Here is a 288,358-nt window from a genome sequence, read left to right on the forward strand (position 1 = left end):
TTATTTCCTTTTTTGGAAATGAGCAGTTGACAATCTGCTTTATATGCAGCATGCATAGCACATAAATAGCATTCAAATTAAATTCCACACCAGCTGTACATACCCCATACATGTGGTTCGCGAATGTTGCTGACTGCAAATGGTGCATATTTTGATTTTCAGTTGATATCTAAAACTGTGAATTATCTTTTGAATATGTAGTGTTTTGCTTTCCAGCCCTAGATTACATTTATATCAAGCAAAATAAATACAACTGTCTGATAATCACAACCTGGCTTTCTTCAACTTAGGTAGAGATTAGTTTCTGGCAAAGTGACCCCAAATCTTGCCTTCTTCAAGGCAACAGTCCCATTTTAGATCTGAAAATGAAGTTTGAAATGAGAAATAGCCACAGAAGAAAATGCACCTTGTTTCTATATGCTTCTCCCTGTAAACCTGAAGTGTCTTGAACGCGGGGCTGCTTTTACCACTGTTAAAGTCTATGGCAAAATTTCCAGTGTGCCTTTAACACAGGAAGATTCAGTATTCAACTATTAGCCTTTTCAGGCATGTTCACGCTGCATGACATTTATGTAACATTGACTCCCAGAAACCTGTTCCAGCATCCACTGGGTCCAGTATAAAACCTGCGAGGATTTTTTGGATGTGGCCTGTATCTGGTTCTTCCAATATCCTGGTCAGGAATATGGCAGGGAGCCATCCGAGAGAGGAAAAGTAGCCAGATGGCACCAGTACGCTGTTGCTTTGGCATTTTTTTCCGGACAGCTGACTGGTGCGATCTCTAAGGAGGATTTTTGTTTGTTCATTCGTTTGTTTTGTATCTTTTCTTTGAGGTAGCCTGTGGACCTGAGTTAAGCTTATTGGTACCTTGATCAACTTACAGATTTTTCTACGTTTTCTTTCTTCTTTTTATTTTTTGTACATAGTGGTGGAGGAAATTTACTTTGGTATGCTAAAATCTTGCCCTGATCTCATATTCATTTTTCATACAAAAGCCTTGCTGGCTCTAAGGAGAGCCATATGCTTGAAAGAAATGCAACACTGATTTTTTTTTTTCTATCAGCATGTCAATGAACATTGTAAAAGTTAAAGACAAACCCCGAAGGGAAATTAGACCCCTATAGATATATATACCCACAGCAAAGACTTTGTTTCATTTTAATTTCTGATTGAGTTTGGAAAGCGCCCCCTCTCATTGGCTGTCTCTAGGATATTGCTATCTTCCTTAGCAAGACAGGGGAGCTCAGGGGAATCTCTGGGCGCATCCTCCTGTGGGTGGAGGTAGCTGCGAGATTTGTCTCCCCATCCTCTGACCTGGCCAGACGTGAGCCACTTCTGGTCTACGTAACTGTGTTAACAATGCACTGTACTCAAGTCAATAAGGCCTGGTGACAGGCTGCGTATATTACCGGTTTGTGTCTAAACAGCTTCTAGACTAGAGCTGGCTTGTATCCAGCCATCTGAGAGCACCGACTAAGCAGCCTGCATGTATCTGCACCTGTCCACGTGGATGTGTTATAAATGTGTATGATGCGATGTAATTCACTGTTTATAAATGACATATTGTGACACCTCCTCCTTAAATCACATTTCTTTTTTTTTCCACCAAAGCCTCTCAGTGATAATCTAACAAAGAAACAACATGGCTAAGAGGAGGAGTGTATCACTGGGAGTTACCGCTTATCCTTTGTGTTTGAACCCTATGATCTTCTAATTGAGAGACTGATCTTGATTGGTTGCAAGCACCCACAGTTCCTTCTGATGGGAGCATATGGTATTGCACTCTATGCTGCTTGAGCCAGATCTCTCACTACCCGCTTTACACATAGTGCTGACATTACTACAAAGACAAGCGACAGTAATATAATGCCTTCCAGCAACTGTGAAACTGTCTGAATGATTCAGATGCTTTTCTACTTACTGATAATTTAGCTCTGATAGTGTCTTAAAAAGTGGTTCGCTAGCTTCTCAGAAGTACAACTCTCTTTTGGGTCATCTGTCTTCTTGCAGCATTACAGGTGATGATGTTCCTTCTAGTCTAATGTACTTCTGGTGAATGAATGAGTTCAATTTAAAATGTAAACGTTAAAACGCTCAACTTAAAAGTAGCTTTGGGCAACTTTTGGCATATCTTTTCATCATACAACTTACTGACTCTTAAAAACTCAGTTCAAAAGTCTCACTAACTGAAAAGTCAGTTCAGACTAAGATGGTTGATGCTACAGCCATTTTGATGACACAGCAGCAGCAGCTCAGTTTTTGAGGGGAAGGAGAAGATAGGAAGCAGGAGCAATTGTGATCAGCAGATGTTCAAGGCAAGATTAATTAGGAAACTACTAACTCTCTTTAACTGATCAGTACCCCAAAGTGGAGGAGTGAGAGTTCACATCTGTACCACATCTGTGTGACTAGTGTACTCCTCATTAAGTCTTGCTAGTGTCTGGAAGCTTGACACACTAAAGCTGGTGATCACAGGACAGTTCTGCCATAAAGACCTAAGCATTTCCAGCTCTCAGGAGATGTTTTACAACTAAGCAGAGGTGTGTTCTATTGTCATAATTAGTTAACCTAAATAATCGGTACTTACAGAGGATTCTAGCTGGATTTTAAGGCTTGCTACTCCTGTAGGACTGCCAGGCCTTGAGGCTTTACTGATTATGCCAGAAATCAAGGGAGGTTAAAAGATTAACAAAAGCTAGAATAAAATTATGTGACATTATAAAATCACGGGTGACAGAAAGAAAAATAAACAATATTTAACCTACAGAGTCAAATCCAAAAGCTCTCTCTCTATCTCTTTATTCAGTGTTCAATCTATGGATGCTCACCTAAACCCATGTGGTCCTGTGCATACCTTTGCCCCCAGGTTGCATTCAGAGGAGTGCCCTGACTGGGGAAAGTAAGCCTGCTTTCAGATGCTAAAACCTCCGTGGGGCTTCCGTGGGGCCCCATTCAGATTCAAATCTTCTCTCTCTATCTCCCCCTAGGGCTTCTTAATCCTTTAGCAGGAAGGAGAGCTGAGCTTCCTTCCAGGAGGCCAGCGGCTGCTTCTGCTTTGGAAATGCTAATGTCCCTTGGGCAAGGCTGGAGGTGATTATGGCCAGTCCAGCCGCCAAACTGGAAATTGGCTAATCCCTAAACAGATTGTTAGCCCATGGCTCAGGCTGAGCAAGGCTCAAATCCCAGACTCATCTCATACACTACATCTCTAATCGTTCTTTAAACACTCATATAGTTTCAGAGAATGCATTTAAAACATGACTCTCTCTCCTTTGGCACTGACCGTATTACTTTGGGGTGATAACGTGACTGCCTGTAACGCTGGTTTTGGCAGTTTTCATGATAAATGTGGTGACAATCAAATGACAAAGTTAAAGGTGGATTGAGAAATCAGGGATCATTCTGTGGATTCAAGAGGTGAAATATTTGGTGATAGTAAAAGGAAGCAAATGGCAGAATTCCTTGTAATGGGTTGTTGTTGAGATCAGGAACTTAACTGAGATTGGATGTTTATAGGAGAAACAATAACCAGACTTGTAAATAGTTAATGATACCAAAAAGGAGGAATAACATTGTTTTTCTTTAGGCATTTTTTCATTTGTTGCAGTTAAGTTTAGTCTATTTCTTTATATTCCACATCCATCTGGAAACAACGTTTGATCCATATCTGAAATCCAGCAGCTTTGCAACATCTCTGACCAGTAAAACTGCATCAAAACCATTGACTGGAATGAGTAAGGAAAAAGCTAATTGTAGTGTTATTCCAAAATGTTTACTTGCTTTTTCTGGGGGTCAAGACAATGAGTCAGAGTGGACAACATAGAAAAATATTATTTTATTTCAGTTTTTTAACTTAGGTAATGTAATGAATGATGCAAAGTGAAAGTCTGATTCATCTTTATCTAATTGGGATCTTTTTCAGTTTGGAGAACAAGCTTTTGTATGATTTCGAATGACTAGAAAAGGAAGAAGTCCTAAGTTCCTCGTTCTCTCTCGTAAGAGGTGCAGAAGGTGCAGAATTGGCACTTTGTCAAGAAAAGGGAGAAGAATCTCTAATTTCTTGCTTCAGAAATGTGAAACTGATAAATGTGGAATATGGGGCTAAAGTCTCACCTTTCTGAGAGGAATTAATAGGAAACTGCTGGGATGGTGTGTTACAAATTGAGGACAGAGTTTGCTGGGGCTCCCTATTAGCTATGCTGGAGCCTCTGAAGGGGGTATGGCTGCCTTGTCAGTGCATATACGGCCACTGCATATTTTGAGAGCTCGTGCCAACTTGACATGCAAAGGCAAACAGAAGCCCTTTTTTCCATATCATTCAGCAACACCTGACTATGCCATGCCGTTATGCTGCTAAAGAAAAGCAGTCCAGGAATGCTTTCTGGCAGTGAGGCCAGAGCGTGACACGTTCACCTCCATGTGCCTGAACTCGTCGTGCTTACAACAGGGGGTGCCTATTGCCAAGTCACTGATGGAGCATGATCCCTGGCATGTGCTATGCTCTGAATGATACCTGGGCAGTTTGGGATATTGCAAAGAGGCACAGATCAAAACTGTGCCAAAACTGTGCCATAATCACCAGAAAGTGATTATGCGCTAGGGCTTGAGCCTTTGCCCTGATGTGTTGTATTTGTTAGTATAGATAGAGCCTGAGAGAGGCTGATTTTGAAGTACTAGTGTCTCCTGAGCATGTTCTCTTCAAATGTTGATGCTCTGCCCACAGAGCATCTCACCTCTCACGTCGTCTTTTTGCTTCTCCTCAGCCTTTTAGTTAATCTCTGAGCTCAAATAAATTGTGCTTGGGGTATGATTTTTGTGGTTAATTATAGGATGCTTGTGTGGGAGAGTGGCAGTGGACAGCGAGTACCAGCAACCAGTGCTCCATGCCTCGTTTGGTCTCCAAGGATTTCATTGAGCTTTCTGCCTGACATCCTCCAGTTTTGCAGGGTAACGTCTAAGCCTGCCACTGTCTATGTATAAATAGGCTGTACAGGTGACCAACTGGCTGGCTGACCAACTGCGTCTGCTCACAGCAAGAAGAGATTTTGGTATCTAGGGTTTCCCTTAAGTCTCCTCTGTCACTTATGCCTCTTCAATAGAAATATAGGGTAAGTTCTGGAGAACTGGCCCAGCTAATCAACAAACAATGTTGCATGCTAAAAAATACCTTAGAACTCAGATAGTCTGAATGTTCTTTATATTTCTACATGCAGAATGATTCTGTGTTGTGTGAGGTAATTATTAATGCTTTTTGTTAATACTGATGTTTATTACCAATATTTCTCATGCATATGCTAAGTGATGTTAATGAGAAAATGTCTTTTTCTTGAATGCAATATGTGCAACAGAGGCACGCAACTGCACTGTCAGTGTAAAATTCATGCACTGAGGAGTAAATGAGAGCTCATTTTTTTCTTGCATCACTTGACAGCTTTGTGGTATGTTTTTTTCTTCTCCCAAGAGCAGAGAACTTCACAGGGGTGATTCCTCTTCTGAACGGTCTTTCTGTTTGAACTTCAAGTTCAAATATTTTTTCTCAGTTTCATTCTGGGCACATCCAGATTCACTGCCTACTGCTTGCAACTGCATAATTATCTCGAATCTTCTGGTTTAAAGCTCTAAGATGACCTATGAGTCTGACCAAGAAATGGTCAGAAGGCCAGTCTGGAATAAACAGCAACAATTTAATGACCTCTCTTCATTTCACTATTGCTTGAAGGCCTGATTCTGCCCTTTCAGTGAGATTCGTTCAGCAATGACATAAATCAGAAATAGGTCAGTTGTATGGACTGATGCTCAATTTGGACTGATGCTCACGTCAGGCTCACATCGCGTAATTAAAGACTGATGTAAGGGGCCTAAACCAAGAGGTATACACTGTTTTGTGATTTACCCCATAAGGTTTACCTCCTAGATATGACTCCCACTCTGCCCTTGCTCAATGTCAGCTACAAAAACTACAACCCACTTGACTGAATTAACCAAAATCCGGATGTTATCTTATGGCTCTGGTTTGTTAGCTGGGGCATAGTGTTGTGTCATCTGCAGACAAAACGTTTGCCATCACCTTGAAGTGCAGAGGGCCAAAGACATGCTTCTTTTTGTGCTTGCAAGGCACATCCCCCCCCCCCCCCCAGCACTTTGGGGGAGCTGTCCTGTGGAACTAGAAACCGCAGTCATTAACAATAATCAGGAAATTTAAAAAAAGCAATAGTGGGAAAAAGCATTTAATGTGTGATAAAGTAAGTGATTTTATAACTGATTTTATTACTCAAAGTGCAAACATTATTTTCACTAGTCTTTGTCTGATATAAATGAAGATGAAAGAAGCTGGACAAGGGGAGACTTGGGTACTGCAGGATGCTTCAGGGATCACGTCTTTAAGGGTTATTAAGCACAATTTGTTTTTGTCAGATTCCAATTTGTCTGTATTTTAGCAAATCCTAGAAACTTGAGTTCTGACATTCTGCATATCCCTATTAATTATTCATTCTTGAGATTCTATACTTGTTTGACCTTAAAAATTATTGCCTGTTTACCTTGAAGAAGACGCAGTAAGACCCATCGTACGTTGTGCTTCCCAAAAAATAAAAAATATCAGAGTCTTTCTCCCTGGGTAAATGAGGAAATAAAACAACCTGGGCTGGGTCAATGGTTTTAATACTGGTGGGAAACTCTTAACATGCTGCAGAGGCAGCACCTGGGGAATCTGCTGAAATAGCTGGATCTGCAGTTTCAGGTCAGGCTTAGGGATACAGGGCCACACTCTGTCACTGTTACGTGGGATGAACTGACCCTTGTGCAGAGTGCCAGCAGATGACTCATGCGTCACGTATGTCTGACAGTGTCCTGAGCAGGACTTTGGTGGTGCATGAGGGTGATGTGGGCACTCTGCACAAGGGTAGTAACAATCTCTCTGTTTGTATATGCTTCTTTTTTACTGAGATAAACTCCTGTTGAATTCAGTGTGATAATGAGTTTATTGCACAAACCCCACTGATTTCTGCAGTTCCAGAGCAGTCGGCTGCAGATTTTCAGCTAGAACATGATTTTGCTGGAAAATCTCACCTCCGTGAAACATTTCATGGGCGCAATTTGCTTTTGATGATGTTTCAGTGGTTTCCATTCAGACTGTGTAGAAGCCTGGGTTACCCAGGAACTGAATTTTTGTGACAGCATTACTGCTTAGATTACCATGGAGTGGATAGCCCAGGGCTTCCAGGGCTTACTAGTTTAGGGCAGCCCAACCATCCAGGTGTCCTATGGCTGGTGAGGGAGCAAATACAGTGCTTAGAGGCCCTGGAATACGCACCTCTAGCCAGGACTCACATCTTGTCATTGTAGCAGGATGTTGGGATATCATTTTGACGTAAACCGGGACTCAGGAATTCTGACCTTTCTGTCACTGGACTGAGAGCCAACTACAGTTCTTACAACTCCAACCTTCCTGTGATGAAGTGTTAAAGAAAAGCCTACAAGCACATTAGTTCTTAATGATCTCTGGTTGGATATAACTGGGATGCTGAAGTACTCTTTGAGATGTTCCTCTTTCCTAGAAATAGCCAAGAATTCAAAGAATCCTCATAAGCTGAGGGAAAGATACTGTTCCTTTCTTTTGAAGAAAAAGATCTGACTGAAACTTATATTTTTTCAATTTTCCCTGCACAGGAAATATCAGCATTTCCATCTTTCATTTCAGAGTTGTGAAAATAAAATCTTAATTTCATTATAGAGATTTTTCCCACAGAAAATCCTGTGATGGTATTTAGGATGGCAGTGCTGAGCTTCATCAGGGCTTATCTCCCTCTCCTTGAACGGCCAATGAGCCAGACACGAACGAGCTCAGCACTGTACTAGGAATATGAATGATCCCAATATCTCAGAGGGGAGTGGGAGACAAGGGCTAATCAGTGAGCTCAGGAGCTGCAAAGTCCTCTCCATCAGGCTTAGCACCATCTGTCTTCCTCTATAAATCTGTTCCTCTATCGTCTATGACAATAATTTTAGTATGAACCTATTCAAAATGTTTGAATTCAACCATGCAGGTGAAAAACATTTAAGATTAATTTTACTTGGGATGGGAGCTTGTTTTTCTGCCCTAATTTGCTGCTGTTACATTAGCTGCTGATCGACAAATGTCTGCATCATAGCTAGCTTCCTTTTTGGCTTGTCTTTGAAATGGGTACTGACTAGAACGTGGGCTCAGCTATAATCTTTCCTAAAAATGGGTTAAGATATGCTAGAAAAGCAAAGAGAGGAAAAAAAGTTGTATTAATGTTGCTGCCAAACTATCCCCGTTCTTTGGAATTGTCCAGCCTTTGTCAATCAATTTGTAAGGTGACCCTGTATAGAGAAGTGCTATGAACTTCCACAAGGAAGTGGAGAGCGGTGTATTGCGGAGATTTTAAGTCAGGAAAAATATTATTGGTTGAGGTAGGGCCTGGGCTAAAAGGACAGACAGGCGCTGAGTGAGTAAGAGATTTGTTACCCCCCTTAGCTGTCAGCAGAGAATCTTGCACGACTTTAATTTAAATATGAACATCTGTAATGAAAGAAATATGAAACATCAGTGATCCAGAAGACAGAATTCATGATTAAACATGTTCTGAGATTCTGAAATTTGTCAGTCAGGATAAATATTTTCACTATCCTGTACTTGTTTTAAGGAAGACAGTAGCCAGTTTGCAGAACACAATCTAAAGGCCCCATCTCACGCCCTGTTCTTGGAAAAAGAGGTCCCTGAAAGCTGGTAAAACACTTTCCTTGAGCTGGCCTGCCATATTCACTGGAACGCCAGATGCAGGCGAGGGATCCATCTTGGGGGAGATTTCTTGGATATTATTTTGTGTGCTCAAAATTGAAATTATGGTGTTTAAGTCTAGACAGACTGAAATCTCAAGCCTTCGTCTTGGTTTCAGCATCTGGGATGCTGACCCATCATTTTTTTCATCATTTGTCTTAATTTACTGCAAACCTTCCTTTCCTTTGTTCTATGACTGCTCCCCATCAAAAGTGCACCTTCCTGCACAGCATCCTTCTTTGGGTGTCACTCTTTATGTCCCTGATGATCCTCTTCCTAACAAGTGACCCATTGCTTTGCTAATATGTTCCGGCTACATCCTGACTCCTTCACTCAGCCTTTAGATCTTCTTAGCCATGTGCAGATCCACAGAAATGGCGTACCTAGCACACATTATCAGCTGCAGCTGCCCGCAAAGGTAGTGCTCAAATGAGTTCCTGCTTAATCACCACAAAGAGATCTGGTGACTGTCCCATGTGATCTCAGTAAATCACTAAGGTGCATTGTTCCCTGCTGTGATTGTTATATGTCAGCAAGGTATAAAATGGTATATAAAGGTCAAAGTGAGAAAAAGCTTCACACTCAGACTTGGCTGCTGTCTAGACTGATGGAAAACCCGTGATAACAGGCTGTCTAGGACATCACCAAGCAGCCAGCCTGTAATTAGCTGACTCTGTTTACCCAGTGGCAAAAAATAAATCTACTCAAGGCATCTGCTTTCCAAAGCAGGAGAGGGTAGGTGATAATACTCTGGGAGCAGGACTGATATGCGTTCCTGACTGAGTTAAGTGTTCAGAAGGATGTGGGAAACAGGAAGATTTGAAACTACTTAGTCTCCAAAGAAGGAGGAGGAAGTAGGCTCCTCAGGATCCATGAGAAAGAGCAGAGTGGAAGGCGGATCATCTGCCAGGAGAGAGTGAATGCGTTATGCCCTGTCAGCTGGAACATAAAGGTCCCAAGCTAAACGCAGAGAGATGTACATAGCTATCTTTTCATTGCTGGTGTAGCAGCTTCTATAAACGATAAACTGCAAGAGGCTGAGCAAATGCCCAGGACTCAATGGTAATGCTGTTGCTCTTTGGCTGTCTTTGAAGAGCCATTGTATTGAGGCTATTGCACTCAGTGACACCTATCAGTGGTTAAAATGAGCAGCTTTTCCTGGTGAAATGAAAGGCAGTCAGTTTTTTTCCCCTGCCACAACACTTGTTCCTGACCATTGCTGTATCATAATTTTCATCTTTCTAGTGTTAAGTGATGTTCATAATAGTAAAGCCCCCACATCTGATGAAATTTGAACCTCTGTATTTAGACATTAAAAGCTGCGAAAAAAGGCAAAAAACCCCACACTTAAATATGCTAATCTCCCCATAAATGTATAATAGGCACTTACACATTTTCAGTCCAAGATGAGAGTCAGTGCTTTGTGCTACTGAGATGCACTCCGCACACTGCAGCACCACTGCATCTAGTTAAAGGCAAAAGAGGGTGGACAAAGTGGTAGGTGTGACAGTCAGGACACGAGCTGCTCCTGGGTGGACCATGTCCAGTGCATGCCACTACACTACTGTTAGAAGGCTGTTCTGCCCAAATGCAGCTGGGGTTTCAGATGCTAAGGCTGATCCTGATCTGGTTGTGTGAAGATGAATTGGGAGACAGTGCAGTAGAGGTATCATTACAAAAAGCTGCAGCCTGTATATCGAGAACCAAGAGACTCTGCTCCTACAGGTAACTATATGAGGAAATAAAGCAGAGACAGGGCAGAGACTTGCCCCCTGGCCCACAGTCATCTCCACCATTTCACTGTTAGTGAACTCCCTGGCATGCTGGTGGCCCTGCAGACTTGCACCATCCCAGAGCTCCCTTCTGGGATATCACGCACTGAGGCCTTTTCTAACATGAGGGTTGGATGTGGCCACCCCATTCACAGGGAGGACAGTGGTTAGCATGTGGAGTGTGGGAGCAGCCAGGCCAGGCTGCTCGGCCACAGAGGTTTCCCAGCGTGTTTTATTTAGTAGTATGGAGGCCTTGAAAGAAGAAGAAATATAGAGCAGGTTTACTTGGAGAAGTTCACTGCGAACTATTCAGGAGATATGCAGACAAGGGCTCCCTGTGGTCCCTCAGCCTCTGTGTCTGCCACAAAGGAGGAAACTAGGATTTCTGTGGGGCTATTTTGGGCTCCTAGCTTCCCTTCCATTTCAATGTGCTTTTGAATTGAGTGGAAAGACAGCATAGCTTCTGTTTGGGGGAGAATGGCTGTCACTGAAGACAGTTTTGAGTCTCGGATGGATTTTCTGTGGCCAGCAGGTGGGTGAGTGGGGGAGAGGATGGCAGGAAGTCCAAGCTCTGAGCTGTGCAGGGGTTAGCAAGGAAGTAGAGAGCTTCTTGATAGGAAGGGTAGGCACGTGGGTTTGTACCTGAGCCTGGGGCAGTGACTGTCAGAGCGTTCAAAGTAAAATGAACTAGATGGATTGGATTATGAAACTAAGAGGCAGCAGGCCAAAGTTTATTTCTAACTTGCTGTATGATTAGTGCTAACTCATCTAACCTCTAAGGGCATTAGTTTTTCCATCTGTGAAATGTGGATAATGTGACAGCCATCAATGAATAGCACAATATAATTGCAATGTAATACCTACCCCCAGTGCCTGATGCACAGATTTTTATTTAGATACTGCACCACCTTTGAGGTCACATTGAATAGGTGATTTGAAACCTTTGTCACAAATCTGATTTTCACTGGCACATTGAGAAGGATGAGGTGATCTGAGGATGCACTGAACTAGCAGAAGAAAGATGTTTAAATCTGGTATGAATGAGTTAGAACTGCAGTGATATGAAGGTGTTTTTGTTTAGGCTTAGAACCAAATGCAAGGCATTCACATTTTTATCCTCATCATGGATTTTCTCTGACATATATATATATATAAAATTGTAGCAACTTCTCAGACATAAGTGACCCAAATACAATTTGAATATTGTTGATGAATTGTGTAGATAAGATTTGCTATAGAGGAAAGACTATGAATGTAAAATGGAATAAAAGGAGAGCTGTATGAGGTATCCATGATGCGTTGGATTTTCTACTTTCTCACAATCAATAAACTGAAGGAGGGGTATTCATTTTGTAAAAGACTGTACACCATTTTCAGGATAGTCTTTGTTACAGCCATGGAAGTCACCTTTCAGAATTTCCCAAACTCTTACACGAACTTTACCGTTTGAAGAGCTGGGTACTTCTTTGGAAGACAGGATAAACGGAGATTTAGAGAAGTCTGGCTTAGCATTTTCCGAATATGCCTTCTGTGGAAAAAAGGCTATGGGATTGGCCCTAAAAGAAAGCTGAATTGCAACTCAGATTTCAGTGCTGTAATATAAACCATGCATTTTAATGTGTACATTGTGCTTGCAGCGGTGTGATAATATAGAACCATAACAATTACATCAGTAGAATGAACACATTTCTAATGGTATTCGTGTTATATGGATATATGACTGTTGGCCTGTATGCTGATACTTTCATTGCTGCCATATACATGCAATCTACTTACGGTTAAGGTTGCCAGGCAAGTAATTACCAGAATGGAGTGCTAAGCAAGCAGTCCCAGTGTCAAAGAATCTGACCTTGTGAAGATAATGAGACAAGGAGAATTCAGAACAGATGAAAGCCAAGAGCACCTACTTTATCTACTGACAGCCAGGGAACACCTTCATGCTCAATCAGTTCCTGCTAATGAGACAAGATGGGGCAAGATGGTAAAACAGCAGTAACAGGCAAACTTTTTTTCAGCTTAATGATCTATAACTTAGTTAGATAAAATTGTCTTTTAAACTAGGCAGTAACATAAGTATGAACAGAGAAATATAAAGAATCTACTTAATACCTTTTGGTTTTGTTTATGTTATAATAGGGAATGATTAATGGGTGGGGAAATAAACCTTATAGGGTGGCTTGGGGAAGCTCAATCCATTTAACTTCTCAAAGGGAAGGCAAAAGGGCAGCGTGATCAGTCTCAGAGAGTCCACATCAGACAGAAGGGTGGCACTGGAGGGCATTGCAGCCTGGTAGGCAAAATGAAACAGGGTATGCTATATGGAAGCTGAAATGAGAGAAATTCAGGTGAGAAAGACTGAGGTTTTAACAGTAAGGGTAATTTATTACTCGGAATTGCAGGGGACTCTTTCTTCCTGAAATTTAAATTTAAATTTAATTTATTTAAAATTGAGAGTAGATGCTTTTTGAAAGGTATACGTAATTTTCACTCTCTGGTTTGTGAACTCCCTGGAGGTCCAAGGCTGCTCTGAAGAGGTCTATCAAACGTAACTAAGAAGAGTAAGTTTATTATCAGTGGGCCTAAAGTCTCTATATAGCGTCTTCAAATCTACTGGCAAGTTTAAGGGTATGCAAATTGTAAAAGGTTGAAAACTAATGGACTAGATAAATAGACTCTTGGACTTGAATCAAGAATTAATGTAGGGGAATGTTAAAGTCTCTCTTACACACAGAGTATCAAACTAAATCGCTCTGGTCTGTTCTCCTCTTGCAGTCTATAAATAGGACTAATATTGTGGAACCAGACAGAGGAGATTAGGAAATTCGGGCATATGCTGCAGATTACCTCTTCCAGTGCATATTAGGTAGGCTGCCTTATAAGGTGTTTGCAGTATAGCTAGTTGACTTTCTAAATTACCTTGTTGCTCTCTCTTTTTTTCCTGACATTTTAAAACTATGCAGGAATTACAGACTGTACCTGATGGTTACATGAAGTTGTAGCCTCATTCTTTCTGTTCTGTAGTTAAAATCTCTGCATTTATTCTCCAGAGGCCATGGCTTAGAGAAAAGGTGTGCAGAGCAGGGGAATGGACTCTGGAAAAGCGTGACCCGTAGCCTGGATTTTACTTGAAACTCCAGCCAAAATTATAATTAACAAAGGTCCTTGGCAGGCTGATGGCAGGAAAGAAATATAAACTCTATACCTGAGTCCCTATTTAAAATCCTTTTCCTTTATTTATAGCAATGGATTTAAGCAAAACAAAATGAAGCAGACCATTCAAAAAGCACAGATCACAATTTTTAAGAGGTATTTTTCTGTTTTGATCCCCTGGAAGCTAAGGGAAGGACACTGCCTTCCTCTCTGGCTCTCCTCGGTACTGTGGGAAGCACCGGTGGGTGATCTCTCAGCCGGTATGCCCCATGTCGGTATGGAGCCGCACTGCTCCCACCGCACTCCTCTTCACAGCTACCTCAGCTCACTTTGCAAAACTCTTCCAGTAACTAGCACTAAACTCTGGACTCAATTTCTCAGCTAGAGGAAGGGAAGATGTCAGTGCCTCTGAAAGCTGCTGGGCAGAAATCATGCTCTTTTTGTTCTGAGAGAGAACTGGAGTGTAACTCCAGAGGTGAATAGATATTTTTAAGGGCAGAAGGGAGAAAACCAGGGACACAGCAGGATCTTTGGCATCAGTTTCTTTGCCCAGCCTGGAATTTCACCCAATAGTTTCTGTGCTGAGCCAGTGACCTGCAATGAAGTTGGCTGACGCTTTTAAGAAAAACACCCAGTCTTGATGTAATGTTTCAGAGCAACCAGAGGGCTCTGGGGACTTGGTTTGCTCTTAACTGAGGTGAAAAACTAATGGTGGTTCCCAAATGCAAGTCACTCCTGGAGCTAGAATGAACCATTGCTCCTTCTATGATGCTCTTCTTTTCTTACCCCCCTTAATAAGCTATGAAGTACCTAGCAGAATGCTGATGCCTGATGGTGAATCATGCTGGTTAATTCACAGACCTGTCAGATGTTGCACGTTGCCACCAAGACATGTATTACTGGCACCTATTTTGTTTTCTTCAGGGTTGGCCTACGCCTTACTCTTTTGCAGCAGAGCTCCATGGCCCGTCTCCAGCTTGTGGCTCCGGGTGCCAGGCATCCCTCATAGCCCCTTGTTGCCTAGTTCTTTGGGTCTATGGCCAAATACAGCTCGAAGCGTGATGTTGGGAGCAGGAGGGCAGTTGCAGAGCCCCAGAGCTGTGCTGCTATTGCAGGTTTACCCTTAGAAAATTTCCACTAGAAGCCAAGTTTTTCAGCCACAGCCTCATGGACCCTCTCCCCTCACCTTTCTTTGCACAAAGACTCCCACATGTCATGGAAAGACCTGCAGGTAGTACCTCTCTTCCTGAAATGTCAAAACTGAGGACTGCAGCTCTTGCTGCTAGAATTTTAGCCTACAGGTGGCTGACAAATTGTAAGTTTAAAAAAGTATTTGATAAGGCAGCAAGAAAGTTTACGCGAGTTTATGTGAAGGCTTTTTGAGAACAATATGTCCTTTGTTCTGTTTGGTTTGTTCTGTCCTTTTCTCCTGTTTTATTCAGTCCTATTCTGGATTAATCAGATATGGCTTGAATTAGGCACAACTGGCTCATAGATTGAAAGTTTTTTTTTGTTTTATTTATTTTTAACCAATGGAAATGAAAAAGTCAGCCAGGCAGTGGGACAGCTGCAAGGGTCCAGTTAGCAGAGCTAGAAAAAAGCAGAGCTTTGTGGTGTCACTTTAGAAAAACAGACTGAATTCATGTAAGGCATGACGGGCTATGGTATTCTTGTCACTTTTCTCCAAACCCTTTGCATATTTTTGTCATTCTTGCCATCGTATATGTTGCTGTGCTGTGCAGAGGCTAGGGGAACAGGTGCTTTCACACAGACACCCCAACTCAGCTCCAGAGGAAGCTACTACTGGAAGCAATGGGATGCTCTCAGTTGGCCATCGTGAGCTGCCTTTCAGTCCTTCAGATTCACCCAGCCTGAGGTATCTTATTAGTAGCAGGGCCCGCTAGCCAAAGCATAGTGTTATACTTACATGGCTGCATTTCTTGCAATGGGGCACATTAGGTTGGTCAGAGCTATCTTGTGTCTGTATGTGTGGCCCTGCCACAACTGGGACTTTCCAGGACTGCACACAGTATTCCAGGCCTTTTTGTGCTGCTTTGTTCTTCCTATCTATATAACTAGGCATGATTATTTTCTCTAACACTGAACTGAGTCACCTTCAACTGGTTATCTCCAGTCACCTCTTTTCAGAGCTTCTGTTTTCCATAATCCAGCCTCTGAGTTTAGTCTACATTTTGTGTTCTGAGATAGAGGATCTTCCATCTGAAACTTCTAAAAGCACCATTAACTGTCACACTGATCACTGTGTCTTCCCTTTCCATGTATTCACAGATTAGTGGAAGAATAAACCTTTAACAATCACTTTAAATATTTTTACCTAGCTCACTGATAGATACTGAATGATAGCGGACTGTGAGTTCTGGTTCCTACTGGGAGTTTATTTCCAACAGTGTTTCTCTTTGCTTGTGATCCATGGTTAGCAGCTACATTTCAAGCCTGTCAACTGGCCAGTGCTTTTTTTGTGGTGTTTTTAATCTGAATGGTATTTAGTCATATACCTTTAGAAATGTAATTAAATTCAGGAAAAAAAAGGTTGTTTGAGTCATATTTGTAACCTTGTTTGATTAGATCCATTTTTAATGAAACAGTGTTGATTTTTACCAATGTTTCCAAATAGTAAATCTTTACTTATTTACCCGTACTAGCAATTCCATTACTCTGTCCAGAACTGATGTTAGGTTAACAGCCCACAATTACACAAGATATTCCATTTAACTTGTTATAAGATAAATAGTAGGTTCACTAAACCCTAATCCTTCCCTTCAAAATTATGCATAAGATCTAATTTCCTTTGAGGTAATCTGACACGGTGGATAATGAGCTGCACTGGGAGTCGGTAACTTCAGTTTTGTTCCCACCTCTCCACAGCGTGGGCAGTGATCTCAGGGAAGGCCTGTTACTGATACCTGCCTTTTATGACCCAAACCTTTGTTCCCCTGTCTCAAATACTGGGATAACAGTTTACCTCCCATGAAGAGCACTTAGGAGCACTACTGTTGTAAAGTGCTGTGTAAAAACCAGGTACTGTGATTAACAAGGGCTGTTAAAGTGACAAGGACCAAGAACCACTTTTGCCTCACTGTCAGCAGTGGCTCATCTGCCCAGAAAAGCATCAGTTCACACTGAGAATTTTATTCACTAAGGTCCTCCTGCATCCTTGTTGTGTATTTTCTTAAACCTCCCAGCGCATGTCTGGAGGCCCCAGAGTATTATGCATTGCAGCCACTTCCTTGAGCTTTTAAGGTGAAAATAATCAATCAGCCCTTCACCATCCAGATCAAGTATGGATTTCTCAGCAGCTTTAGGTCCATTTACTGCTATCTTATTCTGGCGTTGCTGTGACTTTTCTTCTTCACAGTGGAAAACCTACTCTGTCTTATATGATTTGGCTGCACCTGCCCAGCCTTGGCTCATCCCAGTCATGTGTGAACTGTCCCCTCTCTACTGCGTATTAGAATTATTGATGTGAAGCAAAATGTGCATCTTGTTTACTTTTGGAAAAAAAAAGTAATTTGTCTCCCATTCCATCAACTATGTTAATGCTTTTCCCATCACTTTGAAAGGAGAGAAAAAATGTTTTTAAAGGAAGAGTGAGAGGTAATTTGCACACCCACTCATACACACCAGAAAAAATAACTAAGGGAAAGCATTTTACTTTTTTTCACAACTTTAGCCTTACTTTTCTCAGTTGAAGATAATAGAAAAATCCAAACAATGAAAACATCTACAGCAATATGAGTTTTATTGCTGTTGTTATTCTTTCCTTTGGAAAATCATGAGCAAATGTGAATAAATTGTGAAAATGGGTCCTCTACTGTCATTTTAAACAACTGAAAAAAAAAGCAGTCATAGCTGTATTTCCGGATGTAATTTTGACTCCGGACAACTCCGGACAACTGAGCTGCTTTTGGAAAATCATAATCCTAAAATTAGTACAGAATAGGACAAAGAAGTGCAGGGGTTTAGAGAAGGACCTGCACATATCTTTTAGTATAGATGTGCCATTAAAAAAAAAAAAAACCTCATACTCTTTTTCCTTTTGAAGCACTTACTTAAAATACAGGTTAAAAAAATTGTCCAATATTTTCAAAAGTGTCCAGAGGAATACAAGCATGTACGGAAGAACCAATACTGATAGCTGTTAAAAGGGGCAGGAATTCAGAGCAAGAAGGACCTAAACTGGAAAAAAAATCCCCTGTAACGAACGAAACGGTGATTTCTACTCTGAAGTATTTGCTTCTCTGTGCTTCAGACGACTTAGGCTTTCCTCCTTGAGGTTATGTCATTCCAATTCATTTGATCAGTACTGAACTGAAGAATTATCCACATCCCTCTACTTTGTGTGCTCCAGAGGCAGGATTGCTTATGGAGCGAGCACTACTGCCAAGCAATGCTGCTGATCAGTATACCCGAGGTAGCACATAGGTTTAGTCCTGGGAAGAAATCTCACAAGAAGGAGTCAGAGGAGGAGAAGGAGAAGAATCAGTACAGGCAGCTCCTGCTGCTCTACTCTTTGCACTGCTGATCCTCACTGGAATATGCATATTCTCATTACCTAGTGGTAGTGGGGGGAAGCATGACTTAGACACCTTAGGATGAGCGCAGGGATCTGGAGGGAGAAGCAGCCTGGCAGCGCGCTGCGGCAGTCAGATGCACGCACCACAGGAAACCTGTCAGTCAAGGTCTTTGTGATAAGGCACAGAAGGAGTAAAATTCAGACTCCTGACAGCTGACGTGGGGATGACAGCTCTGGAACAGACACCAAGAGTAATCGTTAGGTTCAGCTTGGTGGAAAAAAATGATCTAAGGCTGAGGCTGAGTGTGGCACAAGCTGTCAAGCAGAGCGTAACATTGGGAACATCAGCTGTCCTGCCGTACAGTTCATTTCTTAAAACTTTGCCTCAAATTCTGCCAATTTTTTGAAAAACACAGACAGATAATATAAATCCTGAGGTAGATTCTAGGGAAATCAGAGTTTGTCTGCTCAGTGTTGAATCATAGCTAAAGGAGGGTCAACTGCAGAAACTAGTGGAAGAAAACTTGACAGCCCAAGCTTTGTACCTATCTAACAGAAGCTGAATAATCTTCTTGTGCAGACAGTGGTAGTGGGCTGTGAGGGGGAGGAAGAAGCAACGTCAGACTTGTTAGATATCAGAGATACGCAAGAACCAAAGGAAACTTCTGTCTGTAGCTATTTTACTGGCAGAAAGGGGTATGTGAATGTTCAGTAACGACAGAAACAGTCACGATTATACTTTTCATGCAAGAACTTGAATTAGTGAGCTGTTCAGTTCAAGTTCCATTTCTTCCTACCCCTGACCTTGTTCTGTGTCAGCTGGTGGCATGTTTCACCTTGGTAAGTCTGGTTTCAAACAATGAATGAAATGATTCTCTGATTCCCCTTTGCATTAAGAGCGCTCAGATCAAGGGATGGGCATCTAGCTCACCTTAGGATCGCATTTTAGGCTAAGGAGCCTTCATAATCAAAGTCTTCATACCTTTCTAAGTCCAAATTCTCTAAGTGCAAATTTCTGATGTTACAGAAATAAGAAGTGAGTTGTAGTGTCGGGATACTTTTCCTAATAGCAGTTTGGGTTTAGCATTACCATTTGACTAGCTCAGAAAAAGAAGAGATAGAGAGAAGACAATATCTGGAATGATGAGTAATAGTGCTATGATCTAACTTAAGAGAATGCTCAGGTCTGAAATTCTGGTTCACTTTGCCAATGTGCATCTTTTCTGGATGTATTCAGCATTGGAATTCTGGATAAAAATATAAAACATTTAACTTCTTGTTAGGAATATGTTATACCTTATGGCTATTGATCCATTGCAGTTTTATTTTAAATAGAAGCATGCATCAAAGGCAACACTATGTACAAAACACAAAAAATAGACTTTTTCAAAACAATGAATCTGAATTGCATTTTAAAATATCCATCAACAAGTTGACATGATTTTCAGAGACGTCTCCCATGCTCTTCTCTGACTGTTTATCTTGTATCTACTTCCTGGAAGAGTGGCTGCAGACTGTATATATTTTATTTCTCAAAATGTGATGGGACCAAGAAGTTTAGAGGCAGAGTAGCTGTTCAGAATAGCTTTCAAATTCAACACATTTGTATGCTTCATACAAAACAAAGAGTCCTTGGATCAGTAAGAGGGAGCTAAAACAAGAGAAAGGGATATCTTCTGTTTTCGGTGAAGAGCTAAAACTGTGCAATACTGTTCACTGAGTAATTTTTTAGTTTATCACATCTTCCTGTGTGTTGTCTGCCTTGATAGAAACGAGAATGACAGATGACATCTGCCTGCATCTGAACACAATGTTAAAACACGCAGATGCACTCAGGAAGGATCCATTGTCCCAGTGATGTGCCAGGCTTTTAAAGATTCTTTTACTGAAGTATCTAAAACTACAGAAATAATAGCTCTGTATAAGACAATTTATATATTTTTTTTGGTCTGATGGTTAGACATATTGGAATGACTGGATGCACTGGCAAAGATCTAACATAGTCTTTTGCTACTTCCATTGGTTTGTTTCCCATACCTTTTTCTTCTGGCCCTCATTATCACCATTTGTTTCCCCTTACCACTTTTCTGCTCTGAACCATTGTGTTGTGGCTTTCTTCTCACCCTCTGGTACCCCTGCCTTCCACCTTGCTGCTCTCATGCCTCACTATTTATCGTGATATGCATATTTTTCTATCCTCTATTTTGACTATGTCTTCAAAGCAAAACAAATTTTTCAGTCATCACAAATCTCTATCCCCTCACTGAAAGTAGCTTTAGCACTATTACTCTTTAATGATGATAAAACAGTTTCTAGGGCATCATATTAAGTGAATGAATTCATCTTGTATCATCCTAAACCTTTCATAACTAAGAGAAATCAACTGAATTGTGTGAAACGAAATAGTTATATTTTCCACTCGGAATAAACTTTCTCTTTAATTGCCCATTTGGAGTCATATGGTACTAACAGAACTTGCATTATTGAATTATTATAGACGCTAGCTTCATAATGAAATGATTATCATGGATTAGATGGACCCAGACGAGGGAGACAGACTACCTGCACCTTCTTATTTTAGTTCTATTTTCTACGATTATACAATCCTTGCAAATCAGGTAAAGCATTATTAAACCTAGAGAAGAACACATAAGATTACTATCCAAATGTTGATCCAGTACAAGACTTATGCTGTTATATACCTCATGATTTCTTTAAGTGTATAATCAGGCAGGTTGGAAAGGACCTCTGAAGGTCTTCTTGCCCAGCCTGCTGCTCAAAGCATTTAACAAGTAGATGAAATACCTTGATGCTGTTTTCCTTATGATCCAAGCTAATATCCAAAAATGCTAGGTAGTTAGCTCATTATTCAGATTTATCCCTTATATTTATGAGGCAAACGTTAATTACAGCACCACTCCAGTAGATGTGGGCCAGCCTCAACAGATTCAGAAGACTTCTTCATATTATATAAACATTCAAAGGTTCAAATGAATACTGAAAAACTGAACAAACACGCTTTGCCTAATAGCATTTGTCAAAATGTTAGCCCCTTTCTTCACCCATGAACGGTTTGTGAGTTGATTTTCATCTGCACAAGTATATTTTTTATTTAGGAACATTCATCAAGTAGTTCATGCAAATAGTTCACTTAAATTACCTTTTGTTGTGCCGTTGGTTTGCATCACCTGGTATTGCCAGCACTCTTGATTGCATGATTGAAAACTTAAGATGGAAAAACAGCACATAGCAAAGAATATGTAACACCACATGGTACAGCCTAATTAAAACAATGTCAGGGGTTCTAAAATGAGATTGCAATACACAACGTTTGTTCAAATATCTAAGACTTCCAAAGAGCTCTTGAGCTAATCTTCTTAGAACACATTTGCCTTTCCTGATGACAGAAATGCTTGTCAGTTATCTAGTCCAAATCTCAAGTCTGCAGCTCTCACAATTGCACGTGGCTGTGTTTTTTAATATATATTCTGATTCATCTCATAGGGCTGATTAAAACTAAGAAGTGAGAAAAATGTAATCCTAATTTTCAAGTTTATGTATAACCCAAAGAATTTTAAAGTAAATCTCCCCAAAGCTTTGGCTTTGTGAAGTGGAGACTCTTATGGATGTTGACTGAGTTATTTATCTTTCTACAAAATAATCCAGTGACTTTAAATCCATATATTCTTAGGAAAGCAGAAATGTAGCATCAGTAGCTCCAATCTAATCTAAAATCAATCTAAAAGTTTCCAACTATCTAACCGTTCTCTTTTGTTTTTTCATGAAAAAAATCCATATTTCATGCTTGTTTAAAATAAAAGACTCCTGATTGAGCTATTAGAAGTCAGTAACAATTCATGGTGAACTTGAGAAAGATCTGTAGAGGTTTTATTTTAAAAGTTCTTCAGAACAGTAATTTCACATCCTGTTCTTTAAAATCTGTTCCCTTTTGTGGTGATAATTATGGAGGATGTGAGTGAATCAGTCTGAATCATTTAAGACCTCTACATCCATGAATAATGTTCAACAGTGACTATTTCTAAGCTACATATTTATGCAGTAATTCAAACAATGAAGTCTTGTTGTGTTTCAAGAAAATAAACATTAAAGTAAACAGCTTGTTCTGTATTGAGATGATTAGAGGAGGCATTCAATGAAGACTAGACTTCTCTCAGTCCAGTTAGGAGTTTATTATCCAAAGCTGTTGCAATAAGTGTTATTTCAATAGATACAGGCTGTTCAAGCTTCCTGGGATTTACAGGTGAATTTGGGTCATTCATTACTTTTGTTAGCCCTGTAAATCTGTAGCATTAGGAAGGAGGAGAAAGAGAAAAGTGTACTGCAAATAGTATAAAAAAGCACCACATCTTGGGTGGGTTTCCCTTCCTTTTATTCTTGCAGGAGGTTAGAGGGCAAAAACTATACCTTTGCCCCCAAATTTCCCAAGCTAATAATAGGATATCTTCCTCTTTCCCATTTGTTCCTCTCAGATTTTTTTTCTGTGAAAAATGCTGAAAAAAACATTCCTGTGATCTATTGACTAGTTGGGTAGCTTCTAAGCAGACTTACCTGCTTGTTCATTGTCTAGGGTGTTAATTGTTCCCTTTTCCTGATTTTTTTGCAGTTAGTTCACTTCTATTTGCGGGGCAAAAGCTATTTAGTTCTCTTCCTCTAATTAGCTGTGTTAACAACCGTATACATTTTATTCTTTTCTGCATCAGGGAAAGGTCTGGTGGATGGTCTGTCTTAGGCCTTTGCGTGAGCAGAAGGCTACAGGACTGAACTCTGGAAATGTCACCGCAGGGATATTAAAGGTAAGTTTCTGTTTGGAGCAGTATTAGAAGCACATCTCTGTTTTGTGATCTCAGGTAAGGGTACTTGCATACATATGGTCAAATCTGAGTCCTGCTTACAGGTAATGGAACTGGGCTTTGCTATCAAACCTTCAGGCTGGAGTTAGTTGCTGTTCCTCACTAACTTCTAATCAGCTCAAACTTTATAGGTAGTTTTTCAGGGCCCTGAGGCTTAGTGCCATCAGTATTAGAGTCTGACTCTGGAATTTTGGAATGGCTGTGGTCCTAATTATTCCCATAGAAAGGCTCAAAATACCTTGCTATTTGGGGGACCTATACAATGTTTTCATTATCATACTGGGGTGGATGATGATACACCTCCCAAAGATACCAATAAGAAGATGAAGTGTCTGACATTGTCCAAGCAGTGATGAAATAGATGGATCCATACAAAAAGAGTAGAACATGGAACAAAAGTGCCCTGAAATCCTTTCTGTTATGAGCTGTTTTAAATGAGTATCCCCTCTAGTGCATGAAACAAGGACACCTTTTATTTGTAAGACCTAGTGTGAAAGTTGTTAGAGATTTTGATTTTGCCTTTGCGTCTCCTGTCTTCAGAATTCGTCTTCCAAAAGACAGTATTCAAAACAAAACATTGAGATGAGATGAAGTGATGCAGGCAGTCAAACACCCCATAATCACCAGGGGACACACTCTAAAAGCAAACCTGGAACTTCTCTCTGCTCTACTCAGTGCATACGGACCCTGGCAGACGACGCATTCATTCAGCCCTGTGCTTGTTCTTAAACACCTTTCAACAAATACGAGCAGAAGCTCTCTACCATAGTAACATCAACTCCTACTTCCAGTGGAAAGCAATTGCAGTCAAAGGGAGAAAAAGCATCAGTTGTGTGGGGAAAAGCACGCCCTCCTTGAAGCGTAGCTGCTGTCAAGACGGTTTGGTGTCTAGCATCAGTGTTTGTTCAGACTACGTTTCATTGCACCAGGAGTCCTGTTGCCTGGCGAGCCGCTGTAATCGCCGAGAACAGACTAACTGACACCCTTTAAGGGTAATGTAGAAACTTTACTGTAAAACCTGATATAGTTTCTGACACTGATGGCTATGAATAGTGTGAAATGTCAGTTCAAGGAGAAAAGCTACTGGTGAAATACCATCCTCCAAACATATTCCCATGATACCCCAGCAGACTTTAACAGCCTTTATTTTCTTGACATGGAAACTTGTAACTGAAGGTCTTGATGTAGCTTCAGTCATTTTATTTCCAAATAGTTGCTGGAAAGGCTGTGGCCTGATTTGCCAGCAGCATTTTCAGTCCTAATGGGGACAAAGGTTCTTTTTACTGTTAGATGCATTGGATACAGTACATGTGTATGCACATGTTATCGCACATACGTATATGCGATTTTAAGGCATAAGTATGTGGGAACAAGACATGTTGCAAAATGATATCTTTCATCATCTCACTTGTTCTCAACTCAATAATTTAATCCTCTTGGTGAGAGCACACAAAATCCGTTATTCAAATAATTACAGTTTTTATTACTTTGCTTCAAAATACAAAATTTACTTTCCAAAACTGTACTCCCTAGGACTAACAATATAGAGTTCTGTTTTATTTCTTATGCCTGAGACCCCCTAGATTACATAATCTGACTTTTTTTGAGCCAAACAGGCACTTTTCAAGAACATCTGTAATTTATCAAAAAAGCTTAAGTAGAAAATGATTAACCAGTCCTACCTAGTAACATTTTAAGTTAGGATTTTTATATCACTTGTTGTCATTGTTTTTAAAGAAAAGACTTTAAGTCTTTTTTGAGGGCACTGGGTGGGGCGGTGTACGACAAATAGTCCTAAGAATAAATTTGAAAATTTTCTTTAATATTTGTAAAGTTTTCCCTGTAAACTTTTCTGTAACATCTCTTCCTTACACAACCAAAATTGTAAACAGTGTAACAGTTTTGCCGGTCAGAGTTTGAGGGTATGCAGCACTTACCAAAATTATCTGTTACTCATCATACCTGTCAGAACAACTTTTACCATGCAACTGCCCCATTTCTAGCTGCAGATAATGTGAAAAGCTAAAAGCAACAGAGCTAATTTTTTAAAAAGTCACTGAAGAATTGTAGTGGCTGTTCAGTGCCTCATGTCAGGACTAATATGGGGTAGCAGTAAGAGCTACTGTCAATCAAGAAATTGCCACACCTCTCCTTGAAGTGGTACTGAGTTCTTATTTTTAACAGTGAGGCTGTGAAACAAAAGTATTAGACTTACCATTAGTCATACATCGTCTGACTGACCTTGCTTGACAAGGTTAGGGGCCATTTGTCCTAAGCTTTTAACATAACCAGTGAAGACAAAGACTTCATGCTTTGGAGCATGATTCATGGAAAGCCTAACTCTCGTGTTCTGAATCCTCTCTTTGGGATCCCGAAGATACTTAAAACCATTCCAGCAACAAAATCTTTTATTTTTTTTCTTTTCTGTGTTGGCATCCTTGGGAGTTCCTGGGTTAAGAAGAAGAAGAATCCTTTTCCTAGCACCTCTTGTAACTTGTTTTTGTTCTGGACTTGATTAAGTGCCTTTTAAGCACTCTAATTACAATAGGATCCTGTTCAGTCAGAGTGAAGCTGGAGTCGGATTTCACAGAATCACAGAATGGTTGAGGCTGGAAGGGGCCTCTGGAGATCTAGTCCAGATCACCTAGTCCCTCCCCCCACCCCCGCTCATGCAGGGTCAGCTAGAGCAGATTGCCCAGGACTGTGTCCAGCGGGGTTCTGAATATCTCCAAGTATGGAGACTCCACAACCCTTCTGGGCAGCCCGTTCCACTCCTTGACTACCCTCACAGTAGTCAAGGAGCTTTCTTATATTTAAGTGGAATTTCTATATTTCAATCCGTGCCCATGGCCTCTTTTCCTGTCATTGGGCACAACTGAGGAGAGTCTGGCTGTCTTCTTTAATCTCCTCTATCAAGCATTTATACACATTGATAAAATCCCTCTGAGCATTCTCTTCTCCAGGCTGAATGGTCCCAGCTCTCTCAGCCTTTCCCAGTATTTCAGATTCTCCAGCCCCTCTTGTACTAGGGAGCCCAGAACTGGACACAGCACTCCATATGTTTTTCATTGGTACTGAGTGGAGGGGAAGGATCACCTTCCTTGACCTGTTGGCAATGCTTTTCTTAATGCAGCCCAGGAAGCTGTTGGCTTTCCTTGCCATGAGGGTGCATTGCTGGCTCCTGTTCAACTTTTTGTCCTCCAGAACCCCCAGATCCTTTTCTGACGAGCTGCTTTCCAGCCAGTTGACCCCCAGCCTGTACTGGTGTGTGGGTCCATTCCTCCCCAGGAGCAGGACTTGGCACTTCCCTTTGTTAAACTTCATCAGGTTCCTCTCTGCCCATTTTTACAGCCTGTCCAGGTCCCTCTGGTTGGCAGCACAACCGTCTGGTGTATCAGCCACTCCTCCCAGTTCTGTATCGTTTGCAAACTTGCTGAGGGTGCACTCAGTCCCATCAACCAGGCAACTAATGAAGAGGTTAAACAGTACTGACCCCTGGGCTACACTACGAGTGGCTGGCCTCTAGATGGACTTTATGCTACTCACCACAACGCTCTGAACCCAGCAGTTCAGCCAGTTTTCAAGCCAGCTCACTGTGCTCACTTATCTAGTCCATACTTCATCAATTTGTCAATGAGGCTGTTATGAGAGACAGCGTTGAAAGCCTTACTAAAGTCAGGAAAAGCAGTATCCACCGCTTTCCCCTCGTCCACCAATCTGACAATCTCATTGTAGGAAGCTATCAGGTTGGTCAAGCATGATTTCCCCTTAATAAATCCATGCTGATTGCTCCCGATCACTTTCTTGTCCTTCACATGCTTGGAAAGAGCTTCCCAGATTATTTGTTCCATCACCTTCCCTAGGACTGAGGTGAGGCTGACTGGCCTATAGTTCCCTGGATCCTCCTTTTTGAAGACGGAAGAAACATTTGTTTTTTTCCAGTCCTCAGGAACCTCTCCTAGTCACCACAGTCTTTTAAAGATAATTGGGAATGGCCTTGCAGTGACATCATCCAGCTCCTTAAGCGTTTATAGTGCATCCCGTCAGGTCCCATGGACGTATGTGTCCAATTTGTTTAAATGTGCCCTATCCTGCTCCTCCTGTGCTGAGGGTAAGTCTTCCACGCTCCAAACTTCCCTCTGGTCTCAGGGTCCTGGGATCCTTAAAGGCAAATCTTATGAGTAAAAACTGTCCTTTGCCACCAGGGCCCCTGCCCCATTCAGGGCAGGTAGTATATTTGTTTCTGCTGAAAATGCCATGGCCAGCTTGATTTCTGAGCTAGAAAAGTTCCTGTTCCTCAAAGAAATATGGACTTTTTTGAACCGATACACAGAATTATTCTTGACTTACACAGGGCTTGGATTTGAAACCAAGCCATCAACGTTCTGAAGATAATTCAGAATATTCTAGGCCATAAGCTCAGGGAGTAGATGACCAGAATTATCTCTGACTTTGAGCTTCTGTTTGACATTTCCTGTGGTCCTCTTAGAGTGTCTCTCCTGGACAACCTTCTACAGCTCTGGTAAAATCCTATTCCTTGCTATGCAAAGGGAGATGATAGAACTTCACCTAAATCACCTACGTTCAGTTGCAGTCCCTTTTTAATCTTTTTTTCTTAGGTGATTTATACACCTTGCTCTGAATGTGACACCAGAGGTACTGAATAACGTCTCTTTCTTTGTGCTGCTCTTTTTTTGAAGTTTGTAGGAAAGGCTGAATCTGCAGGATTGAACCTGAACTTCTGATCCTCACCACACCAGCCAAGGTGACTCACTAGGGCTAGAGTGGTTAAGTCACACTAGTTTTTCTAGCTAGTGTAGCAGTGTAGCTAATATTCTCAGAGGAAGAGGTACTCATCTTTGTCACCTCTGGCTGGTGTTCAGCACAAGTCTGTTTTGAATGTATGTCCGCGGATGCAAAGCAGAAAGTCTGAACTGTTCTAATACTACGCCATGTGAGGCCTTTTGGGGACATCTTTATTTGTATTGTATCTTAGAAAATTCTTTTTCACTGTTTCATGCTGAAGTAGATTTCACTGCATACCCTAAAGTAATATACTGTGACATTCTGATTTCTCTTGTAGTAAGTTAAATATTTTGATGAAATCTCTTAATAATTCTTAACTGTATCTGATTTTTATTCACAACTTATTTTGAATTAATATAATTCCAAATTTTGTATGTAGATAGTGGTTTTGGGAGGAATTAACTTTGCAATTTAGCACTTTTTTTTCTTTAATTTGCGAAAGTAATAGAGTTAAACCATCACAGAGTTTTATTAAAATATGCCAACACTGTGGTTGACATTTTTCAAGGTACAAAAAAAGAAAAAAAAATCTATGTTTCTAATATTTTATGATCAAGTAGAAACACTTTAATTAATTCTGAAATAATTAAATTAGGGTTAAATTAGTGTTTTCATTCTCTACCCTCTATTCAGTTTCCCCTAATTTTTCCCCCTAGTTTTTATTCTGTGTTTATCCTATAGCTTAAAACGCATGCTAATAACCTACTAAAATGGTAGCTCTTCTGTCCTTTTATATTTCTATCGGTGTACGGAATGGGGTGGGTCAGTTTTGAACTGGGCTGCTTTGAGGCAGGACTGATTTCTGCAGCCTGATTATAACTGCAGTACCAGACTTTGACCACTAAGTGTCAGACACTGAATAATCTTTTAACATACGAGTGTGTTTAGGCTTTTCCCCTGATCCTGCAGCAGTGTTAAAAGAAAAAGTTACGGCGAATCTTCCTGTTCCTAGCTTAACTCGAAGAAGATCCTCGGTACCTAATAGATCAAATTCCATCTCAGAGACTGGAAGAGAAGAAATTTGAACTTGCTGAAACTAAAGTTTTGCTTTGCAACACGTATACTGCAAAAGAGCTGTGTCTTGTTATGGGACTTACTGGTACCCCAGCATAAACTGGCTGGTAAATTATGAAAGGGGCAGTTGATTTTACTGATAAGAAGTTATGCATGCAGTTCAAATGGTGCTGTTGGTGTTGCTGTTACATGCTGTTTGTTTTTCCTCAAGAGCAGAAATAACAAACAGGACCCTAGACTATTTCTTAGGATTATGCTGGGGCTGTGAGATGAGGGAACACTACCCTGTTTGGTGACTGTCTCTGTCATATACTAAGGATACTCATCTGTGCTGGAAAGGCCTGTTGGGAGCTCGGTAAGCTCTCTTACTGGAGATACCATTTAAACAAGCAGTAAGTGATTTGCTGGCATGTGCAGGTTTCCTTTTTTCTGCGCTTTCAGCTTTTGCACAACTGCACTACATTGAAGTGTGGCCTATTTGGAAGTCTGTTAATATGGAAAGATACAGTTATAGCAGTCACCTTTGCGTTTCAGCAAAACTCGCACTTAAGAAATGTTGCTTGGACAACAAGGTTCCCACCTTCTCTGCTATAGAGCTAAAATGCTACGCTGCATGACCCAAACAAACCAAAATTGTCTTTTCTTTGCTATATCATGTTGTACAATGCTAAATACTCTGGAAAATCACCTGTGTCAAATTGTGTTGAAGGGCAGTCAACTAAAGTGAACCCTAATACCCTTGAGCTTCAGCTTCCCTTTTGTGAAGCATCTTTGCCCTCAGCTTAGGGACGTACTGGTGAGGCAAATTCATAATAACTGTGCATCATTTGTTGTGAAATGATATCATCACAGAAACTTCTAGGAGGTAATGAATAACTTTATACTTGGTGAAAGATTGGGCTGTGGCACAGCAAATAGTGCCTGAGACACTTTTTAAAAGAAAGCACACAGAAAGGTTGAATAAGAGTTTACACATCAGCTGTGCTGCACACTGGACAGGCCTGGGATGTGATGTTATGACCGTGTCACAATATGTGCTCGCGTAATAGAATATTTCATTTCACAATGCTTACACACAAAACAGTTGGATGAAATTTGAAGAGACAGTTTTCCTCCTCTTGTAAACTATTGAGTACTTGGCTCTTCTAGCTTTAATTTTCTTTTAACATGATTTTTAATCTCACAACCCAATTGTGAGAAGACAGCTTCTGCCTTCCTAAGAATTGGCTGTTGGTTGATTTACTGTCCAGTGAGTAGAAATGCTTCTAACAAAGCTCTCTTCTGCAGGCATCTCTCTGCCTTTCTTCTTTTCCCCATCCATCATACGCTAGATGAGGCTGTTCTAGAATTGCAGACTTTCAATTTTAACTTGGTTATGCAGCACTTTCATCACATTTTGGCTCGCTGTAAATCTGATCATTTATGAAATTGCACACTAAGGCAAACTGCTTCCAAGAAGTATGAGTAAGATGCCATTATAAGGATCTAATAACAAAAATCTAGAGTTTTCATTCAAGAAGGAAGAGTCTGGCCTGGCCTGGGAACACTGTGACAAATAATAAAACTTAAAGTCAGTCTAGTGAGTTTATGAATTGCAGGACCATGAGCTAACAGGAGAGGAGAGAAAGAGATGTTGTTGAACTGCAGCTCTACTTCTGTGGTGGGAAGGGTTTTCCAATGAGTCAGCTCCCCACCTGAAGACTTAATGTACTTTCATTAGGGCTCTCTTGTGGCCTCCTGATCTATTCCAGAGCATAAATTTTGACTGGACACTCTTTGTAAAAGACCTGCTTGTTAGTGCAAGACGGAGTCCAAAGTAGCCTGTACAATCTGCGAAAGTGACTGACCCTACTGTTGCACAGCGCTATCTAGCTTCTTCCTCCTAGACAGCGAGGAGAGCTGAAGCAAATCGTAAGTCATAAAAGTGACAGATTGCTCAACTGAGAAGTAGAAAATTGAATTACATGAACAGGGCCTTACTGGAGAGAGCTTTACCTGCTAGCCCATCTTCTAACTGGGGTGGTGCTACAGTTTGTGTGTCTCTGCTGGCTGCAGTGGGTACAATGGGAAGGAGAAGCAGTGATCCAAGCGTAAAGGCAGATTACATAGATTTCTGTAGCTCAAAATTAGTATCTGAAAATGAATTATAATGCCTGATGGCACAGGATCAGGTCTGTTTTCAGCAGTGGATCATAGAGCTAATAACACAAAAGTTTCTTTTTTTTCCTGGTTGGGCTAAGCAGGACTCAGTATTATGTGCATGCAAATGTCTTTTTGTTCTGGTCCACCCACTGTTTCCATTCAGATTTGTCGCAAGATTTTGATGCAGTCTGGAAAAGGTGATTCAGATCGCTATCCAGAGGGTGGCACACTTATACCAGTGGTGGACAAAAATCTTCCTCTCTACTTACCTTCCCCCCACCCTGCCATCCCTTAACGATCACTCAGGGTGTGAAGTTCTGCTGCTCCCTGCAGGATTGCCTGTGTGAGTGGAGATAGTTAGCTGTTTGGAGAGAGGAGAATGCAAATAGTTGAAGGAGTGAGTATAATAATCAGTTTAACCATGATACTGTTGGTCTCTATGGACTACTTCTAAGACGTCTCACAGGAGAACTTAAAAAGGCAAATTTATTGCCTAGAGGCTTGACAGAAGTCCACATCTCCCCTTGAAAAGCACGAGTCAAAAAAGATGAGAATTGCCACGTCTAAACCACAAATGAGAGGGTCTGATGGAGGAATCTTTGGGGAAAAAAATTACAAACTCTTATGTAAGAGGACAAGCCCAGAGAGCTCCCTACTAGCCTTACAATAGCTATAAAGATGTTTTTCAGTGTTACAGTAATTGTGAAAACCATGATGGTGATGTTGAACTAATTATACTTTTTGCCTTGTAGCATGGGAAAAGGCTTGTAAGTCTCTTATACAAAGGCTTGTAAGTCTCTTATACTTGGGCACTATGAGTCTCAGAAATGCTCACTGTAATAGCATGAATTATGCCTAATAATGTTTGGTCTGTAGTGACTCTTCTAGGCATGGTTAGCCCTGTTTTACAGGTAGGTAGCTGAGTAACGGAGCTAAAGTGGCCTCCTCTGAGATTACAGAGAAGGTCAGCTGGCAGCTATAGGAAAAGCACGCAGGAAATGTGCCTCCTAATCTTCTTTGCCCCTGCCACAAGGCCTCACAGCTGTGCAACACCTGCACGCACAAAGGCAGGGGGACAAAGTGATGATACACATACGGTGTGTCTAGCCTAGCCAGGTGGGTGCCCAGGGCAGGCGTGTGCGGTGACATCACTGAACTGTGACACGGCAGGGTAGGTAAGCAATGGTGCGAGTGACAGAGGCCAAGGCGGTGGGAGTGGTCAAGTCTGAAGGTGTGTGAGGGTGAGTCCAGCAGGCCTTCCTCCGAGGGCCTCTCTGGTAAAAAGGCAGGATGTCCAGTTTGACAAATGCACCCGAGGATACTTCTCCTTAGGGGAGAAGAAAGCCGGCAAGGAATTGAAGGCTTGAGAGGAGCCTTTCCCTGCTATAGGGAAGGCAGTGAAGGTAGGAGAAGATAGCATTAGTATACTTTAAAAATTCTCATAATTGCTAGTCCTAAATGCAATCTGGTTTTAAATTTTGCAGTTTGAAGTATTATGATTTAAAACTGGACATGTTTTTTGTCTTTTGAAATATGTTTTTTGCTATGGAACTCTTTAAAATCCAGGAAACAACCAGAACTGTTTCTCTTGTCAAATGATGTAGTGTTATGGGCCTACAGACTCTGGATAAGGGACACAGGACACAGGACATAGGACGCAGTCAGGTCCTCGGAGAGTCCCAGGGCAGGGGATGGGCGCACAGAATCTAGAAGTGTCCAGCCTAAGTCCGCTCGCTGCTCATCTTCCCTTGTCCTCCCTCCATTTCTCCCTCCCTCCATCCCTCCCTCCTTGCCTCCGTGCATTGTTATGGCCACCTCAGATCCTCTGAGTACCTCTGAGATGCTTCTGAGCTTTCCTTTCACAGAGAGATGTCAGAAATGATTAGCGTATCAGAGCTGTGTTTCCCTCCAAGCTCATCTCCTTTAGCAAAAAAATTCTGCATCTCTCTACAGTGTGCTAACCTAGAACTGCCTAGGAATTTGTTTTCTTATCTTGTGAGGCTTTTTGACATTTTTCAAAGTTTAAAACAGGATGAGAAGTTGTACCTTTTAAAGTTTTTGCCAACTCCCATTCAATCTCCTCAACTGGTCAGGAAACCAACTCAGAAAAGCAAACAAAGGCAATGATGTCAGGTCAATTAAAATGTGTTTTGATGTTGATTTTTTTAAACTCTTTGATGCTTCCTGGTGTAAATAAAATCATGTTCCCAAATGAGAAGTTATCTTCAACGCAGGAATAAAATGACTTGGTACTAAAAAGCATAAAACTGGGAGCTTAGAACAGTTTCAAGATGAAATCTTTCTAACATCAGAACATTAATAAAACTAGTTCAGTTTCATTTTTCACTACTCAATATTTTATAATCAAAAATAATTTTGTTAGTAGCCTCTCAACCACCCCATTTAGCAGCCAGTACCATTTTTTTCTATTAGTTAGTCTTGCTGCTGAAGATGAGATACCACGTGGCAGGAAACTGGGGGCCAATGTACATTCTAGCTGAAAAGAGTTTTCATTAATACAAAATTCCTATTTACCAAAATTACCAAAATATGATTCCTGTTTACAGCATATCTTGCCAGTTTCCATAATAGAGCCAAAACCTGAGCAAAGATAACATGTAGAAATACTGCAAAGAAGGATGATCAGCCAGACAGGATAGGACAAAAATGGCTTATTTTGCAGTCCATTAATTTGGATGGAAAAATATCTATTTTAGATTGAAATCTAATCAAGTGTTTGAGACAGTTCTGTTTGGAAAGGGCAGATGATTTTCACTTTGAATTGCTTCATTTCAAAATCTCTGCCAAATCATCTCGCTGGCAAGATGGAGCCACCTGGCAGTTTTGAATGGTTGCTGGGGGTGGCTGCAAGCGAAAATTTGCCAGACAGAGGGGCTTAGTTTTAAAGAACTTGACCTATGCTGTATCTTCACTACATAATGCCCTCAAGTCACGACAAGCCAGGCAGATTCCTGCACATGTATCAGAAAAGATGCAGAGCTTTGAAGTTAGCAAGGATAATCTCACTTTGGCAGTTTTGGTCATCAGAAGGTAACACGGCAAATGGGCTAGGTATTTCTGGGGTTCCCTGCTTTTTGCCTACAAGATTCTGCTTCAAAAACACTTGCTTGCTGAGAGGCAGAGGTTGTGCATAGCTGCCTTTAATTTGTGTGTAGCAACTACACTTTTCCCATTTATACTGGATTCCTCCTGCACCTGATGACAGTAAAGGGATTCAAGTCTCCAGAAGGAGCTGCTCAGCAGATAAACTATATATATCATTTACTAACAAGTTTTTTGTTTTTGTTCACATTTTACAAATGGTCCAGGACCATTTGTGACACAACATGCTTTCTTGTTTTAGCCGCAGACCTAGAAAGAGGTTTCTCATCAGAAAAAAATTTTTCATATTTGGATTAATTTGCATGCTTCGAAGATGTCTGTTCTCTAGAGCGCTACAGAAATGCCTTGACTAGTTTTAAATTAAGCTGAAGCAGATGAACAGTTTGTCCCAACTCTGCAGTATAATTGTAATTTTACTGTAAGTGTAAAGCAGAAAAGTCCAATGAGCTGGGCGGGTATGGAGACTGAGCTTTTTGCTAAAGAATTGAAAACTTCAAACTAGGATTAGAATATATTGCCCAGGTGCAATGTGAAAACTGGTAGTGCAGTTACACTCTGGACTACACCTTCCACAAACGCTGGTATGTTAACATGACCTACACTATTTTTCGAATAGTGAGACAATCTTAAATATAAATGTGAAATCTTTTCTTTTGCTTTTGTATCCTGAGGGCCATTAATGTGACAGTATAAACATTGGAGGAATTGGAAGATTAGAAAATTTGGAATTATATATGAATGTAGATCCACCTTAACCTATTGCTATAGATACATATTTGCCATCTACAGACGGACATGTTTATTGCATGTATTTAGATAAAAGTAACTTTATAAACATTTCAGAAAAGACTTGTTGTCTTTGTTATACATTTTAATATGGTCTGACCCTTAATGCTGCTCTGCTTTTCATTGTTTAGGGGAATAGAACAATAGCAGGGATAAAGATGAATAACAATTTATTCCAGAAATAGTCCAGTAATACTAGCGGGACTATTTTGGCATAAATTACTGCTCAACTTAATGTAATGATGTCTTGACCTGGTCAACTAAAACTAAAGAGACAATTTGAGAAGTGAAATAATACTTGGTGTAGGAAGAGAGTGGCAGATCCTGATTATTAAAAACAGTCTGTGTATTCTCTATTTCTTTTCAACTAGAAAAACAGCCTTAGGTGCTGTCCAGTCAGTTAATTACAGAGCTAACTTTACAGTGACTTTGGGTGGCCTACAGGTACAAGAAAACTTTTGCCAGCACTCTGCCTTTTATGCAATACACTCGACATTAAGTATGCATTTTTACTGTGTGCTTTTCATACTTAGAAGCATCTCAATTTATGCGTATAACCTTTCCAAAAAAAACATACTTCCAAGTTTGTAGTAGGAAGGGTGCAAATTTGCAGTGTAAGGGTAAGAGAGTTCACAGCAGTAGCAGTATGCAGTCTTAACCACAAAGCTTGCCATTGCTTTAATACTTTGTCTCCTAGGTAGAGAATTTAATACACAGCCTTTAAAAAAGTGTTAAAGCTGATGTGGAACAGCTGAGACAGCTCCTGAGGCACATGAGCCTGAGAATAAGTATGGAAGAAATACTTGCCAACCTGCTGCCGAGCGGGTCCTGGAGCTGTGTCTCTGTGCCTGATGAAGGCCACCACCGGCCTCTCAGTCATGCCCAATTCTTTAGGGTGTTTAGTAAATAGATTTTCCTCCCTCTAACTTGGATAAGGAGCTTCTTAAGTAGGTGTTTTCAGACACCACCTGATTTATTCCCCCAGGTTGAGACTTTTCTCAAAATGCAGCTGACACAGTTGCTTTCCTTTAAAGCGATGGCAATGATGCTCACCTTTTCTGTAATAGACTCAGGGTGGGAGAACATACGCAGCAAGTAGGAGAGCCAGGTTCATGTCTGTTTCTGGTGGGATGCACACTTACTATGCCTACAAAAATACCTTAACCAATGACTTCTTGCTCCTGCTTACTCATATGCTGTCTTTCTGGCTCACTGAATCCTGATTTCCTTTTTCTTTGCACAGTGGAACAGCTTCAAGTGGAGCAATGAAAAGATATGGAGGCAGCTTTTCTTGTAAGTCTGATTTTTTCGGATGCCTACAAAATGTATTCACATAGCTGTATAGGCTGAGAGAAACTCCAGAATGATACTGTAAAGACTGAGGAGGTTACTGGCATGATTCGAGGCCGACTATATCTTTTATGAATACTTTTTTCTTATGAAATAAGGGGTTGCTTTTTCAGGCTGTGTTGCTTAGAGACAGAACCAGGTTAGGGTCTCGGTTGTATTTTTTCAGCCTCTTGTATGTTGCCATAACTTACCTTTCATTCTGTGTTGAGGGCTTTGTTTATGTGTTTCTCAAAGATTTCTGAATACTTGACATTTTTTGTCCAGTATCAGTCCGTTCGTAAGTTACTGGCATGTGGTAGTCCATGACACTGTAACCCTTATAAGGTGTATTTGCCTGCACCATCCTTCTAAACACTGCACAGCAGGAGGTGGATGACTGTAGCCGTAGCTGGTGCATTTGAGCAGAAGACCACACGGAGCGGGGAGAAAAAAGGGATGAGACGGTTGGTATGCTGTAAGGCCACAGTGACACACAAGGCATTCTTAGCCTTTTATCCATTGCGAATGCTCCCAGTGAAGATGCCTATGTGCCACAGATTAGGAAATCCCTTCATTGCAGGACATTCTTTCCTTAGCAAATATGGAGGCTTGATAAAGCTCCCATGTACGGAATAATGAGCTGACACAAAATGCCAATTAATAGTCTCGTTTATAGATGGAGAAGGAAACAGAGTCTGCACTCTTAGTCTTTGAATAGCAACCCTGCTTTAAATAGCTTGGCTGACCCCTCTTTAAACTCACCTAGAAGACCTGGGGGCGTTATTGCATTCACTGTGTGGATCCTTTGCACTCCTGGGCAGGACCTCAGTGTGAATGAGGCTGAAGTCTGCTATTTGTGTATTACCGAAAGTTCTTTCAAAACTGCTGTGACAAGTGGAACAGCACCATTATGAAGCAAGAATTTTGGGAAATGTGCCTTTGGAACTTTTTAGGAAGGAGGAGGAGAGACCATCTGTTTTGCTTGTCACAATTCTTGTTTGTTTAAGATGTGAATTGCCAGAAATGTGGAAAGATTGGGTACAACGACAAGTGATAGAGTAATTTTCACACTGGACTTATGGGAAGCATGTGTTGTCCATCTGTGTGATTCTCATTTTATGCAAATTTGGGAAATATAGTCTTATGTCTAATTGTCCAAAGGTACTTCTGAACATTCAAATGGAGGGAAGATATGCCATATCATGAAGAGGCCTTCTTTGGCTCTGTAACATGCTAGTGCAGAGTGCGGTTTGCTTGAAACTACAAATCATAATAAACATTTATATTTAGAATTCTATAAAATAATAAAATAATATTTGAGAGCCCGAAAAACACTTACAAATCCATGTGCATATTTTCTTGAACGTTGAACAGGATACCAGAATTTTTCTGACCTTCCTGAGCAGGTGTTACGAACCTGCCCAGAGCTGCACAGATTCCTGCTGGTTCATGATGATAGGGGAATATTAAAAGAAGCTGGTGTGATTCTTTGTTCTGAAAAATATACAGCTGTGAGTATTTGAGACTTATAGAAGGAACTATGAGCTTATGGGAGGAAGCTTTGATTTAAAATTTGTTTTGGGGAGAAAAGTGTTTATTTGCCACATTAAACAAATCATCCTCAACAGAGTGTGGTAGAAGTTTTACCTGGAGGATATTGCCTTTTTTCGGAGCTGGTGAAAATGACACCTTCTTTTATCTACCGTAAGTATTTTGGGTTAGTGTAAGTGAATAGCTTCCAACGGACATAAATTATTTTTCTTCTTTTTTTTTCCAGTTCACAATTTGTCTATGAACCACAAATGGGTTCTGTAGTTTTTGAGTTGATGTGGCAAATGGAAATTTGGCTGACAATAATTCTTAATTTCACAGTCTTTTAAGTGCAAGTATTCCCGATTTAAAATGCACTTTTTGAGAGTGTTTTTGAGGCTAGGAATGCTTCAGTGCTTCAACCATTATGAAAAGAAAGACAGAAGGGATTCAAATGCAGTGAAAATGAGATTCAGTTTGGAATTCTTATTGGAAGCTCCAATGAAATGTTTTCGTTTATTGCTGATTCCTTAAACGGTACAATGCCAGCAGTGTCAAAAATTCAGGTTTGCGCCATGTCAGTTACTGAACCCTCCACAGCCAAATCCTGTGGCTCTACATTCAAGCTTTCTTTCTTTTTTTTTTTCTTTTGAACTCATGTTTTCTTTCCTCTGTTGCTCCTTGAATGATTCAAGGGAATTCCCATTGGTGACTTCGAAAATATTCTATTTTACAGCGTGATGTGTTGTCAAGGCAGAAACTGGGGAAAAAAGGGAAAAAAAGCACGTTAATAAACAATAAAATGATAATTGTAGTTGATAAAAAGTCAAGAAGAAATATAATTACAGCACCGATCCTGACTCCTTACAATCCGGGCAGCTTTTAAGGGGAGCTATGTGAGGTTATGAGAAGAATGGAAATTTTGTCTGCATAGGAGGTCTGAGATGCTCAGATCTGTGATGGCTCAGGTTGAAAGAACATCTCTGTGTAAACTCGTGAAGTATGCGATATAACAGGAGTCTGGGTTTTGTCTAGGGCAAGAGCACGGCTATAATAAAGCGAGGAAGCTTTTAGCTGTTTGAAGCTAAAACAAGCCAGGAGAAATGAGCTTACTGAAAGGAAGAGAGGGAGCAATATGTCCAAATAAAATTAGGAATTAAGCAACCTCCTAGCATGCTGCAGGTGTTACACAAAGATGAGGGAAGCAGAAGACTCCAATGCAGGAAGAAAAGTTGGGTCTTGTATACATAGCAGGACAAGGTGGGGGAGCAGCATGGCAGAGGTAGAAACCCAGATGTTACTGAGAGAATACGCTCATTGCAATTTTCTCTTAAGAAAGAGAGAATGAGCAGTAGACCAGAGCAGTCCATTTGGCTGGAGAGAGCTCAGAAAGAGGGAGAAGGAAACATGCCTTCTTCTGGACAGTGGGATTGTCTAACGTGTAGTTTAGCTGGCTTTAAGGAGGTAGAGGCTGTGGAAATGTTTCAAGTCTCTTTTTGGTGGAAATACCATTGGAAATAGCAATACTGCTCTTTGTCAGTGGTGGTCATAAAAGATGGAGAGGGAAGAAGGGGAGGTGTTGGGGTGATAGAGTAAGAGGCATGTTCCTGTGCAACCCAAAATGGGTGGACTGAAATGAGAGGCACTACAGTCTTGTGTGACAAAATATTTTCTGTGTGTGTGTTAGACGCTGAGCTCTGTGACAGCGTTATCTTCCACCTGGAGGCAAGCTCGGCCCAGACTTAGGGAGTCAGCTCAGGAAACAGGAATCATGTTTTCTGTTTCTTTCTCTGGCCTAGACTACTTGCTGAATGCATCTCTGAGGTGTTATGTTGATAAGTACATGAAAGATTGTGAGATGCTTGAACATATGTAATTGGAGCTAGAGATAAGTAACCTGAATATGGTGCAACTGTCTGATTAAAAAATTTAAATGCAATAATAAGGTTATAGCATGTAGCAAATATATACCAGTACCAGCAGTAGCAGCTCTGTAAGTCAGAGGTTTTTTTTCCCTCTTATCAACATTTGCAAAATATAGACAAATGCAGTTACTTAAATCTGATTTTGTAAATTCCCGATTCCCAGCAGTCCTCCGTAAGGAGGAATAATACCTTTAAGCTAAATATGGCAACCATTTTGCAGCAAGGAATGGCTTGTTCACATATTTGGATGCTCAAACCTTTCCATTTGAAGGAGGAGTGAACTGCAGTACCAGTTCTGCTTCCTACTTCTTTGAAATATATAAGGGTGTTTAAGCTGTAGATGATGCACTGAAAAAAATGCATTTTCATTTGATGCTTTTCATCATAAATTACCTAATTTATGCAAAACAAACATGGCATTCAGGATATTTAAATAAGCAACTTGTAGCTGTCCGTGTTTTTTTGCTTGTATGTTTTAATCAAATGATCTTGAACAAAATGTTGCTATGTTACGGCTTCTTCTTTGGGTTCGTCTGCATTGCACAACTCGTCTTCAACAGGACTAATTATCTCTAAAGCTGCACTACAGTAATGTAGCGCTGCAATATGCTGTATAGATGTGTCCTAAGTATGTTAGCTGAAGTATCTCTGCAGTGTAAATTGATCTAAGAGAACATTAAGGAAGAGTTACACCTCCCCTATTCCACACCCAAAATATTGTGGAAAATGCAACAACTTCAGAAATTCTTGCATGTTGCTGGAGGTGGTTTCAGCTTTCGCACCAGAAGTAATTTAATTTCAGCACTTAAAACCCAAAAAGCTCCAGCATATTGCTAGTGTGCAAAAATTCCATGTGTGCTAAAAAACAACAGCATATGGTTGGGTGGGGTGTGACCAAAATGAACATAGTTATCACATTGTGAACTTTCTTTTTGCAGACTTGATTAAATAAGTGCGGGGGGGACATGTAGGACAAGAACCTGGAATCCTCCTCGATTCTGCCTTTTCAAATGTTTTGTGGTTAACTGAAAGCTTCATCTTGCATAAACTGCAGCTTAAAATAGAAGATTGACATTTCATCTGCACATGAAAAACACACACAAAAGAAAGGTAAAAAGAAGTCAAGATGTCCCTGGGGTGAACTGTTGGAGGAGAATGTTACAGCACAAGTTGGAGGTGGACTTCAAGTCTCTCTATTTGCTGGTAGAGAATATAACCCGTTGCCTGGGCTTGAACTGATAGAATCAGTCTTAAGTGGACTCTTTTGCTGGGATTGTATGTTTCTGGATGTTTAAAAATAGCATAGTTTGGTGCTGAGCTAATCTTCAGAACAGATAGGTTAGTTGCCTGTGATGATGACTATGTATCTACAGCTAGTTTTGTGCGTCTATCTCAAGAGTCTTTTTTTTTTCCTAAAGGGCCCACTGATGCTCAAAGCCTTAAAAGATGCTCATATAAGAATATCTAAAAACTGAGCAACCCAAAATCAGAAATACTTCTGGAAACTTAGGCCTAGACTAACCTTTCTGAATCCCTACTGTTGAGACTGAAGCCTTCTATATTATTATCGTTATTATTATTAACAACAACAACAACAACAATAACAACAACTATAATAATCTTAGTGGACTAATATTAATGTGCAGTGTTGTGTAACTATTTAGCTGGACCCAAAGCTACTCGCCTGAATATACTGGTCTCAGGTCCTTGTTAGAGTAGGCTGTCTGCTGAGCTCAGTTTACTCTTATTTGCTTTGTATATGCTCTTCTGGATGTAAAGAAACAAGATCCTTATTTTTCCTCACATCACTTGCTATTCTATCTGCTACTTAGCTGTGAATATGACAGAAGTCTAACTTTGCCAGGTAGGGCGAGGGCAGCCTTGCAAGCTGTTTGCTGTAAGGCTCTCGGCTATCTGTATGACCAATTTTTTCTTCCAGCGGGTACCCAGGGAAGATGTCTCGTACTCAGATTCCCAGTCAAACTTTTGATTTCTGCTGCATAAGCCAAGCAGCATCACAGAGCCAAGTGAGATGAACCAAGTAAAATGTGCCTTTGTTTTTTGCATGTAGGTCTCTCAGGTTATTAAAAGTGAAAAAATATGGTAGTTTAACTTCTTTCATATAATTTTTGATTTCCTTGGGCTCGATAATCTCCTCTGGTTGCTAATGACTAATGTTTCCATATCTTGTATTGTACCCCTAATCTTCTAAAGTGAATGCTCGTCTTTGGGCAGCGTTAATGAGTGTACAACATTACAAGACTTCGGTCCACTTTTCTTTATGTATTTACAAAGCAGGTTTTACAAACAACAAAATAACATTGCACATAAAAGAATATTCCTCCAGTTTCAAAAGTAAGAAACAGAAATGACTGTGGATATATTTGCCGCTTTGGAAAAACTTTGACTATAGAGTTGAGTTTTACCCAAAGACATTGCTCATGCTAATTATGCTGGCCAAAACAGAGCCTATCTTTCAGAATAAAACTCAGATTGCTTTTATTGAACAATAGGGTTTGTCAACATGTGACAAAGACTTCATATCTCAAGGGGAGGATCCAGTTGATGAAAAAAAGCGTCAATCAGGATGGAGAGCTGCAGGAAGTGAACTCATGCGTACGCCAGGGTTGTCCAGATTAGAAGAAGAAAGTGCCAAAAGAGGTCACCCTTCATCACCAGCTGAGAGATGAGCTGTGTGTGAAAGACAGGACAGTTTGAAGGACCCTGAATGGTGATCTCAGGAGATGCGTCCCTCAAGAGAGACATGCTTCGTGTCCTTGTACAGTCATTTGAGCAACTTGACGTGAAAATACTAAATAAAACATACAGAAACCCCAAGAGGGCATTTCATGAAGGATCCCGAATGGGAATTATCCAGCCTTTTAGCAGGTGTAGGACCCTGCCTGAAAGTGGCATCGTAGATGTCTCCTGAGCCTTCCCAGTAAGCTAGTAATGGATCTGTAGATCTGCCAGATAGTCTGTCATAGGTTGTCAGCCACGGCTGGGAAGAGGGAAGGCAGCCGCTTTTGTTCCCATGTCAAGCATGCAGAGAAGGGGCTCCTAAGTAGATAATTCAAGGGGAAACAGCTGCTGAGTTCTCAGTTCTCCATGACTCTCTAATTTTTCCTTCTTCTCTTAATGTATTTGCCTGCTGCTGGATGAATATTGGCTGCTGACAGCCAGGCAAACAGAAAATGTTACGAAACTTCATTGAAAATTACTGTGAAGTGTGGCTATTTTGGTGTTTATGGAAGAACAAGTTGAAAGGGCGCATGGGGTAATGGACTGACGATTTTAAACTCCTGTAGAAGGGCACACTAACTTTATTGCCTTATTCCTGATTCTTAAGTAAAACTCAATATTCTGAACTGTAGTGTTTTTTGAATGTTTTTTTTTTCCTTTAAAAAGTCCCAGCTCCTGACATTACACGAATATAGGAGAATCGAATGCTTCATTTAAAAGTAAATAAATGGTTGAATTGTGGTTTGAAAATGTAAATCCTACAGGCATAAAACCCCAGACAGCTGATAAACGAAAACCTCTATTAATGTCTCATTATTTTTAGGCTTATCCTAGGTGCCTGGCTTATAGGTTTTGAGTATTTCTGATTGACTGTGTTTTGATTTCTGTATCATTCAGCATGCTACAAAAGTGTGCAAGAACTCCAGTAAGAAAAACTTATCTTTGGAAGTTTGTCTCTACAAGAAACTAACAGGCATAGCCAGAGCTGCAAAAACATGTCGTTACACCCTTGCAGATAAACCCTTTTTATTACCATTGCCTACTCCCACACTTCTTTCTGAAGTATCCTGTGCTTCAGTCCTGGGTCATATTAATTTGTATAATTGTTCTGAGCCTGGTTATCTCTGGCTCTGCCGCGATTCTGGGGCTAGTGGCTAATCACGTTATCTAGCTGCTGAATAAGGTACTGGACTGCCACTTAGTTGCTAAGGGATGTTTGTGTGTATGTTTTCAGGGAGATAAAGGTTGTTTCGGGTACCTCCTTTAATTTTTGTATACTTGCCTATCTAGCTTGTTTGTTGTCTGATTTTTGGATGCCATTGCATTTTTTCCCTCCCAGTAGTAAACAATATTCATTGATTTGAATAGAAATTACAGATATAACTGTCCAGGGTTTGATGATATCTTCAAATGGATTAGAACATGTAATTTGGCTCTGCGGCTTTCCTCTTTTTCCCCTCTCCATCCTATTCCTACAGTGCAAAGCAGGCAGGGATGTAATTTGGCTTTGAGGAGCTTGTATGTGCTAGGTGACTTGATTAACCTGGTCAGGAACTTGCATGAGCTGGGTGGGCTTACAGAGCAAACTTAAACCACTCCAGTCCCCAAGAAACTCTTTTACTTAAAACGCCGGGTGCCTGCGTGGGCCAGCTTTGCTCGGGCGCTGCTCCCCGTTCAGCCGCAGCCGGGCAGTTTGTGGGGGAAGGGAATGAGGAGGCAGCCAGGCCCCGGGCTCGTTCTCCCTGTACACCCCTAGAACGAGCTGGATGGGGCCGGCTCATCAAGTTATGTGCTGGAACTACACTACTACATCAGGTAAAATTACTGATGGGGCTGCATCACTTGAGGGCAGGAGTAGGGGTGAGGAATAGCTCTGAAACTTTCCAAAAGGCTTGGTCGTTGGTGAGGGGGCTCCTGGCTGTGCAGGGAAGCCGTGCTGGCCCAAGCTGAGCTGAGCCCAACCGGGCTGAGCAGGGCTGTGCGGGTACGACAATGCCGGTCACTAGATGGCACCAGGCGACCGGGCTGGGAGCTAAGTTTCGAGCCTTAGAATCAGCACTTAATATATTCATGGAAAGATTTCTCACCTGCTTTGCCATTTAGGGAACCTCACATACTAAATCTAGTTCTCTTCATCTCTATACTAGTGCTTTAGGCCCCTCCTGGCAACTAATCTGTGCAGGTGGACGTTCACATCCATTGCCTCATGACCAGACATCACTTATTATATCAATTTGTTATGTCTGGGTCATCTGAAAAAGAGCATGCAGCCTACGAGCCCATGTGCCTGTTTGATTCTAGGGCAGGGTGTCAAAAGCTTCCAGAAGCATGAAATCAATCTTCATTCTCCTACACATTCATCAAAAAGGTCACAGCATCTAGTTTAGACAGCATTAGGCAATTTATTTAGGTATGATTCAGAGGATATGAAGTTAAAAGCCAAAGAGTATGTTCATAATGTCAAAATATTTCCTTGCTTGCTCCCAGCCTTCTGACAGGCCATGTGATGGGTGTCTCTGTCTAGCACTTTAGTCTGGATCAGGAATGTAGATCTGGATTTACCATGCTTTGGTTCATGCCACAGAGTGGTCTCGGAGCACATGAGCTGACTTTCTTTTGGATGAAAGTAACAAATCCTTATGGAAGGAGCCCATAAGATGTGCCCATGCACCAAATGCATGTAGTGCGCTACAACTACTAAGACATCTAGACCCAGGAGCAAATTAGACCTTGACTGATATAACTCCACCCAAAACCATTCAGAGTGGATGCTGTCTTGGCTCCAGCTATTTTACTCCTATCAGACTGTGATATGTGCTAATTTAGACATAGCTAAATCAGATCAAGCTGCGTTCACTATGGAGTTAACCAGGAAAGAGAGTGACCTTTGGGGCAAAGCAAAAGCCTCTAATGGAGACATCTGTGTTTTCCTCAAGTAGGAGATGTGAATAAACCTGCTGGTGCTCAATGGCTTAATAGTTTCCCCAAACACATACATGTAGTATGTGCATCTTGTTGACTGTCCCACTTGTGTTTTGCACTTCTGGCTGTTTGGAAAAGAGCTTCGTGATATATATTTTTTCCTTTTTCCTCCACATTTTGACCAAAGAGTGCAATGCCATTGCTGGTTACCAGCTTGTTTTCTCTTAAACAGAATGGGATTTCACCACTTGTAGGGCATGGCTTCAGGCTTTCTGCAAATTCTGGCAGATGTTTCTGCATGTGTTATGCTATCATGCCAGTTCTGAAGGCTTTTTTCTTTGCAGCCTTAGGCTCTTCACCATCTCTCCATTAAATCTAAAGCAAAGACTATGGGGAGCCAGTAAGCTATCCGTTCACATACCCCTTATTTTGAAAAAAACAATGTTAGAGTACAGAGAGAGATCTTCATTACTGTGCTGCTTTCATTCTGTAAGTTGACACCTCTTACTAACTCCAGTATTTTTTTATTAAAGCGAATCCTCAAATATGATATTTTTGTAAAGGAGATTTTGAGTTGCTAGGTAAAAGAGAGTTAATAATCCTTTTTTTATTTAAAGGAATATTTTTTCTATATTCATAAGAAATTTTACTCAATAGTGCATAGAGCTGGGTGGCAAATGCTGCACAGTGTCCACCCACTTGGTGAGTTGGACTCTTGGCACCTCCTTTGTGGGAAAAAGATTTCATTGAATCTTTTCGTGACTGTGCTGCCATGCATATGCACCAGGTGGATGAAATGAAGCTTCCAGATAATCATAATTCTGGCCTATTCTAACTTCTTTGAGTGTGACTTTTTGTTCTTTCGGTGGAGGGGCTTCAGGTTAAAAGCCTCTTTTTTTAAGGAAAAAAATATTATGATCAGTTTTTTAAAATACACATAACAATAAATTCAGTAGGACTACTTGTGAGCTGAAAATTAGGTATGCTCATAAAAGACTACTGAGTTTATCCCTGTGTTTTATGTTCTAAATGACTGCAGAATGTTTATATTGAAATATTAATGAAAGAATTTTTCTGGTTAGATATTTTAAAGAACCACAGAAAACCCAGAAAGGAGCTTTGTGTTTTAAAATATGCTTAAATGGTTCAGCTGTTCTATATGCTCCTTCATTGAACCTGATATCCTAAGGGGTGGCTTAGAACTGTAAGAAAATAAGGAAAAAATACTGTAATTTTTTCTAAATGCTTTGTTGTTTAGTGAATATTAATTACAGATGAAAGCTTAGCCTCTGAGCCTAGTTTATAATAGTCAAGAATATGCTACAAAGAGATTGTTTAAATAAAGTTTCTTGTGTTTTACTCTTGAAGACTGATTGAAGTGAATATGGTGAAGGCACTATCTGTCAGTGCTGCATAACATGCTAGTATCTTTTTCTGAGATTATTTCTGCTGGCTTTGTGGGCCTATTCAGTGTGAAAATGTTGAATAATTTCAGGAATGCTCTGTGTGTGATGTGCCTTGGCATAAACAATAAATTAATAATAATAATAATATAATAATCTTTCTAAAAGAATTTTGGGAACAATTTGTAGTTCATACCAGATGTCAATTGACTGGATAATTTAACACACCTGTGTAACTGAAACACAATAGCTTTTGCTAGGTTTCCTTACTGATTGTGGATGTGAATGACAAAATTCACATTTTTTAGCTACATGCATAATCTGAAAAATCCGGTCCCTATTGCAGAAGATAAGTAGTTGTGTTTTAACTGTATGAAACATATAGATCAAATCCTGTTTTATTTATTTAAACCAGAAAAAGACATAATTCCTCCGAGGAAAGTACTGTCAGTCTAAGACCAAGAACATTGTTTTTGTCCTAGCACTATCTGCAGAGGCCAGATCTGTAAAAGTCTTTAAAGGAGCAAAGACAGGACTGTCAGCTTGGAAACTGTGCTAGAAGATGTAATAAGCTTCTGGCCCTGGAGTTAACTGCTTCTTTCTGTATATTTGTGCCCAGTGTAATGGCCCTGAATCTTACACATTTTAGACTGAAAAGTGACCCTGGGAATAGGGTCTAGGAAAACCTGGGATCCATCCTGCCAAACATTAACTGCCAAAAAACCAACCAGTCTGAGTTAGATCTGCCTCTAGAGTGAATAGAAACAGCCACCTCTGGGAGGAGGTTCATCCTTAAAGACGTGTCCAAAATAGGTGGATGAACTACTCCCTGTGAGGGAACTAAGTCTGAGTAAGATGAGTCTCTGTCCTTTCGTGCAAATAATGGTAAATTATACAATAGTAGAGGGTGGGTCTAAACATGGAGCATTTTTAATTTGTTCTAGTTTTACAAGAAGTGCCATAGTTAATTGTTTTTGTTTCACCCTTTAAAGCAGAGCATCTCCCTCAGCTCTAGACGCCTTATATAACATCTTAGAAGTTAATATCCACAGCACTTCATGCATTGTGATAGCTGGTCCTAGAGTACTAGCTTGTGGGAGTTTTTCAGGTTCTCTCCTCTATACCAGCTCTAACTCCTTCACCCTCCTTCTTCTCTCTGAGAAAGGATGAACCATGCAAGGTGTTATTAAGGCTAATAAATGTGGAGCCTGTAAAGCTAAATTAAGTGGGATAACCACTTTGGAGTGTAAGGAAAGGAGTTACAAGCTCAGTTTCTGCCAGATTGCCACTGATTTTCTCCAGGTCCTGCGACTATGTAATCCAGCTCCCGTGGAAACTGAGGTGCTCTGGATTGAAACCTGCTTTTTTTCAAAAAAAAAAAAAAAAAGCTTTTTCTTTCCTTTCAGTTTTAAATACAGCAGCTAGCGTGTTAAGAGTATATTACACCCTGGTATAACACACATCAAAAGGCCACATTATCTGCTCCACTACTTTTCTGCACCCAAATTCCACTGAGCTACAAGAGCTGTTCCTCATAGGCACAAAAGAGAGGGCATATATAGTCCATAATGTCTGCAGGAAACCTGGCAAGGATTATGAATGGAGCGGATTGCGACTGCTACTTAGCATCCTTACTAGAAAAACTTCCTTGACCTCTTCACATCTTCAATACGTATCCGTGTTTTCATCTAGGTTTAGTCGTCAAGGCACCGTTGACTGTTGGCCATATATATATGCCATGTTTTGCCCATACATGCCTAGAAAGGTGGGACCCTGGCCTTGAAGGCCTTCCACAGCTGAGATAATAAAGAACAGTTACAGTGTGCAATTGGGCTATTTCATGAGTCACTTTCCTCTTTTTCAAAGGAAACATGTGACATTGTTATCCTCTTTATATACGCTATGGTAAATCTCAGGACTCTCAGGGGTCGAGCTTAGCAGTAGCCAGCGGGGCTGGCAGGGCTAGCAGGGCTGGACATTGCAATGTATATATATATGCTCTAGAAGATGGTAACAGACAAAAGTTAGGTATGAATTTCCATACATGAAAGCAAGGGGGCAAAAAGGAGAAGTACCTGTAATGTTGTAAGTACTGCTTAATTTTTATTGGATTCCGATTTTGCACAGTAGTATAGGGAATTTCATCTGTCTTCTCCTCAAAAAGACTAGGTTGACCATACTTAGCATATCCTAGAGTATGCAGGCGGGCCCCAGGTATGACATAGCACTGTAAATCTGTAGTATCTATAAACTTATATGCTCTCACCATACCTATTATACAAATGTTGGTGTTTTCAAATGAAATTATCTAGACTATGGCCATTGTGAAGGAAAGCTAAAAATATGGCTCAGATGCCTCCAGCTGAGTGAGGTTTGCCAGCATCACAGTCAAGTTGAATAATATCTCTGAGGCAAGAACTGTCCTTGATTCTGACTGGAAATCTGAAATACAGCTCAGAGGCTCCTCTCCTTAGGATGGGATAGGAATATTGTTTTTTTCTGGTCTATCTGAGACAAAGAAACAGGGAGCAGATCATGGTCTATGGGCAGGACTTCAGTTAGCTTGTTTTGCTCCAAACAGCAGTTGTCTTGTTTTCTTCTTTCTACAGGTTTGACTGAACTCAGTAACGATGAGTACAAGCTCACGAATGCAAACTTTCTTCCTTATAACAAAGACAACTTTAAAACAATCTTTATTCCTTTTAACAATATCTATATTTGCTTAAATTATGATGTTGCTGGATCTATTTTAGATATGAAATGATTGATAGTTTTGATAATAGGCTTGAAATATGCCCAATGTCTTCTGCTTTATTCTGAATAGAACCATGTCAGTAATTTGCTTATTTATTGTAACAGCGCTTTTAATAGAGCTTTAATGTACAGCAGTCCTTATAGCAATTTTCAGTTTCGTGTGTATAGGAGGAATATTTGATCAACAACATCTTTAAAATCTTAAGCTTGGGTTTTCTATTGATGTGTTTAGTAGAAGTGCTGCTTTTGTGGCCTGCTTCAGTGGCATTACCACAAACCAAATGCAATTTCTCAAGAGACGAGAACTTGCCAAATGCTGCCTTCGTAGCAGTAGAGACTGTACAAGTAGCTGCAGCATTGGACTAGCCATGGACTGTAACAGCATGTTTCTTTTTTTCACTGCTGATGGGGGAGAGGTTGTGCTGCTTTTGAGAAAACTGTAGTAGGAAGACTTGGCAAGGAGCTAGGTGGAATTTTTGCCGAGGCAGAATTTGACACCCAGATGTTTCTCCTTGGTGTGGCTGGTCTGACCACTGAGCTCATCTGGTTTTGAATGGGAGCTTAAAAAGGAGGAGTGTGGGGAGGTAAGGGATGTTTTTTGCTCTCTTATATGCATGGAGGTGTGTATTATGCATCTCCGTCCCTCCTGCTCCCTGAAAACATTTTAGAAAACTCATTTTTTCTTCATTATGAAATAGGCACAGATTTTTGAAATTTTAGCACTTTTTCTTGGCAAAACTTCTTTTCTGGCCAGCCCCATTTTACTAAGCTAACATATTTATACCAAGAATTCTTAAGTCGACTAGGGATGTCCCTAAGATCACCACTGCCATTATAAAGCTAAAAATCTAAAGAGAGCATAAATCCCTTTTGTGTGGTAAGCAGAGCTGCTCATTAGATGTAACATACTCAGTGCATTCAGACCCTTCTTCTTCTTACCACTTGTGAATTAAGCCTGGTTTTTCTGAATGCATTTGTTAAATTCTGCCACATAAGAATAACTTGGAGTTTACGATCGTTCCTGGACTACTGTAAAGTGTGATCAATTATCAAGCTTAAATAATTAATAAAGTATTTTAATTAATAATTTATAAAGTCCTGTGTGCCTTTTCTCAGTGGTAGTGTTGGCCTCTTCCCCATCCCCTGACACTGTTCAGCAAGCAGCTGAAGGAAACTTGGTGTGGCACTATTTGCTGGACCATATCAGGAAAACAACTGGGTTTTCCAATATTCCTGCAAGTTATGAGTGGCCCCTCATAACCCTCACGAGAGTCTCCTGACTCTCGTGGCAGCTCCACAGCTGAGAGGTGGTGGAAGAGTGGGAGTGTGTGGCTGGGAGCTTTGAGGGGGAAAGTGAAAATACCTTAACCCTGTCACTGGCTGCAAGATAACAAAATCTAGTGCTGCACCCTGGGTACCTTGTGCTCGGTTGGGTGGGGGTCCATCTGGGAGGCCAGTGGTTTCATTGCTCCTCCAGTTCTGGGCTGGCTGCGGGCTGGACCATTGCTGCAGCCCCTGCACAGTGCACTCCTGATGTGCTTGGTCACAGGATTTGTCCTGTTGAATTTAATGCACGTGCTTTTTGCGGAAAAGAAGGGGAAGGGGTGGACAGTGCTCTCATCTCTGTTTACATTCAGATAGACTTGTGGGGTCACGTCTGTGGAAAGGGAGGACTCCTACCCTGAGAGTCTGTGAAAGCCAACACCAGTTTCTACCTGGCAAACACACACATGTACATATATAAGTTCAAATGCACAAGCCAGTTGTGATCGGATCCAACAGCTATTCAGAATTCGATCACTGTTTGCAAAACTGTTGTGGCAAACTGGAAGCTGAGTCGTATGTTGTTATGGATATAATGGTTTGCCTAGAACAGCAGGTCAAGATTTCCAAAATAGTTACTAATGCACAGTGCTCAGAGGGAAACTCAATAACTTCGACTATCAAAAACCTGAAACCATCTTTCCATATTTGCTGCTCGCCTTCTTAATAGCATAGAATGAGAAACCTGTGAAAGAATAGGAGAGCAGCACTATATTGTGAGCACATATCAAACATTACTATTTATTAAGGAGTGTTTATAAATACTATTTTAAATTATTAGGCTAATTCAGGAAGTCACTTACTTTTAAGAATGTATTTAAGTATATGCTTAAATGCTTTCCTAAACAGAGATGTTTTTTAAAACTGATTCACTAATAAAGGAACCAGATTAGGACTAATGTAATCACCAAGGATATCTTCAGACTTTAGTAAGTTAAATATGTTGGAAGCACTTTTAGTTTTGTTAAAGAAGCAAACAAACTAAACATAGAATAAAGTATTCTGGAAGATTTTTCCCTCTCCTTCTTTGTTAACTGCAGTATTTTAAAGCTTCTGAAGCTTCCCCCCGGGTTTAATTTCTGTATTATATGTGCATGTGTGTGTTTGTAGATACATATATGTCTATATTTGTATATATATATATATAGATATTTACAGATGCATATGATATCTAAATGTAACTTACGGGAATAAATGAGCATATAGCTTGCAGATATGAAGCTACAGACTGAAGGAGGAGTTGACAAGAAGATCTGGTTACGTAATAGTGCTTCCCAGCAATATGCTTACAAAGTTTTCCAGGTCTCCCCTTTCTGAACCACTTTCAGACACATTAATAACAAAAAAGGGAAAAAATGCAGGCTACCCAATTTCTCCCTGTGCTATTACATGAGAAGGTCTAAAGTGGATTGCATAGTGATAAGCATTAAGTACAAATTTAATTTACATAGACTTCTGCTAAACTGGGAGAGTTCTTTGCACGGAATATCTAGATTTTCTCATTATGCACATCCCCATCCCCAGAGCCCTTCTTAGAAGTTCGTTAGCAGCTCTGATCCCTACAGAGCTCTTAAGCTCCATCTCTGCCCCGCACAAAATTTAGAAAACGTGTGGCTTTGGATAATTGCCCATACATTAGACTGTCCTGATTAAGCAGTCCCTACTGTCCCTACTTTACTATAAACAGAGGGGCATCAGATAACTAGCAGAGAGCACTGGATAGAGTCACAGGAATTAGATCCTGAAAATGACGTTTTTGTAATGTCATTCACTTGCCCTGGCAGTGCTTGACCAGCATAAATACTTGGTCTGGTCTATTAATCCCTTCCAGTGACAGAGCTTCTGCAGTAACCAGTACCACAGTGGTCACAGCTTGCTTAGTTTAGGAAATGAGAAACTTCAGGTGGAAATTGAATAACCTATACTAGTGCTTCCCAAACTCTGGCATGTGGGACACAACCCGCTGAACAGCTGTATGACATAACGTTCATCCGCTAGTGACCGGATAGGCAGATCTCAAGCACTTCAGATCAGTAGTCCTGCAAGCCTACAATGCCAGTCCTCACATGTGGGTTTACCAGCAAGTTGCTATCTTTGGTGAGTTGCTCCATGGTGAGAATCAGCCATTAGATGGGAGTTTATAATTATTTTCGATTTTAGATGCCATCTGTCCAGCAATTCCTTTGTCTGAGACCAGTGACTTAGCTCTGCAGGCCTCACATGGTGGTCTTTCTTCATGAGCTCTCTCAGGAGGTGTCTGGAGCAAGGGTAGGTAAGCCTTTGCATCATATTCAGAGGAAAAAGAAAACGAAAAGTGGATAAGTAAACGTCTTTAAATGACTATTTTCTTATTTCTGTAGAAATAAGATTCCTAGAGAGGCTGTATTGAAATAATAAACTAAGATCCTGCCCAGAGAGTTGTAATTTCTTTCGAGATACAGATTTTTCCCATAAATATGACCTTTTCAGATATCTTTTTAAAAGTTCATGTTCAGAAGCCAGGATATACAAGATTTTCACATTAAGAATATCAAATCACTTTTCTTTAGTCCTCTTGGTCATTATATTTTTGCTATTCATTTTTCAGGGTTTTATTTTTCTGAAGCTGCTTGTTTGGGAGGGTTCAGGCAGTTTTTGACCCTATGAGAATACCTATTTTATTAGACTTTCTCTCACTGTTGGGCAAGCTGAAAAAGAGTGAAGAACAGTTCTGCTAAACGAGCTTTCAAGATGCCCGTTTTTTTTTCATAATCTTCAAAAAATATGATCGTTCGTATCACTCCGGCTAATCCTTTCTTACTGTTACAATTACTTTCTAAAGGTGCTGGCTCTCTCCAGGGATAGGAGGCTATGGCAACTCTGTGTCTAATTCAGGCATTTTAGCTCAAACCCGTCTCATCTGTGAGTAAAAGGTTCATTTTGCACAACTTTACTCCTTAGCTGAGCAGTGCTGATTGTTAAAATCCCACCCTGTTATTCTCAGCCAGAAGAGAAGTGGCTGAGAGTGGGATGGTTTCTAAAATGAATGAAAGTGTAGACGTTGTGTTCCCTGGGAGGCAGCTCTGAAACACAACAGGGAAGCACGAGGAGTGTGGGAAAATGCAGTCTTGCTTTTCAGAAATGAGCGTGAAGAGGGGTCATATGCAATACCATTGCATGATCTTTCTCAGCTATTTATAAAGATATTCTGACTTATCTCTGACATTTACAATCATTTCATAGAACTCTATTACTGAAGTTGTTTGTGCCTTTTCCTGCCTGGATGCAGCTCTTGGCCTCCTTGTTTACTGGCCGTCCAAATTCCAGATCTTCCAGTTTTACTTGCCCTTGCCATGTATAAATGGAAGGATTTGTCTTTCTGTTCCTTAGAACACCTTCCTGTACCCTTCTTCGTGGCAGGCTTCAGGCTGAAATCACAGCCCCAGCACTGAAGGTTTATCCTGTCTCTCCATCTGCCTTGCCCTTCATCCTCTTTCATGTAGCTGAAGGCGGAAACATCACAGTCCTCTGTTCCACACGCGTACAAACAGACACAACTTCCCATAACACGTTCAGAGGAAGTTTCAGTTTTCATCAGAAAACACCTCTTTGAAGGCACTCCTTATTCACCTGAGCCCTGCTTGCGGGTCTTGCTGGTTGGAGGGAATTTTTACTCTCTGGTCTGACGGGTTAGCGAGTTTGAGCATCTGATCTGACGCTTAAATATATTCAGCTAAAACACTTGCATCAGACCTGAAGGTTTAGTGATTTTTGTGTTTGCCTAGAAACATGAATGTCTGTTGAAACAAATCTGCTCGCACAAATGTCTTAAGCTGAACATAAACAAACAAGCATACAATCGAAGTAAGCACATTATAAATTAAACAAATTTTTTTACATTATTTTCACAGTTCTGTTGCTTTTTGAACTCTTTGGCTCTTTTCTTTCTGTGCTTCTCTGCACTGCAGTGTAAACTTCTGAATTTGCAGATTTGTTTCTCTTTGCTTGGCTTTGTATTGCATCTCAATCCTTATTTCTTGTCAGTACCAGTGGATTCTTCCTAATAAATAATCAGCTTTCTCTGTTCCCCTAGTATTCCAGACACCGCTCCACTTTTCTTGCAGATTAGTTTGGGTAGTCTTTCTTCATTGCTCCTTCACATCCGCCTATAAGATGCAGAATATCCTTCATGTTGCAGGCTCATGTGCTGTATCTGAACACATAGGAGTGTTTGCAGGCTGAGATGGTAGAAGCAGTCAGGTGTTTTCAGTTCTAACCACTTGTTCTCCTTTATTTATGATTTTCTCAAAGTTTTGCATCTTTATATGATTTTTTCCCAAGGCTTGCTTTGGCTCAAAAATTAAGGGAAAATAAGAAAAGTAATTTTTGCATGAAGGTTAGGTTACATGCTATTGAAGATTGACTATAATGTAAAAAGCCTGTGTAGCTGCTAATTGTTTGAAAATGGATTCATATTAGTATAGTTAAAATTTGGGGTGTATTCATTTATACATAGACGTTTTTGTAAGTCTCTATATGCCTGTTTAAAAATCGCTATGCAGACAAATATATATACACATACACACACATACATATATATATCAGAGTTCATATTTGCATTTAATCATAAATTTCCAGGAGCTGTGGTTCTTTGACTATGTGCAGTTGGTAGGATACAAGAATTGTCAAGTGTTCTTCTCTCAGTCCACAAAATCTACGAACAAATTATCTTTGCATTGTCTTTATCTCTTTGCTTAAAAGCAGAAAAATCAATTGAAAAAAAAAAGCTTTTGAATCCCTTGATTCAGAGAATATAAAATGGGAATTTAATTCCAGCAATGTTCACTGAACTATGTTATACACTTATTTTCTGTTCCTGTAAGCCTATGCATTCACGTACTGAAGTCTATCTTATTATGGAATTTATGCACAGTGACGCCAGGAACACTTCAAAGAACATAATTTTTTTGCGTAACGATGATTAGGATGCTTTAACAAATATTTATTGTGGAAAAAATGCTGATTCATTGAAACCAAACAGTTAGTGAAGCAGTAAATTATGATAAATTTCCTACTCAAAAGTATTCTGAAGGCAATGGGTTGAAACACCTTGTTGTGAATGTTTCTCTTTTACTTGAAAATATTTCCCTCTTCTTCTCCCTCTTTCTTGCTCCTTTACTTTTTTGCTTTCTTTCTCTCTATCTGCTCTATTCCCCCTTTCACCTTTTCTTTTTCTTCTTTCCTTCTTTTCTTTCTCTTTCTCCTTTTCCTTCTTCCCTCTTTCTTTCCTTCTTTCAAAATAAGCTTTTATTTTAGACTCTTCATAGATTTAGAATGAGTAAATGTCTAAATAAAGCACTTCTTTGAAACTGTTTAAACAAAATATTTTGCTTGATTCAAGCTGAAATCTGTTCTTTTTTTTTTTTTTTGAAATTTCAGCATATCAAAACTGCAGGATCTTCCTAGTGAATGAGTTCAGACACTCACTCTTGAAATTAATTTTTTTTTTCTCTGCTAATCTTATGAAAAGGCTGTTTATGAATTTACCTCCTCTTGTGTCTAGATTAGGATAAATTTATTCATGGTAAGTAATTGTGCTAACCTTGTCCTTCAGTATAGCTAGTTCTTTGCTTAATCTGATATTGTTTCCTATTAAGTATTTACAAAGAGCTATCACGCCTCTGTTTTGACTTCATTTTGCTGAACTAACAAATGAGGTTCTTCTGATCACCTGACAGGCTGGAGGTTCTCTGTTCTCTTCACTGTACTAGCTGCCCTTTTCCTGACTATAAGTGATCTGAGCAGACTGTATATAATGAAGTCTCACCTGCATCTAGCATAAGATAATTTTCTGTAATAGGATCTCATTAACCTTTTTTTTTCCAGGTGCATATCACACATTTGATTTACTGATATTCTGCAATCAGAAGATACCCCAAGCCTTTTTCCTCCCATTGCCTCAAGCCACTGCACCCCTAACTTAAAACATGAAGTATTCCAATTAATTCTAGAGTGTGATCTTCCAGATTCTCATTCCACATTCTCTCAAAATGCTTCAATCTGTTTCTATTATTGCCATCCTTAAAGTCATTCTGTTATTTTTGTATAATATTCCAGAAGTTATAACTTTTTGGCAAGAAGGGAAAAGCATTTCTGGATCACTGCTGCTGTTGAGCATTTCCTCTCATAACCTTAATGCAGCAATTAATACTCTATTTAATGTGTATATATGTTAGGAAGGGTACCAAATTCCTCTGGCAGTATTTAATTGACTGCATTATGTATATAATGTGAACAGTGGCCTTGGTCATGCCTGTTACCCAAGTGAGTAGTTTGACACACATGAACTTTCAGCTCAGGTGAATTCCACAATGTCCAAGTGTCTTCCATATCCTGCGAGTTACGGGGGCTCCAAGCTCATGTGGGTATTCACACTGTGTATATAACTGCGGGACTTGAGTATAGGCATGGACTGAAGTATGTGCTTCAGGGACATCTTAAAGTGAGACTTAGTATGAGGAAAGATGGAATTTATTTTTAAACCTACGGTGTGTACTACTTATTTCAAATCGTCATTGTGCATATTCAAACTTTGCCCTTAGTTTTAAATGAGCAATGTTTTACTAATAAACCCATGCTTTTGAACATGTAAGTGCAGAAGACCTATCTAAACAGGCACATGTGTTGTTTTGATTTTATATTGAGCATCTTAAAATCAACAGTACCTTCTTCTGAATAGTCAGGATTTCTAAGGATTTCTTAAATACTTGTGACCTGAAACCTACACCTGCTTTCATTAGTTCCGCTGAGGTTGAGAATCTAACATTTAACTTGTTTGAAATTAAGCAAAAGAAATGCAGAGGTGAAAAAAATCCTCTGATTTATTTTTTTCCCCGTGGAAATTACTTAGTCTGACTATACATGGTCTTTAGAATCTTTTACACAACAGAAATGAAGCACTATAAACCTTTAAAATAGGTCAAAATCTTACTAATTATTGCTTTAATTAGTGAAGGCCAAATCATCTTTTTTTAGTATTTTTTCAGTTTAGTAGAAGTGAGAGATATCCCAATTTTGTTAACTTTGAGAAAGCTGTGCCCTTGATTTTTAAAGGACTTCACTCAGTCTATCAGATTACCTGGAAAGTACACATGGTAGAAAATATAAAGGAGGTACTTTTAATTTTTCTATCATATCTACTTATTTTGTTTTGTCATTAGTGAACCGAACATATATGTCCCAAAGAAAGAATGAATAGTGAAAAATTCTTAATTAGGTTTGAAAAACAATACTTTCCAGGTAAGAGCTTTTTAGTGACCTACTTCCTCATTGGGAAATGTTTTCTCAGTTAATTGCCTCATACTCTGAATAAGCAACTGTAAATCAAAGTATAGCTTTTGAATGGCCCAAAATACTTTAAATGCTTCTAATATATCTAGCTAGTGATATGCGAATGTTGTATGGGGAAAATTTTAGGTTCAGAAAACAATGAAAAGCTATTTCACTCAAGTATCTTGTAAAAAGACATGTAACAGTGCTGTGCCATAATCCTCGAAAGTAGGAATGACCTATGTGTGTTAGGCTTTTCCCCATTCCAGGCACTGTAAAAGTATCATCAGAGAGTTCTGTAATTCTTTGCTGTAATTTCCAAGACAGGAATGCTGTTGACTTGCTTTCTAAAAATCCTTACCTGCTCCATAGATTAAGATCACTTTAAAAGTACACTTCAGTTAATAGAATATTTCATCATGTATTGTCTTGTACAAAACATGAAATACTATTAGCATCTGTGTTAATAATCTTGTATTAAAGTATCTTTATACAAGTATTATGTCTATATTTAAGATAGTATTATTTAACAAGCATCCTGCACTGTCACAGTCTAATATAACAGTGCATGAGGTTAATTTGGTGGCTTCCTGGTGCTAACAGTAAATCATATTGTCTTTAAGTTATACTTTCAAATATTTTATAGCAGCACTATATTTCAAATTTGGTATTTTGCACCTGTTTTCTGACTGTGGCACTTCTCTAGAGTAGTCAGATATTTTAGGGCTACTTCAGACACACAAAGATTTAATTTAAAAAAGTACTATACTCTATTCCCACCATGCTATTTAGCAGCACCCAATTAAGAGAGAATTAATTCATGTTTGAGTGCAAATTATTATCTGCTACTGTCTCACTACATAGTTATTGCAGTAATTTATCCATATCAAAGGAGCTAAGTAATACAAAAGAAATGAAAGGAAGTTTGTGCAGAGTGTGAAATGAATGCCATGTCATACCTTGCTGGTTGTTTCATACCCTTCTTTGCACTGTAGCAGCCACAATCACGCACTAGGCCTTGCAGCGTGGGACGTGGGCTTCTCCTCTGCGTCTCTCAGTGGAGGTGGCTAAGATCCCGTTCTGGGGCAAGTCACTGCAGGGTGCAGGCAGTGGGAGAGCGCTCGTTCAGCCAGAGAGCTTACTTTGCTTGTCGCCTCACTTACCTGTGCTCTGCACCTTTCTTCATCACTGCCTTGAATATAGGAGCACATGTGAAATGAAATAAAATATTGGCATTTAATCATCCCGATTTGTAAGCTGAATGAAAGGTCAGTTTTAACGTTTTGAAGAAGACTGGCTCGTCCTTCTCACTGGGCAACATCTTGACTTCGCCTCTTGCTCTATGCAGGATCGCTTTTCCCTGGATGAAACTGATGAAGTAGATACCAAACAGAGGTCAGGCCATTCCAGAGAGAAGACCGTGGAGATATCTCTTCCTGATGCCCCAGTCTTGCTCAGTAGCCCTAGTAGGCAAGCAGTACCCCATTTCCCTTAATATTTTTGTGTCACAAGCCATAGCACTTTAATGTCTACGAGAGGGGCAGCCTCCTGTATAAATGGGCAGGCTTACCTTATCACACTCTAAATTACAAAAATATTTACGTGCGTTTAATGTTGCCAGGTTAAAGCTTATTTTTAATTCTTAGTGTTACTTCTAAATGGCTACTACCGTCGTGCCCGCAGCGCGGCCGCCGATGCGGGGGGGCCGCGCTGCGCTGCCCGCGGCGGCCGCCAGGGGGCGCCGTGAGGGCGGCGGCGGCGCGCGGAGTCCTGCGGCGCCGGGGGCAGCGCGGCTTCGCCCCTGGCAGCGCCGCGGAGCTGCAGCGGCCGGGCTCTCCTCGGCACCTCCGGAGAGGGCTCACTTGAAAAACTGGGGGCGGGGGGGGGGGAAGGGAGAGAAAAAAAAATTCTTAGTGCTTCTAGCTGCAGAGGGGGCTCGCAGGCAGCGCTCTCCCTCTCCTCCCCGTGGGAAGCCTTGCTTGAGTTAATGGGAGAAATCAGACTGCTCCGACAAAAAATTGCTGAGAGCAGGGCTTTCATTCCGTTTTCAGAGCAGGAAGGAAAGTGATAAATATTAAACGTAGGTTACTTTCAAACACCACCACCAGAACCTCCGTACTCCCATGGCAGCAACATGACATCAGGCGGAAAATGCACAGCTCTGGATGGCAGCGTCCAGCACCTGGGTCTTCTCTAGATCAGACCATTTTTATATCCATTTCTCATGTGCTACACTATCACCACCACCGTTATTATTGCTGCTACAATTTAGAAGGCAACAAAGTTCGATCTCTTTTAGAAAGCCTTGCGAAATATTTTAAAGGATACACTGAGAGATTGGCACCGGCAGTTTCACTTGCTTGCCTAGGTCGCTTTTGCTATGGAATAATACAGTGTTCGTAATGTATCTGTAGTATCTGTTTCCAAGCGCCAAGTGAGTTGTGGTGGACATAATGCAGGGGAAGTCAGTTCACATTTGTAGTCCTATGAATAGTTTAACTGAGTGTGTCAGGTCACTCGGTATGCATTGAAATTAAAAACCCTCCCCACTTTATACCTGTGTAAGGGTCAAACAGGGCTGCAGCTCATTCTGGCTCAGAAACACAAAAGCAGGCAAGGATAGACTTTTCTGCGTTCCCCACTCGGCTTCCCTTAGATCCTGCGAAGCTGTGAATCTTACAGAGGAAACACAAGCAAGAAGCGATGATGAATAAAAGTTTCAGCAATCTGAGGCTGCATAGATTCACACACACAGATGTGTATGCGTGTGTATGTGTGTGTGTACACATATACAAATATATATATATATGCATGTATATATTTATATCTCAAAGCGAGAAACGAGAACAGTCACGCGGTGCAGGCAGCACATCAGGAGAGACTCGGCCCCATCTCGCGGGGCTGGAGGGAAGGGACGGCGTAGTCCGAGTGTCTCATCTGTGCGCGGGACTACACAGGGACGATTACAAGGGAGAGACGGAGCTGAGAGGCCGGGAAAGGGACAAGGACTGTCCCCTTCAGCCCCTTGCAGAGAAGACGATGAGTCCGACCTGCAGCCCAGTCTGTGGCAAAAAAATCACTGAGTTCAGAGGTCTCTGAAGAGCGCAAGAAGAAAGAGGGCCCCTTCAAACACCAGACGGATATTATTGTTATTATTATTGTCCTTGGTATTAGTATTGTTATTTCGTTGGTTTGCCTTATTAAGTTTTGGAGACCACACCGCCCTGGGCTGATTGCGGTCGCCGTTGATAACGGGCAGTGAAGAATTAGGCCCGTTGCCGAGTGGCGTGCGCTTCCTGGAGATGGTCGGAGCTGGGACGGGAGGGCTGCAGAGCCCCCCAGATACCTGCTTCAAAGCCCGCGTATTTTAGGTGCAGGGCGGAGACGGTCCAGCGCTACCGGCGGGGCCCGATGGGGCAGATGCGCTGGGAACCTGCCCGGGGACCCCGTCGGGGCAGCGGCTCTGCAGCGCGCACAGGGAGGGGCGCGTACCGAGCCGCTTTCCCGCCCTACCCACACCCTTATCCATGCTTATTCCCCTGCATTTCAACGCAATTTGGTTACTTCTCCCCTGCTGCTTTTTTTTTCTTTTCCTTGCTGGGACTGCTCCCGTCGGTGCCTCCGGGATGGAGGCACCCCCTTGCACCGCGGGACGCGCTTCCTCCCTGGCTCCGCGCCGTCAGAGCCGGCCGCGGCGGGCGGCGGGCGGGACCTGGGCGCCGCCGCCAGCACCAGGGACAGCGCCCACCCCGGCCCCGGCCCCGGCCCCGCCGCCCCCTTTGTTCGGCCGCCGGCGAAGCCCCGCGCAACAAAGGCCCCGGCCGCCCCCCGGCCCCGCTCCGCTCCCCGCACTGCCGCGGCCCCGCCGCTCACCGCCTCCACAAAAGCCGCGTCCCGGTGCCTCCCCGCAGAGCATGCACGCTTCCCCCTTGCACACCGCTCTGCTGCCCGTGTCGCTGTCCCCTCCTCTCCCTCCCCCCTCCTTCGTGCATAATCTACCCCCTTGCACATCGCTCTGCTGCCCGGCCCAGAGCACAAAGCCTGCAGACTGCTCTGCTGTCTCCCCGCCGCATACGCTGCCCTCTCGCATTGCTCCGCTTCCTGCTCCCCTCCCCGCGCGCACACGCCGCATGTTGCTCTGCTCTCCCTCCTCCGTGCACACCAGCTACCCACGGGCACATTGCTCCGCTGTGGGCCCCCCTCCGCCGCGCACACGCCCCGCAGACCGCTCCGCTGCCCCCGCAGCCGCATTCCTCGGCTTCCAGATCGCACCGTGTCAAGGAGCCTGGCAAGAGGAGGAGCCATTGCCGGGCCTGCATTGCTAGCTAGCGGCTGGTCGGTACGCAATGAACAATCCTCGCTACAATAATATTAGAAAATATATTTATTTCTCATTAATCGACTTTACATACTCTATCCCAGAAAAGCGAGAGGTCGGCCAACCACTGCCTTGAAAATCACCACGGCTACCGCACCGCTCTAGTACTCCAGCACGTTCACGTTACCTGCTGATGACAACTGCCCCATCAGATGCTTATCCCGTGGCAGCGGTCTTTCCTCTCCGAGGCGCTGAGCCGTTCCAACTGCGATTCCTGTTTAGTCTAGGTTTCCTTCGGTGAGTGGCTGTTGAGATCTTTATTGCTTTGTCTCTTCATTTTGATTTTTAACTTGTTGTTGTTAAGGTTAATATGTTACGTTCTAGCAAGATCTTCAATGCTGCCTTGAGGATCCGCTCTTGGCATTCACCGCGTGCCTTAATTGTATGACATTAAATCAAGGTCCGCTGTGAACACGGAGAGTCAGAGCCTTGGAGCGCTCCCCCTCCCTCTCTCCCTTTTTGGAAGCAAAATAGCAACCGATCCCCGAAAGAAGGTAATTCCCCTCCCCCCTAGTCCCTTCCTGGCCTGAGCTTAATGTAATTCATGCTTGAGTTTTCTTACTAGCCCATCTGTTGTTTGCAATGACCAGGAAGCTGTTAAATATGTATTTAACGGAATAATAAAGGACAGAAATTAAGCGTGTGTCTATTACACACCTCCCAGGTGACTGCCTTAATTTCGCCAGCGTTTTAACGTGATTTTAAGAGCGTGATTTTGGCTCTCCGCTACTCGATGCCTCTGATTTTTTATCCCTAACTGAGATGGACCGTGCCTCTCTCCTCGGCTTGTCCGCCTGGTTCTGCGGCTCCGCTCCGGCGCAGACTGTGGGAGCTTGCAGCTCCCAGAGCATCCTCCGCTCCTCTCGGCCGGGGGATGTTTCGGGCGGAGCGAGGTGAAAAATAAAAGAGCAGGACGTGTCATCTTTCTTTGTAAAGCGGAAAAAAAAATTAACTCACTCGCACCTGCCCCTTTCCCGTGAGGGTCTGGGCAGCCCATCTGGCCTGCCTACATTGAACTGCGCGAGTGAGGAAGGGAGGGGTAAAGCGATTAGAATTACCAAAAAAAAAAAAATTTAAAAACAGCCTAAGCTTTTTATTATTATAATAACGCCTATCGCCATTCTCACCGCTCGAGAGGGGGACCATTCCGCCTCGGTGCCGCGGGCGCGCCTGGGAGGAGCAGGGCGGCCAGGCACCGCTCACCGCCCGGCGGCTCGACCCCGGCCGGACCGCGAACCGGCGGGCTGACCTCTGCTGCTGCCGCGGGGCTAGGCCCCGGGAGGGAGGCAGGGAGGGAGGGAGGGAGAGGGAGAGGCGGCGCCGGCGGGCTCCGGGCTCCGGGCGCCGGCGGCGTCTCCGCTCCGGCGGCGACGGCGGCTTGCTGAGCTTCCCGGAGAGAGACTTCTCCGCGGCTTCCCGGGGCGAGGCGGGAAGGCGGCTCTCGCCCCCCTCGGCACCGCGGCTCCTGCCTACGATCGCCTGGAAAACAGACAAAGCGAGAGAATTAGAAAGGCAGGCGGGGAGGGAACAGCGCCGGAGCCCGCACGCCGCGCAGTTGCCAATGACAAAAGGGAGAGAGGGGGGGAGCCAGAGCAGGGGAAGGGAGGGGAGGGGAGGGGAGGGGTAGGGGAAGGGGAAAAGGGGACGACACGGACTAAGGCGGAACTTGGGCCGGCGAGACCCCAGCCTCCGCAGCCGAGGAAGGACGGGCATTTCGCCCATCACCGAAGCGCCGGGGCGAGCGGGTCTCTGCAGCGCGATGGGGAGCTGCCGGCTGGGGAGGAACCGCACAGGGCAGCCTTCCTCCCCGCCACTGCAAAAGCACCCCCGGAAAGCAAAAAGAGGGGAAAGGCTTTTTAAAAAAGAAAAAAAAAAGAAAAAGAAGAAAAAAAGAGAGAGAGAGAGAGAAAGAGAAAAAATGAAAAAAATGAAAAAAAAAAAGAAAGAGGAGGAGGGGGAGAGATAAACCTTGTCGTTTCCCCTTCTTTCTCCTCTTGAGGAGCGAATGAGAGCAGAGAACGAAATCCGCGGGGAGAGATCCAGGCATCCGAATAAGAATAATAAACCCAGTCCAAATACAAAAAAAAAGCAATAAAAAAAATGAAATGGTCAAACCTGCCGAGGGCTGGCGGCTTCTCTGCCCTGTTGGAGCCGCAGAGAGAACGGGAGGAGGAGAGTCCCGCTAGCTGCTTTCGGGGGGTAGGAAGCGGTCCGGTCTCTCCCCCTCGCTTGCTGCTCCAGAATTAGGGATTAATGCCTCTCCAGCCAAACAAATAAGGCATCTGCCTTCAGTACAAGAGGATTACACGGGGCTGCTGACGTCACCAGCCAGGCAGATGTTGGCTCCCAAAGTCCTGATCATCTCCCGTGTCCTTGAAACCCGGCACAATCCCATCCCCGCGCAGCCCCAGCCGGGTGGGTCCCTGCAAGGGCGCGGGGGACCCGCTCGGAGGGGACCCCGCCGAGCCGCTCTCTCCCAAAAAGTCCTCTCCCAACTTGAGGAGAGAAAGGTGTGAAAAGCCGAGCCTGGCAGAAAGTTCAACCCTCCCCCTTCCCTCCGGATCCTCTCCTTCCCCCTCCCCGCTTCCTCCCACCTCCCCAGCCTCAATGTCACATGAATCCGTACAGTCATAGCGAGGAAGAGGAGCCTGGTCCTAGGCTCACCCCGAGGCCAGCCTTCCCTCACGGCAAGTGACCCCCCCTCACTGCGGCACCGCCGCGTCGCTCCCCCCGTCCTCTTCCCCGCCGGGCTCACCCCGCTCCACAGCAGCCCCCCGCCGGCGATGGGAACAGAAACCCCCCCGCGCCAGGGGGGCAGCCGGCCCTGCGCAGCCCCCGGCTTTGTCCCCTCCGTGTGCCCGTCCCCAGCGGGGCACACACGGGCTCAAGCGGCTTGGCAGGGGGCGAGGATGAGACTCTGTGGTGCGGGGCCGCCCGCAGCCCGGCGGCGCGTAGGTCCCGTCGGACATCCAGCGAGCGGCCGGCGGGGCAGGCGGCCGCCGCAGCGCGCACGCCGGGGTCGCCCGAGGCCTCCTCCTAAATTCGCGGCTTGCGGGGGCCGGCAAGAAGCGCAGAAGTAGGGTTTTTATGGCTAAAGGGCTTCGAGGGTGTGTTTGTACGATTCTTAGATGGACGCGGAGCTGCTTGTGGTTCTCGGAGCTCGGCTCTGTGTTTGCTGAGAGCGGTTTTGGAGCTGTGGAGTGGGCTGGAAAGACGGTAAAGTGCATCTGAGAGGGGAGTCCAAAAGAAGCGTGATCAAAATAAAAAAGAAATTTGCCTTAGAGCAATGTCTGTTGCCTTTACTGTGGCATAAAGTCCATGACTCATCATCACTAGTCCCTCTGCATCAAACAACGATTTCAATCATTTCGGTACCGCAGAAAGGCAAACTAAATGATGTGACACAACGGAGTGGGATGAGGAAGAAGGGATCACCAGTACCTAGGCTCCTGTTGGGTTGATGTTGTTGCTGTTGTTGTTGTTGTTCAAAGGAGCCGTTTTATAGATCTGTTCCATATTATCCTTGTCTGTCAAAGTGGCATTTAATTTTTCCAGTTGTGGAACTTGATCACTGATAAAATCAATTTAATTTACACCACCGTCATTCAGCTGATTCGAGCAGTAGATTTATTTTTGGCTCGTAGAAGAAGGGAAAAAAAGCAATCGTATGCAGACTGGAGAAATCTTTTTACTTCTTTTACGGGCAGTAAGAAGAGAAAATACTAGCATGACATTTTAATAGAGGTTGCTCTCATGTAGGAGAATTCTAAATGTCGTTTCTCAAGTCTTTTGTTTGGAAACTTGAGCAGTCACACAAAACGGAAAATAAGAAAGGCAGACCGGCTAAGTTTCCCATTATTCTGCGGGTGCCTTCAGTCCGATTTACTTAATTTTTTGCCGGGGTGAGTATCTTTTCTCACCTTAGCTTAATATCCGTTCTCTGTCCATGGTTCTGATCTGCAGGAGGGCGGCCGAGCGGTGCTGTTTCGCGGCTGTGAAGCGCTGGGTGTTTCGCACAAACTCGATCCTGCGCTGGGAATTACTGTCAAAGGGCGAAGGAAACCGCAGGTTGCTCCAGGGTACTTCTAAAATCGCCTTTGCTTTATTAGTAGTAGCAATATTTTTAAATTCGGCACATTGGAAGGAGGTAGGGGGGAATTTACCTTTCTTGGGTTTTATTCGGTAGCTCTCCTGTTTTAAAGTAGTTTTAATCACTGACGCCCGAGCAATTGCACATTGTAATGAAAAGCGATTAATATCAGACGATAATTTTAAAACTTGGAACTCTCAGTTGTTTCCTTAAACAGATTAACGTGGAAATTCAGAGGCAGTTTTCAGTAAGCAGTACCTACCTGCCCACTGACCTGAAAAGAACTGACAACATTGCAAGCTATTTTTTCATTACATGCTATAGCAGGAATAGTTTGCACACAATCCTTATTTATGCTGCAAAATCCCACGATACGTATATACAGATTATTTCCCAGATTACAGTAATTTATTACTATGCGGATACATATATACACACACGAGCACGCGGGCGTGCACACACACACGCACATATGTATATACATAAAGTTTAAATAATTTAGGAGGAAACTCAGAATGCCTCTCATCGGTTAGCGAGTCTTTTCTCAGAAGATTTTTCCCCTCAGGTGGATACTGTTTCTCCTTCTTGACATTTTAAAACAGCTATAGGTTACACGTCTCGGATTATTATTTCTCCTGTCCCCCCTCCTCCCATAACCTGTCCCCCCTCCCTTCGAACGGAATATCACTGGGTAAGAGCAGCTGAAATTGTCTCTCCAACGCAAGAGGATCTGAAGACAGCAGCTTTAGAAATTGCGTACTAGCCCTGTGAGGAGAAATGTGTGGGCTCTCTCAAACGTGAGGTAGCCCTGGCTGGGGAAAAGGCAGAGCTGTAGCCATTCACACTTCATAAGCTGGGAGACTTCTTTCAAAAGAGCCCTGAAGTATTTAGGATTTGGGGGAAAACCCTTGTACCGGAAGAAAATGGCCTAAACACAATAGGACTCGCCATTTTCTCCTTCCAAAGCACAAAGCAGCTCCGCGGCTTCAGCACCACACAAAGAAAGCCCGGACCCTCTGAATTCTCTTACATTTTCCCCCCACCATTTGAAAAGCCTTTCCCTCTACCCAATCTCCTTTCCCAGAAGCGCTCACACAGAAATAAAGAAAGAAAAAAAGAAGGGGAGGGGGAGAAAAGCGATTAGGTTAGAAGAGAGGAAGACAGTTTTGGTCTTAGCGTGTTTAAATCAAATCCTGCCAGGAGAAAAGTCCCTCTATCACAAGTACACTTGAAAAATAAAAATAATAAAAAAGCTCGAAAGTGATTTTGGTCACCACATTCCTTCAAATTGGGCGGACTCACGTTATACCAAAGAGACTCGAGCAAGACCACGCTGCCTGTGAATACGTATGTACACACACGCGCGCGCAAACCCGTGCCAGAAAAGGCTCTTTCAGCCCAGATGAACCCACAAACTCATGTCCAAAATCTCCCTCTCCCCCCAGCACCGCTGGGAACTGACATTCCTCCGTGCCGCCCGCGTCCGCAGGAGTCCCGCAGCTCGGGCTGCCTCCTGCCTCTGCTTAAAGCTAAGCCGTCCGTCCACTCTCTTCCTCTCATTTTTTTCTCTTTAAAGTAATCATGCAGAAAATTCTTTAGGAAGGAATTTTATATGTATACATGTATATATACATATATATATATATAAAGGCAGCAAAGGACCAAACAAAAACCGAACAACTCAAACCCAAACCAGAACAGCCTCTCAGTATTACTCTGAAATGCAGCAGGAGATTTTGTACTTACAGTCAGCGATAAAGTGAGTAATCCTCATCCCAGCATGACTGGTTTTTTTTTTGCTTTTGTTTTTTGTTTGTTTTTAAGTACTTGTTTGTTCCCATCGTCCGTGGCTCAGAGTGGATGCAAACAAAAACGGCCGGTTAGCAGGAATAAAAAAAGAAGTGATTTCATTGTGTAAATGCAGGAAAGAGACAAGATGCTGTGTTTCTTCTAATACTTTCTGCTTTAGAATCAGTAGCTCTCAGCTCACGAAAGCAGGACTGTGAGTGTCTCCCCCTCCTCTCGCTCTCTCTCACGCACACACGAAAACACACACACACGCACACACACACACACACACACACACACACACACACACACACACACACACGCTCGCATACTTTTTTTTTTTTTCAAAAGAGGGCAGGTCGTTCCCTGAATCCCAATGAGTTAAGTCAGTCACTTTCCTTCGCATGCATCACAGCCTCCTTAGAGCTGCAGGCACAAAAGAGCATTTAGCTGCCTCCAATTTGTGTAGAAGGCCTGTCCTTAATTTGTTTTTTTGGAGTATAATTAAATCATGTATTTCACTCAATATAAAAATACCACGTCTCTAACTTTGACGATTGAACCACTAATTGTAACCTTTTAAATAAATTCCTGAACTTGTACGCATACTTAGCTGGTCTGCAGGGGCTTCACAATAAATTGATGCACAGTATTTCTCAGCTGTACAGACCTGCACCCTGCTTCCTGCAAAGGTCAGAGCTGTACAATCCACAATTACTTTCCAATGAAGTCTTATATCAACAAAATCTCCTTGAAAGGATTACAGGCCTTTCAAAATAAAGCTTTAAGCTTAAATATACATGGTGGCATATTCCATTTCAATCAAATATTAGGGATTGTTTAAAACAGCAGCCGCACTCACATACATGTGATTTCGTGCGGGGTTACTTTTTTGTTTTTATTTTGTTTTTGGTTATGGTTTTTTTTTCAGCTGGGCAAACGCATAAGCACGACGGTGTTGGCCCCGCGCCTCCGCGGCTAGCTAAGGACGTCGCTTCTTTCTTCTAGGCAATACAGGCACAGACATGTGTGTGCCTGCGTGTACACGTACGTACACACACATTCGGGTTTAGCTCGCCCGGCCGTGCCCAAGGCTGAGCACCGCAGGGCTGGCAGAGCCCCTCGTGGGGCAGACGAGGCGCCCCGGGGCCCCCGCGGCGGAGCCGAGCAAACCGCGGAAAAAGGCCTGGGCCGCCGAGCGATGCCGCTGCTGATCTGCGGCTCTGCCCGGCCCGGCCCGGCCCGGCCCGGCCCGGCTCGGCTCGGCTCGGTTAGGTCCCCGCGCTGCAGCCGCCGCCCCGCCCCGCTCCGCCGCCAGGAGGCCACGGGGCTGGGCGCGCCGGAGCCACCCCGACACCGCGGTCACCTCTGGAGTTCTTGGCGCTTTCTTCACACCCGTCTCATCTCCTAATTCCAGCTGCACTTGCTCAAATGGGTGGTAATCCGACTCGAGAGGAGATTAAGGAACCAGAGATAGCTGCATTTAGGATTACCGAAAGGAAATGAAGGAATCTAATCCACTCCCACCCCTTACGTTGCCGGGTTTCAGTAAGACCTTATTCCACCTTTTAGGGTTTTAAACAAATGAAATCGCTTGAAGAAGGGGACAGAAAGAGACCGAGTGATGGAGAGTGTGTTTACCCATTAGATGAATTGAATAGCAGAGCATAAGGTGAATTTCAAAAGCGGCCACGGCAGAACGGCTTGGCTCTGCATCCCAACAACCGTTGTGCTTGACGGGCCCAAGGCTTGCGAGCTTCCTCAGAGCTCTCCTCAGGCCAGGGAAGTGCACGCTGGAGATTCACGTATAAACTACAGCAGGAATCTAGAATTGATTCGGTTGCAGTACCAAAAAAACCAAACCCACCCCCACCAAAAAACAAAATACAAAGTGACAGTATAAGTATATTGTTTCTAGTTAATAGAATAATAAGCCTTACAATGCAGTTAATTTCAGAGGAATCTTCCTGCACTATTCTGATTGCATAAAGCTAACAAGAAGACAACCAGCACTTACCACCGCGATAAAAATAAAATCTTGTTCTTTCCTAGTTTCACTTCAAACCAAGGAAGCAGCATGCTGTTGTGCTTCCAATGATACAAGCAGTCCACTGAAAACGTGAAGGACTGAGCTAACCTAGTTCTGGGACCAGTTCATCCTCTGAAAAGACTGTTATATGACTAACGTGGAATTTAAAAAAAATTCTGTGCCGTTTAAAGGTGTTTCCGTTCTGTCAGTTCAAATACAACCCTCACTTTCGCCAGACGATTTCTTTTTGTTTAAAGCGCTAGACTGCCTAAACTTAGCCTCTCTAAATAAAATTTAATATGAATACTTAATTATATTGAACCTTTTCGTATACTGATTACGCTTGGAGCAAATACCGTCAGTCTAAAATGCTCTTCCCTTACAATAGAAGAACGTTAGTACGAGAAAGGAAAGGCCAGTCATCCTTGAGTAAGATTTTGTTTTGTAGAGTGCATGTCATGGCCCTTTGCAAGCCTGGAAGCGATGTGAGTCAAGTTTTTCCGAGGAAGACCTATCTAGGCAGACGCTCCACATATAGCAGGCGCTAATTATTAAAGCTCATTCCCTGATTTAGGACTCTATTTTCCTTAGCGAGCCCATCATCCTGACACAACGCAGCTCGGGATGTTTGTTCAAAGCTTATGAAAATGTAACCCAACTCATTGCAAGAAGTTGTTGCTAATTAGTTGATAATAAACTTCTCCGGACAGGACACAAAAGTCTTTTAGAAGTGCAAGGTGTTCTTTGTTATGCCATCACAAGGGGAATTAGCATATCAATGGAGCAGGGGAACAATAGATCAGGGCGCTTTTTTTCCTCTTTCTTTTTTTTTCCCCCCCTCCCCCCTTCTCCCCTTTCTAACGTTTTAAGTGGATCTGGTAGGCATGAAAGTGAAAGGCTGAGATGCAGCGGGGGAGGGAGACCCATCCGGCCCCGGCCAAGCCCAGGCCCATCTCGGGGCCTTTCAGCAGCCCTCCTGGGCCCGGGCCTGGCCGCTCAAGGCTTCAGCTGAGGCCACCGCACTCATTCCACTTGTAACCAAAGCCTGCTTGGGAAACAAGTCTCCGGGCTTGTGCAGGCGAGCCCTTTGAAAGCCCGGACCACCGTGCAGCCTACCGCTCCACACCGCTGGCTTTGCGACCCCTCCTCTGAGGCGCTGACAAATGGAAATAGCCGGGGGTGGCCGAGCCCACGCCTTGCCTCCCCCTCCCCTCGCCACCCATGAAAGAGTTTCAGCCTAAAAGCCTTTGCAAATGGATGTTTTACAACCCTTCTCTCTCTCCCCCCCTTCTCCCCCCCCCCAAGGTAATTCTGCTGCCCAATATCCTTAATAAAGACTGTTGTTCCCCCTTCAGCTGTTAAAGGTTTCTCTGACAGACTGGTCTCTTCCCCCTCACCTTGAAAGGATGGATTTCTAGACCTCCCTACACAGGTGTAAACATCGAGGGAAAGCAATGGTCCTGATAAAAATGTGCAGTCAGTTATAAATTCAAATAACTGAGGGGGAAGAAATCCCATTCTTAGCAATTTAACAGGAATTTGTCCTATTGATTGCAACCTCCTTTTGTCTTTTTTTTTTTTTTAATATCTGGCAGATTCACAATAAGACACATAAACAGCAAACACAAGGCACAGCCAAATAGCCAAACCTCCCAGCCGCTTGGCGACGTGTGTAAGTGGATGCCATAGAGGAATGGAAATACATGTACAACAGGCCAGAGAAAGCAATTAAACAAAACCGTGCAATTCTGAGGCCTCTGATCCATCTAGCTGTGTTCCTACCCAAAGGCTTGACAGTTGCGTGAGTTATTTATCCACATGGTAAGAGTGCAAATAAATGCATAGGTTAGAATGAGAAATGTGGTTTGAGCCCTACAGGTAAATCAGAAAAAGTCTGTGGAGTGGCATTTGCCCTTCTTTGTGGCTGCATGTGAACTCTTTGTTTGGAGAGTGGGGAAGGGACTAGCCTGGGAGGAGATAAAAGCTAGGCTTGCCTAATCAGGGCAGAAATAAACCAAGAGATTTCAATCTTCTGCTTTTTTTGGAAAGGAGTAGCTCTCCAGTTGGCTCCTACTCAAAAGAGAAGATGCTTGAATACAGTTATTTTTAGGAACTGCAGTGGTATGTGGTGTGCATTAAAGCATAGTGATATGATAAGAAATAAAATAAAAGAAATCTCATTTCCCCCCCTAGATTGCTGGGGAAGCAGTTCCCTAGGAAAAAAAAATGTGTTGTGTAATTAAAAAGAAAATAAAGTATCTTCTAAGAGAAAACATTTACTTTCTTAGGCTTATATAGAAAGTCTTGAGAGATGAGAATAAAACCCCAAATCCTAAAAGTTGTCATGAAACGCATGTAAGGGAAAAAATGTTAAGGATGGTGTTTCCCCAATGCAAAACATCAGCGAGGAATCTGAAAAGAGCTTTACTTTCTGTGCAAAATCTCCATTGTTGCTTGGCAAACAATGGGAGCTCTGGGCGACTGTAAGGCTGTGCGAATGAATAGGGAATCCGCAGGATGTGTGCGGGTCAGTGCTTGGGGTCTCTGTCCTAAAGCCCCTTTCTCAGCTTGCCACAATAAAGTAGCACAAGGTTTAGTCTTTCCTGGGTCACCGGCCATCTTCTATTATTCAACACTTCACAACAAAAAACACTTATTAATCAGCGCTGACCAGAGGCCCCTTTTGAAACAAGAGAAGGGGAGAGAAGGGGGAGAGAGAAAAGATTGAGGAGCCCTGAACAGACCCTCCCAATACAAGAGCAACCATAGGCACTTTCTCAACTGACCAAAGAGATTTTTTTTTTCTTTTTGCCACAACAAAGTTTCCAATCAGGTCACAGAGGACTGGACTTTCCCCCCCACCCCCCAACCCCGTTTTCCCTCTCACTCTCCTCCTTGCTCTGAAGATGATGGAGACTTTGTTTTGCAAGTAAGGATGGCTTTAGGTCAAATTGCCAAGGTCTGATCTTAGAGGTGTATCATTGCTATGTTGGAAGATAAGGCTGCTTCTCATCTGGGCCTCGACTCTGGAGATGGTGTAGGAGAGAAGAGGTTTGCTCGTGGGGTGCTGCTCTTGCGCTTTTAGAGCTGATGGATGAGGTGTCAGGGCACTAGTTGTGTGAGGGCTAGTTTCAAAATGGTATGAGAAAGAGTCAAATGTGCCATTTATTTACTCTGCTGAGGGCAATTGTGGGCTTGTTGTTGTTGCTCCCGCTTTTCTAGCACTATATATCGTAAAGGGCTAAACGGTGAGCTTTTTAGTGAAAAAGGACTGACGGATGTAAGAGAAAAACTTTGTATTCCTCTGTGCAAATAAGGATTCAAAGGCAGAAGTGCAAAGGGATCTTAAAGGACCTAATAAGTGAAAATTTAATTCTCAGGAAAATTGGAGGGATATTTTTTTCTTTCTTGCCCTTCTGTTAATTTTTCAGGGTGTTTAATTATTATTGGGTAAGTTGGTGTTTATGAGTAATGAAATATGTATAGATTGTCACACAGCCCACATTGTTATGTTCATGATTATTACCTCAACGAAAAGGATGTAAATAACTTTGTACAGATAAGTTTAGTTTGAACGATAAAACTATTTTTCGAGTGGAGAACGTGACCGAAAAATAGAGACAGGTTTTGTTAACAGTACAGATACAGATATATCCAAGAGAACAAAGCAATTTGTACTATTTTTTTTTGACAAACGCATAGAGACAGCAAATATTCAATCCCCTGTGGATTACCTGAGAAAATGAAATTGTTCTCTCAAGAAAAATTTAGTCCACAAGAAAGGTAAAACTTATTTTAATTTTTTTTGCTGACTAAATTGCCTGTGTGTGTGTACGTGTGTCTGCAGTGGGGAAATTTTTTTTTTTTTTGGTTTGTTTGAAGTCGACATGAACATTCTGCCTAGGTATAGCACTAAACAGCATGAACCTAAGAAAAGCTGCTCCTTAAGCCAATGAATATTGTACTTTGTAGCATGTAAGCTGCAGCTAGTGCACTATAGAACTCCTAACTAAAGGTTTTTATTAGTGGAAACAAGAATAAAGTATTATTTGGGAGGTAGCCTCAGTGGTGCTTTACCACAGTTTGCATTGCAAACACAAGGCTGCAGTTTATGTTTTGTTCTCAGGAAATGTATTTTACTTCAGTGCTTATAGCAGAGTATTCTCTCTTTTCTCCCCTCAAATACTGTGTTACTCAGATTTTGCAGAGCTTGACGTTCCAGCAATGGAGTAATCAAGTGTTACCTAAATTATTTAAAGCCTGGGATTAAAGGCCTTAGAGCTGAGTGCTGACAAGCTTTCAAATGTAGCCTGGGAAAAGTTTTGTATCTTTTCCCGTATGCGTACACTTTGAAAATAATTTGGAAAAGTACAGCGAATTATTCTCAAAATGTATGCACAGAGGGAATGAATAATTCTTTTACAAGTTGCTCGCCAAAGAAATGAGTGACTATTAAAAATACAGTAGCAATGTATACACAATAATATTGTGGCACCTGCAATGCTATTTTTTAGCAGATCTGTTCCTTTCACCAGAGCTTATCTAAAGGAGCTCTTTTATTTTAGAACTCTGTTTTGGTTTGCAGCGCAGAGCAAGTGTTAATTCAACAAATCTGACCATTTCAAATGCTAAGTTCCTCTGCATTTCAAGGCCTTATCCTGCATTTCTTGTATTTCAGAATGCCCAGTGGCTTCATGCTTTTGTGTACTGAAAAGTAATGATGATAATGCATGATTATGTTAAAACTTTATGAAGTTAATGCATAGAAATGTAGTTTAAATCAACTAAATTTGATTTCAACCTGTACGTGGATTTGGTGAGCTACATATATATTTATTTAACTGTATTTTTATTTTTCATAGCTTTCTTTGAGAATAAGTGGATGTTTGAGGTTAAACGATTATGAATGATGTCTTTTTTTAAAAAATGCCATGTACTGTGTTCTGCTGTACTGTAATGTGAAAACAGATGCATACGCGTGTTGTGTTCTGCTCAGCTTTCATAGCATCATTATAATATACTTTTGACAATATCCTTTAAAACTAATGTCATTCATAGAAATTAGGATTTTCCAAGTTTGTCAAAAAAGAAATAGTAATGGCAGTTACATTTTGCAAAGGTTTCATCATTAGTAGGTTGTTCTGTGCCATCAGAAGACATATATTAGAAATGTTACTATATAATGTCAGATTCTCCTTCCATTCTTACTAATGGCTGATTGAATGAATAAGTTCCATTTAAATCAGTGGGACTATTCACGGGCTCAGATACTGCTCTACATGACAAAGGGAAGGACAAAATTTGGCCCCCCGGAATGAATGACACTATTCGAAGAACAAGATAGCGTTCAGAGTGAGGAAGGATACTTGGATCTATCTTTAGTATAATGCACCATCTTCATACAGTGCTTTAAAAACGCTGACGTTTCTACACATATGAGTTTATGGCTTAAGCCAAGAGGGAAAAACACAAGCCGCTGGGGATAAGGAAGGCAAATGAGACTGGTGCTAATGGGAAGAGGGGAAGATCGGTTTACAAACAGGAGTGTAGGTTAAGGTGGTGAAGACCTGAAAGGAGAGGGCAACAGTGCTTTGTTGATGGAATATTTGCTGGAGGGTTAGGTTAAAGCTGAGGGTGGGTTTGGGACACAAAGGAAGCTTGAGCTTACTACTGTAAAGTAACCCAAAACCAGAAGATGTTTTTCCTGTGTGTGTGCTTAACATTTCTTGTTTTAAAGTTATTTCCTATTTATTTATGTTGATATTTTAAAGGCAGAAAGCTCTTTAAAGTATTGACATGTCTATCCTGAGTACAGTATATCCTGGATTAAAATGACTTATTGTACACTAACTGTGCTTGATATCTATAGAAATTTGGAAGTCTTTGGCATAAATTATCTCCGATCCAATGAAGACTGCTTTGCTTGTACGTGGGTTGTACGGACCCTACTTGCTAAAGATTTTCCAGCCAACTTATTCTGGATAGGACTCGGTTACAATTCAAAATATGTAGATGAAGATTTTATAAAATGAGTTCCTGAACATTTAGCAGAGAGAAGAATATACGCAGCATCTTAGCCAGGTATGCATGTACAAATCTGCCTGACATATACCTGAAGAATTACACCTCTGCATTCGTTTGCATACCTCTATCAATATAGAGTGATGAAAAAAAGTACACATACCTTGATTTTTGGGTCCGCAGTTTGAATATGTACAAACATCAGTGTGTATTTTGCTCTAGTAAATCTGGTCCTTGATACTTAATATAGAGGTTATATTCATTTGATAGAAAGTATAGGCAAAAGGACAAGTGAGTTTACCTCCTAATGGAAATATTTTTTTGGCTACTGTAGGAATTAAAACCTCATGCATAACTTGGAATGGTACTGTGATTAAAGATGGTTTCTGGCAAAGATAGTTATAGAATAAACAGTTAAAACTGTGATAGAGATATATCACACTTTGGTGGGTGCAAATACACATTTGATTAAATGAAAGCATAAAATACACAGAGAACTGTGGAATGCAACAGAAATGATGCACACAGGCTAAATGTGTGCATTTACTCTTATCCACACCACAAATTTTCTGCCGTGTTCTGCACAGCAACCTTGGACCTTTGTGGAGATTTTATCATGTGTTTTAATAAAGGCATTTATCTCATGGCATGCAACATACTGTCCCTGTAAGAATAAGATGAGCCCAGCAAACCTGCTGTAATGCCTCAGTTCCTTTACAGACCAGAAGTCTGGGAAGTGCAGTCTTAAGAGCTGAGAAGCTGAGGGCCTGCTGGGAGGAGAGGCAGGACATAACAGGCTGTATCTGCTGGTCATTTTGAAAGAGGTTTCAAAGCTGTTTATATATATACATATTTTTAAAGGTGGCATCTGAGTGGTGAAATGTTCACCAAAAATTAATTTTATGTATCTAAAGAATTCAAAAACAGTGTGCCATTCTTTCTAAGGCTTTTTTTTTTTTTTTTTGGATAATACATTTGAGGCTTGTTTGCCTCTGTTTTTGAGCCTGGGGCCTTAGTTTTTTCAGACTTTTCTCTTTAACCGCAGAGGCTGGAAATTTACTTTAGAAAGAAGATTTGAGCTTCCTTTGCAGCTATCTTGATTTCAGCAGCTGAGGCTTTGTGAAACACTGGCTCATGGAAGCGGGAGAGCTAGCTCTCTTAAGAAGCTGAGGAAAAGGCCTGGAATTATTATGGAACTTTATGGTTGAGGGAGAAAAAATAACTATACCCGAAACTTCAAAAGCTTCTGTAATTCTGTGTGTGTGTGTGTTTGCAGGGGGGAGTTTATTCACAGATCCTCACTAGAGGACTGTGGAAAACTGCAGAGAAAGAGCCCATGAGCATGAAGTTTGCGGCTGATGTATTGGAGGTGAGGATGTGTGTCGATGGATGAACCTTTCGGAGGAGCAAGGGGTGGAGGCAGCAGTTCCTCGTGGAGGCAGGAGCAGTGGCTTAGGAGGGAAGCTGTTGCCCACATACCTGACGACTGGGTCCTTAAGTGCATCTAAATTGATAATTTCTACAGCCAAATTCAGCTCACTGTAGGCAAGAACGGCTCCACCTTGGCTGAAAAAGCTTGAACTCCGTGTCAGGTTTAGTTTGCTTAGCTATATCTTTCATGAAAAAAATGCTTTGTAATTATAGATAGCATAGTTTGAGAAAAAAGGAGCCAGTAGATGGCGTTCAAAAATATTTAGCGCTGTTCATAGTTTTTATTGGACAAATGCAAGTTCTTGTTATTGCAACTGACTTTGGGTACAAAGACATTTAAATACTAAGTTTAATGAGGAGGTCCCTGGTTAGCAAGGAGGATGTGCATGTGTGTGTGGGGGGGCGGAAGTGGGATTAATTTATTCTGTTTTTCATCTGTTTTCACAAACAGCTTTTCAGTTGCTGCTGTCTCTTCTTCTTTTTTTTTTTTATTTTTTTTTGCGCCAGCCAAAGCATGCACACTTCAGCAAGGGTCATTTCCTCCCTGGGGTTCACACTACAGCCTCCTCTTTTGTAATGTTGCCTAAAATATGTGGTTATACATTTGCTCTGTTTTGAGGAGGAGAATACAGAGAAAGAGTGAAGCTTGTTTCTTTGCATTTTATTCGAATTCATACATAAAAATCACTTGCAGGAAAGATCAAGTGTTGAGTATCTTAGCTGAAAATATCAATGCTTTGACAAGTTATGAGTTCATGAAATGGTCTTTTTTGCGTTCTTAATTTTAGTGGGTGTGATCCTCGCATGCTAATCTGTTTAATCTTATGTAATCTTCCTGCAGAAGGGGAAATGTCTAATCTAAAAGAGTTTTTTGGCATTCTGTGTACTTGAAGCTTCAGTAAGAATTAACTTCATTTATGGCAGTATTTCTGGGGAGCTGCCAGTTGGCACTGTGCACCCGCAGAGGTAAAAGTAATATCACGTGACTGTGTTGCCAGCATCTCTTACACTGACATAAAAAGGTGCTGAAACAGACTGTTTGTAATTATGGATGGTCATACATTGCAAATGTGTATATATGAAAATAATGTGTTAGATACGTATCTTTGATGATATCACTCATGTTCTGCCTCCGGGTCAGTAGTTGTCCAGAAAAGGTTTGAAAATTGTACCAGGTCCACAGAAAGAGTTTGTACAGCTTTATCAAATAAATTATCATATGGCTATCAGATGAACAATAACAACCAACCAACCAAACAAACAAATAAAAAACCCCTGAAGGTCGCCAGCAGTCTATCTGATATAGATTTAAAAAACACAAACTGGGACTCTGCATTAGCTTGCTACCAACCAGCTTTATTCAATCATTTTTACCGACCAGATAGCTTCAAAGATCCGCTATCTGAAAAACATCTGAGAAACATTGTCCTTCTTTTCTGCCCACTGAAACTCTTACCTAGCTACAGAGGTTTACTGAAATAGCGTGAAGGCATATCAGAATGTACAAAGATGAGATTTCTGTTACAAGGATGTCCTCTAACTCAGTCTATGCACATAACTAAGAGAGGAAGTAGCAGCAGACAAAGCTTAGGAATATATGGTGCTGTTTGTAGCTTTTCTAGATCTAACATAATTGCTGTTCACGGAAGTTCAGACTAGAAAGCACTGAAATCCAGATTGATGCTATGTTCTAGGCCAGCTTTTTACAGAACGAGAAGTGGGAGTCTGAATGCACTGGGCTTCTTAGCTTTCAAGTGAGATAGGCAGGCAGGATTTTCTCCCTTTGTAAGAGGTTCTGAGGCATAGAGCTTTTAATCATAATAGATTTGATGTTTACTAAAAATGTTCCAAATGTTTATTCTATTTTTTTTTGCTAATATTTATGCCTCATAGTTTCTGTTTGTAGATCTGCTTGTTACTTGCACTGCTATCTTTACAAGTGAAAGGATACAAAAATAGTTCTTCTAAACATAAAATGAAATATCCTTTTTCTTTTCTGTTAGATTTATCTATTCTGTATGTCTTTCTTATCTTTCTACTGTGTTCTGTTTTAATTAGAGCTCATTTGCAGCGGTCTGCAGAACTTGCTGCACTCATGATGGTGCCACCATTTAAACTAAAACCCATAAAACCTTTTCATCTTGTTATTCCTTTTTGATTCCTTGCTTTTATGTGTATGGTGGTGATTCTTAGATGAGATTACAGTTTGAAAATGAAGCATACCTATAATTCACTTAATTAATTTATATTGTATTTCAATACATTTAAATGTTCACATCAGTTTTATTTTCCTGACAACTGAGTATTCTATGTCTACAGGAAAAGTTAGGTATTAGTACACTATGGTGAAATGTAAATGGAAAATGTTGAATCCTGCCCTATTTTGTACTTTTTCTCCCCCATTTAAAACAAAGCATATGAATATCCATGCTATACGAAAGGTAAAAAGGAATTTGGCAAAATTTTATTTTTTTCTCTCTCACGTGCCCTTCTGGCAGTGGATTTTAGTAAGAGTATATGATCACAGGTTCCTGGTGTAGAGCTTCAGTTTGGTGCTTCTCTCTTAACCTGTAGTTTGTATCAGGACTTTTTTTATTATTTAAATATTCTTGATTGATTTTTTTGTCAAAACTTGAACTTCATGTGGGACAATCTTGGTTTAATGACTTCAGTTCATTCAAGTCAAGATTAAGTGTTATTTACAGCACAATTCTGTGAACTGATGAACCCCATCATTCATAGGAATGGATAAATTCTGTTTTCAAAAACACTGCTTTGTGCAATAAACATTTTATTGTATGGTTATGAAGAGTCAGAATTTTATAATATGCACAAAGAATTATTTTTTGTATTTTCACTGACAAACAGAATGCTATCTATTACATATGCGTCAATAACTTTAGTGGATGCCTTGAAAGGATTATGTGGGAGCCACGGGGTAACAGTGATGACTGCACCTATGAAGAGATGCAGTGCTATTGAAAAGCATCTAATTCAATGAAGTCTAGTTAACTGAAATTTGAAGAAACCTGCTTGTTAGTAATATTCAGCCTGGTAAACACTCTTACATTTTTATAGATATTATTCCCCTCCACCCCCTTTTAAAGGCAGGCTGTCAGCCAGCTCTTCATGGCAAACAATAGTTACTTAAAATTTTTAGATCTCTGAATAAACAGTTATATGCATGTGCTTCACAGCAGAGCCGGTTACAACATGTAGCCCTAGGGCCACCAGTCAGGACATTAGTCTGGATCCCTAAGGGCCAATTCAGAGAAGCAGCCAAGCCAACAACAGGAGAAGACACAAGGTTAGAAAATTAATTATTTGAGCTACGGTGTGATTTAAAACAGTTTATAACTATAAGGATACCAGTTCCTTTGTCTCTGCAAGGACAAACAGCTTTATACTATCAACCCTGGAGAACCGCTCATATCTAAAGATACTAGTTTCAGAGTTCCGTGCTGCTATTGCACTTTCTTTATCACGTGGGTGGATCATCTGGCTTTGGACAAGTGGATCAATGTGAGAGGGTGAATGGGAATTTTTAAACAATTTCTGTGGATGGCTGGGATGAGTTTTAGTTTCTGTTTTCAGATTAGTCAGGTTCAAAACAAGGCCTTTGCCAACTATCCAAAATATCACTGTTAAGTTTAAAAATTACCACTAAGGAAATCTCTAAAAGTTTAAGAAAAATGTGGGCTTCTGCCTGTATTGTTGGTATTGTTTCCTGATGTTTCTTCTTTTGCTGAAAAGTAAGGTCTCAATTCTTTAATATTACTCTCTCTGGACTTATATTCTGGACCAGATTCTTAAACTTATCCTCCTTTTTCTAATTCTGTTTTCATCTTCTGCCTGGATTATCTGTAGCATTAATTTCACCTGTATAAATTATTTCTTTCAAATTATCCTCTGTCCTCCCACACTTTCTTTTCTATAATTTTATAGAATCTTACAAATACAAAGGTTAGTTAATTAATGGTCAGACACTGGACTGAGATGGATAAGCAAGCATTCTCTCTATTTTAGCCTAATAAAGAAAGAGGCAGGGAGGCTAGAAGACTTAACTGACAGGAAAAGAATATGGCTCTGAGCTGAGGTGAGCTGCTGAGTTTTCCTCCTTGACACATGTGCACTCTGACAAGACGAAAGCTTGGTAGAAAGAGGGTTTCCATGCTCTAAACTCTCAATAACTTGAAGAAATAAAGCATGTTCCCATCCGTGCTTTCACCATACTTTATCATCCAGAGTGCCATAAGGTGCTGGGGAGTAGTAAGACATAAGACAGGATCAGGGACCTCTGTGTGAGCTATTGCTAATGAGTGTAGCTATTGGAAGGGTTGTATCCTCGACCTCAACTGTCATACATGCTGGGCTTCCCTGCAGTTCCAAGACCTGACAGATGCCGCCGGGAGAGGTGGAAGGGCTCTATAAAGGCAGGAAGCTGGAGCCCAGTTACTGCTGGGGAAGAGCTTGTTGCTGTAGGTGTGTGCATGAGGTCTGCACAAGCCAAGAGTAACGTCCTGCCAGTGGTGGTAGGCAGAGCACCTGTCTTTCACATTGTTTTGTAGGATTTAGGGGTTCTTGCTAAAATAACTTGCACAGCAGCTGGGTGCTGACTGCTGAAAGCTGGAGAGCCAGCTCTGGCCTCCGCGTTGCTGGCTGCCCTGCTTGGGGATGCTGGGCTGGAACTGGTGTTAGCTGGCCTAGCATTTGCTCCTGAGATGCATGCAAGGAAGGGCTACAGCCATCATGTACAAGGGTCTTGTCCAGTAGAGGTGTTTTATTCTGGCAAATTTACGGTATAAACCAAATACGGCTTTGCTTCTGTTTTGGGATGATACATTTTTTATCATGTTCAATAAATAGCACAAGAACCAAGTTTGAAGGCTCTGCTGTTAAGTGGTAATATTTACTTAGTCACTGAGCCAGTATAATAGATATGTTAAAGATTTGCTGTCCAAATCGCTAGTAGTCAAAAATACAGTTCTTTTTTTTCCCCAAGCCTCCTTTTTTTTTTAAAGTTGTTTTGTTATCTGGAAAAAACTCATTAAAGCTTGAGTTCAATCAATAAACAAATTCCTCTGCATGAAGGAAATGGGCAAGTTTCCGGCCAGTGAAGTAGTTTTGCTTGTGCTATTACGCTGTGAGGAGTAATCATAGTAACGGCCTAAGATTCCAGGACAGGCCAAACTTGTTTTGAAGGATGTGGACCATGTTTGGGTACGGGCAAAAAAGGACAATATTTATTTATGTGAGAGCTTACCTTTCTTAAAAACTCCCTTATCCATTAAAGGGATAGGTCCTGCCAAACTAGGTTAGGACATTTTAAAGACTTGATTCTGCCTTAGATACAAAAACTTTGTTATTGCATTAGTAGGCATACTCAGCACCTCTTAGAAGCAGGCTACAAATGTGCATGGGATGTTAATATTTTTATGAGAGGGAACCATTGTAGACCACAAGTTCTGTGAGGTACGTTCCTTCTGTAATTATCTTTTCCCTGAGGTACCTATTATACCTCATGGTGGAATAAATTGTATTAATGATTTTATTCATTTAAATGAAAAATGATTTCTCAAAAGGAGAATCTAAAAGGGACAGGATCAGAAGAGGAAATGAAGGCTCCACCTTGATACTAACAAGGTTGATTTTTGAATATCCTGCAGTTACATATCCCCATTTGATACTTTGGGTAAATGCACTTGCTTTATCTCATACAAGAAGTCACATTGACTTTAAATTGGAGCTAATCATGTGAATCTAGTGACTAGAATAGTCCCTACAGTATTTTTAAACATCTAGTTTATTTTAATGAAAGATTTGATTATTATTTGGGTTACACTATTAAGATCAAGATACCAAGTACTATTTTGTTGCATGTTCTAAGTGAGCGCCAATCACGTCATTCAACAGTAATAATATTTTTTAACATGCACTGTAGTCATACTAAATGAAAAAGAGGACATTGCTGACCCGGCTGTGGTAACTTGGTGTGATTTAAGGTATTTAGTAACTTCCAAAAAAGCACAATGCACAATGCAAAAAGCACTAAGGCTCCACATTGTCCTGTTGTTAACAGAATGAAAGCAAGCAAGGAGGAAGTCTCTCAGCTCAAGGACTGCCTGATGTTAACTGTGGGCTAAAGCTGAGGTTTAGCAGACAAACACTGAATTGATGAATACAGTGTCACTGGCTAAAACAAATTGAGATCAATTCTAGCTTCTGTTCTGTTTCACGCAGAACATATCATTCTGATCATGTTTTGGAACCTCACATAACAGTGCAGACTTTCACCGAGGAATCCCTGCATCCCTCCGACAAGATGGAGTCCCTCTCTTAGTGAGAATTTCACTGGGAGTTGAGTATCCATATAATAATTTTATGGACCTTAAAGTATAAATTACCTCTGTCATGTCACTGGATAAGCTAAGTAGTTTGAGTTTCCTTATATGCAGTAGGTTTTACAGCCAGACTCCTGGCTGTCTTTTGAATTCTGTTCATTCTAATATTCCCTTTGAAATATGGACACATCTCAAGATAAGTTCCAGTAAAGATCTGGTTAACACCGTATACTGTAAGCCTAGTAGTAACGCTTTCTGTATTTCTTCTACTATTCCCCCTGCTTATACCCAGGGATCCTTTCAGTCACTGTGTCCCACTGAGAGCTCAAATTGAGCTACATCAGGAGGTCCTCTTATGACCGTAGGGAGATATTTAAAGCATGACTTGAGAGTAAGTGGTGCAACATTGTTGCCTTTTTCTGAGAATTCTCTAAAGTAATATTTCAGAGAGATGTAATTTATCCCCCCTTTAAGTGGGATTTAACACAGTCCTAAAGATGAAAATTCAGTTGTCAAAGTAGTTTTGCTGTTGGTTATTTCCATTTCTATTTTTTTAGCTAGCATTCAGCTATTGCACTTATCCTAGATGCTTAAACCATGACCCAGGACTTCCCAAATGCTTAAGTGCTCCATGTTTGTATTCATTCAGAGGTGTTTCACAGCTTCCAAACAAATGTCCTAAACTCAGGGGATGCAGAATTTGGGTCCAGGTTCATGCAGAAGTATAAGAATTTGGCTACCTGATGCTTCAGAATGCAAGTGACAGGCTCAGACTCACTCTCTGAGCTTGTAGCTTGGTTCTGTTTTTCATGAGATACTTACATGTCAGTTGAGAATTTGAGACTATCAGGTGAGAATTGCTGTAGTCTGGAGTTCAGGATGTGCACCTAAGAAATGAATTTCTGTTCCATTGAATGCTTGGTTGTTTATGCCAAGCAGAACAACATCACTGAGGAACGGGTTGTTCTGACTCCCAGCCAAATTTTGATAGTATCGTGGTTAGGGCACTGTGCCGCTAGGAAGAGAGGAACACATGAATATGAGTTTCCTGTCTCACAGGGGAGTGCCTATACCACTGGAATTAGTACTGGAATTAAAAAGAGACGATCAATCTTATAGCTTGGTTCCCGAAATTTTTCAGTTCCTGATATCTGTCCCACAGCTAAAATAATTTGGGGAGTTTTACTGAATCCAGCATAGCTGAAACAACATTTTGACATATGGATTGTGCACTGAAGAAAATTCCCCTAACTCTGCACATGAGTAATTAGCATATCTTGCTCCACAGAGAACTAATCAGTGACAGTTGAGTAACATTACAGCGTAAGCTTCTGCTACTGCAAGGGGTGGGAAAGGGATGATATGGCAAAGAGATTGGGCAGTGGCTGGAGGTCTTGGAGTTTGATCTATTAGCGTGATCTCTTTTCACAGTCAACTGTGGAAAGTGTTTTAATTTCTCAGCAATGCATGGTCTACTTCAGAGATATGTGACTTATTAGACTTTGAGATCTATGGGTTCTAGATGCATTATTTACATTGTCCATAGATATAAAAGTGGATATAAGTGAATATTCCTTTCTCTCTGCCAAGCCTATTGAAGTAAACTGGGGAAAAACCAGTAGAGAGCATTTGCATTACTGTCTAGATGTGAACTTCCATGAACTTACCTCAGAAAAACAAGCTATCTTTAAAGCAGAAGTGGTCCACCCCTTCGCTTTTTTCATTTGCTCTGTTTTTGCATCATTTCTGTTCCACAAAACTAAACAGTCCTCAGGTTCTTCACATCATTTCCAAACAATATGTCTTCTAATACTTTGCCATACTCAGACAATGAGACTTTGACTTCTACCACCTCCAACATCTGGCCTGGGTCTGTGAAAACTTAACCACTCTCTCTTTAGGCTAAAATCAATACTAACCATCCTGAACAGATATTAAGTTTCATTATAAAAAAAAAATGTATATGATGTAATGGTAATATCGGGCACATCTTTCTCTCCAGTTGTCCAGTTTGCCCTGAGGGTGTTGATAAAAACTGGTTATCTTACAGAAACTTCTTTTATGGTACTCAAAATTTAGAAAAAAATTTACCGACATTATTGCAAACTGGCCATTTTATTCCTGAACATTGTTCATTTTTTTCTTCCAAAATATGACCTTCCCTGGGAAATGCACACTTAAATGGTTTACAAGCCATGAAAACATTGCATTATTTTTTCATAGAGATGCTTTTCAAAAGTCAGGTGATATCTAGACACAAATACATCTGGGACTGCACAGAGAAATAAGAGACAAACCGTTCTAAAATGTTTATTTTAAATTTTTTGTCCTTTAATTTGCCAGGACAACTTTTTCAGTTGGTAGGAGCGAGTTGAGGAAGGAGAGAATTGTAGAGCTGGGAGCGGTGGAGAAGGGAACATAGAGGCTAGCCGTCATGGGAAAGAGTGGGGTGTATTCTGCTGTGAGGTGAGAGAAAGACTTGAGGTATAAAAAAAGAGGATTAAAAGGAGTAGGACATTGGTTGAAACAGGATAAATATTTAGAAATGCAAAAAAGAAAAAAAGATCTTAGAGATTAAGAAACTAATGTTTAAAGAAGGGTAAACTAAATGAGGTGGCGTATGCTTTTCATTACTAAGGTGGTTACAATGCAGTAGGAAGAGGTTCATTACCTCTTTGGAGGGCCAGACAGAGGTTAATCTTGCCTAATTCTTATTGATTTGATTTCCACAGAGGCTGTGTTTAATTAGTCTTTTTAAATATATCCCCAATGAAAAAAAAAATAAAAAAAATTACTCCCTGTACTTCGACTCCCTATTCTTAAAAAATAAAATGGGAATAGCAGTATTCTGTTAATCCTAGGAGATTCGTGAAAGTGACTTCATTAGAAGTACACGTCTGATTCTCCTTGAAAACGATGACATCTTGGTGTCTGACTTTCTTTGAGAAGCTCAACCCAGGTAACTTAGGCAAGGTCACACTAGAAGCTCGGCGGGAGGTGACACTTGAATTCAGTGCCTCTGGCTATTCCTTTCAGTCTCCTGGACTTTGTAGTCTCTGGGGCATAGTAAGTCTAGAGGCTCTTAACCTAAAGGCTTCCTAGTTTAAGAAGCAAGGAGAAACTGAGAAACAGCATGTCCAGTTGACCTAGAAGGGTTATATAGCTATTTACCAGATATAAGCCAAGGAATGTTGATTTCTCCCTCTCTTGTTCTCTTTTTTGCCCCTTTATTTTAGGCTTTGGCTGAAATAAGACATGCCAAGCTTAGTATTTAGCTCTCTTGGAGCAGGTTGAGAAAAGCCTTGGTGTATTTGTGCCTGTGCCAAGCCCGAGCAGCACTCCACCTGGAGAAGCACGTTCAATGAAAGGGCATAGTGCAGCATTCGGTTTCTTTTCTCCTCCTTTTTGTTTGTACTTGAGGCTATGACCCTGGAACACACTAGTGTAATATAGAGAAAAGATGCGCATTGAAGAAATGGTGCATTAAGATATAGAAAAGGCATAGAAGATGACAAGGTGAGAGATAATCAACTCGGGGAAAAAAAAATTAGCTTAAGAAAGTTTACACCGTGCTGAGTTTCAGTGTATCATCTGATGAGTGATTTCCCAGTAAAAGGGAAATGAGAAATTGTTCTTGGCTCATGGCGCACTATGGTAAGAGGGCCGGAGAATCCTTACACCCAGGGAGAAACTATAAGGGAAGGTTGTTTGAAAGCTCAGATGATGGTGCCAAACTTTTTCTTGTCCACTTGAAAATCTTCTTTAGTGTTCTGAAAAGCTGATAGCTGTGTTAGAGTTTCTTTATTTTGAAAGGTGATGCTGGATTTTTTTTCAGTAACTTAGGAAAATGTCCTATCTCTTGTTATCTTTTGATGAGTTTTGAAAGCACTAAATTGATATCTCTTTTAAAAATAAACAAACAAGCAAAACTCGCAATTCCTTATTTGTTTCCTAAATAAATGAAATGTTTTTTGGCTTTGTTTTGTTTCTTAATAGCTCCCTACAGCAATCCACTAGATTAAATTGAATTCCTTTTCAAAGAAAATAACATGCAACCATTGTAAATTTCTGTTTCGGTTGTGTTTTCCAATGGTGACTAGACTCTTGTGTGGAATTCACACATCTGGGTACAAGAGGCATCATGTCTCTGTGTTGAAAAATATCCAGAATGAGGAAAGATTTGTTTTTCTTTGAAGGGGCAAGGGGGATAGAGTGAAAGGAGAGTTAAAAACAGGTTTTGCTTTCTGATGCTGAGGCCAGTTTTCAGCTATATTGTTACAGTTTTACAGAAGTCATATTCCTCATGTGGGAGGTAGTATCTTTTTCCTATAATATATGTATTATCTCTGTTTAAATTTAAAATAAGATTCAGCTAGAAGGGTGACGTAAGCGATAGTGCCCAAGCTTCACTAAACCAAGAAAGCACAGTTAATGTTATTCCGTAATGAGTGGAGATGGGTTCCTGAGAAAAAGATTGAAATCTTACCGAAGTAATTTCTAAATAAGGCTTAACCCAAATCTAGACTGACTAGTGGACGCGTGTTTTGCCCTGTGTCTGGTCTCCTGGTTATCCCAATCAGAAACTTCCCTGGGTATGCTGTGGTCCCCTTCTGACCTTCTCTTGGGAGTTCTCTCTGGTGGGATTCAGCATGTGAAAGAACAACCTGATGGTAGATGTGCCAGCTGGGCTTTGCTCAAGGAGACGACCCTTTTGCCGGGTTCAGGCCAACGTGATCCAGCAGGTTGTCTGAGCTGGGAGTCCTCCTGCTGCGTGCGGCATGCAGCGTCCCACTCCTTCACCAGGGTCTCTTCCGGGGCTAGCTCTGGCTCTGCTTACCCTCTCGGCAGGAGTGCAGGGTGGCTTCTCAGTGACAAAAGAGAGCCCTCAGCATCTCATGCAGAGATCTGGTGCCTCCTTCTCCCCCCAGCCAAATCCTGGCTCTTGCAGTTGGAGGATGATGCCCTACAGGTGGAGAGGAAGGGGAGCAATGGGTCAGCTTGCGAGGGTCTACATGTCAGGGCAAGAGAGTTATTCACATTCTGCTAATCTGCGATTTCTTTTTTCTTTCTTTCGTCCTTTTTTTCTTATTAAAGGAAGAATTTCGTTTTGTATAAAACAGGTCTCTCTCTAATGTGACCAGGAGCAAATTTATCTTGTTAGCACTTATTTACAACTAACAATTCTCAATTAGCATCTGAGCCTAGATTCCCATTTCTATAAATCCCTAATGAGAGTATAAATTACTAATGAAGCAGCTAAATCTCAGGGCCAAAGTCTTACTTCATTTACACTATCATGTAAATCTGAAGTATCTGTTCATCTGAGCGGATCTGCTTCACAATAACTCTGGCATCACAGCTATGTGAATGTATCCTCAAGGCTTTTATAGTGGGCAGCATGAATTGGTATCGTTCTGACTAATCTTCAGATTTAGGTGCTCTTAGCGAAAATGTTTCAAATGTTTCTGTAGTTTTGTGCTCAAACCCATTTGACTGATTTGTCTATTTTAAGACTATTTGATTCCTTTAAATGTGCTCTTTTTTCTTCTTGCATCTGCTGTTTTTGGTGAGCACAGGTTGTGTGAAACCCTAAAATATTAGACACCTTTTCTTGTAAGCAATATAAGCCTTCTACATTTATTTTCATTAACTTTTAATTTCCAAATTGCATGCCTCATGCGTGGAGCAAGTTATATTTCAGAAATGTTAGAATGGAAGTAGTTCACAGTCCATTTTACATATCTATTTTTTTGAATGTCTCTAACTTATATGTGATAATATGCACATGCGATTGTAGCAAAGGCGCAGGGGTAAACTTACTGTACTAAGTCACTGTATTCTTGGCTTGAATGCTTTAAGAGCATGGTAACGCTCTGTCAGGCGCAGGTTATCTCAACTGCTGTAATTATTAGAAATAGACCAACGTTCTAAAGCTACAGGTCTTTTAGGAAATCACCAGAATCCAAAAAAAAAGTAAGTAAGTGGTTACGTGCATCCCACTCATGCCCGTGCTACTGTTTTTGAAGGAAATGACAAAAAATTCAGTAGGCTTACCTGGTATCAGAAACTCAAAAATATGCTAAGGCCCCAATTGGGCCCAATCGCTCTGGGTGCTGAGTGGTGTCTGCTCATCACATCTTGCATTACAGTGTCTGGTGATGGTCTTTCTCGTCTAGGACTTTCAGTAAAGTTGATGAGGGTTTAACCCAAGTTAAAAACTACATAGTCCAGCCTCATGTTCGACAGGTTTGAACGGCTGAATGTTACAGGTAAGACTTGCACTTGTAGTCCAGACATTAATAAAACATAGGTTGCAGCTTCCTGTGTTAGATTTGCAAACTATTTATTTCATGTAGTGAGTTCCTTTAGTTAAGATACTTTCAAAGAGTTTCTTGCGAAGTATATGAAGTAATTAAGTAGAGTTTCCAGCTAATATGACATGGATGACAGAGTATAAAGCTAAAATTGTTATATTCATGAAAAAGGAAAGCTGGTATTGTCACGTTGAGTGACTAAAAATTTTGCTTTTCTCCTAAGTTGGGAAAGTTCAAACACATGCTTAATAAAGAAGAAAAGGCTATGAAATATTGAGGTACTGCCACAATTAAAATTAAAACTATTTTACAGCTGTTTTGTTATGCTTTGCAATATGATATGCCCAAGTGAGTTCTATTATTCTTAGAGAGTTAGCGTTCAAATTTTTTAGAATAGTGTGTACTATATATTCTTCATGATTATGCTGGCTTACAGGCAGTAGCAGCAAGAGAAAAAAATACAGCTACAAATAGATGTAGTTGCTTTGATTATGAAGTGAACTCAGAGGCTGAACACATTTTTCTAGATCTCAGGATCTCTCTTCTTTCTAGAAAAAATTCCAAGAAGCAATAAACTTGCTGCGTGTTAACACAAGATACACACATTTAAGTTCTAACATTAAGCTTTAGTATAGCAATCACATGTTAAATCAAGCTGTTTTTCTTGCTCTCGTGAAGAATTGAACTAGCAAAAAAGCTAGCAAAGGAAGTCATCCTTAGCAGAAGGCTGTCTGTCTCTTAGAAGGTCAGATGTGAGATATGTAAGATGAGACCGGTCTCGTGGTTTATAGCTGAAGCCACTGCTGTAGCAGGTCAGATAAGTTAGGATTGTTTGTGTAAGAGCTCTCCCTGAAGTTATGATGTGATGCATCAGCTTTTCTTCTGAACAGCACAAAATATTTATCTCAAACCTTCCCGTGCCTGAAGATAAAACATGGATTTGGTGTCACATAGTTGGCAAAGGCAGTCTCAGAATTAGGCATTCTGAATTCTGCGTGGCATTTGCATGCTTTATAAATGGCTGTTTTTAGTATAAAAACATAGTTGTCATCTTGCTAATATACCAATATGTAAATAGCAAAATGATGATATGCAAAAATGGAAGGATGAATATAAAATATTTTGTAACAGCTTACTTTATTTCTTGTAAATACTTCTTTTTTGGTGACATACTAAAATAAACAGTCGTAAGTAGAACTGTAACAATTTTGTGAGCGCAGTGATATCTGAATAGAAATGAGGACTGAAAGAGATCCTTAAGCCTAATATTTGTCAAGCATTTGTCTTTTAGGTGTGTGTGAGTTTTTTTTTTTAATGTGCCATATGCTTTGTTCAATCAATTATTGTTTTGCGGTTATAAAAGTTCAGATGGATGTGATAATGAAATAACATTATTTTTGCACAGTTTGCAACAATTAATGTTGCCTTGAAATCTATTTTAATTGATTAAATGTAATTAAGGTTTCAAGTGCAAAACCGATAGATGTAATTCCTGTCCTTTTCTAGTCAAGAAACAAAAAATAAATTGAAAACAACATAACAAAATAAAAGCAATGTTTTTAAAGATTCAAAAGAAGTAATCAATCAGTAAAACTACATTTCATAGTGTATACTGTATTTAGGTTTTACAGGAGGCATTTTTAGAGTTAACAATTTTTTACATACGATAAGTAAATAGATGAGGAAGGATTCTGTCAGATGCTGTGGTGACGGGCTTTAGTTTAAATCCTTAAGACAGATAGATAGAAGTAGATTAACTGGCCTTAATTATTTCATGTTCCCTGTCTGAGCGGAAACATGTTTCTGTGTTCAGCTAGAGTGTCCTAGCAGCCTGAAGCTCTAATGTATTTATTGCCTTTTGATGCATCTTGTTTAACATTTGCTTAACACATTTATTCAAATGAGGCAGGGCATTTGTTTATTCCTTATCAAATGAAGTGGGACAGTTCTAGGACAAGAACAAACAGACAATATCAACAGAAGCACCTTAAGACTTCCTCTTAGTCATAAGATAACGCTTAGCAAAGAAAATATCAACCCTCAGTAAATATGCTGGTCAAATCATTCCTTAGCCAAACTTTGAGTACCTTTTGCTTGATCTCTTGAAATGTAATAATCTTTAAAAGCTGTAAAAATGTAAAAAATAGCTAGCAACCTTAAAACCAAATCAAACTCTTCCTCCTCCCCCCAGCCCAAAGCAAACCAACCAACCCAACTCTGGGAGCACCTAAACCAATAAAATAAATAAGTAAACTTCTTTATGGAGTATCATAAGAGTTTAATTCAAGCACTTAAAAGGCAAAGCACAAAAAATATCTATCATGACTTGCAATTGTTTGGATTACAATGAATAACGAATTGGGCAAAGTTTAATGTGATGGTAACACGTATATGTGCTCTGTACATTCGCTCTCATTTTCTCCTTCCTGTCCTTATTCAGATTGATCCTTACGCCATCCTGTGCTCACCGCTTTGGTTTGTATTACCTAAACAAAAATTGTACAAAGTCAGCAACAGTCTTAATTAACAGCTGATATTTGGTTCTGACCTCAGTTGTCAGGCATCTTCTGTCCCTTTTTGTTATCTGCTTTAAGGATTAAGTGCCCAGACTTCCCCTCAGCTATATGTAGCCTAGTACCATAACGTCAGCAGGTCACACAGGTGGGTAGCGGTGACAGCTGCAGAAGATACATACAAAAGTCTCTGTTGATGCTTGGAAACAAATCTAGCAACATACCTACAGTAACGTCCGTGCAGTCTTTACTTAGGAGTGTTTATGGCAAAATCTATGCTTAAGTGTCCCATATGTGTAATTTATGATGTTAAATACAAAAGAGAGAGGATCCCCCCTTAGAAATTACCCGCTAACCCTACAGCAGTGAGTATTCTCACATAAACACACTAATCTCCAGAGAGCAGGAGAGGAAAAGATGTCTTAAAAATTATGGTGATTTAATTTTATTTTGCCCTAGAATGACATTCTCCTGAGTATTTGTGAAAATGAAGATGAATATGCAGGGCTACATTTGGTTGATTTCGCGCCAGATGGCCAGTTGCAGAGGCTGAACTAAGCTGAACTGATTGATTCGTTTTTGCCATATTGCATGCTGGCGTTTACCAGAGTTCACATGATTCAAATACTAACATTTTTGGTGCTCTCTCTTTTTATTTATTTATTTTATTCTCAGTTTCTTGGGATGACCTTTGCTATCATAATGAATTCTCCCTCCTCTCTCTTCTGCTTCAGTCTTTAAAGGAATCACTTGTTTCCCTAACAAACTATTTATTTTTTATCTTAAAAAAAGATTTGATAAACTGCTCATATAGGTAGGGAAAGGAGAAAATGCAGAGGGCAAATCTGCATTATAGTGTTTTTTCCCTAGAGGTTTCATTTTACCTTTCGCTAATTTCTTACGTGTGAGCAGAAAATATAATATCTTGTACTGAAATGTAATTCTTAAAATTCTATAGTTTCAATTTGCTTATTATTTTTGGGGCCATTCAGCAACTCTTTTTAGTTCCTAATGTTCTAACCTTCCATTAAAAGCTAATCAAGATGAAATCAGTACAGTTACACAGAAATTATTCCAGAAACCTATGGATATTAGTAGAACATATAATGTTTCTCTTTGTTTTGAACTGTTTTGTAGACATCTATAATAAAGAATATATAGGCGGTAGGATATAATATGTGAATGTGGCATATGTACATCTTATAATTCAGAGTTGATATAAATTAAGTGAAGATTTAAAAGAGCTAATAAAAGTGGATTTTCTTGTTAATTTCTGTTAGCTTTGGAGAGATTTCAGTAAAAATTTATTATAATGTTTTTCTATGAAAGTGGCATTGTATATACTTTGATTAATTTCTATGCATTTGTAAAGCCTATTAGAATATAAAAGAAAGATCTTCTCAAATTAATTTCAAATTTTTCTATAAAATACAATAGTCTGATCATTTTGCAAGAGGAAAACAATTCTCTGAATATATTCTTTGAAATATCAGTAGAGTAGTCCTTTGGCAAGAGAATGTCTGTATTTTTTAGAGGACGACTTCTTTTTACTCTGTAATTAACAATAACCCTCCTTTAGGCCATATGATTTTGAACCAGAATTCCTCACTGATTTCTTATATAATGATAGCTGTATAGGGTCAGACGAGAGGAAAGACCTGATGGGATTTAGGCTTTACGGACAGCACGTCCATCAATTAGCAGTTGAAATTTGGATCAAAATGTTACTCTGAAAGAAAGCAAGAGAAGGCTAAATCCCACCCTCTCAGAAGTCAGTAGGAATTTTACGGTGGACCTGAAGGGTGCTGGGATTTTGCACTGAGGAGCATGGTGTGGCTCTGAGGAGGCCAGAAGGTGTTTGGACATGCTAGTGATGGAGGACTGGGCTACAGATAGAGCAAATCAGCTTAATCTCCATGATGGGCTAACGTCCACGCTTTATGGGGCAAATCCCCTGTCTGGCCTGCGTGACTGAAGCACGCTCTGGTGTGGGTAGGAATCTTTCAGATTGCTTCAGAAAAGATATTTATGCTTGTTGGCTACCGCTGGCCATATGACTTCTCCAACAGCTGCACCTATGGAAGTTAGGGCTATTCTCCAGTCTCCAGCTTCACTTTCTTCTGGCTCTTTTCCCTATACCTTGTCTGATTTTGCTCCCCTTGCCCAGCATCACCGTGCCAGTTGCTCTGCTGCACAGGGGCAGGGACATTGTTTGCTCTGTGTTGCACTTCCAAAGAAACCCCTCAGCCCCCTCCCCAAAATGCTGCCTCTTGGCAGCCCCGGAGCTCGCTCACAGGCGTGCCCTCGTGTATGCACGCATGCGGTGATGTGGGGCAGAGGGGTGCCGGGAGGGACTTAGCGATAAGGGAAGGCATGCGTAAACTGGTTAAAAAGTTGGTAGAAAACAATTTTTAAAATATCTAAAGCACTGTGAATTTACTCTTAAAACCCAAAATACTTGGAACTTTTTCAGAAAGTTATTCTACTAGCTGGCCCAGTGAAAAAGGTATAGCCCTGGAGAGATGCTAAAGTTTGCCATATGCCTCACCCCACAGTCTCCTGACACTTCTGCTCAAAAATGCATAGTGGGATTGATATATATATCTCACCTTTTCTCAACAATTCTCTGCACATCTTTGTCACCTCTAATAGTTCTGTGAATCAAACGGAGCAGTCAGAAACGCAGTCTGCAGGACTGAAAAGGATTAAAAAGGGTGAACCTACAGTACTTTATTGACCTAGGTCCTCACATTAACCTGATCTGATCCTTTAATTACTATGAATAGAATAGGGCTTACAGTCCTACTTAATAACACCCCATGCTTTTTATTCTATAAAGAGCTTTCCTATTCATGTGGCCTCTTCTTTTCAGACTTACAGATTTGTTGCGAGAAGGAATGTATGCAGTTTTTCTGGCACTCCAGGGGAGAAAGCTACCTAATGTGCTGTGTGGGATACTGGAAAGCATAACCACGGCCTTTCTGTTTTGAAAAGTTATTCGGAAATCAGTTCCCATTCAAGTTATTTGTTATTTGGGAAGAAAAGGTGAAAGTAGAAAAGGCAGCCAAAATATAAGTTCTTAATTTTATAAAGGTGGTAGAACTAGCTTAATGTGGTTTCCTTACTAATCAGAACTGTAATCAAATAAGATACAAACTTTTTCCCCTTCCCACATCCATTTCCTCCCCTCCCAATAGGCTCAGAGAACCAGCATGTTTCTATAATCTAGGCAGACTGACATATACACAAATGATCATATATGAATGATATATGATACTATAATTAATAATTGTTATTTTTCCTGAATTCAGGAAAACAGCTGCAGCCCACTGATAAGGTAACATTAAGAGAATAAAATCAAAGCTGAGCATTAATGATTATGATTTGTTGTGATCGAGAATGGCGAAACAATCGTTAGAGTTCTTGAAGTGAACTGAAATATGAGTAGACCACCGGGTTAAAATGAAAAGGGGGTACAGGTTGCGATTAAGAGCCTAAGGTTTGCGCTGAGTGGTGTAAAAAGTAGGAGCAGTTTCCCTAATTTTTACATGAACACATTGTGCCTGTGCATGTCCTCTGCTGGGTTGAGGACCTAATCAAATCTAGTTTTGAGGTAGAAAGAATGATGGAAGAAAGGCAGAGGGCTTGTTTTTTTTGGGGGGGGGGAGGGAGAACGAAGGGGAGAGAGAGAAAAGGAGAAGATAGAAATCGACCAAAAAATTGGCGAAAGTGGTGGGATGAACCCAACTAAATGCAGCTTTTTCTCCTTACGTGGTCAGTTTAAATATGATTTTCCTGAGCACGCAGTCCTTTGACTATTGTACTTATGAAAATATCATAGCCATATTCTTATTTTAGAAGGAATGTTATACGGAAGGGAAAGTGAATATTCTGTTGATATTTTGCCATTTGGAATTTTTTCTTTTTATTAAGGAACACTTCTCAGCATAATTTTAAGGCAAAATTTGATTAAATGCAAGCCACAACGAAACTGGACTAATTTTATTTTATTAAAATTGCTATAAATAGTACTGTTAGTAAAATAAATACTGAAAGAATATGTATTTAACAGCAAAGATATATTTAAAAATATTTTATCACAATTCCTTAGCTTTGACAAGACAGGTATTGTTAGGAGTCAGTCTGATTAGTCTATCAAAGACACACTGTTGCCTCCTTCTCCCCCACCCTCCGCCCCCTTGAAGATAGAATAATCTTTACTATGCTTTTAAGGAATAAGAATTTAAATTGAAGCAAACCGTGAAACTGCCAAAGCATGCTTATTATTGACAGGTTATATGAAAATGATTGCTTAAAATTCCACCTCACAGACAGACAGACACATATATATATATATATATATAATCCCTACTTTAACGTTACGGGTTTGCTCTCAGTTGCAGCTGTATACAGCTGTAATCTCAAAAGAACATTTATGAAATGTGAAATATTATATGTTTCTCTAGTCTCCTTCCTTGATTGTGTTCACAGAGCCTGGTTGGGCAATTGATTACTCTATGCACAATCCTGCTGCTTTAGGTATTAATGGCAAAACCCCCATTGTCTTCAGGATTTAGGCCCTTTATGATTTTTTTAAGTTCATTATATTTTGCAAGGAACTGAGTTTAAAATCTGTGATTGGAAAGACTTACCCCTTACATCTTCCCGTGAAATGTTTTACCTTTAGAATGAAAAAGCATTTGGAAACTGTAGGATGGTTTTGATCTGTGAGATTAAAAGGAATCAGTACCGAAAATGGATTCACATCATTTTCTTTTTGGGTACCCAGTACCTGGGGGAAGGGGGAGGAGAGAAAAAATAACAGCTGATTTGATATAAGTGGGCTGAATTCCCTCTCCTGGTGGGTCTTTCAAACCTCCAGTTTCTGTTCTTGCATCGCTCTGTGAATATCCCCCTCCCCTTTTTGTTAAAAGGCACTTCCTATGAAAGCCTACAAAAGCAGCTTTCAATCTGATTAAGCTTCTCCCGTAAAAAGTATAAAAATTGGGATACATTTGGGTCAGTATCACCCCTTTATTCATCTGACTTAATTTGACTAGGCTGCTTAATAAGGAAATTGTACATGAACAAGGCAGGGTCTTGTGGTCATTAGGGCTACGGAGAATTTCATTTCAAAGGGCACCAGTGACAATAATGTGAAACCGTGTTGTTGGAAAGGCCAGAGAAGCTTGCCATATTTAGAGGCATATCATTGGCAGGTAGCAATTTTCTAGCTGTAGCTTGAGTGAGCTGTTGCTCGACTGAGGTGGTGGGAAAAGTTGTCTGCTGCAGTGCTCCAGCGTGACTGTATTTGTGGGGGGGGGTGTTACACCCCTAGAGAGGGGCAGCACCTCGTGGCTGAGCCTCCGGGCTGTGAAGTATTGCACCCTCGCCTCCTTCGAGAGCTCGTGCGCTGATTCCCTCTGAATGAGGACAATCTGCCTTGTGCCTCAGTCTACCTACCTGGAAAATGGGCACAGGATAATTTGTTTCAGAGGGGTTTTGTGAGGGAGGTTGAGACCTGAATAACTTTTCTAGTGTTAACTTTTCCTCAGCCCCGCAGCCACATCTCTCACTTGCCCATCTATAGAAATGTGCATACTATTTATCTCTAGCAGATTAGTATTTATTTGAGACATTTGTGAAGAAGTTTACAAAGGTGCTGTGGTCTGTGAGTAACATATGCAAGCATTTTAAAAAGGCAGCATTGAAAAAGAAGCTTGAATTGGAGCTCAGATTTGATTCTGCCCTTACAAGAGGTTTGGAACCTTTCTTAGTATGTTTTTGTTCAGTACATTGTAATGTTGAAATGTAATCTTTATTGCTGAATGAATGAATGACTGGTGTTGCTTAGGGCACTGACTAAAAACTATTTTCACGTGAAGCGTAAGTATTGTTGCTGTTGCAGTTGCCCTGTTGTTTTATTAGCTCCGAACAATGTTGGACTACTCCCTAAATCTAATAATCTCTGTAAAGTGTCTCCCCTCAGTAGCATCTTTGATAGTGGAAAGTAGATTTTAAAAACATAACAAAAATATAAAAGATAATATTATGATAACAGCTTCCAAAAACTGACCAAAAATGAACAAGTTAAAAAAAGAGGTAGACGACTTAGAGAAGAAAAAGAAGAAGAGGTTTCAAACGTTAGTTTTTAATCACTTTGTGTATTATGATTTAATCTGCTAACAGCCATGTTAAGTACAGCATAGGATTTGGTGGGTATTTCAGCACCAGCTGCACACACTTTTTTCTGCAGAGGAAAAGAGAGAATTAACCAAAAAAATGATAAGTTTTTTTAAAAATATTAGCTGAGTTATAAAAAAGCATATTTCTTTTTTTTCATAATGGCCGTCATTTGCCATTAAGCCTATTTAAACATAAGTTGTTTTAAATACTATAACTGTTTTGTATATTCCTTTTATTAATTAAGCATCTTATGATCTCTGAAGAGGAGAAATAGCCCTCGAGACAAAAGTGTTTTTCCTGTGTGTGTGTATGTGTGTGCGTATGTGTGTGTGTGTGCATGCGTGCATGTCTGCATATACATTTATAGATATGCATGTGCACAAGGCAATGAGCTCCACAGATTTACAACGGGAGAACGAACTACTTGGTTTTCACTTGATTTCTAAATGCAGAAAATATGAATTCTTCCTTCAGAAAGTCAAATAAGCCTTTTCTTGCTATCTGAGCAGAAGATATAGATTTTTTTAATTACAATTTTTCGTACCAATGACTTTTACATGAAGCAACATTCCGATGTTTTATGTTTCACATATATTTAAACAATCACTGTCTCTCACATAATATTTTCCCTGAAACGTTATGTACAGGTAATAACAATCTTATATTGGAGCAGGTTCATATGATAATAGCAGTATAAGGTTGCCTGATTATGTCAAAATGATATTGTGGAAGGAAGATTTTATTAACTTACTTAGAATGAATTCCATAACATCTATGAGCTTTCTCCCTTCCAAACAGACCAAAAGCTTCATTAAGAGAGCAGAAACCTATTTGTAAAGGATACATACTACAGTATAAAGTACATTTAACTTGAAGCCTAAGGAGCAAATGGTAACTATTACATATCTTTGCCAGGAATGTATTCTTTAATTTTACTTTTTACTTTTTCATGTTAGCATCACAGCAACTACACCTTAACTCTTCAGGCAGTTCACGTTGCTGTTTTAAATAGTTTGAGAGGTAACCTCAGTTCACAGAACACACTAAGAGCCGTGTTCAGTGCTATTGGATCCTGTATTTGGAAAATGTCTATTCTTCCTGTGCCTCGCTCCAGGTCAGTAGTACCCAGATTCTGTCATTTATATTTGGCTTTTGAGATGCTACTCTTCGCAGTGATTTTTAACGTACATTTCACCTCATGAAAGTACTTGTTCCAGATAGGATTTTGCCTGCTATATTTCTATGCTGGAGCAAAACCCAAATGTTTTAGATATTTTACTGTTGAAGCAGTGACGTTTTTGATCCCCATGTTTACAAAGCCAGTTGTACACTAGCTCAGGCAGCAACTTCTCTCCCTCTTTGGCCATCAGAACGATCAGATGTCAGAAGGAGCTGGTGGTGGATAGTGGTCTATGGTCTTCTGCTAATGTAACACTTTCTTTTGTAGAAGCATTTTGGCACAGATTGGACTCCTTCGGTTTTTGTAGTACAGAGGTTAACAGAATGAACTTGCATGCTAGGGAATGTCTTCCAGCTTTTTTTATCTTAGCTCTGCCATGTTCACTTTTTTTGCCCCAGAAGGGGATCCCAGCCTCCCATTTAGGAAGTTTAAATGACTTCCTTGTGAAAAATCTGAGGAGGAATCCCGTGTATTCAGAAAGCTTTTTCCTGATGGCCACTTCACTCTAAACTCTTTGCCATTGTGCACAGAAGATTTTCCAAGCAATACTGCTTGCAGTTCTTATAATAGAAGATGATTTTTTTTCAAATATTTTTAATATAAGTATTTATTAGAATTTTTTTTGCAAAAGATTTTATTTGAAAATACGAGAAAAAGTGATTGTGTCCTCTGTATGAAATGATACTTTACTCAAGAAACAAACAAACAAACAAAATCAAAAACTCTTCTACCACTCTGGAACTTTTAATACAAGCATTTAGGTCAAAACATTCAAATATCTAACATTCTACCCATGAGTAAATGACAGGTATTTCCCATAAAAGGAGTTATAAAAGCCCAGCAGTTTCAAAAAATTAAGTCAATAAATTAGGGAAAACTATTTAAAAACAGATAAACAAAAAAGAAAACACCAAAATTTTAGTTTTAGTTTATGGTGGTTTAAAAAATATGGCCACTGTGGGGAAAACACACAGATTCACACATTGAAAATGGTGGTATATTGCTAAAGCAAAAAACTTTGAAAAATATTTTATTTTAAACACGATAGTTATTCAGATCAGAAATAGTTATCTGACAGTTGGTAAAAAATGAGATTGGAAGAAGAATTGTGAAAAATTGGCACTTTCAGGTTTAGGAATTCTTTACTTGGGAGATATGCGTTTCATTTCACAACATTTCTTACCTTGCTTAAACACCAAATTTTCAACAAATTTGACACATCTAGCATTTTTGCATATGACATACAACAAAATCTGAGCTATGAATGCTTACTGCAAAAGCAATTTAGTTTAGAGAAGTGGTTTATTTTTTCAGTAGGAAGATATTATTTATTTTCAGTAGGAAAATAGTTGTTGTTTGTTGTTTGAAAAACATGGTTAGTTTAGTAAAATTTGTTTTCTATTATATAATGTAATTCCTTAAATTTTAAATCTCTTTGCATTGCTTTGCAAATGTTTTGCTCAGTTCTGTGAGATTTAGCACATCCACACAGAGATAGTCTTCTATATCTCCATTACTGTCATTTCCTGGGTCTTATTCTGTACCTTCTCAATATACCTTCAGAAGTAAATTAAATTTCTCACCTGAGTAAGGCTGCCTGGAATCAGCCCTGTTTAAAAAAAAAAAAAAAACATAGTAAGAGAATTCATACATGACTTGGCCTGAATTTGTTCAGATACCGTTGAGTTTCAAGAGTAAATGGAAACAGCACTGGCCATGCTTTCTTTCCCAGACAAACCTTTTTTGACATGCGAAGGCTAAATTTGTCTTTACTGCACAGCAATGCTATTTGAAGACAAAATCCTTGTCATCAGGGGGTTAAAACCAGTTTTGAATTTGACTTAATCCTTATGCTAATCTATTTTAAATACCCCTGCATAACTAACAGTATATATTTAGAAGCACAGTTTGCTGTTCTGGTTGCCAGCTATTTTCTGATGATACAACAAAATAGGGCAGGATATAGTTTTAAGGTTTATTTTGGCCTTTAACTTTAAAAAGGTCAAAAAAAACCTGAGGATATTTTTGATTTGAATGGTCTATACCTGTACTCTGCAATCAGCCAATTATTGTGAGCGGTGTGATGGGCCTTAGGTATTAGCACTGCAAACATTCGTGTTGTCCCTCGGGTTAGGGATTGTTTTGCAATGATCGCCCGTCCTGATTTGAAGATTGCATGACAAGACACTATTAAAGTAAGGGCAAGGAATTCAATTTCTTGATGTCATTTTGCCTGGCCTGGTTTTGAAAATAGGTCAGTCTATGCTATCTGGATTTGTATATTATAACAGCACCTGCTAGCATTTTTGTACTGAAGAGTCTATCCATACTTTCATTATAAGCCCCTATTTTCAAGGGTTTATAGAGTGTAACTTGACCACAGAAATAAGCTCCTATCTAAATGGTGGCATGCTAGGTCTCTTCTAAGGAACATAGTTTTTTACACTGCAAATCTCAACATATATATGCATTCAGCCACTTTTGCAGGAGTAAAAAATGAAAACCCATTTTCAACTATAATTTGGCATTGCTAATAGATTCTTTAGGAAAAAAACACCATGCTATGTTTATCTTTTAATTGAAACAGTATCTAAAAGGACTGGATTTCTCATGCAAGTCTTAATAAGAATCTGAGTAGGTATAGGATAAAAACATTGGTGACTGTGCATGTGTATTTTAACTATGCAAATCCACACTAATAAATGCCCTTGTATAATAGAAAGATTTAATAGGGTCAAAAAAATTGTTGTTTGAAAAGGCTTGTAAATAAATCATATGGACTGGAACGACAAGTTTATGTTTATATACTTGTTTACACTGCTTTTTTCTGCAACGTGGAATTGTTTCTCAGAGAGTCAGCATCACTCGGTGGCCTAATATTTTAAATAGTGACTAGATTCTCGCTTACACACCTGAATCAGCACAACTGTGCAGATATGTTTATTTAAAATTGGTTAGATGCTTTTACCTGTATATTAAAAATACCCAGACTAAAGCCCCTTGCTACTGCTAAACCTAGGCTTTTGCAAAATAACTGTTAAGGTGCGTTTCATCACCTGACCTATACTTCCTGACGTGGTTTCGTCCTTTCTGTGTTTACTATCATGAGGAGCAGCCAGGCAGCAGCAGAACAAAATGAAACTTCTTCTAAAACAAAGGTAATAAAATATGTTGGAGTAACGGTAAAGGATTGTCTGAAGACTGCAGATGTAAGGAAATTCAGGGTTAATGCTGCGTTACTTCATTTGGAAGTCAACCCCGTTGCGCCGGCTTATTGCAGAGGTCTTCAAACACGGCGATCGCACAGAGACGCGGCGGAGGCTGCTGCAGCACCCGGTGGGGTGAGCCAAGGAGGAAACTTCCAGATCGCTTGATAGAAAATTTTTAAATCCCTTTTTTTTTTTTTTTTTTGGAGGGGGAGGGGCGCTGGCGAGAGGCAGAGGAGGAGGATGGGTCCTGGTCGGTGCTATTGGTCGCAGCTGGGCTGCGGGGTCCAACGCGGCGCTGAAGAGAAGCGCGGGTGAAATTTCTGTGCCCAGGGCAGTGCCTCATTTTCGCTAGATGCTAGGATTCCCAGAGGTATTATTTTTACCCGGTAAACCAAAATCTCCCATCCCCTGCAAAGCCAACAGTTTGCCACTTAAATGCGTTTAGACTTCGTTTTAATGGAAGTGAAACATAGTCGACAGAGGCAAATTAAAACCATATAATTTTGTAATCTTGGTTTAGCTATAATTGCGGCAATAAAACAGTGGAAAGAATAATTGTGGAACATATGTTTGTGAGTGACATTATCTAGGTGACTTCCCTTTTACGGCGGCGCGCTGTCCTATTTGTCTCCCCCTCCCTATGTATTGGAATGACAAACCTGCAAGCCTGGAGTTAATGCTGATTGCAGCAGCTGCTTACACACGGAGTCGCCATAGCAACGGCGGAGGTTGCCACGCAACCATATTCTTTTAGGGACAGTGAAAATGCCCAAAGGCTTACTAAAAATACATGGGAGAGGGGGGAAAAAGAAAATTCTGAAATTTTCTTACTACTTTTAATGGTTGTAAGGAACTGTGCGACCGCTTGAAAGCAGAGGTCACGCAAATAAAAGCCCAGCCCTGACCTTTCCAAAATTGCTTGCCATCGCTTGAAATCGCCAGCTTTATTGACAAAGATGACTTTTGATCGATTGTAAAATTGGTAGCTAACGCACGGCGGCCCTGGCAGGCTGCGAGATGCAGCGCTGGCCCCTTGCTATTCCTGAGGGGTGCAAGGTCAGCCCGGAGTCATCAATGCAATATTGATCAGCCGAGCTGAAAAACGCCCGTGTTTACAGCTCCCCGGGCCGCAGCGCTGCGGACCCAGCCTCGCGCGGGCTCCCGCAGCCTCCGAGCGTGCCGTGGAGTCTATCAGCAAAAGTGACATCACTTCACTCAGCTCAGCTGTTTCTGCAGTTTGCTATAAATAGCTAGATAAAGAATTGAAGGCTGCTTTTGGAGAATGTAGCCAGCCAATCTTCTGATCGTAAGCAGAGGAGACAGGCTGGTTTTTTTCTTTTTTTTTTCTCTCTTGCTCTGCTAATATTATGCAGCAAATTCTTCCTCCTCGTACTGGGAGCCTGACACCAAATAACCAAGAACTGTGAATGGTATCTGTGGCTGCGTTCAGGATTGTCCTGCAATTGATATTTAATTCATCATTTATCACTTACCTAACTGTTAACACGTGATCAATTAACAGCGAGGGCTGGAGGGAGGAGAAAGGACTGGCTTTGCTTTACGAAACGCACAGGCCATGCGTTACGCTGATGCGGGATATTTTGCTGAGGTCAGTATTGGCCCAATTCTGGCACCCTGACCTGCAAAAGCAACAGCACTCCTTGCTCCGGGGTGCCTCCGTGAACAAAACATACCGCTCACGTCAGCTAGAGCTACTAGAAGGTACTTGCTGGCTATAACAGCGGAGACAAAGTGTTTGAAGGAAGCGATTAGAAAAGCAAACAAAAGCGCTCTTAATAAGCAAGCTTCCTATTTTTCCTTGATTCCTGTTTAGCTGCTCTGTTTCTTAATTAATGCACTAAGATAGCTGATGAAATAAAAATATAATCTGCTTGCTCTGTAAATAACCTCTTGCTGAATAGTATTTCTCTGTGGAAATAGGAACATTAAGAAAACTACAGAACATAATATATTCTCAAAACCATGCAGGTAAAAAAGGGCGTTCTGCGGGTTTCACCATGTTTGGGAGATCATGGCTGTTCTTTTGGAAAAAGGAGAGGAAAATAAACTTACAAACATTAAAAAAAACCCACCACTGGTCCAGGTTGAGCCAAGTGTGTCTACTACACACAAAATTCATAGACAGCTCTGAGTTGGAGTTGCTTATCATTCCTTTGAATAGGCCTGGCTGCCACGGGGTTGTATTCCCGTTTTGAAACAAGCCACTGTCAAAGAGGAGAGCTCTCATCCAGCCCATAAGCCTCACTCAGCTTTTCAGCAGTCTCCTCCTAAGCACAAGACTGTGCTCAGCATCCTAGGCTCTTGCTGAAACGGTCCCAAGTCTTGCTGATTGCAAGATGGATTTGTAGCTGCATGGCAACAGTAAAGACGAAAGTACTTGTTTTTCAGAAAAATTAGTGGCACTAGAAATAGAAATCACAAAGTTCCTTGACGGCAGAGAACAGGAGAGCGGTAGGTTTTCTCTCCTGACCGCAGTGCCAATTGCAGGGTGACAGTTTTTGCAAGGGGAAATGCATAAGATGAGAGATTAGAGCAGAGGAATGTACTTGCTCATGCTGGCCTCAAAATATGTATCCTTCCCTTAGCAATGGAAGTGTGAATGAATTGCAAAATTCATGTAAAATTAGTGGTATATGCAGTTTGAAAATGTATTTTTTCTCTGCAGAAACTGACCTGTGATGAACCTGAAGGCAAAATTTGGAGTCTAGCCTAGAAATGGAGATCAGTGAGACTTTTATTCTTAAATACCCTTTGAGTATCTTGGTCTAAGAGATCCATAAACAACCTGCAGTTATTTACTGAAATATTTCTGCTACTGTTTAGGTTTATTCTTTTTGGATGGCCAATACTGATGCTCAGACTTGGGAAGGGAGAGGAGGAAGGAGAAAGGTAGAATGAGACGAATCCAACCTGTCTTCTCTACAGGGAGCTGAGTAGGATTTGGCCCATTGTTTGAATGAATTGAACATAAACAGGCTGGAATAGACAAAATACCTGAAACTTTATAAACTGCTGAATTTCATTTGTTGCAGAAAAAAATTGAACTAAGTTTTGCCCAGAAACTTGTTAAAGATTTATCCCACTTTCAAAAGAACTACTAGGGAAGTTTTACCACAGAAAATAAAAACTAAGTTAAAATTATTTACTGGGACTATACTTAAAAAAACTGAATGCTGTTGTAAAATCAATTTATTCATTTTTGCATATAAAAAGATATTGATCCCTTGTAACTCACTGCTGCTCTGAGGTATTTTTCAATAAAGTTCACCATCTTCCATTGTTATTAAATTCTGTAGCACATTTTAAATGCTACGATTTTTTACGTGCATATTTTCCACTGTCAAATAAAGCACACATAATTTGGATTTTGGTGCTGACTCAATTTAGTGTTCTTCCTATTGAAAAAACTATTTGATAAAGACAGAATAGAGAGGTGAAAAGAAATAAAACGTTCCTACCCTCCTAAGTCTAGCATCATCTTGCTTTATTACCTGATACAGCTGGTATGTATTGAATATTGAAAAACTAGACAGCTGTTTTTATTATCTTTGCCTGATCTCAAGACAAGACCCTTTGGAGAGCAATACTCTTGACTCTGCATTCTGTGACCTTTTCAAAACCTTATATTGAGAATATGAGTGGATTAGCCAAATCTGTGAATCACAGGCCTGTTCACTAAGTCAGCAAGAGCTTGCTTGCTACTTTCAGTGGAATCAGGAACAGATCTGAAGAGCTGGATTCTGCTCCTGTTACTGGGCTCAGGCAAAACTCTACTTGACCTCAGGTTCAAATGCAATTCTTTCCTGTCGCCTTTATGTACTCATACTCACAGAGGGACAAGGAATTTTATTTTTCTGATTTCTTTCCCAGAAAGGGAAAGGTGAGTCCCATCACTGCTGTTTCTGAGCATGCAAACATCACGTGCATAGGACCTCCTCTCAGTCTACTGGTGGAAGGAGGTAAAAATTTCTTATGATGTGGGTGAACACTGAACAAGCGTGTGCTGATAGGACCAAACATCATGAAACCTGGCATTTGTTTGGAGGAGGGAGAGGGAATGCCCCAGAGAACAATTCCTCGACTTTCCTGAACTCATATGCAAGACCCTTGAAAACACAGCTAGACACCATGTTTTCCCTCTTCATCCCTTAACAGGAGAGGAAAAGCAGTAACCCTATTAAGAAAATATCTGAAAAAGCATGTCCTAAAACATGCTAAAACATGTCCTAAAACATATGACAACATCTGGAACCACAAGGGGATTCCTGCTGTTATCTGTATCTTCACCTCAATTTTACTCTTCAAGTTGTTTTTTATCTTTTTGTCATTCCATGTGGTTTTCTTACCACCTTAGTAACCAGACTTTCAAGATTTCTTCAACATTAGAAACTGATTGAATGGGAACAGCGTGCATGTGTGTGCGCAGACACGCACAGAGACACCAGCATAGAGACAATGCTTTACAAGGCTATTTACTAGCGGAACTATACGCAGAGCAGCCACATTACTATTAAGTATCTGTTTAGTATGTTACAACTAAAAACAATCACCTGCCTAAAGCTGATTTTTTTTTTTTGAATGAGATGAAGCCTTTCGAAAAAACTCCTTTTTTATCTTTTTGCATGTTTGTGTCAAAATATCTCAGGGCACAAAGCCCAGTGGAAAGCTAACTTAAAAAAAAAAAGAAGTCTTTGTAAGCTCTTTCATGACAGTGAACCACTAAATCTCCTGAGTAATGTAGGGAAGAGCTGGATCATGCATAGATTGCTCTTTACCCAGGATGCACTGTTGCCTGCAAGGTTCTGAATAAAGAGACACACCTGCTAGCTAGCTGATAACACTCTGGGGTCATTTCATTGAAGAAACTGTCAGCCAGCAGGTATTTAAATAAAGCCACAGCTGAATTCATGACCTGCACTACTGAGACTAAAAAAAAGGTGTTAAAGCAGAAAGAGAATGTAGATAAATGCACATTCCTTTGTATTGCAACAAAACTTTTACATGTAAATCAGCTGAATAGGAGAGAATGGGGAAAGAATGCGCTCCCCTGTACAGTAGGGGGAAGTTGGACCGTTCAGCTGCACATCTGGCTGCCGGCCAAAGCGGTCGTGTGCCATGCTTGTTTGCCTACTAGTGCTGCTTAGATTGGCAAATGCCCATGCAGTTTGAAGAGGGCAGGCACAGGACTGGATGCCTGCCAGTAAGTGTGCGGGACTGATGCCACTGCTGGACGCCATAGCCTGGTAGGAATGAGGAATACAAAGGCATTCAATAATCTGAATGTCCCTTTGCTTCAAGAGAGTGGTGCCAGGCAGCATTTAATGAGAGATTGCTTTGTTACAAAGTCCTCGACATCAAGTGGGCTGGTGAGCTCATTAACCTGACTGCAGCAAATAAAAAAGGCGCACTCAGAAGACTCCCATGATAGCATACTCAATAGTGTAAGAGTCCTTTTGCTTCCTTTATGGCGATCCATTAGCAAGCAGCAGTGTAAACACCATAAAGCAAGCCAGTTTTCTGATTGTTCAACTAAAGTCTGTTTTCCCTGGAGGATTATGCCACCAGTTGATTTAGATCCTCCCCCCCCGTCACGTTGTTATCTATTACATAATAATCTTCTAAGCAATGAAGGATTTCCCCATTTTTTCTCAGGAACACAACTGCAGCCAAGAAAACTACTAACAATTCACATCTCTGAAAGAAGAAAGGCAATGATGTAGGGCACATCAGAAAACAAATAAACCACAAAGTGATCCCAAGGGGAATGGAAAATATGATTATGCTTATGTTTATACAAGTTCAGTTAGAACTCACGAAAATGGTACATATCTTTTCTGCGTTGCCTTCGTTCTTGTTTATACAGGGCTTTGTAGCTGTATGAGGCAGCCCACCTTGTGATTACCTAACTTGGTTTCCTGAGTCTTTCAGTAAATGCTGTTTGCCCTCAGGAAAATGCATTACAAAGTAGTGCTTCCAGAACAAGCGCCTACTGTATCTCCACTTGAAGTACAGCCTTTTGCTGATTTACTAATTAAAGAAAAGAGAGGAGAGACAAATCCCCAGAGAATTTCCCCTTTTAAAACAAAGGGACAAATTCCTTGTTGCAGTTATTCCGTTTAATTCGCTAGAGTTACACTAGTGAAATTGTTTTTTCACTATCTTAAAAGATCAAATTACAATATTTCTGTGCAATTCTCAGGAACTGCAAAGAACTATTGCTTTCCTGCAAGCACCCAGCAAACAGAACTTAGAAAAACAGCAAAACAAGGTCAATTTTTTTTTTTGCAGGTAGGTGATCAGCATGGATCCTGTGCATGCTGATAGCAATGACTTTTAGTTATTCAACTGCTCAGTCAAAGTCCTACTACCCAAGTATCTATCTAGCATAAAATAAAATTAAAAATCCTGTTAAGCACTAAATGATACCCCTTTTCAGAAGAATTACATACCAGTTACAGAGTTAAAATGTTTTCTGTTCTCAATAATAAGTTTTTTTTTTAGTTCTTTAACAAATTGCAGAATTCCGTAAGCGATCTGCAAGGTGCTGCCACCGATCAGGTGTGATTACAGGATCAATTTAAAGTCCTGAAGCAGTAGTTACAGCACCACTGTTAGTATATGAAATTGTGAAAAAACACCAAGAGACATAATTAGGCCACCTCTTCCTATCTCTATATACTGAGGGACAATAAAGTTAGACTGAATTGTGTTGTGTCTACAGTGTTTAGATGGTGCTTTACATTTGTAATTAAAAGTTGTTTTAGTCTCTGTTGTTATATATACATTCCCAACCCTTTAGTCAACAAAATGCAGTTTGACTGGTGCAAAAAATCTACAGTGGATTGCTGCAGTAGATCAGGTGCAGTTTATTCCAACTTCTTTAGAGACTCTGGGGAAGCAAAGGGAGTGATGCTATCTGCCTTTTGGGGATTTCATATTCTTTACATTTAAAGGTGAATGAAGATGAGATGCTGAACTGAGTCCAGTGGAGGTCATCAAGACGGTTAGGGGGCTGGAGCACACAAGGTATGAAGAAAAGAGAAAGAATAAGAAATGAGAAATGAATAAAAGAGAAGCTGGTATGCTCAGCCTTAAGAGGAGAAGGCTTCAGGGCTACTTTACTGCTGTCTGCAAGTACCTCATGGGAGAGTTGCAGAGATGATAGATGCAGGCTCTCTCTGAAGGTGCACAAGGCAAGAGGCAAATGAACACAGACTGGAGCATGTGGAAGTCCTAAGAGATATAAGGAAAACCTTTCTCACTGGGAGGGTGGATACGTGTTGCAACAGGTTGTCCAGCTAGGTGGTGGAATCACTGTCCTTGGAGACATCAAACCTCAGCTGGAAAGCTGTGAGCAACCTAATCTACTTGAACCTGCTTCAAGGTTAGGGTCAGACTGGTTGACCTCCAGATCTCTCTTCCAGCCTAAATTATCCCTTGATTTTGTGACTATTCTGGAAGTGAGACTGGTCAGGCACAGACTGAGATGCCAGTGAGGGACTGGCCTTTTTGCAGGATTGATCAGAAACAAAGAAAGATGGTAACACACGGTTGGTCTGGTATACAAGTCCTCAAAAGCCCATTCGGTGAGTACGCTGTGTTTGTGGTATTTTTCAGCACAATTCTATCCGTGGCAGCAAGTCCTTCGCACTCATAAAAAAGGTCACTAAATGTAGGCAGCAGTGGAACCTTGTCACTACAGTTCCAAACACTTGCATGTGAATTTTTTATTTGAATCATGCAATGCCTGATCCAAAGGTAGTCCTTGAACTGCAGACTCCTGGTGAGAGGACATCGCCAGTGATTTAACCTGACAGTGTGTTAGAATGAAAATGACTAGATCTGCAAGCACTCGTGAACAGGCCTTAAGCACAACTCTGGAAAAGAACAAAAGGGGTGGAAACATAAGATACTGAAGGCCAGCACAGTAACCCTGAACTAAACACTGTTCTAGTGTGCAAATGTGGTAGAAGGTAGCACTTTCTCCTCTGTTATGAGGTAACTCAGGTTACTGTAAGGACAGTAAGGAAAAAGGTAGGATGAAGCTGGGCAGACTGCTGGCAGACTAGGATAAGACAACAGGGAAGAAGCCAAGCTCTCTAAGGAGTGCCTGGTTCCTCTGGGAGCTGCTATGTAGCACCTAACCTACAACAAAGTTTGAAAGGAGGAGGAAAAAAAAAGCAAGATAAACTTTAAGAAAACCAAAACTGAATCATTATGTTAAATACTACCAGTATAACATTTAGCCCAGCAATGGAAAGCAAAGGGTAACAGGTACATCACTGTTGGCAAGCAGGACAAGAGCAAGTACTGAGCACGAGTAGGTTAAACCAAAGATTACACGTTTTTCTCTCCATTCTCTTGCTGCTGTTCCAAAGATCTCTCTTCTTCAAGCTTGAACAAGATTATGTTGCAAAGCACCCTATGCAGTTCCTCTAGAAAGTAACATACATGTTTGATGAAGCCAAGCTAACAACTGTAATCCTAATGGTAAAAGTCTGATTCACAAAGGCATTTGGGACACTGCTCCAGATTGTGCTGTGCATAGTGGGGAAAATAGTCATTGATGCAGTGTTTTCTGCTTTTAGTTCCTTTGTCTGACGTACCTTCTATCTTCAAGGCATATTCAATCATTTTGACCTTACTGAGGTGGGAGTGAATATGGCTACCTGTTTGGTGTAAGCTGGACAAAGCATTTTCAGTGAAGGGAACAAAGGATAAACGAAACGGTCCAGGAATCGTTCTAGCAATAGAGGGTCTGTTCCTAAGGTGTGATGGAGCAGTGCTCACCAGAAGGAGCTCTTTACTCGTTCTCATTAAACTTTGAGTCCTTCGTCTCTGCTTGGTTTGCCTTGCCAGTTAACAGGATTGCACTAATGCAGAAAAGAGTATTGCCTTCTGGTAGCACCCCACAGCATCTTTGGGCAGGGCAAGTGGGCCCTGCCTTCTGAGCCTTTTCTCCTCCAGAAAATACTTTTAGTGGTGGTTATATGACTCAGAAGGACCTTATGATGAAATATCGCTAGGATATTGGCTGAACCCACAGATATGCTCTCCTCGAAAGAGTTGCCAGACTTCGTAGCCAGTGTCTAAAATAAGAACCTGTATAGGAACTTTCCTCAGTGTAAAGTCCTGTTGTAGTGGTAGACTAATCACTGGACAGAGATAGTACAAGCTCATGGAAGATTTTCAGTTATCTCAGCTTAGTGGAGCGTCCAATGTCAGGACTGAGCCTAACAGAGGACCTAAGTAAAACTAGCAGTCGAGGGTCGAGGTATATCATCTTCTTGTGCAGCCTAGACCGTGTTGTATCTGTGTCCCCTACAGTAGCACCCTCAAGACTTTAGGTAGACTTGTGAATTCAGCTAGTATGCTAGTTCAGCTCTTGGAATTTAATAGCATTTCATGGCTATTTTGTTATAAAGTAGTATAGGAGCAGCAGCATGCCTCCACTCTGCAATGCTGCCTAGTTTGTGGTTCCTACTTGTAGCAGCAACACATGCCGAATAGTGTAAAGGATTCAGAAAGCTCAAAGGCCTTCTGAGATCAGAATATTTCTGTGAGCACAGGTAGCCTCTGCCCATGCTAACTGAGCGATTTGGGATAGAGTTTTCAGAAATCCCAGAGAGCACTACTGCAAACACAATATGCTTTTTGTATGTGAGCAGACCAATATTATTCTAATAGATATTTGATCCAGCCCAGAGGTGCTGAATCATTGGAAGGACAGAAAATCAACCAGATGTTTCAGGAAAACCTTGTCCTTGCCACTGCTATTTTTGTAAGCACATACACTGAAAAGACCAGCTGTCTTGATCTTCTTAGCCTGAAACTGCTGGAAAGGCTAGGGTATTATGTCATGGCAGGCCATGAATTTTCCTTTCTCTGACCCTTCTGGCCCTTCTGCTGTTTTAACTGTTTACTCCATTTGACTCCAAATATGCTAACATACTTCATTCATGCTCTCTGTGTGACTGGAAGCCCCACAACCTCCTGATGCAAGCTGAAGAGCCTTGCCCTCCAAATATCAGCATGCTGTCCATCATTAATCTTTTGGATTTTGCATATGTAGAGCACCAATATCCTGGAGCCTCCTCCGACACTTGGGCCAGCACGTACATAGCGTGGAGGAAAGAAGGAATACGCCATGCCTGCAGGAGCTTTTTACGTTTACTCAAAAGTTTCAGTGGTAGGAACTCTTGAAGTATAATAGATGAGTAGGACAGAGTGAGAAGCAGAATAGTGACATAATGAATGGTCTTTTTTTTTTTTTTGAGTGGTCAGTGATAATTTTATAGTTCTGTAATTAGATAAAAGATCACACGAGCTGAGAAGACATTTTAATGTATACATGACCTGCCTTGATAGCTAATTTCCAGAATGTTAATTCACAAGTTTTCAACTGAAATTTTTCTTCGTCTTGCATAAGTTTACTTAAGGTAATTAACTTTTGGGCAGTGTAGGACAATATTCTGACAGAAGAGGAGCATTTTCTCCTCTCACATTTTGCAAGTAGAAATGTGAGTATTGGACTGTTTTTTTCTCACAGGATAAGATTCTTTCAGTGGTGGCAGCAAATGAAGGTTGAGCACAGCTGAACAGTGCTAACTCAGTTCTAAGTAGGCAATACAGGGAACCTTTTCACATATAGGTAAAGTTTACTTTTTTTTTTTTTTTAGCTATCATTCCGTATCTTTAAAAAGAGGGCAGAGGATGTCGGTCCCGTATATTGCAATCCCAGAAAAAGCCTAATTTTGATCTTCCTAATGCCATTTATGGGAAGAGAAAATTAAAACTTCTTGTGACCTATGATAATTTTATATCAGGTCTACATGCTAATTGAGAGTCATGAAGGTCAATAATTTCTAGCAGCATAAAGCACCAACCTCATGTGGGGATAATATGAGATCTGTTTTTTGTCTTCTGTGCCTGTAGAGCAGAAAGAAAAAGCAAATCTTCACTGATATGACCTTGATTCTTGTCTCTCTCTAGCCTCTGCAGGCAAGAAGAAGTGGAACTGGTGTGCTTGCAGCTTCTCTCATGGCCTCTGAGGGTAGAAAGGATGAAAATTATGTGGAGCATGAGAAGGTACAGTGAGAGCCTGGGGCCCAGCCAGCTTTGAAAACCAGAGTGATTTTTCATATCCAAAGAAGCCAAGGTTAGTTTGTTTGTCTAATGCTACTTTTTTGTGTCTGTGCCAGCAATCACATATCATTCTGCAGTATTCTAATTTTTGCCAGATGACATTAATTAATAGCTGGAAATATGGATTCATCTAATATGTTGTGCTGTATGTCTTTTCCCGAGTTGTTCCTCCTTCTAACGAACATGCATTATTAAAAACTGGAAATGCTCACCAGCTTTCATTCTCAGATAGGTCACTCCTGGCCTATTTGAATTCTTATCATCTTCAGTTACAAGATTAGCAGCCAATATGCTTTTTGAAGAAGTAGAACTTTATCACGACTTTATAAGACTGCTCAAGAAAGCCTAGATAGTGACTGCATTCAGATATTTACTTTCCTAAATCTGGAGATAGTCTCCAAGATAGGCAGAGAGGCATATTTATGCCTATAAAATGTTTGTCCCCTTTCCCTAATCTCATCAGACAAAAGATAGCCAAGTATTGATAAAACAATCAGGGTCAATGCCAATAACAATTGGGCATTGTATTAAGGAGTTCATAATAAAGTCTATCCCCATGCCTGCCTAAATACTGGGGATGAGCTTGACATTAATTGTGCCCCTCTTTCTAAATCAGAGATCATTGTGATAAAATTAATTTGAATCTGAATTTTGCCATTATCACTTGGACAAAACTTCCATTGCCTGCAGTGCAGTGTTGCTTGAATTAAGAATGCGAATAGCAAGATTTGGTCCTCTAGTGTTAATGCAGTAGTAAAAAAATGTAGCTTTCCCAAAAGCTGGCATGAAATTCTTCTGAGATATATAGCATAAAAATAGGCAGAAATGTAAGAGCGGTAACTAACTGTATAAAATTAGCAATAGAAGAAAATAACTGTAAGTAGAGACGTACTTTTTTTTTTTCCTGAGCACTCTATAAAACAGCCTGAAGATAGTTAAGGAGCTGGACGTGGCTGTGAGCTATGATAATCAGCTCGCTGTGTCCAGCGTGCAGCTTTCAGCCCCCTCTGCTCATTTCTTCACATCCTGCTGTAGCCTGATCACCTATGCCTGCCACCAGCAAAGCTCCTACTTCAGCAAAGTGGGAAAATAGATTTTACTCTCCCAAACTACTCTGCTTGCCAATTGCCACCCGATTTTGAGGATCCTGGTTGCCTGGGAAACATAACCGGGGGTTGCTGTGGTAACTCGGCTTCGCTGACCACTGGGTTTCCCTGCCCGCCAGGCTGGGAGGCGAGGGAATTTCCACCTTATTCTGCACTAGCAGGTGACAGGAGGCAGCTTTGCCATGGGCACTATCAACAAAGTCACAAAATAGTGTTAATAGCTTTTACTTTCACTTATTTAAGCCTTCTCTGCCGTTGAATTTTGGAGGAAAAAAAAAAGAGGATACTCCATTTAGGTAATAGATTAGAGGAATGGGTGGAGTAGGAGGAGGCATTCATTTATTTGTTTAAGTAAACTTTCTAAGACTTTTTGTGCCCAAATTACTTGAAAAAACGAACTTGAAAGCATCATAGAATGTACAATTTCACATTGCATTAATGTAGGCTTTTTGAAGTTAATATAGCCAATTCTTTGCAATTAATGTTCCTATTTACTCAATTGGCTTGAACTATTCATTTCATAGTGAATACATGCTGTCAGAAAAGCAATAGCTACTACTGTATGCATTAACTCCCTTTTCCCAAAACCCACACCAAGTAGAAATGGCATTGACCATGTTTAACCCTAGTTCTATCTTCTGGAGCAAAGGGGGTTAGCAGGTATCTGAAACAGAAAGATGTAAATTTCTCATTGGTTTCTGCTGGCTTTGGAAACAAAGTGAGAACAGTGCACTGACTAATTTTTCTTTCTCTTTTAAGTAACAGATTGAAAAAAGTGTTACAGCTCACATTGCCATCAATGAAATAATAATAATAATACTTTGCACTTATATGGTAGCTTTTATCTGAAGTTTTCAAAGGATTTTTCAAACGTTAATGGTATACCACTGTATTCTCTGTTGGCAATGTGGTCACATGATGGTGTGGGAGCTGAGGAGATATGAGGCAATTTATAGGGTGGTAGGACAGTAATGCAAATTTTAGGAAGCTATGCAACTGACAACAGCTCTGTGGCTAAATCATGTTTAAGATAAGGTAGTCTGTCTGATCTGTCACTGCCGTGGTGGTAGAATGGAATGAAATCTCTGTAGTCCATTAATTCTACTGCAGATACTACAGAAAAAGAAACTGCATTTAAGTTGGTTTAGAGGTATCTCTTGATCTGTCTGTTTACATTAACAGATACTGGACCTTTTTTTTTTTCTTCTGTGACACTTAAAACACATGTATTTTAAAAATCTGTAGTAGTTCTTATATATGTATTTGTGTTCACTGAAGGGAATACTAGAGTGAAAATGCAGAATGACTTGAATAATTGTTCTCTGTTTTTACACATTTGGGGCTTCCAAAAATATTCTCTTCTTGAGCTTACGCAAAAGGAGAAATTCTGGCAAGTTAGGGAAAATCATTTTTTCCTCTCCCCTCCCTCTTTTTTTTAACTGGAAAAAGTACCCTTTTCTTGCTATAGTAAATTGTCACAGATTTGATATTCAGGCGGGGAAAGGAAAAAAAGGTTAATCTTTGATATTGGAAAGGTGATGTATAAGTAGCCCCTGTTTAAAAATGCACCCCTGTCCAATTTATAAACAGCCAGTGTTCTGGAGGCATCTTCTATAAGTGACTTTACGGAGGCAGGGAATACTTTGTTATCCTAGGCTCACAGGAAACCCTGCCTTAGCTGTAACTAATATAAATCAGGGAAGCTCCGATGAAATCTATGAAGCTACATCAATTTACACAGGCTGAAATCGTGCTCAACTGTTCCCAGCCAAACAAAGGCAGGCAGTTCCCCATTTGCCTCAACAAAGGCAGATGCTCTACCTCCTTACCTGCTCCATTTGCTTTAATGAGGTGTTCACAGCAAAGCGTTAATGGTACCATTTAGACGTCAACATTAAGCATGGCGATGTTTTAAGAGTGGCACTTAAGGAAATTAAATGCGTAATCTGAGCTGATGCGAATGGTGTATGACTGTTGTTAAATAAAGTTAAAATGGACAAAGTAAAATTCTCTCAAGTGCCTCTAACTAAGGTGTGCTGTATGTTGCGTGAGTTATGGGATAATCTTAGTACACTGGAAATTTCTTCATTCAGATTTTTAAAATGGAAACAAATGATTAAGGAGACTGTACCTGTGCCATGGTGCTAGCTGTCAGAACATTTGCGTTTGACATGCAAAACGCTAAAGCTGTGGAAATACCGTAGGTTACGGAATTGCAGCTTTTGGGGACTGGCTCTGGCTGTATTGCGCCTGCAAGGATACAGGGAGATGTTTTGTTTTGTGCCTGTTTCATTTCTGCTGTCCTCACACACCACAAAGCTGGGCAGCAGAAGCATGATTTGGTGGTTTCACCCCAGTGCTGTGTGCAACATCGCTGACTGCTTTGGAATTATTCTAAATTTACTCCTGTGTGAAGCTAGAATAAGGGCTAGCTAATTTAGCTTAGCGTGCTGATATGAAATGCAGGATGGAAATGCTATGTATGTTTTTCCTTGTGGTGAAAAACTGCTAGAGCCCTTGTTGGGATGGATGTGTTAGTGGTAACAACACAGCATTGCATATATGTATTATTTTCAAAATATTTGTTAAAAACTGTTTTTAGGAACTGATAAGGTGCCCTTCTGGCTAGCGGCTAATCGTGTTCATGAGGTCCAATGTATGATTTTTTGTGTGTACTGGTATTAACCTGAGGACAAAGTCAGAGTCCTTGCTAGATTCAACAAAGCCCTGTGTTCATGAGGATAGCATTATCACAGATTAAAAAAAAGTATCTGATTTAAAACCATTTTCAGACCTTTCTACTACCCTTAGGTTAAAAAAAAGAAAGAAAAAGCAATGAATAAATTAGTAGCCATGTCTTTGTTCAAACAACCTAATTTCAATAGTATCGTAATAAAAGGATAAAGGTCATAGATTAAAGTATTGTAATGGAAATACAAAATCTATACGGCTCATAGGTACAGGACTGTATTTTTAAGGATATTACTACTTGTATTGTAATGATTATAATTTGACCCTAGTGTCACTAAGAAGAAAGTAGTTCTTTTTCACTCTGATCTAAGCACCAATATTTACAAGTGTGTGTATATGTATGTATAAATAAATAGTTAACAACTGCAATGCAATTATCTTTGAAGTAGCTTTGGGTTGCAGCACTATTTGTCTGATGCTCTTATCAAGACACCTGTTACAATTTAATTTTTGTTTCCCTTTCTCTTAGCAGGGGACAAGTAATAGGCTCAGGAGGTGGCTAGAACAGGAAAGTATGAATATTATTTTCCTGAGCAGCTTCTGTCAATACGTTAAAATGGGTCAAATTTTGATTTATTATTCATAAAGTGTCAAAAGTATCTATAATGCTTTGCCTGAAATCATAGAGAATAATGCAGCTCATAGCTACCAATATCTGGCATCTGGAGTCTTACATCCTGAATAAACAATCCTGTTACATATGTTGAGAGACCCAAAAGTCACTTCTATATCAAAAGTGAATAAACTTAATCTCTCCTTCCACAAATAGTAGAATGATTTCCTGTAAGTAGAATATGAGCAGATTTCTTCTTTGTGCACACTGTCCTTCAAAGTCTGAGGCATAAGTGCAGGAGGAAGCTGACACAAATACCAGATGTAGTAAACTTTTACTTGCAGTATTTTATGTGTGACTGGTTAAAGGGAGCAAAATAATAGTGGTTTCCCACAGTATCTTGTGTCTCTCCCTCCCACCCACCCATTTAAATTTTTTCACATATGGTTAAAGATCCATGCAAAAATAAATGACATTCCCTCCACTTAAAGTGGTAGCATATAACATGGAAAAAAAATTCATTTAACTTCTGTTATTTCCTAACAAAATACTTAACAAGCAGTTCACAGCTGTAAGGCAATGCTGTATGACTCTTTCTCACAGGTGTATAATAGCAAGAAAGGTGTATAATACCAATGGCAGGCAGAACTTTGCATTCAAGAGATCTGTTCTGTATTGTGTGTCAGACGACAGATTTGCGGGACATTAGAAAACGCTTCAGTGTGAGGATGCTTTTAGGCTTCACTTGAGAATGCAAACGCTTGAAATGCTGCTCTGCCTACTGTCGGCTATTTTGCTGCCAGTCGGGGCATGGCGGAGCAGCCTTAGGCCTTCCAGGCTTTTTCGTGCATAGGAGTGAAGTCTTGAGTTCTGCAGTTTTGTGACTTGTTTTGGTCTTTCTTGGTGCGGTTCTTCACCGAGATGAAAAGCTCCTACCCTGAGAGCAGAGATATATAAACTATCGTATTTGGGCATCATTAGTGGCACACAAACTATTTCAGAGTCATATGTCTGTGCTGCCTGTGGAGCTGAATGGTCCTTCTGAGAGTGCACAGGTCAGGGGAGCTGCTCTAGCTGTGGCTCCCAAAGTGAGTTTGGTTTGGGAACTTCTGATATAGAGCAAAGCAGAGATGCACAACACCTACAGGATTTTGCCCGCTTTTGTTCTTCCACTCTTTAGTCTCTTCCATCACTAACAAACTGATTTCTTAATCTGAGCTGCTGCCTTTACAGAGCAACTCCGCGTTTACTCTAATTTGTTGCAAATGAACTTGGCCACAGCCTTTGTAGCTTCCTGCTCCTGGGAAGTAAGAAGCCATGGTGGAGAAATGGTGTTTCCCAAAGAAAGACATCCTTGGGTAAACCAGTCCAGGGCTAAGGACAGAGCTGCTGACCCAACCCCCAGAGCACTCTAGAAAAAGGCATAAAGACTCAGTGAGTGAAAAGCTGGAAAGTTGGTTAGAGGGAGAAGAAAGGGGTTGTTTCACCTCCATTCTCACTGCTTGGTGGCGGTTGACTGTGCAGGAACCCTCCTCTCCCTGCTAACTGGAATCAGTACTGCAGGTACTCTGCAGGTTCTGTGACGCTAACAGGCTGATCTCTCCTTCAGCTACAACCTTAAGTTCGCAACCGGTCAGATGCTATCCCAGGCCTTGTTGCAAAACTACTGTCCCTGTGCAGAACACTCTCGTTGGTCACAAAAAAAGGAGCCTTGACTTAGAGATTAAAGGTGGAAATCATAAATCAGGTTTATACAACCTTTTTCTTGGGAATGAGCCATTTCAGAGTAAGATATGGCTATAAATGGATGCATGTCAATGGCAGGGTGCGATGCCCATATGAAACATATGCTGTACTGATGTTAAGGTGATGCACATTTTAGCCTGTGTCTTTAGTGGCCTCTTGTGAGCCAATCAAGCTATTTTATGAACCACAACTATAATTTGGCCTCCTCTGCCCTCCTAAATGTATCTTGGGATAAATACATTCTAGAGATCACAGAAAGTCACAAATTTGTGTGGTAGCAGCTGGATCTTTCTTTCCTGTCTTTTATGCATTTCATGATTTTCAAAGCTAAGCGGATTTGGGCCTCATTAATGCTTGAATGCATAAAAAAAATATTGCTCATAGTATAAGCTGCAGCCAACTATTTTCTACAATATATCAGTACGTATATCTTTGTAATTTTTAGAGAGCTATTTTCTAGAGTGATATTTAATTTGCCAATATACATAACTCTCCAGATTTCCTGACACAGGGGGCCTGCTCCACCAAACAAAAAATCCCAAAGAGAGTGTTTCTTCTGTATTTATTTAAGGGAAAGTGAGATGTTTGGGGGTTTTGGTCACAAATATGGTTCACGCTGCCTGAGTTCTAAATCCTTAAGAGCAAGACGAATGCTTTGTGATTGTTTAGCATCTCTTCCCATAATGGAACTTCAAGTCAGAGATTTTCTCATGACACACAAATCTGTGTGTGTGTGCATATTTTGAAGGAAAGACTCACTGTTGGATTTTTTCCGCTGACCCTTACGTAGTAAAACTGCACTACAATCTACGCTCTGTTTGGCCGCATCCTTCCGCAGGATCTTAGAACTCAAAGGGGGAAATCAACTCTCAGATCATTTTTGGTGTGTTTCTCTCCCTCAGTGTCGTTCTGTGCCTTCCGCTATACTATTCGGTTTTTCCAATTTGTTTTTAAATAGCTTGTGGATGTGGCTTCTCCCTCTCCCTCGGGATACTATTCCACAATCTAATGATTTTCAAAATTAGAATTTTTCCTCCATCCCAGGTGTAATACTTTGTTTATAAAGCACTGAGTTCACACAATAATGCATATGGTGCAGATGTTTCACATGGGGACATTTATGAGAAGTGCTTTCACTGAAAAATGGGGATAAAAACAAAAACCTTATTAAGTGAATTTACAACATATGATGTGTAAACATGCTTTTATTTTGTAATTTCAGTACAAAATTAGCGACACATACAACTGTAATACAGTATTGCTCCATAAAAATTAATTACCAAGAATTGCATTCTTCCAAAGCTTAGGATCACAGCAAATTAATTAAAATTCTTCATACAAAAAAGCAGTTTCATAATATGTTTTTACAAAATATATGTATAGTGTATTGCAAACTTTTAAAATTTGTGACTGTAACATGAGCTTTTTTTCTCTTTTTCTGCATTTTTAATAAGAAGGTAATTGAGATCTAGCAAGTCTATAGTATACATCACTGTTTTTATTCAAGAATTCTTGTGAAAATAAAGCACTTCCTTTATTCACAAAAGTCATAATTGCAACATACATAAAACCTGTCAAAGCTCCAATTTCCAATATTCTAATGAATATCAAAAGAGTCCAGCATTTCTGACTTTGACAAATTGCAAATGAGGTTTTATTCATTAAGAGGGCTGCTAATGTTTATTTAAATGCAATTTACTGTTGCATTATTGATTAGCTACTGCAAAATTATCTTACAAGAAGCACGTGTAGCAAGAAGATTTCAGGTTGAGAAAGGATTTATCTGGGGAAGGCCTGTAGGCTTGATTTAGGCCCCAGGACATGAGAGTTTTAATTTATCTGGAAAGAAAGGCCTGGTGGAAGGTTTGCTTTGTTTGCATTTAGACAGCAGATGAAAGGGGTTTTGATGTTGAGCTGGGAGAAAATGGCTGCCACTCTTGTTATCCACAGAGAGAATTGAGCAAAAGAAAAAATCTATTATAGGGGGCAAGATAAAAAAAAAATCTCCCCCCGCAATCATTTTCAAAATCGGGCTATATGCTGCTTGTTATTTTCCGAAAGAGGAATAGTAAAGAAAATGTTGCTTGTTATCTAAAATCTCTTAAAAATAATCTATATTACATTTATTACTGAGCCCTCACTTCTTATTTTTGTGCCATAAAACTCCAGTGAGGTTGCTGTGTCTGACCCAAATTAATTCTAGACTTAAATATTCTAATGAAAATTGAATGTGTAATATTTTCGGTATTTACCTCCATAAACAGACACTTTCTGGCAATGTTTCGTGAGACTAATTGTTAGCAGCCCAAAGTGCCAGAGGATGATACAGTGCCTCTTTGGTTTCACCTTAGGAAAGGAGGCATTGGCAGTATTTATTTGTTTTAGTACCCATTTTTCTACAAAAAACAATTAGTCATGTAAACTATGAGCCTGAATCCTATCCTTCCTGAGAGATACTACTGTAAGATTAAAGAGGACTCATGCAAACACTTAGCAGCAGTAGAGATTTAAGAAATAAAGGATGATCATGCCGTCGATCTGATGAACAAAAAGCTTGCAAATAAAAATAATTCCACTGAATCAGATGGAATCCCGTGAGCAGACAGATTCTAGTCCTGCGATAAATCATTTTCAGTTTCCAGCTTGGAGAAAATGTGTTCAACGGAGCAATTGGCTGCTTCAAAAAGGCATAGTTCAAGTACACCGTATTAGGACGTGAATGTCCTTTTCTGGACTCATTGCAAACTGACAAAGCTTTTCATTTCAAATGACGATCAGGAAAATTTGGAAAGCTCTCAGCCAATTGCAGGGAGGGAGAATAATCCTACTGAAATTAAATCTGAAACTCAAATATTACAGCAAGACCTTTCAACTTGCTCATTATTCCATTAAACCAACTGTAAAGGCACCATTCTTCATCTGAAATGAGTTTAGAAAAACTTTCATTGTGTGACTTGGTCCACAAATGAAAGTGACAGGAGCAGAATGATATTTTCCTTCAGGGTTTATACCTTTAGTGACTCTGATGATGATGACTAAGTATCAGTTCTGACAAGCTGAAGGTTAATTACTTACTTTGTGTTTCAGATCTGCCAGAGTGGAATATTACCGTTGATTTATTTACCAAAAGTCAGAAGTGTTTGGTCTTTACTTTGGCCATATAGAACTGTTGTTCTAATGACCTACTGTCTGTCTTCTGCTTGCTCTCAAATGCTTCTGTTCCCCATTCTGCCTTATTTAAGTTTCCCTTCATTCCTCAACTTTCAAGGAGTCTCTTGGTACTTTTCCTCTTTACCTTTGGTTCTTGGCAAACAGTAAAATGCTTCACATCACTCCAGTGAAGGACATGAGCAATTAGAAGGTTGAGGTAGAAAGCAACGTAGATATTGTAATTTTGAGATGAATGAATGGCAGTCCATTAGAAAATACAGAAAACCTTAAATCACATTGTCAATGAAAAAAATCTCCTTAAAATCAGGTAGATGACCAAGGCCTGTCCCTGTGAATGTGACATATTTGGATCATTAACTTCAAAAGAAGAGGTGGTACTGCAAACAGGAAAGAGATGTTTGAAATGCAGCAAGTGAAGCAGTGTTTAGTAAACTAGGTCTGGCCATCTTAGTCTTGTCTAATTTTTAATTATTTCACATATCACAATTCATTAAAAGGGAAACAAAAAGTTACTGGAAAAGGTGTCTAATTACCTCCTATACCTTTGTAGACCTCTGGGGCCTTTCTTAGAAGCAGTGCTCACACTTTCTTTCTGATTTTGTCCTTTATGCGTTACCACATGCTTTGATCTCTCCTTCGACAGCTTTCAGGCTCCCACTCACTCTTCTGTGGTTACTCTTTCTACTCTTCTTGGAGATCTTTTCCAGTTTTCAGGACCTGATTCAAAGCCCACTGCGGTGGAAGGAGGTCTTTATGTGTGTGTATATGTATGTATATAGTTGTGTCAGCATCTCAAGACTTCTGCTCTCGTTATTGCTGAATCACACTCCTTCACATGCGTATTGGATTTAGTCCCTTTAGATCTTTCTTAAAATCCAAGACTTTTCTCCCCTTTAATACACTTGGAGTTTCCACAGCATTTTGCATGCATGCATGCAAGTCCCCTTTTTTTGCATTATTGTATGTACAAAGGTAGCTCCTCCTTGCTTTGCTCCAATTCCTCCAGGAAGGTGTAAACATGGAAGAAATGCAGGCTTCTCTCCCTAACACCTGGATTTGGTCGGGCTTTTTCTGGATGAAGCTAACTAAGTCTGCATTTCTTCTGGCATCCATTGCTAAGAGACAATGGAATTCTACCACCATCAGATGACTGGAACCACCTAAATACAGATGCAGTGACCCATCTCCTTCCTGTTGTCTCTAGTACCTTTTTCAAGTTTGTTTACTCAGAACATGCACAGAGCCCTTATTTTGTTTTGGAGAGGGGCAAAAACTCATTTGCATGCATTATGTGCCCACAAATCTCCTTTATTGTGTAAAAGTCTGCAACTGGAATTATGTTATGCTGAGGTCGCTATCCAAAACTTGCATGCTTCAACAGAAACATCAGTCTTTGAAAGTCTGATGCTATGTTATCTTCAACAGATATTTAGAGATTGTATTGTTTTCCTTATACTTGACTTTATTTTAGAATCCGGTTTTCCAGTTAGTTACTTGTACATCTAATCTATTCATAATAATATTGAAAAATGACTTCTATCCAGCTTCCAGGTCACAAAGATTTTTATTTATTTCTTCGATGTTCTCAGTTCCCCAACAAGAATGTTCCTCTATTGCTTTGAAAGACTGATGATCATCCCAGTATCTTCTCAGGTCCACCACTTGAAAATAAGTATTGCTTCTTAACTTTCTTTTCCTCATCTTCTGAGCCAAGAGGAGTGTCAAACAAAACAACAGTCTATGTATAAACAAGCTAGGCAGAAGTTTGACATCTGTATAAGACCTGGGAGAAAAATGCTTCTTGTATAGGCTGTGTCCCAGGGCTTTGTTCTACTTTGAGTAATTTACCTTGAGGATTTGAAATAATAGGCATATCAAAGATTTGGTAGAAGGAACATAGTCAGAAGGATTCTACAATATAAGAGTACAGAAATGTAGGAAAAACAACTGTACTGGTAAAGAATTGGATCCTGTGCATAAAGCGCAGCTTAAAATCAGATCAGATCAATAAGCTAACTACTAACTATTACAAGCTAATGCAAGATACCTGTGCTACACCTAAGAGGGTTTAAAGTACAGCATTAAGGCTATATCATCAACTGCCTGATCTGAATTTACTCTCAGGTGTGAAGGGGGGTGAGAGAAGCTCTGAGGACAGAAATACAAGCTCTGGTATTGTTCATTTGAAACAGATAAAGGTTATTTAAAAGAAATTTAAGAGGGAACTCAAGTGGTAAAACACTGGTAAAATGCTTATGAAAAACTTAGAAATTGATTAAAGGTATAGTCACAGACTCAGCAAATATGTGCTAACTATCGAAACACTCTGGAAAAACAAACTCCTTTTCCCCTCAAAAACTGGTGTATTTTAAACAGTCGGAAATTAACAATAAGATAAAGGACGCTATTAAATGTAGGAATTCTGACTTCCAAATTAAAGTTCTGTTCAAGTGAGGAAAAAAAAAGAAAAGCTTGGCAAGTAGGTGTTAAACACAATAAGGCAAACCAAAAAGGGTTCTGAGGAGCAGGCTGTTAAAGGCGTAAGAACTAAAAATGAATTCTCTTCAAACACATCAGAGGCAGGACTTGTGAGATAGTCTGTAGGGCCAATAGATGATGGATACAGCAAAGGAAAGCTCAAAGGAAATAAAGGCTTGTAGAGATGCAAAACTAATTCTGTGCTGCTTTGTTCACTATGAAAGGGGGGAGGATGGACAGATACACTAAAAACTTTGTTTATAGGAGAAATACTGGGGAAGAGGCAGCTTGACTTTTAAAGAGGAGAGTTACGTCTCACGAATCTGTTCCAGTTCCTCAAAGAAGTCACTGGGTGTACAGGTAAAACTGATCTGACGGAAAGAGTTTGCATAGCGTTCTCCAAACACATCATCAAAGGCTTCTACAGAATATAGCCCACTGTGCTCTTATGGCCAGGTAATCAGACCTGAAGGTCCAAAAGTACCTCCATAATGAGTTACCTGAATAAGTGACTCGATTTTTTTTTTTAATGGGTACAGCTCTTGCAGCTCACTTTATTGGGAAGAAAAGATGCTTTTGGCTCTGTGCAAGGTAAAGATGGTTTTATTTAGAAATGCCAACATTAGGTGTGCAAGACTGGCTCGTTTGCCACTTGCTCTTTATACAGGGATTTTGCCACATTTGACTGAAGCCACCTGCAGTAATTGCACAAAATAAAATATCCTTTTGGCTATACATGTATGGAGGTGGGGAAAATACCACTTAGTTCTGTCTTCACACTTCATCTCATCTGATGGGCAGATGAGTAGGTTACCCCTGAATTTAAATACGGCGTATTAGCATTCATTTCTTACTTATACTGAAGCTTTAGTCAAGAAACACAAATTTCATCACCCATTCTATAAACACATAGTAAAGACATAAACATTGCAGATTCAGGAACAAAGACAAAGTCATAACGTACAAGTGCAAAGACTGCATAGGAAGATCATGGGACATAAGAGAAGTATTCCTACTTATTAATACTAGCAGGACTGGTGCACCAAAAACAATGACTACTTCATTAAGTCCAGGCTGGCCCAGCAAAACCCTGTGTGCCAGACTCGCCTAAGATCTGCAGCTCAGATATTCTTCCATAACATCTCCAATACTGAGGTTTTCCTATTCTGAGGCTAGACAAAACAAATTTCATTGTAAAATCTAGTTTCTTAGTTTCATTTTCCACTTTTTGCCAAAGACATGCCAGTCTCCATCACAGGAATAAATTAGCCCCTGAAGATGCTAGATTCGTCCAGAAGCTTTCGCATTTGATACTGCTGCTGTCGTTTTGGAAATAGTCTTAAAAGAAAACAAAATTCGAAGTTATGCCTGCTTATTAATAGAATCTAGAAACTGTAGAGCCTGTATATTTTTCAGTTTTATAAAAAGCCTTTCCATAGAGCCATTCACGCAACCAGTTATTTGTGTTGAAAGCACTCTCCATGAAAACAGCGGCTTTAATGTCAAGGCCAGGAATAGCAAAGCTTTGCCAGATTCTCGGCTTCAAATTCTAGTGGAAATTAGATGATTTCACTGGAATTATGCTGGGGATCAATCCAGCCCCTCCTAGGTAGAAGGTACACAGTAAATTTAATATTGTAGCAGACCAAATTTTACATCAGAAAGAGCAGCGTCTCAACAAGCCCGTCTCTTATGGAGTCCTTTTTTGCATGTGTGTAGCTCCTGTGAGTGTTCTCTGCACCTGACAATAAAAAGATTTTTTTTTTTTAACACAACGAGAAATCAAATAGCAAACACAATTCCAGGACCCTGTTGCAACAGCGCCTGGGAGGAGAGGGACCTGCTTTCATGTGCTGTCAGGTAGGCAGTCCGCAGCCGTTTGCATGCTAACAAGTACTGTGAAGCTAGCTTGCTCTCCGAGAGTTTCTAACTACCCTTCTGGAAGATGCTGAGGGTAAAATAAAGGACCTGTAAGCTGTAGCTGTAAAACTAGTTTGTTAGTACCAGTTTTGTATTCAATTTTTTCTTTTCGTTTTCAAGATGTCACTTTTACACGTCCTGAGTATCTCATGAAGAAACATGGGGATTCCTGCCAAAGAACTGAATGGTTCATATTTTGCCAGAAAGACCTCTGCCTGCCCCTAGGATTGACGCTCTGTCCCTCCTGTCTTTGCAGAACTAATTACTTGGAGGAAATAAATTACAGTAGCAAATCGGCACCTCGTTGTGATTGGAATCTGTTTGAAGTAGGCCTTTTTGTGACTCATTGTATTTTATAATTCCTTTTTAAGATGGCCTGTTGAAGAGATCTCAGCAAGATTCATGCTCATGGGACAAAGTCTGTGGCATACTGCCATTTTATTTTAAATTGTACTGAAGAAACGTTGCTCTACTTTGGAAAGGGACTCTAAAAACAGCCTAGAAGAAGGGGGATGATGGCTCAATTCTTACTGATTCATTCTTGTTATCATGCTAGATTTGCTCAAGTACAAAGATGACTTTTCTACTTGTCAGCTTTGCAGATTCCTCCAAGCATCTGAAAGTCAACCCGGACTGTCTTTTTTGTTGAGGCTGTTAACCCTGGCCCTGTTTTTTCTGTGCAGCTCCACTGACTGAGGGCATCTCTGACGGAAGGGCAGGACTGCAAGGTAACTGCTTCCATAACCCTGCCTTTTTGTGCATCTCTCTAACTCTAGCACATTTAAAGACATTTTTTCATAGGTTGAACTAAGTTCTCAGGTCTTATACAATAAACACAAGCAAATGATGTTTCCATTGCAAAATGCCTATTGATTGAAACTCAAACTTCTCTGAGTAGAATGACGGTTTTGATTCTGCTTTCCATCAGGAAAAATTCCTCAGGTTCAAGATGAAACCTGGTCAGAACAAGCAGAAGGAACTGACTCTGCGGTTCACTGTTGGTGGCATTTGAGTAAGATAAGCAAAAGAGAATGAAAGTTGCTCAAAACACTGCATTGCCTACAGCTCTGTAGAAAAAAGGAGGCATTATGGATTTATAGAAAAGCACTTTTTAGCCTAAATCCTAACACAATGTAAAATAGCATCTCCAGTATTAAATGATTTCGTCTATGTGAAGAATCTGTTATTTTGGTAGCAACTGATCTATAGTCAACAAAGATGGGTATCAAATTAAGGGACACCTCATCCTTAGCAAAATAAACATTTCACCTTCCACATGCAGGAATGAAAGAGAGAAAATAGGAAGCTTTGTTGCATGACATAATCAGAAACTCATCTTGAGTGGAGACATTTGTCTCATAGCTTGTTATGGGGTTATTTATTTTTACAAAAGTCTGGATTAAAATTGTTCTCTTTACTCTCTTCGGTAAGTACCTGCCAAACTGGGTCTCCTATCAAAAGGGCTATACCCTGTTACTCTGACTCCCCTATACCTTGACATTTACTCCACAAATTATTACACTGAAAACACTACTCCTGTAACAAGGTGATGTTTCAGGTTAACAAAGGTAGCCCTAATAAAGACATTAAATACAAAATCAGAGTGCAGAAATACAGTTGCTAAAACATCTGAACGCAGATCTATGGCTTACAAAGTGAAGGAAGAGTGATAGTTGAAGTATATTCTTGCTTTACTAGTTGACAGAGAGAAATTTATTTTCAAACTAATTTTAACTAGAAACTAGCTGTTGGTTTATATTTTTATAGGTATTTCTTTCCAAGGAAGGAAAGTAGAATGAGCTTCAATTTAAAAGACAAAATTTGGAAAGTGCACAATTCAAATGATTGGTCAGAACTTTGCACTCTGCTCTTGGCTGAAATCTTTATCCTGCTACTGACATCGGGTGTCCTTTCATAAATCATTTGCTGTCCCTGTGGCTTAGTTTGGGCTCCTTCCAAAATCCACAAAAGATAGGCAGTTTGAATTTCTACAGAATCTCTCACATGGATGCTATAGCATTAATATATATATAACCTTTCAGAAGTGAGATAAATCTGAATTGTTTCTGAAGTGCTTTCAGACGGTAGGTTCTAGAGTTGCTAAAGCAAAAGGTGATCTTAGTTTCTAATTAAGGGCTGATAATAATGTTTATTCTCAGCTGATTTTAGTACCTGTGTGTGATAGAAGAGGGGGAAATAGCACATAAACAATTTTTGTAGCAGGCTTTAAATTTGGAATTGGGAAAAAAGAGAAATTACAAAGCGAAATATACAGCTGAAGTTAGGATCACAGGGAGGAAACAGTAAAATTTACATAAAATAGGAAATCTATGAGTTCAGCCACCAAGGTAAAACAGCCCACTACGTGAGGAGAGGATACCTAGAAAGCGGGAGGAAATCTAGATAAGAATAGGTAGGATGTTTGACAGAAAACAACAACAACAGAAAGATTCAGTGTTTGAAGCCATTGATTTCTAGGGAATGATTAAAAGGCAAAAATGTAGATTTTTTATGCGGAAAGAGTCTTCAAAGCCAGGAAAATAAAAGATGAAATCCACTGCCATGGCTTTTATATTGCTTAGGAGCCTAAGGATGTGGGAAACATGTCAGGATCACTTGAGGTTGCGTCTGGTAGATCAGGAGCTGCCAAACTGTGTGCAATATCGGTTCTCCCACAATCCAGATGGCGTGTCAGGGAGCTGCAGTGCCCAGGACTGTAGCTGTTACCACTGTGAAAAGGTTGGTAAGTGCTACCCAAAGGATTTCTACTTCTTTTCCTGTTGAGGTCTGGTTTCTGAGGTCCCTGGTCTTTCTCCCTCACTTTGGAGTTCAAGCACCCAAGCAGAGTTGCCTTCTGTCAGAGCATAAATGCATCCTGTACTGCATTTCATGGTAGGCATAAATTTGTGTGTACTATCTTACCCAGAGTTTGTGATTAACTTCTACTGAACATGTTAAAAGTCGCTTTTGTGAATATTTTGAAGTGGATAGAGCAAAGCACTAGAGAACGTGTAAGCCCAGCTTCACCACAGGAATAGATCTCAGGGATCTCATTGTTTTTTTCCATCTTCCATTACTAACCAAAAGCAGAGATGTAATGAATATTGCTTGCTGCTACAAAAGTGGCAATTACTCCTCCCCTGCCACCCCAGAGTTTACAAAATTTTTTTTATAATTGTTTGCAAATTTTGTAAAATACAGTCACATCCAATTTTCCTGACAAAAAGAATCAAATCTTTATATAGTTTAAGTTATATATACCTTTCATATCATTATGATTTTCCCTTTTAACTATTGAGGGATTGTTCTTATTTTAGCGTAACTGAAAACAATTGTGAATAATAAAATAGTTTATCATGCCATGTAATATGGAGATAAGAGAGATGATTTTATCGTGAACAGGTATTTCTATAGTTAAGTGCATTAATCTTGGAAGAAATTGTCATCTAGAGGGCCTGATAAGAAATTGGAAATTTCAATCATTAAAAATATATTAAATAATAACTAATACATAATTAGGAAATATATTTTATTGTTATAGTCAGATAGCTATAAAGGAGATGCTACTTTTTAATTCCTAGTTTCATTACACTCTATTTACAAAGAACATTATATTAAATAAAAAGAAAAACTAAAAAGGAATCCTTAGAGGAGGAAAAAACCCAAACACCAATTTTATAACTCTTTGCTTTTGATTAAGCTTGGAGGAGAAGACCAATGAAAAGACTGAATGGAATGATACATATTATGTTGTAAAATAGCTTACATTCTCATATCATTTTTTTCAGACTTTCTTATTTTGTAAAACACAACTGATTAAATGTAACTGCAATGTAAGAGAACTGTTGAAAAGCTTAGAGAAGATTTTGAAGTGGTTGCAAAGCAAAGAGAACTGATAGTGCTTTCATACTAGATTAACAAATCTATTGTTTATTACCTCAATGATACAGCATGCTGTGAGGTGCCTATGCTCACGCAGTAATGATTAGCTAGTTGGCTAACTTCCAGCCAGTAAGGTTATTAACACAGTATTGTGAAGGCTCAATGTAAGGTTGATTTTCTTGTACTGTATATTGCATGCAGAAAACTTGTATTAATCAATACAAATTATTCCCCAAACAATAGGACACAGTGGGGGTGAGCAGGAAAGGCTGGAAATGAGGTGCTAGTGCAAAAAAGGAGAAAGAATAAAGAAGGTCACATGTTCTGTCTCTAATTAATGTTGAAGAAAGTCTTCAAAAAGGCAGAAGTCTAGTGGTTAAAACAGGAGACTGACAAACCAGTAGTCTGTGCTTTGTTAAGGAATAGGATTGGGATGTAACCTTGGGCAAATCAAGTTTCCGTTTATTCTGCCTCGAGTTTTACCAGTAAAATAAGGATGGCATCTCCCTCGTATGTTCTTGCTGCTAAATCTTTGTTAGAACATAACACAGATGTTTCAGGTATCATTAATATATAAGATGATTGGCTGAGAAAGCTTTATGTTGGACAGTGTAGTTTCTGCAATAGAAAAACTGCAGAATTTAAGATGTTTTATTGCAAAATAGGAACATGTACAGATAAAACTCAGAATATAGATGTGTTATTGATATTACAGCTACCTTATTTGGTTTTCTTTCCCTTCTTTTCAAAGTAATAGCCCCAAACATGTACTTCTTGAATTGCTCATCATGACATATATCTCAGTGTTAAGTGGTGTGACTGTCGTACCTTACACTATTAACTGGCCTGGGAATTGAATAAGAGCATGTAGTATTCAAATGGACTATTAGTGGTTACACCCCACCAGCCTGTGGACCAACAAAAAATCATTCTGCTTGTTTGCACTGATGCTGCTTCTTCTGCTACCGTTGCCCAACAGAAATCTGAAGGGAGGAAGCTAGTTAGGTTGATGGGTCAAGTTGGAAGAACTGTGCACATCCACTGACTTGATGTTCAACTTTATGAACTATCAGTTATACATTTCTGGCCTCAGCTGGCATGGCTGTAAGCTGGATCTTGATATATACCTCAGAGGTGCATTATGGGTCAGATGCCTTTACAGCCTAAGTTAGGATAATGAAAAGTGCTGTATAAAACATTGCCTTGGATAGACACCGAACCATTGACCAAAGAGGTCCTGGCATCAGCCAGATTTCCATGGGATTGAAAGATTGCTCAATACAGGCTGCTTTTATTTTGTTTTTGTTCATATATAGCCATGAATTGTAAGCTAGTTCTGTGAGATCTCAGCGCTGAGTGGATAAATTGAGACCACAGTGCTTTTCCGCTGGTGCTACTTTCGGTTGGATTGATCAAGTATATGCTGTGGCCAACTGAGGAAGCCATTTGCATGCGTCCTTATCACTGAGCATATGAAAGGAACAATAGACATCACTATGACTATATAAATATTTCTAAACGCCTGTGTGGACCCGGCGGTTTACTTTAAGCTTTGATTTCACAAAGCAGTTCTGCACACACTGCAGCCTTAAGCAGAACAATAATCCTACCCATGTTCAACAAAATATTTTAGCACATGCTTAGTTTTAAGCTGGACACATAGACCCACTGACAGCCATGGGACTACTTGTGCGCTTGTGCCTGAAGCTAAGCATATGCTTAATGTACTGCTAAAGTTGGGCCTGACAATAAACAAGGCTGCTGCTATCCTGAAGATCCATCTGCTTCCCTGCTATTTAAACCATGATGGAAGTGGTTTAAACTAGCATCTTGTGCTTATCAGTTGGGATGGACTGAGGGCATACAATAAGGCCAGTTACAGCCAGCATTACCATCTCTCTGGGCTTTCCTAGAGGTACTCTTTCTTCTCTCTAGCATTTTGGCTGGGGTTGAATCTGAAGATATTTTATCTCTGAAAATTCTAGGCAGAAATATGGTAGCCTTAGGGTCAGCATCTCAGTTAGGAAGCTATAACTTTATAGTGTTCAGCTGTATATTTGTACCTACAGTTACAATTCAAAAGCTGTCAAAAATCTGGAAGAAGACTACTACTCTGCACAAGTAGAACCTCTTTCACCCTGTACAGTCTTAACTGAGCCAAAGTAAACTTCTGCTAGACTATGCTATTCACAAAATGTTTCAGACTGGTGTTCTGTTTTCAGTTTCCAATATTAAGGATCTAAACAATATTAGAAAAAAATTGTATTTGAGCAAAAACCCTTTAAGAGAGATTTCTTTTTTTCCCTGGGAATAGGGAAGAACATCAGCAGTCAGGACTCAGTCCTCAGAAATATAATTAGCTCTGCTGAGCAAATTACAAAGGCTTTGTTACTCTGCCACACAGCACAGCTAGAAAGTGTTTACACATCCCTAAAGCTGAATTAGTAGTGAAGCGAATAACTTTGAAAATACATAGATTATTATATTTTGATTCTTTACACTTTTCACATCATGTAGATAATATGGAGTTGGTGTATGAGGGTGGATGTATGTGAAATAGTTTCCAAGAATATACATTTATTTTGTCATCAGCATATAATATATGGAATGAAGCACCGGATAGGAAATGAAAAAAATGGGGAAGAAAAATAATCAAAAGAAATATAATTGAGGGAATGAACAGAGTAGAAAAGTGGATTTACAATGAGAAAAATGTAGAGAACAGAGACTTGAGAAAAGAAAATGGAATGATTAAGAACTAACTATAAAATAGTTATTAGAAATACTTAAGATGAAGTCAAAGCTTACCATAAGGAATAAGTAGACACAATTTCTAAAATGTGACAGATAATAAGAGAAAAAAAATTAAGAGAAAACCCAAAGGAAATTAAAAATAGAGATATGGTAAGAATCTGAATGAAAAGTTTAAAAATTTGTACGTTAGCAAATACTTAGCTATTAGCAATTATTTAAAATTGTTATCAATTTAAGGGATTATCAACAGAAGTTGTAGATTCTGAGGGAATATTCTGACTTGTTTGATACTATAATAATGACGGGCATATACTTAAGGTGATTATGTCTCTAATTAAATAGGATTATTCCTGAGTTAAACTTCAGTTCCTCTTGGTTAGCCCTGTGATACCCTACTTCCTTCATTCTACTTATAAGATGATAAAAAAGGAAAGGTCAATAAAAATAAAATGGAAGCATGTAGAAATAGTAAGAACTACAAATTCTACTAATTCTTCCAGCTAATGGAAGAGTTTACCATGGGAGGTAGCAGATTCTCCATCATTTGAAAGGTTGCAATTGAATGGATATCTTTCTGGAATGCATCATTTATCCACAAATAAAGTGTCTGATGAAGAAATTATTAAGATTTTTCCTCTGTGGGAAGATTGGCAACCACAATTCTTTTGAAAAGAAATATCCTGTTGCCACTGTTTCAGAAGAGCTCCTTGTGCTGAGAACCTGTTGCAGAGTGATATTGTTTGTGTGCCAGTATAGAGTGATTATTTAGGGGAGAGCTCCTATAAAACAACTGACTCCCCAATTGCCTCTTTCTGTAGCCAGGCAAAGCCTAACTAGGAGATCTCACATTTCATTTGGTTGGTAGCCAATGGCATTAGTGGTACCTGTCTCCAATGGCTTGAAGAGAAACATCTTAATGATTTCCAACTATATTTTTTTTAAATCAATTTTTGTCTTCTTGGAAATTGTTCATATATCATGAAAGGAATAGAAAGCCCCCCTGGCCTGTGAAATCCACAATCTGCAGATTGCTGGAAGAAATGGAAGAGTGGGAAAAGTGCTGGAAGAGTGGGAAAATATCACTTCATGTTCTGTTCTTATATGCTGTTCCTAAGTGTTTGCTACTGGACATTGGGGAACCTTTTATCTGAACTAGTGCAGTAATTCTTATGTCCTTTGGTCTTATTTACCATGGTATGGCTATCCCTAGCACAGCTAGTGTTTTGATTCCTTCCTATTCGATAGCCTGTAAATCAGTTTTGTTTCAGACATCTAACATCCTTCATGCCTCAGATATTCCAAATGACTTCTGTAAGTTCATTGCCTCCTTGCAACTCTTCATAAAACTAATTTAAAAACAGCAATGAAATCTTGTTATCCTTGATGTACATCTGAGGTTTGTTGTATTTATCTCTCGAGAGCTACTGGAGATGACAGCTAAGGGCCTACCCCAAAAATGTAAGTCTTTGCACTTATCATCAAAATCTTTTTTTCATTCAGGTGGTTTTAATGATGACCTAATTATACTTTTTGTCAGCTTGTGGTGTATCGGTATAGTTGGGCTTCTGCCATGTTAAGAAGACAGCCCTACACAAAATGTTAGATGTTGATATTAGTTATAAGAATAAAATTAAGCATATAAACTAAAGCTTTTCTCCACCCTCGTCCCCTAAATAGCACACCAAAATTGAACTCTGCATGAAATAGAAACCATAAAACTCTCTTCCCTCATGCACCTTCTCCTGGAAATGGGCAGGACCTAATCTCTACAGCAAAGTATGCTTCTCCACTAACTTACTTTTCTAAATGAAGTGGAATACAGACTCTTCCAGCTATGTTTATGATGATACGTAAGACGATGTCTTAAATAAACACATCTTACACTTTAGACCGTTCATAGAACAAGTACATTTTGAACAAGTGCAGAAAAATCAATGACAGAGAGGAAAAGACATACCCGTATGGTGACTCTTGGAATATGACTGATTCAATCAGAACTCCGAAGCATTGCTTTAGTTATATTTTGCTGAATATTTTATTTCTAAAGAAGGTCTTTTGACTTTATGTTTATGTTTAGTTAACTGAGGTAAACTATGAACTGGTAGCCCCCTTTGTGTTAGTGGGCTGAGGGCATTGGGGTGTCTTCATCTTTTTGTTTACCTCTCTTCCAGCTCTCCTAGTTCCTTTTTGTTTTTACAGTAATATTTATGTTCCTTCATCACCAAATATTACCGTGAGATCTCTGCTTTCTATTATAAGCCAGTTAGGCTGGTCTCAAGGTTTGCTTTTGTTTTGGTTGAAAACTTGACTCTGGCTCTTTGGTGGTCTCAAGCATCTCACCTATCAGCGATGGCAGACCCTCTGTGAAACACTAGTCAGAATACTTCCCCTCAGCCTGAAAATATTTAGGATTAGCTCAGAGCTGTCATAACACAGAGCAAAGAAGCAAAAATGTCCAGGAAGAGAATCCTGGGCTCCATAGGCTCATCCTAAGGGACTACAGAAAGAACCATAAAAAAAAAAAAATCAGGTACTGCACTGAATCATTTGACCGAAGTTCAATGGGAGGTTGTGAGAAATAGTATGGAAATCAGAGTTTATGAGAAAAGTTCATGGAATTGTGAGGGATCATAGGGTGCAGATGCACAATTTTATCTAATGTTTTCTGTAGCATAATCTTTGTGTTATTTATAGCTCATAATAATCAGCCTTTTTAGAAAATGTTTTGCATTTTTTTCTCCTTGTGCCTTCCATCACTGGGGCATAAATTATTATTTATAGAGATATCCTTCCATTATAACATAGTATAAGTCTTACAACCACTCTGTGATTTCTTCCCTTTGAAATGTTTCAGGAGCTGATGTTACTTTTGTTTGTAGCTTTATCACGTAGTGAAACTCATACAAGTTGTGAACCTGGATACACCTCTCCTGCTTTGAGCCAGCACCTCAGCCTAGCACAATTGTTCCACCTTTCTAGTGCCTGGAGTTTTGTCTATTTACTCAGCTAGATTTCCTTTACAGATAGGTTTGAAACATAATTCTATCAAATCACCTTTATATGGATCAGGATTAAAACAACAACAACAACAGAAAAATGTTTTGTTGGTACTCGGTTTTGAGGAATCTGCTTTGATTTTGCATGTGATATCAGCGAAGGTTTTCCAGTAAGCTGGAGAAGGCAAGGACAAATGGAAGGTAATGCAGCAGCGCTACAGGAAGGCTTAATTACAGCCCTTGCATTTCAAGGAAGTTCTGTTACTTTTAGAGCTTTTGTTTTGTGTCGGAGTCCAGCTTTGTGCAACTCGTATTTCTAGGTTGCCCAGTTAACAGATCTAGATTCATTTCAAACTATTCCCAATTTCCTCATGCAGAGCAGTTGAATCTCTTTGTGCTGCAAAAGCAATCCGCCTTCGGATGGGCTGGTGAGCAGCCCACAGGCCTCCCGAGGTAGGGGAGAGACATCCCTGCTACGCTAGATGCTAGTGCTCTCCTCACTTTCCAGGAATAGCCAGGCCTACTACTATTAGCTGTATCACCTTATAATACCAGATTATCATTCTGTAATTCCTCTCACTTTACTCTTTACTTCCTCCAAAGAGTATGCTCACAGATGGTTAGCATCTCCCCTTCCCCCTTCCAATCATCATTTGGCCATGCCACAGCACACAGAGTTAGTTCCTTTTAATCTTTCTCTGTAATTAAATGAAAATGCAATTTAAATGGAACCGTAATAAAGTCTCTTCTTCTGAAATTAAATATAAAGGTAGTTGCTGCTTTTTATGCATTGTAAACGATTAATAAAGAAGAACTGTACCAGTTCAGTAAGGACTTCAAACAAATGTGCTTTCGTGTCGTAGCTCATGAGAGTGCATGGAGGCAGTTGCTCCTGGGGAAGAAGAGATCTGTTCTGCCTGGTGACACTTGGTTTCTCATTCATGGCCATTTTTCATACCTGCAAAACCGTTAGTGGACTCTTTAAGCAGAGAAGGTGGGGGAGGAGGGAGAGAGGGTTGATAGGTCTACATTAGCTCATTAAAAACTAAAATACCATTTCTATTTTACATAATTTAACATGGCAAACTATTAAAAAAAAATAAGGTGAAAACTGCAACCCCTAGGCATGCGTTTAAAACATCCTCATTTAGATGCTAATTTTGATTCCTAGTGTATGGCTGGTTAAAAAAAAAAAGCCATTAACAAAGGGGCAGATTACTTAAAAGGCATTATTAGGCAAATATGTATGAGTTTTCTGATACCAAGTGGCCCTTTTATGACTGAATACAGCTGCTAAGTAGAGCGACATGGAGATATTTGTTTTAAAAGGAAAAAAAAACAATTTTAAAAAAATATAAAAAACAATAATTATATAGAGTGTAAATCACACAGGTTAAAAAAAAAAAGATTACTTTAAAAAGCAAGCAATACTTTCTCCTTTACATATTTAGAAAATTTGTGGCTCTGCAGGTGATGTATGTTACCAGCTGAATTCGAGGATGTATCTAACACTTAGGTAACAGTGAAACAAACATTAAAATGTTGCTATTTAATTCTAATCATATATCTTGGTTTGTGTGTTAGTAAAATAGCATGACAGAAGAGCGAAACGAGGAAAATAACAGGCAACATGAGAGGAAAGTGCATTCTTTCCAGCTGAGACTGAACTCATGACTGGCAAAAATAAGGTTATAATGATATTAAAATGAAAACTGTTCAAACAGAAAAGCTATAAGTAAACGTACTGTGCTGTATAAATGAAATGTGTAATAGAAGACAGGCAGATGGTTGCCTAACTGCATCACAGTGAAAGAACAGTGAATAGGTCTTCACTGAGAGCTCTCTCTCTGGACCTGAATAAAATTTTCTTTAACAGGGGAAAGGCTAAGGAAATTTCTAACCCTGAGAAGAAGTGGTGCATTTGAAAAGCAGAGCTAATTTTGTCTCTGTCTTGGTTGTTGTGCTATTTGAATAATTTCTGTGTTCTCTGTAAATTATCCAGTTAAGAATAAGGTGCCTAAGCCAGAAATAGTTAATCAGTCAGATCATTGCAGCCCGCAGCAGCCTCAGAAACTCCTTGTGCTGGGTGCTGTGCGACAGCAGACAGGTCATTTCTGTTCGGAGAGTCCAGGATGTTCTTTGCAAGCCTTCCTCTTGGTGACCAAAGTACAGTTCAGATTTGTTCTCATTAACGTGCTGTTTTAGACCATCTGATACAACACATATTAGAAATGAGAGCAGCTCTTTCCTTCCCTCCCTTAGATTTTCCCTTTTTACATGCAACATGAAAACTTGTCAAAGCAGGTTCTCCTTACACCACAGCTGAAGGAGTTACTCCAATGCAAAACTGGAAGAACTGTGGGGAGAGCTAAACTCACCAGCACATCCTGTTAACTGAAGCAGGAGACAGAGAAAATGAATCATTTGTTATGAAAACCAGATTACATTTAAGAAGAACTGGATATCTATTCCCTTTTATTAGCTGAGCTTTTATATTTCCTTTTGTTAATAAAAGGGTTAGAAGAAAAATACAAGGATTTAGCAACTCATGTTGCAGTTCTTTAGAAAGAACATCTACTGTCAAAATGCACCAAGGCAAACAGTAGAGCTACATGCATCCTCATATTTAAACTGTTCTGTTATTGCCCAGGAAGCTAAGTAAACAGATAAATGAAGAGAGACTATGGAAGTCTTATCCCAAGTGAGTCCCAAAATACTTTCTTAGCCCCAAAAAAATATTTTATAAAGTGTTCTGTATTTGATATTTTTAAAGCTTAGCACCACAGAGTCTCTCTGAATTATTATATACGTTTACTTCCTTCTGCCTTCACTTCATAAATTTTAGGATGAAGCTAAATAAATTGAAATTTCAAGAAAAACGAAAGTAGACTGGCCTAAAGCAGGGATAATTCATGATTAACCATCCCAATAGTGCTACTTTGTGTATTTGCCAAATGAAATTGAAAAGGTGGGTTAACAACAAATGTAAAGCTTTTTCCTAGCACAGCTGTAAGGTGGAAGTGGAAATGATTTGATATTGTCCCACACAGCTGAATCCTGGCATGAGGTGGAGGTGAGGTGGGGATGGAAGAGCTTATGCGACTGTTTTTAGCGTAGGTGTATATTAGTTTTCTGTTGCAAGTTAATGAATTGCCAGGTAGTTAGAGGTTGCTTATTTGTATTTGAAAGGTTATTGTGGCTGTGTTTTAAGTGAATGGGATTTATTCTAGAGAAGGTTATACAATAAATACCTATTCTAACTTAAATGTGTGCTAATAATTTCAAGTTAATCAACTATAGTGCAGAGGAATTCTTAAGGAATAAGGGATGTTCTACTTCAAGTGTTTATTCAACCTGAAAGAGATATTTGAATGTACTGCTATGGAAGTAAAAGGATATGGTGTGTGTGAGTGAATGGGTAGCCTATATGCACTACTCCCAGACAAAGGGAGGATGCAAAACTTTAAAAGTGAAGGATGGTAAATGAATGTAATATGTGAAATACAGAACAACAAAGAAAATTGTAGTTCAGTGAAGAAAAGACAGTCGAAGTGTGCAATAAGGGAACAAGGAGGATGAACACAGCTGAGCTAGGTGTTGTGAAGAAAAGAGAGATTTAACTTCAAGTGGAAGAAAAGCTGACCCTCCTTTGTCTCATAATATCCTCAGAGAGATGATTTAGGGGCTGTTTTTATACTTATCTCTCTCTTGAATTTCTGTGAAGTTACTTCTGAGATATATCACTGTATAGGAATGGGTAGCCCACAGTCAATGTTAGAATGGAGGGGAAGGAGGAGGGTTTGATACTGTCATTGAAAGAAGGAAGGCTATTTAATAATGAAATATTCCACGTAAATTTCCTTTAATCTTTTCATTTGTGCACTTTTCCAATAGGAGTAGACTAAAGATCTATTGGATAAGTTTACATTTGGTGGGATCTATAGAGGAAAATTACAAGCTGAATCTACGACTGATATAAACTGGCAGCTTATTTGGCCTGTACACTTTGCATGAGAGCTAGCTACAAACATCAAACATCAGATCAAAGAGGCTGAGTATATACTCTTTTAAGAATACTGTAAAGGAGTTATGTTAGCACATGCTTGTTATGTTAGCACATGCTTGCTGTCTCAAACCTGAGAAGTACCATTATCCATGGTATTAGTTATGATGGAAGAGCCTTTTTTTTTCCTGCTCTCTACTTGGGCATACAGGTACTCCTTTTGTTGCAGGACAATGGGAGGTTTCAGAAATAAGTTAAGATTAAAGTTTCCTTTCTGTAGGTCATTCTCCTTATCTTAAAAAATGGTTCAGATGTGATTCTTGTGATTATGCAGCCTGAAGCACTTGCTTTAGAAGGTGGTGTGGGTAACTTGAGGGTTGGCTGGTTTTTGTTTGGTGATTGTTCTTTTAGATTGCTTTTTAGATGACTATTAATCAGCTATGGGCTCTTTTATTTCCTGGTAGATGTGAAATTACCAAAAATCCTCCAGTCCTCTACAGCAAGGACAAAAAAGTATTTTCTCTGCTTGAGGTTTGAGTGACGAGGGTAAATGAAGCAACAATTTGACTGATATAGTACCAAATAAAGATGAATTAAAAAGAGTAGTGAGAATGGAATTTTATCAAAGCTGCTGATCCTGGTGAGTGTTTACTACACCGGTTTACTATGAAATATTTAATAATTCTGTTTTCTTTCAGACTGCAGTTTTTATTTCACCTCTCAAATAAGGGGCAAGTCCTGGAAAGGAGGTCATTAATTTTCCCCTTCAGTCACCACCTCCTTAGAGCCACTAGAGTTAATAGGGCTGCATATTAATCAGGGCCTTGAGTCCTCTTTGTAGGAGAAAGGCAGGAAGGAGGGGGTCTCTGAATTTACGCCATTAACTTTAGGTGACAAATAAAGACTGTTCTTCCTGCTGGGCTGTCACTTAGGACGCTTGGTTACAGCTGCACAGCTGATATGTTGTATTTTTATGTGGTGGTTAAGATGAAGAAAGGTTAAAGCTGTGCACAATGCAGAACTAAACACAAGGAATATGCTCCTTGCCTACGACCAGTCTGCAAATGTCATTTATCTGTGTCGTACTGCTCTGTAAACTGCTCTTACACAGGCATCTCGGAAGCATAACCAGAAGTGCCTTTGTGCTTGAAACAAAGGCTATGTTTCAAGCTTGGATGTTTTAGACTGCCGAATCCCTGTAATAATCACAGAGATTCACCTACCATACTCCAAAAGTCTTTAAAATATTGGGAGCCAGAGGCTGAGCCTGGCTAAGATGGTGCTTGTCACTGGCCTTAGGGATGTTCCTGAAAGCCACTGCTGCTGCTTCCTCGGGCATAATGAACCAATCCTTTAAGGCTGCATGGAGTGAGCAGGAGCACAGCGATAATTCATCATTTTTATTTGTCCTTTCTGAACTTGACTAGCTCTCCCCCTGTCCTGATAAGGGCACATCCGCAAAGAGAAACTATGAGGGAAAGGTAAGATTTGGGAAAGTCTCTCTGCAGAGAGCTGCCTGCTACTGGTTTGCACTTTCTGAGGTTCCTTGCTTCAGAGACCCAAATCTTAAACTAGCTATTGAAGTGGTGGCTTTGATTCCCCATGTCAAAGGGTCTCACGTTTTCTTATAGAACTAGAGAAAATGAAAGTAATTGCATGTAGCTGAGCTAAGGAATATGTAACTTCCTCCATCATTACTTTAAGAAGGCAGACATTTAGTAACCACCAGAAATAACACTGTTGGTGTAAATAGTTACAAGACAGCCAACCTAAACGAATAAGCTGATGATATTCTTTACCTTAAACACAAGAATAATGCCACCCACTTCAGTCCCAGCTGTTGTCAGTAGTGCTACTCACACTTAGGGTCAGGTAAAACTTAATTAGGGCTAATGTTACAGGAGCTGTGAGCCATTAATTAAAAAAAAAAAAATCCCACAATTTTTCAATATTTTAATTTTTTAAATGAAGGTATCATTTTCAAAACAATTTCATGAAGAATTTGGTACCTCTAATTTTTCTTCCTGCTCCCCAAAGTGGAAAAGAAAGGAATATCAGCTTTAAGAGGGGTAGTGGGATAAAAAGATCTGATCTTCATCTCCTTTAATAGCTTTTCATGATTGGCTGGCATGCTTTGACTAAACTGGAGTGTGGTAACTTCTTAGTGCTGTGAAACCTCATTAAATGGGCTTCATTGTGACTGTTATATAGAGTAAGTCTTTGTTTTCCTAATGATTTATTTTCCTTTGCTACATGTTATGTAGAAAAAGAGTATTTCACAGCAGCAGAGGTTGAGGTCACATTCTTCGAAAAAAACCTGTACAGCTCCTTGATCTTCATGAGGATTTTTCTATGGGCACTTTATCCACATGCATTTGATTTGTTCTAGTATAGCTAGGTAAGCCTATATCTCTAAAATCTTGGTGCTTCCTAATTCAAGGTTCCTAAGATAACTGGAAATCCAGTTGACTTTAGGGATAGAATAATGACTATTTATTTAAGTACAATCTAACTGCTTTCATTTGTATGTTAGTTTACACTTTGCATTAGAAAATGTTTAAAACATATTTAAATTGAGTGTTCTTTCAGTAAAGTTTATATTTCCTATAATTGTGGAAATCAATCTTTTATTCTGTATATAAAAAAATTCTATTTGCTTTTGTCTCTGCTGTCATTTTCGCTCAATTTTTTTGGGATTTTTCAGCAAAAAGTTTGTAGAAATACAACGGCGTGAGGTTCATATTGGCATTATCTCTTGCCCTTCCCTGGCTGATGAATTCAGATAAGTGGAGGATGTTAACCTGTTAATGGTACCTCCTGTCGTTGCTGCAAAGATAGACTGGTAGATGAAAAGAAGAAAATTTTGATAGTTCTCCAGGGTTTGCAAATGGTGTGAGTGGAGCCAAAACTGAGACTGCCACTTGTCATGCTGTCCGTTTCCATACGCTCTCCCATTTCTCTGCCTTTATCTAGTTGTCTTCTGGCTTACTCGGTAAGATTTTGGGGGCAGAGAGATTTTTGCTGTTCAAATAGGAAGGGTCTGGTTCTGTGAATGGAAGCCTAGGCACTGCTAGAGTACAAACATATAGTAGAAATGAACTGAGTATAAAGCTTTGAATAAGTTTTTTAGCCTAAAAATAATGGACATTCATATATTAGTGAATATTAGTCATTCCAATTCAATCATTTTTATATTTAGGCAGTTTCAAAATCTATTTTTATTGAATAGTTTTAATTTTGCTCAAATATATGCTCCCAATTAGAGAGATGGTCTCCTGCTGTTGGTAAAACTTCAAAGCTTTTTCATAGTTATCTAAATCTGTTAATAGTTTTGAAGTGATTTCTCATGATTAAGGCCCTGAGTGGCCATAATGTATCAAGACTACAGCTAATTCTGTTGTGCCTTAGAAGGGACGTTAAGTGGCTTAGATTTGTCAATATTTTGGGGATTTTTTTAGTTACTAACTCCTTTTGCTGGGAGTCCTTGATGAGCTGGAAGTCAGTACTTTGAATTATTGAAGAGTGACTAACGAGCGGAATTACCAGAATCTCTCCAGATGTAGTTCCGGATAGGTTTAGTACGAATTTCAGAGCTTGGAAGGACTAGGGTTCAAATAAACCCTTTTCTCACGGCCTCTTTTAATTCCTTGGGCCACCTAATTCCTTTTTTACTACTTACCTAGTGTTTTAGTTCTGCTCAGTGGCCTGCTGCATTACCTGGAGTTGATAGCAAGATGCAACATGACTTAACAGGCATAAGAGCACCTACTAGGACCAGTTGTTGAGTATCTGCAAGTAAGGATTGTTTGGGTTTCTCAAAATAGAAGTGGGACAGTAAGTGTGATTCAAAGATAAGCTTTATTTGGACAGTCAGATTTGCAGTTCTGAGAAAGACTAGAAAAGTGATTTAAATAAGCTGAATTATCACCCACAATTGTGGGAGGGGTGTGGACGTGGGAGTGCAAGGGAAGTTTGTGATGTAAAAATGCTTCAGCAGGGGGAATGAAGATGAAGAAGCCACAGCATCTTCCTGAGGCATTTGATTCCCTTAAGACCAGCATTTCCCTGATCTGAAAGCTTGCTTTCTGTGTTTGGATGACATACAGTCTGCTTTTTTCCGAGGCAGAATTCAGAGTCTCTGTCTGATAGTACAGGAAAGGGAGCTACTGCAAGGTATGGAAGGGAGTCCGTAATGCAGTGAACAAGGCTTGGGTAGGAAAGCTGGAAAACTGTAAGTTTTTTTTTTTTATTTCACTCAGTGAAAGGAAAAACCTGAACGTCATAGAATGGAGCCAGTGAAACCACAGGAAAGAAGGAAATGCAGCAAACTACTTCTTGAACTCCTGTTTTATATGAATATGATCTCATTTGGATTGCCCGTTCATTTGGGTGGGCAAAAAAGAAGAAAATTGATCTGACTTCAGTGAAAGAAAATAATGCTTAGGAAGAGGAAATTCTTCCAAACAATGGGATGATGGTTCCCATGACAGCAAAGGAAAGGCAGTAGGAGGATAAAGATGGGGTGTGAAGCAGGGTCAGGACACTGGTGCAATTGCTCCTCTGGATTTGCAGTGTGAGGCAGTACCAATGGGACCACTGTGGCCCCCTTAGTCTCTTCTCCCCCACAAATCTACCCCCAAAGAGGTTAATAGTTCACTTTTTCTCTTTATTTATAATGCTGAGAGCAAAAGACTAAGAGAATGGGGGAAAGACACTTTAGTAGCTGGCCAGGCTCTGATTTTCAGTTCTACCATTCAACAAGGATTGGGCAGCCACAGGGAAGGAGCCGGAGGGAGAGAGGAAGAGAGGGGAAGAAGAGAAATCAGGAGGGAGGAGGAGGATAGCAAGTAGGAGTAAGTCAAAATAGCTGTCATGGTGTCTGTCTTCAAAGCAGTGTGTTTGGGACAATAATAACAGTTGCAATAAGAGCACGGTACTCTGTTAAGACTCGCTAATAACACATATTTTCCTGAGCAGTCTTTCAGCTATGCCTATATGAATGTCCAAAGGCAATAATTAAAATTACATAGATTTACAGCCTATACAAATCCTGATCCAACAAAAAATTTGCCCATATGTTTAGCTCTAATAACATAAGCATTCTCAACTGCGGGTGACTAATGATATTCTAAGTGTCTGAGTTATTCCAAAAACGTGGAAAATAGTGTGGGGTTGGTCAAAAATATTTGCGTCATAATGTATCTTTTTATATTGAACTTCTTGAAGTTTAAAATATATATTTGAAGAGACTTTCTGAATACAAAGTTTTTTTCTAATCTGTAAAGTAAAACTTTTCTTTTTACTTTGGAACAAAATGTCAACATCTTTTTCTCGTACTTTCCCAGTTCTTTCCCCTTGTTCTCCCAACCAATTTATCCTGAACAGTTTGGTGAAACTGGTATAGATTCACAAAACACTTTCAATGTCAGTAACTTCTGCTGAAAAGACTTTTAAACATGTTATTTTGAAATGAACTGAAGTTCCAAATAAATGTTTAAGAATTGGACTTAAGGCCAAATGGAGGCTATGATCTCGTGGAATAAAGGCAACAAAGGCAGACCAACAAGGATGTAGCAAGTTATCTCAAATGGATGCTAATAAAATGTTGATGCTGCCCTGCACCATTACACAGCCAGTATATGGAACAAATAATTCACAAATATCTTATTTTAAAATGTTCTGAAGAATTCTAAAATTCTTTTCAGTACCTTATTTTGCATTTCTCTATCTTGTAAAGTCAATTTTTCTTAAAACAGTATTGTAAGTCCATCTTTAGAGGCCTAGGAGAAAATGAGAAACCACAACTGAGAATTTAAAGACCTTTAGAAACACCTATTTTATAAACATCATTTCAGTTTTAATGTCCAGGATCATAGATAATAACCTTGGGCTAGAAATGGAGTGCCACGTAAGAACAGAAATAAGTCACTCATTTTTAGCCTCAAGGAGTCTCATGGTTCATGAGATAACGTGCCCTTAAACCTTTAATAGATTAGAAGTTGTTTGTGCTGAGCTTTGGGACAGTGTGATTCTTGCAATGAAATTCCATGTTTGGGAAACAGACAGCACATGTTCAAAGCTGCTTAAAGCTTTGCTTGGGACTAAGTAGTTTGGGACAGAGATGGATTAATGGGCAAAGTGAAGGAGAGGTATGATTAATGTAACTGCATTAAAAAAGATGCATGATAAATGCAATTTATCACATGGCTATCACCATCACATATGTGCTATATAATTCAATATTAAATAATAGTAGGAGGTTTGTTACCAAACAGTAGGAGTGTGGATGAGGGAGAGGGTGATTGAGGGGTTAGAGTTAGGAGTGATGTATTCATTGATAAGAGTGTAAAGGATGATAATTGTAAAGGGGCTACTGGGTAATGCAGAGTAATCAAATATTGCTTCTTGTATTAACGTGATTTATTGCTCTTCCCTGAAATTAAAGCTGCTCAAGGCATTTTATGCTTAGGAACCAATTTTTGGAAAGGACTTATCCAGTTTTAAGATGGAAAAACATGCAGGGATGAATAACCCTACTCTACATAATTGTTCATATTCCTGTTACATCCCAGAATTTCACACAGGAAAGTGATGAAATAATGAGAGAATTATATTACAGTGGCTGTGCCTTTCCTATATTTAAGTTATACCGGGACATAGATTTGTGGGATATGACTGAGATCAAATAGTACCTTTAAAGCTCTCTTTTTTGACCAGCCATTTGCTTGTCTGACATGAGAGGGCTTGTATTTAATTGTCTCTTATGCAACTAGATGCAACTATTTTGCCCTGTTAGTAGAATAGTTCAGCCTCTGCCTCGGTGTTCTTTTGTTCGCATTGTGAGACTTCCTAGTAGAAGTAAAGGCATATATTTCTGTTTTGATTAACTTTATTTAATTCAGAGTGCAGCCTGGTACCATTGTAGTGGGATCTTGAAAGCGCAATAGAGAATATTCTTTAGTAGCTTTATAAAAGAATGATAAACCTTTCATCTTCTTTTTCATTGGGGGAACTTTCTTCTGCAGGGCAGACCCCTAGGAGGGGGAACACCATGGATCTCCTGGGCAAGTGCCAGCGGTCATAGTCCACCTATTAAAGCAGGGCAGGGGGTCCCTGGCATCTTAACCCTTGATCCTGGAGAGCATCTCAGAAGGGGCTGTGCCAGTCCCCTCACTGGCACAGCCAAGCAGAGCAGCCTCTGCACCAGCCAGGCAGCAGAACAGGGTCTGTGAAGGATAGGATGGGGCAAAGCAGGGCAGACTGGGGCAAGCACATGCATGAGAAAGGCAGCACTGCCCACAGCCAGCTGCGCTGCGGTGTCCATGGCTGCAGAGATGAGGAGCCGAACGGTAAGCACAGAGAGGTCAGTTATCATTTCTCGCTAGGAGTTTTCCTCCCTCGTGCAGTTTTTGTGGCGGAGAACCTTGGCAGAATTGGGTCGGGGCTGGGGCAGGTCTCGGAAATGAAGAAAAAGGCAAGGGCTCTGCTCTGGTGTTTTAGTTGCATGGTTCCTTTTCTTCTTGTGGTTAATCTCTCTTCCCAATGGAAAGCAGGCTCTGGAGCAGTGTGTCTACTCTGGATGTTGTATTCCTCTGTTTTTTCACTTTCCAAGCAATATTTTACTCTGAGATGTTTGTTGCTTTCTGAGATGTATGTATACCAGTAGGATGAGATTTTTCATTTGGATGCACAAGGCAAGACTGAGATTCTAATGATGGAAGGAGTGAGAGTTGCTCTGCTCTCTAAGATTTGCAATATTTTTGCAGATGATTTAATATCTCAGGAAAGGAAATTTGCGCTGGATGTGTTTGATATCTGCACAGGAATTCAAAGAAAATTTTCAAGTCCAGGCATTCACATCTTTAAATAATATGGCAGTTACATCCAAACTGGGAATGGTCCCTCATACTGGGGAGTGATAACAATTAAACATTATGGAAAAAGGTGGACCAGTGTCTGAACCTGTACCTAGGACCTGCTCAATCTAATGATATAGACATACCTGAGATTCCTGGATGTACTCCACAAGATGAATAGTAAAAATAGTGAGCAGTGGGAAAATTTTAACCATATAGGTTTCTAGTAGATGCAGCTTTGTGAGGAGTGGAAATAAGTCCAAATATCCTGTTGCTGCATCCTTTACACTGTTTAAAGTGATGAGGAAAGCCCTGGTAGCCTTGTTCTATCAGATCTGATGTTAGACTTCCTAAGGTCCCACACCCACCTTCATTTCCCAGAGCTCTTATTCTGAATTTGAGTGCATGCGAATGGTTAGTCCTGCAAGGAGAAAAATCTGGTCAGTCTCACAATAGCGCTACGATGACTTTCTCCAGGGGAACCGCCATCATGCTCTTAGTTGATTCCTTAGCTTCAGGGCAAGATCTAGCCCCATCTGTTCTCCATGATGCATGTATATACAACCCTTTAACCACGTCTAGGCATTGTTCCCTCCCACTTCTGTTAAAAGGTAAACGTTTGCAAAGCGTTTATGGTCCTAGGGAGACAGCTTGCACTTTTTTATTTTCGATTTTTATCTCTATTTTTATTTTTATGAAATATTTATAGAATATTCTTGTGTGATATGGCCACATTTGTTTTTATATGACCCTGCCCTTGTTATTATCTGGGTTTTTTCTGTTATTGTTTTAAATGATCTATGTAGCACTGTCATTGTATAAGCAAGTATACCAGTCACAAACACCTGAGTGGTATTGGAGGAATATAATCCAGCATAGGCACAAACAGTGTTTAAAAGGGATAAACCCTAAGAGGAAGGTCTTAGAAAGCAGTAGATCACCCATCATCTGGCATTATGGTGGAAACTTGCTCAATTTCTTATCTTAGAAATGAGTGTTTGCATATGATATTAACCTACAATGCACAAATCATCCTTTCTATAGGTTTTGAACAAGTGAGACTGCACAAGAATGACTAGGCAATGTTGCTCTGCAGAGCAGATAATGTTTGTGCTATACAGTACTTAGAAATATATGTACCGGACTTAAAAATAAGCTCCTTTAACATTAGTGCCTGAACTTATGGTCTCATATAGACAATTTCTTCCAGTTATTAAAATGCCTTTGAGGAGGCTAGCCACCATTCCATATGACAGTGCAGGAAAAAAAAGCCTACTTAATTTTGGGAAATATTTAAAAAGGTAATTGGAAATATTCAGAAAACACAATCTCTTTTGACAATGCAGTCTGATACAAGAGTTAGAAAGAGTTAATTTCATGGAGTATTTGAGGAAGTTATAGCTCTATTGAGATTCTTAGATGGCAATAAACATCAGACGTTAATTTAGCAATGATAGTTTTTAGAAAGAAATAAATTAAATAATTGCTATTTAATGGCATACTGAAACATTAGAGTCTTCTTATTCACTGTTTACCTTGAAGAATTTCTGTTTTAGCTCTTGCAGCAAATAAGTATGAGCAAGTTACCATTTGTCCTGCTTAGAGGGCAAAAAGTATATCTAACAAATAAAATATCTGTCTTTATTTGGATCAAATATGAGACAACAGAGTTTGGAAGGCTTGGGAATGAAATTAAAACAAATCATTTAAAAAGCTTAATTGACTGAAAGTGTGAATAACAGATTGTAAGTATTTTCACATGTTCACCAAACACGCCATAAGCGGAACTTAACATTCAGTGCATGGAGGCATGTTTACAAAAATCACACAGATTTTGGCTTTTTTTCATCCCTGGTCTGCAAAAAAGTTACATGCACGATTAACTGTGTGCTATATGCATTGTGTCCCCTTACCCTTGGAGGTTATGATATTTGTATAGTTATATACTTTCCCAGGATGAAGCCTTTGAAGATCTATGTACATATACAAGCACGCATTTGTGCGTTTGCAGCTGTCATTATCTACTTTTAAAACTTAGCTAGGGCCAAACCTCACATCTTTCTTCTGTGAGTGACCCTCTCAGGTTTACTTCTTGTATTCAGGAAGAGAGTGAGATTTGGCCCGAGGTCAAAAAGCTGATTCAGTGATACCAGCTCAACTCTAGTCCCAGAGTAAAGCTCCCTTTTACTTCTGTGGGAGCCAAGCTAGACACTCTGTTTTCACCTCTGACTGCTGGTTGCAAAGTCATGCATAATGTCTTTAAAGCTTTTATCTCAGATTGAAAGGTTAAAATGCGAGGTCCATCCTTGCTTATAGCATAAGAGAAAATCATTAGTCCTTGTTGAATACTCAAGAAAGAATAGCTTGTCATAAACACTCAAAAGTCTTTAGCCACAAAATTCCTCGGATTTTCTCGAAAGCCTGTGATGCAATGAAATAGTGGTGACAAGAGGTAAGCAAATAAAACAACCACTTTTATAACACTTTCTCATAGCTTCCATTGAGTTTAAGTATTTGAATCATTGCATACCTTTCATATTTCTTCAAAGTCTTGCACTGTATTTTTCCCCTTAGCATTCCTAAATGTTTTATTGGCTACAGATTTTATTTTATGAGTGTAAAATGTCTCTCTGCTATTGTTGTTCTTCTGCTCAGGGAAACGGTAGTGTTTTGTGAAATTACAGTGTTCAGATAACTTTAGTCATGAATTTTGTAAAAAAAAAAAAATCTCTATAAGGTTTATAGACATTATTGTATTATCTTTCCCATGAAGTTAAATTACATTGTTCTTTACCAGAGGCATAGATATGTCTAACATTGACTTAAAAAATCATTTAAACGGCATCTTTTCTAGTATTTTTCGTACAGAAACAATACAGCAAGAAAATTATTAATCAGAAATGCAAATTATAATGAATTGCAAATTGTAAACCCTGTTAAGTTGCAGAATGATGTAGATACAACATTAACAAGACAATGAAAACTGCCAATTGTTTCACGGTAGGACTGTTTGTCTGTATAAGTGCAAGGCAGAGGGAAAGAGAACCCTGTACTTAAGTGAAAATAATAAGCTAAATCAATCCTGTTATTTTTTTAAAGCATGAAAATCACAGCCCTCTGATGTCGCAAGTGCCAACATGATATACCATTCCAACATTTGTAGTCCTAGAAAGATACACTTTTTACACTTAGTAATCTGAATCTTGATGTGTTGGAACATCACTACCTATGTTTTTTATCAGAGTTCTCCATGAAAGTTTAAATTTCACATCTCATTTATTGGAAACTTAGCTTGTGAAATCTGGCATTTTCATGTTTTCAAGGAAGCACGAAAACATGCATTTCTTAGCTTCTATACTATTTTAGCAGTTCACATATTCATTGAAGAGATCAAATTTGGAAAGAATTTAAATGTCATGCTTAAGTATCATCAATAAAAAAACTTCTTAATGCCATGGTCATGTGAACACCAAATCTATGGACAAGGTGACAGTAAAAGGAAACATATTTAATATTTTATAGATTACTCCCTTTTTTTCCCCCCCCAAGTAAAACTTTGTTTTTGAAGTGCATTCTATACTTTGGGTTTAAAGGGCACTTGCCAGATACAAGTTGTGTTTTCAGAAAATGCTTATTAATATTCATTAATAAAACGTAAAGGAAAAACTCTTTGGGCCAAATGCAGTTTATTTGGAAGAAAGAAATGATTAAGTCAACAATTTCAGCAAATTTCTGTCCACCTCCAGGGCATTAACATACCTGCTAAATTATGCCCTGCTGGATTTTCACAGACTTCTGGTTTTGGCAATGAAGCTTTGTGTGATCTGTGCATGTCTTTAACAAATGTTCTCTTTACATATACATGATCACTGCTCTTTTCCCGTTACCTCTCTTATCAGGGATGAGGTTGAAATACGTATTTCCTCAATGCTAGGTGCCCTAGTCTAGGATGGAAAGACAGAATGGGTCCCTGCTACTTTTTTTGGCAACTTGCTCATTTTTTATCCAGACTAGAAGTGCTGCTATCTATGTGAAACATGTTTATGTTTGGATCTTTACCCTAAAGGTCCAGTGGTGTTCTGATATGAGGTGTTCTGCAGTGAGTTATCTTGATCAATGTTTGCCAGGAATGCCAAACAACTCGAAGAGGACGTTAAAAATATTCTTAGCAAACACCAGATAATCTACCAGTGTATATCCATGACTGATTCCTATGAAGAAGAGCACAAGGGTTTGCACAGATTCAGAAGTACAAGCATTTTGTGCAAGTTTTCTTTCAACAGAATCTCAGTGCTTCTCTCAAAATAAAGATTGATCAGCTTCTGCCACTAAAGTAGGCTACTGTAAAACCCTGTACCAAAATGTAACCCAGCTCCCATGGACTCTGGAGGCTGCAGGGTTAATCACAGAGGTTACTACTAGCCTGGGTAATATTGCAGCAAAGAGATGTGGATCTTTCACCCCCATTTTAATCACTGCTTTAACGAGTGGCCCTACCTTCCTTTGCAGCTATCTTGTAGCTCAAATGATAAAGAACCAGCTCCTTTCTGGACTGAAACTCTGGTGGTCTCCAGCCACAGGGAAACACTGGTTACTCTCAGAAAATGCTTTCAAATTCTTCCTTGCATGCAAGGAGTGGTGGAAACGCCTGTGCTGACAGACTAGGACTCTATCTACACAATGCGTATGATTCTGACTGATTTTATGAACTTATATATAACTCTGTCATGTATTTACTAGCAAAGCTTGATAACATACCGCCTAACCTTGCCTAGAAGCAGCTACGTGTCAATATAAGACATCACTGTAATTTTAGATGAAATGAAAGGCTGATGTCTGGGACAACCTGTTTATTTCTTTCAGCTATGGTCTAATAAATGTTATTATAATCCCCATAAACCTTGCTTACCTACCTATGTACTTTGAACATCATTGCTACAACAATGCTACATTTGGATCGTTAATATCAAATGACTCAGTCCAATAGGACAATGAATGTATTGCTATAGAGTAGCCAAGATGAAGGAAATTACTTCTTTCTGGTTATTAACAAGGGTTAGATTAAAACAATAGAAAATCCTTGGAAGAAAAGAAGTGACAAAGACAAATGAATTAGTCCCTGCTGGTGAAAACACACAGGCTGTGTGGATAGGGGAAGCTTTTGAGTCCTCTCCTGGCTAAGGCTCAGAGAGCAAAGCAGACCCTTGCTAGAGCCCCAGTCCTGGGTGGAAGGAGAGAGCTGCAAGAAGAAAATGGGCTTTTTGGCAGTCCCAGCCCAACTCCATGGGTTTTCACTGGGGGAACAGGAGGGATTTCTGCAAAGAGCTTGCTATTTCTTGATACACCTGGTCCCAAAAGACAGCACAGGTGATACTACCTGGTTGTGAGGAGGGAGAGTTTAGCTGTACTGAGGTAAGCTGTGCCATGACGCTTGTATGCAGGTCCAGAGAATGGGTCTTGGCCCTGTTTTGTTTACTAGTAGCTCTTAAGCTTCAGTGAAACCCAACCATTTGTATCTGGAACCCCAGCTCTAGATTATTTTACTTTTTTTTTTTCCTAGAACATAACCCATACAGCAATATTAGTGAATTTCATTCAGTCCGAAATAACAGCCCTGAACTGTTAGTTCTCCCATGCTGAACCAAGCCGTGATATAAAATGGCTACTTTTAGTAACACGGTACATTATACATATAATGCACAGATATCTGAATTCCTTCTGTTATTTCTTTTCAGAGAAATGCATTAAATAGGACAATCCTTTATTTGTCAAGTTTGTCATCTGGAACTGCCTCCAAACATTAACCAGAATGCTGCAGTACGCAGGGACTTTGAAGAATTTAGCTTAGACTTGGCTGGAGTACATAGAACTGTATTTATAGTTCAGAAGTGTGTGAAGGTGACCTGTACACAATGAATATTATGCAGGAGAAGATGTCTGAGAACTTCCAAGCCCCTAAACTGAAGCCAGAGGAGTGAGACAGCTATAATTGGAAGGGGTCACCTACGAAACAGCAAAGTTGTTTAGAGGAACTTTCATTTGAAAGCGTGCAATTTATTGTACTCTTATGAATGCTGGGCTATTTTGAAAAACTGAATATATAAGAAAGCCATGATTATACCTTCAACAAATAAAAGTGCTAATTTTATAGAGCACTGGAGTAAAATTTTTCTTAGGCTAACAGAATCTAAAGTCTTCCAGAGAGTTTCACAAGTCCACATAGTTTGGCCTGCTGTGTTTTTCACTTGTATTCCTTAATGACCTGTAGGTGCTTAAAGTATATAGTAGTCGTAGTACCCTATTGGTAACACAACTCAGAATGCTCTAGAGAATACCATGCTCTATATACCATTCTCTGTCAAAGGTTGGTGTTAGAAGTATAATATTTTGTCCGTAGTTAGTGTTCCGGAAATTATCCATTAGTTCACTTCCTTTAGAACTGAGTATAAAAAATACATGTTGAGAAATCCAATCTATTATTGTTGTTGTGAATAGCCTTCCTTTTCTACTCAGGGAAGGTCATAATAGCTGGGGCACAATTATTTTTAAGTACTCTTTCTCTGCAGAAATATAGATGATTCTTTGCCACCATGGATGGGATAAACTCTGAAGATCTGTAGCCAAGTGAACAAGACACTTCCTGCGAAATAATCCACATTTATTGAGGTTATCCATAGGTTGTCTGTAGACAGGGTAAGATCCGTTTGTTTACATCGCCCTTTGTGCTACAAAAGCCTTGTTGTTAGAAATGTGCAATTGCAAACATATATCTATATGTATTACATGGAAAGACGGCAAAAAATAAGCTGAGCATAGGAACTACCTTGACTGTAATGAGTGAAGAGATAGATTTATGTTCTGGTAGATCTCACCAAACTAACAGAATCTTATTAATGTGTAATCACAAATTCATCAAATTAATGATTCTCCTTTTTCCTTCCTTCCCCACACGAAACGTAAGAGCTGTTTTAGCGCTTGTAAAATAAGGGTTGCTCTAAGTGGAAGATTTGTGTTCTGGCTATGCCCACCATATCAGTCAGTGCTATCGAGCTGCCATTTCCTGGCACTGAAGGCCATGCAAGCTGCTTGGAGAGGAACAAAGGGACCCAATGAGAGCTTTCAGCATCCGTATTGCCACCTGAAGAGTCTCTTCAATAGGATTTCACATGGCTGCAAGCTCCACAGAATTTTACTCTAAAAACCCTGGCTATCGGTGGGTTTGGTTTTCTCACACTCCAATGGTTTTTAATTGAGAGGGAAGGGAATCTATGTGAGAAGTGTTTTTTTCTCTGTTTCTAGATCCTCGGTTTCTAGGTCCTCCTTCCTGTTTTTGCATCCTTTTGTAGAGCTCTGGGATTCACAGATCACCAGGGTTTTGCATTCAGTCTGTCTTACTCATGGTCTTATAGAAATTACTTTCTGTGTGGAAATTTGATTAAAAAGGTTATCCCTTTAGAACAATAAAGCAATAATATAACAATAAATGGCTGCTTGTTTACTGGCAACCATGCTCAATGGAATACAAAATAAGGAGGGGAGCTAAGAGGAATCCCTCTTGTGCTTAAGTGATTCCATATTCCTGATATATTGTGCATGATGCAGATGGGAGAGAATGAGTGGACCTCAAGGGATTTATTTATCCTTCAGAATTTAGTGTAATTCCCTTTCACATCAGTGGAGCCTGTCTGTGCTGAGAAAAGTGTTGCCTTCATTAGTAATTAAAAGGTTTAGTTTATTAGAAAAATATAAGAGTGGACTGAAAAATAACAATTTTTCACCAGTTATAATAGGAATACATCCACATATGTACAATGTATTGTTTTAAGTCTTATCTGTGTCTTGAATAAAGACTTCCTCCGCCTCTATACATGGGAATATTGTATGTCAGGAAAATTAAATAAAACCTAGACGATCCTGTCAGGATCCTGTTATACTGACAGAAGGGGTGTTCCCATCATACATTCAGTCATTCCTTCATTCGTCCATGCATTTGTTTGTAACAATGGCTGTTTCTAAAAATTTTGTTAGTAGATGGACTTCCAGACAGGCAGAGCAGTTGGATGAATGTGTTATTAGCCTTGTACTTTCCAGGCTTGGAGGTACATACCTGACAAGATAAAAACATTTCCCAGGAGTTTGTTTTTCTAACATTTTTCTTAATTCCTTTAACCGTTACTGTAAGCATGTCAGGTACAAACCTGATAGGCTGGAGAGGAATCTATTGTGTGAGGGAACTGTATTTGCAAGTCTTAAGTGGTGCTTGACATCATGGTAAGAACAGTTTATCTTTGACTTCTGCTATGAGATGTGGTCCTTGTTATATGAGTGACTATACAAACAGACTAACGTGGTTTTGTCAGGCTGCAGAAAGGTTTTTTATTCTTTTGACATTACTGTCTTCTTTTAAACTATCCAGTTGTAATGAAAGACTGCTAGCAACAAACCTTGACAGAGTATTAAGCACCCAGTACCACCTAGATTTACAGTTTAAATGAAGTGACTACGTTACTCACAAAAAGCCCCTTAGTTTAGCAAACCAGATTTGCGCTAGCTTTCATGAGTGCTGTTAGTAAAATATCTTCAGTCTGCAGTGGAGTTGTTTAGCAGAACAGTAACACAGAAACAGTTCTTTAAATTTATTTTCTCAATGCATGGATCATTTTTCTTTAAAAGGCATCACTGAAATGGTCATCATGTAAGAAAAAATAGAAGTGGCAAAATATAGCCTTCCTTTTTGAAGGATTATCTGCCCAGGTCAAAATATAAACAATGCAAAAGTGCAAGGTCTTTGTTATGCATGAGGCCTATTGGCCATTTCAAAGCAGTCCTCTATGTCACCAAACCGGAGTTGATGACAGATGGTGAGACTGTCCTTGTGAATTTTTCACCTTAACATGACAGGCTATATGGAAATGTCCTGTGGTCACTGGGGATTCTTCAAATGTCCCTTGATAATCAACAAAAACAGGAATCACTTTTAATTTGGAGCCTGGAGCAGTTTTAAAAATTTATCTTTATATATAAACTTTATATACTATTTTGCAATAAGTCACTGTTAAAATGGATGAATACAATGAATTTCACATGGAACTTACAATGATCTTTACTTGTTTATTGAAGAAAGACAGTTAGAAGATAAGTTCACTATGGAAGTGATACTCTTATAAACATCAAGACAAGCAAGCAATTAATCAAAAAGCAACCTGGAACACTTTGTTATCTATTCAGGAAATATATTGTGGTCCCACCAGGCACCCTGACAAATTCTGATCAAGTGTTTTTATACTCTGTTAGCTCTGTTCAAGAGGCAGAATTGTTTAATTTTGCTTTTCAGAAGGAAAACATCTGTGAATCCAGGGCCAAAGGCAGTTCTGTTTAGCTTATGCCTGACATCAGTAGGAGTACTTGATGAACAAGGCTTAGTCCTTTCAAAACCTTAAAGCTGCTCAAGGTTAGAGCTGCCATATGTCAGAGAATGAAATGGTTCAGTCACCACCAGGAGACGAAGGAGCCCACCCACAGGTGGAAAACCCGTTCTCTGTCCAGATTCAATTTTGTATGCTATTGGCTGTGCTCCTCCTTTGCTCTCAGCCTGTCTTCTTAAGAAATGACAATTTGGAGAAGCGCATGTGTTCAGGTAGAAGCTGTGGCGGGATGCTGGGGAGGGCTGAGTCGTGACCTTCTCACAGGAACTGATGTGGGACTTCCACAGTGGAGCTGCGGAAAAAGAAAATCTAGTCTTTGTGGTAAATGGGACTAAAAGGGGCTAAAGTTTGGGCCATGGTAAGGGCTGGGCTGAGGGGAGAGTTGATAGCTACATTTATGTCTTCGTTTTGCGCTTTGCCGACATCAGCAGTGGTTATGGTAGGCTCTGATGGCACAATGTCTTTCCATTTTGGTTGGAAGAATAAATATTGAGATACTATGCTGATAAAAACCAGAGTACAAGGATATAATATGTCATGCTTTGCTTTGACCTTGGGCTTGGATTGCAGTAGGGATCCCAATTTAGCAACTTTCTGGGATAGATACTATACATTCTTTATATTTTTTGCAGCAACTGTCGATTGTTTTAACATTTCAGATAGCCATTAGTCATGCTGACTAAAGGTCTTGAAGGATTTTTAAATGAATTTTTTTATTTTTAAATGGAAAATTTTGTTATGATTGTATTGCGTGACTCCAGCTTAAATTGCACAGTACTCCCTCTAGGTTTGGGGTTTTTTCTGCTTTACTTTGTATTTAAGCTATTCTAATTATTTATTGAGAGTCTGAGAAAGGACTAGGTAATACAAACTCGGATAAAGTTTTGGTGCTGAATTAATGGCTGAACTGAACCAATCTCATCTTGTACCTGTAATGAACTTTGTCTTTCTTATGTTCAAGTAATTCATCCTGATTTTCAAAGGTGCAGTATATTCAAACTTTGAGCTGATTGAGAGTTTTCAGTTCTCAGTCACTTTGAAAACTGGGCATTTCAGTCTGGGGTGTCTAACTCACTTATGTGCTACCTGGGTTTGACAGTTTTAGCAACTAAAATAGATTTTGGAGATTGTCTAATATTCTATAAAGTCTTACACATATATATATATATATATATATATATTTATAGATTCCTAGCTTGCATATACAAGTGGTTTAAATTCAGTGGAAAATCAACTCTAGGACTGTCAGAATAAAATATATATTCCATCAGTGTTTATATACTGAATTGATATCCATTCAGAAATACAGACTGAATGATCTGTGTTTAGTAATTTATTTATTTTGAGGAGAAAAAAAGTTAGTTTTGACATTTTTTTCCAACCTGGCTTTTAATGAGAAAAAGTTTGCTGTCGTTTCTTCATTGTCAGCATCAGGTACTGTAATTTGCTCATGTAATACATTGTGGCCCAAAGGTATATTGCCAGCCAACGGAGTGATTTCATAACAAAAGAATCAATAGCTCATTATTGTTGGACTCGGAATAGTTTGCATGTTGCTTTAGAGATTTCATGACATTTAGGAGATTATTTGCAAATTAAAAAAATCTTTGGATCAATCCATTAAATTGTCAGTTAATCTTCTTAAATTACACTTTGTTTTAAGCTCTCTGTGAAAAAGAATATTAATTTTCTTTTTTTACAAAATATGGGTAGAAGTTTGAACTGGTTATCTCTCTGGATGACAGTGTTAGCCTCCGAGTAGTTCTATTACATCTCTCTATAAAGTATCAATAGCAAAACAGTGTTAGAGATTAAAAGTCACCTAAATTATTTGGTCTGACAATTTAAACACATGGAGCCTCCTCGAACCAAGTTGCTGTGATTTCTGTTACTCAAGAACAGGGCTTGAATTAACTTCCTCCTCCAAATTCTCTTTTTCACGAGGTATGCAATGCAGAAAAACAAGTTAACAAGTCTCTGAGGGAAGGCATGTGGTTTTTGAGATAAATTACAGAAATGTAACTTCTTCAGAATTGCTTTTAGTATTTATCTTTTTGTGAGTTCCTAAATACGCACCTGTACAAAGGCCACCTTGTACAGTCAGTCCTTCCTACTGCCTTAGAACTCTATGGGCCACTTGGCTTGCAGACATGGGATCCAAATTTACAGTGAACCTCTGGTTAGGTAGTGATTAAGGATCCTTTGTGGGCAAGTAGATTGCCGCACTCCTGCCAACGTCCCTTAAAGCTACTTTTCCACGGCAAGGCTTTTTCCCTCCGCATACACCCACCGTTTTGCTCCCAGGACACTTGTCCCTGGGACACACTCCTCTCCTTAGGGAGAGCAACAGCAGCCTCGGAGCTGCCTCAGCTTTTCTGTTTGCTATATTGCCCCTTAACTTGCCAGCAAAGGAATGGTTCTGCGTACTGGTCCTTTCCCCAGCCTCCTTTCTTCCTTATCAACTTCCTTGCTCCTCAGCCTTTTGCTGAAGCACCCCTTGTGATATGCAGAGGTGCTCCCTGTATCATGCCCTTCCTCAGCTCTCCCAGCAAAGCAATTTCTCTCTAACTTTATCCCCCGGTGCTTACGTGGGAGGGAGGAGGGTGATTTTGTTCTCATAAAGTTACTCGGTTTGTTAGCCTGCAGATTATGTGGCTGTGTATAAACTAGAGGAGTGTAGGCAGCTACTTTCTCTCATATTTCTGTGGTTGTGTCACTCCAGCATCTTTGGGCACTAGCTGGGGAAATATCATAAAGAACAAGTACTAGAAGGATTCTTAGCCCAGATTCCTCTCTTGCTTTTGTCATTCATCATAGTGAGTTTCCCTGGTCTGAATTTCCATGGAAAGTAAATTTAGAAGTAGTAAGTGAATTTCAAATTTGCAGAAATCACTTTCTGAACATGCATATGGCACTGTTTCTGCTTCAGGTTCCTACCTGAGTGAGCTGGAAAACAGAAAGAGTACCCTGGTTAAACTAATTGCAGCTAATCAGCATCACCTGACTAGAGACTACTGAATACTTCTGGCCTGTGCAGGATTAATCCATTGAATAAAAAATATTGGTCTGAGTGTGCCAATGAGTAATGTTGAATAGCAAATACATTGGAAAATGTCTCAATAACCCACGGATTCTTCAAACAGAGTAAAAAGCCACATTTACTTAGTATATTTACCAGAATTTATTGCCTTGGCTCCACATACTTTGACTATTTATTTATTTATTTATTTATCCATTTTACTAGACATGATTATCTAATCACGTGACACCAGAGGTGAAACTGTGGCTACATAGATGTCTGTGGCAAAACTTTTGCCATTTGATTTCATCTTTCTTGATCAACATGAGTAATCGGTTTGATCCCTCAGGAAATTTTGCTATGCACTTCAATTTTAACACTTGCTGTATTCTTCATCAGTATGGTAAAGCTTGTTTGCTTCAAGTACTGAAACTACTCAACTGCAGTTATGTCCTAGATATCTTCCGACCACCTATTTTAGAAATGCAAATTAGATTTAGTTCACAAGAATACTCAATCTCACAAAGTCACTATGAATATATTCTTCTTCATCTTGATACTGTCCTAACACAAATAATTAATTCTGACATAAAATAATACAAGCAGTAGCTTTGGATAAAAGCTAATATCTTGTCCTCCAAAATCTGAGTGACTTGAAAAGATATCATCTGTTTCACTTTTTGACTGTACTTTACCGAGTTGGTGTACTGGGGTCTATGTTTATTCTGTGTCTATTCGATTAAATTTCCAGTATTTAAAACTGTCACATTCTTTTAAGAAGACTTTTTGTTTGAAATAATTTCTAATGTATTCAGTGTTGAAAACATCTTTAAATGATTTATCATAAACACATAGGGGAATACAAATATATGAATTCTACTGTTAATGTTATTTATTATTTGTAGTGTGGTAGCACTGATGATCCACTAATGTGCTTGGAGGTGTGTAACCACAGAAATGAAAAGTACTTGTAACACGTAACATCTCAAAGTACTTGTAACGCTCTCCTTTCTTTCTTGCTAATCCTCATATGACTTCCTGGAATGCTTATTCGCTAGATAGAATCAATACCTGAAATTTTGCTTTCCTAAATTGAAAGCCTGCAACTTTCCTGGAGGTGTTAAATATCCCTCAATTTCTCTATTTTAACTGTGAATACATTCATTTTTTAATAGGAGCACTCAAAATTAGAAGCTTAAAAATGAGCCTTGGTTGTCTTGAATATTAATATAAAGATACTAAGTCTCTGAACTGTCCTATGTTCATGAACTCTGTGCAGCTGCTCCCTTATGTGACAACCACAAATTTGCCTGACACCGGCTGGAAGTCTGAAGAACTAAAAGCAGAAGTGCTTCAGCCTGGGCTGAAGTTCTTGAGTGAAGCTTTTAGGAGGTTCCTGTCTTTTATGGCCTGGGGCCAACTGAACAGTTGGAACACATGTTAACTAGAGGGTTACACTGGTGCCTGCCCAGATCTTCTTTTCCCTGTTGCTGCTCTCCCTGCTCAGTGTGCTGCTCTGAAGGGGAAGGAAAAAAGGGAGCAGTCTGAGAGCAGCACTAATAGCATGCCTGCATTACTATCTCTGCCAACACAAGACATAGAAAACCTGATTTCTAACTCAAAGGTGGTGTCATTTTCATCCTTGCTTGCCAGAATGGCAATGTGCGAAAGGGAAGGGGGGGATTCTTGTTTATATCAGGAAAACTCAACCTAACTCAGCCACTCATGCTTGTTCTCTACAGTTGCTGAAGAGCTGAGTTCATTGTAGCCTGTCAGGATTTCCTCTGTTCTTCCTTTCCACTTAGGCTTTCTCGTCCTCTGTCAAAGCCCAGATGATCTGAGCGTTAGAGTGGCAGCGGAAGTAAACTTGTGCTTGCCTCTCAAAGCAGTGCTGCTTGGGCAGCGTGTTTCTCCTCCCATAGGAGGGGCAGAACAAGAGTTTGTCCGGGCTGAACTCTCACTGCAACACTTGTAACTTGTGGGGGTTTTTTTAAACCAAAAAGAAGGATGCTTATTCCCAGAATTTCTTTTAATAGAGAAAATAATAAAACAATATAATTTCAGAAAGAGGTGAGAAGGGCAACAGGATGGCTATCTTGACAGTGGACCTTGCTGCTTTGATAAAGCCTTTTAAAGCCTCTGATGAAAGCCTTTCTTTTTCTCTTGCTGCTCATTTTATGCCTGCTGCTGTTACATCCTCACCGTACAATGTGGGATGCCATGGTTGGGTCCTGAAAGAAACGTGAGCATGCTAAAGCTGATCACTTTGATTGCAATGTCATGCAAGTGCTCCTAGGTTATTTCTGGCTCTGGAGCTGACTTGGTCAATGCTACCTCTGCATATCACAGTTTGGACATGCCCAGAATTATCTGCTTAGCAACTGCCAAGAAAAGACTGTTGGTTGCTTTTCTCCTCCTGCGAATTTCTTGGGAGGGAAGAGGGAAGGATTGAGCAGGGAGCAATGCACTCTACTTCTCTCTCTCCTGTTCTTGACAGTTCCTGCCCCTGGTGGGGCAGAATTGGTGAACTAGGAACAACAGTCCTGACGAGCACATGCTGTTCTCATGAGGCTGTCTGTGAGCATCATTTTGCACAGCCCCTATTTTCCGGCACCTAAACATTTACGTTGAAATACTGGAATTATAGAAAGAAATCTTTCTCTTAGAAAAAAAGAAAAAAAAGCAAGAAGCGCTAAGGTCAACCTATTCCAATGTAAACTCCCCCCTACTCTCTTCCCCCACTGGATGTTTATGACAAATTGAGTGCATCTTATCTGCGACTTCCTTACCATAATGAGGTCGGTTTTTATTATCACATCATTGCTCTCTCTAGAAGGAGAAAGGGTAAGCTTAGGTTTTAGGTCTTTTGTAATTACAGGAAAATATGCAGCTAAGTCATGATTTCCTCACAGGATTCTCAAAGCTTTTCCATTTGATCCTTTTTATTATTTTAAGAAGAAGGTATCTGGAAATCTGTGGACTTTTTTATTTTATTTTTTATTGCTCTTATGCTTTAATAATGCACATTGTGAAACTATGCTGGGTGCATGATTGATGCCATTCCTACCTGCCTAGAGACATAATGATGAAATATCACAGGGAGTATTTTCTCCAAGTGATGCATGCATGGAATTCCCATTAATGCTAATGTGAGTTGTGCAGATCCACCCAGAGAGTGAAGAGAAGGCCAAAGATTTGCTAGTTATATTAGGGCTTATGTCTTTCATGGCAGACAGACTCCTCAGTGGCAGGCAAGTTTCTCTGAATTTAACAAAAAGGCATGTTAAAAAACACTACTTCCATATGATATGCAGATGTATCACCACTACATTTTATGCCCAAATCTTATAGCTGTAACTGATATTACTAAAGAAATAGGCTTCTATTAGGTGTCTTCTACTAAACTAGTTTCCATAATTCCAGAATGATGGCTGGAACTCAACAAATGATTTTAATAAATTGATATAAGCTGAAAATCAGGAAAGATGAAATTTAAAGTATATCCCCCAAATTACTCTTTCTAAAGGCAGCAATGAAGCTGAATTAAACAGCCAAGGCAATATGGAAAAGACCCTGAATCTACATTCCTTCCCTGTTTGCTATCACAGAATAAATTCAATGTGAATATGCATGCAGAAAGTAGGCTAAGACCCAAAATCTGTGCTTGCAAAATCCAGCAGAAATTCTCTATAAGTGAAGAGGCAGGTTCTGCTGTTCTGTTACCTACTGTCTACGAGCTTCTTTACTAATAGTGTGATTGTTTGCATTGGTCAGAAGAAGGAAAACACTGATTTTGAAGAAATTGTTGGAATTTCACAGCTTACAACAGTAAAATAGACATACCATTTTACAGTTATTTTTGCTTTTCCTGAGATTTTGGTGAACCCTAGGTCAGCATTCAGTCATGAATGGATTAAAGACCAAACAGGTTCTAGAAGTGCTTTTTAAAAGTCAGCCATGTCAAAATGGTTTAATATTAGGATATCTGGCTATATTTTGGAACCTTAATAAAAATGGTCTAATTTTCAGGTGTGACAATTAGTTGCCCTTCAAGTTACAAGAGCCCAAACTGTCAATTAAAATGGACTTTTTAAAATGTTCCAGTAAAGATGATTGATAGAAATGCTGGGAATTTGAGTGCATCCTTACAAAAGAACGTATTATGGGAATGCTCCCCTAACCATCACAGGTAAGATACAGCAGGAAGGAAATATGTTTGCATACTGAGAATTATTTTATCATAAACATTAGTATAATTGACGCTCGTTGGAGTCTGTTCTTCATAGCTGCTGATGAATTAAAGGTTATTAAACAGCTTCAGGCCCTGATATTAGAAGTACTTGTGCTTTTACAGATTCTGCTACAGGTGCTGAGTTCACCGAGGCCAACCGGATTTTGTGCCCAAATAACTGAGCAGAGTCAAAGCAGGGGCTTGAGCACTAGCCCCTGAATGCCCATAGTATTTAATTGTTAGCACTTGTCCTTGGCACAGTTTTGGCTTGTGCTAAGTAGCAGTTTTCCCAGATAAAGGTTTGGCATGTTTCAGAGAATAATACAAGTTAGGGACTTCTCTAAGTAAGCGGACTGGATTAGATCATGCTGGAGAAGACGAAAGACAGTTTAGCTAAATGGCTGTGAGCCATTATGACATCTGCCTTTGGGGTGCCCTAGCTTGTTTTATTTATCGGTATAGACATTACCTGTAAAGTCTTGTATATTTGCAGCAGAGGGATGCCTGTTAATAGCTAAGACAAAAATATCCTCATCCCTTTGAAGCTTTTACATGCATTGACCTGAATCACTCTTTTTTTTTTTTTTAAGGACTCCATAAAAAAAAACATACGAATTAAATCAATTTGATATCTCATCTCTAAAGTGTTCAGCTGATAGTCTGTCAGCTAATCCCGGTTGCTCTCTTTCCCAGGGCACCTTGGAGACACACAGAAGCTTGCTCCAGGCTGAATTAATTATGCTAGTGATGGTGGCAGCTGCATGATCCTAGCTGTCTTCTTTTCTGGCCACATGATAGCAGTAGGGCTCCAAGAAGAAGGACACAGACTCTATGAACTAGTATAGCAATAGGGACCCACTCCTGACTGTACCTGTGCTTGAGACGACCCTTGAGCAGAGTGTGGTGCATAAGGTCCATGCAGAAGTCCCAGGAAGCACTGGGCTCACTGGATATATGATTAAGTCTTTCTATATTATGTCTGCTAATATTTACAGAAAAGAAGTGGCCCTTCCAGGCCAAAAAGTTGTGCACCATTGTTGTATAACCAAGTCCTTGACTACTCTCCAAGAGTTGCTTTTGAGCACATTTACTCATGAACAAGTATTTGACTCTGGAATGTTTAGGTTTTTCATTCTTTCCTGTGTTCCCTGTGTTTTGAACTGGAAAAAGACGATGATTTCTTCCCAGTAAGATTTGATTTACAAAAGTTCCTAACTTAATACATGTGTAGGCACCTAATTCCAAATTGATGCTCTGCTATTGCCTAACCCTGCAGGTGCCCTGGGAGCCTTAGCACCAAGGCTGCAGCCAGAAAATTCCTAGCTGCCTTCATCTCTGTTGCTTGGCATGATCTCTATCAAGCAGGGCACTTGAAAACACCAGATTGCTCCATGCCTAAACGATAGCAAGATTCACAAACCATGGGTGTGTGTTTAGATCATGTAGGCAAGTCCTGATCTAATACAGTATATCAGAATGTCTTTAGCAGCTTGAGTCACAAACAAAACTCAATGACCCATCTTAGATGCTCAACAGCCTAGTGCGTAGAGCGCTCATGCATAATGTACAGGCTCATTTTCTTCTCCTGCTTACCTTAGAACACAAATTTGAAGCCATGTCTTATTCTCCCACCAGAAAATCTTCTATTAGATTAAGAATGCACGAGCTATCACACAATAGCATGCTGTAAGATGAATCTCTCATCCTCTCTTGGTGAAGCTGATATACTTAATACAAAATACTTAAAATATTCATAGTAAATATTCAGACTCCATAGCTTAATGATTAGGGCTCTTGCCTAATCATTAATCTTGACTTAGCTTCTAACCACTGACCTGATGAATAAACTTCTGAGATTTACAGATAGTGGACAATGCCAAAGAGAAAGTACTCCTTTCAGAGTAGAGTGCATTATCTGTGATTAATTAGCCAAGAAATTACTAGAACTTCCTTCAACTTCACAGGGACAAATTTTGACTGGAGAGAGCCCTATCTCTAGGAGGAAATTATACTTGCAGTGTAGAGATACCATAGTGATAGCATTCTATAAAAAAATAAAAAAAGAGCTTAAGTCAAATTCTTTAACCCAATCTCAGTATTGTTGTAGCCTACAGGAAAGATCTTCAACTAAAATTGCAAAGTTAGACTGACAGTGGTGCTTTTGGATGATTGCTCCTATTCATCAGACTTCCAGTCCTTAGTCAAATCAGGATGAAGAGGGTTATATTGTTTTTTTTTTTCCTGTAGCATAGGCTAGGAGAAAGAAATAATGTTGTCCTATTCATTTATTATCAAATTTGAACAGTTTGCTTTGGAAATGCTAAGAGTTACCCTAGCTGAACTCCCCTCTTTAGGCAGTAATTAGTTCAGATCGCCTTCCCTGGGACTCTAAAATCAATAAGAAGAATGAGAGGTAGGCAGGCAAATGTCCATTAATCCATTAATTTAATCTTCATCTTCAAGTCATTATGCTAAAAAAAAATCAGGATTCTGATAAATTGGACTTTTTTACTTTTCTCCTACGACCCACTTAGAAATCCAGAAGTCGTAAAGTTTTGCCTTGTCATAAGCTATAAGTTATGGTGGCACAGCAATAGTTTTTACTGTCCAGATAAAAAAGGAAATTACTAACTCCATCCTTGCCTGGTGATGCAGTTAGCTGCCTGAGGTCTCAGTGGTTTCACTTCATTTAACATGAAGAAGTATAAAACTGACATATAAAAATTCCCTTGAGCGATCATTCGTAATTGTTAAAACAAACTTTTTGTAAGATTTTCTGGTCTATTCACACATTGATTTTTATGCAGAGAGCATCTTTTTTTTTTTTTTACAAACAAAAGGTCCTTTCACATTTGTTACATATCTTTACATTTCAGTTTTCCTTCATTTGTTTGTATTTTGATATTCAATTTAATTTTATCCCCTACATCCTTTCTTCATAGTCTCTGAGATGACCAAGCGTTGATATTTTAAGAATCTTCTGCCTTCTCCAAGCATTCCTGGAGCTGCTGGCATTAGTCATGAGACTTTCTTGCTCTCTTTCAGTAGAATCATCCAAACATTTTAGCAAAGTTACCATTGCTGCTATTTTATGAATTCAGTGTGCCAAATTCAGTGAGGGAGACTTTAGTACTCTTCAGAAGGAATTCTTGTAAATAGGCTATAAGGATTTGCAATCTGTAATTATGGAACTTATAAGCTTTGTGCTTTGAATACTTAATTCTTCTGACAGGCTATCTTTACAGGAAAAGTTGATGCTATGGTGATTGAAGTTTACAGATATAAGGTATTTGGAGTGACTGCAAATATATTAACACAAATGTGCAAATAGTAATGATTTGTGTGAAGCAACAAAGTCTTCCAAACAATACTGAGTGTGTCAGAACTGAGTGACAACATTGACAGGAAGGAGAACAGAACAGTGTTTGGAAAAGAAAAATCGAGTTAAGTTGTCTGATTTTAAAAGATACCACTAAAGGCTTGCAGATTGCAGCTGACCAGTTCATAGGGCTCTCACAGAAACAGTATATGTGCTTTTAGACCTTATGCTCCTTCAGCCATGCGAGTACATCAAAATCTTAGCTTTTAAAAATAAGAAGAAAAATTCTCCCTTCACGGTTGTAAAGAAGAAGCTGGAAAATGGGATCCCAGAAGGCTTAAGATAGAAAAGTGAGTCATAAGACATAAAAAAGTTAAAAATATAATTCTATTGACTTTTATAGCAACCTCCTAGCTCTTTGATGTCTGCCTGAAAATCTATGAACAGTTGTCATACAGGGACCTTGCTGATGGCAACCAATGCCTCTGAGCTCCTAAGCTCAGCGGGAAGAGCCTCTAAATTCAATATTATGCTAACAGGTTAGTTTATCTCATCCCTTTCTCTCTATATCTATCTGTGGCTTCCATGGAAAAGAAATTCAGGTGTGCATCTTATACGCAACTCGAGGAGATGAGGGTAGAGTAAGACACTGTTACTATTTAAGACACAACTAATCGTAGGTATTTTTAATTTTGTAGAAGTTAAATAATGATTACATGGGTAGTCAGTGCAAGATAAAGGCACCTATCAAAGGCAATTTGACCTACAGGTACCACATGTCTCTTTCAGAACGGGATAAATTATTCTTGTGAATTGGCAATGCTTCCTCGCTAACTGCTGCCAGAACCAAGGCAACCAAGACAAGACATATCTCTTTCTGGTGCTGCATGTTAAGTGAGAAGCATCCGCTGCCTCTTGCATAATTACAAACCATTAAGCTTTATCCAGTAGTAATCATGGTAGAAGGAAATTCCTTGTGTGATTTTTGAAAAGCTAAATGCACAATGTCCCACCTCTGTCATAGGGTGGAAGAAGTTGTTCATTGTCTAGGTATTTTATTTAAAAGGTGGCATCTGTAGTGTCAGATATGCAAGATGAAGGCACTTGAAGAAGCATACAGAGAAATCAGAGGGTCTGTCAGTAGTACCTGTTTTAGTTACCTAGGCCTGAGCATGGTACTGTTGAGCCTACCAAGCCAAATACTGTCAATTTAGCTGTGGAGCAGTGTGTTGTCCTACTTTAACATGATAGGAAGACGGGACACCTTGCCAATTACTCATTTAGCAAAAGATATTTACTAACAACATAAGAATAAAAAATGAGACCTTTTTCATATAAGGAAGTTGACAGGACACTGTCACCCTTATCTTGCTCCTGCAAATCTTTACTAAATCTGAACACATTTCCCAAAGATGACAAAAGGCAATTCCTCACAAAAAGATCATCTGACTGTCTAATTCCAATTCCCTTTGCCAATATATGGGACACTATGGGCATCAAAGGAAAGCTTTTTTTCCACAAGGATAAAACTGTATAATTTTCCCTAGTCAGAAACAAATGACTATTCTTCCAACAAAACCCAGACTGTCAGCCTGAAGTAGTTACCAAAAAGTAATTTGCCAGCCCAGAGGTTGAAAGTGAACAAAATTATAAGCAACTGAAAGCAGAATCTTACAAAGAGAAGTGTCAGGCAATCTCAGGGTTGGAATACCTGGGAGTTCCTGCGGTTAAAAAATATAAAAAGCACCCGAAAGACCTACTATGGTTATCAGTTTTAGACGTTTGAATGGGTAGCTTGCAAATATACAGGACCATGATTTATATAATAATGATGTTAAACACATTTTTGCAAGCATGATATGATGTCTAGAGATCATATTTAATACAGCACCATAAATTTCTTCAGGAAAGTCTTTGTCTCAGGAGATGATAAAATATTCAGCTTTACACATGATTCCCATTCAGAGGAGCAATTGCTAATTGAGTCTATTTATTTACCAAGGACATCGAAAGCTATGTTTACCTGAATCAGTAGACTCCAAACAGAAAGAGAAAACCTGTTTGCTCATAGTTTCAGGCCGTTTCACACTGGGCTCGATTTTTGCTCAAGCCTTCCTTCAAGGGTTGGCTCTAACAGTAACCTTGGAGTTTCTAACCCTCTAGCGAGGGTGCTGGGTATACATGACAGCTTATGCCTCCTGCTGCTATTTCTGTAATAGCAATCAGACCTCACTATGCCGTGGATGCAGGAACTGTCTTTCGCTCTCATAAATCCAGAGACTGTATTGACCACAGAGGCTGGAATTAAATAGGTTCCACACCTAGTGGAACTTACACTCATGTAAATGTTTTCAGATCTGGGATCTCACTGTTTTAAAAAATGTATACACAAATATACTTTGTGTGTGCTTAGATTATAGTATTCCATACAATGCCCCTCCAAACTTCTTCTGTGTGCATGTATGCTTTTGCCATGGTATGGACTAAGATTTCTCTCCTGTTATAAAAAATGAACATGTTTCCATGAGATAAACTATATCTTTAAAATAATTGGATTCAAGATAAAATGATCGATGGTGGAACTTATCTGCTAGATTCTTCCTGTCAGCTACAGATTGTGTAGCATAGCCTGGCGAGTGCTGGGCCCTAGGAGTCTGGGTTCTGCCTGTTTCATTAAGCAGTATGAAGCTGGCTGTCAGCTATTAGCATGCAGAATATTAGCAGCACCATACCTGTCAAAGAGGAAAAAGGGCCTCCGTACAGCTATATTACTGTAATCCATTCATCAGTTTATTGAACTGAAGCTCAATAGGGGGTTTCTCAAATGTATGTGATGTCCCATACTGTGAGGAGTTTTGTATTTTGATCTCAGATTATGCTGGAAGATGTGTGCTAGCTCTCTCTAGGTTACGTATCCAAGGTTGTTCAAAGGCAGAAGTTATTCCTTCCAAAGCTGAGTATAATTTGCACTCACCATGTTACCCTAGACATCTATTTCATGGTTTGGGATACTAGAGAGGGATGGAAATTCATCCTTGCATTTTGCTGAGTCTCTGCCATGAGAGGCATCCCCACACTCCCGTGGTTCTGCTGCTGCTGACTGTCAAATCTAGGTTTGGCCACTTTGGACATGTCCACAGTGCAGTGAAATCTGGCTATAGCAAAGCTGAGGAAGGAGGCAAAGTGTGGATTAGTGAGGTTCCACTTGATGAAAGCCTGTCGTATGCTATACAAGTGTGAGGTGGTTTTCTGATAACAAAAGTTTGCATGTCAGAATTAAATGAAGTGTGCAAGTGTTTCTAAAAGCTTTGGTGCTACGGAGCTACCAGCTCCATCATCTTTTGAGAGATCTTGGCAGATGTTAAATCTGCTTGAATGTTTGGTCAGATTTCTATTTAGAAATTTGGAAGGTGACCAGGGACAATTTTGTGGAGGTCCTCTTTGTTCACTCCCTTTTACTAACCAGAACAAAGTAATATCATAAATGCATAGAGCTCATGCTTCATGTAGCTTCAGGGTTCAAACTTCTTGTCTTCTACATCTGCAGCTCTCATCTTCTACGTCCAGGTGCTCCAGTAAATTCTGGTCCACTTAGAGAGGCAGTAAATGCAATTATCAGCTTTGAACCACAGTACCTCGCTGATACCTCTCTTCCTGCCCTTTTGTCGTTCATTAGAAAATATGAAGTTTCCTGAGGAATCCTGAGATGTAGGAATTTGGGTCTTATGTATTTCACTAAATAGTGTGTGCCTGGCTATTAGTGGCTGGGTCATCAAGGTTTGTTCAGCGTCCTTTCTAATACTGACTTAAAAGGATATAAAACTGCCTTCCTAGCAAAATAGCAAAAAATACTGATGCAAGCAAAGAGCTACCAAAGAAGTGGTGCTCATGGAACATGCTGATTGAATAGAGACTCAAAATTCCCCTCAGGTTCTTGAGATTCAAATTCTCCTGGCAATTGGCAGAACAAAAACAAACCTTGGTAAGGTTTTGGTTGGCCAAAGAGGCTGAGCCTTATTTTATACTATAAATTGCAAATCTGGTGGGCTATAAATCTTAGTTTTTGTGTTAATTATCTTCATGCTATAAATTTTTTCTCATAAACATATTTTTCAACTTTAAATTTTACTTTTCTTATTTAGTTTTATTTCCAATAACTTGAAAAAAAGCCTATATTTAAAGATATACAGAATCCATATGTATGCATCTGTAGCCAGGGAGCTGGGTTTGCTAAATGTTTTTTAAAATTATTCATCATTTTTAGTAAGGCCTGACGATTCTGTAACTTTTCTGTATAGCAAACATGGTGCCTGAGCAAGAAACCATCTGAAATAGCAATACACAACTGAATGAAATTTGAGTACCTCCAACAAGTGGCCTCCAAAAATTCCACCAAGATGTCTGGCAGGAACACGTCAGTGAAAATGCTCAGATTTCATAAGGCACTTGTGACACCTTACCTTTATGGGATACTAAGCACAATTTTTCCAAAATAAAAACTGCATCTATTGAAAGCCTTTTAAGTGTAAATTTCCTTTCATCTTTATTTTGAAACTCATTATTTTTCAAGGTTATGATGTTTTCTGACAAGTAGCTGGGACGCGGTGATAATACGACAACAGCAATCCAATGTTCTGGTAAACCAGCAAAAACAAAGATGCAAAGATGTCAAAAATTAAGCCCAGTTGTGAAGTGAAGCTCCACATTTTTGTTTTACAAGATAGATATAAAGTTTTAGCAAAAGGCAGAAGAAAGCCCATGTAGTTAAGATATAGACTAAAGAGACCACAGTTCTTCCACAAACTAACTTGTGTGGTCAAGAACTAATCCATCAACCTTTACATGACTGTATCTTAAGCTGTTTGGAGGAACAGTACTAGTTTCATTTGTTCTTGGGTGTACGTGGTATTAGCATCTGGACTGTCTGCTAGGTGACCACATTGAGGACAACAGGTCAGCCAGTAGAGCTTTTACCATCATGAATACTTTGCAGTGTACCTCATGTGGGATTTTGATGCTGAATCCTCAAGAATTCCAAGTCGTGGAGTGAATCTGGCCTGAGTGGAGTCAGAACCAGTCTTGGTTAAACTATATAACATTATACATCCGGATAAACTGTTTTGATGTGTTGATATAAACACTCATGAAAAAGACTGTGTGCTAGGCTCTACCTCTTATATCATTTATCTCCAGCTACCCATAGATCTCAACATGTTCTGCATCAGAATAGAGGGAGATGTCTGTTTCGTTTCCAGAAAAGATTCAGTTCCGATAGGAAAATTTATAGATTTGTTCATATTCAGTATGAGTATTTCTGTGCAATTTTGGGGACCTTGGCTTACTCAGCATTTCTAACTATGTATGTACCTCCCATAAAGATGTCTCTTTTCAAAGCCAGCCTGTGCAAACCACTGTAGCTAGGGTATTTCTCTGACAATTGTGTATAAAGTCCAAAAATTAAAAATGTTTTTAAAAATAAAAGTAACTTGAACATGAGTTTCACTGCAGAAGGATTTTTTATTACTCTTAATGTCCAAAGGCAGTAGTTCACATTAGGAACTAATGGCCTGTGAAATGTCATTTAAAAATAAAAGATGTGTTTGAGTCAGAGGGATAACAACATCTTTGACTGTCCTATGTTTTCTTCTAATGTTTTGAAAGTCACCTAATTTTTTATTCTTTTTTTTTTAGAAAGATACTTGATCTCAGGCTAAAAATGGACAGACTTAATTACAGACCGCAGCTTTTTTTGTCTCGATTTACACAATTTGACAACAGTGCTTCAAATGGAGGGACACTAGCACAGCCTTAATTGAAATTCTGGTGATGGTTTTTTGCACTAATTGATACCCGTGTTGGCAGACTGAGCTCAGCGACCCAGGAACGAACGGACAGGAAGAATGAGACTATCAGCTTAGCCTTGCAGGTGGTCTTTCCTGATCAAGATTAAAGAGCATTGGCAAGGCACTGCTGGAAAGCCAGCACAGTAGATACCCTGTGCTATTCTCATTTCCTATTTAAGCACAGGATTTCAATGATCAGACTGAGATTTTCAGTCTGACTCCATTTGCAATAGTAATAATAACAATACCTAAAAGAAAGCCGAGAAGTGACTTGATTACAGCGTAAAAAGAGGTTGACAAGACGAAAACACCAGGTACAAAAGAGGCCTTTAATCTGACATAAAAAAGGTTGTTGAGAGGTAATGGCTGGCCTTGGGTTTAGAATGAGTTCAGATTCGTATGAGACCACAGATTATTAATAGCGTGGAAGCAGGGCATTAACAAACACTGGAACAAACTTCCAAAGTTACGGTAGACTCTGCGTCCTTTGAAGTCTTCAGATAGATGCTAGCCATCTAACACAGGATCTTGGGCTAAGCACAAATAAAACTGTCAGGATATACAGTGGTTAACCATATTCAGGAGATCTCACTAGTCAATTCTGTCCCTTAATGGCTACAGGTAATTTTCAGACTATATAATGTTTTCATCAGCAAAAGTCAAAGAATTTAAGAAGGCAGATCAGTAGCACTATCCTCATCATACAGATAGGAGGACTGTATCTCAAGGAGGTTAAATCACTTTTCAGAAGATATGTAAAAAGTCAATGGCAGAGAAAGTAATATGCAGTCTGTTTCTCAAATCCTGCCTTGTCAACTGGATAAAATTATCTGGAAAAAAGCTCACAGGAATATGTAATTTCATTTTATATTTTAAAACAAAGGAAAGGAATAGCATTTGACAATTGAAAATAAAAGCTAACGAAACATTGGTTTAAACTAGCAAAATGGTTTCAGCTCCTGGTGCCTCTAGGATGCACATAGGACTCTCTCAAGGGTAACTTAGTAAGTGAAGAAATATAACCCAATCCTTATTTCAGTAACTTCCAGAAGCCTCCTTATAGAAAACCGTTCTGAACACAATCTTATCCCATTTGGCAAATGTTTGCATGAGGAACTTCTATTTATTTTTTAAATTAAACAGCATAACAATAAGTGGCCTAGGGTTAGGGCGGCAACTACAGCAGTTTACCTTGATAGGAAGAAGCTTTGTTGGAACTGCAGGGCTGGAAAAGCTGACAGGGCACTTAATCTGGCTTTGTGATAATTGAAAATGAGATGGCCTATTGGCCTGGGATGTGCATTTGGTTTTTATGGAGCTGCACCAAATCAGATCTTAAGGTGGAACCTATAAATGGCTTCTGTACATTCATGCCAGACTATTTCTTGCTGCTTTTCATTTCATGAGGTAGAGCAAGTGCTAGCACAAACCCCAGGTGTAAAACCTGGCAAATTTCTATCGATAACAGACTATGCAACATCACATGTTATCAAAAGGGGATACAATAATTAAAAATATATCTATAAGCAGTTTGAAATGTTGTAATATAGTTGTTCGTACTAAGGTAAATGTGTCTAGTGCACAGAGTACACAACTGCCAAGATTTTTGTACTTGACAGGCTGTGCCAACATTTAAATTCAAATGCTCCAAAATCCGATGAGGAGATGAAAAAAAAGACATTTTGAATGAATACAGAGTACAGTCTGTCCTCAATAACATAGTGAAATGTTCTCTGGTAACTAAATGTGATCAGCTAGCAGTTCTGAATGCACTATCACATTCATCACTGATGTTTATTAATACTGTATTTCTAGGGCAATAAATCCAGGTTATTGTTAAAATGATATTGTTCGCATGAACTAAGGTTCATTGACCTAGAATTAGGTTTAAGAATAAGCTCTTTTCCTAAGACTGAGTGTCTTGCACACACACAGGCTGATGTACATTTTCACAAAGATGCATTGGTATAAATTTGAATATAAATATCTCTACTGTACCTGCTGATCATAGATAGCTGCACTCCTTTTAAACACAATTAAATCCCATTGTTATCAATTGTCTGCAGCTTGGAGAGCTCACCGTAAGGCACAGCACTTTCCGAGCTGAGCAGATACTGCTTATGCTTAGTTCAGTTTTGCTGGTAGGTCACAAATGGCCACAGTGCAGACTTAGTTTGCTCCTAGGTCTGCCTGTGTTGGCTGGAGGGTGAGTTTGAGACACCGTTGGAAGCATCTCTGGCAAGAGAAGAAAAAGCTAGGGGTGAGTGTTGATCCACTGAAGTCTCCCCCATAGGATCCAAGGGCGGCAAAGTGAAATAGCTAATAGTTCTCCTATGGCATTATCTGAAGAAGCCAGCGCATTAGTCTGAAGGGCCAGTCAGCTGGGCATTTGCCCATGATACAAAGCACTGGGATCAGAGAAAGAGGAAGTTGCGGAGGAATATTGACAGCCTTTAGATAGTTTCTCGGGGTGCATACACTGTAGTTTCTGTAGTTTGTATGCTGCAGATAAGCCTATCATGCAGGACAATAGCAATGTGATTATAGCACGTGAATATTTGATTATGGTTAAAACACATTCAGTCTACTTTGTCTCGATACTTAAAAAATGATGCTGCCTTACTTCCCTGTGAATGGGTGCTGTTTTCATTTAAATTTAGAAGGGGCAGGAACAAGCAAATGAATCAGTCCAATTGTACGATCATTTTGATTCAAAAGTCAATGGCCCTCTGAGAACCATGAGGTAGCTCATACATCAACAGGATGGGGAACAGGAATATAAAGCGTGCTGGTAGAATATTACCATTCTAAGCCTGAATCTCCTCTCATCTACACAGTTAAAAAACAGTAATAACAACACTGAAATCAACACAGCTATCCTGATGCATATGAGGGACGAGACAGGCTTTCCATACATCCAATTCTTTAATCATCTCTCAGTTTGGAAAGGAAACCTAGCTAAAATGCTTTCAAAGCTACATCCATCTAAAATGCTCAGCTGAACTAGCGCTTCAAAATGATATTTTCTTGTGTTCTTTGAAGCACTTAGTCAGCTGAATCATTTGAAATATATTACAACAGAGGCATTCAGTATCACCACGACAGCCAGGGTTCTTTTAGAACATCCATTACAAACCTTGTTTGGAGTATTTTCTGTAGGAACTCAACCCTTTTAATTTGCTTTGGACTGATGCACGGTAAGCTCTTAGCCCACATAAATTTCCCATAAAAATGTGTTAATGTCTGTTTAGCTGTTTTTGTTTGTTTCTTAAATTTAAAAAATCGCATCAAATTTTTTGGTCTTGTAGCTGAAAAGGATATGTATGTAAATTCAAATGGATATGCAAAATTTATTTATTTCTTATTTCGAATGCTGAGATAGACGTTAAAATAACTAACATTGTAGTCCTACAACGTGCTGAAAAATGGTTCTAGTGTAGCAGCTTGTTTTTTCAGTTCACCAGCAAAACTTCTTTTCACACCTGCACGGTAATAGCTAGTATTAGTTTCTTATAAGAAACACTACTGAATTTGTCGGAGAGAAGACTATTGGCCTAAGTACATCCAAATATTCACAACTGGTGTTGTTGCATAGTAGTAGGTTGGCTAAAGATCTCTCCTTAGACTTCTACTCTCTCCAAGAGTCATGGTGATGCCTCCTCCCCTGCCCGCCAACTACTAGAGGGAGAGTTGAAGCCAAACTGATTCTAGATGCATCCTTGCCTTGAGTGTTGTTGGTTATAGACACTGGCGTACTTAACTGTGGCACAGTCTTTGGTATTTTCCCTGGTATGCATATTACAATTGTTATACGTTATATTATGTATGATATCTTATGTCAGGTATACTTCATATCGTGAAAAAGAATTTCAGTGTGCTTAAATTTTGGCAGAATTTAATTATTTGCATTGAAATTCTCCATGAAGAGGTCTGCTTCAGCTAATTTCTTTCCTTTCATTCTTTCTTTCTTTTGATAATTCCTTTCAAAAAGTTTAAGCTATTTTCTGTAAGCACTCACCTACAGATGCAAGTCTGGAAAAATAAAATGGCAGTTATGTTTGCATGTTTTGTTTGTGACTGTGTGTCTGTGTGTGTCTGTGTTTAAACATACACACACACACACTCACCCACACACACTCACACACACATATTCACCTATATATACATATATACGTACATGTACATGTAGAAGTACCTTTGGGTAAAATTGTGAACCATCTTTTACTAACTAATACAATAAGTTCAAGGTATTTCTTTGATTGTGACCTTTAATATAATTTTTTTCAATTTGCTGTTTAGCAGCTGACTTCAACATTTTTCAAACAGAGCTATTTAATATAGCCCATTATAATTTTCCAACCTCATCATAATCTATTTTTCTAGCAGGGTCACCTTTAACATATGATGAGATGAATGTATTTTATTAATATCTATTCTTTTTATAAGGATGTCTGCTTGAAAGCTGAAAAATCTTTTTTAAAATTCCATAAGATTTAAAAAAGTCATATACAACTTTGAAAAATTCAAAAATGGGTTATTCTTGGATAAAAATACAGTCTCTTCTGCCAGTCGTCTTCTTTCTTGAATAATATTTTGTAATCTTCCACTGACAACTGACTCTAAAAGATGTTTAATCTGTCCTTTAATATGGAATATAGCTGTAGTTTGGTATAATATCTGTTTCTGCCTTTAAAATAGTTTCTACATAATTTAAATGTACTTTATAGTTGATTCATTTTAGGGAGAAAAAAAGGCAATTCACATTTCCACTGCTGGAGCTGTCTGTTAATCTTCTTCCATTGTTTTATTTACATAGATTTATGAAATCCCAACAGAATTATATTTGTTTGTGTGTAGTGCTGCTACTTTGATACAAGGAAGAAGTAGTGGTTCTGCCCCTCGTATGCAAATTCATCAAAATGTTTATTCAATTTCGGGCTTATTTGTTTAATCTTTTAGACAACAATAGGAATATTAAAAAGCTGATCAACAGGACTTATGTTTTGACCAAACTCTGAAAATATAGATTTATTTTTTTATCTGGTAGAAGGTTTATTTCTGATCTGCTCTGACAGAAGGGTGATAGGTTTCTATCTCTTAGTCTAATTAATACCTTTAATCTTTTTTAATGGTTAAACAGTATTCCCTTTGGTTGCAAGGCAGAGAAGAGATAAAGGCACATAAGGCTGGAGGTTAATCCCTGTATTTTATTTCTTAATTTCTGCTATAGGGATTCCCTTTCCATTGCTTTGTTTACTTTCAAGCACTCTTCAGATGCTGGGAGAAAGAGACAACAAAAAGTTTGATTAGGACTATCATTCAAGATTAGCCAGACATTAAACTTTTTGAAATTTAATAAGAAATAATTGTTAGTAGAACAGATGAACTAATCTGGTTCTACATCCATTTTTGATAACAATGTCTGAGAAGAAAGCAAAAATAATACTTTTATGTACAGGGTTTTGTTCAGCTAATGCTCTGCCTTGCATGATTCCAAAATAAATAAATAGATTGCATATGACATACAGTAACACAAATAATTACATATAAAAAAAATTAGGTGGCTGGATTAGGAAAATACTGTATGCATTTTCATCGGCTTCTGTCAGTGTCTTAGATCACTATTCTTCTTGTACGAAATCTAATGCCAATGTTAAGTTAACTTAAGTATGAAATTAAAAAGGCAGAGAATGATAATGGCATTTCATTTAATATGGTCTCACCTTAGAAGTGCAAGGTGAGACTTTCATTTAAGTAAATTCTGATGTGTTCTAAAGGGTAGTCTAAGGAAAAAAAACTCATGTAGGTAGAATCATGGGAATTTTTACCACTGACGGTGACTTGGGTCAGGTTTTTGCCTTGTCGCTTCTGAAAGAAAATAGTCAAGTTATTTAGTAGCTTGCAAAAAGTACGGTGCAGACAGATAGCACTGTACTATAAAGGTTGTAAACACTATCACAGAAAGAGTCTAGTGATAAAAATCACTTTTGTTTTGACTTTTCTATTTAAAATGTTAATGTATTTAAGTGAACTGTAGATGCGGGAGTATTCTGCAAATAAGATTAGGAGCTCTGATGTAACCCCTTCAAAGAGATTATAAGATTTAGGATTTGGGCTCAGACATGCACGTGTCCTCAAAAGAGACTTTAAAAAATTGGATTTGTTGTTTTTATTTTTCTTTGCATGCAAAGAAATATTATCTTCTTCAATAAGTGGTTATGTGCTAGAGAAACTTGCATAAATGTCTTTCCGTTTGCCGTTGGACCATATTCTGAAGAGGAATTCTTTAACTTTGAAAACAAAGTCAAAGACCATCAGTTGGAGTTGTAAAAGGTAGACGAGAGCAGATAGTAGCTACATGTTTTTAAATTAGGTTTATTACTTTGGAAAATTACAACAGCTTTATAAGTCAAGTCGTGCTTCTTTGTATATGTTGTTTGGTACTAACTTACAGCAAAAATAGCAAGTGCCAAACTTGCCATGGTGTCTGCAAGATTAATCTTCTGCTCTGTGTGGTGCAGCTTGGCTCCTGCTTGCCCGCCCCACTGTATTCCTTGGATACCCAGCGGTGATGCTGCCCTGCTGCCTGGGGCCAGCAGCGGCCCAGCTCAGCCCTAGGGCGCAGCAAGATGGGGAGTGCGGGACCAAGGAGGAAGGGCAGGGTGGGTGGGTGTCCAGCTCAGCACCACCTGGGGAGGGACAGGGGGGTCTCACTGCCCCTTCTCCCGTCCACGCGTGACTTTCCCCACGGTATCCCCAACAAAGTGCCCTTTTGAAGGTGCTGTGATTTTTAGCGATTATACTCTGGGAGACTGAATGGTGCTGCTCCCCTCTGGGTAACAGCAATACAGGACGGTTTACGGATTAACAGAGAAGGAATTGTGGGTTTTGCTTGTGAATTGCTACATGCCGCATGGGTGAAACAGGCACACATGCATAGTGGTGTTGTCATCATCAGGATATACACAAAATAAGGTTTGAAGAGAAAGGTAGTGTCTTTTGGTAGACTAACACATAAGGGAGGAAAAAATAGGCAAGTTTTGAGGTACACTAGCCCTTCTTAATGGTGCATATATAAAAAAATATTTCTGAATGGTTTATATTATGGGTACTAATAAACTAAACACTGGCTTTAAAGGTTAGAATTTTAACAGAATGTCTCACAATGTATGAGATACTTTGATCTATGAGCTATTTAAAAAGTCACTGTAAGTTGGGCCCCTCAGTTGCTTAAAATTTCAGTACATGCATAACCACTTTCCTGAAATGGATAAAAAATGTTTAGTGGGAATAAACCCTCAGTCATCAATTATTCTTGGCCATATAATTTATTGTGACTTGAAAAGTAAAAAGAATGATAATTAACAGTGTTCAAAATTATGCTCTTCTTTCTTGTTGGTTGATAGGATAAATACTGGTAGATGGAGAAAAACAGTAGAAAGGCAGAAAATGATCAGTTTTGTCCTCCTTTTCCTACTATTGATTTTCAGCTCTGGTCTAAATTATTCAAGTTGAACAAGCGTTAAGTCAATCTTAAAACAAAGATAGGAGAATGGTTTTTCACTCTTTTTCCAAGCTGGAAAAAAATAAGTTGCATTTTAGCAGGTCCGAACAACCCTAGTATCGCCAATGTTATGGGACACTATGTAGTGGGGTCCAGAAATGTGGACCGAGGAAATCTTTAGTTCCTGATTTAAAACAAAGCACTTAGTAGCTGTACTGATGCCACAGCTCTGGAAGGCGCAGAACCACCAAGCCTGAGTGGGTTCACATGATGGGCTACCTTAGGGGGTCTGACTGGCTGCAATAAGCCTGGACAGGATCTGGGCTTGAAATGGACCTCGGCAGCCTTGTTTCCAACAGACACCTCTGTTGACTATGAAAGGGAAACCAGGAGGAAGTGTTTTGGAACTGTGTGTGGATCCCAGGTAACTGCTAAAGTGTGAACTTCCATAAGCTGTAAAATTCCACTAAAATAAAAAGCGTTTTCCAATAAGCGCTTGTTTGTACAATTCCATGAAACATTTGGTGGCGTAAAACAGGGAAAAGGCCTGAATGAACAAACTCTTTAGTTCTCAGCATGAAGTAATATCATACTTTTCCTTGTGCTCTATCCACTTCCATTTATTGTCTTGTCTTATACCTCAGCAATAAGCTCTCTATAGCAGAGAATGTTGCAATGGGGCACCTATTACAAGAAACACCTAATTTACTATTGGGGCAGCTATGTACTACAGTAATGCAAATAATTAACCTTAAGTGGCCTTTGATGAGGGATTTAAGAGAGAAGAGCATATTGGCTTTATGGATATGTTCATTAGACTTGAATGTGTGTTAGAAAGTCCATTTTAATTTAGTGCTTCATAAACAAGAGTATCTTGTCATAGAGGTAAGAGGCAATCATTTTTTTTCTTATATTGGCCTCGCCTAATTATCAGGAAAATATTGGCAAACTATAGACAGCAGTAGAAGAAGAGTCATGCAATCTTTTCTAATCTTTGCTTTAGAATCCTTATAGATATTTTTTAAGGATTGCCTTGTTGATACTTCAAATCCATATATGGACTCTTATCTTTTGTAGATAGAATCATGCTTGTGAGGTTTCACTTGATTCCTGTTACTGATCTTTTGTAGGAAGCATTTCTCTTTTTTTATTTCCACAATCTTATAAAAATTGTACGGGAGACTGAGGAATAGTCTTAATTATGGTGGTAGGTTAAAAGACCTAAAATACGTATTTTAATTACAAGATGATACTAGTCTACAATATTCAGATGGTCAGCCTTTCACTATAAATTATCCAGTGTTCCAAAATTAGGTGAAATGGCCTAAAATGTAGTCTGAATATCACGTAAAACCTTCCAACTGATAAATCTACTAATTTCTGGAACAGTCAAAAGACAAGTGGTAGAAGCCAAGAACTTGATTTAAATATTGACTTGAATGAAATATTACACTGGAAAATTTATTGCAGGAAATGATTTTACATTGGTCTGGGAATAAACCAGATGATTACCTAATGAGATTTCTGAATCTCTAATACACATGCCAACATCTTTTTTTTTTTTTTTCTTTTTGCAATAAAGGAGATATCTTTTCTCCAGGCAGCCTTGAAACAATTGCTGACTCTGCTTTGGTGATACTCTTGGCATCAAATGCAACTGTTTAGGTCTCACACGTTACCACAAAGTTACATTTAGTGTTTTTTAGTCTTTCTAAGTTAAATGTCAAATACACAAAAGGACCTAATAAATTCATCTACCACCACTTTATTAGGGTAGTGAATTTCACAGCCAGTTCTGATTTAAATTTGTAAGTTAAAAATCAAACATATAAATTAAATGTGAAGTAAAGAGGACCACTATAGAAAAAATTCTTTTGATTGAAACACATATGATGTTTCTCGATGACAGGAAGGCAACTAGAGCAAAATATTCATTCATAAACATACATTCACTACTTTGCTATCTTCTTTATCTACAGGGTATTTTAAAAAGGAATTAGCTACCGAAGCAATTAAGCTGTAATGCAATATTTTCTGAAGTACTCATCAAGTAATTCCAGTCTTAAACAGATAATTGTCAATAACACAATAAACATTTATAGCTTGAGTATGCCTCTTATGAGAAACACTTTCCTGTTGCTATTTTGGCTTTCCAGGGAAAGTCTACTTTGCCCAAATCCTGTCATATAAATTGTTCTTTACTATAGAAGCATTATACATTAAAAACAATCTAAATTTTTTCTAGAAGGCCCTTCTGAATTCTGCAGAAGCGCCATTTTTTAGTTTTACTTGTTTAAACTAATTTGTGTTTTCCCCACAGCTCAGATTCTGCTTCAAAGCCAGAGATACTGTGGTCCTGCCTCATTTTTCAGAAGTATTTACTTTGAAAAACAACATACTATAAGATAGTTCTGAGTGACACTTTTGTGCTCCCCCTAAGTCATATTCCCTCAGATAAATCTGGTTGTCAATTTTGTTTTTGCGAAAGACTCAAGTTTTCGACTTTGCATCGACTTGCTTTTTAAGGCATGAGAGCGACAATGTACAGGGATGAAGTTTTACTGAAGGAATGTTTTAAAGCAGACATGGAGTGATAAATGTAGACGGTATCATCATTTTTTTTTTAGGAATATGACCTCAGGAATTTTCTGGCTTTTCTTTCAGCTTATAGTACTAATAATATTTTAGAATAGAATAGATCTTTACTCAAAGTTATCAGGCTACCCAACCATTTTTCACCAATGTTTTCACCTCAGCTTCCTTGCTGAAGAAAAGTTCTTTCCTGATAGTGTCCCCTTCTGCATTTAAGGCAGGGCTACAAAGCTAACACTAGCTACCAGCCATAAGAGCAGAAGCAGCAGCTATGTTAGTTTAATGATGGACCAAATGTTCTATTAACCATCTATTCTGCCACTTCCTGTCCAAACCATTTCCCTAATACACATACTGTACAAAATGACTCTCATGATGAGAGAAGTGTTCTTTTCTGAGAAGGTAATCCCTGACATGTTCAGAGTATCAGCATAATCTCTTAAATACTGAATGTGTGTTTATCCAATGATCTGAGCACGAAAAAATGCCCCAATATCTAAATTCTAAATGAATGAGGAGATCTTATAGCAGTATGCAACTCACTAGCAATATTAAATGGACTTTCTGCCCCAAAATTCTTTCTTTATTTGTCTCATCCTCCATATACCCTATGTACAGCATTGCAACTGCCATGAAGGCCAAGAAACTGGAGGTCTGGCTGATCATGAAGGTCAGTGAGCACTAGAGATCAGGAAAATACCTTGTCCTTGCTCACAGACATCTAGAAACTGTCAACATGAGCATTTCAGATTTGAGAAGACTTGCCAGCAAAATATGCATAAGGGTCTCCTCTTACACGATCATAGTCTAAACAGCTCTGGGCATCATGGACTACTTGTTTCACAGCATGGATGACATGGACAGAACGGGTTCTACCCAGGCTGAAGGTATGAAGTTTCTGACTGGCTGTCAAATCACCAAAGAGACGTGACTGCAATAATCCAGGTGGGAGCTGCTAAAGCATGGAGATATACAGTAAAGTCCACAATGAAGGGCAAAAAATCGCCATTTTAATGGTCTAGGTATAATTCAAACAGTGAAGTTTAACTGTAGGCATTTGGGTGTCGGTGTTGAGACTATCTTTGCAAAATGTATGTATTTACTTTGTAAATTAATTGGAGAATGTCTAATTTATTTCCTTTTCTACTTCTTCATTAAGCTGTAGGGTTGAACTGAATTATATTTGGTGTAAAACTTGTTCAGTAATTTATTTTGAACTGTAAGGAATGCACCTCTGCTTCATACTTTACATCGGTTAAACCTGTTACAACAACTGTGATTGATCAAGAATGCAGTCTAAAAGTCCTGATTTAAAATGGGACTAAATATACCATAACTTTAAAAGGTTTGCTACCTTTTTAAAATAAAGAAATAGCTTTAAAACTGATAAGCTTCTTTGTCTACTGCTTTTGTGATTATACAAAAAAAGTAGAAAGATGAAGGCTCCAAGGCTCCAACTTCATTTACATGTCACTATGGTAGAAAGACTAACTAAATCACCGTCAGTCCAACCACAAAGTGTTCTCATTAGCTTTACCAGTGAGCCAGACCTCTTCTCATGCTGGAGGGAAATCACATCAGTAGGGACTGACTTCTTTTCTGTACTGGGAAGGATCAGACGGGAAGATTTTCACTAATAACTGACAGCTCTACAGCTGTGGCTGTTCCTGTCAAGCATCTGTCTGGAATAGCCTCTTAAGGCTGGGTGAAGCTGTCAGCTTCACAAGGTGGTGGGCCTCCTGAGGTACCCCAAAATAAAAGGAAATATTGTGTTATCTTCTGTCTCTCAGCAAGTACACATGCTGTCCCCAACAGGGGAAGAACAGCTGCCTGGTGGGGTGGCTGAGGGAGCATCTATTTCTGTCAATATATTCAACATAGATCCTGCCTCCAGATCATGTTTTTGGTGAAGTATTCATGATGAATGTGAGGCACTGTCATTTTCTCTGTAGAAGCTGGATGGGGAAGGTGGCAAAAGTCCAAGGTTTATGATCTAGAATTGAAGGGTAGGGTGTGTAGGATGAAAGCTGGAAACTGAAACCATGGTGGTCTGGGACAGGACAAACTCTGTCCTGCTGTGGGGCCACTCATGTATCCAGTGGTAGTACACCCCAGAGTCCTCTTTCTGTGTTGTGCTGCAGACTGATCTTTGTGTTTTTGAGCCATGTTCTTGGCAGAAAATCAATAAACAAAAAATATTTCCACAAAAAATTCAAGATTTTCAGGTTGTGTTATCTTTAATACTTCACTGAGAATTATTAGAGATTTTTTGTGATTTCATCAACAATACCACTGAATTGGTACATTTCCAGTTTTGGTTAGTAATTATCAAGTCTGGTACAATCAATTTTTTACAACTAGCACTTTTCAGGAAATACTTTGCCAAAACTAAGCATTTCAAGAGCTCACAATTTTCTACTTTCCCCAAAACAGGTGATAAAGTTTTTTTTTTCCTATGAGAAAGTATTTCTCTCTGAAAATTTTCAACCTAGTTTTTAATTCCCAGCATTGTTATTGAATTGCTATATTGCCTTGGGCAAGTTAATGAACATTTTTTGTATCTTGGTTTATCTATTTATTAGAATGCTTACAGAGCACAGTGCACAAATACTAACACTTCAGAAAAAAGTCAACCCAACTAGTGTTGTACATCTGTTCAAGAAAGTACATTTAAGGAGGAGTGGTAGAACTGCTGCCTCTCATCTATCAGCTTGAAGAGATAGAGGGTGAGATGCACTTTCTATTTCTCCTCAGTCACCATGAAGAGTTGAAGAGTGTATTGTGGAATAAAAGAGAGGGAGATGCAGATTGAGAGTTGGGTTCCCGTGAATGGGATGCTTTCTTTCTCTGTTGCCTTAGAAGAAAGTGGATGGCGTTGCATTTTCTCGGCCCAAGTGTCAGCTCTGTCCTACCTCTGAGCAGATTACTGCTTTCCGGAGCCCTTGCCCCATGCCTTGATTATTCTCCAAGACTGTAAAGTACAGATCAAGGGGAAGCCAGGAGGTGAGACAAGAAAGAAAGTTAGAATAAAAGAACCCAAACCTGGGTGGGAAGATGAGAGAACGTTTTACAAGAATGTGGCTTTGAGGGGAATTATGAGCCAAAGGAGAGGAAGCAACATTGTCTACTGCTGGAAGTAGCAATTGAGAGGAATGGAAGTACAGGGAAACACAGCCATAGAGCTCTCTTGAGTCACCTATTTGAGGGCTGGGGGGAATAAATGGAGGGAAGCAATGACAGAGGACTCTTCCATGGAAAATCCTTAAACAGCCAAGTTTCAGAAGGAGGGGACAGGCATGTACTTGAAATCTCATGCTTCTAATCACCCTATAGGCTTTAAAGCCACACCAAATATTGCCTTTATAGTTACTCCATTTATGAAATTAGTTATTTGATGGCATAGCTTTATTATAAAATGTCACCCTACCATTAAATTGGTACGGGCAGGGACGGAGGCAGACACTTCTCCCTGGTGGCCACTAAGGTTGGATGGGGGTTGCCAGTGCTGCAGCTGACCACCGTTATGCATCCAGTGGCTATCTGTTGATGCAAGTGTCAGGTGTCAGGAAAGGGAAGAGCTCTAGCACTAAACACTCAGTTGGGAAAAATCCAGGGTGCCATCTCCACCCTGGAAACACAGTGTGTTCCTACCAGCTTGTTGCTTATGACAACGTTGGCTACCTGACTGCCAGCCTTGCTGTGGTCAGAATCCTCATCAAATGACAACACAGTACATAATCAGTTTTGACTTGCAAGGAGTAAAAAAAGAAATCTCAGTAAGAACGGCAGATCAAACAAGACATAATTAACTTCGGCCCTGCTCATTCACATTGAACATCCCTACTGTCTCTTTTCTCCCTTTTAGGCCAAATTGTGGTATCTGCCACTGTCCAAAGTAAGGTTTGGAGTGGGACAGAACAGAATTTAGATTGTATTTTGGAGAAATGTCCGACCACGTACTGTAACAACATTTTCTTTCCAGTGTCCTTTGGGTGAACAGTACAGGGAAAGTAACAATGATTTGATTTATTAAGTCCAAAGTGAACAAAGTTTAATGCTGCTTACTTCAGTCTTCCTGATATCTGTGAGGGAGTACACAGCATCGTGCAATTTTTCTCATTTACTAGCTCTTTATAGGATAGGATTCTGCAGCATTCTCTCTTCTAACTGGCCTATAATAATGGTTCCTAATACTGGAACATGCTGCCCTATGCAGTGGCTACTCATAGTTGCACAAAGCACCAGAGTACTAAAAGAGACCCACTGAGCACCACTGTTTTCATGAAGACGGTTGGGAAAGGGACGTTGAGAGGAAGAGCTCAAGGATGATTATTGACACAAACAGATAGTAATCAAAGTTCATCTTTTATATCAAAATTTAAATTGAATGTGAAGAGGCAGTGGCATCTGCTGTATTGTCTGGTTCTATGTGTTAAGGAGTCTTTGTTCAAAACAACACACATTGTTTCTTTGTTGAAACTATAAACAAAATTCTGAAGATGTGTTTTAAACAGGAATGCAATCTTGATTGTGAGTTAATTTCAAAGATGATTTTTATTCTGCTGTGCCATGGGAAAATGAATTCCTTTTCTGTCTGCAGAATAGTTTATATATTTTAAGTAATTAGATATGTGTTTTATTAAGTTTTAAATTTTTCATTTTTTTAAAGACTTAAAATTCTTCAAGGCTGAAAATAAGACGCTCCTTTTTATGTCTAATAACTTAAAATAACTTTGTTTTGGAATTGCGTAAGTGAGAAATGTGTTTGAGACCTACAGCCAGCTTTGACGTAAGAATATAGTAGGTGCAGATAAAATCCCTGGATAGTCATCATGCATTTTTGACTTGTTTTGCTTAGTAGCCATATGATAAGAATAAATCTAGTTTTGAAAATGTGTGACATACGGCACCTGAGATACAAAGTAATCATGTCTAATTACAGGAAGTAATGACTTTATCTTAAATCTGTAATATGTATTTTTCCCTATATACTATTCATTTTATCACTAGCTGTTTCCAGCATGTTTTAAATATTTAATATGGCAATGTCCACATTATATTTATATGTAAAAGATTAAGATCTACTAATCCAAGTCCACATAAAGCTGTTATCCAGAGCTGTAGCTTTCTAATTTATGTATATATACGCGCAACTATATACACAAACAGACAATTGTTTGTTATATAGATAGATAGTCTTCAGTTGTGCAAACTAGTAAGATATTCCACACTATCAGTACAAAAAATAATTTAATAGTCAACTATTCTAAGGAGAAAAAGCTCCCTAGTACAAAAAGCCACGCTTTTAGTGGAACTGAACTCAGCCAGCTGAAACAAAATAGGTGGACTGTGAGAAATTAATCTAAGTAATGGCATAAAAATTGGAGGTATGTAGTCCTTCTTATTTTCTTCCTCAGCCTTTAGTCAGGTACACTATTACTAAAGTCAAAGATTAATAAAAATGGTAAGCCCAACAGAAGACTGTCCATGAAGAAGATATGCAAGAGAGCTATTTCAGTCTTGCTTATTTTTTAAAAAATCTTTCCTGACAGTTTTGGCAGCCTTTCATCAGGAGGACTTAAAACTCCTGTATGCCTTCAAACATAGACCGTACCTTTGGTGAATTAGACATAGATTTATATTGCGAGTGTTCAAGGGCAGTCACAATTTGCCCCATTAATCTCAGCCTGCAGAGCCCAACCTCCACAGGACGTTCTTTACCCCACTTTCTGCTCCTGATTCTTCGGCTGTGCCAGCCCAGGAGAGAGCAGCTTCAGGTGAGCCTGTGGGGAGAAGAGCCAGGGCACAATGGATGACTGCAGTCTGGAGCTTCTTGCTCATCTATTCTAGGAAGGGGCTGGAGGAACAGTGAGCAGAGAGAGCATCATGCTCCGTTAAAGGACACAGCCTCATGTTCGCCAGAGCTGAGAGCATTTCCCAGCTCCTGGGTTCAAATCCATGTTAGAGTAAGACCAAGCAATAAACAGGTCATCTGGCTGTCTCCTACCAAACCTTGGTTTCCACAGCAGGGAAACACAGAAGCAAGGACTAGAAAGAAGCCATGTCATGCTTCTGAATGTGAGCTTGAGTATGGACCTGGACCAGTCAAAGGACCATACTTGGCAGCTGTGCAATGGAGCATACCTATCTTAGGAATACACATCCAAAATGTACTCTAGGAATACCTAAGAGGATCAATCTACAATTATGAGCCAGGACTTACACAGCAGTATCCAGCAAGACTGGCTTTAGGAACAGGAGGCAAATGGGAAGCAAAATGGCCCTGCTGCCTATTTATCTAAGGCAGAATCCTGGACAGATAGGTTCACTTTTGCTGCTGCTGGTGCTACTGAGGAAGGGATCTAAGCATATGGAGCAGTGGCTGCTAGATATGAGGGCAGTTCACTTCTGCACCTTAATGCTCCTTCCTTCTTTTCTGGTGGTCATTCATTATTGTGGTGGGAAAATTCAGTTTGGTTCTGCTTCTAGTACTGGAACATGCTGCATATATGTCACTGCACTAGCAGTCATCATTCAGCAAAGCCATCTTACCTGGTAATCAATTAGCCTTAGCAGTATTTGTATACTCTTATTTGACAAGTAACTTTGTTTTACTTCTGTGTCATTTATATTAGCTGAAAATGCAAAAAGAGGTTACAGAAAGGAAAAGAAAAGCCATTAAAGAAGTACAGTTTAAGGAGGAGGTGGGCCAGGTATGTGAAAACTGTGGGTCATATTAGTAATATTCCTCTGTCTGCAGTAGAACTGGTTGATATTTAAACTCTCGTTATTGACTTCTCAGCTGTAGCAAAGTTGAGCAATGCGGAGAGCACTAAAGCGGCTTATTCTGGGGGAAGTTCCTTCTCTCTCTGCACCTCAGTTTCCTCACAGATAAAATGAGGAGAATTATATTCTTGAGACACACTTTAAGATGTGCTGGAGCAAAGAATAAGCTAGCTATTAGTACTGGAAGGCTGGCTAAAGGTTTCCTATTGTTCATCACTGCTCCTCACTTGTCTCCTCATCCCTCCTTTGTCAAGGAGCGCTCATCATTCTTGCCTGACCGCAGTCAGCCTCTGTCACTGTTTATCTTTCCATCTATATGCATTTTGAAAGGAGTAAATACTGAAATTAAATACAGTGTATTAAAATACTTGACGCGTGGCACATACCTAGTAGGGACTTGCTTGCAGCACTGCGTGGAAGAGGAGAGTTAATGAGACAGGGAGTACTGTCATCATTTTAACTCTGGGAAGGTGCTCAGATACTGCACCACTGGCCACTGTGCAAGCAGACTGATTGTGTCAGGACAAAAGGTATGCAGGGGCACTCATCAGAAGCAAAAGGTTCATGCTTTAAACTGGATTCAGTAGATCACTTTGTCCTGTAGTGGATGGAAATGTATACTGTTAACAGTCCAGTGCTATGCAAACATTTAGAAGTTTAACACTACATAAATGTATGAGGTCAGATTTAGTCTTTAGTGAAATGTTATGAAATTTCATTGCAATCATGAGGTTGCTGGGAAGGGAAAGAGGGGTTTATCCCGGAGATTAAATGCACAGATGTGTTTTCAAATATTATCAGTGTTTTCTTTTGTATAGGGATACTTCAGCAAGGAGAGGTAGAGCCATTTTAAAGGGAAACTGGGTCAAAACTTTCTTAAACATTACATGCTATTCCAAATCAACTAACCATGCAGTAGTCCTCAGAGCTTAGCTATGGTTTAGTCTCTCAGCAGACCAGAGAAAAATATGTGTATAAGTGTACATTTGTATAGATACATGTATATAGAAAGGAATTTTTTAAAGAATGTAAGGCCTCTGTGGGTTGTCTTTTACTGTATTTTCCACCAAGGTATCAGGCCCATGCTTTCCAAGATAAGTGATAAAATATACTTTGCAATGCTTCTTCCACCAGCAATAGCCTCCCATACCTACATGGGTGATGCTCATCAGCACCAGTGGTTGTGGCTGTGTTTAACTTAAGGGAAATACAGGGATAATTGCTCCTATTTAAGACAAATAGGAATTACCCACCACCTTGGTGCTTCGGCTGACTCATCTATCTGATAAAGCACTCACTTATGCTGCAAGGTCCAGTTCCAGAAATTTGCTTTAACAATTGTATGAGCAGAATAAAAATAACAGAAATAATAATAGAAACCCATTTCATTTCTTATGACATGTGAGGGAAGGTGGCATAGGTGTGTGTCATACAACATGACAACAAGAGTGATTTCCGAATTGGGATATTTTATATATTTTATATTCATTTCGTATAAAAGGTTGCCTAAGTATAATGGGTAAGATAGCTATTTTGTGACAAGAAGTATTGACAGTGCCAGAAGTCATAGGAAGAATGAGAACAAAAGAAATTCATATTCTTCTCTGTGTAATAAGCATAACGGATTTTGGGTCTCCAAAAAGGGCACTTTTTCAGGTGCCTAAGCCCATCACTCAGCGCACATCCAAAAAACTGCTGCATAAAACCACCTTTATTTTTGCCAGTAAGTCTGTGCCAAGCAGCCTCAGAGTTGCCACAAAGAATGAACTACTTAGCGTGAGAGGCCCTAAAGACAAGTCAGGATCCTCAGATTTACTGTTGCTGTGCTGGACTGGGTTTGATAGGTGTGTGGTGTGAAAGCAATGGAGTCTGCATCAAAGGTGGGCCAGAGTTTTTACGAGGCTGGCTGTGTTTGTGTTCCCCGCCCCGAAACAGCATCAATGGTAAAGCACTTCAGGAATGAGACAGAGCCATGTGCAAGACCTTGCTCTGAAAGGGGTAGCAGAGGGATCCCGAGCTCAGGCTTGTCCTGCTCAAAGGGATCCTGTAACGAGCCGGATCTTGACTTTTTGTGGTCTTTTTTTTTCTCTCTAGCTTTTCAACAATGGGAGAAATGGGATAAAACACCTAAATTCAGAAGAGTGTGCACTGCTGCAGACCGTGAGCAGACAGGAATTACCCATCTGAATAGAGGTATGTGCCTAAGCTTCCCTTCATATAATGTCTCCAGTTCCTGCCTCCTCAAATGAGTCCTCCCCGCCCTGGCTTTCGAGAGGTGCTTTTCCCCTATGCTGTAAATGGGAGCAAAAGCTCCTGCTCTGGGAATGAAGGTTTCAGGGGGCCACTGAATGGTTTGAGAATCCGAATATTCTTTGCCAAAGCTATCAGTGGCTCAGGCTGTTTCAGATGCTGACTGTGAGGCCCTAAATCACCCAGACAATTTTGAGAATATTACCTAGAATCACGGCAAATGGCTTCAGCTTGCAAATGCCTCTGAGGTAAGTAACCATGTGCATTTGAATAGCCCTATTGAATTCAACATGCTGGCATCAGTTAAACGTGTATTTGCTTGCTGATCCAGGCCTAAGCAAAGATATTCTACCAAGACTTTTTATTCTCCTTAAAACAATGGCTACACTGTAGAATAGTGTTCATAAATTTCCATTTTCTTTTTGTAGAAATCCATTGCTGCTTTGTTTTTTCTCAGTCAACAAAGCTTTTTTATTGCCCACAGCTGGCATGTGTTTTACTATCCTATTTTTCCCCTGATGTTTATAATTCATTGATATTATATAAATTTGTGAGGTAATAAGATTTAAAAAATAACTAGAATTAAATTGCAGTGTTCTGGGATATTACCATGGTTGTTGACTCAGCAAAAGCCTGGCTTCTCTAGTGCCATTCTATAATTTGTGTTAGAAGAGCATTTACAGTTGTACAGAGGGGGTTTTCTGGAACCACATGAAATATGAAAATACCTAAAGAAAAACAGAAAAATGTGTTAGATATGTGAAGTAAGGACTATTCTATAGATCCTTACCTTGGCACGATGTACTGTCTTGCTGAAATTATTATCATTTCACTGTAAAAATGAGAAGAAAGTTTATTTCTCTTATCAGAGTATTTTTTTGATATGTGAAATAAAATTTGTGAAATAGTTGGTACTGATAAGATTCAGGAATATACTTTGTTTCTCTTAGCAATTAGTAAGAGATGTAGCATCTGGCTCTATTCATTCATATTTTTCCTAAAGAGTGGTTGAGTTGGCAGTTCTCTCTTACATTGCAGCAACATTTTATTTAACGTTTTAGGGATGGGGACACAGGGTAGCACAGGCCAGAGGCAGGGCGGGCCTCTGGTGACAGTACAGAGATGAAACTGAATATTCTCAGCTTACACAGTAGAGTATTTCCAGTGTTTATATTTCTGAATAGGTTTATTGAAACCATAATAAAAGAAAAGGTGAGTCTCCCCGTTCATTTCTGCAGGATGGATAGGACAAAGTGGAAACATTTTTAATTTTATGAAGTGAAATAGTGAGTCAGGGTTTTGTGTCCATTTATTTCAGGTGACTGATTAATTTCTAGAAGTAGTTTTTTCTAGAAGTTGTATTATAATTACCACTGCAGGAATTTTTTTGGTTGTTTCTCATTACAGAGTATCAGTTAGAAGTGTTACATTTGAAAACATAGTGGCTATTTCAGTGTAGGCTTTAATTTCCACATCTTTTGGAATTTTGATTTAAAAAGCCCACCTTGCTAGTGTACACACATTTATTTCCTGTCTTCTGAAGGGAGAATATGACTGAGCGTCTCGTGTGTGAAGAACATTTTGGGAAGAGGTACACTTAAAGATTATTTCTGAACAAGGTAAGATTTTTGGCCATTCTTTGTCATGCAGGGGGGATCCTGCAGTCACAGCTCAATTTCTGAGAAAGTTTTGTTGCTGGTACATATTAGCCTATTTGGCTGTCGTTGCAGAAGGTGGCCATCGTGCAAGATGATGGTCACAAGTAGAGGTCTTTGAATAGTAGGCAGAAACCTCAGGCCTAACTCTGTGTGGCAAAGAGAAGCATGATTATATTTATTCAGCAGGTTGTCAAGCTGATAAGCTTCTAGGTGGAACTTTTTCAAACTAAATAGCTTGATCCGTAGATGTAATGAGGAGCAATAATCAAAACGGAAGTTTAAAACGTGAAAGCAAAGCTGCTATTCTATATCTGTCCTGGTCTTGCGGATAACCTGCAGCAAAGCCCAAAAGATCCCAAGGCTCCCAACCAACTTAATTAGGAGACAGGAATCTTTCATCAAGAAAAAGATTATAAAGGAAACAAGTTATTCAAATAAATGGCTCACTTCTTTCCAGTGCCTCATATTCATGTCAAAGTTTGGGTTTAGCCTATAGTTTTTCATTCAGGGGGATGTTTGCGTTACATGCCCTCCCTCTGAGCAGTCCTGACAGTTTAGTCCAGTTTGTCTCACACCTCTTCTCAATGGCTGTTGAATAATATGACTGAAGATACTGAGACTGTATAGGTGAAGGCTTTGGCAAAGAAGACAATACCCAAATACAAAACAATTGTCTACATTTGCCCCACGCTGAAGCTCATATCAGAGCTGAGAAAACTTATGTTTGTAAAGAAGCAGGCATATACGTCCTTGCATGGCATCAGGTGCTGCAGGGAGACGTAGCTTGGGCACGGATACGGAGCTCCTGCTTGAGAAGCAGAAAGAGTCTGACAAAGTGCCACGGCTGAAACCTGCCAAAGGGACCAAGGGTCTGCACAGCTGACAGATAATGCTGGAGAGCTGATGAATAAAATGTTGAGCAGCTAAATACATTAACAGATTGTGAGGTGCTGGAACACTAGGACGACGAAGGCCACCTGAGCACCCCAGGTAAATACGTAGATACAGCCTGATAGATAGTTAGTAGGATCTGGTAGAAATTACATTGGACCTATCTACGAAGTTCAGGAATACAGGATTTTGCTGCAAATCGGATCTGGTGTAATTTAATGAACCAGTATTAGCAAGCTTCACATACTGCATCTTTCACTGTCTCTCAGCTCCTAGTATTCATTAAAAAGAATATATGCAAATTTTAGCAGCATAAACAGAATTTAAAATAAGGAATAACACAACAAACATTCTAGAAAGTTTTCTGTTTTTCTTCCAGGATGAGCTGTCTGTTTGCTATACCCTAGCCTCCAGTTTGTCCTTTCAAAGGTTGCCACTGCATCGATTAGAAGGAAAAGGCCGCAACTTCGCCACTCCAGTAAGAGCACTAGGAAGAACTTTGCTCGTTTTATCCCGTAAAACAGATCTTGGCTAGTGGATCAGTCCCACCTCCACAGAGGTCAGCAGGAGCTTTGCCTGAAGGGCAAGGCTGCCCTCTCTGTCTGAAGCCAAATCTTTTCGCATACATCAAGAACTCTTCATGATGAAGTAGAAAAGCAGATGCCATCCCCTTTCACTGCTTCTCCAGGCAAAGTGTAAACCTCAGTGCACTCAGCAGTAAATTCCTTTAAACATTTACATGAGCTGAAATTGCTTCATCCGCTGACCTTTGCTCAATGTGCAGCACTTCTTCCAACCACAGTTACACATAGCAAACGGGCAGCTCAGGTAGACTGTGCGTGTTGTATGCCTGAGTTTTATCTTTTTTTCCTAGATAGTCTTCCATTACCTCTTTCTTTGCTTTTTATGCGGTCAGCTGAGTCTCATCCGTTGTCTCCTCCATGGCCTCCACGACCTATTATGCTAACAGGATATTCCTTGCTATTAAGAGCACAGTAATTCTATCGTATTTTCCTTCATTTTTATTGGATTTATGATTTAATAATTTATACACCAATCCCCATAGAAGTTGGTTATGTACCTTAATCACAAACTGTTGCCCTTATTGGGCAGCAATAAAATGAACAGAGGGAAAAATAACTTCCGTATCCTTAGTCACAAGGCAGGCTGAAGCTGCAGAGTATTCAATAATAAAAACACTGCTTGTGAAAGTTGCCGTATTTACAGTTGTGGAGGCAGAAGTCCTCTGCCAGTGTGGCTGAAAAACAGGACTAACAATCTCAATAAGCTGTAACCTGAAGATAAGGGGTCTATAGGGCTCTAAGTTTTAGGCCCCAGTCCAGATGAGCTCTGCAGAGGTGTGTTTGACCTCTTCCTGGACTTAGGGGAATTGGGGACATTTTTCTGGTTCACAGAGGCTGAAAGCAGAATACCTGAATACCTTTCTTATAAGTGCCAAATGAAGTTTAACTTACTGAGTGGAGGGGAGAGAGGGTGGGGATGTGAAAAAGAGCCAGATGTACCAGGCTTATAGGTGGCTGAAGCAATACATTGTTTTTTGCTGGGTATAAATTAAAAATACTAGCAGTTTTAATTCTTTTATTTTGTGATTTGCTCAGAAAAATGAATTCATTACTGCATTTCATTAAATGGCAGATTGTACATCTTTTTATTTCACTAAATGAGAATTGGAGCAAAGTAGAAATTTAAGCTTAAAAACCATTCTTGTTGTTTAGGTGTATAATTCTTTCTCCTACTTTGCATGCCTGGAACTAATATGGCATTAAGTGTATTCTAATTTTAAAGAATTTAATACATGCATAATCTGCTTTACAAGCAGAGATTAGATTTTTTTCATATTAAAATAAATTGGGGCAACTGAGAGGCATAACTTAGGGCACATTCATTGGAACAAAATAGGAAAAAAAATTCATTTTTAATGTTCTTTTTTTAAAGCATTATATACTATATTTCAAAGAGTATTGTGTGAAATTTTCATCGAAAAGGACTCATGTTCTGTTTTTTTAAATGAAAAATTAAGGCAATGTGATTGAACCTATGTAAGCTTGTGTTTATTGTGTGCATTAATGGTTCCACTATTCAAAAACACAGAAACAGGTGCTTATATATAGTTCAGAACATCTGATTTTTTGCAGAATTACTTGTAAAAACAAGAGCAAACTCGCAGCTTTGAGAGATTTTCAGAAGTATTCATAACTTAAGATACCTTCATTCTGGCTTTGGGTTGCAGCTGGGTCTGATTCTTAGAAAGGGACAGTATACTTACCTCTGAAAATAAATCCCCTTAGAAAATTGTACCACGTTCAGCATCCAAAAACGGGGGGTCGGGAGGTGCATGGAAGCACATTTAAAAAATGTTAGTCTCCAGAGTCCCCAGTGTGTCCTTTTTGTTCTCTCTCTCAGTAATAGAAGTCGGTGCTAAAGGATATGGGCAGAAAATGGGTTTTCAAACATCAAAATTGAGCTGTTCTTTCGTTGCAGAAATGGGTAAATCCTACCCAATTCCTATGAATTGGCACTTCAAGCTTGAAATAGGAGAACAGGGCCAGAGAACTTTGCCTACCTTCGGTCTTTTTAAAGCTCAAAATTCTTGTCAAAATAAGAAACCGAGTTACTTTCTATGAATGATTTTAAACTATCTGGACTTTAGTATTTGAGAGTCTCGGGTTACTACTAAAAGGACTTTCAAGCAGTATGTGAACTTTCTACAGTGGGTACCATTTTTATTTGCATCATATCTCTTTTATCAAATTAACACATTCAGAACGTGTCATAACAATTTCACATACTTTTCACCTAAATGACCTTCTGTGGAATAGATCTTGGCCAAGGAATAATATTACAGGCCTAATCCTGTTTCCACTGATATTCTTTACAGACTTTCAAGTAAATACACTTGTTTATGTCTCTCACAAGTCATGAACAAGAATCCAATTCTACTTTTTCTCTCTCTCTCTCACACACACACAAATACATGCACCTAAAGACACCTCTACATAAAAAACGCAAATGTTTATGCCTCATCAAAGTCACAAATAAGAAACTGCCTGTCCTCCTAATTTTCTCCTCCATTACAAGATGTGTGCATTTAACATAAGATTTGTTATGGAAACACAGCCTCAATTGCATCTCCCTCTCGTATTTAACTGCTTTAGTGCCTTATATTTGTAGCACCAGACTGTTTGGCATTAACGTGGAAGAATTCTAGACGCAAAGCAAGTTTTATATCATATCTTCTTATGCTTCCTGATACCTTCCCTTATTTTCCCTTTCTTCCTACTATTTCACAAACAAAAGGCTTTCACTTTTTGTCACTCAATTACAAAAATACACTCCCAGGCAGGCAGTGCCTTAGATCTGACTATTCCTCATTTGGGCACTACAGGAGTCTGCAATCCAATGTCAAGGAGAAGGATCTCCTCTACTGAGCCCCCAAGGCTGCAGCTTGCCTGCAGCCCTCCCCACCCCAGGATGGGGCCCAAATCCGGCCTCCGCAGGGCAGCTGAGGGCATGCACCAAGCATTAACATTGGGCAGATAGAGAAGCGTAGGAGCTATTTTCAAGCAGTGTAAGGAACAGGGCTCTTTAAGACATCTTTAGATGCTTTTCTGTCCTACATACTGCAGTATAGCGTATGATACCAGATCATCACAAGCCAAGAAGATATAAAATATTTTCCAAATGGCCCAGCAGTGCTCCTATGATAGTGACAAACTGGGGAAGTTAACAGTGTTGAGCAGTTTTCAGGCCATTACCCGTAGGAATTTACTTTTGCTGCACTCAGATATGCAATAGAGGGAAAGCGAGAGTCAGAACTAGGCAGAGGCAGTTCTTATCACAGTCAGCCTAAATATGTGCTACACAATTCTCTTATATTTGAGGGTGACTTCAAATCTTATAGTACATTTATTTTGCCTCCCCTCCCTCCCCCCCCAAAAAAAGAGGGTTCGCAATTATTCTCCCTCCAAACTGGACCAGTATGTCACCAGGAAAGAACCAATTTCCAAACACAAGTAGGCCTGTTGTGTGCAACAACTGGCATCAAAGCTTCTGATTTTCTGTATGCTTTTGATGTAAAAAGCACCTCATATCACATTTCATAAAACAGAATTTGAACGCATTCAAAAAAATTGTCACCGATGAAACGAGGACATACTCTGTGTGTGAAATTTCATGGAAAGGAATTTCACCTGTTTTTGCAGAACTGTAGCTTTTTGTGAATCAGCTTGCTTAAATTTACTTTATTTTTGGCCCTTCACATATGGAACATATACTTAGAAAGCAAGTTGCTGACACAGGTTGCATTCCAGATTTTGTCTGGCAAGGCATACAGCAGATGCTTGTCTATTTTGGAGGAAAAGGTTGACAACAGTGCCTGTAAACATCCCTATATGTTCTACTTTGGTCCGGAGAGCATCAATAAGAGAACAGCCCTGGTGGTGTGGATTTTCAGGAGGGGGTCACCTCCTGGCTACCTCCACAAGGCTCTGGGAAAGCTTGTGCAGCCCATGTGGCAGCATATGCTACCTCCACTATTCTGTTACTGAAATCCATACCTAATGCAGCCATACTAGTAATTGCAGCCTCAGGTAGGAGCATGAATATAGCGCATATACTAAGTCGATACGTTTATGAAGCACCACAAGAGATCTTTTTCTGAACAGATATAGTCATAAACTATCCATGAAGGAAAACAGGTGCTTATATAAGGTTTGCTGATCAGAAATTCCATAAAATAGGCATTTCTTCCTAATTTTGCTATTTCTTCCTAATTATTAACCATACTGAAGCAGATAAGCATTTTCTCTCTCTTAAATAAAAGAGGGTGATTGGATAACAAAGGTCCAGAGATGGTATATTCTGTTGATAAAGACTGCTCTGCATGAGTCAGGTGAGAAATTTGAGAGGTGCATATAAATGGACTAGCTACCCTATGAAAAACTAACCCTGCTGGTACTTCCGACGCATTCTTCATTACTGCATGAAGCAGTTATCTTTAAATCAAGTTAGTGAAAGTTTATACATAAGTATAATATCAATATTCCATTTCTAATTATATGAGTAATCTCCCCAGGTTAAACAGTAGAAGCAGGTATCCTAGTCTGTTTTATAATTCAAATCATTTGTATGCATTGCGTTATGTGATTTATAACCATATTTGCACTTCAAAATAAAAAGGGGACTCAGAAAAGAGATACTAACACCTCTGTAAATATATTGCTTTATTTTTCATTCTGAAACCACTTGACTTGTGCAATACTATGTTCTTTACCATACAAATAATGCTAAAACTTAATCCTTAATAACACATACTCCAAACATTCAAGAACTGCTAAGTTATCAAATTAGTATCAAGAAAACAAAAGAACAATCTTCTTTAGCAACAACAGCAAAAAAAAAAATACTACCTGCTTCTATTAAAATGATTCTTAAGAGAGAAGGCGTTTTTATTAAATGAAAAAAATCAGGGAAAAAGCTTTTCAGAAAAGATCAATATATTATTTTGAACCTTATTTATAAAATATTTAGCTGTCTCCAAGAATTAAAAAAAAAGCTGCTGGTAAATGTTATTTATACCAACATTGAATAAACAATTGTTACTATTTTTATTTTTCTATTAATAATAAAATGGTTGTTTCCTCCCAAATCTTATTTAAGTTAAAAACTTTTGCATTTCTGACATACCTATATAAATATTATTACAAAGCCAGAAAATTTTCCTGTATTTGCTTTTGTACTTTTAAAAATGGACTTTTTTTCTGTCTAGAATTTGCTTATTTTTGAATGTAGTTTTGACAAAATAGCAATACGTTAAAGGTGCTGTATGACCGTATGTAGGTTGGCAGTCAGAAATTACATTCTTTACTCTGTTAAACAACAGAGTATTGTTTTAGTTGAAAAAAGCTTAAAATAACTTTATAAAGAAAACTCAACCATCACACGAGGTGCTGGACAAGAAGTAAACGTATGAGTGTTTGAAATCATATGTTTACTTTTGAAAAAAGCTTTAAAACACTGCAGCCATTCCCATGCCTCCATGCATGTTTGCTTTCTGAATACAGATAGGTTTTATCATAATGCAACACAGTCTTTTTCTTATAGATACTAAATTATTAGTTCATCCTTAGAACTATTTCTTGAAAACTTAACTTCCTAATTAAATAAAATACGTTCACAATAACAACATAGTGCCCTTACTTAGTAGAGATAATAGATTTTTCTAAAATTATTCATTAAATAATGTATTTCAATAATGTTGATATGACAGTACAATATGTAAATATACAACATCCGTAATAAATATTACAGATATAATGAATGCATGTTTTTGGCTAAATGTGTATATGAGGGACTTGAACATAAGACGTTACAATGTCTAAGGACCTTATAAATTTCTTTTTCATATTACTACAGTGGTTTGATTGCAAAACTTAGAGATCCTTAATCTCTGTTGTGAGTTCTGCAGATAATAAATAAAACCCGAAACACAAAGAAGCTGTTTATCAAGAAAAGTATTTTTGTTGGCCAAAGTCCCTCAATCTCTTTCTGAAATAATCTTTATTTTATAGTCCCTTTAGTCATATATTCTATATAGCAAAAATTGTTATTTTGTGACCAATACATATCTCATTCTTTAATTACAAATGGACAATTTTATACGTGACATCTTAGCTTCAACATTAAAAAATCTATGAAATATCACAGAGATTAAGTGTTTGTTTTTCAATAACCACTGTGACCTGTTTATTTTAAACTAGCTATACCATGTCTGCTTTCTACTAACAGTCTAATCATTATTAAAGAACATATTTGTTGTGCATTCTTAGCACTTGCTTTACAAAATAATGTAACTTGTAACTTCTTAATGAGAAAGCAACATTTTGAATGCAAGGCCACATAAGAAAAATCCCAATTTGCATGTACTCTTAAGTAGCATTTATAAAGCTACGGATAATTATTTTCAAAACAGTGATTAATAAGTGTCCATTTTCATATCATCATTGGTAATAGATGCAATCTCACTCAGGCACCCTGCCATTCTGTTTGATATAAGTGTATCCTAGTGTAAAAAGGAGCTTGTCATACTTATCTCTAATGGTGAATGATTTCTTTCCTCTTCCTGAAGACACTTTGCACCCAATATTCTCAAATCCTATCATACTACAGGCTGACAAACAAGCTAACAGCAATGTAGGTAGCAGACTACATTTATGTGTAGGTGTATGGTCTCTAGAAGATACGCAGAACATAACTGGGTATTTTTTGCTTGTAAACAGTACAAAATACACATATGAAGAGATCTGCATATAGGAACAGATGCAAAATTTCTGGATTTAAGTAAAATATCACAGTTTAACAAAGCAATATACGCAGTATCACTGCATTTCCAGGAAGCAGGAGGAAAATTAAGCATTGTTTTCCTCTCTTTGCAGCTGGAATTCTTGAAACGCAAAAGCGGAAAATATCTGTCACTGCTCCAGTGTTACAATTAACATTTGTAACTTTTGCTGTTCTTAGTATATGTGTGTGCTTTACGTGCTTAATTCTATTTTCAAGCAATTGTACTGTATGAAGCTGACAACAATTTGTTCTGATTCATGGCTTAGGAGGAGCAGCTGATTAATCCCATGTCAACAGTCTTGACCCTATGCAGAAAACAGAATCACAGAAGGCCTGCTTAACAATATATCAAGGGTACAGTTGCTTATTTTCTCTGGTTTGTAAAATCGATAAATCACCTGTAAATGCAGAGTAAGTTAGGACTGCGCAGCTCAGTCATTATCACTTTTTTCCCCCCCTTTTTTTGTACAGTGAATGTGTTTTGTTCTTTAGAATATTTTGGTGGAAAACTACCAGCCTGTCACCATCATTTTGCTTCTCTATGTGAAAAACCGATAAAAAGGACCATACGTATTTATTTATTGCTTTAGACTCGTCTTTTCATGAATGTCAAAATCTGTACAATATAGCAATCCCATAAAGGAAAAAAACCTCAAATGCTTTCTTAAAATGCTTAAATGTCAAGGCTCAGTGCGATAAATGTTGACTCATGTGAGTAGGCTTTACTTTCCAGAGAAGGCCTATTAGCTTCAGTTGGGCCAGTTATCTTAACAGGAGCTTGCAGAATTGGGTCCTTCCAGCAAGGTATTTAAAGTTTTTTTTTTTCAAGATGTCAGCATTTTCAGAATATCCTCAAGCAAATCGCCTTCTCCCACAAATATACATATATACATATACACACACACACACACACACAAATATATATATATATGAAATTGTCTGTTCTTCCACTAATGGTTTTGCTTCAGTATGAGCATACAGTCTGTGGTTAAGATTAGTCTGATACTGCTGGGTAGACTAGATGAAATAAAGCATACATGCCAGTCATCTAAAATGTGGTCATTGGCATGAGAGAACAGAATGCATGCATTTTCATTCCTAGTACAGAAGCAAACTGACTCACCACAGGCAGTTTGAAAATAGTAATGAAATTTTAAATTTTAAGGTGCGCAATTCTATATGGCAGCTCCAGAAAAGAATGTGCCTTTTGTTATTGTAAGGCATACACAGCCAGGGGAAAAGAAAAAACAACAAAAAATGCACATAACATAACAAAATAAAGCCAAAATCTGTGGAAATCTTCTCATGTAAACTGCATAATAGCACTTCAAATGGCCCCTTTCTGTCATCCACTGTAACCATCACATTCCCATTTCTGCTGCAGTCAGGTGAACTGTCAAAGAGCTATTACGGTTGGCTGCATAGAATTCCGAGGAAAGACAAATCTGTGCAATTTTCTCCTTGGACAATAAATGGGTTCTTTTGGCGCCTTTAGGTTTTCCTAAACAATTTTGGTAAAGAAAAAATGAGTTTTTAATTTTTTCCTTATTTTTATATGTATACGGTAATGTAAGGGGCTTTATTTGGGCTGAAACCTTTACTATGAAGGCGTAGCTCTTTGATGGATGCACATTAGCATTCCAGTATGTGGGTAAGATTTATATATTTTTTCCTTTTCTGATACATAACGTAGCTTCAAGTAGATGCTTAAGACAGTATGATGGCATGTAATATTTTGGTGTGTGTTTTTGCACTGTTAGAAAAATGGGTCCACATTGAGAGAAGCTAACCAAATGTATATACAAATACAAAATCATCCAATCTGTTATTAAAAACTATAACTACCCTGAAATATTAAAAGTATTTAGTCTTTCCTGCCTGCTTAAAATACTGCATGCTCAGAAGTGAATACATGATTGTGATGTGTAATACCGCATCTTCTGATAAGCGTTATCTCATAAATAAAAAAGATGTGTAAATGACATGCTTCCGAAAGGTTTTTCTTCAGAGGCAAGTATTTTGTCCATTATAGTGAGGTATGTCATATACGCAAAACGAGAGTTTGATTATGTCTTTCACATAGTTAACAAACACGTGGTTGTCAGAAACCACAACGAGGTTTCTTGCTGGTTGTTTTCATCTTCCATAAAAAATTAAGGTGCTTCAGACTTGACCTTTGCTCTGTTGAGTCATCTTGCTTTTTCAGTTCAATTTACCTTCCTGATCAGTAGCATAAGCCAGAATTTTTGTATCCTTAGAAAGATGGCAAAATACAACTTGCGCATTAATTTCTTAAGTTCGATTTTATGTACATGCCTTTTTGAGACTTCTCAAATATACTGTAAAAAGCAACCCTGAGTTTTAATTATACCTCAGTCACCTTCCTTCACCACTGAATTTCCTCATAGCAATTACCTGTTTCAGAGCTTACTTGTTGACAGCTCTTCTAACCAGCAAATGTTAAATAAGACATTCTTTACATTTAATTTGGATCTATATTAGAGTACAAATTGAGTTGCATTCACTGGTTTTGCTCTTCTAGAAAATAAAATTTTAATTTGGTACCTCTTTCTGGAAATAGCTTTGTTTACTATTTTCCCCACACGCAGAAGTGCATCTCCTTGTAGCTCCATAACCAACCTTAACATAAATAAGGAACGGCCCCTGCCCCAGAGAGTTTACAATTACAACAGAAACTTCCAGTTTGAAGCACTATGATAGCATTTGTGAAAAATAAAACAACATGACGCAGATCAGTCAGAGAGAATCCAGCCCTTAGTCACAGGGCCCGTTTCTGCTGTTTTCAGTATACTGTAGTACAGAAGAGGAGCCTTTCAGCATTATTTGCTAATCTGGTGATTCTTTCTGCTTTTATTTCCCCTATGGAGCATGTAGTATCTACAGAGATGCCTGACTTTTTTTTTTCTTTTTGCAGATAGCACAGTTTGGAAAATGCAGTTTGCAAGCTTATTTGCTCCTGCGCCGTGTTCATAAGCAGAATATCATTCCTTTCTGCATATCCGCTAGACTGGACAAATCAAGGTGACAATCCATGGTTAACTCTGTCAGGCCCTTTGTCCTGCTGCTCCTGTGAAGCGCAATACAATGGGAACAAAGTGGAATATATAACAGTCCAGCTGCCTTGTTGTGACAGCGCCGGCCCGAATTACAGTGTGTCAGCCCTTGTTTGTGTATCGATAGCCGGTCCATAACATGACAATGCAGATTGCGCGAAAGCGCTTCGATACGAGAAAAAATCATGTCAAGAGAGGGGAAAAAATCAAACCTGTCTTGCGAAACTGAAGCTCGTAAAAGGCTATATTTTGGTACAGTTGTTACCTTCAGATGTAGGGCCCGTTTTTTCAGCCTGGCATGTTTCTAAGGGATGCAGGTAGGCGCTTGCTTTTAAATCTATCATACGGTGTCTGCTTACAGGGCTCCGCACTGATGCTACTTTTAAGGCAGTTTATATTTCATTTAAGCATGCAATTAATCATCTTTACAGTGTTGATGTGACTGGCATCAGCAGCGTTATTTAATTAAATTTGAAATTATTGTACAGTAAATATAGGCTTCCAACTAGCCAGTCCAAATTAAATGCTGAGGTCTATTTCTTACCCATGGTGTTTCCAATTTAAATGCTCATCCAAAAGGTTACACTTCACGGGTTGAAATCATTTTTATGTTCTAACTGTTGCTAAACCAAAAGATCAACTGTATGTGAGTCCTGTGCATCTATTAGCTGCAGGAATGTGTACACATTATCTATATTTCTCATATTCCATTTTGTATTAGCGATTTTATGACTGATGCTCTTTAAGCACCATTTTTCGTCTGATACTCTGTCTCTTCTGTCACGTCAGCCCCGAGCTGCCGTTACAGAAAAGTCCTTCCTCCATTTTGTTTCAGCCTGGTAATCAAGCAATTAGTCCACAAAATGGAGGTGCTCTGCTTCGCTCCTCATCCTGCGTGTCGCTCTGGGTGGGCTTTACCTGCGGGAAAGCGGCAGGCAGCGCGCTTTGCTGCCGCAAGGGCTAAATCGGCCGCCGGAGAGTGTCCCCACGATGACCAGTAAGTGTCCATTGCTTAGGGGGACTCGTAGAGGAGAGAGACCTTTGTGGTGCTTCGCTGGAGAATTAACGCGCAGCACACGCACTACCTGCCAACGCTGCACACGCCACAGCAGAAGGCGTATGGCTGCTCCCCTTCCCTGACTGCGTTCAAGCTCTAATTTTATAACGACCTGAAAACGTGCAGGCAGCCGAACTTTTAAACGTTAGGAACAACATTGCTTTTCACCTTGTCTTTATTTCATAAAGAAAAGAAGCAGGGGGAGGGGAAGGAAATCAAACCAAACCAAACCACACCAAACCAACAACACCATTTGTTTTATGTTACAGCTTTCCACAGACAATTCACAACATGTCTAGCAAGGAATCAGACCAGAAATACCGTCTCACTCCTATCATATATATAATACAGCTTTTGAATACTGGAAAATCTGTCATCCGTTAAGTGCAGCTCAGGTCTTCTGTGTGAAAAGCACAAGCCTTTTTTTTTTTTTAATGCAGTGCTGCCGTGTCTGCACTTTTTTGAAATTGCATATTTATCAGTCTATGAATTATTTATGAGTGGAGAAGGGAGGGGGAGGGCTGGAAGGGGAAGGAAGAGTGAGAAAACATATGCTTGGGCAGAGGAATACCTTAAATGAATCCTGTACCAAGTCTTTTGGAGGATTATTTGTAATTACTTTTTTGTTTTCTTTTTTCTTTTTTTTTTTGTTTCTCTTACGTGTCACTCGGTTGTCTGCTATTCCTATTCTTTTGTTTGGTTGGTTTTGTTTGACTTTTTGGGACTAGGAAGGGATTGGGGTACTGCTTGCTAAAAGTTGGAAGATTTTGCCACAGAAATGAACTGAGCAGTTCTTTTGACTTCTAAAGTACAGGGTGTTTAATAAATATTAATCCTTCAACTGTCAGACTGAATTATTGTCAAAAAGGGGCTGACAGATTGAGGATTAATGACATGTTTCATAAATTAGAAATGAACTATCAGCAGAACGTCCAAAGGAGGCATCAGGAACGGACGTGGTTTGCCGTAGACCAGTTGCACATCCCACGCGTGTCAGACCGTAGTTCAGACTTAAGCAGAAAACCAAAACAACCCTCCCTCCCACAAACACACCTTCTGCTCTTCAGGTACTAGGATCTGACATGTAGAGACTTTCCTCTTTAGGATCAGCATGTACTGAAATAGCAAGGTTGTCTCAGACGCCAGATAATTTGATCAGACAGGGTCAAATCTATATATATATATTTTAATGGTTTTGTTAGAGAGAAATTGGGGGAGGTGGAGTGATTTCTATTCAAACATCTCAATGTTGTATTTTCCTACTATGAAAAACATAACATCACAGAAAGCTGGAAGACATGGCATTATGATGGTAAATTGGAAAAATGGTAGATGCCTCTTCAAAAACACCCGGAATTTCATATATAAATTATGTATTAAAAGAAATATGTTTGCATAAAACAAGTGGTAGTAATTTAATATCAGGTGACAGGATTTTTAGGAGAGGCTAATGTGTGTCAAAAAATACCGTGTGGAGTTTTTAATCAAACTCATGATCCTCAGTTGAATGATTGCTTGTAAAGCTGATTTTACTGTATTTTCTAATTCATTAAAAGCAAATCTCTCTCTCTCTCTCTCTTTTTCCTTTTTGTGATTATTAAGGGGAAAATAAGTTTAATTTGTGTAAGACCAGATCTTTTTGGGGTGGCTGAATCAAACAAGCCGTCATCTGGGGTGCCATTCTTTCTCTCAGCGCAGAGATACACAATATGAAACTGGGCTACCAGAGTGTATAAAAATGTTTAGCCTAATCACTCCCTAATGACAGCGACTTATGTCCTTAGTGCAGTCGATTTGTTTCCTGGGTTTTAAAAGTAGATTATTTCCATGGTGCAGGCTTAGTGTAAGCTGTTGAGAAACCACAAGCACTGCACTTCAGCCTGAGTTTGGGACATTCGCCAAGAGTAATCTGATTAAAAGGGCATTTTTTACAACATTGTGGTGCTTTGAAAATTCTGTGCAGCCAGATAGAGTGGGGCCAAAAAAAAATTGCTTTTTCAAAGCTAACAATTTTGCCTGAGCAGAATTAAAAGCGTGATAAGCAGCATCACTGGAATGATTCTCTTCGACAGACTTGCAACTGGATAAACAAAGCATCCTTAGTAACACATCTGTTACAGACCCACAAGCAAATTCATGATCTATTTAATGCAGGGTTTTGCTTGTTTGTTCTGCCTTTAATCACATTTGCTTACTGCATAGGTGTGAGGTTCTGAGGCCTTGCTTTATCTATAAGAACAAAAATGTTTCCCCTTTTTACAGTAGTTTTTTTTCCCCATGACATGACATTTATAAATGCTCTAATGTGAAAGTGGTTATTTGTGATGTGCTCTAAGAACCAATGTTGGGTACCATATTCCTGAGAAGTTTAGCAGCTGTATGTTGTTAAAAGATAATTATCCTACCTCAAATCTTGGATTTCTTATAAAAGAGAGAATGTAATACTAATTAAATATGTCATGTTTGCACACATCAGAACATACTCAGAAGAACTGTTCTTGGATCGCTTGCTGTATTGAACTACTTTCAAATTCTTCTGTGGTACCTACATAAGGAAGAGAAGGTAACAGATTTCCCATGTCAGAGCACTATGTTTGTCTGAAAGGCAAGTTCATCGTGGTCTACACACATGCTAATAGCTTAGGACTGTTTACAGCAAGACATTTGTATACACAATATACTTCAAAGTCAGTGGGTTGAGTGAGGCTATACAAAAGATCAGACTGGTACTAGGTTTGAGTGTGACAGGCAAAATGAAATTTATTTTCTACAGAACAAGCTTTTTTAGTTTGCTTAATAAATATTAAATGACGAGGCATGGTCTGTTATCTTCCACTACATCACAGAGTTCTCTGTAAGGGGAAAAATGTATAATGAATTAAACTGAATCAAATTTTTCAACGCTCTTCTCTTAATTGTAGCTGCTGACTTACACAAGGCAAGAGTGCAATGCATCATAAACTATATTTTTGCCCAAAGAGGTCTCAATGATAAAATTATAATTATATTTCCTTCAAAATAGAAATTTATATCTTGTTTATCTTTATCCAGATAGGACAGAAAATCTATATCTTTTTCTATGCATGTGGAAAAGAATGCCTTCCCTCTCTCCAGGAGCATCGTGTCATTTATCTACCCATCAGCATTTTAAAATTGACAACCTTATGACTAAAGCAACCTTTTGGATGTATCACTCACAGTTTTAGTTGTAATGTGAGATACTGGCAGCACTTTGCATTTACCATAATTTTTTTCATATATTGATAGATACATCCCACATGCACTCATCCATATATTCATAGCTACATGTATGTTCATTTTATACAATTATACAAAAGCAATTACTTTCAGGAAAGATTTTCATACAGTCGAAGGATTCTTGCCTGTATTCTTAAATGTATGTGCGTGTATAGACTGAAATCTGGTACATGCAGAACTGGAGAGAAATTTAGTAGCAGCATTTCCAGCATGAGACTCTGTATACTGGAGCCCTAGTGGGCTGAGAAAAGCTTTGTCAGTACAGCTCGGCTCAGGAGTGTTTGATGCAGTGCTAAGTTCAGTTTAGAGTATTTACTGATACATGTCTTGAGCAACTGTCAAAACTGCTTGGAGCTATGAGATTCGGGCTTTTCCAATCCCAGTGACCAGCCAGCCTCCTGAGGCACGAAAAACTGCTTCAGGGTAGTTATATCCCACAAATTCACTTTGTGTGACCATAAAAAAAGGCATGAAGAAAAAACCAATTTAACTGGGAGAAAGACTGAATGAAGGTGTCTTTGTGTCACACTTTATTTGCTGTGTTGTTACTACTGTTCCTCAGATATGGTAACAGAGAGCAGGCAGAATTAATCGAGAAACATCTGTTTACTGTCGCATTTTACACTGGATAGGTCAGAACAGCCCTGCTTTCTGGAATATTGAACATTGTCAGGCATATATTTTTAATCTTCAGATTCAATGTATACCTTTATTTAAAATTTTTCTTTTAAGATTGAATTTTGTGCCTCTTAAAGTGAGATATTCATGCCAGACAGATGACCTGCTGTTCTCAAGGAGAGAAGGGGAAGCCATTAGAAAAGAAGAAGATTTCGTGATAATCAAGGACACCTGTGATTCTGTGTTGCTTTCGAGAGCACAAAGACCTATAGATCTGCTCTTTCTTGCAACGTAAAATGTCTGTGATCCATAAGAAGCTCCAGTCCTTCCTTTTCTCACCCCAAAGAGAAAAAGGGGAGGAAAGAAAATTATGCGCCATCAGATCAGCTGCTCTGTGTTTCTTCTTTAAAAAGCTGAGGATGTTGCTATTTAACATAAAACCTTGTGACCTTACTACTGCGGCTGCTTTGAAACACCAAGCTATTTAATGATGCAAATTGCAAACAGAGGGAAAACATCAGAAGAACCTGTCTGGAAATTAGTGTGTTTGACAGAAAATTAGCTAGCTTAATCGAACTTGCAGGAAGTGGATTTTAGATTCAGAAATCTGACTTAGAGCTTTTGTCCATCTGGGTGTTTCTAAAAGTGTATGGGACCTTTGCAAGTGCAAGTGTAACACTTGCAGTATTGTGTTTCTGTCTGATTTGCTTATATTTGAGACTAAAACCTTTCAACATGAGAATCGTATGTTATGCAATAATAAGCCTTAGTGCAGACAGACCAAGCAAGTTGTGTGGGTTCAGGTCTGTACTTTCTTAAAGCAACAAAATAATTCTGGTGTTCTGTCAGTGCAGCTAACGGCAGTACGATGCTTATCCATTCATCCAAGCATGGAGGGGACCCTCCACAAACAGACTTCTTTCTTTTTGCGAGGAAGAAAGACCTCAGCTGCCCATGTCACATTTCTCTATAGCCCTCCGGATTTGCATTGAGAGAAGCTGTATGGGTAGGGTGATTAAGATGAAGGAGTGGGAAGGCCAAGCAGCTGCTGATGGAAGCAACGAGCCTCTGTCAGATTGCTTCCATCCTCGCAACTGTGCAAAAGGATTTTGGCCAGAAGATTCTCCCTCTGTTTACTACTGCTGTGACCTCAATGCCAAATATTTTCAGGGATAGAGTGCATATTGTCCATTACTTTTTGCAAGAAGGAGGAAATGGAGGCCGCGCTTGCCAGTGTTCCAGCTCTTCCTTGCAAAGGTGTATTTTTCTGAATGCATGCATACCTCTCATTGGCTTTGGCGTGTGTTCTGTTAGGGAATTAAAGGCAGAACAAGATAAGCCATGTCCCACATCTGATTCAATTTAAAAGCTTGGAATGCCATGTGAACAAAAAGATTGCTTTTAATAGGTACTTCAGTAAGTCCGTCTCCCATGCCTTTGCCAGTTATGACCGGTTGACTGTAATTGGTTTGTATGAATGTGTATTGCTGCCCTGGTATTACGAATGGGAGACTTCAATATTGCTGACACTGGAAAGCCACTTTGCCTGTCTAAAGGGTATGTTTTCAACTTGCAATGAATGCATTATGGTCGTACCGCTAAGGACCAAGGTGAAACAGTCGTAAGATAAGGGTCATGCAGAAATAATTGAAAATTTTCAAATAGGAGTGCTTGAAATTAGGACAGTAAGTTATATTAAAATACAAAAACAAAGTGTCCAAAGAGTCTCACTTCTGTCTTCCATTAATTTCAGAAGGATTTGTGGGCAGTCACAGTCTGAAAATCAAGCTGCACCTGTATTTGGATTTAGTAACCTGGATTTCAGCATCTTGATTTAAACATTTGGTTTAAGGGCAAGCTATCAGTGAAGACAGTGAGAGATTTGTCTGAGTAAGGACTGCAACGTTAGATGAAAATTGGTGTTAGGGTATTTTATCTGTTACAAACAGATAATTTTAGAAGTGTAGAAAAATTTCACATGTCTTATCAGAAATTGCTGAAAAATCAAGGACTAAATAGTATATATGTAGGAGTTGATTAAACTGGATAATGTTTCACACTGGAGGTATTTTCATGAATATTTCCATTTTGCTAAGACCAGAGATTTGTGCTGTTCTATCACATAAGTGCCATTGATTTTTAGATGAAATAGCAATATTTTATTCCTATTTTCATTTGATGCAGGCATTACAGTACCAAATGTATCCAAGAACAAATAGATACATTCATATTTATAATTGTGACTAGAGCCCTGTTGCAGAAGAATATTCACTATTAGGAAACATACCAGTGGCAGATTTATCTTTCTTCTACACAGAGATATTTCTAACAAAGAAAAATATATGGAAAGAGTTTTACTGTTATAATTCTATTGTCACGATGGACCTACTTTTCCACTGATGTAAACATCAGAGATAAAATACATATTTTTCACAGTTCCTTTTTTTAGCACTGAAGGTCCATTGGTCTTTAAATTCCATGAAGGCTTAGGGTAGAAATGGCCATTTCTGAAAATATTTTCTATTTTTACTAATTCTATTGGCAATGCTGTAGAACCAGATGCTTTATAGGTATCTTTCACAGTATACTAGTGTGCTACCATTTCTTCAGTCCTTTCTTTTAGGCCACAATGTCATAAATTTAACTTCCAGGAAATTATCCATATTACAAAGTGTTACACTTAGTGTAGCTCTAGCTGAAAAAGGGTAATTCTGTTTTCTTTATAGGTAAAAATCTTGCTGTAGTAACTAAGAATGGTATAGGTGTAGGTGCTGAGGATATTGTCTTTACTGAATTGCCTTGGATGAACTACAGGAACTAGATTTGTGTTATTTATTTCTTATTTTTAATTAATAGTGCAAATAATTTCCATGTGTCTTTGCTTATACAAAATTAGCAATTTATAAATACGTCAGAAATAAATAGAGTAGAAACTAGGTGATTTGGTTTTCAGTGAAAAAATAGAAATGCAGTGTTTTCACTGGAACTGTTTGGAAAAATTTAAATAGTAGGAAAATAAGAAACAGCCATATTTTATGGAGGATAGTCAAAGCGGGAGAGTAGTATTTAAGTTAGCTTTTGCAATTGCTTTAGTCTGCAGCTTTCTCAGCAGATCCTCTATTTGCACGACTTCATTCTGACTACTATTGTTAGAATGAAACAATAATCAATGCATAGTTCCTGTTTACGAAAGAAATGCATCTAACCTGTCCATATGAAACACTATGCAATATGAAACACTATGCAATCTGTCTTTTATAAACCAATAAGCAATATCTGTAGTACACAGTTGTCAAAAATCACTTGTACAATTTTTTTAAATCACCTAACTCACAAAAATGGTGGAGATAAAAAGTGCAGAAATTTAAGAAATTGATTACCAGCTGAGTCTAAATTTGGAGGAAACACAATTTCTAGAGGAGAAAACAAAAACAGAAGAGAGTGGAAACTGCTGCTCTCCTAGATAAACTGAAGTATTGGTAAATTTGAATTAACAGAGACTATTTTTTAAAAGGTTCATTGTCTGTTATATATTACATTTACTCATTCAGTTCCTGCACGCTACTCTTAAGGGGATTGCTTGATTCCTGACACTGTGTGACAGACAGAAATTTTACTTTATAATCGAAAAATAGCATCTATTTCTATTTTATTCTGTAAAATGGAGCCAAATACTGAAGTTCTGTCGTTTTAGACATTTTAACAGGATACTTTCATGGGACTATATTGGACTCAGTTTGCAAAAATTTTATGGAGTTCTAGTTGCATCTTCATTGGGGAGACGTTAGATCTTGTAAAACACATCCTGCGTTTTAATCCAAACCCCTAAGTATTCAACAGAGCACAAGTTAAAAAGTGCAAACAAGCACACATTGCGAGTTACCTCACAAGGGAGTGCAGTGGAAGAGCATGCCAAGCAAGGTGCTTGAAGACTACAATATTAATATATGTTTTGTGTCAAAGTAGTACGTCCTTTGTAGTGGCCCTGAAATAGTACTGCAAGGTATTCTCCTGAGGCAGAATTTAGTCTCCGGGCAGATAAAAGGCAACTGCCAGGACCTAAGTAAATGGAGAAATGCTTTACTATATCCACTCCGCTGTTCAGCCCTTAAACTGTAGTTTTATCAGACAACCAACATATTATATGCTGTGTATTCCCTGCTACAGTTTGATTATCATCTTGGACTGGAGACACCATTTGTAAACTGAAGTGACTTTGAAAGCCAAATATTATATTCAGAATCCCATACAAAAATTAAGAAAATCTAGCTTTTCAAATACGTAGTTACTGCACATACGATTTCTTCCCCTTCAGGTATGATTTCAGAGTTCTCCCAGAATTGCACAGATAGGTTAATGTTTTCAGTAGCGGGACAAGTTCACAAGCTGTTCAGTTATAATGTGTAAAATTTTCAACTTATCTGAGAAGTCACAAGTGTTTTTAAAGGGGCTTAGAAAGACGTATTTTGAGCTTCTTGCCCACCTGGAGTGCTTGAACCCACAAATGATAGGTCATTATACCATTATATAAACTCAGTGACAATGTGACAATGTTGTTGTTCTTTTTTTTTTTTTTTTTTTTTTTTAAACCTGGCACATCTTCTCTCACTATTATATCTCCTATTTTCACTTCTTAGGAAATTTCTTAACATGGCCATAAATAGTCATGGACTTAATACAGAACAATTTTCAAAATTACATTATATGTATTATACTGTAAAAAACCCTCAGGATATCCCAGTTCTTCATACATAATGCATTAATAAGTATGTATTTAATTTCAGTCAAACAAAATTATAATTGAAACAATTAACAAGGTTTTTTCTTGTTCTTTAAAATAAATTTTAAACAGACACAAACTACTGGTGTTTATCTGACCTCATTACAGCTTAAGAAGATGTTGGAGACTGGAGATACAGAACTGGAGATACTTAAGTATGTATATCACATATTCATAGGGAGTTGCATTAAAGGTGATGGCCTAGTCAAATTAGTAAAGTTAAATGCAGGCAACATGTGAAATGTTACAGCGAAACTTCTATATATTCTATATATCCTACTTAGGAGATTCCAGAAGAGAGGAAAAAAGTTGTTTAAATGAAATAACCCAAGACGAAGGATCTGTAATTTAGTCATTATTTTTTATTTTTGTATCCCTGTGGACTTTTTCTTTCCACCTTCAGACTGGTGAAAGTTCCTACATACAGCCATCATAAGTGGAATAGTTAATTTGTCTCCATGCAATTATCTTTTACAATCTGTGGGACTGTTGCCGTGAGTCAGAGTTTGTGAGTTTGTTCTCATCATCTTTCTGGTGAACCAGAGTACCAACAATTTAATACAAAAGCTCAATTTTCCACATCACAAATCTCAGCCCAATTTTGCTGACAAGTTTGTGCTTTTTAAAGTACCTGAAAATTGGAGGTTTGAGTTTTATCAAACAAAGAGTTCAGACCCTCTGGGGTTTGCCTGTTACCTGCCTCAAGTGGATGAAACAGTGACTTTCAAATTCTTTGAAATATATTATTTCTTCATAAATGAATATTTTTGTCACCTGTGCCAGACTGATCCAACACATTAAAAATTCTGTGTCCGCTCTCCAACTTGTGAGCGACGTGAAGTTTAGCGTTGCCCATGTGCTGTTTTCCAGGATGAAATGAATGCAGCCAGTTCTGAAAGTGTCATCATGGGAACAAAGTTTTGCTGTTTTTGTCACTGGTGTTTCAGGACTGTTCACACACACACACACACACACACACACACACACGCACGCACGCACACACACACATACACACACACGTGCACACACACCAGTTGTTGTCCCTCTACTTCCTCTAACAAAAGGAGAGCTGTTGTCAACATTTTTTTTCTGCTCTCTTGGTTGTATTTGTCGGGCAAAGATCATCATGCTCTGATTTAGTGTTTTCAAATAAGTGTGCCCTCTGGTGCAGCGCTCTATTGAGAGACAACACAGCCCAGGCAGGAGAGTTCAGCATGGCCACTAATAAAACACAAGTGCTGCTTTGTCAGGCCACGAGTGATTACTTGAACAAGTGCCAACCAAGAGACCAAACATTAGAGCACAGCTCTTCAGACCCTCAAGACAAAGGGCCAATTGACTTTCCTCATTAGTTTTTGTGCCAAACATGTAAACACAGTTTCCTCTCTATCTTTGATGCTCAAAACATGCCAGCTTGTTAACATCTTGGGTGGTATGGTGGTTTATGAGCCTGTAAAGACTATTATGTAGTGGTGGTTTTTGTCCTAATTGAAAAGATTGGCTTATCCTATGGACGCCCTAAACTGGCATCTTTTTGACAGTTTATAAATTCTGCCTTTGCTGTAATAGCCTGATGAAATTGTGTGGAAGAAATTTTAACATACACAAGACCCTCCTGCCTCACACATGCAACTACTGCTACAGTTCAAGTCATGGACAATATTAAAGTTTTATTAGAATTAGGATTTGTTTCCAGCTCACTGAAAAAAAAAACCCCAAAACAAAAACAAAACCCCCCCAAACCCAGATGATAAGAGCAGTTTTGGCTACATAAACTGCCTGATGAAACCTCATTTGTAACTGTTGTACAAAAAGCTTACTGACATTTTTTGTCTGACATTCTTTGTTTTTTAAATGCTTTTATTTTGGGGACCTCTGACATTTTAACTTCCTTTGCATTTTATTCCAGTCTTTCTTGTTTCTAAATGCTGTGACTGTACAAGATAATGGAAATTGGAACAATTTCAAACCAGCTGAAGCGTTTGTGAAAGGTGTTGAATTTTAGTCGGTGTGCATGAACTGTATTTTCTCTGCTGTAAATCTGATTCACATACAGTGTCACTGCTGACATGAAATTGTGGAGGGTGTCTTAAAAGTGTTCACCTTAAGAATGAGTGTGCAAGGTACTATGAACAGGCTTTTCTTTTCCTTTTCGCAGGTGATATCCTGACATCTTTTAGCCGAAAACCTGGCTTTACTCTTTTATCCCTACATAAGAATACGATGAGGTTTTAAGAAGTGAAGCTGATCATTAAGAAAAAAAAATAATAAAAAGGAATGAACTATTTAGCCCAAGTTTTCAAGTACAATTTAAAGAGATTGATCTGCCAGCGTCTATGTACATGGAAAATATAGATCACATAACCACCAATTCATGAATCTAATGAGAACTTAATTTTAGTCAATGGAGAAATTGTGAAAAATAAACATGAGTAAGTTATTTTAAATTTCCTTTCAAAGTACTAAAAGATAAGAAAGGAAGAGAAGAACGAAAGAGGTATTCTGGTAGTTTCTTTCAGTGTCTCACACACACAGAGACAGATAAATCTGTCTTTTAAAATAAAGGATCTAGCGTGTGTGGAGTTATCTGCAGATAGAGCGGTGAGCACATTGTGCTTAGTGGGAACCAGCTGCTGTTGTGCTTGATGACACTGACTATAAGAAACTGCTAGATTTTTGGTAGAGTGTCAGCAGCCAGAATAAAGGCATAAATGGGGCTCTGTTAATCCTTCACACAGAGATTCCAGGGTGATATTAGAAAGAAAATGTTATTTGAAAAAGAAAACAAATATGTGGAATAAGAAGATATCTAATAATGAAAATCTAAGGGCCCAGACGTGCACAGTTTTCCTCCATGGCTGCTACATAATCAAGAGCCCTGGGGCTACCCATGTCCCTGGCTCTGGTAGGATGTGGCCTGCAGGATCTTAAGCGGTCACTCAGGAGGCTCCCAGGTTGTTCACCCGCTCCCCTGTCTGGCCACTGGCTGGACGTATGGCGGTCTGGGGATGCTGTCTGCAGTTCAAGAATTCTGTCAGAAATAGCAGGGTCCGTATGACTTAGGTCCCGGGCAGTAAGCTATGTTTGGATGGCAACACCGGGCTTTACCTGTCTGGGCTTTAACTGTATCATCTTGAATTCAGGCTAAGCCAGAGGTAACAGGAGAGCAGTGTTAATCATCCTGAAGTGGACCATATTTGGACAAATGGTTTCCATCCAGAGCAGAAGAGTTTTCCAAGGCAGGGATGTATGGGAACAGAAACTCTCTCAACTTTCCTTTCCTTTTTTTTTTTTTTTTTTAGTCATTTGAGCCACCTAATGAGACCACTTTTGGAATCTCATGACAGGTGAATTTCAGATGTTTTGGGAAGGTATTGTCTGTTCTGCTCACCTTCAGGGGAAATGAAGCAGAGAGGCAGAGAGCAGCCTGCCTTCCTGAAGACAGAAACACCCGTATGCCACAAGGGAAGGGTGAGCAAGGCTAAGAGGAGTCTTGCCTAGGAAGTCTTCTATTTTTAAAATGCTCACCTGTATTGTCCTAATTACTGAAGAAGGGTATTAAAAACACTGTGCAAAATTACATATATCCTTTCATGCACAGGTATGCTGTTAGGTCCCCTAAAGAGTGAGAATGCAGTCCCACCATGGAAAGGACATGTTGATGCCATGAAGAGGTCTAGGGGGTTGGTATTCAATACCAAAGAGATTGTGAAACAGGACTTTAATTTCCCCAGAAGGTTTTGCTGAGCAGAGGCTCTACCTTCTCATACAAAAGTTGCAAGGAATTGCCAAGCCCGAGCAGTACCTGGACTCTTCTGAGACTCTTAGGACTTAAATTGCTCTGGGAACAATTACAAGCGTGATCAAACACTGCAGTCTCGTGAGTGTCCAAACTAGAAGATCCCAGCCGTATCTGTGACAGTTGGATAGCACATAATAGATATCATCCACAGCTGAGTGAGAGGATAGCTAGCTCCATTCCTGGCTACCTACTTTTGTTCACTGTGGTCTCCAGTGGCTTTTCCATGCGACTGCTTTCTGAGATGAGTCCGCTGTAATGTAAGGCTGATGCAAAAACATCTTACCTAGTGATCCAGTTGTCACTGGTGCCAATCACTTCACTAGTTTTTGTGTAACCTGAAAATCTGACCAGCAGTGTGAAGACTACCCACCATCATTGGGTGCAAAACAATTTCACTTTGAAGCTAATTCAGAACTGCAGTAGAATGATGACAGAACATTCACAAAAGCCCTCTGAAGTTTCCTCAGTGTTTCAAAACTGTATCTGCCTTGGTATTTCAGGAGCTTTCCCTACCTGTAGAGCTTCTCTTAGGCTTTTCAGTAATATAGGCAAAATTAAGTTCCATAGTGGTGCCAAAGCAGATTCTTCGTGTGGGAAGCATCAGTGGCAGATTTGAAGGGCTGGGGTGAGGCAAAGAGCTGGGAAAGTCCATCTGAATATGGAGGTATTGGTGAAATGAATGGGGTCAATGAATGCAGGTGCTTGTGGTGATGATTCAGATACATGTAGGTGGTCGTCTCTCCTTTTCTTTCATCCTTCAAACCCATGCTCTCTCTCCTTTGCCCACTGCCTTGTTCATGGGCGTCCCAGCTTCTCCCCACATTCTTCCTTCTCCTTTTTCCCAGACCTCTACTTTCTCCTCCAAGCTGCTGATCTACTTCAGCAGCTTGATCTTGAGCCTTCTACAAGAAGCAGTTCCTCTTCTCCTATACCACTGTATACAGCATGTGCTAACAAACTAGAAAAGCTCAGTTATTCAAGTTCTGCCGCATTCTGGATGATACCTTCCAAATGAGCTTGAAACTGCCGTGACATACTTGGGAACAGATGGACTCTGGGTCTTCCAGATATCTTGCAGCAGCCCTCTGAATAAGTATAGCCAGATAGTTCTTCAGCCAGTTTGTTTAAGCTGTTTGAGGTAAATGATACAGTTTCTGCTCAGGACTGAACCTATGTGTGACAGCCCAGATCAGAGAGCTGGAGATCCTGTAGGACTGTCTCCGTTACTCTTTGTGTTGTTTTGTTTCTGGATTACTGGAAAAGTTTTGCAAACAACATTTTCTGTAACATAGTGGATTTGAACCAGAACTGAATGTGGCTCAAAATGTTCAGTATCAAATATAGCTTGTTTTAAAATTCCTCTTCACTTTTTTAACAAGTCTCCTTTAAAGAAATAGTCATTTCAAAATGTATTTCCAATACATTTTTGATTGCCTAATGTTCAGGGTGAGTAAATTAAAAATGTTCAAAATGTGTTTTGCAGTTTTTCTGACATCTCAACACTCTGGAATTTCTGCAGTCGAATGTGACCTACAGAACCCTGCACTCAAATCCCTTGAATCGATCATGCTGCACAGAGCAAAGCCTGCTGTAGTGTTGCTGCTAAAGGGAAAATTGAAGAGTATGATAGTGGTGCTCTTTTGCTACCAAGTTCATCCCTACAAAATCATGAGCTAACATTAAACCACGTAAGTATAATGAAACTCTCGGTATTTTGATGTATAAGCCAAGACTAACTCCTCGACCTTTCATAGCTTCTAAAATGGATAGAGGAACAGTGCAAGAGATGTGCATTCTTATCCTGAATCATGTAGTGTGTATAGAGGTAGGGGAACAGGTCACTGTGTGCAAGAAACACTATTACAGATGTGTTAAGATGGTTTCCTACTGAAGTTCAGCATTGTACTAAAACAGTATACTTAGGCAAAAACGAATTTCAAACTTCACTGTGACAGAATGAGCAGGGCATGGTAGGGAAGGGGGAGAACGCCTGTGTGAGAAATGAGTTTCTGCCAGTTTTGTCACCAGCTACCTTTGCAAAACAAAAGGATTGTCAGTGGGTCAGGAATATGAAGATTAAAATTAAAAAAAAGTATCTCTCTATGTCACTTCCCTGTTTAGTCTCCATCTGAATGTTACTCATCTGATCATCTGCAGCAGAATTTGTTGTTAGAAATTTGTAGATTCTCAGGGAGACAGAGATTGCTCAAGTCCTGGCAGAATCAACTGGCCAAAGTACACATTAAATCACATTGGAAATGGGTGCAGATTACTTCTTTGATTCTTCAAGTTTTTCTCCTTCTGTGTGTACAGCAAAATAGCATGAAATGCCATTTATGAGGTCTACTGGTGAGAAGAAAGTGCGTGACTGTAGGTGTCAGATTCTTCTCTTGGTAGGATTCACCCTCTTGTCCTTAAATCCACAGTGATTATGTAGTGAATTATTTATGGCAAGGTAAATGCAGTCATTCTGGTGGAAAAGAAGAAGATATGTATTGTTATTATAACTGAGAAAATGTTACGTGGCAAAAGGATAGGTTGTCATTTACAAAACACTTTTATATTTAAGGTTCTCTCATCCTCTTGCTCTTCTGTAAGTAGTTCTAGACACAAGCGAGAGACTGCTACAAGGATAAAATTTCAGATCGATGCAGTGGGGAGATTCCCATTGGGCCTATCCTTGTGATGAGTTCTGTACAGAGAAAATCCTGTGGTGAGTCAGAGCGGGATCGGATCAGTCACATTTGGGTCAGGACAATAGATCTAAGGACTAATCAAGCAAATCAGGTAGAGGGAATACTATCACACATTTTTATGAAATAAAAAAAAATGGCTTTATAGAAGAAAACAATGTCCAAATCAACCTAGTCAGAGAAATGAAAGAGAGTCTGAAAATATGAAACCTGGAAAACTAGCTTTGAATACGAGTATTTGAATAAGAAAATAGGAAACAGGAAAATAACCTTTCTGTCTTTAGACACCTCCCTACATTGTGGTGATGTTACAGGCATTTCATGATACTGACTGAATAGTTTATTGTTTTGAGAATATTTTCACTCTTTTCTCTGTGGAGAAGTTTTTTTGAATTATCCATTTTTTCTTCCTTTCGAAAAAAATCTCCAGAGATGAGTATTTTCCTATTTCTGAATTATCACCTATAGTATATGTTTGTCATATGCTTTTATCCAGCCTCCCTCTTTAACAGCTTTTGTATGTCATCTGCCCTTGTTCCAGAAAATATAGAAATATGGTGTGATCTTTTTATCCAAATGACTACTTTTTATGCTATATTTCCATGCTTTCCTCTTGTACAGCACCTAGTAAAATGGGCTCCCAATCCACCTTGAGACTATAAATCTACTTACTACAGTGCAGTAATGACATATTTAATTTCTTGTTAATATAGTCCATTTAGATGCCTGAGTACATAAGAAAGAAGTTTAGTGGGATTCAGAGAGTAACATTTTACTCTTTTACAAAACGATCCTTCTTTGTCAATGAAGCCACTCCTTTCAAGGAGTTAAAAATGTTACATCAGTGCTTTGTTCTTTGCAACACACGATTTTATTCTACTTATGGAAAATGATCTTTCTGCTTTATTAAGCCTGTAAGAATTTGAAAGTTACAAAATCAACTGGAGAATGTGTACATTCAACAATACCTCTTTCAAAGTAGCAATGCGAGTGGTTACATATTTGGAGTTCCGATCAGATAATTTATTTAAACTGCTACATGATTGAATTTTGTTCTGGTTTGCATTCAGGCAGCTTCTCCAAAAATGTTAGAGATATCATACATTGAAATTCCAAAGTGGGTGCAGGGCTCCCTACTTTTGTTCTTCTGCACTGATAGTTTTTAAAATGAAAGCTTTAATCTGTATTATATAGGATCATTAATTTCTGCATTTTACACTTGAGCAACAGCATTCTGATTATCTGCTGCAATGAAAAATAAGCAGCCCTGCTCCTGCAGACTTAATTACTTACTGCAGGGCCCATCCCTTCCTAGTTATGGCACGCAATCTGCAAATGGGGTCAAAAACATTATTAAAAACCAAATTACCCACTGGATGGAGCAAACAAACATGCAACTGTGACCTAGCAGACCTCACCAACACAGAAGCCAAGCCTAGCTGCACACATCACACAGGCAAGCAGAATTTGCTAGGGAGATCTCTTCTCAACGAAATAAGAGGCCAGATTTTCCAATGAGCTCATCACACAAGATAGACATGTATGCTAACACAGTATAAAGTACATTATGACTAACTGTTTTATAAATAGGGAAGGTGACTGGTCTACAGCACTTTGGAAAATCTGCCCACCAGTTAAGTGCCTAAATATTGTGTGAGGTTTCTAAAAAACCTGGCTTGGCAGTGAGGACCAGCGTCCCTAAAATGTTGCTGTGCGGCCCTCCTGAAAATTAAGCTTTTAAGAGAGTGATTCAGCCTTAAAGCAAATTATAAATAGGCTGTCAATAAAGAAAATATATTGCATCTACCATTGTTTAAAATTAATGCTGGGTAAATTTTAGAGCAGGCAGTAGGAAGTATGAAGGATTTGGGAAATTTTAAAAGATAATAAAATACTTTTGTGTTTACAGAAATGCCTGAAAATGGAATAGCAAATGCAACTGAGTCCTTTGTAAAAATAATAACCTATTTATTTAAATGCAGTGTAGGAGAACATGGCATAATATTTGTAGAATTTCTTTAGTTGAATAGATGAAAAAATGGAGGTGAGATAAAACTTTCCATGTCTAAAAGTCTAATGGATGGTAATAGAATTGTAAACTATAAATGAAGTACTGGTCTATTTATATTAACAGAAATGACGGTATTTACTTGCAACATTTATAGCAATATTTATAGCAATAGTATGCTGATCTAATTTATAAGACTATGGGCCAAGGAGTCTTTTGTTCTGAAATTGCATAAAAGCAATAATAAAAGAAAACAATAAAATATTTAAAGTGCATACAAAGAAAATAAGTCTATAAAATACACAGTTAACATTAAAAGATCATTCGATACCATTTGGAATTTGTCTGCTTGCATACATTGTGTTTAATTAATTGTAAGCACTGAAAATTGCTGAAGCTTAAAAATATGATTCAGTCCAGCACATAATAGTATAATATTTTTTCAATGAAATAAAAACATTATAAATTATAAAAAAATAAAACTCCGGGAAAACGATCAGGTTACAACAAACGGTAGTAAGTTATCAACATGCAGAAATGTGAGAAAAAGAAATACGGACAGGGTATAATTATCTAGATATCAAGAGCAATTCCATAGTAAAGTTTGTGCTGTAATTTAAACTTCAAGCAGGATTAAAACTCCCCTGTTTTGTATTTGTTGAACTCTGTCTATGAATCCAGCAGAATCAACCTTCATGGGACAGGAATGGTTTTTTTTTTCTTTTTTAAGTGAGCTGCTGATGTTTTCCCATGACCTCGTTCTGTTGAATTGCTGCTCTGCTTTCCTGACAAGTCCATCCGGATAAATAACCATGATCCAGACTTCTTGCTACTGAATTAATATTTCAGCCACAAGTGACATAAAATTTTACTACTGAGCACAGAAGGGCTTGTCCGCTTTATGCTGGAAGCTTTGCAGCTGTGGGCTTTTTTGGTTTCCTGGTGCTGTGAGTCTGTTCCAAATTCACTAGCAGTGTGAGCAAAGCCAGTGAACCCCAGAAGGACCTGGACACGTGAAGAGGAGTATCTGGGGGAGAATGACGATGCTTTGGGAATCCAAGTGGTGACACAGGGATATTAGAGAGGAGAAGACGCTCCTTAAGATGAATTTTGGAAAAAAATGGGAGGACTGGAAGGATTAGCAGGACTAGGGGTGGATTGTGGGTTGAGGAGAGTCTTGCTGCATGCGTAGGAAGGCCTGACAAGGAGCTGGAGATGTGCTTAGGGGCTGAGGAAGAGAAAAGAGGGCTGTATCTGAGGTAAAGCAATGTGAAGACTCTCCTTGCGCAGCTTCCTCTGTTCTTCACACATGCAGGGGGCAGGTAGCTCCCCAAGGGTTTGGCTCCCTTGACTTCCCTGGCCTGCCTGCTCTGCCCTGTGTGCAGAGCATCGAAGCAGACACAGCACTGGAGACTGCATCTCACTGAACAGGAGTGTAGACGTTTGAGAGGTCTTCCAAGCTTTGCCTTGGAGAAGCAGGGAGTTCAAAATCCCCACGTCTTGCTGCCGTGCAGCCAGTGCAGCAATTGGCTTGCACTGCTCTCTCTGGCAACTGCTGCGAGCTGATGGGTCTGCAGTTTGTGACATGCTTTGGGCAAGAGGCGCTGTGGAAACGGAGAGCACTGCTACAGCCTCACTTCGAGCACACTCTTTCCTGGGACTTGCTGATCCTGTAAGATGATCTGCTAGTTTTTTTTCGAACTGCTGATGCAGAGTCCCAGAAGCTTCAGTGGGCCTTTGCAGGAACTAAGTACTTGCTTGCAGGAGTCTGACAGCAGAACCCGCACCCTAAACTGGGGTGGTATCTTCTACTGAATCTTCTGCCTGGGACTGCCAGGTAGAGCAGGTCTCTGGTAATGCTGCAGATCCCCTCCTTGAATAGTCCCAAATGTTCACATCCAGTCTTCTGCACATCAATTCCTGACATCAGAACTAAAATGGCATAGCCCTGTCAAGTCACTGAATTAGAGATGAGAAGAAATGTTTTAGAAATACTATATGATCGGTGCAACAAGCTGGATAATTGAAAGTGCGCTCTTTCTTTTTATTTGCCTTGTGTGATTCATTGTTGCAGGAACAGCCTTTCAAGGAGGAAGCCTAAGTCCTGCTCTTGCTATTGTTGCAAAAATTACTTGCTTAAGTGTTGTTTAAAAGTCTGTAAGATTGGTGTGCACATTTGCAGGCCAATACTTGACATTCAATTTCATATTCCTTAGTCCAAGAAAACTACAGAGCCATAAAATAAAAGAAATGAATGCAACCGATCACCAATGCCTTGCAACATGCTCCAGGAGGAACGTTAAAACAAATCACGGTTTCCTTAACATTTACACAGTGACAATGGAATCCCTCCTTCTAAAAATATTCCTAGAGCAAAATGTACAGCAGTGGTTGCAAAGCTGTGTCCTGCAGCAGCAGTGTGAAATGATCATGTACAGGCACCAAATTTTTGACTCTTTGAGGAAAAAAGGGATGGAGAAAAATAATTTATATTATGTTCCTCTGTAAGATTCTTTGGTCTTACCTTGACATGGAGGACCAAAGACAACTTAAACTCCTCTGTACATTCAGTGAAAGCCAATCATTCCTCTCCTTTTTTGTACTCCTGCAAAAGTGGGAGCCTCTCTGCTTTGCTCAAGTTAGCCAGTCTCTCACAAATCCCCTTATTGCCATATCCTGAGATTTTTTCCTATATCTCTAGACCGGTTCAGCTCAATTTCCATTCTCCTTGCTCTGCCTTCTTTACATATGCACCAATTCCTCCCTAAATTCCCCAGCTAGATATTAATGTCTTTGCTGAGAAAAGCTGATTTTGATTGGCCAGTTAATCATTCACAGTGGAGATTTATTTTTTGCCTTACTCTCTCTGTCTGCTGCATAATAAATGTTTCAGTATCTTGATGTTTTAAATTGTGTATTGGTCCATTTTTGAAGTATATGTAAAATGGCTAATTTCAGTCACTGTCCATCCTGCATTTGAATCACTTTCAGAGGTACATTGTTTTGCAGGTAAATCTAAAATTATATCTAGAAAGCCTCCATGTTTGTGATCACACAGCACCAAGACATCTAATTTTTGTCACTTGTCACATAGATTTTAGCCTTTCTTCTAAAATATCAGATTCTGCAAATTTGATAAAATGAGAATCTGAGCTTTAGAAAACAATTTTTAATAAATGTTTTTTAGTCTTTTTGTGGTGCAGAAAGCTGGAAATTACACCTTAATGGCTCAAAACTTAAGCATTTTATGAGAAGGACCCCTAAGAAGTGGTACATCTGCGTGTGGAGAGAGGGCTCTAATTTTGTGCTATGTAAAGAAGTGATTTATGGCTTGTAAATGCTTGGCGTCAGTAAGCTCCTCTCATGTATGAAATACCATGATGAATGCACATAAACAAGGAGGAGCTAAGCGGCACGGAATGTTACATTGAACTTAATGGTGGGCTTTGTGTTTTATTTTACATGGAAATTTTTCCTTTCTCTTTTGTTTCTCTTAGTTCTTCTCATGGTCAGTAGTATGACCTAATCTGAACTCTCAGAAATTTGCTTTCTGCATCACTGTTAAGGCAGTCCTTTGTGAATGATCTTTCAATCATACAACCTCTAGACTGAACACTCTACAAACAGAACTCAGGCACACATAGCATGAAACAGGAAGTTTGAACACAGCTCAGTGAGAAAGAAGCTTTTGTGTTTCATTTACAGGCAGTGTTGGGCCAATGGATTTGCAGAAAGAAAAGTGTGGGGATTGCTTGTCTTGCTGGCATACCTGATATGATTTTCACTGACAAAACCAAAATGGCAGCATTTGCACAAATTCCTCATTAAATAAGATAGGTGTATAAGCTGTACTCAACCACGTTTAAGTTCAAAACTTGTAAATAGTGCAACAGGGTCATTGTGTGCTGATTCACTTTTAAATTTGCATTGAGTGAGTTCTATCACTTTTATTTAAATAATCTTAACTAGAAATTATATCCTCTCTCATCCATTTTTTTATTGTCCTGTACTGTGATAAATGATAAAACATACTTTCAAGACAGGGGGCAGAGGGGCAGAAGAGCTGAATGAATCCTTTAGGAAGATTCTGTTTAATTCTGGGCTTATAAGGGAAAGGGTTTATGATGGATCATTTGACGGTGGTGTTTTTAAAGGCTATAGGAACAATTTCCAAGGAATTAACAAAACATTCTTTGAGGTTTAGAAGAAAAAACATCCTTTGGAAAGGTAAAATTGCTTCATTGCAGGATGCTAGCAATGCTGATCTGATTTCAGGTACTCGATGTGTATTTGCATTAATGTCTGCTAATAACACAGCTTTTTTTTTTTTCTTAAGCTGTAAAGTAAAACAAACGCAAAAGAACTTTTAAAATATTTTTCTGAACTCTCGTGGTGGGCTCAACATGAAAAATTATGTGACCAATTTGTGCAAAAGATACATTAGGCCCATCTTTGCAATTAAGAAAATTTCTGTTACAAACATAATCTTTTAAAGGAAAAGCACTGTTAAAAGGAGTATATATTTTAAGCTGATATTTTGTGAATATTTCCAAAATGTTCGGGCCATTAGATAAGTATAATATGTAAAATGAGATTATGAACCTTGCAGATAAGTATAATATGTAAAATGAGATTATGAACCTTGCAGAATGCCTGTCTCTCTACTCCTGTACAATGGACCTAAATAAAATGTCAATAGATACAGAATGCAAATGGAAGCAAATACTGATGAAGACAAAGCCATGCATGACAACAATAGTGTTAAAACCAATGTACTTAATTAAAAAAGTGAAGTCAATTAAAATCAAAACAACAGTGCAGCATGTACAAATGCTGGAATAATCATTAGGCCTTGCTGAATAATGGAGGAGTATAGAATTTTTTTAAAGTAAAACAGCGGGGGTGATACATTACACAAAGCAACAATCTACAACAATATGACAATTGAATTACTTCAGCCCCATTAGGCAGGTGTAGAAGAATAATTAACATGAATTTCTTCAATGGAAAGGAAAAAAAAAACTTTTTTGTCTAGCGTAAACTGCTATTTTTTTCCCTCCAAAATGATGAGAAAATATGACAATGAGCAGACTGATTAAAATCAGACCGTTATGCTTATCTTCTTTGGAAGGCTGGTTAATCATGGAATAAAGTATGCACACAATGTATTTTCTAATAGTCAGAAAATATTAAAACAGGCCATCATGGCCTCATTTCAGCTTTTAGTCTTCTGCTGAGGTGTAAGCTTTGATTGCTTAGATTCAAACTGGAATATAAAAGGCAATAGGTTTTGAATTTTTAAACTCTTTCTGATATAACAGTTATTCAGTCAAGCCTCAGGCTCTACTAGTATCTGTTTTTCCATTTCAAATCAAAATAAATTTGTGACCTCCAATTTCAATCTGAGCAATGAACTGTTCTTTAAATGCCAAAAAAAAGTGAACAAACTTCATATGGTCTCATGAAATGTAAGCTGCTTCTTAAACTAGAATTGCTTCCCAAATGTTTTTCGCTTTGGAGTTCTACTAAAATACTTCTATTTACTTCTTTTGAAAGAGATTGATTTGGAGAGAGATAGCCATGCAGTTTACTGAGGGGCATTTAATTTTCCTCCTTTAGAAGTAAAGAACTGGGTAAACACTAGCACTGACCTTGTTAGAAATATATTAATTACAGATAGGGACAGAAGATCTCAAGTGATCGAGTTAGCATATCTTAAAGAGCTGCTGCTCTGCAGCTAATGATACTGCAGAGGGATTAATGCTCATTTTATGAGCTGAGGTTGCATGCTTTCGTAGCTTGACCTAAGCCATTTTACTTTGTGCATGCAGTGCAATGGAGCTGAAGAGTCCCTGATCTGTCAAACAATTCACCCTACCTATGCCATCACATTGCCATCCTCTTTCCCTATGGTCTTTTGGATAGATGTGGGCTACTAGTCAGATATATTCTTCTGTGAGACCCCTGCCAAAACATGTATAGCACTAAAAGGTATCATTCCAGAGAATGGGCAAGATCCATGGAAGGCTAACATCACTTTTTGGCACAAAACCCTGAAGCAGCCCACAAAGGACAAAAGTTACAAACCCAAGCATGCACCCAGCATGTAATCGAGAGGGAGAGACAGAGACAGAGACAGACCTTACTGACAGCGTTTTGTGCTGTACTATGAAACAGTTATATAATAGTCTTATGAGTGCTTTATAATGCACATTTCGCTCAATTGTTGCTGATAGTTTGAATCAATGTGGACTTCTTAGTGTGTCTTAGCCTCCTTGGCTTCTATCACTGCTCCATCTTCAAAATGGGATCCATGCTGACAAAAGTCACTTTCAGAGGGACCATTTTTCTAAAAAGTCCCTATGCCACAGCCTCTGGCCAAACCAGTCATTTCCTGCCTTTTTCCAGCCTGCTAAATGACCCATTTCCCTTCCAGTTAACTGCCATCCCCACTCCCTCCTGAAAAGTATATAGGTATACCCTTTCCCTTAAAGAGCAACAGCGTTTCCTCTTCCTTCCACTACAGGTCTCCAAATCCTCAAGATGGTGGTATTGTGAGGGCTGATAGAAGCAAACATCTAACCCTGTTACTGAAAAAGCTGATACGGAATGAAAATGCTCCTTAAAGAGAATGTTTTGTTTTACAGATTGAGAAATGCCTTGAGTTCCTAACAGCTTTTGCGAAGGATTGATATACTCCTCAGTACTGGGTGATATAGTCCTCAGAGGAAGACTTTTCAGAGACCATACAGCTTACAGGGTATTTGGCAAGTTTCTTCCTCCACATTATTAGCCTGTAGGGTTCTGAGCCATTACTGCGGCAGTCGATTTCTTTTGCAGTGCACTGCTTGTATTTGACAACTCAAGGCAGCAGCAGGAGTCTGTTTGAGCAGAAGTGTTACGTTGCATTGCTCAGCGTTACTTGGGATTTGTTCTGGGGGTCTCTATGAAGGGAACCTAAAGGGAAAAACATCTACTAGCTCACCTAAGAGTAGGGAGACATTATGGGGATGGTTGCCATGGTTATTAGAATTGCTACAATAACTACTTCTAATATTTCTCAGCCATTCCATACCGCACTGCATATTTCTGTTCTGCAGCCAGGAATATGGTCTGCCTTGAGAAATCTCTGGGTCAAGAAAATGAAAAGATAGGAGTGGAAGCGAGGTCACCTATAGAGGAGGGAAGAACAGACCATTTTTAAAAAAAAGTAATAGAGATATGAAGGAAAAACAAACAAACAAATGATTGCAGGAGTTGATACAAAAGTAGGCAATTCCGGAGAGATGTATTTTGTTCAAAGATCCTGATCTGCATCTGAGTTACAACCTTGTCATGTCATGCAATCTACTGCGAAAGACTGTCTGAAAACATCATTGCATTATTCCAGGTTCCTGCTACAAACATCTCCCTTTTTGAAACCCAGCCTAATGGGACTATTGCTCACTCTTGTTTTCTTAACTAGAAGCAATGATTTCTATCCCTTAAATCACTGACCTCTTACAGAAGCATGGTATGTACCTGTTTGTTAGCAGACCAGAGCAGGGCGGATATGCCACAGCATGTAGTCATCAGGTGTTTGACCATTTGATTCCATGATGAATATGTTGGTGTATTTTGTTGGTGATATTTCGTAGGAACAGTCTGCCCTGCATTGTGGTCAAGTACAGAGTTCATCGATGGTTAGGTGCTTCAGAGTGACATCCACAAAAAGCAACCTGTGAAAAGAGTTTGGCTAAGCAAGCCTCTGAAATCCTGTCTCTTTGAGAACTGACCCACCTGCCTTAGCGCTCTGAAGAGACTTTCAGATGAACAAAGACCCCTTTTTTTTTCAAAGCCACTTCAGAGAGCAGAAGTGGCAGTTAGGGTGTTTTGATTTGGGGTTCCTCCCCACCCCCCAACATCTATCAAATGTTCCTGGGCAGATAAAAAGAAGCATTATCCAGTGCTCCTCTTTGTTTCCAGTTCTCTTTGTTTCTGGTGTACATAAAAGAACTGAACTGAAGATTTATAGGAGCAGAGTAGAGGCCCATAACACTATAGCCTAAGGAGACGAAGCCGATGAAGGAGAAGACCAAGTTAATGCATTTTGTCTTATGACTGATTTCACATAGAATATACAAACTGTCTTTGGGTGAGACCCTCCCTACTTCATAGACTCTCTCCTCTGAGGTGACTGCCTTGATCACTAGATTAGAGAGTAATACTTACTGGCTTACTTTCCAGCTTTATTTATGGCTTTCTAAGGATAAAAATTATGAAAGTCTCTCTCCTATGATCCTGCTGTGAGGGTACAGCTTCTGGGGTGGATAGGTTTGATTCCCATTTAATAAAGAAGGCAATTGAATCCTGGATACATATCTCATTTCCAAACTTTGCTAGATGAACCCTCTGAGATTAGCTTGATTATTGTTATGAGGGAGAATCAGCACCTGGGTGGGATATAATGCTTATCTGTGGTGCTATTCCATGCGTTTCTTTTCACTAAGAGATTAGGAACTCTCTGTCTGGACCTGTATGTAGAGTGGAGGCTCCATGTAAAATCAAACGGGTATATGTTAAGCCTACTCCTGGATTAATGTTCCCTGTCCCAAATACTTGGATACAACTGCTATTTACCAGACAATGTAGGACAAGACAGCTTGCATTTCTCTCTTCAAAAATAAATGCTAACTTGTAGTAAATGTGTGAACATGTAGCCATGGCAGCTATTTTTTGTCTTCATCATTTGAGTGATCACATAGTGCTATTTGTCATGATAGCCTAGGAATCATACTTAGGAGGTGAACTACATTCACGTTATCTGCCAACAGCATGTCCTTTCTTCCTCCCTTCTCACCCCCGGTTTATTTGGAGAATAATAAAAAGGCTTTTTAAAACTGGTACAGAATGAATAATCTCCTGAATATTTATTCTCATTAAAAGTACATGCTTCTTCCTTTCTATGAATATTTTTAAATGAGAATGCTTTTATCTGTTTTGCTTATTAAAAAAGGTTATAAACATCATTGAAGGAATTGGCAGCTTTTATTCACAAGAGAGTTTTCTTTGGTAGGGCAGGGGGCGAAAGGTTTGGTGAATCCTTTTTCTTGCCTACCCCCAGCACTTATCACTGCATATAAAGAGGTTGGATGAGGCCTGAAGGTAGTAGGAATGCTTGTCTGTATATGAACATGTTAGAAATGCCAAGTCAGTGTGACTAATGGATAAGACAGAAAGCAAAGCCCGTGATCTAAGATGAATAGAAGCATTAGAGGGAAAACAGGAGTGCAAATCTAACATTGTTAGAAACATATACCTTACGTCTGCTTCAGAACTTTGTTTCATCAGCTCATGGGCTTCTTTACCGTACAGAAGACATTGTAAAATTGGCAAAAAACTGGGAGAGGTACGGTTTGTAGAAGCTGATGTTTGTATTCAAAGTTGCTTGATGGAAGCTGCTAAGCAATACTGAGGCTGTTGGCAGGATTCCCAGAGTTCAGAGTGAATTTCAACATGCTGACTCAGACATGAATTTTAGCTCGCTTGAGTCCTATACCTGATCCTATTGAGGTTATGAAGATTTTGAAGCAAGACTGATTTCAAGGTTAACTTCTGGAAAGCTTAACAGCACATGCAGAAGACAGAAAGAGGAAGAGGAATGGATGTGAACTCACTGTGTATAGCTCACTGTGATAAAGCTTGCTACTCAGGAAAAATTAAAGACATTCAGTGGAGAATCAAATCAAGTGACATCATCTGGGAGCAGGAACAACAAAATTCTTGTCCTCTCATATTAACAAAACTAATTAGCAGGTGCTGAGTCTGGCACAGCGATCTAAATATGAGTGAAGTGTACTACTGCTAGAAACACCTTAATTACAAAAGAGTACTGAGATCCTCAAAAGGCTTACCATTAACTGGACTGTCTCTTCTTTATTTCTACTTTTAGCAAGGCAAGCTACTATACTTACACTTCAGTATGAATGGTAAATCTCTTGAGATACTGTAGGGTAGAAATTCAAAATTACTAACGGGAAATCATTTCTTCTAACAATTCTAGTGAAAATGTAAACTCTAGATTCCAACATAAATGCAGAAACAAGATGTCTGAAACAGGAGGCCATGCAAGAACTTTCCCCAATCCTTGTGAAAGCGATTTAACTAAGCTGCAGGTCAATAACAGGAAGAGGCCCTACCTTAACTAACACTCGTAATCTTGTTTTTTTCTATTTTATCTCCTCGTCTCTTCAGTGTGATAGGGCCACACAGAAATGTCAAGTTCTGAAGAGCTGCTGGCTGGCTATATTTTTGTTACCCAGTAATGCTTTGAAACATTCTAACATCTCTGTTTGTATGGGAAAAGTCATTTCCTTCCTTCTTCCAAAATCTTTGAAAAATCACCAACAATAGTATCTGCTTTTCAGACTCTAGTTAGTACTGTTTTGTGTCTAGAGCTAATAAAAGGGTTCAGAACAATCCATTTTATAAAATAAGACTCGGTCGTCTATGGCTCATCAAATGCATCATGATTTTCTCAAATTCTTGTTGATTTGGAAGTTTTTGGGAAAAAAAACCCTGCAGAGAGTTCTTAGCCTTTCAATCATTTCTCAGCAATCTCTTGCAAGTACTCAGTGTTTCAAAGTCAAGCTTTTGATTGGACATAAACCAAGAAGATTGTTGAGTCTGATTAGAAGCTCTTCCCAGTGCTAATACTTGCAATTACAAATTTGAAATGTTTGTGGCTGTATAGAAGCTCAGCTTATTATTTAAAAAAATAGTAATTTCGTGTCCTTTTCTGCTATTTAAAAATCTCAAAGCGGGTTGGGGAAGCTTAATAAGCAGCTGATTATGGGCATCCAGTAACAAAATAATTTTACTATACTGGGCAAGATTTTAAGAAGCATGAGTAAAGTTTCTTCCTCCGTTGAGGTCATTGGCAAAATTCTATCTTGAGTCAATGGTAACAGGATTTTAAACACTGTCAAGTACTTTTCAGAATTGGTGCGTTTCTTTAGAAAGAGGAGGAAAGAGTTAAGAGGTATCAGCTTTCAAAAAATCGTAGCAAGGTGATGTCGCATGCTCAGGTTGGACACTGAGAAAGGCATATATCTCTTTTCTATTGCAAAATTGCACTTATCTGAAATATAATAGCCAGTTTAAAAATGAAACAAAACTGGACTGAAATGTATAGCTTTTGTTTATTTGTTTACTTCAACTTAGTGATGTTCTCTGACTTCAATATCAGTTGCTTTTCATTGAGTTTCATGAATTTTATCTTTTTCCTAGGTGCTAAAATCTTTGTATTGATATAATTAGATCTATGGTGATGAGACCTATTCTTCGCTTATTCAGCTGAACACTCAGCACTTATTCAGTACGTGATCTGTTTCATTTACAAACTCTGACCTACAGTTTTTACCCCCCAGTGACAGAAAGCAAAGAGCTCATGAAATTTTCATTTCTGTGAATGAAATCCACTGGAAACAGTTGTTTTTTGATAGCAACTGTATTCCCTGAAAGGAAAGAAGTTTTCTGCCCAGTTTGGGGTAATATATGGATTATAAGCATGACATTAATTATTATTTTTTGGAAGTTAAAATTCACAGTAGACTGTCTGCATTGTATTATAGAGATGCAATGCAGTATTTTCACACAAGGCTTCGACTTCAGTAAATATTCCGATGCAACTTCAGGTAAATATTTATGCAACTTTAAATAAATATTTATATTATATCAGGCTTATGTTTCAAACATAAAGCTCTAATGGATAAATAATGCTGCCTGGACAGGGCATTGGCCTAAGTTGTGAGCAGCTATAAATTAGGAGCAGAAAGCTAGAAAACACTTCTGTAAAATACCTCTTAAGAGTTCCTTTCTCATAAAACAGCTGCTTACGCGTTAGTCACCTCCTTGCATGGTGCACATGACCTACTGTGACAAGCTAAAGGGTACCCAGCCCCTTTTTTAACTCTCTCTCTTTCAATCTGCCTAACTACTTCAAAGAACTAGACATGTCTCTGTGCATCTGAGGAAGTGAAGGCCACAGTTCACAGGAGCTGTGGGTGTATTTGTGTGGATTTTGGGAGAGGGAGACAATGACTTACATGCTACAAACTCATGAAAGTGCTGGAAGAGCTTAGACTTCAGTGGGCAAATATGTTTATATTCTGATCCAGGTATGTTCAAATTAATTGGGAGACTTTGTGATGCTTGGTTCAGGGAGTCATCCCTCTGTCTAAGGCTCTGTAAAAGGAAGAAAGAGAAACTATGATATGGAGTAGATTTCTGGTTTAAAGGAATATACACTCCTCAGTGTGAAAACACACTTTGTTCCTCTGAGATTAGCAAAAGCTTACAATTAATTGTGAGGGAAATAAATAGTACAGGCAGCACAGCTTAACTCTGGTGTGAGATTGTCGCCAGGTATATCTGCAGAGTATCTTGCCCAACTCATTTCCTAAGCCAATTGCAGAAACCAAATCTGTGTATTGGCAGCCATGGAGCCATCATTCTCACAGCACTCATTCTAACCTAATAAGTCTGGCAGAGGGACAGAGTATATTAGCTCATTCTTAGTTCCAGCAGCTACCCAGAAGGCATTACAACACACTTGAGATATATCTCATGCAAACTACTGATATGGCCACATTGCACAGAAGTAACTGCAGTATGCTGTAGGGACATCTCACGTACCAGGAGCTGTGACATTAGAGAGCTCAAAGTGAGTTATTACACCGTACATCCTAGACAGGCTATTAGTGAGTTAAAGCTAATTTAGCTGGAAATACTCCGGTCAAACCTATGAAAAGAAAGAGGAACACCCCCTGTCCAATTTCTTCCAAAACAATCAGTAATCTCAGGCCAGGAATATGTTTTCTCTTCTGGAGCTCAGCAAGTTCTATTTCAGCATCAAGTACCTGGGAACATTTCCTGGATTGCAGAGTTCATGTGGTATAAGGTTTTATACCTAAAAGGTACATAGCCAACAATCTGCAAGGTCAGAAAAAAACTGTAGTGACAAGAGCTAGAAGATAGTATATTATTAGATAGGAGGAAAGAAAGCATAGAGGCACTTTGTTGTCCCTTTAAGATAAAGAAGACTGCACACTTCAGATCAGAAGTTGATTAAATAATGTTATATCAGCCACTGGGTAGCAAATCTGGAGCTATCAGCTGAATTCAGTGCTTCAGAAGTGGAGCCACCAGTACCACAGCATGACGTTTTATTTATTCCTTGCAACAGTACAGATGGGGCATGCCCTGGCTGGGGAGCAGCTCTTCTGAAAACCCCCTGAGGACCATGGCAGACAGTGAGCTGCACATGAGCCCACAGTATGCCCTGGTAGCCAAGAAAGCCAATGGCATCCTGGGCTGCATCTACAGCAGCACAGCCCGTAGATCAAGGGAAGTGATTTTCCCCCTTTGCTCTGCGCTTGTTAATGCTGGAATACTGTATCTAGGTTTGGTCTACCCAGTACAAGAAAGATATTGATCAAATGAATTGAGTTCAGCAGAGAGACACCGAGGTGAGAGGGGCGTGGAGCGCTTGCTCTGATAAAGAGTGCCAGTGGCCCTGGGCTTGTTCAGCCTGGAGAAGGGAGGCTTTTGCGGGGGACGTAAGCAGCTACCTTCCCATACCTCTGAGGAGGTCACTGAGAGGCAGAGTCAGGCTGTTCAGAGAAGTGTGTTGCAAGAGAACAAGAGACAATGAGCATAAATTGAAGCAAGAAGGGTTCAGACTGGATACAAGGAAAAATTTTTTCAACCTAAGAACGGTCAAGCAGTGGAAGAGGCTACCCAGAGGGGCTGTGCAGTCTCCATGCTTAGAGGTTTTCAAGAGATGACTTGATAAAGCCCCAAGCAACATGATCTGATCTTATAGCTTAGGCTGCTCTGAGCAGGAGGTTCGACTAGAGACCTCCTGAGTTTCCTTCCAGCCTGACTTATCCTATGATCCTATTTCTTTAATTAAAGTTTTGTAGGAAGGTCACAGAGTGCTTCACTAAAGGACCTACAAGGCCGGGCAACATTTAAGTGTCATGACTAAACTGAAGGCCTTTCTGAAAGGTAGCAATTAGAGCAGACATAGTTTGATCACAGTATTAGCCAAAAACTGGACTATTTCATTTGGGATTTTACTATGAGGTAATAATAGTTTTTTGCACAAGTTGCACTCCTCCTTCCATAGGAGATATCTTTTTTTCCCATCCTTCATCACTGTCTGTCTAGTTCCACACATGTACTTTCCTTCTCTTCCCAGAATTTTCCCTTTGTCCCCAAGCTCCCACTTACATGGAGACAGAACTTCCTCTACCAAAATTCTTGGTGGTAGCCTCTAATTCAGAAATATGCACAATGAGTTACCCAATGTCAGCTGACCTGCGGTAACTGATTATGTGCTTTTAGCCTATAGCAAATGTGATAAGAAGTATGTTAGCTTACATTTTTTACATTGGTGTGTAAACTGAAGCCTTTCACTTCATGCTTGCCATGAACAAGAGAGCACACACTGTCAGTTAATGGTGTTCAGTAGGCACGCATTAACTGTTAGGGCAAAACCACTTGCTTTGTGTTTCTGAGTTCCTTTTATCTGAGGTTACTGTAGAACACCTCAAAACAGGCCAATACAACATATATTCAACAGGAAATCTATGAGGAAGACATTTTATCCTGACCTTAGTATCTTCCTGAATATGAAATACAGCTGGGAGAATCAACTTCATTAATTAGGAGAGTTATATACTTAAAATGTATCTAACTTCATTTATCATAGCATGCTACCTTCATGCGTAATATTCTCGTGTGTGTTGTACATCAGCAGAATAAACTGTATGTCAAATCTTTGGGTATGCCATATACAAGCTACTTTGAACACGCAACTGTATTAAAACTGAATAATTAAAGAAAAAAAGGTAGTTTGACCTGTGTTTGTGTGTGCAAATCAGACTGAAGAAATGATGGGAGAAGCTCAGCATAAAAACCTTATCTTCAAAAATCTTACTTTTCAAAAATAAGAGGGAAGAATCCCTCTCTCCATATAACAATACTGAAAAAAGTCATAGATGCTTCACCTGGGTGCTCTTCTTCTTTTCTTAAGTCTATCTTAAACTTATTTCTTACGCTGTCTAAAATGTATCAGAGTACCTTTGATCACAGCTCTGGTCACTTGCAATTGAGTGTAAATGAGACTTGGTCACAGTGTTTTTATTCAGTATACACCGAAACAGTGTTTAAACCTTGAAGTTGGCATTTTCAAAGGAACTCAAGGGATTTAGGTACTTACAGCCCTTGGACTTTTACTGGGACTAGCTATGGTCAAAAATAAGACAATTTTTTTAAACATAAAAATGAGTCATTGTTTTACTTAATTCCTAAGAAATGGAGAAGCACCACAAAACGAATTTTTACTTTGTTCTCAAAGCAGAGCCACAGGTACAGCCAAGATCCACTTGTCTTTAGTCGGAGATGTTGGTGTATGTTATTCTGCCTGCACAAATATATTTAGTCATTTCTCATTCATCTTCTTCATGGGTCGTTCCTATGGCTTTAGCTAGCCTGCTAAATGTTTTTGAAGTTGAATTATCTGCTGACTGAATTTCTTGATCTAGTATACTTGCATAACTGAAAGGCTACATAATGCTAAGTGTTAGTCAGCTAGCCACATGGTATCGTCTGTTATTTCTCGTACTTTGATTTGAATACAATGAATTGAATTTTACAAGCAGGAAACTAACTATAAAGATTACTCACAGGTCACCTGTAGAAAGGCTTAGCATAAGGAGGTTATTTGGACTGCAAGTTGATACTTGATGGTATTGCTTGTGTCAACTTGCATGTAATTCTGTGAATAACTTGAACATGCAGTTACAAGGTTGGTGATGCAAAATGGTACTTCTGGACCAAATCTTCAGTCCTTGCTTGGGCACTGGTGACATAAAGCAGTCAAGAGGCCAACTAAATAGATGGTGAGTTCCCTAAATTAAAGGGACTGCCTTAGACACAGGAAGAGTAATAAACACTACCTTATTTTCACTCTCGGTCAATAATTCATTTAGCCATTACTAGCTACTGTGAGAGCCCCAAACTGCTTATTGCTACTGAGCACAATTTAGAGCAACCCATGGGCTATTCTAATCTGAAAGAGCTGAAACTTAAGCAAAACTGGCTCAGTGAATATAAATCACCGTTACAGAAAGCAATGAGTGAAGAGCACAGGAAGATCCTGTCAGCAGACTAAAACTTGTTAAGGGATTTAAAATTAGACCAACTCAGTCAAACAGCTGAGGCTTACCTCAAATGAATATTCAAAGTGAGAAGCAAGATGTATTGTGCTGCCTTCAGACTGATGAAGCAATGAGGTATTCAATGAGGTAAGTCTTTGAGTATCAAACAAACAAGAAAGTACCTGAGAAAGCTACGGATCAGAGGTTTGATTGTTGTCAGAGAATCTGTCTTTCAGGCTGCTTATCTGTGCTAAAAATTGGTTTGAACATTTCAAACTGCAAGTGCCCAATCTACATAAAGTGGAAGTAATATGCTGACAAAGTCCTGTACAGGTAACAATCACCATCGTTTTGGATCAGATACAGTATTGCTAGCATGTTTTAAGGAGGACCTGCCAGAGAAGCATTACAGTAATTAACCTTGACTGTCAGAATGCTGGGCAGGCCTGATTCTCAAGAGCTGAAGCATTCAAATAAATAAATAAAAGATTACTTGATGGACATCATTGCTTAGGGACTGCAAGTCTGAAACCAACATCCTGAGTCTATAAAGATAATAGCTTGCTCACAATTGATGTGAATGGATGACAACAGGAACCTTTAAAGGTGACCTGCGAAGGCAGGGAAAAAAAAGGTTTATACCACTTTCTCTTCTTTGTAATGACTAAAGAAGGACTGAAAACTTCCCTCTCTGCCCCCCCTCCCCTCCTGCCCCCGTTTTTACATTTCACATCTGACCTGATCTGCTTTCCTGTGTGATTCTACAGTAGACTAGGGGAAACGTATAATTATGACCCCACATAATACCAAGGAAGTAATATTGAATTAGGAAAGAAAATAATTTTTTTTTAAACCACTGAACTCTCTAATGCATGTTTTATTAGCAATGCATTAATTCCAAACCAACCTTAAAGATTTTTTTCTATATGTTTAAAGAGTCAATACTGCTATTTCCACAATCAGAAAAAAAATGCTAAGTCTATTTCTCTGGGACTTCCACAGACATCTCCCACAAAATAAAAATAAACCTGATATTACCAGGATTTTTAGTCAAAAAAAGAATATAAAAGAAATGTGAAGCTGCCATTCTGTGTTTTCACATAGCAAAACAAGGAATGATTAAGTGGCATAATGCCATTTCCCTCTGCCATCTTTGAATCTGTAAGTGCTGCAACATTAAAAGATGTGTATTTAAGCTCTTAAATGAGATCTTATGTAAATAGAATCAGTGTCTGACACATTAGCATGCAAAAAGTTGCTGCAGCAGCGTATTTAGCATTAGTAACTCAACAACACTGAAGGAAACTTGGAGATCAAAAACACTGCAGAAAAAAATTGTGCATTGTACAAAAATATATAAAAATAAAAGTTTTTTTGTTGTTGTTGGCAAATTACATTCTGATTTGATATCTCACAAATCAAGATTGGTTTAGGGGTGCTCTTTTGTAACTAATGCTATTGCTCAGCAACAGTACTTACTGCCTGGAAACAAAAAGGAATAATCAAAGCTGACCCAAATAATATAAGCAGAAATTCCACATGGGATAAAAATTTGAATGATTTATGATAGCTGGAACATTCCATAAATCCCTCCCAAAATAAGCATTGGTAGGGAAACATTCACTGATGGCCAAACGATCAATCAGAATATAAACTACAGGAAGCTTAGTGCCAAAAGTGATTGACATAGTCGTCAAATCGATTTCTGATGATACAGACACTTTTGCATTCGGTCCACTTCCCTGTGCTACAGATCATTTGGTATGTTATGCAGATAGGCAATACCCAATATCAGCTTGTAGCAGATTTGAGAGGTTTGGGTACTTTCCAAAGTTTACTTTCCACACACTCACAAAGATGTCAGTCGAGGACCAAGTTATTATTTCTGGTAACTGAGCATGTGTAAGATATTCAATTCTGAGACGTATTATTTTCCCAAAATATTTCCCAGCTTGTGTACAGGGATGTGGAGCTCAGGGACACCGTGGGTCTCTGCACACGATGTTCCTTCCCAATGTTTGCGGAAAAGGAAGGGCACAAACCTTCTGATTGCCAACCTGATTTTTAGTCTAAGCCTTTAGGTCATTAGCCAGAGCAATAGCAGTGAATTCTTCTTCTGGAGTTCAAAGGTGCAACGCACAAAGTAGTAATGGAGAGCATTTCCACCCGGAAATCTATTGTTTGAACATAAAGAAAGCAATTATCAAATCATGACAGATTTAAAAGCAAAAAAAAGGAGGAGTATATTAGCATATTTGGCAGGATGGGAGAGAAAATAAAGGGAATTTTTCCTGTAAAGGGAATTCTACCTGGAGATATACCAACTGAGGAACTAAACCAGAGACTGACTTTAGTGCTTCTCTCGGGGAGCAGGTTGCCAGTCGAGTAGGACCATATTTTGTTTGCTAGTGTGAGCAATAGAAACCACAAATTAGTGATTTCCAGCTGCTATCCATCTATAAAATGCCTATCAGTTCACTGTCCAGAAATTTAGCTGCTGTTCAGAATGATAATAGTCAAAAAGTGTTTGAGGTATTAACGGATATTTGTATCTGTTCAGCTGAGAGAACGAGTCCTGAGTTTATTTCAGTAGGCCTGAGTGCAAAGCTATAATGCTTTTTGTGCACTTGTACAATATGAAAAACATGTTGCGTCTCCTAACGTGTTATGCTTCATTGAGAAAGGCCCTGGCAATCTAAGAATCCTGTATGTTTTGCACTCAGTGGAAATTTCAGTCATTTTGGGGTGAGATTGGAGTTTATGGACCAAAAAGTCGTTCATTAATGTCATGAATGCTTGCTACTTGTTATCGGAACAAAGGGTACAGAAAGGTTAGGCAGGGTCCTTTTCCAGAGGCATGCCAGAATGAGGAGGGGCAGACAGTCGTTGTGAAAGAAAATACTAGGCAACGTTACTGACAATTAAGTACAACACAGACAGAGGGCGGATTGTCCTAGCCAAGATGATATCATTCTTCCTAATAGTACACGTACAAACACTGCATTTCTCAGGCAGGCTGCCCACCTTTCCCTCCTTGGGCTCTGTGACTGAGGTCCTAAGCTCCTACCAGAGGCTTTAGTGCCCTTGCAGCATGTAATAACACTGTGACCTCTACAGCTGCTGAACAGTAGTAATACATGTCTGAGCCAAGGGGTAGACCCCAGTATTTCCTGCCATGCAACTGTAGGCTCCTGAACCCTAAGCTAAAGGAAGAGTGTTGTCATGTGCTGTAATGCTGAGGTTTATAAACCCCTGAGCTAATAATAGAAGGTGCTATAACCTTTACATTAAAATCCCCACAGTTTCCTTCGTGGTTAGGAAGGACACTGTAAATGACACTTTTTCAGAAGCTGTTTAGGAAAGTAAAACTCAGTTCTAACACCAGAGTCAAAAATAGGCAAAGACTGCTAGCCAATCATCAGATAGATCAGTCTACAATCAAGTGGCATAAATAAACAATCTCAAACCTAGTAATCAAAAGAAGAAAAGTGTAAACTCTTTTGAAAAAAGTGAAATTACATCTCAAAGTGGATCTTAAAATGGAGCATTTTTTATTAACCAGATCAGACAACAGAACATTGGAAAAGATCAAGATCTAGAGTATCTACTCCAGGTAGGAAAATTGGATTTGAACTGGATAAGCCTCAAGATGCTAGGGATTAAAATGAAATATAGTGATTCATATAGTCATCAGGTGGAAAGGACTTTTCCTACAAAGTGAATGTGATGGATTCATAGGAAAAAAAAAGACTTTCATAGAAAGTAGAGGCTTATTTGGGAAGCCTAAGGGGAGAAAGCAAGAAGTATCTGAGAGATATTTTTTAATGATTCAGATCCATTTTGAGAATAAAGAAATACACAATGGATATGATGCATGCAGGTCAAGCAGTAATAAAATAAATAATAAATGATTCTGGTCTGTCTTGTGTTTTTATGATTTCACTTACATTTTAAAGCCAGGATGTTCAGTGGTGACTCCTGATTTTGGATGTACAAAATGAGATACTCTAATTATTCTGTGTCCAGAAAATATTGAGTCCATACACTTCTCCTTACCCTCAATGCTCCAGACAATTTGCAGACTTATCTTCAAAAAAAAGTCAATAGTTTTTTCCCATGCCCCCAGCTGCATCCTTTAGAAAAACGTGCCCCAAAATCAAATAAGACCAGACCAACTGAAGACATTTCAAATTGCCACAATGTACATGGTAAATTCTTATCTAATTTCTTTGGACTGTCCTAGACAGATGTGCAGAAGAACTATATCTTATACTAGCAACAGAAGCTTTAGTAAATGAAAGTATTTGAAACAAAAAGTCCGTATCAAGGATTTAAAAAAAGAAAACGTGGATCAATATATCCTCTCTGTCTGTAACAATGAACAAAATAATATGGGTAGCAAAATAATAAATTAAACATTTATACGTGTCATTGCAATCTTACATGGAGTCCCCTTACAGTCTTTGGTAGCTGAGGAAACACTTCAGTTCTCAGATTACTAGAGCAAGAGCTTAAATTTCTTCAGAGCTACCACGTTCTATCACATCAATGTAGTTGCTCTAATATAATAAATGCTAAACTAGAATTCCTCATGGGGAAGTAGACTGTATAGTTCCTTTGCTAGGTTTAGTAACTGAAATATCTTCCTGTTCTATAACTAATAATAAATAATCTACATCGTAACCTGTTGCTGTCATTTTTAAGAGCAGTGCAAAATACAGGTAAATACAGGTGTACCATTGATTTTGTACCTATCAAGCAACAAGAAATGTAATTATAACATAATTAGATTACTTTTCCCTGAGGAGTATTTTCTTTTATGTAGCCCTCACTAACAACCTCTTATCACAGAACTCAAAATTCAGGTGACTGAAAAACTCTTGGAAAAACAGGCAAAATTAAGTGATCTTCTGTTAATGGTAGCAGGATTCAGCAATGCACAATTCCTGTTTTCTCAAAGAGACTTTTACTCCCTTCTTAGTGAAAGCAACTTAAGTCATTGTAGGACTGCTGTGCTGCTCTGTTTGTCTCCTGATATTTCAGGAAAATTCTGACTGGACTTAATTTCTCTGGGGAATTACAGGTTTTAAAATGAGGGCAGTCTCCATGTTTCCCCATATCTCTTCTAACAAACTGCTGGTTTGCACAGTCTTGTGTCACTGTGCTAGGAAAGGACTGTGGAATTTTCCTCTCATTCAGCTCTTTCCGTTGATCAAGTCCCTTTACTGCGTTTTGGACCAGACACATACAGGAATATACCTACCTTTTTCATTCTTATGGATCATTATTTCAATCATATTCATTCTTTTACCTGCATATTCTCTTTAGAATGAAGAAAAAACACATCGGTAGGAAGTACTAAAGGGACAATAGAAAAATTTTCAGTTCCTATTGCCGCATCCAAATCCTATCCCAGGCATACTGTCAGTATATGGAGGTTAGCAAGGCATCTTGAGGTTTGAAGCAGAGGCCTGTGACTTTGAAACTGCAGTGAAGTAGAAAGCTACAAATTTCTTTATACTAACAATGATGAGGATTGCTGACTTGTTGGAAATAAATAAGTATTACTTCTAAAACTGGTCTGAAAGATACCCATTGGCTTCAGTGGGAGTTTACTCAGCCTGAGGAACTCCCAAGTAAGTTTTGACACTATCACATTTTAAAGCAAAAAATTGCAATACCAGCCAATCCACTACTTCAAAGCATGCAAACTGTTGGAACCCAGGTGTCCATTTTAGCACTACATTGCAGTCTCTGCAGTGTCATACAGATGGTCCATTTAGTGGAGTTTGAAAATAATAGAAAATTTTACAAGACTTAAAAAAAATTTAATTAGTTTTCATTTCTTCTACTTGCACCTGATAAATGAACATATTAAACTGTGAAGGCTCAGGAGCCTCCAATAGCCTTTGATGTATATTAGAATAATCTAATAATTAACCTCAGGATTCACCAGCATGACGCATTTAGGCAAAGTGAATCAGTGCTTATGATGAAGGGAATTCCAGATCTGCTAGCCCCAAGGTATCAAGCTGGCTTCGTTCCTCTCTGCTTAGCAATGGAGAGCGCTGAGCTCTCCTTGATCTACCTTTTGTTATGATTTATTCTTGATGAGAGATTTTTTTTTCCAGTGCAGATTTTTTTAAACAGCTGAGCACATCACATTTAAAAAGGCAATACTGAAAAATAACATTTGGCTTACATAATATGTATGTAAAAAAATTTTCTCTCTAGGCTGTTTTTGTCAGTGTCTGATATTAGAGAGCATTGTTCAGCCTCGAGTAGTTATTAAACACTTTCTACTGACATAGCTACCTGATCTAAGTGTTCGCCCTCTCTGTAAAGTGCATTAGACATAGATTATACTCACAACTTATCCTACTTGTTTGGCTAATATAGTGTGGATACTGCTCTTACCTCTGTTCTAAAGGACAATACTTAATTTAGGTCTTACAAGCGTCATTGAAGAAGTGTGTATTTTGTGCTAATAAATTACTCCATCTGCCTTTAACTGCAGCATAATGTTTCATAATAGTACAACTTTGTATTTATTCCAGTGGCCACTGATTTTAGGTACTCAGATTAAGTGAATACTTTCCACCTGATTCTGTAATGTACTGAGAAGCTCCAGTGCCAATTGAACTGAGTGGGCACTGAGGGCATCAACATCTCCCTGAAAAAGAACACTCAAAACCTGGAATAGATTAAAGAGTGAACGTTTAAAAATATTGGCAGCATTTTCTATTGTCTGTGACTCTCTCAGTGCTCTTCTAATATCCTGGGGAGCTCAGGTAGCCTCAGAGTTGCAGGAAAGCCACAACAAAGATTAACCAGCCAGGGTCAGTGTATCAGTTTCATTCACAATACGCTTCATGAGGGAGAGGGTTGGCAGAAATGTCTACAGATTTGTGAAGCAGCAGTATAAAGAACAAAGTTACACAAGGTATATAAAGGCAACCTCAATGAAAGCATTACAGTTGCGTTACAGTTGCATGCATAAATTTGCTATTTTCAGAGCCATCGCCAGAGTGATGATAAGGCACACCATAACTTGACGCGGTCATACCATTTCCCATGTGTTTCCACTTTCACAGGTGGCATCTAAGCCCTTAGAAGGATGCCTCAGAGAAATCAGGGCTAGGAAGGACTGCTCTTACTGAACCAGGGAAAGGCTAAGCAGGAAGTAAGAACATTTTGAGGAGTTATAATACTTCCCCTTGCCCTTGCACTGTAGGTATTCATTCCTCAGTATTAACAGAGGTTGTGTTCAACTCACTCAGTTATGTTAGGAATGGAGATAAAATGTGCAGCAACATAGCTTCTTCTAAAACATTATTCATTCTTCCTTGTCAAAGATCCATCCACTGTGACCAACATCTTAATTTCCAAAAAACTTTGGAATTTCATTGCACCTTGAATTGAGGGTAGAAGCCTTTACAGAAGCTCTAGAAAGTCCTCTCAGATAGGCTATATTAAATATACCTCTACTGTATCCCCATTGCCTCTCAGTACACTTCTAGGTGCAGTTCTTCAAGATCACTAACATATCAAATTCCCCTGTAGCTGTTCCCACCGTTTACAATTTTCAAAGCATTTGTGCCTTTTAAAGGCAACACAGTTTATCCAGGATAAAGCTAATAAGTCCCTTCTGAGATGAAGCAGCAGAACAATGAATTTCCAGATTTATTCAAAATAATACTTGCATTAAGGCAACCTGAGAGACAGTTGCCTGGGTGAGATTTCTTTGCATCTGCAGGGATGCTAAACTGAATCATACTGGAACTGAGGTTATAATTTATTTAGTCCTGTCAAAGGAGCTCCCTTTTTCCTTTTAATACTTGGAAGCAGAATGAAAAGCCTCTGGTGAACTGTAGTTAATGGTGGTAAAACTGGGAAGGCACTTCCAGCAGCGGTATCTGCTTTTGACTATGTTCTGTTCAATACTGTTATCATTGATGTGGCCAGTGGAACAGAGAGAACACCCATATTACCTGAGAAAAGGTGCAGTATTTGGAAGACTTCATAGGACTTCAAAGCAAGCTGAGCATATTCAGTTGAAAATCAGCAAAATGGAGATTCATGAAGGATAAGTAGAACTTGGGAACTTGGGAACGAGAATTTAAAATGGGCGAAGTAGCAATCTGGCCGAAAAAGAATCAAAAGGTTAGAATGTACCACAAATGCATATGGCTAAAGAATATAAGGCTACTGCAAAGGAACAAATCTCATTCTGCGATGTATTTAAGAGTAGTGTTGGGTGTAAGATAGAGGAAGTAAATTATTCTGCTCTACTTGCTACTGGAGAAGTCTCAGTGGAGGTACTGTATCCAATGTGGGGCATTGCACTTTAAGACATATATACCAACTGGAGAAAATCCAGAAGAAAGCAGCAAGAATGATCAGTTTCTAACAAATGTCACCAAGAAGAAAAGGCTGGATGAACTGGTTTCGTTTAGTTTAGTTAAAGGAAAAGGAAGAAAGGAGGATGATAATAGCCTCCCAGTATGTAAAAGCTTGTTATGAAGAGATGATCAATTATCCCCTCAGTGCAGGAAAGGAATGCCCAGAAGAAACAACCTTACTTTGCAACAAATAAAATTTAAGTTATATATAAAGGACAAAAATCTAGTTACAAGATTTATAAAAGCATTAGAACAAGATAGAGATGCATGCTGAATTTCATTTAGTGAAGGTTTTTAAAGATAGTTAAGGCAAACATGGCTTAGGTATAACTGATCCTTGCTCTGTAAAGGGGTACGAAGAAGAAGACCTCCTGAGGACTCTTCCAACACTGTGCAATTTCAAAAGGGTAAATTCCACCCTTCCCCTTCTCCATGCTGTGGTTACAGAGGCAAAGGAAAAGAGTGGACGTTCATAAATGGGGTTCCATAGTGGAATCTTGTCAGTTTGTTAAATCCAATTAGCCAAATCCAACTCAAAAAGATCTAAACCAGAGATGAATTTAGCTGGTTAAGTTCCCTCAGCTGAAATATTTAGGGAGTTCAGCAGTGAGGCATACTGGGAGAACTAGTGATTAAGATTTCTTTATATACATGTAGCAGGTCTTTTTTGTATATCCTGCCTGCAGGAGGTCAGGATCAGCGAGGCTGGAGCTGAGTTGCGTGTGGATGATAAGGCTATGGGGATGATAATCAAAGCATGTGAGAACATCTGCCAAGAAATCATGGTCCTCCACAGTCCCACCCAGAGTGCTGGGATGGCAAGAAAAGACAGTCATTTTATCTTAAAATCAATTATCTTTTGCTTTGTGTGCTCTGAACATGCTGTCTCACACCATGGGGTCCTAGAGATTTACAAGATCTCTGGACACTGAACAGCAACACCACCAGATTAGAATTCCAGAAGAAATGTATAATTCGTACCCAATGAACTTGAGAAATCAAATCCCTCCTAATGGTCTAGTGTCCATCTGAAACACTGACGTAGAAACATAACCTGATATTATGATGTTTCCTTTGCTGTTCTCATTGGAAAAAAATATTTGTGTCAATCTACTGGGAGAGTATCAGGACAGATTGCCCCCATAAACTGCACTAACTTTTGGACTGTAGGCTGAGGCTGATTTTGTTCAAAAAGGCTTAATAGATTTATGGGTTTTGAAAATTTTACCTTGAAGCTAAATCATATTGTCACGTGAAGATATCTCTAATCAGACTGAAACAGCCAGCTAAAAATTTGCGAGCTTACTTTCTGCAGGAGAGACCCCCCACAAAAACATCTCCACCTTTCATAGGCTAGAGAACAAAGTGAAAATGAAAAGACGAACTTGAAAATGTTTCCCCTCTAGTTATTCAGCAGACAAGCATGGAATCTCTGGATCAGCGCATTAAAACCCTTTTCCAATCAACACATATTAATGATTAGGAAGGTCTAGGAAGCGTTATGTAGGATTATTCTGGAAATTGCTGTCTGAGGCTGCCTTAATCTGGATATGACTGGTTTTGAATAGGGATGGGTAAGTCACTATTGATTTTCATCAAGTTGGCCCAAGCCTGTTTATCCTTTTGCTGTATGTGATGACACGCACTGCAGTCTAGGTGAAAATGTCCCGTCCGCCTCCTAGAAAAGCTTAATAATTTATTTGTAGGCCATCTCATTCTAAACTAGTGCATACTGTTTATTCGCTGCACTGCACAGCCGGCTCTTAAAGCAGCAGTACTTGTGTGCTACAAACAGCTTTTGCCTGACATCCCACAATTTTTCATTATATCGATATGTAGCCAGAGTGTGCTGTTACATTTTCCAAACAAAACAGAAAAGAATCAATACTGGGGGTGTTTAGGGGAAATGTCATGACCTTGATTATGGCTGATACTATTCAACAACCAAGTTGCAAAAGCAGCTTCACCCCAGTACGATCAAGGCACAGACATAGATGTAAAGGAAGCAAGCTGCCCACTGCATAACTTTTGCTTATACAGTGTCAGGGCTGTGAAACTAAAATCAACTCCTTCTCTTCCTTCTCTTTTGTTGTGCTGAGCCTTTCTTTGCAGTGAGACAATGCATTCAGCAATGGAAAACAAGGTTCCCTTTTTTTTCTCCTCTTTAAGGAGTTATGCGGCTCTATTTTACTAGACAGGTATATTGCTGCATTCCAGTGAGAAGTTGCTTGTGGCACACCTGAAACTGCAGCAGGCTGAACAGGATGAAGTCATGTAGTCTCCCTCCTCTGGGCTTTCTAGGTTTCGGTTACTTGGGTTTTCTTTTCTACCTGTGCTGACAGTCGTGTATGTTCAGCTTCAGGCTCTAATCATGATCTCTAGATCCAAATCTTTAAACTCGTAGAGTAGAGCTCGCCCATGATTCAGCAGTTCTGCCTGCCACACTTTTGTGCGATCGGGTCCCTTCACACGTTATAGCAGCCTCCTTATCTGTGACGCTTCCCGTAGCTGTCAGCTGCTGCGCTGCAAAGGGATCTGATCTCGAAGTCTGTTGTGTTGTCAGCTGTCAGACACCACCTGACACCTGACCTGCCTGTGTCCTGTCCCCCACCTACACACACTTTTACAGCATATTTCTATATGATTTTGAGAAATACCACTCATGCTTTCTGAGCACTCCTGAAGATTCAGAATTCAGAAGCAGATGAGCGTTTCTAAACTAAACAAAATTGTTCGGGACTGCAAAACTGAGCTAGAGGACTACATATACAGTAGCTCGTATGCAATACCAGAATCTCCCCTTGCATCAGATGAGATCACTGAATGAAGAAAAAAACAGACTGACAGCTTCAATGGCTACGTGGGCTATCCAGTACTGGATAATTTTACAACTGCACAGACAGAAGGAGGCTTCGGGTTTTTTTTTTTTTCATTTTTAAGTTCACAGTGTCTGACATCTATACCTTCTCTGTCCTCTGTTTCTCAGCTTCTACTTGCTAAAATGTACTTCTTCAGATCATCTGGCATTTGCACCTCCTGCCTCCTTGCTACTTCAGAGGCCTTGAGTATTTGAGCAACCTCCCTTCCTCTCAAGAATAAGTCCACACCCCTGCGTATCTTGGACAAAATAGTTACCAAAGAAAGATTTTTACACTAACGTTTGGGCGAGGCTCAGTTTAGGCAAGGATTAATGCTGAACTGACCATTACTGCCTTCCAGTATAATGCCAGGTTAGACAGCAAGCAAAAATGCATTAGCTGTTACAGTGTAACAGGTCCTAATGTTCAAAGAAGCCAGATTAGCCTTTTTTCTCTGTTCTGTCAGAATCCAGGCTACGTTTTTAGTGAGAAATTTTACAGGGCTAGGGTATATTCCTTCTCCCTGAGAAGCCAGGCCTAGGCATACCTATGTTAGTAGACTTTCTTAGATTCCAAAATAGTGTCAAAATGCCAACTGGGAATGATCTTTGGCCCACGCTAACACCTAGCTGTGCCCAGGCGTTGCTTGTGAGCATACTGGTTGGCCCAGGACAAAACAGGACCAAGAACCTTCCTACAGTCTAACCGTATGGGCAATCACATGCCAGCACTTGGGGCCATGCTCTGCATCTGTTTAGTTTATTAGCAAAGGCTTAGCCTTATAGAGCTGGATGGTCCAGAGGTATGCATGCATTGAGAGGCCAGCAAGAAAGAAAAGGCCACAAATCCAGAGGAAATATTACATGTCTAAATGAATATGCATATTCAGAAATTGAGGACACACATTTGCTATGCAGCTGGTATGAGAAACAGTAGCAATAGACGTAGAGTGGCATGGGCACTGCAGTTTGTACTAGCAACTGGAGAAGACACACAGGGACCTTGGCAACAATATGTTCTGATTTACATTCTGTAGAGCCAGTGCTGTTGCATCCTCAGTGCTGTTTGTACCTATACCAGTCTCAGTGACATAACATGGTTATACTAGTTCGTGCACTAATTGAGTCCTCATTTTGCTGCACAGACAGCACAAATGCTGGATTGCCTACAGTGCAAGCAGGAGCTGCCTCATAAGCACATATTGACTTAAACCAGAGGTCCCTTTAGCCTTTTTCTCCATCTCTCGTAGTGGCCCATAGCAGATGCTCAGGGAGTAGCAGGGCATGCATCGTATATCCCAAAGACAACAGATGAGCAAATCTGGGATGAGGAAGACTTGAATGACAAAGTGTGTTTATTGTTTTTAGTGTTTGGGTTTTGCTCTTGTGCTCTGGCAAAGGGAAAAATTTTTCTATTTACATGCGGCACATCACTCCTATCATAAAAGCAAATGACTCTTTCCAGCCTGTTGCAATGAAATGGCAGAAGTGGTAGCATCCAAATCAAACTGTGCTATATGTTCCTCCACAGTTCTGTCTGCAACAAATGTGATGTATTCTTGCTCCTCACTAAAGAAAGCACCATGAAGCGAGAGAGTAGCTTCACCTTTTGATTGCTTTGAGGCAAGCTGTATTCAGGTCTTGCGACACCTTCAACTTTGGTTGAAGGGACTGGGATCCACAAATTTATAAATGGCCCAAGTAAGATCTGAATGCTGGAGCATCCTCCTCCAGCATCCTCTTCCTCCAATACAACCCAGTTGAGAAGCAGAATCTGTGCCTCACTTTGCTCTGGACTGGGACCCTGCACCACACATCTGTGGGGCCCTGGAAAGCCTTGCAGCCGTTAGGTTCTTCTGTTGCACCCCTGTGAGCCAGCTCTGCTTTCCCACAAGCCCTAATTTTCTCATCACTCTGGGGAGTTGATGGCAGATGTGCCATTGTGCATGGAAGAGTGCACGTGGGAGGAGTCGATCCGACTCCTGTTCTCCCTAGGGAATTGGGAGAAAATAGAACAGGACAAAGAGGTTTACCTAAATATAGCGTGTTTTCTGCTACTACTGCCTGATCCTAAACCTCAGAGGTGTGTCTAACTAACAGAGAAGAAAAGAGGCAAGAAGATGAATGAAGAGAAAGAGAAGCAGGAAGGTGATAATGAACAAAAACCCAATTCCTAGAGCCTAAGGATGCTGGAATGCTTCAACATGAAAGCTAGGTACAGCCCTTGGGGATCCCCTTGTAACATGTCAGCCCCTGAAAAGTACCTCCATAATCTTATGGATTTTGCTGTTTGTCTCATTTTTTATCTCCTTTCCAAACCAGTGGTCTTCAGGCTTTGCCAGTAACAAGGTAAAAGAGAACCAGAACCTACGCAGGAGATGACAGGCCTGGCCATATATGTAGAGAGTGTTTTAATCTACTTAGGTGTTTCTGCCCGTGTTGCTCACTAAATGGTTTGAGTTAAAACAGCAAGTTTCTGAACTTTATATTCATTAAGACTTTGATTAGTAGAATGTTACAAATCTTCACAAATTTTGCTATTTTGAAGCTGCCTTTGTGTCTATCTCATGGTTTCACTGTCCCCCCAACATTCCCTCAGCCCACATCATATTTGCAGCCAATATTAATTGCCTCATGATAACAACATGAACAAAGCTAACACCAAACAAAACAACAGAAATAACAAAAGGCAGTATTACATTCTGCCAGCTCCAGCTCTCTACTTCGTTTAGTTTCCCCCCAGCTGGAGTAATATGGCCTGACTCTCTCGCCAAAGGGTCACATGCTCCAAGCTTGTGCTGCATCATTTTGCCCACAGTTGCATGACAGACTCATAAACACTGGGCTGTCCCCAGAATCGTTCAGAAGGAGCCTGTTCTGCTGCTGATTATTTTGTGTCAGAAGGCTTGTCTCCTACTTGTGCTCCACAGCCGGTTTTGCACGTGTGACTGCAGCGGCTGAGAGCAGGATGGGTGTGGGGAGGGAGAGACTCCTTTCTGCCGTTTCACAACCTCACTTGACAGCACAAAGTTGCACTGCCTGCAGTCATCTCATACAGTCTGCGGCCCCTTGTGGGCTTAGGCTTCCTGCTCCAAGGGAACTGTATCTCTTCAAATAGAAGGGAGGATGGACACCTGATTAATATCGGAGCTGAGCTGGAAGTGCTTATCTGAACACAGCCAGTGTCAGTCTGTGAAGTTTGCCTCTCTTTGCAGAGAGCACCCCTGCGCTCGGTGGAGCCCTCAGCTCAAGTGATCTTTGGTCTTCCCCATTCCCTATCACTGTCTTTATGCTCTCAAAAGCCTTGTTTTTCTTTCTTCTTTCCCTGCCTTCCACCTTTCTTTTTCCTTTGGGACTATTCCCTGCCTCTCCCCTTCAGGCTTCCTCTTTCCTCTCCAAGCGGGGGCTTCCGACAGCAGGCATTTCAAGATATGGCACGCTCATACATTTTGTATTAGCTCTAGGGACTCTTAAGCCTTCTGACTTCATGGAGTTACACAAACCAGCAACCGCTGTAGCCCAAGAATGCACCTGGAAGTAAGAGAAAAGGAGGGGGAAAAAATAAATGGTTAGCAACAGGAATGCCACAGTTTTGAAGAATTAGCTAGCTATTCATTCAATCTGAAAGGGTTATTGCATTGAGAACTCACATTAGACTTAAAAAGCCCTTGCTGGCTAAAGGCTGAGGATAAACTCAGCATTTCTTTATCACTGCCTAGGGAAAAGAAAAACCTTAATTACAATACTTGTCTTTGAATAATATTTCAGTCATAACAGCACATTTCTCAGATTCTGCATGATAAGTGCATTAATATTTATTCATTTTCTATGACCTTTAGATAATTCCTAAGGGTCCTATTTTCCTAACATTGATGGTTGCTCACTTTTTATGTTCTTTCTGTATAGTGGTCCAAAGCTTGATCACTGTGAAGCAGCATCCTTCTTATCTTTGTAGAGCTTGTTTCTGTGAATGTGGTGAATGAAATTTGGAGCTGACTTTGCTCTCAAGCCTCAAAACTGATCTTCAGGAAGAGCGATCTTCCATCATAGCAGACCCTTGTAGAGCCTCAGGCTGAGTGCAGAGGCCTATTCCTAGTGAATCTGATGGGACTGTGGACAACTTGCAGACATCCTTTTTATACTAGTTCTCCTCTGAGTTTCAAATGTTTGCCATTTTTTGATATTTACTCCTTCCTTTTATCAACTCTAATACAAATCCTACTGGCCTTACAAACTGGGGCTACTCTGGAGAGTACAGAGAATAACTCCCTTTGATTTTACTAGTTTTTTTTTTTTTTTAATTCATACTTGCATCTCTAGCACCACAGGACTGCTTTCTACATTCTCAAAACTAGATAAAAACTAGTTAAAAACTAGTTAAATTTTTTTTCTTCTTCTCCCATTGGCATTCAAAATGAAAGCTCTTTGGTGAGTTTTTACTATTTCAGCAGTGGCTCGATGAACATTTTTTGTCAACATTAAGGCCTTTTTCTTCTCAAAATGTTATATTTGGTACGTATTAAATTTCTGAAATCTTTGTTCATTTCCAGTTATAATAATAGGGTAGAGAAGACTGAATATTCAGACAGTAGAACCTGGCTTGCCCTTACAGAGCTCTCTCACAAATCACAGTTTGATCTAAATGACTCTTCTGGTTATAAGTCTGGGCTACATGAGATCACTATCCTCAAAGTAGTTTGTAGGTGAAAACAAATCTATAGTCCTCTGCCTAGTGTCTGCTTGCATATTTGCAGGAGAAACAAAGAGAAGTCTGAATTTCTAGAAGCATAGCTCCTTCCTTCTCTTTGGTATGCCAAATACTGATCTCCTAATCATATTGTTCAAAGTTTGGGGATAAAAATACAATTGTGCAAAGAAAAGCCTCTTATCTGCAGTAACTTGGTGAATAGGCTCTGTGATGATATCTGAAGTGCTGTGCTTTACCCACAGAAACTCTGCCTCCCACTTTTATTTTTTGGCTCAATAATTTCAAGAGCTTGGAATGATAGCTGGGCAGACAGATGCCAGCATGGGACATTTATGTGTATATCAGTGGATCAGAGTCTCTTTTTCAACTAAACAATTTAGAAAAACAAAAGACACTATCTTTCTGGATGGTTGTATTTCTTTCATAAACAATGTCAGTAGATAAGGGCATATTTCTGTCCTCAACTAAAGAGTGTTTTATCGTGAAAAGTTATCAAACTATTATCTAGTCATGCACTTGTCCCAGTGCAAAAAAAGGTTTGAAAGCTGAAAAAGAAAAATGCAACAGCCTTGGCATTTGAAAGTCTTCTAGTGACAATACCACAGTACCACAGGACAACAGTGACATTTTTTTGAATAAATACTGTTGATTTTTTTCCTAAATAATAAAGATACTATCTTAGGAGCCAAATTAATTTCAACTACATTTACAAAACAGGCAGACTCCAGCCTGTAGTTATAAAGATTTGAATGAGGAATGGTCAACGAGACAAGAAGAAAGGTTTTTGGCCTTGTACTTAGATCAAGCACTATTTTTAAGCCCGCTTCAGATTTTGTAGATGTCCTTGGATATGGTAACTAATAAACTGATTTTCAAATATTCCCAATGTTCACAAGAGCTGCAGAGTTTTCTTTAGAAACTGAAGTAGTGACTATTCCCATTTCTAGCCACTAAATTGATCAAAACTATTTCCAAGACAGGAGTCCCAAATCCCTCCTGGCTTGGAGCCAGACACCTCAAAGTGCTAAAATGGTGGATCTCTTCCCAGGAGCAGACTACTAGAGCATATATAATGCGAGTCCCTCTCTAGAAATGTACTAATCACTGATGTTGTATCTGGAAATAAATTCAATACATTCGATTGTTTCAGAGCATCTTATTTCAAAGACAAAACACAGCATTGCTACCTCCTGTACATGAGAAACAATATTCTAGCTGACAATATTAAACACATTATGCATATCATAAGTACAAATCTCACTGCATTTGTTTTAGCTGGCAAAAACCATTCTCTCTTGCCTCCCAGGTGACCATACCCTCACAAGAACCTACCCCAGTGACCAATAAAATATGATGTAACATTTTGACTAAGGGCAGACATGCTTCACATGAAGTTCAGCATGCAGTACAACATGCACACATGGAAATCTAAATTCACAGCCACCATTAACATTAAAGGCTGGTGAAAATCTGTCGTTAACCCACTGAATGGCTTTCTCCTGGCTGTATTGATGAAGGATAAACATAGCAACCTTGACTAATATTTTCTTTTAATTAGAGTAAAAGTAAATTGCAATAAACACAGAACACAGGGAATTAACAGAAAATTAAACAAGCTCTGTGTATAAACCTGTGAAACTACTCTGAGGCAATTTGAATTCTTCATCAGGCTGGGGACTATACGCTTATTTATTTATTTATTTATTTATTTTATTGAGTGCTCATGTTTCATTCCCAACCAAGCCTTCATGTATTGATTCAATCTCATGTTCAGTGAAGTGTGTATGTGCAAACGTCTAATGGGAACGAAGACCTGAAAGATAAAACGGTCTTTTTTTGACCAGACCAGACGTCCTTGGAGATTTGTCTGGCCCAAAGAGGATGTTATTGCGCAACTGGCACAACATCTTTTTGAAGCCTAGAGGGGATCTCATGAAGCGACATTTGTGCATTGCAGCTGAGAAAAGCTCTAATTTGTACTGCTTATCTCTGATCCATGCACAGCAGATCTGAGAGGAGGATTTTGCCCTTAATTTGTTCCCTGGTGTCTACACATTTTAAGTGTGTTAGATCAATGAAAGACGCTACATTCCATATGTGCCAGAATATGTAGGCCTAGCTAGGTATGCTGAAGATGAAGAGGCAGCCTCAACTTTGAACCTCCTGTTTGTAAAACAGCTTTAAACATTAGGCGGATGACTTTGTAAAGTGAATTAATTAGTAATAAAGACCAAAGACAAGTTCTATGTGAGTAAACAACACAGATTTAGATCTTAGTTAAAACTTAATGAATGTCAACTAATAAGGCGGTCTGTGGAATTTGTCAGGCTGTGCAAATCCTGCTTTTCTGAAAGGAAAGACATTAATTCATAACTGAAAAAGTCATATAAGGTTTGAGTCTGTGTGGTGGAGTGAGATCTGCAGCTCCAAGATTCAGCATCTTCTCTCATTTTCTGAAGAAGAGATATTTTCATAACTGCTTTTATTTAGCTAGGGGTTCCTCTGGGGAGGGCAGGAGGGTGTTAGCTCTGGAATTCACTTGATTGATAGATTTCAGATCAGCAGCTAATCTATCACTTCAAGGGGTGACAATGACAGGAGGGAAAGGCTTCCTAATTTATTCATAAAATACTTTATCTGTCGATTCCATTTATTTAGTTCATTCTTCATAGGTAAAAGTATTGAAAACAGGAAATTAATCCTGACCTTGGAGGTGAGAAATGGAATGCTGATAACTCCAGCTCTGGGGGCACGAGTAGGCCAGGACTTTTCTCACCCAGGAGCGTGGAAAACATGATAGACTGATAATATCTCATACATTTTACCCCTCGGATTCTTGTTGATACCACGATACCACAGAGGCTTTACTGACCTATTAGCAATACTTACTGGAAGCTCATATTCATTACAGTTCATCTCATGCCTTGTTTGTTACTTTTACATAGCACAAAAATGTCTGTGGTACACTTTGTCTGTCTTTGTGGAGTTGTTGCTAGTGAACAGATTACAACATGTCAGAAATGCCAGCATTTTCTGAAAGAATTTTTCATGAAGTTTAAGAATTGACGTATGTATTTCAGTAAGCTGGAGTCTCTTTTTAAGTTCAATACAGCCTTCAGATAATTATTCTACAATGCACTAGGCAAAGACTCAGAGCAGCAAGAATTCATTGACCAAGAACTAAAATAATTTTTCTGTCTTTGAGGACTGCTGAAAAAGCATTTAGAATTTAATTTCTCTAGGATTTTTATGCCCTTAAATCTTAGTTGGTGCAACCTAGTATTTATGGAAGACAGTATGACTTCACACAATTATATTTTGATTGTATGGTGAAATATGGCAGAGTGTTTTGCAGCTAAAAGAAGTTAATTCCTCTTAACTGAATAGAGTCCATTTAGTCAACTGGACAGAGGTAATAAAACTTTTATTTTCGTTGAAGACTTTTTCACCAGGTAAACCCACTTAGCAATTCTTAGTGTAAATTTCAGAAACACTGAGTCTCTGCAATGTAAAGTCTAAATACTTGAGAACTTGACACCGTCTGGCAGAGATCAGTTAACAGTATGAGCTTGATCAGGAAATGAATAGTTCATTTAATGATCCTCACTCTCTTCTGTGCTTCACAAGCTCCTTGTTCACTTCAGCTGCTCTTTACAGTCAGTTCCAGCCTTTCTCTTCCAGATTTCAGTCTCTTCAAGGTTCAGATGTTTTATAATGATGATACATATGTAGTTTTGATATGACATAGGTTTTGGGGTTTTTTTTTACAGCTATCCCTTACCTTAGAAGGGGAACAATTTAGAAAATGAAGCTCTAAAGAGACCTTAATTGCTACTTTTCAAAGGCGTATAACTTGACCAAATCTGAGTTTGTGTTGCTAGTCTTTTTTCAGCAGGTCTGTAAAAAGTGCATTTTTACATTAGATTGCTTTCTTGCCAGCTGTCACAACTTTATACCAAAGAATAGAAGTGTTAAAATTTCACACAATATTGCTGTGAAAATGGACATAACAGTATCCATTTCCTTCATCTCATTCGTCAAATAGCAAGCTCATACTGGCTAATCTATTTGTCAAAAAAAAAGGAAAGTAAGGTGAGGGGTGGAGCTGGGAACAACTGGAGGCATGTACTTGTGAAAAACATAGGCTTGACTTTTAAAACATGGCAAAAAGATTATAGCTCCAGCAGACAGAGATCTACCATGAAAAGGGAAGGGCCTCCCCTTGTGACTTTCACATAAATTCTTCAGTTGTGTAGCTCTATTTTTATAAAGCAATCTGATGCAGACTCACCCCAGCACAGAGGTGGGGGGCAGCTGAAGCACGCACCAGGACCTGGGAGATGGGAACTGCTCCCTGACCCTACAGTTTAGACATGGTCAAAGAGTCTACGTTACACCTCAAAACTAGACCACAGACCCCTTCAGCCACTTCTTGTTTTTCTCCATCTACTGTTGGCTCAAATGGAGTCTTTCAACTCTGCTTAGTTGTTCTTCTGTGATTATTTGCCTTGAGCCTACACAACCTGAGATTGCTACATGGCCTGCAGTTCAAATATTTGTCAGGCCTGGGATTCCAGAATATCTAAAACCAGAGGAACAAATACATTCAGTACTGCCAGCGCCACTTATGTCCAATACACACTGCCAATCAGGGTGGTGCAAGAAAATAATATTTATACCCAGATTTAAAAAAATGGCTATTTCAAAGAAAATGTAAATAAATGTGTATTTAGATATAAATTATGATTCAGTTATTGACTGATTTTCTCAGTTATTCATGAATATATTGTTAAGAGATGTTAAAACAGATATATGGAGAAACATAGCAATCTCAGCAAAAAGTTTGTTCTTTGTGTTACCTTCATGGCCATAGTGAATATGAATATATAATATTAATCTTTATATACATATATAAATAAATACATTTACACACGTGCATGGGCTTGCATTCACACTCATGTATAGTTATGATTGTGCGTGTAAATATGTGTATGTGTGTATTTACAATACATATGTGTAAAGCTGGTGGAAGAGATAGGAAGCAGCTGAAATTACTTCTAATTTTGCATTTACAGGACCAGGTATGTCAGAAAGGGCTGCCAGGGTTCTTGCTGAAACAACTTAATGTGTGATCAGAATTCAAGGGGTCCTCAGGTCACTGGAAACTAGAATTTTGGAGGACCTTGCTGTGACACTCAGGAATCTTGTTTTCTCTTCATGTATGAGACATTTAAGCAGGTAATGACCACTACTGTCAATGCAAATCATGAATGTAGGGACCTGTGTGACTCAGTGGGAGACTGTACCATAAAGTCAGCTATATTTCCAGATATACTTGCACCTATACCTATACCTTCTGTTGATTAATTAAATGAATAAAATGGGACTAGATCATCATTCTATAAGGGAAAACAATGTTAAAAGCTAAAAATGAGGAAAAAATCAGCAAGTGTCTGGAAAGAGAAGTGAGAAACACAAGGAGAAGGGAGTAGATTTTCCTCACCTCCATAGATAGCAAATTTCATGCTGAAAGCCCAACAGGCAGGCTCCTCACTGGTGTTCCCTCACAGTGGCAAAGATCACAGCGGGATCACTTTTCCAGTTTTTGTCTTCTGGCTTTTCAGACACAACTAAGAGTTCGTTCCAGTTGCACCACCTTTCTTCTAGACTGCCCCTTTGCAATGGAGCAGAGAGGACCTCTATCTGAGCAATTTACACCTTCCCTTCCATGTGGGCCACCAGGCAGAGGTGACAAACCACAAATGGTTATGATTTATCTATACTGCAGCTATTCTTCTTCAGTAGGACATTTTTGCATGCATAATACACAGACCTAGCCATAATCTTTCCTTAACTGCTGTCAGGGTTTCTGAGATAAGAGCACTCACTTCTGCAGAGTGAAGGAAAAAATGGGTGTATTGCTCCCAGGAAAAGTGGAAACGCTCAGGTCGGCTGCAGAGAACTGATGGCTCTCATCTCGGACTGTAACATGGATATAAAGCTGTGGTGATCTCCAGGAACTTAAGAACTGCCTTAGATATCCCGCTTTGCTTTCTAAATTTCTTTGCTCCTACTTCCACACAAACTGCATTTAAGAAAGAGCAGGTTAGCCTAAGACACATATCGACTCATAAAGGAATTATTGGGGAATCTTTGTATTGACTCACCCCAAGAGCTGATTTCCTTATTGCTCTGGCTGAACAGTGTGTGTTAATCTTTGCCCACTTCTGAAATGTAATCTTTGCCCACTCTTAAATGTAACTTGCTGACAAATGCAACCCATTTGCAGTGAAATGAGAGATCCTATAGAGAGATTCTATAGAAGTCAAGTGAGAGATACTGGTGGGGAGGTGTTTTGTCTTAAACACAGGAAGAATGGATCATGTCTGATTTTTGTTTTGCTTGTTTAGCAACTGCACCGTTATACCAAAGATTTTTTTAAATAATTTTTATTTTGAAATTAGATAAATAAAACTCTATGCAGGATTTTTTCTTCCCCCCAAAATCAGAGTATTTCACCGCTTGTATTTACATTCATTGAAATTCAGGGTAAATTTCAGAAACAGTAGAATAATCACTTTGATCCCTAAGATTAGAAAAACATCCACACTCTTTTTTCTGGTGCTGAATTGAACACAAAATGATTTCTGAAAATTTAGTTGACCTTTTTCAGACAGCAGTTCTTAAGCATATCTGTTCATTGTAGAGCTGAGGAAAGAGGGAGAGGGTAAAGAGTGGTTAGGAATTTTTTTCTATGTCTGCAAAGCATTTTTTATCATTTTCCTTTGACACCCCTGCAAGTTATCTAGTGTTTGTGTTAACTTTCTATATGAAAAGAGGAACTGATTTATCCTCCTAGGAGACATTTTAAACATCACAGAAAGGAAAGAGCAGGAATGAAATCTACCTGACTAAACAAAGACCAGCACAGAAAGCACAACCGTTTTGTTTTGATGGTTTATTTTAAATTCTTCTTTGACTCCTGGAACAAAGCTAGACAAATGCAGCTCCTAAATAAGCAAAATCTATAGCTCTCACTCCAAGGAATGAGATTTCTCTCTTCAAGCCTCAAGGTTCAATTTGGCTTATAACTAAAAGATTTCAAAGTAACATGCATGGGATAAAATAAAAAATAGCAGAAAATATAGGCTGGAGCATTATTTATAGCATCCTTTTCACGATGACTGCTTAGAAACAGAAGGAATTTCACTGCCTATTAACAAGTTTGATGAAACTAGATGGGGTAGAGCGAGTTCAGTATCACTTCCCCTGGTTGGTTCTGTAAAGGACTGCAACTCTCAAGTTAGTTTTGCTTTCAGTGGAAGTTAATCCCTCTGTTATCACAGCCTGAGTACAACACATCACAAAAAGTTTATTTTAGGATTTGTTATATTTATTTGTCCCTAAAAATAGTATTTTATTTTCAAAATAGTGTTTAAGGGGTTTAATCTTTGTAACTCAAAAGTCATTGCAAGTCATAAAAATCCTGACCTTCTATGTTTGATTTCCTGATGATATATGACACATATGACTGCCTAATTTAGCACTTATTAAAGGAATAATATTAATGGTTAAGGAGTATGAAGCCTTAATTAGATTTTTGCAAGCAGCTAACTGCTGTTAGCTAGCCAATATCATCTGAGAAGACTAAAGTCAATCCAGCAGCTGCATGCCGACATTAACAACTAGCTAAAGAAATACTTGTTTTGTGAAGTGATGAAAAATTTGATATAATCAAATTTTTAGATATTTCGTTCCCAGGTGGAGGCTTTTTTTTTTTTTGACTCAAAAATGAATAATTGTGGGAGATTTTAGATGAAAAACAGCCAATTAAGAAGGACATGCAGGGTCAATTCAGCAGCTTACTTGGAATCATTTCTCTTTTTCAGTTCTTGTACTTCTAGCAAAAAGGTTGCACTAGTTCACGTATCCATGTCAGAGTATGATTGGTGGAATGATGAAAGAAAAAAATTTGCATATGTAGTCACAAATGAACGACCATTTATTTGTTGCTATTCTTGCCACCATGATATAAGGTATTTCCAAATATCTTTGAGGTCCTGTATTCACTATATTCAATACAGTGTCTGTGAATCACTAATTTTCTACAAATTTGTACTAGAAATATATTTTTAATTACTCACTGTTCATTATTTGTTAGTCATACCTCTGCTAGTACCTACTTATACCTCATTCCATCAGTTAACTAATCAAGAAGTAGATAATATACTATATGATCAATCACAAATAATGATTAATCAAAATGAACATTTCATGAACAGTAGGATGACTAAAAATCGTTCAGCTGAACCAGTTGTTTAATACATGCAATACTAACTTATTGACTTAAATCAGCAGTGATTTGTGGCTGAGTCATCAACCAAAAGCCAGTCTAATCTGTGGGTCCCAATGCACTAATAAATGAGTGTTTTGACATAAAATACTAAGTTTAAGTATCACATTCACCTTTCTTTAAATGTTATTTCTGTGTGTCTTATCAAGGTGAACCAGGCAATCACAGTTGAGTGCAGAATTGCTGTTGGATTCAGTGAGAGAACAGTTGGCTCTTATTTATGTTTTACTAAAACCACTGGTTAATTAATGTTTCCTTTGAGTGTTTTCTCTGCACCTTCTTGTTCCCACTCTGGAATCTAATGATACGGTCACCTGAGTCCAAGCCTGAGTCTCACTTACCTTTTGGCCTTTTTTATACCGTTTTAGCAGAGGCCCCTCTTTATTAGTAGAGTGATGCAAAGGGGCATTTCTGGGACTGGAAATATGATGCCTTATGTGTTCTAGTTAGGTTTTCAAACTGGACATCTTTTTATGAGTTCAGAATAAAGAATTAAGTTATTATCCTTTTCACTATATTTCAAAACTGTATGTCTCAGTGTTTTGAAAGACCAAAATTCCCACAACTGATGGAGCTCCATCATATGATGCATTAAGATGCTGAATGGATTATCACCTCCAAACTAGGCTCAATTAGGTCATGAACAAATTAGCTACTACTTTTGAAAAGAACAGACTGAAATGCAAAGACATTCTGAAAGGAAAGGGTGCAATTTAAGGACATAGGGTTTACCGTGGAGCTCTCAAAGACACTGTTGTGATCTCTAAATTATGTGACTTTCTGAGCCCGAATTTAAATTTGATGTCATTCTATTTACTAAAAATGACTGTAGAAAGAAATTATTTTGACCAGTTATATTTAGATTTTTTCCTGAGGAAGCTGATTGTGATGCATTGCATTGCATTGCTGCTTTTCTAGAGCAGCTACACTGAGATGCACTGAGGTTCTCCTTCCAAATGAAAAATCAGGAGATGACTCTTTGAATGAACCAGTTCTCATCACCTTAGAATTACTGGAGTGAGAAAAGTCAACAGTTTTCAGCATTTCCTATGCAGACTATGTGTTATATGAAGCTATTATGAAGCTTGAGAAAACATGCGTAGGTCATATCTAGAGATCTACAGCGATAAGAGACCATAAACATGATAAAATTCAGGGCCAGAGGAGAACACCTGCTGTTATCATTGCAGTGTCTACTAATATCCTGCTGAAAAGCCTCTCATTTTACGTGTGAATATATAGCATTATCATCGTACTTTACACAATGATTCATTAAATATATTTTTATGATACAATATTAACATTTTAAAGTACCTTCTTACCACTTCAGAGAAAAAGCAAACAGCATCATACCTATGTATAGCTTTAAGCCATATATAGTGCATGTTACACTGCATTAGCAATACAATAAGTGTCCTTTAAAGGGTAAACAAGGACAATAACACTACATCCAGGTATGCAAATCATAAACCTAATGTGCCTGGAACTAAATGTAAAAAAAATCCTTAGCGTGGAGGTACGCTGCACTTGTTAAATCCAGTCAGAATAACCAGTCAGTCTCCTTCCCACAGGTGTTGGAGAAGGTGTTAATTCTGCAGTGTAATTCTCCTCAGTGTTTCCCTCTGAGCTATAGTGCCATCAACATATAGAGCTATTTGTTGGAGAAATTGCCATTTTCTCCCATTAAAGGAAACTGCTTAGCCTGCTAACTTTACTAATCTCATGTGACAGATGATACCATGGATATGAGGGATCTTAAAGTGACCTCTGGCCATGATTTTGATGTTTTTCATTGAGAAGTGCTTTATACATATCCATTTTTAAAAGCAACAGAAATGTTCTTATATGTAACAGACAAACTACAGCATGTTGGTAGCTTGAATTCTTTAATTCACGTGGCAATTAGTTTTGAAGATTATCTGTAAATGTCCTACTTCTGATACTTTGCATATCTATTGTTTCAATGAGTGTTTCTATCCATGTTTTCACAAGAAAATAGTGGAACAAGACTGAAAAATCTGTGAAATAGGATGAATTTTGAACATACTATTAATAGCTTTTACCACTTAATTGTCTAACAATGGAGAGGTGAATAAAAACAGCAAGAAAAGAAATGAAAATATACAGTTTATAATAAGAAAAGCCATGACCGCAGGCTTGCAGAGGAAATAAGTACCTAATCTTCATACACGGGCACACGTCTTAGGTATGGGCTGAAACATACATTTTAAGGATTTAAAAAAACTCTTTCAAGTCTCTACCTTCATATTTAAGTCCTAAGCAAAGTTTGAGATGCAGTGACCACCTATGGGTTAACTATGCCTCAAGGGATAAACTCAGACTTGCAGAATAAGAACTTCTCTGGGAAATGGTGGTACATCCGGGTGATGTCACAACTTGTGGTGGCTATATCTGGATAAAAGGGTAACTCCTTTTAAATCAGTGAAATGACATCATTTACATACCATGTCACTTCTCAGGATCAGGACAAGGAAGTCTAAAAGTTCAATTAAATGTAAATAGGCCTCTTTTGCTCTTCGTTCTATCTTTATAACATTTATTGCTCTGTGCTCTCAACTCAAAAGCATGAAGAGATTTCAGCAAAATGATAAGGCCATTGCTGCTGCAATAGTTTTGTTTTTGCTGTTCGTTTAATATATTAGTGGCAATACTGGTGTATGCAAGTATGGTAATATGGGTAGCTGTACATTCGGAGTAACAGAGATCATAGGTAAGTGTTTATTTGTTCCAGTTATGTCACATAATACAAACCAGTGCCCTTGGCTGCTGGGCACGTTCCAAAAGGCCAGGGAAGTCTGCTACTTGACCCATTCGGCATTTTCCATGAGACATACATGCAAAGAAGTAGTATGAGAAATAAGAAAAAAAATGGATTATTCAAATTTGATAGGACTCAGCAAGAGGACACTTGCAAATGAACTACAAAAGCATCTCGGACATATGACAGTCTTTCCTCTGTAAAAATGTGAACAACTTCCATCCACAAGGAGAGAAATCCCTCTCGTTTGTGCAGTGAAGGAAGATTGGCTCTAAATCTGCTGTCAGTTCTAATGCATTAAAGACATATCACTGTGGCATATAACTGTAGCCTCCACAGAGCTTTCTAAATTTGCATCGGATGTGACTATGCAGAAGCTGACCTCTGTTAGTCCAAAGAAGTGCTAATAAAACAGACAGGGGTAAGGACCATGTTTTGGTGGCAAGAATTCCAAGCAATGATAATAATGGTAAGATATCATTTATGGCTCAGAATTTGAGCTTGAATCCTTTCCCTTTGCATGTGACTTGTGATTTTGTCCCTTTGCAAGTGATTTGTCTGCCAATAACTCCGCCAAATATAAAAAAAATGTAAAGACATTCAGGGATATCACACCAATCCGAACATTGCATCTAAGATTGAACTGAGGTTGCAAAAGAATGGATCCAGAAACATATATGCCTGTAGCTCATAGCAATAGTGAGAGCAGTAATAAAATAGAGTTTTCTGGGTTTAGAAGTTATAAGCAACAGATATCTACACACAACATTTGCAGTTATGATATATATTATTTGTGATGTCATTAAAGAACAGGGTAATGCGAGCACTGTGCTATAGCAATTCTTTTTTAAGTTCATCGGTGACACTTGGGTTCCTGCTTCTATTTCCTGTAGCTACCCACTAGCTGCATTAAAGCAATCATTATGCTCATTTTTTGTATCGCTTAGCACTGATTAGAATTTTCAAAATTGTTAGGGAAGAGCGTCTGTGTTTAGAAAACCAAATAAACAAGTTGATTTTTCAGAACATGATGAGAACCCACTTCGAAATCCTGGAAACCATCAGCAGTTTGAGTAGCAATGGGAAGTGAGAGATAGAAATTTTGGCCTCACTATGTTAGGGAATTCTAGGAATTTATCATGTTAGACAGGAAAGCCTGATGCAGAAGGAAATGGCATTCCTATTGTAGATCTAGCTCTTAGCATAGTTACTTCTAAATGCAGGTAAATGAAGTTTGCCCGTTTCTAATTTAGATGGTAGGGAGTTCACCCGCTACTCACTACTGAACCTATGAAACTAAACATGTGGATTTATTCACTTTTTAATTTGCCAAGCAAGTGAGTTTACCTGCTATAATGCTGCCATTGACCACGACTGTCAGAAAATGTGACATCTCACATCTAGTACATTAGGTGGTATTTAGAGTGATAAATGTCAAGGCTAAGAACTAAGTACCCAAAAAGCAAAAAACAAAGAAAATCTCTCTCCGCTTCCATTACTTTGTGCTTTGAAATCTGTTTTTTCCCTTGTTCTTCACACACTGAAATTATTTATTTATGTACTGCTACTAAACTCAAATCATTACTCTAATGAAAATCTCTGGAAGATTTTTATTCTTCCATTTGCTGGCCTTGTGACCTTTTGGGAGCAATAACTGAATTCCAGTCTTGGTACTGATCTTTCCGGCTTGGTTGTCAATGATAGCCCAAACATGTCAACATACAGAATTTTTGGAACTTAATTCAAATATATTTTCCATTTTTAAGTTATCGTGACTAAGTACATCTACTCACTTAAAACTTTACTTAGTTAGGTAGTTTTCAATAGCTTAATCATCTTTTGATTGTCTCACTTTGTATCACAGGCAGTTCACCTGCTCTTCATCTAAACTTAAATGTTTCCTGTTTGCACATCAGAAAATACAGAAAGATGATAATATTTAGAAAACAAATAAAAAATGAAAGCTGTGTTCAAAGGCATTATTTATATAATTAACCTATAATTAAAGTAATTACAGTTTGTGAGGAAATATAGTTTTTATTTTCATTTGCAGGTTTCTTGAGGGGTGTTTACTGATCATCACAGAGGAGCTAGAAGAAAAATAATTGGAGATGTTTCTATTTCTGCAGAAGATTTAAGTTGCATAGGACATGTTTTTCATGAAATAACTGAATTTCTTTACAGTCCATTAATTAACAGGCCTGTATGAAACCATATTATTTAGACTAGTGTTCAAACATACCCATGAACTTTTATAACATTAACTACAGGCAGAGCTACTGCAGTTATAAAATTTCTGGCTAAGGGAGCGTATCTCACATAAAACATTGCCATATCCAGACATTAAAAATGGTGACTGTTTGTCACCTTATGAAAATATGGGGATTCTCTTCAAAATAATGGGATTTCTGTAAATGTGTGATTTCTTGCCTCGTGGTATTTTGAACCTCTAGATTCAGTCTGTGTTTTTCTCTATAATCAGAAAAGCTAGGAACTTTATAAAGTGGAAGTTTAGGTGTCCATGAAAATATTAAAATCTAGGAGCAGTGATGTTGAAGAAGACCCACTGAATATCAAAAAAACAGAAGTGAGACCCACAACACGAGGCCAATCACTCAGGAAGCCAAGCCAAATAGTCTATTTCCTTTTTTGGCAGATAAACTATCAACAAATGGCTGAATGAGAGCGACTAGAACCAGGGAACATCTCAGAGTATTTGTACCCCAGGTTGCTCAGAGACATGCCTGGTTCGCAGCTGCGTTACTGAATAGCATATATGCTTTTGACTATTAGGAAATGACTGAGGGCCTTACCATTTTATAAATGCACATGGAGGTTTCTCATGCAACCATCCTTCCGAAGCCTTCGCTGGCTTCTCTGTATCCTTGCTACGGATTTGTGTGTGCTTCAAGGTGAGAGTGCCTCCAGCAAAGTCACACTCGCTCATGGCCTCACTGCTGGCACTGGTTTCACAGCAAATCCTTTTAAGCAAGAGGAAGAGTCCTGAAATTCTGCTGACGGAGCTGAGCTCCTTAGTGCTGGAAGTTGGAGGTGGTCATAGTTTCTGTGGACAGTACTTTTGAAAGGCTATTTGGAACATGTACAGTTACAGCGCTGCTTACTCTAACCTATTGCACTACTAGGGATGGGAAACATATGTGGAGCGGAAGCTGTAATCTTGAAACCTTCAGTGTAAATAGCTGGATTTTTAATTCTGGATTGACTCTTTCTTACCTTGCAAGATATGTTTTATGCTTTCACAGAACCACACAACAAAAATTACTATGAGCAGATTAATCCTAGAAGTGAGTCACATACTTCAAATAACATATACACACAATATATTCAGCAAGAAATACTAGTCAGCTACTACATTTGCCTGATTACATTGATGTAAATATTGATATGTGCACAATCAATATCTGCCAGGACTGTGGAAAATTATCAAAGCTATAACTCTTATAGCATGAATTTTTTTTTTTTTATTTTACAGCTAAAGGGAAGTGTGTATTGACTTGATCTCTCCAGAAAAGCATCTATTTATTACCTGAAATGAGCCGTATCAAAGGAAAAGATGGATATTTTTACAATAATAGAAAAAGTAAACTTGTCTGGGAATTTTGTTCTTTTTTTCAAATATGATCTGCAAAAAATAAAATAAAATAAAAATTTCTCTATCCGGCCTCATGAGCTAAGGAAACATTCAGCAAATAAGGACTTTAAAATAAAGCTTATAAAAAATTTCTCTGTCACTGTGTCCAATAAAGTACTCCGGATTGCCAGAGTGTAATGTGCTCATACGAGTTGCTACCTACTGTCATCATAACCGTCACATATGAATGCTTTCCATGAAGACTGATTAGATAAACTGAAGCATGCACCATTTTAGGGTGCGTGGAGAAAATATCTTCTCTGAGGGACATCTTTGAGTTCTGGAAAAATTGTGAGACTTCCATCTGTGAAAACTATCCTGAGGGAATTTGTTCTTTGGAGATTTATGAGTTCTAGAGCTGACTATGACCCCGTAATCATGGTCCATGCACACCTCTCCTGCTGTATCTTTTGTAGTCTGCAAATAGAGAGAGTAGTCTGGTAGCAGCTAATGGCTCCCTACCTATCAGCATGTCAGGCATAGATAAATTATATGCTTTTAAATTCTGACATCAAGCTTCTAGTCTTTAATTCTCCAGAACGTCTGCTAAAGTTGCTTGGTGACTCACATTTGCATGTGAACTGAGTGTAGCTGCTTTTATGAACAATATCAGATATCGAGACCTCTGCAATTTTAAGGGCTGCAGCAACTTCCCAAGGTTGCCTTTTCTGGATTTGAGAAATAAATTGAATGAAATAAGAGGCGTGGATCAGCTAATCTTCTCAGGAAATACTGAAACAAGTCGAAAAGAGGCTCAGGCATACAGTGCTGAAAAGTCTATGGAACTCAAGTGGGGCTGGGTTCATGAAAGACACAGCATGTGACTATAGCAGTTTTGCTGACCCTATTACTAATTTGTGTATAACACTTGGGAAAAAAGTCCCAAATAACTTTTCAATTATTTATTAATAGTTTAAATTAATTTAAATTTAAATAAATGCTTTCACCACCATATTGGCACTTAATAATAGTTAAAAAATGTATATTCTTAAGGGTAACAGATCATTTTGGGGCCGTGAAATTTCAGAATGGATAGTCCATCTGTCTTCTTACTTTAAAGAGTTGTTTTTATGATTAAGCTTATTGTTAACCAAAGGAGCTCAGACTGGCAGTTGTGTCAGACTGACAATTTACACCTTCAGAAGAGGATTTAGCAAAGCTATACTGTTTTGACACGTTTCTTTCACTTTCCCTTTTCATTCAGTTTTATGGATCCTCTCCTTTGTTTTAATCTTGACATTCTGGAGGAGTTTTAAGATACTCTTTCTTAAAATGTTTATTTTATTATTGTCACTGAGAGATCTCAGAAAACAGATAATCTGATTACAGATGAACTATAGACTTCATTCTATTTTAATGCTACGTGCAATTTAATGAAAAATTATTTTGCGGTAAGGGATTACCCTTCCTTTTTTCCTAAAAGTTCACCACATACCCGGTATACAGATTGATACCTACATGCCATTATGAAAGGGAGGACCCTCATTCAGAGCATACCTATAAGTCAACAACTTGTGGGTCCGAGCCCTTTGTTTGCAGAATGGCTTCTATAGATATACCATAACAAGTCTAGTACCATAACAAGTACCAACCAAAACACAAAGAGTCATTAATCTGTTGGTTTCCTCATATCGTTACTAAAATGGTAAAAATTTTTCAACTGTCCCTTTGACTAACAATATAGCAGGTTAACATCTTAAGCGTATTTGGAATATGATGAAAGAGGTGAAAAGATAATAGCCATCCTCAGAGGATGGCTCAGAGAACTGCTCTGAGGAACCTTAAAAATGTAGTTGAAACTTCTGGATAAAACACAGTTTAGAAGGAATTAAGTCCTTTTGACAGGCCCTGGGAGTTTCCCCACTTGTGAAGAGTCAGGCAGCAGGTACAGCAAGACTATCTGCCAGTTCTGGAGTTGTCCTGGTTAATGAAGTTACAGTCATTTTCCACTATAACTGTTCCTTATTAAGCTAATCTGTTATCTGCATAATAAACTCACCTGCCACCGATAATTGAGTCTACTTTTTATTCATGGTGTAGTGGCATCTGCACTTCATAAAACATTTCAGAACTTTCTGACTCACACTGTTGGCTGCAGCATGCCCTTAAGTAAAACCATGCACGGTGCAGCTGCAGAAAGGAAAGGTTGCACTGAGTTTTGAAATGAAGCAAGCACCAACAGCATCAGTGCTTTCAGAACAAACAAAAAGGTGTACTTTTAAAACAATCCATCAGCACAAGTGCATCTGTTATTCTCCTAATTCCCAAATCAGTCTTTAGTCTTAAAAATATATATGTATGCATATATATTTTTTCTGCAGTTACGGTTATGGCTGAGTTAAATTTTTCATAAGATATACTCGGGCTTTGTTCTCAATTGCAAATGCACCCCTATTTAGAAGTTGTAATCATGGAGTTTACTACTGCTTTTGGTTTTCTGTGCTATCACTCTTTTCTTAATTACTGACTTTTTTGATTGTTCCTTGCTCTCTGACATGAGTTCTCTTGCACCTCTCTCCAATTGAAAACCAGACCGGGATAGATGAAGACTGATCAAAGGGATTTTTTGAAAGAATTCACCACCAAGGTAAATTCTGTAATCATTTCAGTCAATGGGCAAATTTACATTTGTCTTACAGTGAGAAAAGAGTTTAGCCAACATTGGGCATATTCCAAATAATTGTTCATATTTATATTTTATTTCTCATTTTTTTACAGGCTCTGTTTATGTTGACAGTGCCCGTGATAGCTTGCCATAAAGATATTCTTTTCCTTTTTAAATACTTTTTTTATAATGACCCTGTATAGGGAATGCTGAAAATTGTTGATGTTTCTCACTCCAGTATAGTATGAAATTTCCATGTTACTTCCGCTATTGTCTGTAGAAGTACTCATATTATACAAAAAAAATTTCTTCAGCAAAGTAATGCTTTTGCTGAATAACTAGCACAACACTTTTTTTCCAGGTAATTATGTTTAAAATTTAAAATTTTGTGCTTTATGTATGAGCAGAATTTCACACACTAGATTTTATAAACTCTGCAGCAAAGGACAGTGGTTTTATGTGTTCTTCAGTAAAACATATTTCTAACTTTGTAGACCAACCAAGGTGTCCAACCAAACAAGGATTAGCCTCTCACACCACAGAGCTGCGTCTTACTCACTTCTTAATTCTCACTGAAGATCTTTTCTTATGTCTTCACAACCAGATATTAAGCCAGCAGCAACTACCAGATTTCTATAAGGAAATAACTGAAATACAGGGAACAATATTCGCAGCAGTGCAGGGAATAAGCACCCATTGATGCAGCTCTCATTTTTCTTCATTAATTTTCTGAGAAGATACTCAGAAATATTAGGTCAGACTTTGTTTTTCCTTTTTTTGTCATAAAAAATGTGGTCTAAAGTCAGGATGAGCTGCAGCTTGAGGATTAGGAGTTCGCAAGTGGCTGTACCACCGATTTGCTGTGTCATTCATGGCTACTCTCCTTGTCTTAGCACAACTGTTTTTCTGAAGACCAATATTCATCAACCTGACAAATGGGGGACTGTGATGACTGCACAGTGATTTGACCATGAGAAACATTATGCACTACCTGAAGCACTATGGTTACGAGTTTCATGCGTTATGTTATTTTTTTCATTTTTTGGCTGCCGTCGAAGAAATAGATTTTACTTCACTGTTACTAATAAATGCATTTTTTAAAGCCCTTCCAAAAGACTTTATACAAAACTTGTGTTTAAACTTGTTGGTACACGTGAAATTGTAAATAGCTAACGTTCTTCTGGAAAAAATAATTCTCCTATTCTTTTCAAATGAAACGAAATCGAAAAATTTTACATTTTCCTGAAAAGAAGCAATTATAAGTATGTATGATTATACAATTATAAGTATGTATGATTATACAAACATTTGAAGGAAATTTTCTATAGTGCATAAAAATAATAAGGCATTCTTGAATGTATAAAGCAAACTGATTTTAACTTTAGGAGCAGACACGTGGGTTACAGAATAATTTTTTATGTCTCCCCTGAAAATTTAAGTCCCTCCTGGGGAGTTATGAAGCAAAGGCTGAACTGTAACCTACGTACTCTAAGGTATAACTGTCACTCCTTTATATTACTGTATGTTCCCAATGCATCTTTCACTCCCTGTTAATTCAACATTTTAAAACAGTAGACTCCTTTATTTTTCTCCAAAATATGAATTAGCCCATACCATCCAATTCACTTCATTACTATTGTGACCTGATGATTTTTAAGATAGAAATAAAAGGGAATGGACATTTATATGGCAATGGGAATATCAAGAACAGGCAGAACAAGATACAGGAAAGGTTTAAGGATGACACTAATGACATACATAAATGTTTAACTGCCTCAGTCAACATCTGACTGATACCTACAGTTTTATGCAGCATTTGCAGGAGTCATTATGACTGGTTAGATTAATATGGTACGAAAATACCTATGGTAAACAATCAGATTAATAAACAGGGTCAGATCTATCTTTGACAGTAAATATCTCAAGGGTTTGAAACACAGTCTATTCCTTTTCCCAACGTTCAGTGCTGACCTCTCATCCTCCAAACTGAATAGGACTTCTCATATTCATGGAGAGAAGCATGAATGTAAGCATACCTATGAAAAGTTTGAGTTTCTTCTCCTAGTGAAAGAAAACAAGTTGACATGTCTTGTATTCCACTATCTTTGAAGATGCACATGGCAACAGGTGCAGGTATCTTGTTCTCTTTTTATGGGAGAGGAATGAGAAGGGATATAAGAAAAGGAATAGGAAACAGCACTACTTATCTCTAAGATCAATTAGTAATTATGGGTTTAACCTGTAAAACATGGGCCACTTGGCCAATTCAGAAGGATCTGTATTTACAATACATATAATCTTTGAACAAATATAGGTAATGAAAATTTGAAGGCTAAGTCTCTCAGTGTGGTGCACAGGAAATGCAAAAAAATCCCATTATCTGCTAACAGGATTTGTGTCCCTGTCTCTCATGCACCACTTTGAAAATTCACTCTCAGTCATCCTGAAGCAAGGCAATATACACAGCTTTCAAGATTACATCATTAGAATATAGAAAAGAAGCTGAATCTGTTATTATGTACAAGTATCAGAAGCAGAAAAAAAGTGCTTATGGAGGACATTTAATTTCAAGCTTGGATTTTTCCAGTGAATCTACCTGTATGTGAATGTTTAATAGAGTAAATCAGTGGATCGTTATTAGTCTGTAACTCTCACAGTTACTTTGAAGTTGTTTCCAATCTCAAAAATCACAAAGATATATAAGGATTAAAGAATTCCAAAGAAAGTCCTTTCTTAAATGTGAACAATTCAGTTAGTTACACACAATACCCAAAAGACACATATACAGCTGCAGAAGGGGTATTTACACAAAGTATTCTAATCATCTGTTATGTTCATAGTAGTCTAGATAGATCTCTATATTTTTAAATCTATACATTTACATTCACGTCATCAGATTTCAACGCTGTTGAAAATTTGCTAAGTTTCTCTTAGAAGGCTTTGGATTGACAAATTGGGTAAGTACGTAGTCTGAACTATAATCTCTTTCTAAAGTTGAGCGTGTAGTAATAGTTCTTATTTTCTTTCTCATATCAGGAATATAAATTGTAACATTCGGAGTAGATCCTAATAGGTTTGATGCATGCAGTGGGAGAGCAGCAAAGAACTCTTGCTACAGGTACAAAAATGTAAGTTCGAGCCACAAATTCGTGCCAATGACTGACAAGTCAAAACAGTTCATGCAGGATCTTCTGCTCATATAAACTCCTACCAGGTCTTTTAGTCTAGAAAACACAAACAGACATCCAGGAGTACTAGTTTGACTAATTCTGCTAAAAGCAATAAGTAACTTGGCTATAAATCTATGAAACAAATAACATCCAGAAGACTCCTTAGGCACTTTTCTGTGTATTCCAGTGGCAAGCTCTTTTTCCCAATCTCATAAAAATGTCGTATAGTTAGTGAGAAAAGTGGCCTGAAATCATGAAAAGATGTGTTTGAATTTATAATCATAATCCTTCCTATGGTTGCATATGAAGAGATTATCGATATATCTTTTAGTGGGATGAAATAGTAAATTATAACATATGTTATATTTTCAAACAAGATCACTACATACGTGATATACTGATGAGTAATACCTGAGAACATCTAAGAACACGAAGGATACTGCTTTTGTATTGAGATATTTGCTGAGGATGTCCATGGTGTCATTGTTTACATTGCCAGATTCGTTTCATTAATCCTGCCGAAAGTCCTTCTGACAGCATTATACTGCCTTTCCTCCAAAACAGCACTTCACTGTAAACTGAAGCCATTATAAAAAAACCCTAATAAACCCAGAAGAACTAGTCTGATTGATAGAATAGTTAATTCCTGACATGTTTATGTTAATGAGTCCTCCATTCCTACATAAATCTTTGCCCTCATAACTTTAGCTTTGAAAATTAGCAGCTACCGCCACAGGCCAAACCTAGCCTTGCCAGGCTGGCTGGCTAGCTGAATGTTCATCTCCCCCCTTCTCACTGAGACCAGAAAAAAGAAAATATAATAGACTTCCAGTGGGTTAGGTAAGAAAAATCAAGTTTTCCAGAATTTAAAATTTTAGATGGTAATTATGCAGTTTGAATATTTCATATTAGTGATTATCTACAACAAATCCTTACTATCTCCTTAGATACTTAAGTCTGTTGTAATTGCTCCACAGCAATTTACACAAGTGAGAGAGTGAGTTCATCTTGTTTCGGAATCCTTTCCCATCATAAGTTACTTGTTGATTCTAATAGCAATTTAGACCATTGATGGACAAATTTTCTTTCTTAATGGTTAGAAAGAGTCCAGTCGTTCCAGGTCAGGAGCTTATGCTGAATATAACTGCATGTACGTAAAGGTAGAACTGGTGAACTCAAAACCAGCAGACAAATATACTTCATGTAGAGTGCAACAGTTCCTTGCCTTCTCTCTAAGTTGTGAACATAAAATCTGTTCCCCAGTATGTACTTTATTTTAGACTTCAGTGACAAATGGAGACTTACACGATTTAAACACTTTTTTTGCTACTGCTTAGGATTTACAGAACACAAAATTAATAGTAAATGAGCACACTTCTACTATCTCATCAGCAGCTTCAACAACATTGTTTTGTGCTGTTTATAAGGAGTATGCAGAAGACTTGGCACTCAGATTTGGAATCTAATTTGTGGACTGCTTGACAGTCTTCTTTTTGCATAATGTATTCATCCCAAGATATATTGGTTATGCAATAAAGTATGTTTTAATTGCTAGCTTTAGAAATATTTAAGTACCCAATTATTTTTATCTAAAAGACTATTACAGAAAAAAGGAAAAGTTAAAAATGGATAGGGCAATGGCTAGACAAGGATTATGAGTTGCACAGCAAGAGCACCGAGCCTTTGATGAAGTGTATAAATAATTAGTAACACACTTTAAGACGTATTTCTCTTGGTTCATAGTACCTGTGCTCATTTAATTCCATCTGAAAATATGCCCATTCATTCACGGTGAAGGACAGATAAATTGGTGACCAAGTCAATGAAAAAGGTGATTCATGCTGAAGTACCAAAGGCCAAATACCTTCTGCAGATAGACAAATCAAATGCTCATAGATTAGGCACCAATCCACAATTAATCTGCCTTAGAGAAAGATCATAAGGGTACATGAAACAGATTTGGATGTGGCAGCCTAGTGCGCATAAATGTAGGCACGTGGCTACATGTGATAATTTTGAACATCTAGTTCTGAATCCATGGATGATGTTTAGTAAGATAGATGGGAGATCGACCTTTGTTCAAGGTTACATGGATACCGACCATTTTGTTTGTATTCCACAAATGCTGATGAAATGAATTTGGTCAGCACAAACGGACATGAACTTCAAAATCAAATTGGTGTCTTCACTAATCTTCACTACACTGACTCTTGAAGAACTTCATGACAGTATGTGCACATTTTAAGAGGTACTGTGGCACTTAAACATGCAGATGGAATTTCAAGAAGACCAGAGATAGTTAGATGTCTAAATTCCATTAAGCTCTCAACTCTCTTTGAAAATGTGAGTTTTGGTATACCTGTATTTGTTACAAGAAGGAACAGAAAGAGCTGTACAGAAGCTCCATCTACCAGATGGCTATTCATCCACCTCAGACAGTAAATACTAAGTTCTTTAGAGAACTGTTCCTGAGCGGTCATCCAATTTAGAGAATTAACAAAAATATTTAAGAGAACATAATTGTAAAGGTAGAGAACACTGCCTGCTAACTTTTCCCACCCTGTTCTAGTGATTTACAGACCACACAGTATGTGTTCTCCCAAAATGGTTTACCAAACTAATATAAAAACTATTTGTCTTCTCAATGTGTCCATAGCTCTATCTGTCACAGATAGTTTTTGGGGTTTTTTTGGTGTGTGTGTTACACTATGTAAATGATGGCTGCTCTCAGCTACATCTGCAGTGCTTAGCACTTAGATGAGTTACTCTGGACGGGGTGAAGTGGCTCCATTAAGAAAAGTCCAAAAGACAGCTTAGAATTAATTCAATCTCAATGGCCTCTTTTTATTCTAGCAATTTATTTTTCCTCATCAATAGGCATAATAAAGAGGACTGTATTATGGATGCCATTAAATAAGCTTATACTTTGAACACTGCTTGTATTTCTGGCTTTATACTGCCTCTAAGCTAACTGTACAGCTTTCCAATTCTATTTACAGCATCTCTCTGAAGTATAGTCTTTCTATCCATCTGCACAGCTTGAATTCTTACCTGGTTGTCTTGTATCTTGATTATGACAACATTCTTCTCCTTGGCCTTGACAAAAATATGAAACAGCAGCATACCCTTTCCATATTCAAAGAGGCCTTCTGCAAAGATTGCTGTGCCTCTAGACAACAGAGTGCTGTGCAGAGGACCCTGAGGTGGCTGGCTCCGAACGGAAAAACAAAAGTGCTTTTATACACAGGTACTGCCTTTGGGTCAAGAATACCCTGGATCACAAGTTGCTGGAGGATTATTTCACTGAGTGCTTGCCTTTTCTTATGCTCTTCTGTAGCCATCTGCTACAGGGCTAGCTAGACCTCCAGCCTGACCCAATATGATGTCTTAATGTTCTTAAGTAGATAAATAAGTCTTTCAGTACTAACATCCATACCTACTTTCTCGTACTCGACAGTGTTCATATGAATGTCATTACAAGATGCTTTGTAATGCATTAAGGCTTTTTTTTTTGGCAAAGGTGTAAATATAGCAAAGCAAGGAGATGCAAGGGACTGGAAATGCTAAGACCTCTTGGTATAATGGCTCAGACAACGTATTTTTGAAGAAGATACGCATCAAATTGACTGTCAGTCAGCTATGTAGTATAGTTATATAAAGTCTCATTTTTCCATACCGAGGGAAAAAAAGTCCCTGAAACAACTATAATTTGCCTTTTAAATGTATGTGGAGAGGAAAAACGCTGTACCACATTAGTGCAATTGGAATGGAGATACGATGTATTTGTTAACTGTTTGTATCTGTCAGAGCAACTGTGATGTCTCTTCCCCTTTTCCTTTGCCGACCAGCAACTGGTGAAAAAGACATAATGGGACTGAGTTGAAGGAAATTGAAAAGTGAATTAATTTCTAGAAAAAATATCCTCAAATTTAACAAGAATTATGGAACTGTTACTTTCCTCAACTACAAAGTGAATGCAAAAATATTTAGTATTATTTTTCAGATTTAAGATTTTTTATTAGAAATTAAAAATAAATGAAAACAATGGGAGTTTCCCTTATTTGGAGTTCCCTCCATTTTATTGATATTTTTCTTTTCTCCTACAATAAGAATAGAAGAAATGGGGGAATAAATAGGGCAAAAGCATCTGAGACCCCACACAAGTATAATTGTTGCTTTAATTCCTAATAATGATAATATTAATAAACATAATAATAAATCTTGATCACTTTAATTTTTATGGAAAAGAACAGATATCATCTATAAATATTATTTTAATTAAGGCTGTCCACTGTCTTCAGTTTAGTTTGCTTGTGCAGTTAAACAAGACTTTAAATATTAGGTAGTTGAGATTTACTCTACCGGGCTGAAGCATTCAGGTCAAATTGTGTCACTATCCCACTAGCCTAGGCCCTTGACAATGTCCAAAGTTTTAAGTTTTCACTAAATTTTTGGCCCTGGAAGGTGGTGTGGTATATAATGTGACCCCAACCTTTCCTTATTCCTTATTCCTTATTCCTTTGAAGATTCTGAAACTCTCCGGTGAAGCCGTCAAAGTTTTTGGTTAGTTGTAACCTGTTGTTTTTCGGCCTCATGTCATCACATTACTGATACTCTCTTCCATCACATGACCTGTTCCAATTTGGATTTGCAGAGAGATGTCTTCTGTTAAGACTTACAGGTTCTTTTTTTTCATTCCACTGGGAACAAATACTGAACAACGATTTAAAGATTTTTCTTTTCTGGTAAGTATATACTTCTACTTTTGCTTCCATTTGAACATTAACATGCTTATTAGTGCTTTCCATCTGAGGTCTTTAAAGATTTTGGCTATACCTAATTAATAAGCTCTCAAGAGAACTGTGTAGCAGTCCTAAATTCAGCCAGCAAAATTCATTATAAAGAGTTTCCGTAGGCTGGCTTCTGTGGCCTGGAGTAGGATGACAATGTCTAAGGAGTATCATTATAACAGGTAAGCTCTTTAGGGTACTCATTTTTTTCTATGATTTATAAGTCACTAGAATGGTGACTGAGAAACTACGTATAACAGTAGAATGATGATTTAGAAAATGTACAAAGATGTGAACTCTAGGTGTTGATCTGAGATTGCTATATGACTGAATATTTCAATATATGAGCTAGCTGCTTTCAGGACACAAGCTATATCTTGTCCAGATCAGGAACAACAAAGAATAATTACCTTTGATAGTTCTCACTCAGTTAGGAGCATCTGAGGACAACATCAACAATGAAAGGTGGGAAACCATCACAGGAGTGTGTTCCAAGCAGTGGGACTTCAACGAGGGAAAGAGATAAAGAAAGAAATTGATGGGCGGTACAGTCCTTTAGAAGCAGCAACGTCTGAGAAGCTTGGAGAGAGAGGAACAAAGAGAATGTCTTTATGTTGACGATCAGTTTGCTGGAATGTGAAGAAAGTTGACCGAAAGTCTGAAAAAAAAGAAGAAGAATTCAGGAGAGAGGTCTCAGAATCGTGAAAAGATATCACATCCACAGTAGTCACATATTGTGAGAAAAATCATGGTCCCAATCTATCAGTTTATGTTTTCAAAGTTTCTGGGTTTATAATCATCTCTGGAGATCCGGGTCAGATAAAGTTCTGTTATGTGAGAGTTCAGGAAGATCTCTAAGAGTTTGAAGCAGGACTCTAAATCAGGTGTAGACAGTGGAGGAGGCAACCTGAGGCTTCTCCAAAAATATCACATAACATCAAATGCCAACATCTAATTTAAAATCCTGTTCCTATTCCTTTTTGATTCAAGAAAATTTTCTGATTTGAGTGGTTCAGTTAGGGCTTTTTTTTACCAGGGAGCTTTGGAAGATGATACTTTAATCAAATTGCGGATTTTATACTTAACTAGAATAAGAATATAATTTTACACATTCACCTGAGGATAACCCTTAATGTCTTCTAGTACATTGAACATATTGTTAAATTGAACTCACAGAAGCCTTGACTTTTAGAGGGGAAAAAGCTATGTAACCTGATTATGCATGAACCAGTAAGGTCAGGCACAGCTGTGTTATATATACAGCTTAGAAAACCTGAAGTATATGGGACATTCGGGATTAGGTAGGTTCCAAATGGGATCTAGACAGGTACCAAGTAAGGGCATTGCTGTTAAACAACTATAGCATCTCTTTAAATTTCTTACCTTTTTTTAGATCGTCAGCTCTGGGAATTTAACACCGGTATGACAAGGAAGGTCCACTATTACTGACAAGCCATTTATTGCTATATACATATTGCTATAACTAAAGGATTTAAACAACTTCAGATAATTTACATTGCATACTCAGGCAGCTGCTATTCAAAGTGTTTGAAAGGAAAAATGAAAAAAAACCAGCTGAATAAAAACTATCAAGATTTGTTTTCCTGATTAGGCCACAGAGAGTATCTCCTACCTCTGCAAAATATAAAGAAACAACTCCTGAAATACAATCTGTAGAAAAATTTCTGCTAAAGCTTATCTTTAAACAGTGAATATTGAGTGGATCATACATTACAAAGGAAGATTTGACTTTATATTTCATTGTTGTATATTATATTTATAATAAATGTGGACTACTCATTTATATTTAAAGTGAAAGCTGTGACAACCCTGCGTGAGAAAACATTAAATTTCAGCTTGGAATTTAAGTTTCATTACCTTTAGCTGAAACTTAGTAGAGTAGTACTCTTCTATTTTTTTCTCCTCTTGAACTATATTTTTGTTGTATAAAATACTATTTAAGTGGTATAATTCCCTCTTTGCTTATATGTAAAATATTTAGAGTATTCTATAAACATATCAACTACTTTAAAAGTATTTAGTACAGGATGGATGAATGAACAAATAGATAGATAGACAGCGAGATAGATAGATAGATAGATAGATAGATAATTAAGATCTCAAGGTCCCTTTTAGGTTAAATTATAACAGCAAATGAGAAGTGATGTGGTTGCTCCAGGATGAACAAAGCTTTTAAGCACTACCCTTCGACTCACACAGCAGTGTCCCTTTCTTCACAAAACTATGTTCTTGTCCATAAATTTAAGAGCCTTTGTAAACTGCATAAGCAGCAGGACCTTTGGTTCAACAGCAGTGATTTTTCCAGTTAAATGTGTAATTCACCAAATGGAAGGACAGACACCTTGGAGACATCATTATTCTTCACCTATCCATCAGAAACTACAGAGGATCTAGCAGGTTCAGTTGCAGTCCTTTTATCATCATTCTTATTTCTACAATATTTTCAAATAGCTCCACAATGTATTCATCACACCATGAGCAAGAATTTCAGCTGTAGCATCACCAGTTATATAAATTCTGAGTTGAGTAAACTAATTTCCCCTGATTTCAGTCATGTGAAGCTGCAGGTGGAAAGGTCAGTCTCATTAGTGTTGAGATGTGCTGCTGCCCTGGTGGCCAACTGGCTTTGCACCCTTTTAGTTATTGATCTGGGAAGATATAGAAGTAGGCAATGGCTGCAGGGCAAAGCTCGGCTCTCTCTTCTTCAGGCTCTCCTAGGAAAGCTACCAAAGGTTTCCTTCTACACTCTGGACAGCTCCTAAGGGTAATTAAGGTTCGGTAGGTGAAATACTGAAAAGAAACACATTTAAATTACTAATTCCTGCTGGAAAAATACATTCAGGACAACAAGCCCAGGGAAAATTTTCTTGGCAAAGCAGAACCCTATCAGGTCAAAGTGACTCAACATTTAGTTTTCAGAAAGCAAAATCTTTCTGCAGCCAAAGCCAGTAAAAGTGTTTGTTATATATCATTTTCTTGGGTGTTTCTGACACTGAATGATTGATTCAGAGCCAATGTGGGGTTGGGGCCATAAACCTAATGAAACAAAGGCAGTCAACACCATGTCTTCCAGGGGGGTTGTTCTAGTCTCTGGGATCTTGACAGCAAAAATGGTTAGGATAAATCAAAACATGTGATTAAGGAACACATTTTCAGCATCCAAAGATAGCTCAGTTCATGAGAGAAGTAAACTATTTAAAAAAGAAAAAGTTTTCAACTGTAAATCATTTTCGGTTGTCAAAAACAGAGGTGCAGACTAATGAAGTAGTTTGTTTTTTTTTAAACCGTGTAAATATGCATTTTGGAAATGGCGCTGCATTGTTAGGCTGTATAAGACACATGATCATTATGGAGTGTGAGTGAGAAGGAAAGAGGAGGACCTCTCCCCTCCTTGGGAGGAAAGTGGAGGATACTATTTTTCAGAGAAGATTTTGGTAATTTTATGGGTAAGTTTTTTCAGATCTCCTGGCCAGACAGCCTGAATATTATATCCTAGTAGGGACACTCAGATTCAACTGCTTTGTCCTGTCAGGTTAGAGAAGGATGACCAGTGCTCCTGCAAGGGAAAAAAAAGGAAAAAGATAGCAATCTGGGAAACTTATAAACTTCCTATATAATTATGCTCACAGTTGGCCTCTTCCCTGCTCCTGTTGACTATCAGAGTTCAAGGTGCAACCCAGAAAGGATAGCCTCGCAGAAAAAATAGCTGAGATCCCCTCTCAGGTAGCACATGGGTCTGTGCAATGAGCAGCAGCAGGCGGTGGTCCTCCTGCGTCAGTAATTTCCTTGGCTAGTCTGGCATGGGCATCTGGTTTTAAAACAGTCTTGGAAACAAATGTTCCATCTCAGTCTGGACTCTCAGTGCAGGCTCCTTTATGCCAAAGAACAGTGTCAAAGTGGTCTGTGTCCCTTATGCACTCTACTGGCAAGATCTATTCAAAATTAAAATAAAATAATATAACATATGTCCCAACCTTCAAAATATTCTATTGGGTTCAGTTCCACTCTGATTTGGGTAAAAGCATCTCCAATAGGAAGTCAGGTTCATGCAAGAAGTAGAAGCAACTCCAGTGCCTGTCTTAACCTATGACTTCTTGCTCCCAAGGGTTGCCAGGCCATACTCACCATGGTATCAGGTTAAATCAGTTTATTCCTCTTCCACTGCTGACGGAGAAATAAGTGCTTTCTAATTGGCCTGGGATGTGCACAGGCCAAACTGAAGGCCACCCAGAAAGAAGTCATTGAAAGTAAAGTCTTAAGAATATTTCAGTTAGTCACTGGAAAATTTTACTTGTGTTTATCTTTACATAAATGCTTGTTATACTTTCTATTTTGTGAATTGTTTTATTATTTCCTTTTCCTTTAATCTTTTGCTTTTAAATAAACAGTATATATATCTAATGTCTTCATTTCTAAACTTCAGTTTTCCACATTTGTTTGTGATGGCCCAGCTTGTGTTGAGAGAGTTTAAAATGGATGCAGCCTATTTTTTCTTTAAGTTTTCCTTTCATTTGTTAGTGAGCCAAACTGTGATTTCCACAGCAGCTTTC

At 39.1% G+C, this 288,358-nt stretch overlaps 2 long non-coding RNA genes across 9 annotated transcripts; one reads left to right on the plus strand and one right to left on the minus strand.

The window, feature by feature from the left end:
* Positions 1-62,255: 62,255 nt before the first annotated feature.
* Positions 62,256-229,166, plus strand: LOC104143164 (uncharacterized). 8 transcript variants are annotated; one of them, XR_011139204.1, is made up of 10 exons: positions 62,589-62,849; positions 114,728-114,893; positions 129,289-129,333; positions 194,910-195,008; positions 196,609-196,684; positions 197,994-198,092; positions 205,243-205,330; positions 207,912-209,047; positions 223,049-223,253; positions 226,997-229,166. It is a non-coding gene; the product is annotated as an uncharacterized lncRNA (long non-coding RNA). The 8 variants fall into 8 exon arrangements; XR_693863.2 differs by lacking the exons at positions 223,049-223,253; positions 226,997-229,166 and adding an exon at positions 62,256-62,573 and having other exon boundaries at positions 62,657-62,849; positions 207,912-210,673; XR_693864.2 differs by lacking the exons at positions 223,049-223,253; positions 226,997-229,166 and adding an exon at positions 62,256-62,569 and having other exon boundaries at positions 62,657-62,849; positions 207,912-210,673.
* LOC138066034 (uncharacterized) lies at positions 63,688-68,701 on the minus strand. Its single transcript, XR_011139205.1, has 3 exons — positions 68,449-68,701; positions 64,728-66,654; positions 63,688-64,091 (listed from the first exon to the last, which is right to left on the minus strand). It is a non-coding gene; the product is annotated as an uncharacterized lncRNA (long non-coding RNA).
* Positions 229,167-288,358: the final 59,192 nt, after the last annotated feature.

This window comes from Struthio camelus, chromosome 2 (assembly GCF_040807025.1).
Source record: "Struthio camelus isolate bStrCam1 chromosome 2, bStrCam1.hap1, whole genome shotgun sequence".
Taxonomy (NCBI): Eukaryota; Metazoa; Chordata; class Aves; order Struthioniformes; family Struthionidae; genus Struthio; species Struthio camelus.